Source organism: Acanthopagrus latus, chromosome 22 (assembly GCF_904848185.1).
Source record: "Acanthopagrus latus isolate v.2019 chromosome 22, fAcaLat1.1, whole genome shotgun sequence".
Lineage (NCBI taxonomy): Eukaryota > Metazoa > Chordata > Actinopteri > Spariformes > Sparidae > Acanthopagrus > Acanthopagrus latus.
Genome location: NC_051060.1, coordinates 22,559,843 through 22,847,371, shown reverse-complemented (window position 1 = coordinate 22,847,371; position 287,529 = coordinate 22,559,843). Strand labels below are relative to the sequence as shown.

The 287,529-nt window shown below is 44.1% G+C and overlaps 9 protein-coding genes, 4 long non-coding RNA genes and 1 other non-coding gene across 23 annotated transcripts; 6 read left to right on the top strand and 8 right to left on the bottom strand.

Moving 5' to 3' along the window:
- Positions 1-60,088: 60,088 nt before the first annotated feature.
- On the bottom strand, positions 60,089-88,166 carry LOC119012666. Of its 3 annotated transcripts, none has more exons than XR_005072555.1 (5): positions 88,030-88,166; positions 87,034-87,112; positions 67,816-67,915; positions 67,178-67,287; positions 60,089-61,687 (listed from the first exon to the last, which is right to left on the bottom strand). It is a non-coding gene; the product is annotated as an uncharacterized LOC119012666 (long non-coding RNA). The 3 variants fall into 3 exon arrangements; XR_005072554.1 differs by having other exon boundaries at positions 87,043-87,112; XR_005072556.1 differs by lacking the exons at positions 60,089-61,687; positions 67,178-67,287; positions 67,816-67,915 and adding an exon at positions 81,348-81,975 and having other exon boundaries at positions 87,043-87,112.
- Positions 87,427-95,090, top strand: snw1 (SNW domain containing 1). Its single transcript, XM_037086692.1, has 14 exons — positions 87,427-87,561; positions 88,053-88,206; positions 88,364-88,525; positions 88,708-88,803; positions 89,163-89,269; positions 89,517-89,621; positions 90,290-90,359; positions 90,469-90,534; positions 90,752-90,868; positions 90,955-91,096; positions 91,689-91,791; positions 92,559-92,676; positions 93,196-93,359; positions 94,209-95,090. The coding sequence occupies exons 1-14, from the start codon at positions 87,518-87,520 to the stop codon at positions 94,399-94,401; spliced, it is 1,641 nt and encodes a 546-aa protein (XP_036942587.1). The 5' UTR covers positions 87,427-87,517; the 3' UTR covers positions 94,402-95,090.
- A 9,767-nt stretch (positions 95,091-104,857) lies between these two features.
- On the bottom strand, positions 104,858-115,474 carry LOC119013063. Of its 2 annotated transcripts, none has more exons than XR_005072676.1 (6): positions 115,284-115,474; positions 112,896-114,035; positions 111,341-111,422; positions 106,689-106,797; positions 105,634-105,731; positions 104,858-105,549 (listed from the first exon to the last, which is right to left on the bottom strand). It is a non-coding gene; the product is annotated as an uncharacterized LOC119013063 (long non-coding RNA). The 2 variants fall into 2 exon arrangements; XR_005072677.1 differs by lacking the exon at positions 115,284-115,474 and adding an exon at positions 114,306-114,432.
- LOC119013058 (serine palmitoyltransferase 2-like) lies at positions 114,444-132,710 on the top strand. Its single transcript, XM_037087406.1, has 12 exons — positions 114,444-114,733; positions 117,816-118,010; positions 118,385-118,539; positions 119,367-119,515; positions 120,421-120,545; positions 121,752-121,845; positions 122,076-122,181; positions 123,801-124,020; positions 124,805-124,931; positions 128,277-128,412; positions 128,733-128,862; positions 130,186-132,710. The coding sequence occupies exons 1-12, from the start codon at positions 114,587-114,589 to the stop codon at positions 130,297-130,299; spliced, it is 1,698 nt and encodes a 565-aa protein (XP_036943301.1). The 5' UTR covers positions 114,444-114,586; the 3' UTR covers positions 130,300-132,710.
- On the bottom strand, positions 124,841-153,574 carry LOC119013064. 2 transcript variants are annotated; one of them, XR_005072679.1, is made up of 3 exons: positions 153,459-153,574; positions 133,905-134,055; positions 124,841-124,951 (listed from the first exon to the last, which is right to left on the bottom strand). It is a non-coding gene; the product is annotated as an uncharacterized LOC119013064 (long non-coding RNA). The 2 variants fall into 2 exon arrangements; XR_005072678.1 differs by lacking the exon at positions 124,841-124,951 and adding an exon at positions 128,748-128,881.
- On the top strand, positions 133,889-144,622 carry ism2b (isthmin 2b). Its single transcript, XM_037087408.1, has 6 exons — positions 133,889-134,022; positions 138,052-138,303; positions 139,195-139,528; positions 141,340-141,477; positions 141,555-141,623; positions 141,720-144,622. Exons 1-6 carry the CDS (start codon positions 133,918-133,920, stop codon positions 142,235-142,237), a joined length of 1,416 nt encoding a protein of 471 aa, XP_036943303.1. The 5' UTR covers positions 133,889-133,917; the 3' UTR covers positions 142,238-144,622.
- Positions 152,960-153,032, bottom strand: trnat-ugu. Its single transcript has one exon. It is a non-coding gene; the product is annotated as a tRNA-Thr (tRNA).
- Positions 153,104-158,959, top strand: LOC119013059 (cholesterol 24-hydroxylase-like). Its single transcript, XM_037087407.1, has 15 exons — positions 153,104-153,351; positions 153,514-153,591; positions 153,913-153,994; positions 154,580-154,653; positions 154,809-154,895; positions 155,036-155,174; positions 155,281-155,391; positions 155,484-155,646; positions 156,095-156,160; positions 156,372-156,444; positions 156,528-156,612; positions 157,665-157,775; positions 157,922-158,010; positions 158,091-158,157; positions 158,247-158,959. The coding sequence occupies exons 1-15, from the start codon at positions 153,203-153,205 to the stop codon at positions 158,394-158,396; spliced, it is 1,524 nt and encodes a 507-aa protein (XP_036943302.1). The 5' UTR covers positions 153,104-153,202; the 3' UTR covers positions 158,397-158,959.
- Positions 158,960-159,577: 618 nt separating this feature from the next.
- On the top strand, positions 159,578-207,894 carry ccdc85cb (coiled-coil domain containing 85C, b). Of its 5 annotated transcripts, XM_037087410.1 has the most exons (8): positions 159,580-160,381; positions 160,463-161,393; positions 192,393-192,472; positions 193,652-193,693; positions 198,770-198,874; positions 203,178-203,270; positions 204,123-204,221; positions 205,365-207,894. In XM_037087410.1, exons 2-8 carry the CDS (start codon positions 160,676-160,678, stop codon positions 205,452-205,454), a joined length of 1,227 nt encoding a protein of 408 aa, XP_036943305.1. In that variant the 5' UTR covers positions 159,580-160,381; positions 160,463-160,675; the 3' UTR covers positions 205,455-207,894. The 5 variants fall into 5 exon arrangements, with proteins under 5 accessions (XP_036943306.1, XP_036943308.1, XP_036943305.1 ...); XM_037087411.1 differs by having other exon boundaries at positions 159,578-161,393; positions 198,773-198,874; XM_037087409.1 differs by having other exon boundaries at positions 159,580-161,393.
- Positions 207,895-208,674: 780 nt separating this feature from the next.
- On the bottom strand, positions 208,675-215,050 carry ccnk (cyclin K). The gene is made up of 11 exons (XM_037087113.1): positions 214,899-215,050; positions 213,966-214,201; positions 213,695-213,776; positions 213,469-213,600; positions 212,789-212,894; positions 212,628-212,685; positions 212,097-212,266; positions 211,803-212,011; positions 211,560-211,590; positions 211,195-211,266; positions 208,675-210,046 (listed from the first exon to the last, which is right to left on the bottom strand). The coding sequence occupies exons 1-11, from the start codon at positions 214,905-214,907 to the stop codon at positions 209,502-209,504; spliced, it is 1,650 nt and encodes a 549-aa protein (XP_036943008.1). The 5' UTR covers positions 214,908-215,050; the 3' UTR covers positions 208,675-209,501.
- Positions 215,051-219,416: 4,366 nt separating this feature from the next.
- bcl11bb (BAF chromatin remodeling complex subunit BCL11B b) lies at positions 219,417-252,419 on the top strand. Of its 2 annotated transcripts, none has more exons than XM_037087105.1 (3): positions 219,417-220,246; positions 227,964-228,344; positions 246,768-252,419. In XM_037087105.1, exons 1-3 carry the CDS (start codon positions 220,183-220,185, stop codon positions 248,879-248,881), a joined length of 2,559 nt encoding a protein of 852 aa, XP_036943000.1. In that variant the 5' UTR covers positions 219,417-220,182; the 3' UTR covers positions 248,882-252,419. The 2 variants fall into 2 exon arrangements, with proteins under 2 accessions (XP_036943000.1, XP_036942999.1); XM_037087104.1 differs by having other exon boundaries at positions 227,961-228,344.
- Positions 252,420-259,683: 7,264 nt separating this feature from the next.
- Positions 259,684-261,222, bottom strand: LOC119012465 (atrophin-1-like). The gene is made up of 5 exons (XM_037086324.1): positions 261,119-261,222; positions 260,981-261,036; positions 260,600-260,905; positions 259,823-260,451; positions 259,684-259,743 (listed from the first exon to the last, which is right to left on the bottom strand). The coding sequence occupies exons 1-5, from the start codon at positions 261,142-261,144 to the stop codon at positions 259,732-259,734; spliced, it is 1,029 nt and encodes a 342-aa protein (XP_036942219.1). The 5' UTR covers positions 261,145-261,222; the 3' UTR covers positions 259,684-259,731.
- A 2,437-nt stretch (positions 261,223-263,659) lies between these two features.
- LOC119012464 (DNA-directed RNA polymerase II subunit RPB1-like) lies at positions 263,660-265,249 on the bottom strand. Its single transcript, XM_037086323.1, has 5 exons — positions 265,148-265,249; positions 265,017-265,072; positions 264,525-264,941; positions 263,797-264,395; positions 263,660-263,722 (listed from the first exon to the last, which is right to left on the bottom strand). Exons 1-5 carry the CDS (start codon positions 265,171-265,173, stop codon positions 263,714-263,716), a joined length of 1,107 nt encoding a protein of 368 aa, XP_036942218.1. The 5' UTR covers positions 265,174-265,249; the 3' UTR covers positions 263,660-263,713.
- An 18,797-nt stretch (positions 265,250-284,046) lies between these two features.
- On the bottom strand, positions 284,047-286,295 carry LOC119012032. The gene is made up of 3 exons (XR_005072338.1): positions 285,509-286,295; positions 285,316-285,351; positions 284,047-284,968 (listed from the first exon to the last, which is right to left on the bottom strand). It is a non-coding gene; the product is annotated as an uncharacterized LOC119012032 (long non-coding RNA).
- Positions 286,296-287,529: the final 1,234 nt, after the last annotated feature.

Below are 287,529 nucleotides of genomic sequence, written 5' to 3'. Positions count from 1 at the left end.
TTAACAAGGCCAAAACTAAAATGTGCGAAAAGCAGGTGAGTGGCAAGAAACCTTGTGAGTGTGAGGTGCAAACGAGGCTCAGGGGGGAGAGAGCAGGCCGCGAAATTACACAAACAGCTAAACGTGCAAATTTGCAGTGAAGGTGGGCATGTGTAAATTTCATCGCAAAGAGTCTGATATGAACATACGCAAGAACAAATCTGAACAAGATGTTGGTACCAATTCTCACACGAGGAGCAAAGACAGGAGGCAATTACAGCGGAGGATAAAAGCTGATGGAAACCCCCCGAGGAACACATGTTTCACCATCCGTGTCTGCTGGAGAACCAGTTTGGATGTGTTTGATGGCATTAAGGGAGGCCTGTGTGTGCATTGATTTCTTCATTCAGGGGAAGATTTAAAAAAAAAAAAAAAAAAGAAAACAGTGAGGAAACTCAGACATCAGCACAAAATAAGCAATGGATGAGGAGATACGATTGCTCAGTATTATATCGAACAACAGCCACAGTGTTTGTTTCCAGAGGGTCAAGAGACGACGGCGGCGTGGCGAAGCGAGCGGAGACGAAAGAGGATAACGAGTGAAATAGTTCAGCAGGTGTGAGCGTCTGCAGCGAGTCTGCACCTGTTGCTCTTCGATGTATGGAGCACAAATGTCGAGGATTCATTTCCTCGAGACGCTGAAGTTTATTTTAACTATTATATAAGAATCACAGTTTCCTGCACTCGCTACGTTCGAACTAGCTTAACAGTTGCATTTCCCTCCTTATTTGTTGGTGTTTGCCGGAATAATTAACAGCTGCGTGACTAATTAACACATTTCTCAATGTTTACTGTGCATGTATATGCATGAGTTTTGTCACTGTGACATTTGGCAAAAAAAAACAGCGCCATCACTACGTGCCACGACCCCGGCTGAGAAGTATGGCAAGCTCTAACACTTCCTCCCTTCCCAGTCGGTAGAAAGAGGGTGTGTGTGTGTGTGTTTGTGTGTTCCAAATCTTTGTGCAAAGGGTGACATTTATTTAATTAGACTACCTCCTCCCGACCCCGGGCTGATGGCTGAAATAGTTTAATGTTCTCTAAAATGAAATAAAACAGCATGTTTTCTTTTGCTTTACGTCGTTGTGAACGAGTTGTTTTCTAAAGGATCATTCGCACCTGACACTCATTTATTTGGATCGGGTCGTTCCTGGTGTTAAGTTGTACTTGGCAATAATAAAACCTGTAGCTCGCTGTTCAGGTAAGTGACCATTATCCTCCAAAAAGCTCGTCTGCTGTCTGTGTTTGAATAATCATGATGTTTGGAGTCTCCGTTAGTGGCAGTAATGTACCGTTAAAGGTTCGCCACAAAAGGCCTGATTGGACACAGAGCTTGTTCATATTCCTCTTTACAAACTGAGGTTGTTTTCTGTGAAGCATTGGCAAAAAAAAAACAAAAAAAAACGCTGTGCGATGGTTCAACCAGGCCGTCAACTGAAAGAGCAGAGGGACACAAACACACATCTGAACATCAGTTATATGTGAATAGAAGAAAACACCATGTAGGAGTCGGTCTCTGTGACGAGCTGCCGTGTTTCCTCAGCAAAGCTCAGCTTCTAAGTAGAAACAGAAGGTCGGTCCGCCGTTAGCACTATTGGAATTCAATCTCTGCTAAATTTTCAACAACATTCAAGTGTAAATAATTAATTTGGTGTCAGAGTTATGTATTTTTAATCCAAGTTAAAACAGCCATTATTGAAGGAAAGAAGTAAAACCTAACAGGCTGAATCTTCGGTGCAGCCGAGTCACGGTGTTGTGGAGAAGCACCAGCACCTCGCTGCAGCCGCAGGAAAGAACATGCTGTTGGGCTTACTTCAGATCACCGAACAGTGTGTGGATGAGCTCAGATGTGGCACAATAGTTAGGCTGCAGAATGGCTGTGTATTGAGAGAGGAGGAGAGAATGAAAAGTCTTCGCGCATCATTATTTTGGTGTTGTTGTTTTTTTTTTTTTCCTGCAGTATTCACAGCAGAGTCGGCCCAGACCTTGAACAGTCTAGTTACCGTGTACGAGACGCGCTGAAGTTACAACAGCCTCTAACTAGAGAAAGAAAAAATAAATCAAACTCGGACAAAACAGCGTGGAGCACGGCTATGTGGGCAACCGGCCGATGTCCAGTAATTCATGGAAAAACTGTTGCAACTGCGTAAATTTAAGCGCCATGCAGGAGAACAGTGCACCATATCGGAAAACAGGTGTTGCTGCTGGATGTATTTAAGCAGTGGATGAGATGATTAAGCCCAGAATGCTTTGGTGTCTTACAGGGGGATTTAATTCCGCTCTGTCCCGTCTCTGTGCCTGCATACAATGTGCAAAGCTGCGGCCACACTCGGCTGGAGCGATGGATGTTATTAAAGAAGAACGGTCGAGCATGCAGCGCGTCTCCTCGCGCCGCATGATGTAAATTAATATTACCTACATTTTACTGCAAGACCTCCGTAGGTCGCTCGCATCATGATGTCACATCGAGTCCGTCAGCCAGTGTTCCTCTCTGCTACATATCCAACACTGTTTGTCACATGCTGGTGACTGTTGAGGGCTCTGATAAGAAACATGAGTTTTTTATTTAAACCTTTTACAATGTTTTCTCCCTAAAGTTTTGTCCTGTTGTAAGCATTCGCTTGCTGACTTCACACCACATCGCATCCCCTCGTCGTTTCATCATATCATCCCATGCAGAGTGAAAAGACGTGTCGAGCGAGGTGTGAAAGAGAAGCTGGTGCCTGCGCTATTTAGGACGGTGTAAATGTCACATGAGAGAAGAGTCTCACCTTTGTCACCTCCTCAACAGGTAACTTGACCTTTCAGTCTGCTTCATCTTCCCATGTGACTTCGCGCCATTTCATACTTTGATTCCTCTCGTTCTGATGATTCCCACGTGACATCTGTGGCATCTGACATAAACAACTCCAACCTGAGCGATTCCAAACAGGTTTGAATGTCTTTTAATCAATGAAAGCCCTGAGAGGAACATCTTAAAGTCACTAATTGCTACGTTCTAGCTTCAGATCGACTCCACCTCGCTCCTCTTGTGCAGAGGTTTCCCCGCGTGGCAGCTGGTTCGCAGCACTGAGAAAAAACATTGGTCTTTTTCTTTTCTCGCTTCAGGTGTGAAAGTCGTGTGTCTGTGTGTGTGTGTGTGTGAACTCCTGCTTCTGTATAAAAGCTGTATTTGACATGACATGCACATTTTTGTGTTCCGTGTAAATTATGTATTTGTAAGCGCCGTACATGAAAAGTTGATATGTTTCATGCATGTTCGTATCTGTGTCCATGTTTGGTTTTTTTCGGATGGCTCTCCTCGACTCACCACCTTCATCATTTAGCCCCCATTCCCCCTTCTTTGAAGTTGCAGCCTCAAAGACCGGCTTCAAAGCTTCATCTCTCACACGATAACATGTTGCTCCTTATGTGAGGAAAATATCAATAGGACTCTGCCTCCGCTATTATGATTTAATGGCTATGTTATTGAATGACTGGAGCTGGAGAATTTATAATTAGTTTTGCTGGGGAAAATCATTACCATTTGATTAGCTCAACCCCAGTGTTTCACTGCGGCGCGAACTTTGCATATTAATTAGATGCGTTTGTGTGCTTGAGAAGTGTGTGTGTGTGTGTGTGTGCGCGCGTGTGTGGAGGGGTTTATGTGTAAGGTGAAGTGCAATCTCCTGCAAGTCAGCAAACAGATTATATTTGGAGGTGTGTGTGTGTGTGTGTCTCGTGATGTTTTTCAGGTTTTCTTTTGAGCGAATGTGTGTTCGTGCAGATGCGAAGTGTGTTTCTGTGATATACAAGCACATAAAGCTTAAAGTATGTTTTGCATTGACTGAATTTTTGGAGTGCCGCAAGCTGTTTGCAACAAATTGATGCAGAGTGCACTAGACCACCATTACAACCTGTGAAGTGTATGTAAATGTGGTTTTACAAAATAAAAAAGTGTAGTTAGTAGCTCAAAACACACACACACACACACACACGGTGCACAAAACTGGTGGCCAGTTAAATTTACCTGCAGTCTGAGGTGTCTGAGACTGACATGTGTTGGCAATACATTGAATTTGTTTTGTCAGCATGTGCATAAAGTTGTTTCTTACTAACGTCGGTGAGATATCCTGTGAACAGAGACAGATAAAGTGAAAAGGGAAGAAGTGCACATCAGTCTCACAGTTGTTGACAAGGTATCATCTCTGGGTGTCTCGGAGCCTCGAGAGATGATGAGCGAGTGCAGTTTCTACTTTACTCGCCCTACCTGCCGGGTAGCTAACACCAGCTAGCCCCAGCTGTCTGCAGACATCAGGTCAGTGTCAAGAAACATGCACAGCAGGAGCAGGTAAATTAGTGTCTGGACTTTTCTGCTCCGGCGGTGCTAGAAACTGATCGTTGAGTAGGATGTGTGCTCCCTACTTAGGAGAAAGATCTGGTTCTGTCAGTTGCTGTGCGCTGCGCTTAACAGTGACGGCCTGGCAGGTGGTGCAGGACACTTACTCTTCTGACTCAACTGTCGCGCAAAATATGTCTAGAAATTTTGCAGGAAAAAATAAAACAATTACATTTAATTTGGTAACACTTTGGAAATGTCAAGTTAGTTAGGTATTGTATATAATGCATCCCCTCCCCAATATTATCTAATGATAATACCTTGCTATTTTCAAACAAGCAGTTCACTTTAATTTCCAGTTATTTTTTGTGAAACTCCGGCAGGTCAATAAATTAACACACTCACAAATTAACTTTTATCCTTGTTATAAATGAATGCGCTACTTTTGTCTCAAAATATTTTTAAAAAAGACAATATTTACCTTGAGTGGTGTGAAGACATTATTCAGCTCGAAAAGCAATTAAGGAAATCAAACTTTCAAAATGGGAAATTAGCGACTTGATTCTTTGATTACTAAGTTGTATTTGTTGGTAATTGATGATTCAGGCCAGCAAACTAAAAAGTAATAAAGAAATTTTAGAAAATTGTTGAAGTGATAAAAAATGACCTGCACAAGTCAGACAGAAACTAGTTGGCTGCTACAGCTCACATAAACTTTGTGACCTGCTGAAGGGAAGTGACGTGATCAGCAGATGTTTGTCAGAGACTAGTTGGAAGTTTTCCTTACTGTTTACTTGGTGATTACCGTGCACTTAACATGAAATCTGCAAAGTGTTTGCTTCCATTTTAAGGCTGTATCTTACAGCCTGATGGTACCAGTATAAGATGTAACATCAGAGGACGATGGGTGCTGCTGATTGGCCGGTTAAATGGCGCCAGCGCTCGCAGGAGGTAAGCGGAGGAAAGATGTCAAACAGAATTCTTAATACTGGCTGCTTACCTTGAGGACTACCGCTGATACGACCACATGTAGCGCAAACTGGCTTCAGGTGCACAGAGAATAAAAACGAGGGGAAGATGATCCATCATGTGAATCCACTCTGTTACCATGTAAAGCCGTGTGGCTGCTGGCTGCTGGCTGCTGCGGTGTGGCGCTCCATCATTACTCCCATTCCGTGAGAGAGGCTCACCTGTCAATTTGTCAACGATGTGTAAAGCCTGCTGGATGGTATAGACAGCCTGCAGTACATCCACTCATGCCACTTAGCATCCCCGCTACATTAGAATAAGGGCCATGCTAATTGGTTTACCGCGGCGCCGAGTAGCTCTGAAATGCTGCAGCAGGAGAGCCGCATTTGAGTAACGTGAAGGAAAGTAAGAAAATGTGAATAAAAGACAAGTCATTGTTTAAATTCGCCTCGTTAATGGATGAAACTTTTGCACGCGGGAAGTTTGTGAGTGGCAGCCTGACACTGGATGCACATGTCACGGCGGCGGATTCCTGAGGATTGATAGGTGCTCCTTCCACACTTGTCTCTCCTGCTGTACGCGGCTGAAGCACCACGCTGCGAGAGCTGTCACTTTCCCTGACTGTCTCTCACCAGCCTGCAGAGATTAAAAAAAGAAGCGGACAGGCAGATGGATGCCACTGACAGCGGTCCAGTGAGCGCTCCAATAGACCAGTTGGAGATAACAAATTGCTGTGCGGTGATCATATGTCGTTAGATACTAATTAATCACAGTCGGGCTCAGGATCAGCGTCGTGCCCATTCAGACAACCGACCCTTTAATGTCTGGAACATTCAGCATACAGACAAGGTGGTGGCGTCATATAAATACAGAGTGTTTGCATATGTTAGCTTATGTAGTTTTAGCAAACTCAGAAACGACTGCACGATAACAATACACTGCAGTATACGCCTCCACCCAAGAAACTGCCATCAAAAAGCCACAAATCATGCTAAGACAGCACCAAACTTCAGCAACAGTACAAATAGAGTCCCACCACATAGTTCGAGGCATCAAACATCTGCTAGCTTTGACGGATTTCTACTGAAAAGAACACAGCTCACCACTCTCCTGCAGCAGCATGCTCGTTGTGGGGGAGACCTGACGAGTCGATTACTGAGTGCAGCAAGAAATGCTCAATTTCATTCTCTTCCCTGTCCGCTCTCAATAATAACTGTTATAAACTGGTAGGCAAAACACATATGAACTTTAATTGCATTTCCATGGAGTAATAATCATACATTTTCATCCTTGAGCTGCGGAACTCTACTTCACTCGGTAATCGACTCGTCAGGGCTTCCCCACAACGAGCACGCTGCTGCGGGAGAGTGGTGAGGAAAACTTGATTTCTCGAGGGGATCTTACTCAGTGTCACAGTGTGTTAGACCATGGATTAAATTTACGCTGGAATATCCCTTTAACTACAACACAAAACAAAGGAATAGTCTGCAGACCAGAGCTGCAGATTTCCCACTTGAGACTATAGATTCAAGTTGGATTGAACTCAAACTGCATCTACTTGAGACTTGAAAACCCTCCAGCTCGAGTCGTTGTGAGACTTTGATGCAAAGAGCTCATGAAACTTGACTTGCTGACCTATAAATACTGACAAAAAGCTTCACTATCTGCAATACGCCACCATATCATGAATAATTAAAGACCACAATGCACGCAGCGTCTCCATAACCCAATGCAAACTCTCAGTCGAAAAGCTACTGGCATGAGAATAAAATGGAGAAAGATCTAAATTAAGATTTGAAAAAAAATATGATTTGATGTTAAATTTGTTTTACAGTTCAGCAAAGTGTCAGAGACATTCTCAAACCACAATGGTGCAACTGAGCTCTGCAGTCTGTTCAGTGGTTAGAACTGATTAGATTGGACTGAAATTCCGGTAAAGCAATTTGTCATCCATACATAATGGACCATGTAAACACTCTGCTGTATATCTAAAAGTGAGGTTGACTCGTCTAATAAAACTTCTGGGACGGAGAAGTCGGCGAACTAGACTAAACTTGAGGTGAATAAAACTTTAAACTCTCAGTCAAATCAGTAGTCAACTCACCAGAAACGTTCCTGGTCTCCTTCGTTCATTTCCCCTCAAGCTGCAGTCGGCCACCGACGTTACAGAACATAAACATCAGAAAAACGAAGCGTCAGCTCAGCAGATCGCTGCTGCAGTCAGGTTAGTAAACAGGAGTGAAGATATATCCACCTTCTTTAATCCCAAAAGTTAAAACCGTCAGCAAACGGTTTCCAGATCAGAGCAGCATCTGGAGTGACTCCAGAGAGTCCGGCTCTAATCCAGAAAATCTCTCGCTGGGTCCGAGCAGCTTCACTCCTCACACTTGCTTTGTTTTTGTTTTATCAAGAGCTTCAGGAGTTACATATCGTACGTTGTATAAGAGTCTGTTTTTTTTTCTTAGATTTGGTTCCAGACGATTTAAAAACAGCACGGATGCAGACAGTTATGAGACAGAAATAGATGGTACAAATGTGAACTGTGTGAACTTCTCATTCCGTTCGTGAACAAACAAGACGCTCGCTCATTAGGTATCTTACTAGCTCTGACAGCCCCCCCCCCCCCAACATTAAAAATAACTGACTTTGAGTGACTTTACATGAGAAACAACATGGCTGAGTGAAATCTACCCGATCTTAAATAACTAAATGTGAAATCTTTTTTGAAGTCTTTGTGTATTTTATGTGTAATCCCTGCACATGTTCTCTCGTCTTTGTGCAGGATTCAGATTCGCGCCTAATTAATACACGATCACACCTGCCCAACCTTAGACGATGTCTTCACCTCCTACATCCTTGCGTGCTCGGTTTCCTTTACTCCGGTCTTTTTTACACCGGCCTGTCAGCAGTTCCTTACTGTATGGTAGTGGCGGCTCTAGAGGTGATAAAACACCTCTGTACTTTCAGCTGGTGGGTGGTCTAAATAAGAGATAAGGGAGATCGAAAAAAAAAAAAAGAGAGAGAGACAGAGTGTAGGTGAGGTGCACTCATTTTGTTTGCTCGCAGGCATATTCTCTCTGTTTGCTCAATCACTGCAGGACTCGCTCTTATCTGCCCGGTCAGGGAGGCTTCTCCCTCACCCCTGGGAGTGAGACATTACCAATGAAAAAAACAAAAAGAATAGGGTGAGGCGTGGAGAGGGAAGGGTGAGAGAGGGGGGGTTGAGAGGTCACAGTCATGGTGTTGCTGTGACATTACAGACACTGAAACGTGTATACGACCTCCATAAAGTTGAGCGGTAAGGACACTCCCCGTCTCCCTGTGTGACCATTTGGAAGCAATTCAGACGAACATTATTGCCTTTTTGAAAGAGATATTGGTTGCCGGAGGGGAAAATGCTCAACGTGGATCCCATGGTAATAGACAATCGCTCCACTTCCTTTTTTTTTTTTTTTTTTAAATATTTGCAGTTCAGCTACCTCCAGAGTCCAGACATTAAGAAAAAAAACGCAGTTTGATAATTATTAATACAGCTGAGAGACGTGTTTGGAGAGTGACTTCATTTTTAGCAGTACGTCTGCATGGAAGGTGCGCTGCCTCCAAAGTCAAACACACAGGTGCTGTTACACTCATTTATTGCACCTGCAAAAGAAGAGAAGAAGAGAAGAAGATGTGTTTTGGCTTCCCAACCTTGAGATTTGGCTCCAGCTCATCAAATATGGAAGCTTGGTCAGCTGCCTTGGTCCAACTGGACCTTCAAACAGCTTGCACAGTATGACGGATTATGACTTTTGGAAGGTTATTACTGCTTTCAAACGTTTGCGGTTTGGTCAGAACCGGCCTAATTTATGTGACATCACTCATGCTACATTTGTGATATCAGTTACGTGAATGAAACACACGCCACTCTTGACAACTGGAAACCGCCGTCTCCAGGGGGAAAGGGCCTACGAAAGATGCCCCTGATTCTGACTTTCTTGCTCTTCATGCTACTGCACAAGAGTGACATTCAACAAGTGATGCTGATGAAGCGTGGGGCCTCTGACCAGGCTGCAGTATTTGACACCTGAGTGACACATGCATGGACTATCGGCAGTAGACACGGTATGTAGTTGATGATTTTGTTTCACAGATGATCCTGCAGATAATGTAAAAGCCTGTAACCTGAAAATCACAGCTGTAACAAACAAAAACAGTCCAGGTTGAAAATGTGTTTGGTGGTAACAAAATTGTGCAGTAAAACCAGATTTGGGCTCAAACTAGGGGCTCATAGACGGGACAGGTGATTACTGTAATCACCAAGGTAACGATAAAGAACATCTGTATCATGTTCATTCAGTCATCAAGACAGAGATAAGAGAATAAAATGTGTCTTGGATCAAATCTTGGTCCACGAGGGAAAGTAAGTTGGTTTGCAAATGGAAAGAAAATGATGTAAATAAATAATTAGGCTTAAATTCACACAGTGTATAATGTCTGCTCGGAGTTTGAGTCTACTTCTGGTTCCTTAAAACAATTTACTGCATCTACAGAATGGAAGGGAAGACAGCATGTCTCATTCACCAGCTCAGTTTTCAAGCAGTTTATTCTAACACTGTGCTGTCTACACTGGCGAAGGCTGCAGGGAGGTCTCTGAAAAAAAAAAAAAAAGGGACCTTCTGCTCATGAAAGCTTCTCGGTGAGTCAAAGACGAGTGGTCGTGTGCTGTCAAGTGCTCTCAAAGACTTTGGGATTTCCCAACAATGACTACTTTCACTTGTAAAATCGCGCATTAAATCCTCTCAGAAACATTGAATAAAATAACAGCTGCGAGGCGGGCCTTTATTTTGCAGGAGACGAGCGAGCGAGACGAGCTGGAGTGTTTTCAAGTGGCAGGCGCTTTTTTTTTTTTTTTTTGTTCTTCCAAAGGGAAGAGCGCCATCACAAGCAGTCAAAAGGGCAATTAAAATGATCAAAACTCTCCTCAGTACTGACCAGAGTCGAGAGGGGTAGAGTTGGAAGTGCTTTCAGAAAGGCAGAGGAGACTTTGCAAGGAGAGCGCTGTGAAGTATGTTGGAACAGAGAAGGGCACCGGGGCTGGGAACGAGCGAAACGAGCGAGGTGTTAGTTCACAACGAAGGCTTCAAGACCACTGACGGATACCAACATGTGTGCAAACCCACTTTAACTTGGATGATGAATCAATTCACTGAGTCATGAACTCAGGAACAGAAAGAGATGTCGGCGCTCCTCATCTTTAACCTGAGGCAGGAAGTGTCTGAACACGACGCAAATTAAACTCGAACACTTCTGCTCGTGCCACGTCAGTTAGATTCTCGTCAGCAGCGGTGCTCGTTTTAACAATTAAGAGAACAACTCCCATGATCCCGCACTGCTTAAGTTGTTTGTTTTGATTGAATGACCGCTGGCGGCAGAAATGGCGGACTGTGCATTTAATAAGGACACCCACCACTTCAACTTAGGATCCTGGTTTTAATCATGCTGATTTGAATTAAGATCTGTGCTGGTATTTAGTTTCCATCAGTAGCAGTAGCAAAAAAAAACACTAAAAATACACAGATCCACAGGTAGATTGAATTCTGGATATTCATTCATAAAATCTGCAGGAGTCGGCTGACTTACAGGCCAATACTAACTCAATTTGTCAATTCAGAAATAGGGCTGCCACTGCTTATTCTCTTTATCATATAATGTCACGTTTTCAGTTAATTGTTTAGTCAGTTAAATGTCTGGAAATGGTGAATAAAATCAGTTACAGGTGTCGAGAACCTGAGGTGACATCTTCAGCCAACAGTCCCAAACATGAAGATGTTCAACCTGCAGTCATGAAAGAGGAAAAAGGCAGATTTACCCCCAGTGAGAGAATGTTTAGCATTTTTAGTTCATTAATAGCATCACTAATTTTCTGAGGATCGACTCGTGTTCAGCTTTAATAACATAAATGTGATTATAGGCCGTGTCCTGTTGGATCTGCTCCTTACTATTCCATCCTCTCTCTCTCTCTCTCTCTCTCTCTCTCTCTCTATACATATATATATATATATATATATATATATATATATATATATGTATAAATTCTGTAAATGTGTTTCTGTTTCTTGCTCTGTTACGTTCCATTAAGGGCAATATACTTAAAATCCTTATCAGCGCGGGGAGCTGAAATTAAGGCCTGTCTCATAAACTTCTCCCCCACATGTTTCTTTATCGTTCGGTGCACCGGTGGTGCCATTTACGTCGGTGCAGGAGCAGCTGAATAGCGGCTGTTTACCTCATTGTCATTTGTGTCTATTGTATCTAAAAAGGACCACCTGCTAGCTGGCGTAGCGCTGGAGAGCCTTCCAGGGCGCGCCTCGTAATTGCCACTGGGGGGGCTGGTAAATAACAGCATGCTACTTCACAGCCTCGCAGCCTCCGCCGCCGTAATAAGTCACCGTGTTGTTTCCCCCTTTTCATTAGAGAAGGTCAGAGCTAATTCAGGACGCTTTGGTGGGAGAGCGAGGTGAACGTGTGAGTGGGGGGGCGATAGGAAGGGTGTGTGATGAGGAGATGGCAGGTGGTAAGTGTTTTGGTTGCTATGGGAGGGTTGCACGATGGAGCTCGTGCACACAGGCCCTCCGCTCACACACATACGCACTTTCAGAAAAAAAAAACGCACAAAAAAAAAAAAACGTCTCCGCCTCGGGCGGCTGATGTAAGTAACCTTACGACTGTAATTCATCCTTGATGACGTGACCGCAAAGCCATTTACACTCATCAATGACACGTGTGTAGCAGTATTAATATGATTAAGGGTGCGAGTGTGGGTATATTAGAGCCTTGAGGTAGCAATATAGTAGAAACAAAATGAAACTGCTGTCAAACATGGGCGCTAACAGCAAACGTCTGCACCCGCTGCTACGTGAGGAGTGTTTGGTTAATGAAAGTACGGCAGTCAGGAGAGCTTTAACAGAGCTGGGTGAGGCGTGAGGGAGCGCCTTGAGCTTTACAGACATTAAAGAAGATTTACGTATACTAGTGGAAATATAATGCATGATATTGAATATTTTTGCAGATATCTGATGATGTCAGTGTCTTACGAATCATTTTGGCCGAACTACTTACGCTGGAAGAGATGTATGCTCACGGTTTCTTTCAAGAGCGGGAGGTTTTTCTGATCAACACCTCCATTTCAATGTATTTAGTCCTTCTATTTATGACAAACATAAAAACGGGGAGGACAATCCGGCAATATCAATATCCGCTAATATCAGTGCAGGCTGGCCGGTACGAGCACAGGTTGCTAATGTTGCCGCGGTCATGAAGCAATGTGAGTTTTTTTTTTTTTTATTTGATGACTGAGCAAACTTGCTTTTCTATCTCCATCAGATTAATGGCAAATGGCACAATATGTGATAATGGTAATGTGAGGGAAAACATCACAGCTTCAGACGACATATTGGAAATGTCCGGTCCGACTTCACGCCAGTCGACAACATCTGATCGGGCCATTGGGGAGATTGACTCTGCTGTGAGGGGGCAAGTTGGCCCTCGATAAGGAGAGATGAGGATATTGATTATAAAAGATGTGAGCTAGGTTTCTTTTTGACTGTAATGAACACACGCCCTTATTATCATGGCCAACTGGCAGATGTACAATGCTTTCATTGGGTAAAGTAAGACAGTTACTTAGTCAGCAGTTGCCGTTTTTATACTGGGCAGCAAGCCGCCAATTTGGCCGTTCTTTTTGTGGCTAGGTCCACTAATTTAGACAGATCGCGGTAAATTGGGGGTCTGTTTTGGTCCGATGAGAGATGCTAGCCATCACAGCCGTGAGATTTGTCAATAACCAGATCACAGGGACAGTGAAAGATGGTATTTAGTGTGAAAAGTTCACGGAGGAGCTTAGTCGACATTTTGTTTTGAAACTGACGCTGCTATCATTGGGTGAAATATTCATCCGACACATATGTTGTACGTCACTGTTCACGCCCAACTTCGTGCTTCACGTCATGTCACGTGTTTACGCGTACCCAGTCGTGGCTTTCTTGAAAAGAAGGAATATTACAGTTAGTGTCATCAGCCTGTGTTACTGGAAGAAAAGTTCACTTCATCTTAAAACTTCCGTTTATTGTGCACCAAGGTTATCGTGCATCCACTTGAGAGACCCTGGCTGAGTTTACAATATCAGTCACAGAAGTAGATTTTCCATCTGTAGCTTCTCTCTGTGTACAAGTAAATAATGCAGAAATGTCATCTGTGTTTCATCTGCACACTTGTTACGCTGTGATGTGCAACACGGTCTCAGAATACACCCCCGGAGGAATTGCTTTTCTCTTAAAGCTAAATCACACAGAGCGTGTTTACCTGTGGATTATCACTCGGTGCACAGCGCTGTCATTACCAGACACCGGACACCTCGGCGGCTTCGAGAGGAGGCAATTACCTGTAAATTGTTTCATTATGTGTAAAGAAACAACAGGAGGACTGCGTGAGACGGCATTACATGGTGCTCTCCAAGAGCTCTGATAGGAGGTCATTTAAACGTGAGGTTTAACGTGTACGCTTTAATGTTGTCTGCATGATGGCAAATCTGCTTTTTATTCGTCGTTCGTATTTATCACTTTTTCTTTCCGTTTGCAGTTTCCCCGAGATAAAGTCCCTCCGAGCTCCCCTCAGAACGACAGCTCCTCGTGGAGGGAGATACGCAGACAGACAGACCTCTCCAGCTGAGGTCGCAGATAAACGGGCACACTGAGTGAAATGTGACCTTGTCAGTTCCCAAAGATTCAACCAGGCAGAATAATAGCTGTTGTATACGCGACAGCTGTGGCCCATAAGAGATATCGACAATTACAGAACATTTTGAGATTGAACTTGATAGTTGGTGGTGCGGAGACGTACTGGACGCCGACCGTTTATCGAAAAACTAGCAGCAATTTTGTGCTTTTAGAGAAAGAAAGTAACACATTGGGTAACAGATGAAAATGTGGATTTTAATAGAAAGCTGCAACAGTGTTCATGCAACAGAAGTCGTCCATTAGCATTCGTGACTAACATCAGCGGTCATGTTAGAATTAATGGTCATTTAGAGTCAAAATGGCACTTTTAAACCAAACCCTGCTGTTTGTTCTGTGTTATTTAGCTACTTATTGAGCTAACTGTTTACTGACCTGTAAACAGTTTTAGTCATGTGTAATGTGAAAATTGCTAGAAGACAGTTAGCTGCCTGCTATTTTCTAGAGAATAGGGATGCACAGTTCTTGGAAATATTATCATTTCGTAATAAAAGTGGTAAAATATGTCACAGTGTTCTGGCAGGAGATTGTATTGGTCTCAGGCCTGAATACATCCAGACCCCTCAGGTCACCTGAGGCGGGTTTACTCGGCGCCTCCAGAACACCTGAGGTCCACTTCAACTGTCAGCTCACTTAAATCAGAGCTTAAAACACAAATGTTTACCGCAGCTTTCCTGGTAAACTAGCCTTTTAAAAAAAAGTTATTTTTTATCTGCCAATACAAGTTTTGCTTTTTTTGGTTTTTAAATGCAAGTGTACATCACTAGTACAACAAACTTTTGCCTTGTTTGAGTTTCAGTACCAGAAGTACTGTACCTTAGCGAATTATGCTGCGGCATTCTTCTTCAACTCAGAAGTTTACTCGGAGGAAAAATCAATTTTTTGAGCTCAACACTAAATCCGAGCCATTGAAAGAGACTCCTACATCTTCTCTTCGCCTTGAGAAACCACAATGAACTGTTAAAGGGAACAATAACAAGTTGCTTATCTTACCAGCCTGTGGGAAGAAACTGTAAAGAAAATGAGAGAAAGTGAGAGAATATAATCAAGCGAGAGAAAAGAAAATGAGACACGCAAACACACATAGACGTACTGTATAAGATATCGAGAGGTGGGCACGGCGAGCGGGAGGTATCAGGGAACGTGACTATAAATGGAAACAATACGGATGGAGATGATGACAGAAAGAGATGTAGAAAAGTGAACAAAGTGGGGAATAGGTGTGAGAAACAGAGAGGCAGTGCTGGAAGCTCCCCAGCTAAATACAGTTTGATTTAGTGTTATAGTGTAGTTCAGCCAGCTTGGCAATTTGATCCAACGGGCTTTTGGCAAACAACAGCGTAATACGGAGAAGCTTTTTCTTTTTCCATCTGAGGTTTGGGATAATTACATGTAGATATCCGGCGGCTGACAAAGGGGAGGAGGAGGGTGGTGGTGGTGGGGTGTTCGTTATACAAATGCTGACACATATGGTGAAGTATTCCCGAGCGGAGGGAGAAAAATAAACTCAAAGATTTGTCGCTATTGTGGGCGGACAGTTGTGGGTACACAGGAAAACAGTTTTGGAGCTACTCAAAGTTGGATGTTTTACTTTTCTTTTCTTTTTTTTTTTTTTTTGGGTGACAGGACACAAATTCACCGACACACACACACACACACACACATACACTCCTGAAACACACGCAGAAGTTAAAGACAGAACAATATATTGAGACAAGCACAGAAGTGCACACTTGAACGCACTGCGAAAAGGCAAAAAAGGAAGACTCGCTCTCACACAAGTGTTTAGGTTGTAGTTTGTGCTGTTTGAAGCGCTCCTCAGACTGTGTGTTCCCGAGCAGGAGAGGTGTTGAGCCCCCCTGTTGTTCAGCGCAGTAGTGTAAGAACACACTCCGCAGGACTCTAGGCCTCCTTTCATAACCCACTTCAAAAGCCACAGGGATACACACTTCTATCTATATCCCCTCTCAGAACTCCTTTACTGCCTGCCAGCTTCCTCACCCCTTGCCTCCGTGTCTCACCTTTTTTCGCTTCAGTCGCACAACGTTCCTCAACTCAATCTTCACCTCCCTGCATCCTTTCCCCCTCGCAGTCACCTGCCTCCCCTTCCCCTCCGCTCCTCCCCCTCCTCTTCTTCTGCTTCACCTTTTTGTCGACTTCTTCCTCCCCCTCTCGCAGAGAAAGAGAGGAGGGTTTAGTTTGTTGCTGTCAGGAGGGATGACGTCAGCAAACAAACCAGTGTGGGAGAAAGAGAACGCCGAGAACTGTTCCAGACGGAGAACTACATTTCCCATGACCAGCAGTGGCACACTATGAAATTGATAGAGCCGATACCGCGGAGGCTTTTTGTGTAGTTCTAAATGACAGCAAAAATAAAAATGCTGTGCAAGTATTTTTCCCGCACTGCATTTAGAAAGAGCCCTCGCTCGTGCTCGCACACTCGGCTCTGCAGCTCAGCCAAAATCCATTAAACACTCTGCTTACTTGATTGCTTGAGAGGCAGACCCTGTGCAGTGATATTGCAGTTAATTGGACTCATTTGCATGGTGTTGGGTTGCGGTGACTGTTTGTCCTCAGTCAAGTGGAACATTGAGTTCTCGAACTCTAATTGTGTCCCGGGCCTCGCTGCTGCAGCTTCAGAGTTATCTGCACACAGAGTGCGACCCATTATTCCAAATGTAAACAGGAAATTTAGGGAGCAGTGTATGCCAATGTGTTGGTGGAAGTTTAAGTACATGATTGACTGTCAGCTTGGCTCCGTCCTCCTTAAATATTGTTGCAAAGTCTTTCCATTTTTGCACAGCACACCCGCTGTTCACTGTGTTAGCGGGGGGAAGATTTACCTCTCCAATTTCAAAGTAGTTTTTTCGGGAACAAACGGGAACTTGTTGTGTGCCAAGTATGAAAAAAAACAGGCTTCTCATTTTTAGCCAGCAACCGTCAATTCTGCCACGTGAAAAGACAAATGTTCCTGGCAGATTTTATCAGGCGTAGGAAGCTAGCTAACTCTGCTTAAGTATGGTATCCAGGAATTAGCTGTAATATGTTAAAGACTCTTAACTACAGATCTGTGGAAAGATGATATTGTGTTGAAATACTGAAGCTGAACGCTGCATGTCCCTCATCAGCTGATCAGAGTAGCAGACATGAGAAACATTTGATAATGAAAACTAAGATCAGACTTATTTTGTTCTGCTGTTATTGTCAGGAAACTCAGGAAGTTTCATCACTTGTACTCACATAACAGCTATTTTTGTTCAGTTAGAGTCGAAGCACAATGTTTTCCTGAGCCTTAGTAAGTGCTGCTCTTTCCCAAGGATTGCATCGCCTGTCGCTGCAACCTGCAACGGCCATGTTGTTTTGGGAATAATGGTGATATATCTTGTTTCGTAACTCTCTGGCAGTTGTCCGATGTGGTTGTTTTTTTGAAGATACATCCTCTTTAAATGCTGAGCGTCATTAATCTCTGCAGAGGGCTGTGGCGATCCATACCGCCACAGCCGGCCCACATTCTGTTGCGGTGTTTAGAGGTACAGCGGTTTGATGCTTAGCGGGCCTAAGAATGAAAATATGTTTGTCTGAGTCGATGTGCTTCTGTCCTCGACGTGCTGCAGATTAAATAAAGGTTTTCACAAATCTCCAAATCTCACAGAATTTCAGGGAAAAGCCACAGTGTGCAAATGAAATGTGACAATGTACCCGCCCCCCCCCAACTCTGAAAATAAATCTTTTTAAGGAATGAAGGTTAGAAATGCCTTCACCCAGGGAGCCCGGGCGATCACTAACCTGATCAGAGGCATCAGAGAGCCCGCGGGGACCTGGAGGCAGGGTGTTTTTTAGTGATGGATCACGGTGGAGAAGGCAGAGAGAGACAGCCGAGGGGGGCCAATACCATCAGACCATCCTGATGGTCTGAAACAGCAGATCTGAGGGAGCGATGCTCAGGGAGCAGACTGTGTGTGTCCTAATAGGATCCTAGATCTGGACTATCTCTGAGCCATCATGTCCCTGCAGTGGTCCTGATAGCAAACATCGGCGGATCAATCGATGGCGATGCCTCCTTTTCCTTTTGCTTCCTTCCTCCAGGCTGTCACGAAGTGTTCAAAGACACAGCCCCGGTTTGACGGTAAATGGTTGTAAAGCAGCTGAACCCAGAGGTAATGTCGATGCAATTGTTTGCGTAAGTGTGTTTAATCCCCGGCGATGTGTGGGCTTTACTATGCAAATGGTTCTGAGGATGATTTGAGAGCAGAATTCATCGTGATTAAACAAATTATGATAAAATTTTGAAACACGACTGTATTAACACACGTTCATGCATTAAAGATGTTTACATTTCATATTTAAATGTGCTCTGAGATAATTATTTCTGATAATTATAAGAAATATAATTCAAACGTAATTTATTATTCATGTAATTCTGTTTCTAACAAAGCCGGATTTTTCCACGTTCACATATTTAACGAATGCTAAATATAAAGTGAGCTAATATTGGATGTAATTGCAGTGACACGTGGGAACACTGGAGTAAATATAAAACAGAATTTGCTATAACAACAGTATCCTCGGAATTAGTTTAACGCTGGGGAAACATTGGACTCCAGCTCGTCATCAGAACAAAGCTGATGATGTAATGAAATATTCAGGAAATGTTAAATGAGAACTGATGGGGGGGTTTTTAAATATGCAAAAGTAAAAAATTTAGGCTGCAGGCAATATTATCACAAAGCATAACCAATCAATTTCAGAGCTAATGTGTCCCAGATCGAGGACAACCTGTCAAACGACATCAGGCGAGGAAATCCATCCGCTCGCTGTTTATGTAACAACGGATACGCAAGAAACGGCACCTGATCGAGGACTCACGACTTGTACAATCAGACTGCCAGTTTGTAATTAGAAGGACTGAAAAAACATCTTCATGTGAGGTTTGTTCCAAATAGACCATGAATAAGTTCACAGTCTCTCATCTCATCTGCTCACTGAGTTAAAGCAGCATCACTTTCTGCTGCGTTCTGTTACTGCCGACCCGGATCAGTCGCAGTAACAACACCATCGACCCGGCGTCCGCTCGGGGTTCAAAAGATCCGTTTATGGAAACACTTTTTCTGTGAGGGGGAACACAAAACTGAAGGAACGTTAAAGTACTACGGTAAGAATCATAAGAAGTGGATCTAAATATTCTCACTAACGTCTGAAAACGCTTAAAAAGAAAATACTAAAGTGGAGGTGACACAGCTGCCTCACACTGTACTGGTTACCTGCTGCTGAGCTGACAGACACTTGATCCTGTGTGCACAAAGACAAACGACTGCCTGGTCGGCAGGTAACTCCGACAGCGTCTGAGATGTTTTCAGAGATCCTGTATTGACTTCTCTGAGGCGAGGATTTACCCGCGGGGAATGAGCCGAACCGAAGTGATTACGCTGCCAGAGATGGCAGATGGATGGAAGAGAATTTGAGAAACTTTGTACCAAACCGAATTTATATCTTTTGTTGACACTGAAAGAGGGAATTCTTGGCTCTTGAATCTTTTTATTTTTTTATCTGAACTTTGTCTGCAGAAAGCCACAGATATAATCAAACTGTTTTAAAATACTAAAATACAAATGACATATATTGTATATATTTTCCAGCCCTCATTGCTGATTCAAGTTTCATCTTTAATTTCTTCTCATCCTTACTTTCTCATAGTTGGACAAGTTTGATTTACTAAGTCAGAATGTCGGCTCGCTCCCACTGCATCTCAATTTTGACTCAATTTAGAAAATATTTGACTTGCTGCCTCGTAGGTCTTGACATTAAAAGTGAATATATTTTGATTTTGATCGTGGTTAATTTGCCATGTTTTTGCCACATTTTTCAAAGTTTGTCTTCAGATTGAGTTTAGCAGTATGGAGCTTTGAGATAATCCTCTGATTTTCATCCTGCAGAAAAAAGAAAAACAAACTCTGGACTATTTTACTTGTTCCTTTTTGATCTTTGTGGAGCCTCCAATTATCCTGAGAACCTCTTTCTTTCTTTCTTTCTTTCCTTCTTTCTTTCTGTAAAAAAAGGAGAGAGAGAAAGAACGCTCTCTCCTTTTTTTTTTCTTTTTTTTTTTTTACAAAACATAACATCTAACGAGTAGATTGGATTTGGCAGAATGCATTTCTATCTCCGCCAGTGGGACTATATCTTCCCAGGTCATCCATCCATGCGGTGCTGCTTCAGATGGATTCCACCTCTTCCAGGGCCAATGTCTGTCCCGGCTCCCATTATGTGACCTCCAAGTCCCTCATCAGAATATTGTATTCCTCCAGTCTCAGAATATGTTGCATCCCCAAACTGTAATGCAGGTGCTTCATCATTTTTTTTTCTCTCTCTCTGGCAAAACCTCCCCCAAACATCAGGGGTTAGGAAGAAGCCGGTTGATCTCCCTGCTGATGCATATACATTTGTTTACAATGCATCAAGTTTGCAAGGTCCTGCAGTCATAAAAAAGAAGTCAAAGATATTTTCTGTGTTTTGCAAAATGCAGAAAACACACATGTTTGTATTTAGAGGGTACAAACTGTCTGCAGTGGTGCAGGTGTGTGCTGCTTTCCGGCCACTTCTCGCTTCTGTACTGTCGGTTAAAAACCAGGAAGCGTCAGGCAGAAGAAAGAACACGAGTAAGTGATAAAGTCAACATATTCAGCTCTGCGTTCTGCCCACATGAATCTACTTGTGCTGCTTGTTCAGGTCCTGAATCAGAGGAGCTGCATGTTTTCTGACCCTGCTGTGTTGTGTTTTGTACGCCTGTCTGCCTGCGAGGCCTCGGGCACTGGGGAGGAAAATTTGTGGGAGTCAGACGACGGTCTGTTCTCCACCAGAGGAGCCGATGCCAAAGGGATATGTTAAGACAAAGCCTTGTGATTGTAAAGCATGTTTTGTGAACCTAAGCTGTGAACTGCATGCATTAATCATCAGCCATGTGGGTACAAGCAGAGTAGACATACATATTCACGTGTAAGATCGCAGCGAGACAGTTCAACAGCAACAAACCACCCTCCCGTACACACAGCAGACGGTTCAACCCAGAGTCTAGGACTGCTTGGTAAAGCAGGAAGACATCTGCATGTACAAGATGGGGTGAGACAATATGATCCGCACCGTGGCAAGAGAGGGCAGCTTAAAGCTAATGGCATGTGATGCCCAGCTGCTGGCTCAAATCTGTTGCAGCCATCTGTTTTGCCCCGCTAGTTTAAAGTGTTTTCACTTTGACAGGAACAAACACCTTAAAAGAAGCTGTGCGCGCCACAAATTGCTTACATTAAGGTTTGTGGAGCCTCGAGGTCGATCTCCCAGGATCCTCCAGTTCACTGGGGCACGCAGCCTTCAGAAGCACTCACGGTGACTGAAGAGATTTGCGGAGCTAAGTGCAGTTAAAATGTTGTGACACGCCAGCTGCAGCTGGATCAATGATTCAGTACGGCCTAATCTAGGTTTGATAAATGCTGTTTTGCATTTGGAAAAGGTCATGTGTCAGTACTCTAAAATCAATTGGTTGTTTGCGGAGGGCCGTTTCCTTCGTGGTGACATTAACCTGCTTGGTACAATGTGTGGAGTCTCCTCTTTAAAACATAATAAACCTAAAGAAGGACACATTTGTTTTACTAGATAAGATCTCGAGGGAGAGTTCAGCTTTTATCAGAGTATCAAAGTAAGAACAAATATTGATATTTAATGGGTTCCTTGTTGTTTATTAAAAGGTAAATCAGCCATTTTTACACATTATAAAGTGTTTACAGGTCTTGGGGAGTAGTACTGCATAAGTAAACAAAAAAAAAAGTAGTATAAAGACTTTTGTGGCACCAGAGGAAGCTGTGTGTGATCTGTTGCATTGTGGGTAATGTAGGCACCAAAAGCAGCCCAGCTGGTCTAGCTCAAAATCAATGCAGCCGACCCAGAGATAACATATTTTTTAATACCATGCATTCTCCTTTAAATGTTCAAAACCTGGCGCCTACATTACCCACAATGCAACTAGCCACTGGGTGATACAGGGCGATACAGGGGATCTTTGAATGGAACAGGTATTTAACTCACATTACACCCATTTATATGTGACAGTTCTTATGTTGGGCAGCTTTTTATTGTGTTTGTATACTGCAGGTAAGACTTATTTTGAGATATTTGCGATAATTTGACTAATTTTAAATGTTAGAGCTTCTTTTCATTGGTTAAAATGGTTGAGACTGACAGGGAGGCACGTCTTCTGACTGCTCAGATGGATAAAAAAAAAAAAGAGCAACACATTCCTTATTCTTGCTCTTATTTCAGAAGGCAGCAAAGTTCAATTACTTAAGTATTCGTGAATGAGTCACCGTTCAAATGGCCTCGACGTTCAGCATCGTTTCCTACTGTCTTCAGTCTTCTGCTGGTTTGAGCTGTGTTATATTCACCTCAGTACAGAACTAGTAATACCACACAAGCGCTGCACATCAGGTCAGTAGCTCAGCAGCCTATTATGTGCAACAGAGTTAACACATGATGATATTTTAATATGCTTTTAATGAGAAACTAACCACCGCTGTGTGTTAAGACTGAGCTGACAACTGTGTTCACACACTTAAGCAGCCTGTAGTTCTACTCACTGCATTTCCACAGAGCTACATTACACGATTAGAAAATAAAGTCTCACATCGCTTCTTTCACTCATATATTCCACGTGAGGTGACCTCATACTTTATACAGTACAACAAATCATGTTCTTGGTTGGCATTGACGAACTCATCCATCATCAGTTGACCTGCATCCACTCAATCACCAGAATAAATGTTGGGAATGTACGTTTTCTGCAAACCACAGATATGTGGGAACTTTAAATTCCTGGTTCTGTTGCAATTTTGATTACGTATAGGCACAAAAAACACTTGTTGAAGTATCTTGTTCTGGCTTAAAATGCCTGCTTTGGTGACCACGAACACCACAATTTTCTGTCTAAAATATCTGTTTTTTTCTGTAATTTCACCACAATCACAGCTGTAAATTGTCTCAAGGTCTTCTTGAAAATATCTACCTGGTTTTGGTTACCACAGAAACTCCTGGAGATGGTCGACCGTCCCCGGAAAAATAGATGGTTATGCTCTGCAATTGCACGGATGGAGATGGTCTGCTTTCCTTTTGAAAAACACGCAGGCTTGGACGTTTTGGACTTGGTCTGGTACCAAGTCTGGTACCAGTGTCAACCTCAGATGTATCTGTGGTTTGCAGAAATTGTTAACTGCCAACAATAAATCCCTTGTTGCCCGACTCTAACAGCATCACCTCAACCTCCTGATAAGGAAATCTGGTCATGAACATGAAATATTAACTTGATCCTACGTGTTACAGTAATGTCAATATGGAAGCCTACATGTGACGTGTCTGAATGTGGAGGTAACGTTTTATTCTGCTGACAGGGAAGAGATTGTTGAGCCCATTCAAATACACCTGAAGGTCTCTGCAGGTCACATCTCTGCCCCCGGACAGTCTGGTCAGTCTGAGTGGGATATAACCACCTAAATAAAATATGCCCAACATTTGGCCTCCAGTCCCTCACTTCAGTCCGCCAACCTTTATGGTAATACGTGTTTCTCCTTCAATGTACTGACTTCCCTACTCCTTTAAAGTCCTCAAAGTGCCTCTGAGTCTTTGGTCATATTAGGTCATATTAGGATGAAAGCCCCTCCAGCCCCTGTATGTGGCTAAACAGGGGCTGAGTTGTATGGTATGCATAACAAGCAGATGTATGCCTCTTCCAGTTTGGGCTTCCTGAATTGCCACTTACTGAGGCGTTGGCGCATACATAATTTCCACTAATAACTTCAGAGCTGTTGACATTCACTACTTTCATCCAACTTTTCTTGTAAGTCACTGCGTGGTGTAAGAAATAATTCCCTGAGGCAGGATTTTTTTTTTTTTTTTTTTTTAACAGGGACTCAGTTACAAGGCCCAGGGTTTTTAAAGATGCTTCTTGAACATCTGTGCAAGCGCACAGGCAATTTGAGATAAGACTCGCACAGGGGAAGTTAATTAGCAGTATGGATCAGGCCTAATGAATACATGGAGTGTATCTCGAGATGTAAAAGCACTGGATGCGTCGATTAAATACAACTTTTATTCGAACCCCACGTCTTAAAACTTACACGTATGCAGTTTCACTTTATAATTACACACATTTCCCGGATCTCATTTGTATGGTACAAATCATCCCAGGCTGTGAGCATCCAACGCTGCAGCCTCGCAGACTGCAGCACCATGGTTCGCTGAAAATGCACACTGATTTCTTTTATTTATTATTTCTTCCCCCCACCCCCACATGATGGGAAGTAATTTGCTGTAATGCGTGATCAGGGTGTTTTGAAAAGAGCCATCTCATCTCACTGTGCTGGTCTCGTTCTCTGCAGGGGAGCCCGGCTGTTCCCGTTCCTCTATCAGCACCGACTGATGAAGCTGAAAGATTCTTCTGCCGCCGAAGCTAAATGAGACTTCACACCCCTCTGCTTTCCCCTCCTCCGTCTTTCTGTCTCACACTCACCCCTCACAGTTTTGCTCACCCGGAAATGTGTACAACACCAGGGACGGCAGAGACGAAAATAAATGTGTCACTTAATGAAAGCGGGAAAAAAAACAAATTAAGTAAGTGTGACACTGAACGTGACTCAGTCCAGCAGGTGTTTGCGGCCTCAAAAAGGAGAACAATGGTGCTCGGCTATCGTTATAATTACAGTTTAAGTGGGTGAATAAGGGATCAGTATAACCACCCACTCTCTGCTCGCATTCGTTTTAATAAGAGGTTTGATGCTGCACCATTTTAGGCGTTTAGCTCATTTTGCCCGGAAACAGCTGTGTCCTTATCATGATTCTGGTTCCATTGTCTCACCGAGGGAAGAATAATTAGCATTATCGCTGCCAGATGGACGCATAGTAGGTGTTGGTTTGTTGATAGAAATAAATAAAAAGACCTACAGCAGCATCTTTTGGTTCGGATTGGTGAAAGCTGCGTTCATAAATATTCACTGCGGTGGGCTGTATCTTTTAGCTGTGTGTGAAAACGACTGCAAAGAGCAGATTTCACCAGCTACACAAACAAAACAAACATGTTGAGCAAAATAAGCTCAAGACAAAGTTTTTAGAAAATCTTCAACTTTCTCTGAATAAAAAACAAAACGTATGAGATGTTTGGTGAAGGTCTTTATCAGCTCTTTGTGCCAGTTTTGGGTCTGAAAGCTTGGACCTTAAGATGGGACTGTTCAAGAATGAACTTTCATGGACCGACAAATCGCAGAGAAAAGTCCGACAAAATGCTGCGTGTGAAATCATAACAGCTACCGACCAGAACAGATTAATCTCTGTGACCGCTGAACAAACTTCCTCCTCAGATAATAGACCATGTGGCTGAAAGCTCCAGAATAAGACAGTCAGTGCTCCTCAAGTTGGGATTGTTACAGACCTGGGAATTGTTTTGAAGACATATTGTCATATATCATCACTGAATATTGTTTTTGAGTTGATATGGCTCGTTTGCATACAGACGTCGATGTTGTTTTGTGTGACATCCGGCACGCAGCACAACATAAGCACTCGCGTTGAGTTGTGTTTTTGTAGCTACACGATTATTTGTGCATCATATATCTATTGTTCACTCACCTCTCAGCTCTGTTTTGGTCTCCTCCAGCTCCTGAGAAGATTTATCTGTAGCTGCTCAATGCTCACCAGCTAGCTGCTAACTGTGTCACTTGGTTTTGGGCAAAGAGTTGCATCTTTCACTGAGAATATTCGGTCGATAATCTTAACAAGCTGAAAGACACTTCATAGCTACGTCAGGATAACAGCTTCCCCATTACATATTGAACATTACACATTAAACTTTAAAGTTCTGTTTCCTAGAGTGTACATAACTTCTGCGCCTCTGGGTCCTTTTATTTCCGTCCTGCTCTCCATGTAACTGCACTTGCACGTCTTAAGGTCATATAAGATGCTGCTGTCACAGCTGTGAAAGAAGGTATTTATCCTGTCTGCTCTACACAAGCTCCCAATGAATGCCAAATGTGACTTAAAGGTGCTCCTCTATACATATAAAGTAGTACATCTGTTTGCAGTGTGCTGTGTTTGTTCTGTTCAGGCCCGGGCTGTATCACAATCCTTTGTGTCTCCGGCTTCTCCTCCCGCCTGTAGCCTGTATCGTGGTGACGCGGACGCCTTTTCTCTCTCTGATGACCTTCGTGAACAATGCTCGATGCTTTGATTGTCCTTTTTTAGTTTCCGCTAGACACACCACTTCATTTTAAGGGATTGTTTGGTGTCTGTTTCATTTGTTGTTCAATAATAGGACTAAGAGGGTGACTAGACTTCACTTGATTTGAAGGGCAAAACCTTAAAAAGGACTTAAACGATGTCACCGACACAACATAATAGGTGAAGAAAGCATAATGACCCGGCTGTCAGTGATAACCTTCTTTGCACAAAGACTTTGAATCGGGTTCAGCTCCTCTCATGCCTTATGCAAAGTGTTTTGTCATCTTTATGAAGACATTGGGGTGACGCGCACTCTAATAGCAATGGTTCTGTTCAACAGTAAATCAAAAACGCAGAGCAAAATAGATCCTCTTTTGAAGGATTTCAACCTCTCTCTCTTGTGCCGGGACATTGTTTGGAGCAGATACGTGATTGAGATGTGCCTCGCCTCGCAGCTTTGTTCGCTCGAAGCTGAAGACCTTCCTTTTCAAAGAGATGAGGGAGAGAAAATGACATTCAGAGTAGCTATAAAGTAGACATTTAATGCTCGACTGATTGTACCGATCAAGCCGAGGACATCAAATAATATGATGTGGCACACCGTGGCTGGTTTCAATCATACAAAAGGTCATAGGTTTGCGTGCTGTGACAGGTAGGCTTTACTCCTCAAATAGGGGGGGTTTAACAATCAGGTATCTTTGTACTCGCCCTGGGTTACGTCTCAGAATAAATAATGCATGTGCCTTCTCTTTGAGTGTGACTGTGACAGTATTGTAGCAGAATTGTTTCTATATAAAACAAAATCAGATATTGAGAATTAGAAGATTGATGTCATGCTAATATTTGTCAATTGAATTTAAAGCTACAGCTAGCAGCTTAGCTTAGCATAAAGATTGAAAACAGGGATAAACATTTTGCTTTGCTGGGTCCAAAGACAGCAAACTGCAGATTAAGTATTAACAAGACAATATATCTTTTCTTCTAGGGCATCCAAACAACATTTAGTTTCCAGTTCCTTCATGCTAAGCTAACCAGCTGCTGGTGTTAGCTGCATGTTTGGAGGACACACATTGAATGAAAGTCAAACTCAGATTCCTCTGAGGGGTAATTCCATGAATCATACCACTGCATATGTTGGTAAAAGTAGACTAAAGCCTTTTGTGGCTTCAGAGGAAGCTGCACATAAGATGTCAGGTTGCATTGTGGGTAATGTAGGAGCTAGGTTTTAAAAAAAAAAACAGTCCTTACCTCCTTTCACTCTGTCAGACTCATTATCAATGCAGCAGAACCAGAGATGTTAACTTTTTTTTTACCCAGTGCATTCTGTTTTCTTTTAAAACCTGGCGCCTACATTACCCACAATGCAACTTAGCCACAACACTACATGAATCTTCCTGCAGAGCCACTAAAGGCTTCATACTAAGTTTTACACTATATCCGGTTTATCACTGTTTTATTATGCGTTACCTTTACAATCACTGTTGCTCCTCATACAGAAGAGAAAAATACAAGACATGGCATATCAGCAAAGACAGAACATACTTCAAGTTCTTTAATACAATATTGATCATATGTCAAACTATGGATCAATGATAAACTGTTGTGGTCCAGAATAAAAACAGTAACATAGCACATTAATAACTCCGGCATGTTGTGCAGTTTCTCTGAGCGTGGAGTTATTGGTCCCAAGCACAAACACACAACCACACACTGTTACACACATCCACATCTGGGAGCTGCCCGCCACAATCAACACTCTTCTGCCATTAGCCGCTGAGCGCTTCCACTGGAGCGATTTAGGGTTTTCTTCCCTGCACACGGACGACTCAGCAGCAGTTGCTGTGGGAGCGGTGAGCCCTTTTCATTTATTTTCTCAACCCAAACTGGCAACCTTTCAGTCAACGGCCCCATTCCCCAACCTCGACATGTAGGCTTCCTCGGCCCGACTTAATCTTTTTTTCACCGGCGCTCTTTCGCTGCGCCGTGCAGCCGCAGTGCAGTTTTACAACCCAGTGTGACCGCTGAGCAGCTCCACTGAAGCACTAAGGGGTTAATTGCCATTTTCAAGGGCATTTTGACCAAAGCGGCTCTTTGACGCCGCAGCTGTGTCAGATTGTGCCTTCGACATAATTACTGATAATAACCTTGAAGCAAGAAAGCGGGGCGAAAAAGACAGAAAGATGGAATGTCAGGAAGAAAGAACATATTTGTCTGCAATTTCACCAATCTTCTAATTCTAATTCTAAAATCCATGATGAGGTCTGTCTGCGGTCACCCTCCTCTTCTGCCACTTGTCTTTCTCTACAGATTATAGTGGAAAAGGAATAATAACAGTCTGAGTGACTGTGATGAGTTCATGTGCAGCATGTCCTCACAAAAGCCGCCTACACACAGAAACCTGTATCCTTCTTTTTTATCTCTCCATCTCCGTAGGCACACATATACATTCCATGCATGCATACACACTCACGCACAGATCTCCAATGATGAGTAATGGGCCATTCGGCGCGTTGATACGAAGCCGCAACATGGCCGAAAATGACAAAGACGACCGCCGTAATGCTCCATCACTCACATCCTTGTCTCATTCAGGGCTGCAGAAGCCCCATTATGTCCGGCCGTTTCTTTCATTTACACAGAAAGATCTATGACGGCTTCTGTAGATCATTATGCATGGAGCATGAGCAGGGTACATGTAGAGATACGGCGCCGCTAACCAGACAGTGGCACTACAATGACCTCAGCTAATAAACCGTATGGATGAAATCTTCAGCGGCGGCGGCGGCAGCGTCTTGCTACAGCGGCGACAACACAGAAATCACTCCGTCTTTATAACAATAACATTTTCTGTAATATTTAGAGCTTTTTCTCAATTTAACAAGACATCTTCATGATATGATCAAATAGTTTTTCTCCGTATTATGACTCATCAATTATTTCTTTTTATATACATACATATACAAGAAACCTCGCTCTGTAACTTGCACATGTTATTATCGAACACGGAAGATGGCACCAAAATAATTAGGTACAAATCCTCCGTGTGAGACGCAGACTTGACTCGGCTCAGCTGATTATGAATTTGAAGAAAAAAAATAATTTGCAGCTGTTTATTTTCCAGTAAACGCTAATGAGAAAATGCTGAATGGTCGTCATATGTTACATTCTAATGAGCTCCCCGCAAAGGCCCTATAAAAACCATTCACTGCTCACTGAAACCCATTAACAAATAATAAAGTACAAAAAAAAACGTCAATAGTAACAAATTAGTGAACACCTCCCAACACCACACACACACACACACACACACACACACACTTTGTCTCCGCTGACCGCAGACTTCAAGCTCTTCCCCTCTTTTGTTCTCACATCTATTTTTTTTTTTTTCATTGAAGCAAGTTTCTTGCTATAATGAGATAAGTTAGCATGTAGCTGTAGCGAGGAAAAAGTTTCCCGTTCTCATGTGTCATACTAATGAGACAAATCTTTAATAATATCAACTGAGCTTCTCATTAAAGTGATAAGCTGAACACACTCTGTGTTGTTACGGCAGTCTGCCTCCGTAGTGAAAGCTACGTGGCCGGCAGAACGCGCGAGTCATTAGTCGCAGAGATTGTTACGTAAGTGAATACTACAGGTTCCTTTTGCGTTCACTCTCTCTGGTAACAGCTGCTGCGTACGTGCACTCAAGAAATGTCTGTTGAACATCGTACACTCGTGGACAATATTACAAAACAACTGTCAAGTCTCTGTGTCAGTAAGACTCTAACCAAAACAAACAGCTCGCCTGCCTTTCCTTCAGAGTTAAAAAGGATAAACCAATGAACACCATGTGTTCTATCTTGTATCTTTAATCCGTACTTGATATAAAACAGTTTATAGTTTAGCTACACCAAATAGCCACAACGGGTGAGGACAGAAAGAGAATATCATCTTGATACAATGCAGAGAAACCTCAGGCTGCAGAACAAGTAAACCCCTCTGGACTCTCTAATGGCGCTCCCTGTCACATTGTTAAAAAACTGCTCAGGAAGAGTCCGAGGACCTCCAGGTGTTGCCTCCAGTCCCATCGAGCCACTGTGGGACACGCTGTGGAGGCCCGGACACAGGACCTGTCGGGCTGTCCTCTCGATCTGGCAACAGGTCAAAATAGACTCTCTCTGCCGCTTCCCGTCGATGCTCGATCAGACAGAGATCTACTGAATCCGGAGGTCAGGTCAACATCTTAAGCTCTGTGGTAGCAGCTGCAGGTCAAGTGGAACCACATTAAATGCCAGGACTGAATGTTTCCCAGCAGAGTATTGCATTATAATGAGATGATTAATGCTACTGGCTTTACGTGTCGGTCCTTTAAATGCTGAGGCTGGTCGGTGTGTGTGTTAGAACTATTACCATCGAGCACCTCTGTGCAGCATCTCTGGATATATTACGGGTTGCCAGATATTAACAAGGCAGCAAAATTACCAGAAATGCGTCCGCCCCTCCTTGTTAAGCTGTATTCCCCCTGCACACCCTCTGGGTCATGATTCAGCAGGGTTTTGGGTCGGAACCCCAGCTGCCATCCTATCCAGCCTGTAACTGATAAATCATTGAGTTTATCGTTGAGTCAAGTCTCTGAGCGAGATACAAACTCAGGGGAGAGACGAGATGAGAGACAACAGAGACAAGTGATTCCACATTGCATGCTCGATAAAGCACCAGATGTACCAGACAAATCACAGAGCAAACACACGACTCAGATCAGAACCGAGGGCGCAGAGAGTGAAATATTTTATATGGAACCGAATCATAACACCAGCTCGACATTAAGATGTTCCTGACCTTTACTTGAGGTTTTTTAACTTTGACTGGACCTCTTGTTTTTTTTTTCTTTCTTTCAGAATAACACCTGTCTGTTGCTGAAGGGAAGAGGGTAGAGGTCCGACCCCCTGTTAAAGAAATAATACATGTACGAGGATGACGAGGCTACAAGAAGCTGCACAATATCTGTGCCAGCTGAATTATAGTTACACCCCGTAACTCCCCTGAAATCCACTGGTTTAACTTTTATATCTCTGTTGAGGTACAGATTAAACCAGGGCTGCCAAAAAAGAAAGAAATAAAGAAAAATATCACGATGTGAATCACTTTTTTATGCTGCAGGATGTCATTCAATAGAGGGGAACTTGATCTTTACTACAGAAGCCCTGAAAGGCAACTTTCACCTGTCAAAGTGAAAAAAACAGGTGAGACAACAACTTAGATCAGACTGAAATAAATTAGATTAGATTTTTTTTCCCAACTTTCCTTTCAGGGCTTCTCTATATATTCCTCAAAGTGAAAATGTTTGGGCCCCACCTGGTTAAACAACTGAGATATACATGTTGTTAAGCTTATTTATCATCTGACAGAGCCAGGCTAACTGTTCCACCCGCTTCCAGTCTTTATGCTAAGCTAAGCTAACCGTGTCGCGGCTCCTGTTAACCCACAGACGTGAAATCTTATCAAACTTCACATCGTCCCCTCCAGAGGAAAAAAATGTATGAGTGTAAAAGTCAGTCATTTAAAAGCTTGACAGCAAGAAATTGAGGTGAACGTGTTCAGTTACTCACACCGGCCGCACACACACACACACACACACACACACACACACACACACACACACACAAAGGTTGTGGCTTTGATCCTGAGAATGACAACTTCAGCAAACAGAAAAGCTGACATCTTTGTTTCTCATGAATGACCTCCGGTTCTCGTCGCGGTTTTAAAACTTGCCTCCTTCACATTTTTCTTTGTTTCCCCCTAAAGTTTTTATTCTGCCGGTGGAAAAAAAAAAAATCTCAACTCGGGATGAACGGTGGTCTGGGGAAGGAGGTGGAGGATTTGCTAAAAGATGCTATTGATCTCTTTATTCCTGAAATAATTTGTATGGCTTGGCAACCGCAGCATCATCCCTTATCAACGTCTGCCAAAAGCCAGGCACCGGCCTCCCGGGTGTGAAAGCTCTGAGAAGCAATGCTTCTCATCACCAGCGAGAATGGCAGAGAGGCGATGGGAGGGAGGGGGGGATGAAAAGGAAGACAGCGGAGAGGTGGGGCGGAGGTGAGAGGAGGCAGCGTGAGAGTCGGATGATAGAGGCGAGAGGAGGCGAGGAAAAACAGAAAGACGGAGTCAAACTTCGGCGATCCACAAAGGAGACGGATCATAAGTCAGCAGGCGAGACAAAAGAGGTGAAGCACCAGGCGGAGCGAGGGAGTGAGAGGGCGACGATGTGGTACCTCTGGGGGCCCGGAGCGTCCGGGTCCACAGGAGTAAATATGAAAAGCTGTTTTCAAAGCGCAGAGATTGTTTACATGAACCCGAGGCCGCGGTAATCGACTCTATCCCCGCGAGCGCATTTTCAGAACGCCATCTTTGTTTGCACCTTGAGGGTTTCAGAGATCGATGAATAATTTCGAGTTCTGATATAGTTTGTTCTCCCGTAATGCATTTTTGATGCCCTGATGACGACTGTGGAAATGACGGCACGTTGTTGTATTATCAGTCATCCTGTGTCTGAACATTATGTGAAGATGTGTCATTTTATCGTGATGGAATTATGATTTCATGTAATTATCTAATTAATAACATGCTTTGTGGGTTAATTAAAGGTCACACTGATTGCATTGTTATTCAGACAAGTAGCCTGTAGATGTATTATTAGCACTTTTCCTGAAAAAACATTATTATGATTGTAAATTAATTATTTCCACAATGGTAAAAAAAACAACAAACCGATGACAACTTTTGTGGGGAAGATGATTCAAACAACAACAAGCAGACAGATTTTAAACTTGGGATGTGATAAATTGCATAAAAACGGACTGCAAGGTGCTTTATGATTCTTTCCTGACACCACTGAATAATTTTTAGATAATAACTTAATTCTGACTTTCATGGCCTCCACCATGCTCGGCCTCGGAGCAGACGGAGAGTCCAACAGTGAGGTTGTCACGTGGCGGTAAATGTACAGTGCAGGTTACAGTTTGAATAAACTCTGCAGCTCCTTAATACACATGAGGAACTTCAGTTTGAGTGACAGCTGTTGTTATCCACGCTAATGATGAAGATGATCAAGCTAGTGACGGTATAACATCAACCACACCCCATTTTTTCTTTACTTAATCCATTGAAAATAACTGTAACTGATAGAATTGGTATGTATAAGACATTAATCTTCTATATAATGTTCCCAGATATGCAGATCTTACCAAAACAATTCTAATAAAGGGGCCCTATGTAACATGCTGTCACAATTTGCATGTATATAAAATAAATGTGAGGGGATGATGTGATGTCAGTTGCCTCTACAAGCCTGTGGACGATTTGTTTAAGTTGTTTAAAGCTGCTGGACTGTGGATTTCTCTTTATGAAGGACTCGGGTTGGATTTTCCACGACAGTCGAAAGGATGTGACTTGATGCTCGTTCACTCGTGCCTCTCCCCAGGTGACACTCTCCGCTAACATCAACAGAAACTAACGACTTGCTTCCAGCACAAAACAAGAGTACTGCAGATCCGCTTTAATTCAAACAAAACATACGTTTTCTTCCAGCAGGGACCAGTTAAATGAGCAACGCCTCGGTGTGTTAATTCAAACTGCATTTCCCAGGCTCCGTCGGCTCCCTTTGTTTCTGTCTCGTGTAATGTATGTTAACGAAAGTCACGTTTGTCTGCAAAAACTGAATATAACACAACGTCCGTCCTCTGAAAACAACACGAGCGAGCAGAGAAGACAGAAGCATTCGGAGGCAGATGAAATAACTCTCGGGTCCCTCTGTGCAGTACATCACAGGCAGCCGGGGCCGGCTTCAACATTCCTGTCTCACCAAATGCTAACATCCCCGTATCAGCATTCGTGAGGTGAAAAGTTGTGTATAAATCAGCTTATCTTTGAAGTCGATTCTCTTGATTCTCAGTGGTTTAACTGCCTTCAGTCTGCCTCGTCTCTCCTCAGGTGGAAGCCGGAGGTGAAAGGGAACGGGGGTTTTTTTTCTTTTTCCACTGCAGATGTTGAAAATGCAGCACCGTCCCTGTAATAAGTGAATAATGCGCACCAGCTCAGATCCGCATGTGGAATTCAATACGTACCACCAATCATTGTTGACAATTCATGCAAGATAATATTCTGTGACAGCCAGAAACCCAACAACGGTACGATTGTGATCTGAAATGCAAGAAATTGTGGCACCTCGACTGCACGACAGCAAGTCAGAGCCGCCGTAGTAGCGCGGTGATTGTCCCAAACCACAATGAGACGGGGTCATAATTTGGGCACGCATGCCACAGACAGCGAGAGTGAGATTAAACAAATGTGTGATGACATCTTGCGCCTGCATAATTAATCGGTTTTGTTTTAAAACAGGAAATTTTCCCAGAACATGATGTAGGAAGGGACTGAAAAGAAGCTGTGGAACGAAGGAAAATAAAAGGAAGTGCATATTTGGTGTAGTTATTTTACCCTTTACACTGTTACATGACTAGACGTTTGTGTTATTGTTTGCAGGCGAATGCATCAGACAGGATGGCAACAGAAATACTCCTCCACACCAGACAAAACACCCACCAACATCTTGGCTTTTGTCTTTAATAGGAACGAGTACAGACATCATTAATCCTGCATCAAGTGACTCTGCAGTTTCCACAGTCTGGGTTATTTATCAGCTCCAGCTGTGATGGAATGCAACGTGTACGAATCGGCCACCTGTCAGATTCATACTCAAAAGAATATCACCAGAGTAACCGCTAACTCAGCTAGCTCGGTTAGCCGTGCAGCTAGCGGTTCAGACTGGTGAGTGCCACACCGCAAGCACAGGTTTGGATCAGGATGCTAACTTCAGCAGACACCACAAAGTCAAAACTACTATTTCTTTACATATTAATCTTAACACCAAGTTCTCACCTATACTTTCAAACAGCACTCACACAATGTTCATCCAGTGCTGAGTTCCAAAGAGAGACTGAAGTAAAAGGTATGAAAATAAAACCACTGTCTCATTGTCGCTGGCGTCCATGTCAGCGCCTGATCTGTACAACTGACAAAACAGATGAGAAAGAAGACGTCTGAGTCCCTTAATCTACTTCCATCATCGGCTCCTCCCCACAAAAACAATGTGTCCAGCACTTAAAATAAGTTTATAACATCTTCTGGCTGCACTCTAAAGAGGTACATGATCTGCTGCTTTCTACTGATTTGTGCTTTCCAAAAAAAAAAAATTAAAATAAGTCAGAAAAACTTGCACATAAGCGCTAATTTCAGTGTGAAAATGCACACAATGTACGTCTGGGTGTTGTTGCCGGTGTCAGTGTGTCGCCGACGTGCTGCAGCTGATAGCTCATCACGACGGCCGGTCTAAACACACTGACCTTTGTGTGTTCCTGTTAAATTGACTTTCGTTAAAGGGCAGTGCTCCTCAGCTAAATGTCACTACTGGATTGTGCTTCTTGTCTGTTTCCTTGTTAAGCATGACCGGTCCTCATCTGCTAACTCTTCCATGCCGTTTGACAAACATCCCTCCTGGTGGACGAAGGCACATTTTCCCGGTACAAGTTCCCTGGTATGGAGCATTTTGCACGATATGAAGAAGCTAAAATAAATGTGTCTGCCACACGTAACTCATAATGTCATGAATACAGAGTGAGTGTGTCTGTATATGAATATCAAGCATGTTAACTTTGCTGTGTCTCCGACAAGACAAACCAGGGTCGACATTATTACTGAAACAATTATTTAAATTTTAAGAAAACTGCCATACAGCTGTGTGAGGTTGTGATTTAATCCATAATAAATCTTTAATACCTTTCCCCAGGTGGTGATGTGTGAAAAATACTGATGCAAATAGAGTGGGACATTGATTGAAAAGGAAGGAAGGAGTCAGGAAAGAGAATAAAAAAGAGGAAAGAACTCTAAAATGAGTAATTTGTGAACAGGGAGGTCGCCAAACACAGCAGATTAAAAAAGCACACCTACTGTACCGTCTTAAAAAGGAAGGAGAAGATTTCATTAGCCACACTCACTTTAACCACACGGCTCTGCCGGGGTGACGTTCAACAATATTAAGCCACTAAACCACAATGGACGGCACATTTCTCACCAGGCTGACACACACCGTCCTCATCATCTCCTCGACTTCAAATCAATTCATCAACACTCCTCACAGCAGACACTGGTAGCAGGTGCTACTCAGCTAGCATTGCTGCTAACTGTCTTACCTGCTGAGGGGAACCTTTGTGGAGGACCACCTGAGCCCAGAGTCTTTTTCCAGCGTGGCGATTGGAAAGCATCCGCTGAGATGCATTTGACAAGGTGACCTTGTTTTATACTTCACTGTGTCCGTGTGCAACTGCAGGGCTGAATAAATCAGCAGCCATGCCCGCTGGAAGAAATTTCTTTGAAACGTTGGCCTTATTTTTTGGTCTTTTAACACACCAGGAAGATGAGAACATTATAGTAAATCCCCGAAGCAGAGGTGCAAGTGTGATAGATGGGAGCGTGACCCCCATGAGGGCTGCAAGACAAGTGAAAAACAGGCACCATTTTCAATCCTTTTAAATGAAATGGACTGCCAAATGTCCTTAAAGCAGCAATAGCTGTTTTTCTTTTTTGGCTTGTTGGGTGGCAGCAAAAACAAACTGTAGCACCTTATACAGCGACAGTGGTGAAGACATTAGAAAACAGCAATCTACTGTAGATCAACCAATAGACAACCAGTCTGTCCTCATTAGAAATGATCATATATATCTACTGTTACAAAACAGATTGATGTCTTCTGTCAGATGGCGACCTTTAGTGGTCGTAGCTATTATTACAGCAGTAAAGGAGGAAGTCAGGCAGAGTGTTATAAAGAATAAGAGGGTCGGGACGGGTGCTCAGGTCAAATAAACACATTACTTTTTCCTAGGAGTCTGCAGTTTATGGGCACTATGAAAACAAAAGTCAAACAGTGAGAATAAGCTACAACAAAGGTCCGGTTCACCTGGCAACAGTCTTGGTTTTTTGGCCAAAGTGATATATGTTGTTTTTGGGAGTGACCGGCAATCGACCAATTCAGACATCCAGGTTCGAGGTTGTGTTGCAAATGCTACCAAAGTAGCTCCGTTTCGGTCTCCACCAGCTCCTGAAGGGAAATATTTGGCTTTTTAGTTGCTAAATGCTCGACGGTGTTCGTGAGGTAGATGCTTCCTGCTGCAAGATCACAGTTAATAAGAGGATTGTCAAAACAAAGAGCTGAAAGTCGATAAAACTCCAAACCCCACTTTTAATGGATTAATCAATGTTAATCACACCTTCTACATCACACAAAGTCACTTGACCCATTGATTACATGTAAATATCGATAAGCAGAGGACCGAGACCATGTGAGACCGAGTATTAATAGTTTTGTTGCATAAGTAAACAAGACACAAAGGTTATTTTAAGACGTAGCGGGCACCATTTAACATCACCAATGTCCAAAAATCAGAATGTGTATAATGTTACAACAAGCTTTATTTTGAAGGAGTACGTTGGCATTGCACGTAGTTTCTCCGTGTGACTTGACTGCGTAATGGGGAGTAAGAACACGCTCAGCTCTAAAAATATGTCAGGAAACTCTATCATGTGAAGTTAGAAGCAGCTCATCTTGTGAGAAATCACTTCTGTCTGTTTTGTACCTTTTTTTTTGAGAAACAGTGCTGAAAATGGGCCCAGACACAACACACCGTTTGGCATACAGATAACCCACGTCCAAACTGAGATTCATATTCAATCATACCTCCCCCTAAAACCTCCGGGAATTCATTCAGTAAACCCTCCTGGTGATGCCGCCGCGCGAGGCAGTGAATCTTCTGAAAGAAAAAGACCTGAGCGGAAAGACGGACGGCTGAGGAGCCGAGACAGCCAACACGCAGAGGCGAGACGGAGATAATTCAGGGGGTAAGCCTCCCTCTCTGAAACACTGAGAGCTCTGTGTTGAGAAGCAGCTCCTGCCATAAAGTGCCTCATCTCATGACTCACACACACACACATGCACACTCGCAGAGCGCCATTAGCAGTGGCTGGTCTATCAGACAGAGCAAACACTCCCACTTTTAATATTTCATAATGGCAAACACAGTCTCGCTCGTGAGTGGTGCCTGTAAATACATACACACAAACGGGTGTGCGCCAAGCCGACGACTCCAGGTTATGTGCACAGCAAAGCGTGTGTTTACAAGGTGCAGAAAAATAGTGCACGAGAAGAAACACAACTTCTTTTATTTAAGTCCTTCTCACTTCTCTGCAGCGTGGAGCAAAAATGGCCAAGACAGGCACACAAACACCCGCCCACCGTGCTCCGTTATAAACCTGTTGGCACCATATACGAGAAACATTTATCCTTCTGATGCCGTGTTAATACTCGTGTCACTGCATGTGCATGAGTCCCCCTGTGTGAATGAAGGATGGAGCAGATCGATTAGTATCGCAGTCGGAGGCTGAATTGTTCTGTTGGGCCTCATCCATCTGCACGCTGCATGTATCGGGGGGAGGCTGACCACAAAAAATGCTCACCCATACATATGAGATACACACAAACACACACCGGTGTGTGTGGTCCTGAGCTGTCCGGTGTGACAGTCAAACTCCAGAGGTAACAACTCTATTCCTCTTTCACCTCTACTAGGATGTAGCAGAGCATCAGCTTCCCCCCCGCGTCCGATCGATAATATGACAAATTGACAAAAACGGCTGTGATAAGGATGAACAGCCAGGGATCCTCTTTTTTTACATCCTCCTTACAAGTGCGGTGAGAGGAGATATTAAGGCCATATAGAGTCGGCGCTGTTACAGTCCAACCCTGGCACTGGGCTGGACTGAAATGAAAACACCAGAAAAAGTCATTCAGATAGTAAATCCGCCATAAAACAGTGAAAAGCTGAACTCAAACAGGGATTCTCTCTCTCTCTGTCTCTCTGTCTCTCTTGGTTACTTGGTTTGTCTTCCTAACTTCTGAGTTATGCAACTGCCACTCCTGCAGCAGGCAGCCACAAACGCTCAGGTTCTCACAAACATTTCCAGTAAGGGATCAGAATCCGGTTAGAGTGCTAGCTGTGGTTTTTCCCACACACACACACACACACACACACACATCTATCCGGCTGTCTGTCTTCCCCATTATGACTGCAGGCATCTCCGCTGCAGCAAACCAATTTGTCCCATCCGCCTGTCTTCTCTCCGCTCTTCCTCCATTGTTCTAATTTCTTTATACCTGTCCATCACTTCCGTTTTTTTTTGTTGGGTTTTTTTTTCTTCTTTTATTGCACTATATTTGTCTGTCGCATCTTCTCACACAGAAGCCATCAAAAAGTGATTGTTTCGGGAATGTTTGCGATGCCGCACCGTTAATATTGATTTATACCCGGGGAAAATGTTTGGAGAAGTGGTTACTAGTGTTTGATAGATGGAGGAAGAGGGAGGGTGTGTAAGTGTGTCCACAACATCAACATTTTTGATGCTATTGATAGTTGTAATTTATCCTGGTATAGCCTTTAAAAACACCTGTTAGCTACCTGGTTTAATACTGGTCATCACTGTTAGCGACGGGTGGGCGGAGGTGTCGATGACCTGCACTGTTGTGCGACCCAGGAAACAGCTGATCACAGCCGTCAGTCCATCACTTCATCTGCGGACATCAAGATGAGCAACTGGACATCCGCTGAGATCCAGGAGATGCAGCGTCTCCTCGGTCTCTGTAGATGTCTTCGTTGTCGGCTTGGTGTTGTAGCAGCAAGCTAACGGTCGCTACTTTCAAATTAAAAGCCCCCCGCTAAGAACCCACTTCTAAACTCCGATGTGGTGCAATTTAAAGCTCTTATTTTGAAGACAAATTCACTATTCATGCCAGCATCGTGCTTCACATCACGTCACATGTTCACGTCTACCCCAGTGGCAGCTTTTTGGAAAAGAGGGAATATTGCACCTCCCTTTTAGACAGACAAGGTGGCACATTGCAGCCTTTACTCTGCTGCAAATATGCCGCCTTGTCTTTCTAAAAGGGGCTTTTGTCTGACTCGAATTCTTGAAGCGCCCTCTAGTGTGGTAGCAGAGAGCAGTAAAAGTCCAACTTGATATAGGAGATAGGAGATAACCAAGGTGATTGGGTTGGTCTTTATGTGGACTTTCCCTCCAGAGACCGAAGTTTGCATCCTGTTAAAGTTACGTTACGTAAATAAGTCAAGGTTCATTACGGTACATGACATCAGTTACAAGACTGATTGACATGAACAACAGTCCGGAGTCAAAATATGTCAAGACATGTGAACATTTGTCATCAAGTTTTATTTTGAAAGTCTAAACAGACACTGGTTATGATGCATTATTGCTAAAATGACCTTAGAGACTTAATTCTGACAGTCTGGCTGAATGTTGCAGAATATATTTTGTACTGACAAGCATTTTATGTGCAAAACTGACACTAGAGAGGTAAAAAGAGCTTCATCGTTTCAGGCCTCTGACCAAGCTGCCGTGTTTGATGAGTTGGGAGAGTCAAGGTGTTGAAATATAATATTCATGAGCGCATGCTTAACATTATGACCCACCACCTCTTCACAGAGAACTGACCACTGTGGTGAGAATCAATGAACAGAAAGCACATTACACAAGATGTACACCTTGCAAAAGACTGAACCTTAAAGCCACATTACACTTGTATAATAAACATGCATGTAACGCTGTGATCTGACTCTCTCGCTGGAGCTACATAGTGCAGAAACAAGTGACAGAGACGCTGAACCATAAAAAACATAATGTTGCTTTAATCAAGTATATTTGAGGGACAATAACCTCAGAATTGCTGCTTTATGAGAGGCCAAAATAAAACAGCATTAAAGTGGTTTCTGATATACAAAAATAACATCTCGCACATGTAAGATCGACGCCACACACACTCGGCTGGTTCACGGGCTTCTCAGCTCTGAAAACTACTAGCTGTTAATTCTCCCTGCTTTTCAGAGTGGCTCGAGAAAAAAGACCTTGTTCCAGACTCAGGTATCTGGGAGAAGCAGCGACTATGCTGAATTAATCCGGTGTGTAAAAAGCCTTTTGATGCAGTTCCTCTACCAGCTGCTAGAGCCTGGCTCCAGGAAAAACTAACTATGTTGGAGTCAACTGGGGAAAAAAAAAAAAAAAAGTCACAACTTTAAATCCAAAAAAAGTAGAACAGTAGATTTTTTACTTTTCTGACTCTGTCCTTCAGTCGTGGTATGAGATCGAGACCCTGTGGTAGACGGCGGTGCATAGTCGCTGTCCCCCATCGGACATGGATCCAACCTGAGGACACCGGGTCTCAGAACTTTCTTGGTGTCTTACTCATTAAATGAGAGTTCAGCTGCGTTCGGCTTGTTCATTTTGGCTTGTACGCTTTAAAAAAGACCCCCTTCAAACTTCTTTCAGTGCTTCAGCTTGAGCATGTCAGACACAAACAATTAACATCCTGTCATTTTAACCGGTTTACAGCATTTGCACCTGCAATTTGCAGCATGAGCGAGCCCGTTTAAATTTTCCCAACCGATTGGAAGGATATCACAGGCACTACATCCCTGTTTTTATACGGATCAGCGTTAAGGTTAAATCTATTAAAGGCCGCTGATTGTCAGATGGAGCTCTGCACACCAAAACACTGACCTGAGGCTACTGCTGACTTGGCAAAAAAAAAAAAAAAACAGTGTGTGCACAACAGCTACCCCTGCAGATCATCCATCAGAGCATGAGCTTCCCTGGAAAGCCAATTATTTCACTCCCATCTCCATCTACTCCGCCCACAAGGAGAGGAGGAGGCGGAAAAAGAAAAAGTTGGGGAAGCGTTTTGAGACCAAATGAGTTTGCAGAATGGCCGGATGGAGATGTAAAGAGAAAAGGGAGGAGGAGGAGGAGGAGGAGGAGGAGGAGGAGGAGGAGGAGAAAGTTTTGGGGGGGGGGGCAGCCCGGAGAGGAGGTGAGGGCAGGATCAGACGGTGGGAGTGCTGCAGTGGAGAGAGATGGAGGCTGCGATGGTGTGACAGTGCCCACTTAAGGCAGCCTGACAGGAGGAATCATCCACACTGTCAGTCCGGGGGAGTCAGCTCAGGGTGAGAGGGGGGGAGTGTAGGAAATGAAAAAGGTGTGTGTGTGTGTGTGTGTGTGTGTGTGTGTGTGTGTGTGTGTGTGTGTGGTTAGTGTTGAAGTGTAACGACTGTAGAGGGAGAGTCTGCAGAAGCAAAGAGAGAGAGAGAGAGAAAACAGAGGTCGTCTATGTTTGGATTTAATAAATTTCTTAGTGTTTTTTCTCAAACATCTGTCGGCAGCATCAAACCGCTCCTCATCAGCTGACTTATTTGGGCCACGAAGCAGCTGCTTGAATATTTTGTTCACATCTGACACAGCTCGGTTTTATTGTTTTTTACAATTCGCCATCCACCTGTGTGAGGATGTTTGGAAGTTGACGCGACTTTGCTGCAACCCACAGTCTGAATTGTAATTCGAGAGGCAGTGTTTGTTGCTGAGTGTTGATGCCCAGCAGTACTGCCCTCGCTGAGTCTTTTCAATCCTTGGTTGTATTTTTAAAACGTGCTCTATTTTGGGGCCTTTTAATCATTTTGTTCTTTTGTTCGACGGACGTCTGACAGTCTGTTTGCTTATCGGGAGAGACGAGGCTGATTGAGGAGGCTGGTGGTGCTCTCTCTCTCTCTCTCTCTCTCTCTCTCTCACTCTCTCGCCCTCGGCTCACTTAAATTTATTGGGAGTTTCATCGGTGTGACATTTTGATGAATAAGAGTAAATAAGATAGTCGCCTTTGACGCATGCAAATTAAGTAAGAAATACACAAAAACAGAGAAAGAATGAACACAATGTACGGGAACACAGCGATGCCAATGTTAAAGTTTTCTCATTATTTAAAAAGGAAAAAGTTGTTTCCCTGTTCCACCTTAAGTGTGAAATTTGCAGTCTGCACTTAAAGTGTGTTACGGTCCTGGTGTTGTGGACGTGTTTGTGTTGTGTGTGGAGGTCCACACCTGATCCCACTCGCCACTTTAGCCAGGTGACATAAAGTGCTGCTGGTGGCGGTGGGCGGGGCAGCTGTGGCGTGCAGGAGCCAGACAGACTGAGCTACACACGAATCGTTCTTTGTTGACCGCAGTTTCTTTTTATCTGCTTGAACTACTACCTCCTGTTTTTTGTTTTTTTTCCCTGGTTTATGCTCTGTTTCATTTTACAATGTTGCTCCCCTCGTCCCCTGGCCTTACAAGACAAAATGCAGTCTGTTTCCAGATTTTGTCCAATTTTTTTTTAATCAGATGGCTTTTTTTTATAGCTTTGGCTTGGTATGGTCCAATCCAACTGGTCCAAATTCACCAATTCACCAAACTGCTCTAGTTTCTGGAGCAGCCGCGCTACTCCAGCTTTCATTCAAGGCTGCTACTGGCTGACGTCTGAACGGAAATTTACTCAGTGACATGTAGCCAAGCAACTGGAAACCAGAGCTGGTCGTGCCCCGCATCTTTACAGAGACCCGTCTCCACCACAGCATCACGAATCGAGGTGCCACACGTGACAGGTGGACTCTGTGTTCACGTCACTGATGCTTTGTGCTCGCAGGCAGTCACAGTTGATGGATGATGAGCTTTTATCATGTAGCTGCAGACCATATCATCATCATCATCGTCATCATCGTCATCATGTCCTTGTATTGTTATTGCTTTATTATGCACTGTCTGTTTTTATCTGCGTTGCAAAGCGTCCTTGGGTGACTTTCAAGGTGCTTATAAATCCAAATTACTATTATCATTATCAGAATTATCATGTGTATAAAATAACTGCATACATGTCCTGTGTTTGTGCAGCCTGAAGGATTTAGGAGAAAGTTTCTTTTCATTATGCAACCCTGCGTTGTATAATGATGTATAAATAAATGAACCACCCTGGACCTTGACATATTATTCAATGATTACATTTTAATATTGACAAGAGTGAGACTTCCATAATTCAGCGTCTTACAGTCGACACGGAGCTCAGAACAGAAACCGAATCTCCCCTCTGCTCATCAGCAACTTCTCTTCCTCCGCTCTCCACTTTTCTTCCTGCCGAGGAGAAGCCTGAAGTCGAAGGCCGCTCCGGATGAATGACACGAGACATTACACGAGCTAACTGTGAACACGGGGAGGCATTCTGAAGAGGCGGCTCTAATTCAATATTAAACTAATCCATCTGGGCCACGTCATTGAATGCAGATGGCTATCAGTACCAGCAACAACCTTGAGCCCAAAGACAGACGAACACTGACTCTCATTACTCAGCCTCAGTGTCTCTCTCACTCACTCGCTCACACGCTTGGCGTGTGATTGGCCCAAATGTGTTTCCCCTCTCATTTATTGGCTGATTTTCATTCGCCGATGCTCATTCTTTGGCTTATCAGCGGCTGTAATCATCCATAATGTGAGAAAATAATTAGCATTTTCAATTTTCATAGCTAGGTATCAAGCGACGCTGATTAATGCTTGTAACAGAAAAAGCAGAGGGTAATTTCCTGCCTTTTTTTTTTTTCTTTTTTCCGTCCCGTGTTCCTGCCTGCGCCACATAATTAGGTGTCACCGCTCAAACGAAAATCATATCAAACGTTTCTCCTCCACCATTCAGCGCCGCTCGCGTTGCAAAGGGCTACACAGATCAATAGCACAGAGGGGGAGCGCGCCGGCTGGCGTCGACGCAATGCAAATGGAATCGAGCTCGGCGTGGCAGCGGTATTGACTTTAGGCAAATCCATGTCTTGACTTTCTGATAGAGTTATACACTGCGGGCTTGTTGACTGGATAATTTCCCATAGAGGCCAAAAAAAAAAAAAAAAAATGGGGCTGAGGAAAGAAAGTCTCGATTTTTCGTTCTCTCGCGCTGTTTGTTTTGTGTTTGTGAGTCTATTCCTTCCTCCGTCTCGCGTTCCTTCCCACTTAGCTTCCCCTCCCTCCGCTCTCCTCCTCCTCTCCATGTCCTTTCCTTTCCTTTTGTTTTTCATCCCGCCATCTCCTCCGTTGACACACCCTCCTCCTCCTCCCAATGTTTCCATCCCTCCTCCTTATTCACTCCCTCGCTCTCCCTGTAATCAGAGCTGTGACTGAGCAGTGTTTACAGGGTCCTCCCAGGGGCCTGCCGGTGTGACACATTCGCTTTACAACAACTCACCTCTCTCCTCACCCTCCATTCCCCTCGCCCCTTTGCTTTGGTCAGATTACAGCGGAAGCAATAGAAAAACATTCCTCCCCTCTCTCCCAGCTCTTCTTATCCATCCCCACACCTCCACTCTCAACCTCTCCCACCTCCTGCTGCGCTTCCCCCAGCTACGGCAGACCAGTAGGAGGCCCCGTCTTATCTCTCCGCTCAAATGGAGCCCGCTTCACTCCGGAGGGCGTCTTACTTGCATGGCGGAGAGCGCCTCGGTTTTTCGACCATCAGACTGAAACACGATCGTTTAACACAGACGAGGTGCCGCCTGCCTGCCTGCCTGCCTGCTGCGCCCGGCGAGATAAAACCGCCAAAGATGTGGCGGCGATCGTTTTTGTGTAAAGTCACTCAGCAGATCACACGGAGGAGTTAATGACAATACAGACGAGTGTTACGAGTGTGCACCGTTACTGGGAATCTTAAAAATGTTTTATTTAAATGAGGCACAGATGTTTTGCCGAGGGACTTCAATGTTTGTCCGACAAAAAAAATGCCACGTTACAGCCGAGCACGGTTGTGTGTGTGTTTTTTTCCCGACTTGTCTATTTGTGTGAGCGTCAGATGAGCTGATTGGCGCTGGAGCTGACTGATTGCTCTTGAGGGAAGGTGGTAATTTCTCTGTCATATTGTGACTGATTATAGCTCTGAAATATGTCACTGTTCCAACTCCATCAGAAGTTTTTCTGACAGGAAGCTTTGATGTGTGTTCGCACGAGGCGGGCGGGCAGACAAGACAAGCCATCCTGGCACCCACTCCGCGGGAAGCAACAGCACAAGTGCTCTCGACCAGTTTGTTGCACATGCCTGTATGTTGTACGAATTGTCAAAAAAACAAAAAAACAACAACACTGTGCTGCTGGAGACGAAGAGAGCGGTGAGGAAAATGACAGGACTCGTCTGCCTGAAACTGTCAGGAGCGTTTGAGACGGCGCGTGTTGTGCCGTGGTGATTGAAGCGCGGACGGACTGTTTCTGGAGAACGTCTCGCCGAAGAAACAGAAAGTATAAAATAGGCAAGTATAGAAGAGAAATCAGCAAATCTAGAGACACAAACAACTTGATTTTGTAGACTCATTTTACGAGCGTATTTGCAGGGAAGTTTTCCTGATTTACACGGGAGGGGGGAAAAAAAATTAAAAAGAAATTAAATGTCTTAGGAGATCAAACTACCTCAACAGTTTGTGCCTGGAGGCTGCCAGAACGGCATAACAGCAGACATTTTATGGAGGAGCACTTTATAAGCCAATGTTCCACCGGGGGACGTGTAACATGAAAACCAAGTCACATCCTTTTTTTTTTCGCTTGTGGGCACAATATTTAGCAAGTCATTTTCTTTTTTTTTTTTTTTCTGACGGCGCGCTAATAAATTCGTTTTTTACACAGGAAGAGACGAAGCTCCACGTCGCAGGTGTGTTAAATACAGATACAGATTCAGCAGTTAGGACAAGAGAATGTGTTTTATTTTATAGAGCTCTGCAGCCTGTCAGCGACGGCGTCCCGCCGATAAAATATTTTGATCTTATTGCGTAATAATCCGACACTGCGGTTCATTTGAAGCTATTACTTTTGACTCAAATGGGTCATTTTTCTCGTGGGTCTCCGCCGAAGTTAATGACTCGGTTTTTGTTTTTTTTTTCCCCCCCAAGTACCGGGGCTGGAAAGAAAAAAAGAAAAATTCAATCCCATCATCATGCTGAATTTCGAATGAAGGAGCTGAGGGGTCAGAGTGTAGCACGGCCATTATCATACCGCTCATTATCGCTAACTTGGTTCGACCGACTCAGGTTTCGTGGCCTTGTCCCTCAGCAGAAAGAGAGAGCGGAGCCGGAGTACTAATAAAGCATCATGTCTGAGTGGCTGGAATGATGGGGGAGGTGGTTAAAGTGTCGGGCACGTCAGTAATATACTGGTGTATCGTGCATGGAGGGAGTTTCAAGAGCTGAGTGAAGGCCCTCCATGAAGTAGCATGAAGTTTGAGAGACATCAGCGCTCTGCAGTGGAGGAAAGAAAAGCCTGCTGGGGTCAGATTCCTCAGCGGCGTGCGATTCCTCTCCGTCTGAGCGTCGAACACCAACTCTTGTGGGGTATGGCATCAATACTCTCTTTTATGTCGGGAGACAGCGATCGATGGATCTCCCTTTCCCCGAACGGAAGCACTCCATATTCAGCGGTTGATTTCACAGTTGGATATCCGACACACCACTTAATGGATGTGTGTGTGTGTGTGTGTACATCAGCGTGAGTGTGTGGTTCGGTGTACAGTTGTAGCGTTGTAATTTAAGGTGATTAATCAACATACAGTTGGTTTATTGAACCCGACAAGGGGCAGCCAGGTTTTTTTTTTTCCTTCCTTCCTCAGATTAGAGTTCCAACACGTGCTCAGGTAACGAGAACACCTCGTGATTCAGCACAGACGAGATGCAGCGCATTGTTGCTATTCATGAGGCTGAACACACAGGGAGTGTGTGTGTGTGTGTGTGTGTGTGTGTGTGTGTGTCAGGGCAGCTTGGGTTCATTTACAGGGAGAAAAACATTGTAAAAGGTCATCAGACAAGTCAAGAGTGTCTGTCATTGAATATCATTCTCTTAAATGGATTGTAAAAAGTAATACCAAACTTCTGACCTTCGATTACCTGGTGACAGAAAAGAAAAGGGTAGAAACCTTTTTGTTTGTATTCCTTTTAATACAATTGTTATTAATTTTACTGTTGTGTGTTGCTGTCTCACAAATTTTCCTTGTTACTTTTTCTGCTCACGAAATATTTTTTCCACTCCGGTCCAATACTTTCATGCAAAGGGTTAGAGCAGTCTGTGTGTCTGTGTGATGTATGATCATTAATGCCATGGTATAAGATAATTTGACCACTGTATACTGACCACTGATTAAGTCTCATTCTCTGTGAACTTCCTGACTCGTGTTTGTGTCCTGTGTCTCTCACGTGAGCATCGCTGCTGTCGTCTCTCCCGCCGCTCGACACTCACATGAAGCGACTCAGACGACTTCATCATTTCATTTTTGTACTTGAAGGTTTGTACAGAAATGTGTCAGACTGACGGGCTCATGGACAGAAGGAAAAATTAATCCATTAATCCTCTTCTATGACCGTTTAAGACAACATACTGAACATACTGAACGCCAGCCTTTTCAGCTGGCTGCGTGGCTACAACATGACATGAAATGCTAATCATGCATACATATCGTCTACTGTATTGCATACTGATATAGCAAAACTGTATAAACAGTGGCTAAAGCTTTGTTGCCCACAAGCCAGTCACGCTTACAAACAAGTTATCTATCGTACGCGACTCCTGGGCTCTTCAGTGTAGTGAAAACACTCCATTTGTGAACCCTAATCCAACTGTAACTCTGGTACGTTGCTCCGATCCTGCCTCAAGCACACGTCTCCTGTCTTCATCAGTGACCACGGTGGAAACGTTCCTCTCATTATCAATGATTCAAAAGTGGTTATAAAAATGTATTTAGCTTTTTCTGTTACACTAATGACCAACAGAGAGAACAGAGTTTCTAAAAATGTGACTTTTGAGGCGTAATAAAAGTGGATGCAGGATTTCGTGTGGATTGATTATTGTGTTCTTCTGTTTAGCTGCAGGGGTAAATAATCAGATATTCGGTTTCTCTTGGACACTTTCTGGTCTTCTTGTCATTTTGACAGATTAGCCAGAAGCAGATGGTATCAGTTAGTTAACTCTTTCAGCCGGGATCCTTGAGCTGCTCCCTCCACTGCCTGCAACATGTTCAGGTTAGGTTTTTTTTCCGTTCTTGCTAACTCAGGTCCTGGTGCAATCTCTGGAAATCTTCCATCAGGGCCCAGGAGGAGGGAAGGAAAATTCCCAAGTCAAGCAGGAAAAAAAAATTGCATCAATCTTGTGTATGATAGCCAACCATATATGACCTACACATTACCTTGCCAAGATAATTGAGTCTGGTGATGCTGTACAAAGGGGCTGGACATTAGTTTACTGTGACTTTATTCACAAAATCTCTCAGGACCAAACTAGAAATAAGTATTTCTTGCAGACTCGTGCTGATTTTGTAGTATTGTGCAGGTTAATTTAATAGACCCTCGTTTTAAGACTGTCGTACAGAGAAACCTTTGCCAGACGCGCACTACAGTGCAAGGTCTTGAGCTTTGGCATCCTACCATAAGTCAGGTAGCCATCTCTGATTTTAGATTCTCATGGTGCAGCACATTAACTTTCATCTCTTCACAATAAAAGTGACGGATCGGCGGAGGAGCTGCAGGTAGAGAGGGAAGATGTTGGAGCTTCATGTGGAGAAAACAAACACCTCCACACTCCACACACAAACACAGCTTCTAGGTCATGCACGTAACCTCTCTCTCTCTCTCTCTCTCTCTCTCTGACACATCGACATGCACACACACACACACACACACACACACACACTGTACTGGAGCAGGGCAGTGGCTTGTGCATGTAAATCACGCCCTTAATGGCCTGTGGAACAGGCTGGGGCGAGGAGACTCCGGCTCAACTCCATGAATAGCAAAGCAGATCCAGCTGGGACTGCCAGTCACCAACATAAATAACAGATTAACACTTTTTTCTTTTACAGATTAAACATTATCTTCCCCCGGCATGCTAAATGAATCGCTGCAATTGAGACGGAGCTCATTGAGGATGAGGCCGGGGTTGGCGTGCGGAGGCTGCAGCAGTCGTGTGCGCTGCTGAGAGCTCATAAAGGTGCGATTGCTATGCTAATGAAAACACTGCTGGATTAGCTCTTCTCCACATGCCTTGCAGTTTTGCTTCTGGCCGCCGATGCTTTGTGAAGACATTACGGTTCCTAAAAGTCACTTACCCAAAAGTAATCAGCTAATTGAGTTAAGTCCGTTGAGTCTGCTTGATGTGGCGAGAGATAGCCAAGAGGCTCCGTGAAAGGCAGTCTAAACTACAGCGTTCACCCAGAAGCGGGTTCAATATCTGCTGTGTATTTTTAGATTCAAAGCTAGAGAAACAAATCCAGTGTTGTTACGTGAGAGACACTCACAGATGTGTAGAACTCAGTCAGTCGGCTTAATAACGCGCTACCGCTGGTGCTACAAGTAGAGGAAATAAATTGTTTCTCGACCTTTGAAGTGAAAGTGGTTTCTACCAGGCGGCGTGGAAGGGAAGCCAACGGTGGCTGATGGCACACGGATCAGTATTACTCACTAGAGCAGACCTCCACAGCTGAGGGAGCGTTTCGGCCCCAGCGCTGTCTGTCAGCCCTGTGATATGCGCTCGGAGAGAGGGGGAAGCGGGGGACGGGAGGGGAGGTAAGGATTTGATGGGTACATGCTGCTTAAACAACGAATGGCCGCTGGGCTTCTGTGTGTGTATGTGTGTGTGTGTGTGTGTACGTACGAGAGATTGTTCACAGAGAGCAAGAGCAGAGAAAACAAGCGTGTAGCCTTTGAGGGACTGACTTTTATTTGTGGCACGATGTCACATTTCCAAGCGTCACAACCAGCGGTTCTCTGTGTGCGCCGGGGGTTTTTCCAGCCCACGTTTCTCTAAAATGCAAATGGACCTTTCCTCTTTTTTTCTTTTTTTTTTTCGTCCAATAAAGAGAGGAATCAAGATAAGGTAGAGGCATTGTTTGTTCGTCATCACACAGTGACATTTCTGCTCATCTCTGGGCCCGCAGCGAGGTAGCAATTTAAATGTTAACGGGGAATGGGTAGCACTGGCAGGATACAAAAGTAGACGTTGCATCTCTGAGACAGAAAGACCCATTCCTCCCTGCGGGCTTTATATAGTGCTCCTACTGTCCATCAAAGCAGGAGTACTGCTGCGGTTTCGCTAATAGAGACTTGAAAAGGCTTCTGGGAAAATTGTTTTAGAAATCATAATAAACATCAGAGGATTGTGATAAAAATAAAATAATTCTTTCCGCTCCTGTGTTAGAGCGATGGACTGAACGAGGGGAGAAAAAAAAAAAAAAGCTTGTGCTTCTGACAATGACTCATCTGCTGACGACCGTGCAAGAAGAAGAAAACAAGAAAATCATTTGTGCATCCACAGAAAAAATAAAAGTCATTTCTGATTGTGCTGAAGATTGAACATTTTTAAAAAATATATATAACCTGCATGGAAATGTCTGAAAACTGGACCATTGTTATGAATTTTGTCGAGTTATGTTTCCAACTATAATCAGAGAAATCCACAAGTTTACACACGGAGCAGTGTGTTTTATTTGGTTGTTGCGACCCCCCAAATAGGGATCTTGAAAAAGAAGAAGAAGAAGAAGCTTAACGTGAATAAAAGCTATCGAACAGCAGCTCACGCCAAAGATTTCACGTTTAAATTCAGGTTAACTCTCACTGTTTTCAGCTCCCTCTCCCGCTGTCTCTTCTTTTTACTCCCTCCTGTCTGTAACGTTGCATTCATGAAGTAAAGTACAGCACAGTGACACCTGATAATGACGGTCACCTCCACCTCCATCTGTGAGTTCATCCTGTGTGACTCTTTGTGTGTCTCTGCACCCGACTGTGGTTTGTATGACATACTGTGTGTTTAAACCAGCACTTTTTTTTTACCAACACTTACGTATTTTCATGTAACATGGTTCAAATGTGGCACAACAGTTATCTGTGATGCACATACAACCTAAATTCTTACTTCTCAGCAGTCCTGTGATTGCATATGTGAGTCTGTGACACAGTAAACAAAGTTATCTGGAGGAGTAACGAGTCAGCGCGGCGGCAGATGGTTGGCGTTAGCAGCCGATGCTTCCTCCAAGTCGCCAAGTTACTCGTGTGTTAGCGAGGCTGTTTTAGCAGCAGGGTCATGCACCGGAATGATTGAAAATGCCAAGTTCGGAGGAATGGACTCGAATAAAAGTGAGCAGAATGGAATTTCATTACGCAGCTGTTCCTTGAGATAAAAATGATTTATTCTCAGATGAACTGTGGGAAATCGCTGTATGCCCTTAAACTCAGCGACCTCTGAATTTCATCTTGATTTGGGCCATCAAATCAGAATGGTATTATATTTAATTGAAACAAAAATCTCTCTTTGAAATGTTTTTTTTTTTCCTCAAAAGGGCTTAAACGGCCCGGTCCGGCTGGTTGAACAAGTTGTTTGGATAATAAAAAAAAAAATGCCACGTGAAACATCAACATCACACGAGAAGTTGATTCTTTACCACCCTGTTCATTTCCATTTTTCCATCACTGCATGATAAAACTGGTGTTTTACAGGCACATATTGAACCACATGTCGGGTAACAATCACACGTCTCCGTCTCCGAGTCATAATTCAGCGAGATCCCAAAACACCGATTTGATTTGCATCACTTCAGAGTCAGTGTGGCTGACACTTCACTAAGATTTCGCTGTGATCAGCAGAACTTGAATAAAAAAGTTTTCTGGTGGTAGCTGTCTGTATATCCAGGGTCACATTGTGATGCAGGAACGGCTGATTTCTTTATACTTTCACTGGTGCTAATTTGTCAAAATATAAACTAATCAGGCTGCAGCCGAAACTCACAGACTCATGACGGCTTTTACTTCCTGTTTACATCCCCCCGAAAACAAAACCCTCATTAGACCATTAGCTGCTAGCTTAGCAAACACATTCGCACTCTTAAACGACTGAATAGGCCGATTTTCACCGAACAGATGTTCAACATGCAGTCGCAGTTTTGTTAGCCGAGAGAGGTACATGGTTAGGTCCCCAGGTGATAACTACAAACATACCTACGTCATGTCACGTCACGTCCCTGCACCAAGCTAAAATAGATTGAAATGTAGTTACTTTCAAACTAAAACTGTCATTCTTTACTGCCCATCACTGTTCAATCCTTCTACCTATTGGCACCTGTTAGAGGTGGATTTCTTTCCCAAATAAATCCTCCACTGTGTGACACTGAGGCTCTAGTGACCACGTTTTGACTGTAGTTGACTTGATGGCGTTAACAGCACGAGTAGATACAAAGGAAGAGAAACAAGGTGTTGGCCTTGTGTTGCGAGAGTAGCGAACTGAAATGGAGCAATTAGCGCTCACTGACAAGTCAGACTTGTTGCGTTCGAGCTGGTGCAACAGGCTGCTGAAAGCCAATTAAAAACACCGTATTGGCACAAAGCTACTCGCATCGATTCTCCCAAACATCCGACATCATCGTTAATGAATGGGGACCGCTAATTTCACAACAAATTCAAATCAATCACTGGCATTTCAGACCGTCATTTTACTGAACGTGCACAAACATCTGAAGATTTTTTTTTCTAATTAGCAGAGAAATGTTACAGCCTCTCGATTTAAACTGTCTCACATTTGTACATCTGTATCAAAATACCTTACCCAATTTTTTTCTCATTCTCACCTGGTAAGATGTTAAAAAATAAAAAAAGAAGACTTAAATTAATCTTCTTCACCCGGAGCATTGAAATTGGCACTGCTGGAACTGTACTAATTTCTGCCGTGCAGTCCAGATGGCAAATCAGAGACCGCCATAATAAAACATTAACTTTAACAACGTCACCGCGAGCAGCTAATAGTTACTGCACGACAACAGTTGGTACATTAACGGTCGTGAATCAAGTGAAGCAGCGCCGGTCTCTGAGTGGTCCTCAAGCAGAGCGTCGTTTTAATGGGATCCTAGGGGCCCTACATATCAAGGCTGGGGGTCGTACAGGGAAACGCCTGTTTCTCTAGGAAATAATGAGGTCATTCTGTGTATAATGAGGCAACTGATGTGGGGAAGAAGAGGGAGGAGGAGGAGGAGGAGGGGGGCACCAAGACACGAGGGATTTCAGGCTCTACTCAACATCAATTTGTCGAAACAGGTTTAGGATTGCAATTTCTTTCCTTGTGTTTTCCTCTCCCTCCTGCTCCCTCCCTGTCTCCTCCTCCTACTGTCTTTAACGCGCTGTAATTTTGTCGTGTCATCAGTAACGGCAGGGCGTGACAACCCGCTGCTTTTAATCATTCTCAATCAGGAGGGACTATCTCTCTCTCCCTCTCTCTCTCTCTGCGGGAGAGACAGACAAAATGGAGAAGAATGAAACATGTGCGTAACCTTTTCAAGGACAGCAGTGAGGATGGGCTGTCCGGCTAGAAAAGCACTTTAGGAAAAGAAAACCACTGGTGCGGTTAATACAGAAAAGAAGAAGAGAGGGAAAATAGATGAGGGGGCCTGAAAGCCGACTATGATGACTTCTATATATAGCCGCTGCAGCGCGTTGGTGAAGGCCTGCACCGCTAAGACGGCATGCTCTTCCAGCTAAAGGGATTTCACACAGAATATGAGTGTGTGTGCACGCATGTATCTGCATGTGTGCATGTGTTTAATAGGACCAGAGATTACACTGAGCACTGCTGCCGACAAGGGGGGAGGAAAGAAGAAGAGGAGGAGGAGGAGGAGGAGGAGAGCCGAGTAGCTGCAGGATCTGTGGCGTCCTTAATTACAAAGCAAACAACCACAGGCTCTCTCCCTTACAGGATAAATGCTTATGTATTCCTCTGAAGGGCTATTATTACAAAACTTTTGTGCTCAGCAATTTCTAATAATTAAACGTTACAAGGATCCATTTTTCTTGCCAGGATCGTATGGATTTTTTTTTTTCCCTCTGGCGGGTTCAGTGTATTTAGACGACAGCTTTTGTACATCCAGGACCGGTTTGTTCGAGGAAACCAAGGCTGCGAATTATCCCCCCGTTATGAATGTGAAGTCTAACGAACTCTGGCTGTAACCGAATGAGCAACGGGAGGGAGAGAGATGTTGCTGTTATTATGAAACTGCATGAATGAGGATATGAAATAAACACTTTAAATATTAAGGAACATGCGAGGAGGTTGGTACCCAGTCAGCACGCAACATGTTGATTTCTTTCATGTTTGTTTTTCAAGTGATGATGCAATTATCCGTCTTCAGCCAGAGAGGAGAGATAAAAAATAAAAAATAAAAAAAGATCGATCAATTCGAAAGAAGCTAATCCGAATTCAGGTCCACATGTGATTGTTTTTTTTCCTCAGATGTTTTTGTTTGCTATATTTCAGGACGCCCACTAATATTAGATATTTTTCCGTTAAGTTCTGCCAAATCTCTCTGCCGCGTTCACCTTTGAAACAGTGTACAAATCATTTTCCAAAGATGTCAGCAAAGGGATTATATTGCATGAGATGAATATTTGTTTCCACACGAGCGGGATATAGACGTACGTTATATTTTTTTTGTATTAGGAAATAAGTTCCTGTCACTGTGTTTTGTTTTTTTACGTGATACAGTCTGAGCACATGATGAGCCTTGAGGGGCATCTTATTTCCGCTTCACTGATTTTCTGCTTTTCCTTCCTAAAATAAAAATTTCAACCAAGCAGACTCTCTCTCTGCAAACGTCAGAGCTGTCAATCACCTCTGCGGTGAAAAGTCACTGAGATTGGAAGCAACACATCGAGTCGGCACCAGTTTGTCTTATTTCATTTCTATAAATAAAAATGTATGTCACCAGAATAATTATATATATTCACATAACAATTCTACATTTGGTAACTTTAAGGAAGACGATGATCTCAGTGAAGCCAACAGATAAAACCAGGCGTAATGCTTCTGCGTGTTACAGCTGCTACACTGAGAAATTAATTAAGTACGGCTTAAAACTGACAGTTTTTCCAGCGCTGTGAAAAGGCTTAATTGATATTTATGTCACATTTTTTGAAGGAAAGGTTAGGACCCAAAACACGAGGGAGGCGGGCGGGTTTGAGGAACAAAAGCGAGCTTTGAATGAAAAAGCTGAATAAACCCAAAAAAAAACAAAAAAAAACAAAGAAACCAAAACCCCAAGAAGTGTCAGTGCAAAATTACAACACAAAAGCTCAAACAAAAGCAAAGAATAACACAAGGAAACACAGGAGAACGCTGGAGGATGCCGGGGTGAAACACGGGGGAGCATATGAGGAAACGGAACAATGTGATGAAGACAAGAGGGAGCACAGAGACTATAGTCACACAATAACAAGGGGATGATGTTCAGGTGGAGTGAGGCGGGGACAGGAACAGGTGAGGGACAGGAACAGGTGAGGGACAGGAACAGGTGAGGGACAGGAACAGGTGAGGGACAGGAAGTAAAAAACACTGGAAGGAGGGAAACCACACAGAGGGCGGGACTGCAAACCAACACGAGGGCTCCACTTCAAAATAAGAGAATTTAGATATTACTGAATGGAAAAGATTGACTTTAGAGCTCCCATACAGGAAAAAAAAAACATGTTTAAGTGTTATTTATCACACATGTCTGGCTCTATATCTCACCTATACACCAGTATCAGGCCCAACAATGTGCAAAATAAGTTGTTCCTGACAGAAAACTTTCCTTCTGCTACAACTCAATGAACACCTGCGAGAACGATGGAGGCGATTTACAGTATCGTCTTCTCAGAGGCTTTGGTTTTGCCCGTGTTCGCTGGAAGCTGCCAGTCTGGGCAGAGTTGGTGCCATGACAGCTAGCATCCCGATCTTTGGCTACTGTGAACACCGATCAATATTTGTGACGGTATCCGACACAAGTAACTATGCCAAAGCAATAAGCACATTAGTAACCGTTTCACGTGAACTTAAAAAAGATAGTTGAGACAAAAATAGCAAATATCAAAGCAAAAAACAACAAAAAGCACTCCGTAAACGATGTCATCAACAATTGTCAAAAGCTCTCGCACAGCACATAAAACAAACAGCCCGTAACCTTCGGTGGACACTTCCTGCGCCACACACACACACACACACATCTGTGAGTTTGTGCATGTGTGTGTGTCTGTTTGTATGAAAGTTATTCTTCTGTCGAGGGTCAGGCAATGAAAACACAGTTATCATGAGGCGGTAATTGACAGCAGGGACCTGAACTTCCTCTGAAACCACTGATGCGGCTCAGAAATGCCAAACACGTCGCAGAGCTTTCAACTTTTTCGGGAAATAAAGGACGTCGGTTTAAGCACAAATCTCAGCGCTCGAATGATAAGGCTGAATAGAGCTGCTGTTATTTACAACGCATGCATATGCAAAGCTAATGGGCACGAAATTTGGGGACAGCTCATACTCCCCTCGTCTCATTTTAATAAGAATAACGTCTCCATTAGTTCCCATGGAGATTGTGAGTGGCGATGGAGGTAAATAAAAGACTCCTGATTGTGAAATAATGAGTCCGCCAGTTGCTGCTTTGGCAGCCGGCTGCTGCTGTCAGCAGGTTTTGAATCACTGTGAAAAGCAGTGGAACGGGGGGAATAATGGGCGCTATTAAAACTGCTATAAAGATTACCAACATGCCCACCTACCAAACACTTCACTTGATGAAAGGAGATTGGCAGATAGGAGAGACATCGACTTGACACATTAGTTCATTACGCTCAGAGATGATATCATTAGAGCATTAACAAGGTTAGATTCTCCGGGCTCAGACACACGGAGGGGAACGACGACACATTTGCCACAGTCCGAAAGTGAATTATGGCGCCCGGCCGTTAGATTAATACAAAATGATTTGTGTGAACTCGGTTTGATTGGGCGACGTGAGAAAACATCACGGACACAAGATGAGCGCGCACAAAAGCAATAACATACACAGGCTGCCCTCAGGAACTCACTTGATTGGCATCGATGCTCATCATTTACATTCTAACAGCTGAGGCGGCTTCCTCACCGCAACACGGTGCATAATTCATGAACAGTCACAGGACACATGCTACCATCACCAGAACCACCAGAAATCCTTGACCTCCAGCATTTCTTCTTCTTCAGTCGCTCATCTGCTAAACAAGACGAGTTTTTAAACCCAGATTCTGCAGGTAAAGTTGAGTCTTCTGGCTCAGTGCTCCAACTTAGAGACCCACAGAGCAAATAATGCATTTGTTTGTGTCTGTTTGTTTATTTATATCTTACGTACGTGTGAATAAAATTTGGACTAGAATTTTTCTCACTAAAGTTGCAAAGTACCAGCCTTTAGTTTGTGCCGCCTCACAGCTTCGATACAGATGCCAACGACTTGTGTTTATACTTTTTGCAGACTTGCTAATGTCCACACTGTAGCGATGAGGGAGAAGGAGAAGGTTAACTGAGCCAACAAGCTAACAGTAGTGTCGTGGCTATCGTTAGTCTTTGTTTCTTTTAATAATATGGACGGCATGAGAGTGTTTTAACACGTCGAGTCGGTTTGGCATCGCCGGTGAAACAACCGGGTTGCAGACTGTCTGTTTGTTTATTCCCACGGCAGCACACGGCACAATAAAATTACACTTCCTGTTAATTATGACAAGGCAGGTTGCAGAATCCACACAGGATCACCACAAACATCCATATGAGTCAATTTATGCAGGAATTTAAAGCAATTGTTCAACCGTATTTCTAACAATTGCAACGAAAAAGAACTTTAAAGAATCCACCTGCCGTTGTAAATGGCTTGTAAGTACCTGATATGGATAAACATTAAAGTTTGCAGCAGTTAGCAGGTGACTCGCTGCTCCTAATTCTTGGGAGTGTGAATTCAACAGGTAGCCAAGGTAGCGTTAAGCGATGACGGGAAATGGGTTGAAAGAGACGAGACGACATTCAGCCGAGCGCCACCGGCTGAACCCGAACCCCTCGGCTGTTGCAGCGAGGACAGCAGCGCCCCAACAAACTGAGCTACCGGGGCGCCAGTTCTTACATATTGCACCTTTAAGTTTGACACCCAGTGAGAAAAGCAACAATGGCGGCTTCCTAAGTGGTTAGCATAGCTGCTGCCGTAGCATCGATTAAAAAGGTACTTTCACTTTTCTGTCGACTGGCTTCAGCGACTGCTTTACCGACTATTCGATATTTTCCTGTATGTATGTTTTATTTGTTACTGAAGAAATGACAATATTTGTTTGACTATTAAAAATGTTGCTGTTCATGTTTAATATAAGAATTTTCAGCTAGATATTTGAGGTGATCAGAGTCAAAATACGAGGTTTGGGAAATGACGCAGGGTTTTGTGAGATCATGTGCGCTTATGTTTGCATGTGGAGGCACAACTCACTGCTTTAATCTGCTGCAAGCAGTCGTGTGTGTGTGTTTAGTGTGTGTGTGTGTGTGTGTGTTGAGTGTGTGTGTGTGTGTGTGTGTTGAGCGTGGGGTTCACAGGCGCCAGACCAGAGTTACTGAGAGCGGTTAATGAGAGAGTTGGCAGAGTTATTAGCTGATCGCTGTAAGTCAGTGATCTGTGCGAGAGAGGATTAGGTTCCACACGCCTCGCACAACCTCACTGGAGCCAGGAGCTCAGTCTCAGTGAGGCTCATTAGATTTAAACGCAGCCGTCTCGAGCAAACACTAGACAAGACAGATGCAAACCGCTCGCGTGATGATGGTGCAATTCAGACGGTCAAGCGTGAGAGTGTTCGGGCGTCTTTGTGCGCGCCGACGTGCATTTAAAATGAAAGATTGTCGATGTGCTTTGCCTAATCACCGCTTTAAATTCAAATTTGATTATCTACTGTAACAAGATGTTATTCACTGAAAGAGATAAACAGAAGGTGTCTGGAGAGTCATTTTGGCAAAGCTCACTGACAGTTTATTCTCATTCAGTTTACTTTGGGGGTTGGGAGGGAGAAAAATAAAAGTTCACTCATCATTAGACCCTCGTTGAAACCAAACAACACATGTGTAAACAGGATGCCACCAGACGCCCTCTGTGGCGCCGCGCTGGCTGTGAAATACGGAGTCAGATCTAATGAGCACTGTGGTTACAATGACAAGGTGACAGAAAAAAAATCATGTTTCAACAGCAGATTGTTTGCATGAGCGACATCTTTGCACGTGGATGATATCACAGATTGAAGGATTTAAAAAAGCTCCGCAAGAACAAACTGAAAGCGTCACCGCAGGACCGAAGGAGCTCCGACACACAGCGACTCTTCAGACTTGATTTATAGCTGCTGGTTACGGAGGTTAGAGCGTCACTACATACTCTACACACATAACCGTTAGCAGGCTGACATTAGTATTTAGCTCAAAGCTCCGCTGTGCGTAAGCACATTACGTAGTCACAGCGCCCCTAATCTCTCTGAACAGATATCTGCTTATGGATGCAGAATCTTTGTATAACTGTCCTGGTTTCCATTTGTAGTGTGTTTGCGGTCTGAGTAGTAACGGCCAGTTATGTTACCGGTGGGTTTGAGCTGGGTCGCAGTCTCAGGTTTCAGTTTCATTTTGTCAGAGTCATCCTCACGTCACTCCGTCTTGATTTCCCTGTTAGTTCCAGCTGTCCCTTCTTAGTCTTCTGTCTCCGTTGTGTATTTAACTTTGTGTCTTTGCGTCTCTCTTTGTCAGTGTGTCTGTTTTTCTCACGTCAGTCCTGTTCCGACTTCAGTTTCCCACTCCTGCATTTTGCTCGCTGTGTTTTAGTTCTGTAGCTGCCTTTTGTTCCTCGTCTCTCCGCGCTTTGTACTGGTTTATTTAGTTTTGCTCTGCTTTTTGATGTCTGCTGTAATATGACATCAGGTTCAGATCATTACAGCTTGCTTTTTTGTTCTCCTGCCTGCCTGCCTGCCTGCCTGCCTTGGTACCTCGTGTATGGGACGCTTTTTTCGCAAAAACCAAAACAGGCTGCATGCAGAAGAGTCCGTGTGGGAAGCAAAACGAGCTAAATGAAATGATTTATCTGCATTGATAAGCAGACAAATTAACTCCAACTCAGTTCTAATGCCACAAACTGCTAATAAGACTGAACATAATGACAAGTGCGGGGAAGAGAAAGTCCTGATATCCATTTTTTGGTGCTTTAAGTGCTAGCATTAGCAGCCAGTGGCCCTAACCTGAGTGCAGCAGCTGGACAAAATGCAGGACAGGAAAAATCAGCCAACTAGCAGCCATCGCTTTGTGTTTGTTACAAAGAAGGGCACCAAATACAGTGAAACGACAAAGATTCCTCCTGAAATGCCATGTAGCGCTAACACTTCACCTTAACTTTTCTTTGCCCAACAAGAATCAGGCTAAGTGGTCCGGGGCAGGGGGTGCGTTGGGATTTGACCCACGTCTCGCTATTTCACCGACGTCTTTGGAGCTTGACGGTGCAGCAGGAAGTCCTGAGGAAGCTTCACCTTGACGACTACAGCCGTTTGGTTCCTGTGTTCCCATTCTTTCATTCCCTGTGGCAGAGAGAGATGAACTCAGGGTTCGCCGTGGAGATAAGTTTTGCTAAATGTGTGTCCTGAAAAGAAAAGGAGCAGATAACTTCTACCGCTCGCTTAATGTCGTCTGGCACTATCAACCGTCTGCAGCGCTACCGGCAGAAACTCGCTGTTTGGAGGAGATCTGCATGTCGTATCTTGGCAGCGGTGATGGACCGGTGTGTGTGTAGGTGTTTCTGACACTGCGGATGGAATCTATAGGACAGTTACAACCGCCTAATACACAAGCTATAACTCCACCATCACCTCTCTCACACTATACATTAAATAAAGCTCCCGACAGAAACATGCTTACACTTGTAGTTTCTTTGCTCCTACATAAATAATGGGAAATACTCCAGGTTGATTTTTCATTCATTCAGTTACTAACAGACCGAGCAGATCCCACAGTCGGCCAGGGAATTCAGTCTGGTGATGAAAAATGGATCCTGGAACAGAAGATACGTGAGCGCCGTGTCTTTTCCCCGGAGGTCAGAAGTCAGCAGAGGCTGTTTTGCTGTCCAGGTTTGCTGAGAAGGTTTTTTTTACGAGTTCATGTTCTTGGCTTGCTCCTACAAAAGTCTGAATACAAAACTAAATGGCACACTGAGACAGACGCGTCCTGCAGTGAGCACTTATTATATAAAAAAAAAAAAAAAATCGTGGCCTTCTGCTCAGTGTTATGTAACACGGCGGTGAATCAGGGGGATGATGACAAATACACAATGCCGGGGACGGCGGTCCTGCTATAAGCCGCCTCTGTCCGCCCGCTTCTTTGTGACTGTTTCTCACTCGCTCCGTCTCGTTCCTCCACACAATGTCTCCTCCGTCTGATCCTTTTCTTTCTCTGTCCGCTGCGACTCGTCTCCTCCGTCTCCTCCGTCTCCCTCTTCCTTTCCAGATAGCATCTATTGAGCCTACAGTGAATTAGTGTGACCTTGCAAAATTTTGGTTCATTTGAACCGGCGCCCTTTTCATTATTGCGCTCTGACTCGTTTAATACAAGAAAAAAAAAATCCAGAAGACAATTATTCTTCTATCTCCAACCTCTGAATCAGATTATTCTTTTTGTGTCGGTCTTTTCTCCTGCTGCGTGGTCAAAGCAGTGCCAAGGGGTTTTTACTAGTGTCTTAGAATTAATGGAGAACACCCGTCATTTGATTTAATTTGGGTTGCGGTCTGTCCTCTGACGTCACGCTCAGGATGGGAAGCTAAAACGTCCAGTGAGCAAATTCCAAGTTGCGAGTCTGATAAAAACAGTGACTCCGATAAATCGTTATTATTTCACCACCTCCTGATTAATAAGCAGCTGAAAAGATGAAAATGTGGGGAGATATCAAGCTAAAACAATGTATCTGATAGCTCCATTAGCTCGTGTTAGCATTCAGCCGCTTCCTAGCGAACATTATTGTTGAATTACATCTACTGAGTTTCACTTTTAGGCTTAAACAAGTGTATCTTTGAATAAATGTACGTCTCTCCTATCAAATGGTCATTTTAGCTATTGAATGCTAACGTCAGCTGCCGTCTAACAGTAGCTAATCGGTTTCCAAATATGTTGTTGTCTCTAAAAATACGGTCTGAAGTCCCTCAGCATTTTCACTGACAATCGTCTTTTCAGTTGATGATCAATCAGTAAGCAGCGACGAGTACAATTTGTCAGGTTCCCCACATTCATACAACCTGCGACCTGGAACAAAGAGCGCAGATTTTTTTATTTATTTACGTCGTCGCCTGCTGTCTTCTGGCACGACTCGTTCCAGACACATGGATAATGAATGAAACACGGGAGGAACTAGACGTGCATGTTGTGATTTATAATAACGAAGTGCTCTGATTTGGGTTTGTTTCCCTGCATGCAGTTCAACTTGAGAAACAATTGCTGCATCAAGGGGGACGGAAGAAGTAGAAGAAAAAGAAGTAGAAGAAGAAGAAGAAGCAGCGTGTTATTGTTAAAGATGAAGGACAGAGGAGGAGGGGCAGCAGCTGGTCTCAGTGATGTCGCCTCCTCCCATCTTTCTTTCTTTTCAGATATATATTGGAACCAATGACCCATGTATGAACACTGGGCCAGCCACCACACTCCTTGGCCGTCCTTTTACTCTGTGCACCGTGTGGAAAGTGTCTTTTATTCCTCTCCCTCCACGCTGCCAAGGCTCTCTTCACCCCACCCCCCATCACCCACCGCGTCCAAGTTAGCCAATCAAGACGGAGCGGAGAGATAATGAATTACATAACGGCAAATTCTGTGTAATCGTCTCCCCGTCTGCTTTCGTGCCCGCGGCTACAGGGACAATTAGTAAAGAAGAGAGGAGATGGGACGAGATGGGAGAGAAAATGAGCGAAGGGTGGAGTGTGGAGTAGGAAAAACAAAAAATAAAATAAAATGCAAAAGGGACAAACAGCAAAAGTGAGAGGAAATAAGAAAACGAGACATCTGACATTTAGAACGTCTTCATTGAGTCATTTAAAGTTCAGAGCATCTCCAGCAGAGACACGGTCCACAGAGCGCAGTGCGCAGTGTGTTTGTGTGTCTGTGACTCGAGCGTGGCATCACAAAGTTTGTATCTTTGAGCGGTTGGTAAGACGCGAAAAGCAGTTTCATTTAACCCTTTTTGTTGGTATAGCAGACTTCACATTATACACTTCATACAGAGGGTCAGTCCTTCACTGGAGACTTCATCTCACACTATTTTCCGGCTGTGTTAACATTGACTGACTTGACCCCCAGACGTCATTCGGGTGCTTCCTCCTCACAATTTCGTATCAACTGCTTGGCTCAAGTTGTTGGTGGGGGAGAAACGCTGTCTCCTGCTTTCAAAACTTCAATAGTCTTTGGAGTTGTTGGGGTTATTTAATGTCACCTCCAATATCCTTTCAGCGTTAGAAAGCAATGCCGGGAGGTCTCACGCTGAAGAGACGCCGCCAGCCTGACAAAATGACCTCCACCAATTCTCATCGGCTGCATCAACACTCACAAACGGGTTGATTGTTAGCGAAACGCTGCGGAAATAAGCAACATATGGCGTTATGTGATTGCCAAGCGGTAGTTTTTGTCTGACTGAACTCCAACTGCTGCTTTTTATTTGTCATATTTACAGTAAATGCTCCCGGCGTTTCTGTCAGAAAAGCCCTGAAGGCAAAGTCCTGGGTGACAATCCTGTGTTTTGACCCACTCATCCACCGTGACCTCTTCCAGATAGGTAACTTGTTGCTCGTTAAATTATGTCGCCTGACTTCTTAAAGCCTAAAAACTCCCACAATCCTTTGAATAACGATCAAAACGTTCCATAAACGGGGGATAACCTGGTGTTGCCTCATGCCGCTTCGTCACCATCGGGGTCCTCAGGTGGAAACTGTCAGACATTTTCCAGCAATCCAGCAACAAATCAGTGTCACCTGTTTTTCTCACAAACTCAAGACGGTGATGTAAGTCAGAGCAAGTCCTTCTTCACATAAACCAAACCCAGAGTTCATGATTATCCTCTGGAAATAAAAAGACCAGGAGGATTGGACCGCCAGGACTTCTAAAACCATCCCGGTGTCCATTCAGGTGTAAATGTTTCAACAAAGGCCCGTGTGACGATACTTAAGAGTTACTGGCAGAGTAAAGCTTTGGGTTTCTGGATTACTCCCTGTTGTGAGCACTGCAACAGTGATTAGAAAGCAAAGTTTAGAGCGACACTACGTCACAGCAGAAGTTCAACACCGAGCTCAGAACAAGAGGCATCATTTCCAACGTAGAGAGAGCAGCTGCAGGAGCTTTGGCGGCACACACAAGTGAATTTCTGCAACAAGAGTTCAGTTCATTTGGACTTTGACCCGAATGAGCTCCACAACAAACACTGGATGGGAGGTGGAAGTTGTGACGGTGACAGTTTTACGGCAGAGACTCACATCAGAGAAGTCCATTTTTTATGCAACTCTGACTACACGGATATGAAACTCTCCTCGGCGGTGCTACCTGGACTCGGGGTTAAACAATCTCAAGCACTGCAGAAAATGTCGTGCTGTGATATCTCCGCATTACAATGTAGCCCGTAGCATCGCAGGCTGCTCCTTGTGTTGCGTGCTGCCTCGCTCAAACAGGAATAAGAAGAAGAAGGAGAAAAACAACTTTACTTTGGGGATGTTTTGAGTTTACCTCGCGAGGCGGCTGAATTCCTGATGATGTCAGGTTTGGTTTCCAGCACCGGCGAGACGATAAAATATGATCCGGTGAGGCCAGTTTGAGTAACGCGGTCAGGAGGTTTGACTCTGAAATCAGCGGGGGTGTCTCGGTCTGTTTCATCCTGGTCCACATCAGCAGCTGGTAACATCTAACATACAGCTCATATAGCAACTTGCATCATCAATCTCCATGTTTTTGGTAATCGGGTGACGTCTGGATGGGGAGAGGCTGAGGAGGTGGAGGGAGGGAGCTGCAGGACGTGGACGTTTTGCTAAACCCCATCCAGCACTCTCAGGCGAAAATACTGAACCTCTCCTCGGGGAAAAGAGCGCAAGAAGGAGGAGGAGGACTGAATAATGGTTGGAAGTGCATTAGTGGATACACACTACAAACAAGCAGTGTGGGGCAAAGAGCAGATAAACACAATATAAGTTATCTAGTTGACTGCAAAAGGCTGATTAAAGACGAGCTGAGCAGGGAGGTTTTGTTGCACCTGTTCTGCAGAGCGATCCGGCGTGTCCTGTGTTTTCTGCGATTGATTCGGAGGGAGGCACTCGTCACTCGTCTGTAAGGTCACGTCCTCCGATTTTCACATCACGTTACAATCCGCTCACCAATAAAAAAGTGATTAACGCATGAAAACTGCTGCAGATTGTTACATAGAGCCCCATGAAATGACTCTCTTTTTTTATCTATAGTGTAAACAAGACCCTAAATTACATAACTGGAAGGCTGCAGTGGATGTGGGTCTCCAGTGGCTTTAGCTTTCCTCATGACAGTTTCCAGATAATCAGCATTTGCAGCAAACAAGTCTTTAGTATGTGAGCTTGCAGGTATGTGATTGGCCACTGTGTTGGACTTTTTCAACAGAGAAATGAAACTGCCAAGTGGCCTGTCTGTCTGAAAAAATGATATTTAAAGTAAACAGAGGCGATATTTGATATATGTGCCTTTGTAGTCTATGCTTTTGTATAACTCCCCTGCGTATTCACATTCTTTATTTTCGAGACTTCATTTCTGTATTTCCATTTGCAAATACAAGTGATGTTGGCAGGTTCAGTCCTCCGTGTTTTCCACGTGCTGTTGCAGAAAAAATCAGGGAGACAAAGACGTGCTCAGCTCTCTATTCAAGACGACCCTGCTTGTTCCTTTTTCTGTCTTTCTTTCTTTTTACCAGCCCTCAGTCTGATAAACCATCAGTCCCATTAAAGCGAATGTGGAGGCTGCATTTCGCTCACACAGCGGTGTTGTATTAGTCTGTCGCCTCTCAACTTCAACTCCGACTGCTCTCTGCTTACCTGCATGGTTGGCCAGGCTGCTCTTTAATCATAGAAGACAAATTAACGGCACTCCAGCACTCAGCAGCGCGATCATCGCCTAAAGCGACTCTTAGACGGAGCGTGTTGCTCTATATGTGGGATAAAAAAAATAAAAAAAACAGTCAAGCTCAGCCTTTAATATCGTTTCATGAATAATTGTTTGATATCCTGCGCTTTGTCGGAGTGGACTGTATTAATGATATGATTAAAAGAAATGTGCGCATCTGTCTGTACTGTCTGACTGGAGCCGCGGCCCGTGATGTGATCTGGAGTGGAATTAAAAAAAAAAGAGAGAAAAGACACGCGAGATGACGGGAAAGAGAAGGAAATGAAAGCAGAAGGGAGTGAAACAAAGAGGGAGATGGCGTACGAAACCTGAGGAATGAAAAGCATCGTCTGGTGGGAAAAAAAAGGGACGAGCGAGATAAAGGAGGTGGACGGAAATGAAAAACAAAAAAAAGGGGGGTGAGGAAGAGGGAGATGTGAGTGTGAATGAGAAAAGGCAGGAGAGTTGAGTAAAAGGCAGAGACTGAAAGGGGGGGGGGGGTGCATTAGCAGCTCCAGGACACATTCAGTCAGTCAAGTGTGGACGGATTCAATAAGAAAAAGCTGCGTACTGTAGATACCAGCAGAGGAGACTCGGGGGCTCGGCATTGACCGGTGTGACATCAGACTTTTAAGCTCGGTGTCTGCGATACTGCTTCGGCTTGACTGCCTCTGACGGCGAACAAAAACACAAGAGAGTACATTCAGAATAGCAATTAGCTGCTTGATGTACAGTTTTATGTGGTGTGAAATTGGGTTTTTCAGGTGTTATTTCTTCCCGTATTCACCATAATTTACTCAAGGCCTGTTACACAGCGCAAAACCACCTGCCACTCTCATAATTGGGAAAAATTCTGCAGGGGATGGCATAATATACTTGAGTTTGTGTGTGTCTATATATATATATATATATATATATATATATATATATATATATATATATATATATATATATATATATATATCTCCTGCTTACAGTGACTCTACTGGTTAGTCAGGCATGTATGACAGAAACCAAAAATGCCATCCAATTTCCTTCTCCGGACGGGAAAAAGGCACCTCGCTATCAAACATCTCTCTGAGCCTGTCAAAACAGATTGCTCTGACACACTGGTCTGACACAAGCAAGGGCATCCTCCACTCCTCTGAGAGGTTTCTGTAGAAGATACAGAGACGCACAGACAGACAGCTCTCATAAAACCTCCATTCACTGACAAACCCGATACCCCCAGAGGAGGAGCTGCTGACAAATTGACATATAACTGTACTATATCTGTTGGCATTTCTCATTTTCTGATGCAATAACGCTCATACGCTACACGCAGCCAGACAGCAGGAGATAACGCTCCGGTTCCTGACACCCGTTGCCTTTTTTTTTTTCCTGATGGGTAAAAGTCAGTTAGATAAATTAGGCGCACTCTACACATGCACACAATACACACCGCTACACACACACACCTCATTCTGCTTATGTCATCGAATGTGCTGTTAAATTTGCGCTCGGAGCAAGAATACACTCTTACTTGTCACCATGGCAGCTGCGTAGGGGTGATTGCAATCGCACAATCAGCGGAGGCTCATGGGAAATAAGCTTGAAAGAATGAGCTCTCCTGAGAAACGGAGGGGAAAAGACAGAGAGGAGAGGGGGAAGAGACGGGAGGACGGCGGAGTGAGAGAGAGAGAAGAGCCGAGCAGAGACAATGAATCAGAGTAACCTTTTGTCTGCAGCGACGTGAATAAAATATTTGACTTTGTCTGTTTGCCGCACGTCAGGATTTGAATGCCACCCTGTGGCACGGAGACAATACACGTATGAGTGGCATGAATTATCCAACGACAATCAGGCTAAATTAATAATGATGCAGTCCATGATGTAGTTACATAACCCAAACCCCAGTGGGCAAACTGTGCCGGACTGAAACTAAGTACATTAACTTAAGTTGGTTCATGTATTCGTGCCCGAAACCTCCGCGGCCGACATAACCAAAACCAAAACAAGCACGAGCTCCACGCGGGAAGCTTTTATCCCTCCGCTATTAGCAACACGTGCTGAAGTTAGCACAAAATAAGAGGGGCTGATTGGCTGGTAAATGAGAATGCAAATGAAATGCCGGCGCTGGAGGACCCACCTGCACCGACAGCAACAGAGAGAGGAAGTTCTGTGTCAGCACCGCGCCGTCATTGTAACGCTCATGAACGGAAACGTGCATTCAACATTCAACGCCACGACCCAGATGATAATCATCAGCACATCCTCATGCATTCGTTTGTTATTTCAGGCTATTGCAAAGTCACAAACTGTGAGTCACAGACTCCTGAACCAGGATATGAACCCGACCGTGACTTCTATGTGCAGTTAATACACCCCTTATATTCACAGAAGTACAGTATGTTTAGGTTTTTCTACCTTTAATTCCATTTTTCCATTTCACGTCGTACTTCCACTCGACCACATTTCTTTATTTTTTACACCTTCACATTTTTTGGACACATAAATAGAGCTGAATTTAAATCACAGCTAACCATGTAACAGGTGTTCATGCACTGTGGGAGCTGTGATATTTTGCATTCTCACAAAGTAATCATTGTTTATCTATGTTCAAATATCAAAAGTTTCAGTTTACAATACAAAGTGCTGTTGGAAATGCTTAATTTTTCTTAGAATATGGAAAATAAATGTAAGGAACAGGCTTTGTTTTAGTTACAGAAGCGTGTGGAGCAGAAAGTTTGTCCAGACGTAACGTAAAGATGTCAGCTTTCTAAGATTGCAGCAGCGTTTTGACTTGTGACTCTTCACAAAAACATCAGCGTCTGGTTTCAGGGCTCCTCGTCACATTGTTCAGTAGTTACGAGGTCTGTCAAAGTGAGATTTCTCCCTATAAACTTCTCAAACTCGACACAACTGTCTCGTGACCCTTTCAGCTGGGAAAAAAAAAAAAGCAAAAACAAAGAAGCAGGTCAGAGGAGGATGCCCGACTTCGCCAGGTGGACGCAGCTCCATCGCTGACAACAACTACAACTTGAGCTGAGAGGTGATGCCAGCGCCGCGTTTCTGCATCGTCTGATGACACTGTTCGCTTTAGCAGAGGCTCTCTGAAGCAGGAGTAGAGGAATAGAGGGGAAACCACACCAGGAATGCAAATTTAAAAAAAACAACAAGCGGCAGGCTACTTGCTAATGAACATGAAAATGCCCTGCTAAAAATAAAGAAAAGCTCTGGAGGCCTGTTCTTTAAAAGCACCCATAGCGCGCCGTGCCCCTGGGTGTCTGGGTAGTTTGTTCTGCCAGCGGGTGGTTGTGGGGGGGGGGGAGAACAGCGGCAGAGTTCCCCCCGCGGTGCAGCGCTCTGTCCTGGGGGCTTCGCTGGTGCAGGCTGCTGCTTGACCTGCCAGTGGAGGATTGTGGAATAATAGGCTCTGTGAGTTATCAGGCAGGGATGTTTTTCGGGGTTTTTTTTGTAGAGAGAGAGGTTTTAAATTCAGTCCTGGAGGAGACAAACTCCCACCTGACCGAATCTTTTACAATTCCATGATGTAACACTCCTACTTATGCCCTGAGCTCGCATTTCTCTTCTTTCCCCTGCTCCCGCTTTCATATCTCGCTCTCCGTCCCACCCACTCCGTCTGCCTGGCTCGTACATCAGCCCTCCGTGGGAATAAACTGAATGAGCGAACCTGACTGTTAGAGTGAGTTGAGTGTTCAGCTCATTCCCCCTCTGCATCGCTCCACATTAGCCTCACCGCGTCTCCTCTCTCGTCCCTCCCCTCCAGACGTCAAATTAGCCTTTACCCCCCCCGAGCTGCCGCCAAACATGACAACACGATTCACCCCTTCACCCCGCCCGAGCCCATCTCCCTGTCATACTCCTCGTTCTCCCATGAGCCCAGCATGTCCCCGCCTAGCCTCCGCCACAACCCTGCCCTCCAACCCTCCGCCTCTCCCCCGTCTCTCCCCCTCTCTCGGTCTCCAGCAGCTACCTCCAGCTGCATCAGAGAGCCGTATTTAGCATAAGCTGTGGAAAATGAAAATGCTCTGCTTGAAGATGCCGTCGCTGTGTTAGTGGGTGAAGCTTCACACTGAGGGGCCCGGGGTGAGCGTTCTCGCAAAACTGCACAGCTCAAAACCGACCAGATGCTCCACTGGGCGGGGGGGGGTTGAATGAAACAGCAAGCGTAGCAGTTTCACAGCCACCGCTATTACTTCATGCTTCACGAGAGGAGGATGAAGAGGGAGGAGGAAGGAGGCCTGGTAGCACACAGTGCCACAGAGGAATAGAAGCCACAACAATGCCGTAGATCTCCTGTGCCAAGCGAGGAGACGGCCAGGACGCCTCCGTGTGGCCATACGTCTTTCCTTGTTAGCCACTCTGAGGAGTCCTGGACACTTCTCTGTAATTTTATCCCATAAAATTAAAGAAGGGGCTCCGCGTTGTCAGAAGTTGATCCTCCCTCTCACCCGAGGCAGTCTGGGATCGTGGCTCTCGGTGGCCGGCCGTCAGACCAGGTAGAAGTCGATAGAAGTGCGAGCAGAGTGGAGATATTATTGCCCCCGGCATGCTTTTCCTCGCCCTGCAGCACGCCCAGGTTATCATTATATTCCCACCCAAAAAAAATAAAGCGATAGAGACAGTCTCCGGCAGCGAATACTGGGGAGGAATATCGAGGCCAAAAAAACAGCCAATTCCAAAGAGTTAATTAGGGTTCGGATGACTGGCTGCTGAGGGTGTGGATGAGCAATGTGCTGCTCACCGATAAAGACGATTGGCTCTATTTATTGTTGTTTCCTCAGCCCTTTCTCCTCCCACCACCCCCCAAAAAAAAGCTCGCTCTCAGGCTCGGCCGGCTAATGATTGCTGATTGCCCGATTGTTTCATTAATCCGATTAAACTAGCCAAACTGTCTGTTATCTCAGATTGGAAACAGGACATTACAGGGACGAGATGCACGTTATCTCGCAGAGGCGCTGGTAATTTTCACACGCATGCGTTTCACATTTGCATGCAGAATAGACCCGTGTCGGAAAAATAAAGCTCAAAATAGTTGATGGGTTTTATAAGAGGACAGCTTTCATGCGGAGAGCTTCGCAGGTTGTTGGGCTCGGCGGCACCTGCAGCGATCCCGTCAAAGGTCACGCTGCGGCATCTCAGCACCGCTACTAACAACACATTGTGATCACAGCACGGAGTCGAGTACAACAAGAGACTTTATTGACCGCGAAAATGTTATATTTTTTTAATTCAGACAGAAAGAAAGTCTTTGATTATATTTGTGCTCTTGTTTTTTTGGATGAATAGAACACGTAGACACTGCAATACTTACCAGTATTGATACTTATACATCTGTACAGGATGAGTAATATTTGGTTGTCGTGACAGCTCACACTGAGTTATCCTATAATTTGCTAAACCAACTGGACGTCACTGTAGTGAAGAGCAGAATGAAATGTAAATCTGTTCTCTGTGACATTCAGCCATTTCGATCTGGGTCATTTCACCTTGTAAAGTTTGGTTTGTCATTAAAGGACTGATTCTAAGTTTTAACCACCGTGTCCGGCTCTACGTTTTGGTCCGAATCTGTGGCTCAGTCACCTGAATTCCTCCTTTGCTGCTGTTACAATCCTCAAAGCTTCATTTTTCAGATTTTTCCACCCGAGTCTTTGGTTTTTTTTTTTCTGTTTCTAAGTAAGAAAGTTGAATTGAGGTGTCGCTGCCTTGTGGTGCTTTGGCCCTAATTGGTATAATCAATACCAATAACAACCTACTCAAAGTCTTCATCACCGCTCCTCTCATTTGTCACGAGAGCTTGCCTGAAACATAAAAATGCCACTTGGACGTTACGGATTTTAAAAGAAAGGTTGGAAATACAAGACAGTGAGACGGAGAACAAACTAAACGTGAAGCCCGGTCGACTCCCGCTCACATCAAGCTTGTTCTTGACATTTAAATCCCCCTGTGGCTTTGAGGGGGTCTGCGGGCCTTTGTCATTGCAAGTGACGTTTATATCGACTGTCCATTCATACTGCATCCAGCCCCCCCTCACCGGAGCTCCTAATCAATGGACGCTAATGCCTCTATTATAATCCATGCTCTCAAATTAAGGTTGCATTGATCAGCGGGCCTTGGGTTGCTACAGTGCGGGGACCGTGCGAGGGACTGGACTGTTTTACTCGGGGAAAAGCAGCGAGACGGGGTGGGGGGGAGACGTGACGGCAATACAAGAAGCTAAAGTTGTTTTTACAAACTCAACCTTTAATTTGTAGCCTTTCCCCGAGGTTTTTAAGTATGCATTGTTGCTATCGGTTCCGAGCGGGTGAGAAAAAAAAAAAAAAAAAAAGCATCATGCGTGTCGATCAAAGGTGTGCTGGGTTTTAAATACCGCTGAGCTTCGGGGGCGCTCGGTAAAGAAATTGCTGCAGGTGTTTTTCGAACAGAACAGAATTGCATCAGTAAGCCCCGTTTGAGCATCGACATGCATCTGGGTTGTTTTTTTTTTGTTTTTTTTTTCCACGTTGAGGCGGGGAGGGGAAACACGAAAAGTGGATTGGATATATAGCTGCTGCAGATTAACACTGTGGGCTGAGACAGGTGGAGGTTTAACTCTGCCCCGGAGCAAAAGAAAATCACATGTGATCGCTTCGGGGGACAAATTACTCTTAGCAGATTTGCGCGACGGTTCATCAACATACTTTTTGGACTTTTAATTAGCTCTGTGCACCTTTTTTTGTTGTTGTTGTTCATATGCAGACGTCCATTAGTCGTACTGTATCACAAATCAATCAACTCGTCATTGGTGTCGTGAGAAAAAGAGCGCGAGATAGCTGTTAACACTAAACTAATATCGTTTTCAGAAACCAAACTAGAGTCTCATTTGTTTGACAGAGCGACAACTCCCATGTGTTGGTGTTCATCATTAGAACTCCAGGTCTGATTAGATAAACACACAATGCTGTTTATTGTGTCTCACCACGCTCTGTCAGACAGCCACCGTCTCGCCCCGCATCTGCTTCCTGTCTCTTCTCCTGCTCTCTCATCTTGTCTTCTCTTTTCACCCGGAGGCCTGTAATTTATACAGCCACTTCTGCTTCATCTTCCATTTTCCAAGGCTGACCGGGGCAAAGCACGCCGAGAAAATGAGAGCAAAACATGATGGAGTATTCAGAAACCCACAGTGTCAGGGACGGATGTCAGGAATGCATGTAAACATTTCACTTGCGGAATAGACTTGCAATACGCAGAAGTCACTTTTATTTGATCACAATGAAAAACCTTCTCCCTGTTTGATACTGTGCAATTCAATGGTACATCTGACAATACAACATATCTGATGCGATGTCTGAGACTTTACACACAGATACATGTAGATTCCCAGGGCACGTAGAGGACCGAGGTGTCTGCCAGGAGCAGATTTATAACTATTATTTCAATTATTATTATTGATTCATTTCTTGCCCTTCATGAGTCACCCCTGTACTTTTGTTGCTGTTCAGCCGATGATTCTTTAAATAATCTGGATACTCAATAAAAGAAAAGTTCCAGTTTCCACGGAGCCGCTGTGAAGCTGAAGGTGGGCGGTACAGGACCTGGCTGGATTTCTGCAGCTCTGAACTCAGCTGAGGTTGAGAAAGTGAGACTGGAGATAAAGTTACTTTTAAATCCAAAAAAGTTTCTAAACTAAACTCTGGGTTCTCCTGAACTCCGGGTGTTTATTCCTCCTGAAGCTCCAGGCTCCGCCCACAGCTGTCTGCCAATTATCAGGGTTTCTCGTTAGTCCGAAAGACCATAATCTGTTCCTCCGCTCCGGTCTGTTCCTACAATTAACTGCACAGTAAACTATTTGTCAGATATTTTCATTAAACATTATCTAAAAGGCACCAAACACAGCGGAGAGATCGAGTTCTGGTACACAAATTAGCTGAGATAAGGCCGTTAATTTAAGCCTTAATATGATTTAAAAGAGCAATTCATGTAAAAATGTCCCCCTGTCAAGTCGTCATGAACGGGGAAGTTAGCGACAGAGACCAAAACCTGCTGCACACATGTAAAGTTTGGTCTGCATATTAACAGTTGACAGAGGTTGTGTGACAAACTGACAGACAGATGTTCTCTTAAAAAAGCTTAAAAAGAAGCTCCATCAATCCACAATAACACCACCTTTTCCTAACCACCACACAGCAGACACTCACATCAGCACCCAGCCAGTGAACATATTGGAGCATTTAGCAGCTAATGAGAAGAAAGTTTTCAGGAGCCTGTTGGGACCGAAAACAGCTGAGAGGAGAATGAATATTGAGCTCGAATGCGTCACATGACTCTGAAGGAATACTAATGTCGCTCTCCTCGTCTGACGGATGCACAGGTAACACATAAACTCCAACAGCTTCGTGAAATAATACATCAGTGTCGACTGTGCAGCCTGCTCCGCTGAGCCCTCAGGTCTGAAACACGTTAATGAGTAACTAGTTGGGTTTGGATGACATGTAGCCACACAGTCCGAAAAGCACACCAAATTATAGGATTCCTCTTAAGACAGCCCTCCTTACTTGTATTACCACCATTATCTCATAGTCAAGTCCAACCGTGAATTATGTCGTCCTGCGAGGTTTTGCTAGCTGCTTATTTCCGCCTCTATCTTCCTCTCACACCCTCACGCCTTTTCTTTTTCCTGTGGTGACATTAATTACGACGAGGAGCCGGCGATGGCACTCGTTGCTTCGGCAGTACGGCGGGGTGTAGTCGGCGAGCGCGCGGCCCCAATGAAGTGTCCACATCGCACCGCGCCGTGATTTATCAATTACTTCTGCCACGACGCTTTAAAAACCAGTGACTCTTATTCTGTTCCATTTACTGGCACAACACGCCTCGCACACACACACGGAGGGGCGACCGTGTCATTTCTGTCAATGCAGGCGGACAATGTGAGGATCCGAGCTCAAAGAAAAGCTCGTATACCGTTTCAGTGGCATGTTGCGCAACAATGTTATATATATATGGCCATATGAGAAGATATTCTGCACATGAGCGGGCTTTTATTAAATCTAAAGACACGTATCTATCATGTGCCTGGATGCAGTAAGCATGTGTACACAGTCCAGTTGAGTCGTCTTTACTTCTTCACGCATTTCTCCGGCTTTCTATCTAGTATTGTAAAGCCATCTTACACCATCTCAGGGTTTAATGCCAGAGCTGATGACAAGGTCTTCATCTGCACATGACACGTCACACGGATCACAGAAGGAGCAGAAAACTGAATGTAATAAAGGAAAATAGTATGCACGAGGATATAACAGATATCTCAGTTGTTGTTTTTTTTTTCCAGAGGCGTTAAAAGAAAGAATGAAAACAACAAAGACAGGTGCGATCACACGGGAGACGTGATGGAAACGGGAGAGACAAAAGCAGAACAAATGCGACGGAGGTGTAAGTGACACCGAGCGTGCACTTTTTATCACTTTAAATTAGCCTGAACTCGAAAGATGGCAGGACGGTCTCTAATCCTTTTCTCCCTCAGGCCTCGAATCACCTGCCATCCACAAAGTCACCGTCCATCCCACAGGAAAACACTCATTACAGGCTGCCATTACGTTTGACTGCATCTCTCTCTCTCTCTCTCTCCGTAACCTTGAAACACTGTTCACTCAGGCAAAAAACACTTCAATCCGGCGGGAGAGCAGGGTCAATCGAGTCAATGTCGAGTGACTCCTTCCTCCCAACGGCACTCGCAATTGACATGTTTTGTTTTTTTTTGTGGTTTCGAGATTGTTACAAGGACGAGTGTAGGTCCATCACATGAGAACATGAAGTGGTGGGTGTAATGATGTACGCTGATCTCGGGGAAAAAAAAAAAAAAACCCAGCAGAAGCTCCAACAGAGGCGACGTCCTTGAACGCTTTCATAAAGACGCCATCATGATTACTACACATGCTGTGCTTCATTTCTATCATCGACTAGCCAAAGGATGTGAAAATCTGGTGTATTTCTCATTTTATACTTGTGTACACCCTTCAGTTTTCCAAGTCCACAGTTTGTGTGATTTTGATGCAGTTATTTGTGAGGGCTGTAGATCAGCCGGGACATAAAACGCAGACATTTTTAAGGCGTCGTTGCTGCAGCATTTTTTTTTATTTTATTTTATTTTTTTCACACCCCTTCCCATAAACAATTTTAAAACTTAAAACAGCCTCGTCTTTAAATAATTGAAAGGAACACCTCTCGGCTACTGCCAGCTTTAAAAATATGTGTACTCATTTGAAATGCATCACACGCGACTCTATTACTTACATTTTTTTTTTTTCGATCTGATGTGGCGGCAAATTATGTCAGAGAATTGCGCTGGACGTGACTCTCCACACCACTCTGCTGCGCTGACCCCCTCTAATAATAAATCTAATCTGCATTTTTCTGCCAGTTTATCTGTAATGGAATGAAAGTATAGCAAAAAAAAAAAAAATACAGCAGGGGAGCAACTGATGTCTTGGGAGACAGATCACAGAGGAGGGGAGCTGTAGCTAATTTCATGCCTTGTATTTTTCTGTCATGCATGGCTGATTCACGGTTCGGGCCGGCACGATGAAATGCTCGCCCTGTGATCTTCCACAGTATCCCCCCACCCTCCTCCTCCTCCTCCTCGTGCCTTGGCCTCCAGTGGTGGAGCTCGAGCTCTATCTTTATGTGGGAAGGCCTTGCAAAATCCATATTACGGTTTGCTTTTATACAGCGCTAATTCAGAGAGAGCCCGATAAAACCAAGGGGGAGACAGTGGTGGCAGTTCCATTTGGGTTCGCTACCCTTCACTGCCTCCGAGATGTAAATGACTATCCACCCCCACCGCCCGATGTGCCTGGTCCTGCTCCATTTGTAATTTAATACCTTTGACAGAATGCACAAAATATAGAGGGAAAAAACATCATCTTCATCATGCTATAAGATTAAGACTATTTTAAACAGTTTGATATTTTTGGTAAAATACACACATGCACGCTTTCTTGGCAAAGTATTAGATGAGACGATCGATGCCACGCTCGTGTTTGTAAGATAAATATGTGTCTGGAGCCGTTAGCTTGGAATAAACACTGGAATCAGTGGGGAAAAAGCTAGCCTGGTTCTGTCCAAAGATTAAAAAAAAAAAAAAAAAAAAAAAGATGGAAGAAAGCTCAGCAGGAGCCACAGAGGACGGATCGCTCTCCCAGGATGGACAGAATATCTGATCCAAATTAAATAAAATATATGAAGTGTGTGGATCCAGGAGGACTGAGCAAGTTGAAGCTGCCAGTCCGGATCACTAGCTAACTGAGCTAACAAGCTGGAGCGAAGTTAGCAGCATCATACTCTGGTGATACGCTGACACCTATTTGTTCTGAGTATCAGTGGCTGGACAGTTCATACCTATTGCACCTTTAAGCTAAAACTCAAAACATATATTACATATATGTACATATTCTGTACATAAACTAAAACAAACACAAGTTTTATCGTCTTCCACATTATTTCATGGCTAGCATAAAACGGCTGATGTCATATTTACATTTTAAAGTTTGTACGTATGATAAACAAATGAGATGTGACACGTTAATTAGCAAACAGCAAGTTCCTTTAATCATTAAAAAAAAGCAATTACATCCCTAATTACACAGCAGAGGTAATGAGTTGCATTGATCTTACTTTTGTCAAAGGTTACATTTAACATTTAAACGTCACATCTTCTGTATTTAACACCTGAAGAAAAATAAAGTCGATGCATTTTTTTTTTGGTTTAAGGAGATGTACAGGGATTTACTGACCACCCACAGCTAGCTTAACGTTAGCCCCGGATTACACACATCCGCCAACTAACGTGTGAAACGTTAGTAAACCAGGCAAATTCTCATTTTTATGTTGCAGCTAATTACCGGGAGTAACATTGTCCAGTGGCTGTGGAGGCTAAGCACCACATCACCCGCCTGCACGCCAAGCTAACATGTGACGGACACAGAACAAACCGATCCTGCAGTGTCAAAGTGACGATGCGATCACTGTGTTTCTTGCTTTTCAAACAAGTTGGAATACATTCTTAAAAGGAGTCAACATTTTTTTTGACATATGCAGCTTCCTAAATGATCAGTTGCCGTACAGGTTGTCGACTAACGATAACACAAAAGCCTTGAGTTGCCCGTGCCAACATTATATCATTAAACACCAGCTCTACGCCGTGGAACAAACCCTGAACATCCCAGCTGTGTCCCCTTCTTCCTCAGGAGACGACGGCAGCTGAACTGCTACCAGGTACGTGTGGGCACAGCTGCGCGTCCTACCTCCCGTCTCCTTTACCTGTCGAAAGCAGTTAAGGCGGAGTGGCCCCATCGCACCACCCGCCACCAAAACATGTCATCCGGTCGCTGTGGAGGACGCCGCCGTCCCTCGGTGAACCTCGCCTGCACATATTCTGATAATGAGGGTCCATTGCAGAACAGTGGCTGCCTGTGGAGGGGTAGTTAAGGGTAGGGTTGAGGGAGCATCTGTGGGGAGGGGGGGTAAACGGAAGGAATGAAGATGGAGAGGAAGTGTGGAAAATTGGGGGGGTGGACCGCCTCGGGGAACCTCCATGCATAAAGATGAAAGCACCGGGGCCAACGTTGCTCCAACAAATCAATCAGACAGTGGTTGGAGGGCGCAGCTGTCCTGGCATCTCCCCAACTGTGACAGGAATATGTCCCACATACAGCCATGTGTGTGTGTGTGTGTGTGTGTGTGTGTGTGCAACCATGTCCACTGACACACACAGTGGTAACCTGCAGGAAACCACCACTACAAGTTCATAAACTCACATCCCTCATTCGGCTTATTGTCACCCAACCAACACCAGACAGGCTTTAACGCACTGAGTGATGCGTTAGCTATCTACCAGTTCTGTTCCTGCCCTGGGAGCCCGCGGGGGGGGAAGGATCATCTGATTGTCAGCCCCAAACTGAATTGCGTTACCTCTGCCGAACAGAAAATGGAGCAGAAAATGAGGCTGAACAGCAGACGCTTAAACTTGCCTCTCAAATCCGTAGCTTCACTTCGAAAAGGCTCTGTCTCAAATCTAGAGAGATGGGTATCTCCACTGCTGGAGACGCCGCCGCCGCCGCCGCTGCTGCTCACTATCAGCCCTCCTCATCGAGCGACATGCTCTGGAGATTAGCCCTGCACGCTGCTGCTGCTGCTGCTAGCGCCGCCTGTATCTCCTCTTCCCCTTCTCAAGGTCACAACGGCAGCAAGGCGCCGAGCCCCGGCGCCATGTGTGCGAAAAGACATGAACGCGGCATGTAATGGGGTTTATCAGAGAGCAACGCCGCTCAACTTGTTTATTTGAACACACGCAGCATGTTGAGTAATTGCGTGAAAAGGCTGCTGATGCATGCCGAGGGCATTTTAATTAGCTCTCATTTGCCCCCTCGACAACACGCTCTCTCCGAGTGACAAAGCAATTCTGCGTTGATTAGGAAATGAATGACTTCCACTCCAAATTGGGAGGTCGAGGATGGGACTGCTGATGGGAGTCCGCCTTCCTCCCAGCGAACTGAATGGGATGAGCACTGCACAAGTTGGAGAAAGTCCAAACACAGAAGGAGTAGTATCTCAGACAGCCCTCCTGCTGATGTAAAGAGGCCCTGACTGGCCGCCTCTGGCTCTCTCTCTCCCTCTCTCACCCTCTGCCAGTGCTTTCTCTGACATTCACACAGAACTGTGCACAAGCACACTCAGATTGAAAAACCATACAGTCGGCTACAAAGCTCGAGCATCATCCCACCATTTCAATGTCTGCCTCTTTCTCATGCAAAACAGATGCAGTGAAGTCGAGCTCAGAGTCGTGGAAACACCTGCGGGCCCCTTTGTTGTCACTTGGAAAGTGTGTGTGCTTGTTTGCGTGTGTGTGAATGTATGTGCGTGCAAAAGCCTGACAACCCAGCTTTGAGTGGTGCTGCCATCTGGTGGCGAAGGCGCGAACCGGCGAGCACGCCGCATCTGATGTACATGACATGGTTCATTCATCATATAATAAGCCGATGGGTGAATAAACACGCCGCTGTGTTACGTACTCACTCTTTAATTTATGAAAGAGGGGAAACATGCAATTAAATAGCCATGCAATTAAGACAGCATTTCAGTGGAATACATTTACACTGCATCCAATTCTGCTGATAGATCACGTTGCGTCCAGCCATTACGTGAGAGATGAAACGGAGTGTTTCGACACATGATTCACAACCTCGAGCAGGCAGCAGAGAGCATGTGATGTGTAAATGCGTTTGTGCTGTTTGCATCACTGCGTAAACTACGTGGTCATAAACACTGAATCATCCGTTCTGCTGCAGACCTAATCATCCATTCCGATGACCTAATTATGTCCATAAGACAAATGTGGGCATGTTCCTCACAAAATAGCTTAGTGATCCAAATCAGAATGACAAAATGCTGGTGCACAAAGATGAAGTGTGACGGGGATTTGTTTTTGTTTTTTTACCTAAGAGTGTGTCATGCAACATCACCAACCCCCACCCTCCTCCTCCTCCTCCTCCTCCTCCACCTCAGGCTTGCTCCTCTCCAGATTTAAGGCTCCCCTGGCGGCACCATGCAGTTTGTTTAGCTCCTCCTAAGCTGCTGCTTGTTTGGTCGGGCCTTTCTCCGAACTTCATCCTGGCGCTAGCAAACAGGAGCACTGAGCCGGAGTGACTCCCGCTCAGGGAGGGATGGCCTGACAGCACGGCCTCTGGCTGGGCTGAGGTCAGCGGTAAAGGTAAAGGAGAAATTAGAAACCATTGAAAAAAAAAAAAAACTTAAACTTGCAGTGTGACCAAGAAGTGCATAGATAGTTGAGAACATTACACACTAATCAGTCAGGGATCACCAGCCAGCAATCACAGCTCTCTCTCCACACCTGTCTCCTGGATTCACACATGATGTTCTGCCTGACGTACAAGAATGCACATCCATGTAATTCAAACCGATTCCCCCCTCATCAACACCGCTGCAGGGAGGGGGAACAGCTACGACACAGACTGTGTAACCACATGTGACAGGTAAAGGAGTGAGCAGGACTCAAACTAATCTCAGAACCATCTTCCTGGCCGTGTTTAATCGCGGCCAGCTCGCAGTAAAAAAAAAGGAAAGCTGTGTGAGATATCAGGCGGAGGGCTACAGAGCAACACCGAATAAGCAAAGTGCCACTACAGCATCGCCTCACTTTGTCAAACGCGCCGTGCCTCATGCAGTAAAAGTCCTCTCGAGTATCTCAATTTGCGTATCCGCTTTGGTATTATGCATGCAGCTGTGAGTGTGCGTATATATGTGTGTGTGCATGTGCTCATGCATTCACCAGACTGGGAACTGGCAGGCTGCTGACCCACTTTGAGTTGTTTTCATTTTTCATTCACTCCCCACGAGCAGCCACGAGGCTCCTGCTCTCCCTCTCCTTTTTTTATTTCCCTCCTCTTCCCGTTCTCCTCCCAGTATTTACCTGGTAATAATTGTGACATGAATCACTTCCGACAGGGAGGAGCTCGGCTTTGAGAACAAAAGTCCCGCTTACAAGAGGCAGTGGAAGGGAAACTTTATTTGGATTCCCACAGCTCGAGCAGCTGATGAATTCGTAGCAGCCTTCTGCGCCGCAGTGTTTACCTTTTGAGTGATTTTTTTTGTTGTTGTTGTGGAAAACAGCAGAGTCTGAGGTGGGCAGGGAACATGAGATGATGTATGCGGGGAAAAAATAGAGGAACATTTCCATTTGTTTCTTCTTCGAATGAAGATTTGTGACACAATGGTAGAGCTAACAAAAGAGCGCTGTGATCGTTCATGAGAGCACTGCATGAGCTGTGGAGGCTTGATAAATGCCCAGAAGATGTGGGTGTACTAGTGTCTGAACCAACCCAGTCTAAGAGTAGTAACCAAGCCAGACCCTTTTTATTTTGGGTCTGGCTCTGTGAAGCAATGAGTTTGTCGGTAATCACACAATATCACTTATTTTTACACTATATTTTCACATTAAAAGGTGCAATATGTAAGAACTGGCCACCTTACACCATCACAAATGAGGGGCAGCATTTCACCAGAGTAACCACCAGCTGCTGCTAAGTTAGCTCAGTTAGCCATGCAGCTAGTGGTCCAAACAGGGAGCTCAGAGCAGTGCTGTGAGACAGGGACGGGCCGATGCTAGCTGGTTAGCATGCTTCAGCAGACATCTTAGCCAGCAAAACATTTCTGATTACAGGACTGTGTGTCCTCTGATAAACTACTTCAAATACATGTACATTAAATTTAGAATTGTAGGCAAAAAAAGTAAATATTAATACATAACCTGGCCTTACAATCCAGCTGAACTAACTGCATGTCATATCAGTTATCAGCACCATACTTGAACATGTCATTTGGATGTAACAACATGTATTGTCTGTGCAGTGGTGAATGCCCACTGGCTCTGTACGCCGGCCCTGCACTGATGTTTTATGGCGATCCACTCGGATCCGCTCTCTCTGGACATGTTTTTATGTTTCTATCTCTGATGCCACGCGGCCATTTCATTGGCTGAAAGAGGCGCGAGTCGCTCGATGCTATCATCCTTTCTCCAGTGGGAACGAATACCCATCATGTTCCACCGGCTACAGAGAAGGCCCGGTGTTCAGTTTTATCAACTCAGACGGAACACGTCAAGCCCCAATCTTCAGCTCACAAGTCAAGATAGATTTCATTTTAGCTATCAGAGGTCCGAAGGGGATCTTCGGGGCGAGAGGAGGCTGGGAGCGCTTGTCTTGATACCTGACAGGGCCAACATCGGAAATTTGAGCAGATTTAACCACGGCATCCTCTGAATGATTCAACCAGGTGTTCAGATTTGTGTTTTTGCTCAATTCATTACGTACGGTTTAAATTTGTAAGACTAATCACAAGAGTAAAATGTAATCCCTGGTTATTTTCAGGAGTGAACGCTGGAGACATTCAGGTGTGATGTGGTTCACTAACACAGTGCTTATTTTTAGATCTCAGTTGTGCTGGAGCCCAAGAGGTTCCGTCATTTTGCATTACGGAAAATATCCTACAACAGTAACCTGATGTTATTCATTCAGCTTCTCCTCTATTCCCAGTTGCTCTTAAAAAAAAAGTGTGAACACAGCAGTTGCTTTTACCCGGAGAGGCTCAGGAAAGTTCTCCTATATTTAAAAAGGTAACACGACAGGATTTGCAATACATCAGAAAAAAGCAAACAAGTGTTTGGGGATCAGGACCGCGGGGCTGCATATGACAAATTTTGCTATAGGCTGAGTGGGAGAATATGGGACAGACTAACAAGCTTTCTCTGGTACATGCAGAAGACACTTTTAGTAGGACAGGCCTCTTGTGTCTGTGCATGTAGCAGCCCAGTCAACAAAAATAACATATAGTAGGAAACGTTTCTGCAAACCTCTGATATGTAGACATCTGTACATTGCATTTTGACATTTCTACTTATGTGTCGTATCACATTCGCAGATATTTCTAACAGAAAGTTGGGACATCTCCTGCTTACTTGTGGCAACCTAAACAATTCCTAACCCTGGAGCCAGGAGTTCTCATTAAATGTCCCGGCCATTGTTTACAATCTGATTAGACCGCAGAACGTTTTGATGAATAAATATCTAATAAAAAGCTCAATGCCTGATGATGAATGAAGGCTACTTATGTGTCTGTCGATCAGACAGTCAAACCCGTTCTCCTCTTTGCCTCGGGTCCCTCTGTGCTCTATAGTGACACTGAAGTCGTGCCATGTGATGACACTGACGTACCGACAGCGCATGTGTTGCCTCCCTCGGCCCCCCACACACACACTTCTGTTGCTGGAAGCATTAACATAGCCGTTGGCGCTGCCACCTCCGTGTCGGCTCTCATCACAGCACGTGGATGCCCCCGCCCATTGTCGGTGTGGCCTCATGATGAGAAAACGTTTCCCCCTGATGCCACGGTCTGACCTTAAGATGTTGGGTATCATCTATTAAACGCTGAGGATTAGCTCTCATCTTTGATTTGTAGACTTTTTGTTATATACATCAATCAGAGAATCCCATCAGGGAATCCAGTGAGTTATTGATTGAGGCTGACGTTGAGGAATAACACGCCCGGCGTTTCAAATGTTTCAATCCCCCACATTTCCTAAGAAGACACTCAAAACCCTAACGCATTGCTTACAAACTCCCAGAAGGGTGATTTCGTTTGAGTAAAACGATGCCCACTCCATCTGTCACCCTGCAGCGAGCCCAGGGAGCGCCAGGCAGAACGGTATAGATCTCCTCAATGCCAAATGCCGGGCACGGACGAAAAAAAGAGGAGCACCCAGATGATTGGGTATATTAAAAGCTTTCTTGTCCCGTGCCACAGCCTGGTGATTGATCTCCTTTGACGTGTCCTTTTACCCTGTGTCACATTAATAAAGTACGTCTCTGCTGAGGGACTGACAGACTGCCTCCTCCTCCTCCTCCACCTCCTCCTCCGAGAAACAGAAAGCAAGAGGAAGGAAGAAAGATGGGAAGAGAACAGAGACACAGGAGATACGATGACGGCAAGATAAAAACATTAGCATTGAAAGAAAGAAAGAAAAAAGAAAGAAAGAAAGAGGAGGAAAACCAACAAGTACCAGTCATTCACCGCAGGGATGTCACTTTTACTGCCGATCATTATGGCAGGAGAACCTAAGTCAAGATATTCATCACATTCATCATAACAGCAGGGTCTGTCATGGCGACGTTACATAATTCTCCTATTGCACGGCAGAGCTCATCTTGCCAGCCTTTATGCTCTCCCTCTGTTTAGTAGTCTCGAGTGAATCGTTTATATGCCTTACTGGCAACTGAGACTGGAGCAGCTTGAGGATTTCCCTCTGGCCATTTTACACAGGATAATGTTGACTGTCCTTCCTGCTTTTGCTGCCTCATTACTCAGAGATGCCGGCAGAATCGGTTCATGGTACCAAAACAAAACAGCAATGTTTAAACGATAGCAGTAACGCTGGTGTGGAAGAGTGTAATCCACCGAGTGCTGATCAGTCACGCTGAGAGTCAAGGTTGGCTACTTTTAACTGTACCAGTCGGATTACATTGGTGCTACCTGGTACCAATTCACACTAAATCAATCATTGCCAAGTTTTGGTGCCTGAGAGTGCATACATACAGACAGACAGTGAGACGTCATCCCTGCAGCAAGTTACAGTGAGTCAGGTAAACACTCAATGCAACATTTGCAATGCAAAATTCAAAGTTGACCAAGGCAGCATGTATGATCTGAGGAAACACCTTAAATCTAAAAGCTGAAAAGTGTTTGATATATTGGTAGACAGATCCCCTGCAGCCAGCGCTGCACACAACATTACTTCTCCCCTCCTACATGCTGTTTAGTTCAGTAAAACAGCATTTAAAATGTTTCAGTGTGTCCGAAATATAAGTAAGAACCTGAATTGCAAACACTGTGTTTTTTTAACCCACAAGTTGTTGTCCTTAGCCTGTTAGTTTGATGCTAACAGATAATGTGACTTCCCATTGACATAAAATGATGGGTGCATACATTTACAGGCATGTACGGTATTTAATATGCTCTGTAATCAAACTTTCAACTGCTGACTTTACACGTTGACTTACTCTCATTATAAACTGAGTCACTGCAGCAAGCTTGAAGGGTCAAAACTCAAAATTCCTGTGAAAGAGTTTTGCTTGCAACTCACGATGAAAAAACACTTGAAATGGCTTATGAATAAATTATGAGTGGATTATGATACAATATTTACTGAGAGTGTGTGTGTGAGCAAAGATTGGCATACGTTTCTTACTTGCACTCCTGTCGCTCTGTTTGCCATCACCAGACTCCTCGGCTGTTCCTCCTCAATGAGATCCATCACTCTGGAGAGACAAACGACATGCAGAGGAATTCAAACTACGTGTAAACTTGTCAGGAGTGGCTGAAACTTTCTCTGTATAAAACAGCTGCATTTTCCTGTTTTTTTAAGTGATTCAAGTACATTACGAGAAACACTTTACACATTAGTGCACATTACAATATTTTCCCAGATGGTGTTCCTGACATCACACCCCTAATTTATGGTTTAATTTATTGAATTATTTTCTCTGTAATTGAACTAATCAGTATTAAATATGTTGCACTACCAAATCATAATTTCAAATCCCAACACATATGAATCTTAAACAGTTAAAATCGTGCAGCACTTTGGATCTTTCAAGTGTTAAACAAACAGGAAACGCAGAACAACGTCTGTCCTCTGCTCTCCAGCAACGCGCAGTCTGCGCATGCTCAGTTCACTGCTAAGGAAGGGGAAAATGTCTTTGACGAGGTGAGTATCGCCACCAGGCCTTTCTGTGCTTTAAACCCACGTAACTGTGTCATATGTCGTTTCCGTGTCATTTTCTAGAATATATAGACCGCCATTAATTTTCCACATCGGTGCTTTTGGTCTGTCTGCTATCGTTTTCATACGTTTTATAAAAGCTAACGGCACCAGCTAATGCTAGCTAGCTGAAAACACGAAACGCCTGCCGTTAGCTTGATTAGCAGCACGCAGCCACGACCACAACACATGTTCGACAGTTGTTTTTTAGTGGTATGTCGGCTAGAAGCTTGAATATGGTGGTTGTAAATGTTAACAACGAGACGGCTGACTGCTAGCTAGCTGACTAGCAGCTTTTAGGACTTACAAACAACGCGGTTGCGTAAAGATAACGTCACTCGGACTGGTTAGCGTTAGGCTAATGCTAACTGGGGCTTAGAGCAACTGAGTTGTACACAACAATGAGGCTCAAACCTGTGCTTTGTGTGTTTGTCCAGCTTTTTACCGGCGCCGACCCAGCTGTCTCAGGACCAGCTGGAGGCAGAGGAGAGGCTCCGGGCCCAGAAGTCCTACTCGACCGCCTTGGTGTCGTCCCGCAGAGAGCCCCCTCCTTATGGACACAGGAAAGGCTGGGTGCCTCGCTCACTGGAGGTAAATCACTTTATATACTTTAGAAATAATTTTAAAAAGCTTGGTTGTTTTATATTGTCTCACACTTTATAGTATAGCTAACTGCCACAGAGCTATGGAGACCAGTGAACATTAAGTTGATGTTCACATGTTTGCTGTGAAATCTGTGTCTCTGTAGGATTTTGGAGATGGAGGCGCTTTCCCAGAGATCCATGTTGCCCAGTTTCCTCTGGAGATGGGTCGGAAGAGAAGGACAAACAATGCCCTGGCGGTGCAGGTGGACGCAGAAGGAAAGATCAAATATGACGCCATCGCCAGACAAGGACAGGGCAAGGATAAGGTTTGTGAGAAAATGACTTTCATCACAGTTAAATTAAATTAAAAAACTGATCTACTTATGTCTAAAGATTCAAGTCAAAAAGGACTGACATGTCTTAAGATGATACATATAAACACGACTTTTAATTATAGTCTGTTTCATTAGGTCCTTATTTCCAACCATTTCTTCTTGCCTTGTTGCAGGTGGTCTTCAGCAAGTACACAGACCTTCTTCCAAAGGAAGTTCTGAATGAAGATGCTCCAGAACTGCAGAGGCCTGATGAGGAGTCGGTACAAGAGGTAAGCCATGCAGCAGTGTGTATGTTTGGGGGAAGTGACACTATATACACCATGTACCCAAGATGAACAGTTACTGTTTTACAACTTGTCAACTTGTCAACTCACTGTGAAAATGTTATTATGTAATCAAAAATATTTTGTGTCACATGTAAACTGTAGAAAGTAATAGAACTTCCAGTTTTTAAGAATACCTACATGCGTTTGGACTCGGCCATACTGTAGAGTGAAAGTGTTAAATCATTTAGTCTCTCTAATAACTATAAAACATACGATTTTATGATATTTTGCCTTAATGTAAACAGAGTTAAAAGAAGGAGAAGTTGCTAATCGGTCTGCATTTAAACATATGTCCTCTGTAGCTGACGGAGAAGACCCGAGCTGCCCTGGATAAACAGGTGTCTCAAAAGATCGCTGCTGCCATGCCTGTGAGAGCTGCAGACAAACAAGCTCCTGCACAGTACATCAGGTATGTATTAAGTTTTTAAACCACTGAAGTACACAGAAGGTCTGCAGGGAGAGGAGGATTGTTTTTAAGACTGTGAGCTCATATGATGCTACATTGACATCATGCGGGGTTTAAGGGAGTGATGAGAGGGATCCCATGTTCTGACACACTTAAGTACACAGTGATTATCAATCTCAAGGCTCATATTTATGTACGCATGTAAAGGAAAATGTTTTATTCATGGTGACACTCTTTGTCTCTCCTCAAGATACACCCCGTCCCAGCAGGGAGTGGCTTTTAACTCAGGGGCCAAACAGAGGGTGATCCGCATGGTGGAAATGCAGAAAGATCCGATGGAACCTCCACGATTCAAGTAAGTAAAGATGTCCAACACTGTCACTTTAAGCCGTCTGTTAAAGCTGGGCTGATTTAGTTTAAACAGGGCAGCATGTGATCTGCAAAATTACGCAAGTTATCAAATCAATATAGTCCATAAAAAGTACAATAATTGCCTCCAAAATGTAGGAGTACAGGTACCTCAACCAGAAGTGAAAGGCTAAAAGCCCCAAATTAAAATAATAATAAAACCAGCATTATATTATTCACATGTTGTCTTGATGCATTTCATTTGTGTTTGTCTGTGATGATGACTGCTGTAGTTCGCTAATCGACATTGAGTATCAAGTTAATATCCAAAGGAAATGAAGGACTATGAAGCAGAAGGATTTAAAAGAAGCATAAAAAATTTAAAATCATTTGGAAGTTTTTGATAGAAAGTGGATCATTACTTGTTAATTTAAAGTTCTCTCTCATGTAAAGTTTCCTTGCAAATCTTAATCAATAACTCTCGTCTTAATCGCCCATTTTCCACTGATATATTAAGAAATCTCAAGTTGGCTCCTCCATTATTAAAGAACTTTGCTTTTAAAGACGTCATTTTGACCAAAATGTCAAATGAGACTTGACAGTTTCCTTTCATTACTGCCTTACTCTGCCCCCTCAGTCTGTAATGACTCAACATCTTTTGATCGTATGTTTCAGGATCAACAAGAAGATTCCTCGAGGACCTCCATCTCCCCCCGCTCCTGTCATGCATTCCCCAAGCAGAAAGGTACACAGGGTTTTCAGTGCTTTCACGCTACGCTGAAAAAATCAAGGTGACGGTACTTGCATTGTCCAAAAAATATTATGTGTGACAGAGTTTCTCCCTTTTGTCGTAGATGACAGTGAAGGAACAGCAGGAGTGGAAGATTCCTCCGTGCATCTCCAACTGGAAAAACGCTAAGGTAATGTGACACCAGAAGCAACTGGAGCACTTGGCTTTTATGTGTCCAAATTTCACACATATTGTGAGTAAGTCATGCCGGCTTATGTGTTTTTTTGAAAACGTTGTCTAAATATTTGAATTTAAGGACACCGGTTGTCATGGTAATTCTGCTAATTTCATTGCCTTTATCGCTACTCTGCTCATTTCTCTCTCTCGATGCGCTTCATATCTTTCAGGGTTACACCATTCCTCTTGATAAACGATTGGCCGCTGATGGAAGGGGCCTGCAAACAGTTCACATCAACGAAAACTTTGCCAAGCTGGCTGAGGCGCTCTACATTGCCGATAGAAAGGTACGCAACCATTGTTCATTGGCTAAAATATGAACCTTTTTTTTTTTAATTTAAATTCCATACTGAAATGCTGATTGTTTCCATAGGCCAGAGAGGCGGTGGAGATGAGAGCACAGGTAGAGAAGAAGATGGCCCAGAAGGAGAAGGAAAAAAAGGAGGAGAAGCTGAGGGAGCTGGCCCAAATGGCTCGAGACCGCAGGGCAGGGATCAAGAGTCACGGGGATAAAGGTGAGGCCTGAAGATAAGGATTATTTTATCGGTTTCTGTGTGTTGCTGTTCGTGTGTGCAGCAGAGTCTGTCGTCAGTTCTTTGCCAGTTCCTAATCTGGAGCGTGAGTGGCATAAGTGATGACAACATTTTTCACCCTGCCAGCGTTGACAGGACCAGTAAGCTGTGAAATGATGTGTCTGCTTCCCGACTGATAATTTACATATATTTCGAGTAGAAAAATCAATGTTGCATGTCTTGTTGTTGTACATAGGTTCTGAATGACCGTTTAGATACATCACATCGAATCAGCATGAAAAAACTGATCCAAAAATCTGTCGGATGTGTTTCTGTTGTGCAGTTTTACTGACCGTCAGTCTCCTGCTCCACATTTCTCCCCTTCCAACACCATATATTTTGTTTCTTTTATCTCTAACATCACCTACAACCCACCTCTTTCCCTCTCCATCCCCATGTTTCTTTTCACCTTTGCACCATTTCACATCATCTGTCTTCCATTCCTCTTCTCGTGTTGGTTTTATTTCTTCTAATAAATGTCCCTTTTTGTTTCTTCCCTTCTCTTCCATTCATCTCCTCTCGTCTCATGCGGCAGGTGGCGAGGACGGCGAGGCCAGGGAGCGTGACGAAATCCGCCATGACAGAAGGAAAGAGAGACAGCACGACAGGAACATTTCCAGGGCGGCTCCTGATAAGAGGTGCTGCACACGCACTTTAAACACACTGCATGTGAACTCATCCACCTCTCAGTATACACACACACACACACACACACACACACACGCACTGCTCACTGCTGAATCATTCATGTGGCCAGCAGTAATACTGAACAAACGCAGCAGGATCCAGCACACTACTCAGGCAGTAGTCCTTGTCTGCAGTGATCCACAGACTGTTTGTGCATGTGTGATGCAAGATCAGTTTGTGTGTTGTGTGTATGTGTGTGTTTTCACTGTCAGGTTGGCACTTGATGGAATTGTGGGTCTCTGGAGGAGAGAATGAATTTAAATTCAGAGGAGAGCTCATTACAATCACAAATCCAGCTGTCAGAAAGCAGAAACCTTGTTATCTTAAAATTACCTTTCACTTAACTTTGAGTTGGCTGTTTTTTATTTGAAGGACAGTCAAGATGTCAAAGTCACCAAGAACTTCATTAAGAAAAAAACTTTTTTTTTTTTTTTTATTACACACACACATTTCATCCTGTGTGAAGCATTAATGGCAAAATCCGTGTAGGTTTTGGAAATATGATTTAAGTTGTTCCATTATGTTATACCCACAGGGTTACATAAAAAGTTCAGCCAACATCTTATTTCACTGTCTGACTCGGTGAGACTTTCCCTTAAGACTTGATTTTATTGCTACAGCACTAAATTCTTCTCTTTTCTTGTCATTGCTGCGTGTGCTTCATTATGTTTTTCTCGTGAATCCTCACTAAATATCCTGCATTGTTTTTCTGCCCCAGGTCGAAGCTGCAGAGGGACCAGGACAGAGACATCAGTGAGCTCATCGCTCTCGGCGTCCCCAACCCACGTTCAGCCAGCGAGGCCCAGTACGACCAGAGACTCTTCAACCAGAGCAAGGTTTGAATATATCCTATCTACAGATGTATCAGCTGAATACTGGGCTTTCTAAATTAAGACTTGCAGTATATTTACCATTTATTAGATACAATTTTGATTCCGCACCGTAGAAGTCCACTTGTTACAGCAGCGCAAGAGCCTGAAACAGAAGGAAAAGGGAGGAAAATGAAAACAAGAACAAAAAAGAAAAATACAAGAAAATGAACTAAAGCTTACCTACACAAAAACAGTTTTGTGGCACACAGTCATACACATGATACACCTGACTGTGGCAAGAGCATATGTCAGTGGGCGGAAGTATAACTCTTCTGATCCACACTCCAGTCCAGTAAGTTGTGAAAAGTGGAACAGCCTCTACTGGTTTGCTATTGAAATCCACGTGTCTCATAATCCACACGATTAATTAGTTTGTCTTGAGTACAAAAGGAAAGCAAAGTAAGAGTTTTATAAACTGGTACCTTATTGTAATGTATACATTTTTCTAAAAGGCACTGTTCCTTTCACACGCTCTCTTTCCAGGGTATGGATAGCGGTTTCGCGGGTGGTGAGGACGACACATACAACGTGTACGACCAGCCGTTCCGCGGCGGCAGAGACATGGCGTCAAACATCTACAGGCCCAGCAAGAATATCGAGAAGGACGCCTACGCAGATGACTTCGACTCACTCATGCAAAACAACAGGTACTGTGGATCACATTGTTTCTCCTAATCTTCAGTAACTTTATACATATATTGTACTAGATTGACAGTTGAAATATGTACAAGTTGACATCCCCATTCAGATATTTCACAGAATAAACAATGAGGTCAAACACTGAACTATTCCCTAACTCATTTTGAGTTGTGTAATTGCATCAGTCAAATTGTTATCCAACTGTGTTTGAGCGGCAATCATCACAAGACATCAGCCAGATTAAGCAGCTTATTTTTCTCAGAGAAATGGGACTTTCTGTTGTATCAAGCTACTAAAGGCACTGCAAAAGTTTTAACCTTCCCAGTTATAATTAGAGAAAATACCAATAAAAGCCGCCTGAATCATTTCGAGGTCATTCTGGATTTATTTTGAGGCAAGCGTGCGCATGATGTCCCAGCAGGAGCTCGTGTCCTTGGGGCAGCAGTGCCACAGTCTACTAGTCGAGCATAGCCTGTCCCATATGTTTAGTCACCAGCTTGTCATTGTCCTCTAGGAATGTCTGGCTGGCTGCAGGGTGTTAGAAAACTGTGCAAAACATGGAAAAGAAAATCTTTGACTTCAGTAAAGAGACATAAAGAATACATAGACTCCATGCAGTGTCCTGATGCTCTGGATATTTCTTCTCTGAGAATGTGTTGAACAAGAACGGACCTTCCAGCTGTTAGCTTATAGTTTTAATAGTAATGATCCTGCAAGGACAAAAAAACAAGCACAACATAACAAATAAACAGATTGTCAGTGAACACAATTTAAAGACCTTCAGACCAGTGGGAGAAACTAGGAATGCTCACTGTAATCATCCTTCCTTCTCTTTTTTTTTTTTCCTTCACCTTCAGGTTTGTTCCGGACAAAGAGTTTTCAGGTGCCGACCACGGGCAGAGACGGGAAGGGCCGGTCCAGTTTGAGGAGGATCCTTTTGGTCTGGACAAGTTCTTGGAGGAGGCCAAGCAGCACGGCGGCTCCAAGAGGCCCTCCACCAGCGGCCGCTCAAAGGACGACTACCACGACAAGAAGCGCAGGAAGGAGTGAGTCCGGCCGTGCACAGAGTCCACGTAGGGCAGCTGCGAGCGTGTGAGAGGACGGGGAGAAAGTCGGCACCCTGTCGGCGGTCAACAGGTGTTTTAATATACTCAAGTCTCTATCAGGAAAGATCTGTCAGAATGCTTGTTTTCTGTGAGTGTGAGAGAGGGTGAATGATGTCTAATATGCTCTTTTTTTTTCCCCTCGTTTTTTCACATTTTTGTTTACTCTGCTCTATTCCGAAGATTAAGCATTTTTGTTGTCGTGTTAAATATGACACGTTACATCTCACACAAGTGGAGCTGAACTGAAAGCTGTCGCACGTGTGTGATCATCTGAAAACATCTTTCTGTACATGTCAATCAGATGTTGGAGGTGATATCTGATGATATTCAGGCCCTTTGAAATGTGTAGATCTTAGTTATTGTATCTTTTTTTAGTCTCTTTTTTTATTTTACATGTATACAGAGTGCAGCCAGCGAGGATTTGTCCATTTACATTGTCATTTCCCCCCATTTGAGTTTTTGTTCACTGTGTTGTATTTAAGCCTCTGGTGTATTTGTGAACACGGTCAAAGCCTGTATTTGATGGCAGATATGTACAGCAGTATAAATCAGTAAGATGTAAAGCAAAACTAGCTTTATAATTCTTGTACATTACTACCAATGGAATAAATTTCATAAAGTGTGTAATTGGTAGCTCACTGTGTATGTTATTGACTGAGCAATTTCTAAATGTGTTTACAAATGTAGAAACGACACGATATTTTCTCCCCGTCAGACTTTTTTTTTTAATTCCAGCTCAGAGCTGCTTAATCTAAACTTTTACAACATAGCAGGAAGTCCATTAGTTGTGTAATTGTTATAGTTGCTCGTAGAAGATTTCCCTCATTTTAATCACTTCCGAGTAACGCTTCCCATTTACATAGATGATTAAATGCCTGAACTGTTAATTCAGAGGAGCCATCTATTACAAAATGTCAACAGTGACATTTTTTTTACCAGAAATGGGCTCTGCGATTTACGCCATGATTAGAACAAAACTGGTCCCATTAATTACGATTAATTATGACTCATGCAGTCTGACAGTTTTATTTCCCTGGCTTCGGAAAATAATCAGCGTGGCATTGCACGGCCCAGCAGCCTCTGCACGGTGCCATCCTTCACTCATGCCTGAATAGGGCTCAGACAGTTGTTATACACGCATGATTTATGTTTTCTTCAGTCCGCGGTGTTTGTGGTTATGGCTTCCTGGTGTTAGTGCAGCGCTCTGGAGTTACATGCTATGTTTTACTGCTGGCCTTTTTTTCTTTTTTCTTTTTATTTTTTTACAATGTCAGGAAAAATTATAGCTGTAGAACTGTGCAATAACACGTTGAGGATCTTAAATTAAGAAAGAATCCAGCCCAGATGAAATTGTATTAAGTTGTTCTATCCAAAAGGGGAAACGGTACTTGGCAGTTTGCACAAGCTAAAGTTTCTCATGTTCAGTCATGTTTCATAACTTAAAGCCAGAATCTCAATGGGATTTTAATGGACAGTCAGAAAGTTTAAAGGTTCAATTCGAACTATTACTTATCACCAGGACAAATAACTACTGCGAGCTGTAGCTGTCGTTAGCTAGTTGGCTCAGTTAGCCGTGCACTCAGCTGTCCAGCCCGGGGGCTTGGGAGTACCGGATGTGTTGATGTCTACCTCTCTAGTCCAGGAGGTTTGGACCAGGATGGGCCAGGGCTAGCTGGTTAGCATGCTAACTTCAGTACATAGATGTGATCATGTGGAAACTGTCATTTTCTTCACATACTATCAAACTTTGACATGTTCTATCAAATGTTTCCTCTTGGATGCCATTAGCGTCCCATTCCAATCCAGTGCGAGAGTGGTGGACTCCGCCACTGACAGAAGAGAAATGAAGCCTAATAAAAAAAAATCCCTGAGTTTTTCAAGTTGTGACTTTTCTGACTGAGATCACCACCGACGGCTGTCAGCGCTCATCGGGTCATCGGAAGGCTGCTGTGAAGTAGCTGAAACACACTAAACCCTCCCTCAATTACAGCAAAGTGGCCCTGATGTGATTTCACACTGACCTGTACTCGTGTGGAGAGGAGCTGACGCGCTCGAAAGTCATCCGATTCTTGACAAGAGGCTGTCCCCGTCTCATCCCTCAGCACCTGAGCAAGCAGGACGAACAGCACGAAACCATGACTCCATGGAAGCACAGGGCCTCTGATGTCATTCATCATGTCAAGAGGCGCAGATATATCCCGCCTCATTTTTTAGCCTCAAAACACTCACGTGAACGAGGAGCGTGATCAGCCGTGTGTCCCCCACCCCCTGCGTATGAATAAATGCTGAATAAATGGTTGGATGGAAGCGTCCGTCTGCCACCAGTGTGAGGTGATTTAAGGCCAGCAGGGGTTTATTGTGAGTGTCAGTGTGAAGAAATCAATCTGACGTCTCCCATCTTAACTGTGACTGATTCATGAGGCGAATAACGGCTTTTATATGTGATTTTTGGAGGCACATTTATGAACACTGCAGCTGGTAAAATAAAAAATAAATAAATACATTTTTTCAAAAAAATAGAACGTTAATATTAAAGAAATACATTTTAAGCCAACACGATCAATGAGAGCTTTTCAATCCGGCCGGGCTCCGTCTCAAAACAAACAGAAAAGGGGCGCTCTCCCCTTCAGCCGGCATTTGGGGCTCGGACCATTGTTGAGGCGGTAAGTGGACAGCTTGATAATAGGCCCCTTGTCTGCCTTTATGAATGTGTGCAGAGGAAGATGAATGAGATTCTTATTCATGAAGGTAACAGGAAATTGGTTCCTTGGCATCGCCTTTGTGCGCCGCTCGATGTAAACGCTGAGCATATTGTGCCGGGCCATAATGGAATCCTCAGGTTGCAGACAGAGACCATGATGGATAGCCTCTTATCTTGCGGCTCCACAAGCAAACAAACCCAGAAATAATAAACCATATTGAGTTGTTGCGGCGCATCTTTTCACTCTTTGGACTCGACTGTGGATAGCTTAGCTTGTGTTTGTGATGCCTTTTGTGATATTTCTCCCCAGTTCCTCCCCTCAGTGGTAGCAAAAGCAATAAGTTTGGTGATAAATGCCCCCGCTGCTCCTGTTGACCTGGCCAGAGAGAGAGATCTTATCTCCCTCTGTGAGATTTCCTCTTGTCTTTCCAGCACTGAATGCCGCTGCTTCTGCTGTAACAGAGGCGGCCTTTTTTTGTTTTGTTTTTCGAGGAAACTACACCCACATCCATCGGAAACAAAAGGTTCTGTTTCCTCTGTGCCAGCGGCGCCGTTTGTGCTTCATTCATATGGAGAGATGAGGCAGTTTTTAGGAGGAACGACACCAAAGGCTGAAACTTTCAAGGCATGTTGCACAGCTCAACACACTGCGAATAGGAATGTGTTTTCCATAAGCTGCCGCTCAGTGTTCAGTAATTTACATAGTACACAATGAACATGAGTCACTGGGTCCTTTCAGCCTTCATCGCTCTTCTGTTAAAGAAACAATATGTAATGGGTGCCGTTTAGCTCAGCTGATAGAGCGAGCGTCCCATGTACGGAGGCTTTGTCCTCGCTGCAGCAGCCCCTGGGTTCGAATCCCGGCCAGGGGCCCTTTGCTGCATGTCACTCCCCCTTTCTCTCATCCTGGTTCCTGTCCAGTCTTCAGCTGTACTCTCAATAAAGCCTAACAAATGCCCAAAAAAAATACTGAGAAAAAGAGAAACAATATGTAAGACACAAGCAGAAATTTAGTCTAAACCAGGGACGTCACAGTTGGCTCGCCAGATGTTTCTGAGTGAATCGCTGGTTTAATTTTGTGAGATAAAAGATTAAGATTCAGTTTTGGCCCTCCAAGGGGGGAAAAAATGTGTTTTTGGTTTAACAAAAACAGGAAGTGAGACAAGCTGAACTGCCTCGTTAACTCACAGTGAAACACGCTTCATGTCAAATTCGACAATGAACAAAATGAAGCTCACCAAAACACGCTTCTTTAATCTTTCCACAACCGGCTCCGGTTTGGATTAAATAAATCCTCAGATCACAGAGTAACACGTGAAAACATTCTGGCTCTACATGCCGTTTTAATTGACTCTCCTGGTTGCATGTGGGTATATATGTTCTTATTTTTGGAATGCACTGATCCGAGTGAACTGCTGTGCCTAACACCAACATCCAGCCAGTAAACACAGAGCCGCATTTGGCAGCGGAACAGTCAGATATTTATATTTTTCTGAGCAGCTCGTGGAGATCAAAACAGAGAGACATTAATATTGTGCTCAGATAAAAGAACATGACTCCACATAAATGCTAATGTTGTTATCCTGACTTCTAACTGCTGGAAAACTATGATTTGTTAACGAACATTAGGCTCCAGCTGTGGAGGGCTCGTAATGTTTAACATTTATTTCACATTACACTGTGCAGACTACTTCAGTGTGACCAAACACTGTCAGTCTGATTCAAACTGTGCATTCAGAGTAAGAATACAGTGTGCAGAGCCGGAGAGTCTGTAAATTGAATCTGTCAAACTCACACTCACCACCGGCAGCAGACACCTGAGCAGCCTGTCTCCCCCCCCCAGTCCTGTCACCCGCTCACTTTCTTATCATTAGTTCCTCATCTGTGCATATTCAGGCCGGAACTCGCTCATCATTACAGCCGCGGCGGTGTGGAAGTCGGACAGAGTCTGCTGCTCGCCGGGAAAATTGTGGGCCTGACAATCTGTCTGTCCTCGTCTGCCTGCCTGCCTCACCTGCATCCTGGAGAGCGGGATCCATCCTCCCCCCTCGGTGGCTCCCCTCCCATCATCTATTATGTGGAGGGGAGGGCTTAGACAGGCGTAACAATCTCTAATGGTCGTGTCAGTCAGAAAGCAGCCCACCACACACACACACACACACACACACACACACACATACACACACCAGCAGTAGCAGGACCCGCCCAACCGTGGTGGGAGTGCACATGGGCTGCTCTGGGATCTTCTGTGACAGGAAGTGATTGACGCCTCAGCCAATGTCTTTATCTGAGGAAAGTACCTGAGGGTGGGAACAGGTGGTGGTGGTGGAGCTGCTCAAATGTTTGGGCGACGCAAGGAAGTATCATCAAGAAAGTATCAGCACCATTTGCATCTCCAAAAGCAGCTGATCATTAGAAACTAGTTGCTGTGTCTCAATTCAGGGCCTGCGTCCTACGGAGGATGCATTTGAAGGCCAATTACGTCACAACGCCGAGTGATGACTGTCCCAATTTAAAGTCTCCTCCAAACGCAGCCTCCTTTCCCCTGTTTTTGGAGGATACACCACTACTATCCTTCATGGCCTCCCATATCCCAAGATTCTTTGCATGCCCGAAAAAGAAGAAAGAAAAAATGGCAACATTGCGTGGCGTAGATCGTCACTTTCACGGGACTATGGAGCAGAAATCATGATGTAAGGGTAAAACATCTGGTGACGTAACCAGGAAATGCTCCAAAGGCTCGACCGTCACATTTAACAACAGCTGACGTGGTTAACAAGGTCTCTCTGAAGGACTCGTCTTCAAAGACCACAAAGGCCGGGTCCTTCGAAGGACGCAGACCCTGAATTGAGACGCAGCACATGATTGCAGGGATCGTCAGCCAGCACTAGATCAGGATCACTGATGGGCTTGTGACTCGGCTCTGTTTACGCTCGTTCACACTCATTTACATGGTTACTTGTGTACTATTGTGATTTCATCATTTGTTATCTACCACACTGAGGCGCCGCTGAAGTATGAAAAATGGCTGCCTGCCTAGACTTCCTCTCTGGCAGCGTCGGGTCTTAATAGGCTGTCGGGGGACTGGGAGGAGAGATTGATCCTCCCGATGATTTCATTAGATGACATCAAAGAAGGGAAAATTGCAACAGAGAGCGGGAATACGTCTTCGGTGAATAGGAAATCGTGCGTCGTCAGAGTGATGCTGCGAGAACATCAGCGGTGACATGTAACCTCGTCAGCGGAGACAGTAATTAGGATGTGTTTTTCCCTCAGTGGTGGATCGCCACATTCATTCACACTAGTTAGCATATGATGTAACAGGAAGGAACACAGATAATTACAGATCTTGGGTGCAGTTGAGGAATCGATATATGTAAATGTTCTCTGCAGTCACAGCGTGTCTGTGGACATGTGAGTGTTGAGTCACGACTGAGGGCTCTTTTTGAAAACACTGCACAAAAAAAAAACTTTAAAGTGGAGCTGACGTTTTGAGTTCTTTGTGTACAGAGAAATATAAATCATAACGACACTGGAGCTATTGTGCGTATTCACAAGGTCTAAGATTACAGCCTGAGCTGTGAGGGTTGTCAGTCGAGGAAAACAGACGGCACAAAAAATTCAGGACTTTCACCCCGAATCTTAAATTCCTGTCATCTTTAGGCTAAAACATTCTCACACAGACAGGTACTGTTCTAGGTCCATATTTAAAGTTTGATGAAAGTTTGGAGTCTGCGTGGACAGGCTCAAACACAGCACATCTGTCCTGAACTGGCAACGTCTATTTCCACCAGAGGGAGCCTGACAAACCTATAAGGATGTCTGAATTCATGGAGCAATATTCCTACTTTAATACAGTTAAGGCAAATTAATGCAAGTTGTGGCAAGTGGAACCAGAGAGGATACAAACTATACGATACGATAACTGCACTGTGAGAAAACTGTGACGTGAGGTCAAAAGTCAGGATGCTGTAAATAGAGTTAATTCATTTTGCAGGTGATTTTGAGGTGAGATTTCTCAACACAGATGTTGGATATAATGATGTCTTAGTAAGAATTACTACTGATTACATTTTTCCTTCAGTCAAATCACCTGGTGCCCCTGGCTGCCCGGGACAGTTGTTAACCTGGTCTGGGTCGTTTGTTATGTTGGAGGGATTGTCTGAGAGATTACATCAAATCCTTGTCACTTCTTCTGAATCCGCAAAGCCGTTGTGATAATGGACCATACGTCTTCGGGCTCTACCTGTTGAGTCCAGCTGTGTTTGACACGGATCGTTAATTCTGTGTTGCTCTGATGAGAACTAAAGCCCAACAACTGCCGGCATGTTTTAAAGATCACTTTTTAAGACCACAGAAATTGCTTATAAGTCTTAAGGCTGTCTGGTGTTCACAGTCTCATCAGGATGAATTCCAATCACCGTTAAGGCTCCTTGCAGCGTCTGTATCAATGAGAGCAGATCCTCCTTCCTTTTAACCCTGCCTCTGATCCTATTAAAGCCGGATCCTTATCACCTTTATCAGGTTTGGAATGGATGGGAGCTTAACTGCCTTTGTGTGCGCTGGCAAGAGCTGACTGGACTAATGTTTCATCAGTCCTCGCTCAAGGTTACAACCTTGAGGAGAAACAAGAGGGAGAGGCTGGGAAATTGATTAGAGAATCAAATGATCAGATGTTATCATCAATGTCTTAATCATGGATGTCACGGCGAGGGAGTACCGAGCTGCACAGCAGTACCACCGAACCCTGAACCACAAACCCACAGCACCAGTATAACCTCTGGCTGTCTGCTCACCAGCAGGCCTCCACCTCTGAGTGGCCCCACAGTGCCATCTAGGAGGCTGGAAGCAGGAGTAGGTTTCCTGGGCGGCTGCATCTCACTCAAATAAACACATTCTAACAATACTACCTCATCTGAAACACACTCTGAGCACAGTAGGGACCGTGCTGACCGGCACGTTTCACAACCGAACAGGAAAGGAACAGGAAGAACGACGTGCAGGTCCAGGAAACTCTCCTATTGTTGTTGTGTTCTCTCACACCAGAGGTCTGTAGCTGCTCTGCATCTACCTGAAATATCTTCACTGGCAGTCTCCTGCCTTCTTGAGCTCCAGCAAGTAAAAGGCAATGCAGAATATAATGCAAGACATTCATTTTATATGTGTAATGAATTAATTCATTTTTCCGATGCTGTGACATGGAAGTTTTCAAAGCCTGATGGGGGCTCAGATAAAATGTCTGAACGCAGGAAAACAGCGTTGCAGCGTTCTCCTAAATGACTGAAGTAGCTGAGGGGAAAAAAACAGAGTGGTATCAATCTTCTCATCTAACTCTCTGAAGGAAAGCTTAGTGTATTTCCTCGTTCTTTAATAACGTGCCCAGTTGGGAGATGCAAATCTATTTCATCGACCAGCTTTCGCCCAAATTGTTTTTATGAAATAAATGTTCTCTGGAGGAATCAGTGTCCACAATTCCACATGACCTCTTTCACTTCATTCAGAAACTTCACCAAACAAGTTCAAAGAACCGGCTCAGCTGAGTTGTGGACGAAGAAGGTCAAACTTGACCCGGTCTGAAGAAGTTCTGTTTTCTCTCCAGCTGCACACACTCCTCTTTTCCTACCTCGTCATGACAGACATCCTCACGCACAGTATTCATGTGGAGGTGCATGGGAGGCCTGTTGAAAGGCAGACTGATGTCATATCTTTTCACCACAAGAGGGCAATAAAGTCTTTCTGCTGGCCTCTCCCTCGACCGTCATCGAGGAAACAGACACTCAGACACACTGTTCAGAGTCTTGTCACTCACCATCTTCTATCTTCTCATCACTAAAAGCAGGCGTCACCTCTTCTCTACATACCAAGTGGAGAAACTTTTGCCAGTCATTGTTTTAATTCCTCACTATTTATTTTTTGCTTTACTTGCGCAGTGATTTTATCTATCCTGCAAAGTATTCAGGAAGTTGTAAGAAAAAAACCTGTTCTGGATGTCAATCTATGAGTGAAGCCTCGAGGAAGATTGAAGAAGGAAGAACAGAAATATAAACGTCTGTTTGAGAGTAACTGAACAGAAGCTAGTGAATAGAAATGTAAATATTATCTCGGTGACTCCAACGGTTCAAATGGATTTTCAAAACGCAGCGACACACCCACTACGCCCCTGTTTAGAGGCCTGGACACGTGAGACCACAGAACATGCCACACCTTCCTGCAGGCTGGGTGGAGCTCATTCCTCTTCCTGTTCCTCCACCTGTGGTGCTGTCACCTCTAAAACAACAGGAGCTAGTGGACCTGAAGAGTTCGATAAGCAGCCAGACATTTCCTGCACTGTAACAGGGCTGGGAAATCACCATGCTGCAGTTATTGTGACACTGTTTTTTAGATAAAGAGGAAAAAGGACAGGAGTTACACCCAGAGTCAACAAATAAACGCCAAAAGAAAGCTCTTGATTAAAGGTCGAAGGTATCGTTTTGTGTGGACATTGCCTGTTGCCAGGCTGCCATTGTGAATGAGAATTTTGTTCTTCATGACTTGCCCAGTTAAATAAACATCAAATAAATAAAATGTTAGTTGACATTTCAAGGATTAAGATACATTTAGGCACATTTCAACTCCTCGTGCTTTTAAAAAGAGATGGCCACAAAATTGGTGATTTCAACAAATGGTGGGGACGAACACCCAGTGTAAACTGGCCTTATTCAACTGAAAATTGCAATAAACAATAACAATAATAAAACAGCTGAGATAAAATATCCACTCAGAAAATTGTGATTAAGGGTCAGGTTTACCTCAGAGTAGCACAAGGTGAAATCTTAAATCTGACTGTGAAATGTCTGTGAAAAAGTCATTTATAGTGGATTTAGACTGTTTTAATACATGAGCCTCAATCAGTTATATTTAATATCATGTTTGATGTTAAAAGGAAACCACCGATTCCAACTCATTAATTAATTATGATTATTTGAGAGAGTTTCTGGAAACTCAACAGCCCCGCCTTAGTTAGTGGCACCATGGAAGTTTCAGTTGAAGCTTCATGTAAAGGTGAGAAAACATTTGTTTTTAGTCATGTTGCTCAAAAAGAAAGCATGTCCAGATTATATTGAAAAATCAGTTAATCCCAGTTTCCAAAAGTACATCATTACCAAGTATAAAAGCTTAAAGAGGTGACAGACTTTCAACCATTTAAAATACAGCCTACACAACTTAAGTGTAGTTTCCTCATTCATTCATAAATTCTCTCCTGTGGGAATATACTTGGACACGGCCTTGACCTTTGTTTTGAAACTGCCAAGTCCAGGTGAGTCACTGGAAAAGGTATTAAACTGATGCAGGCAGAGGTTATTACAGGTTATTGCTGTGGGCTGGGCTTTATGACGTCCCACGCTGGAGAGAGAGTGACGCCTGAGCAAAGAGGGGGTAGAGGGACAGGAGCGCTCACACTGCTGGACATTAACACGGCCCACACACACTGTCAAGTACAGCTGGTGTGAGGATAAAGCATTTAACTAGTTGTACAATAAATATTAGCATTAATAAATTAGTTTACAAATTTCTTTATTAACTGCACAATAGAAATAGGCATTACAAAAATGTGGTTCACAAATGAATCTAATTAATCGATAACCCTAATAAAAAGACTCAAATACAAAGTTATTCACAATCTGATATTTAAATGGGCGATAAAAAGAAGAATCATAAATAGAATTTACAAATGAAATTTTAATCCATCAATAAATAGTGCGTACTAATTTACAAAACCATCATTTAACATCTTTCAAAGAAACATGACATGAAACGTGTTATAAATAATAATGGAATTTAAAAAATCTATTTGAAAATATGGTTTAAAAAGACAAGTAGCTGGATTAAAAAATGTAAGTAAGAATAGAGATTTTTAAAAGGGAAATTTCCTTTTCTGTCTGCTTTGCAATTTAGCCTTTCCATGGCACTTTGGTCCTCGAGCCAGTAAAATGAGGTAAAACACAAATTAGTCGATGTAACAAGCTCTCTGATTGGTTATTGTCATCTGCAAACGTATGACACGCCTGGATGTGCATTTGAAGACAGGAGCTGTCTGTTTGTCTGTAGTCTGATGGTGTGGTGGCAGTTACCTCTTTTCAGTCATGTTTCCAGTCAGGGCGCTTTCTGTTGTTCCTCTTTAAAAGCTGATGAGAAGTTGGCTTGAATAAAAGTACAGAGTCCATGTCTGTGAGCAGGTGAAGTCGCAGTCCACAACGACCTGAAGGAGTTTTCATCAAGAAATGTCTGTCCAATGTCCTGCAGTTCAGGAAACCGTCGCCCAACAAGAGGGTCAGCAGCTGCGACGTCCTCAGCAGCCTACTGCTCTTTGTGTTTTCTTGCAGAGCCCAGCTCACTGCTCATCTGGTCATTCTGGAGAAACCAACAGTGACCATCAGTACACTGCAGATGTATCATCCAGATTTGATACACCTTGTACAGTTGACAGATACTCACACTTTTCCTGCCACTTCAGGCTCCTGTGGTGGCTCGTATCTGTCGCTTGGCTCGTCTTGATCGTCCCGGTGATTCATCCTTTTCAACTCGTCCATCACCTGCAGGATGAGAAAGAACAGCAGTGGTGAGTTTTTGTCTTTGTGGTGATCTTGTTTGTCGTTGTGGAGTTCTTAAGTGTATTTGTGAAGGTTTTGTGTGTATCTGGAGGTTTCGTAGGTTCAAACTCATGAGCTCTTTAGAGATCTAAAAGGTTGAAATCTAGAAATCTTCAGTCAAATAAAACCTCACTTAGGCAAGTTTATTCATATATAAGCATTCATTAAAACATTAAGACATTAAAACAGCATCTGAAAGACAGGAGGGGAAAAAAGCTACTATAATAATCTACAGATAAAAAATATGCATTAAATGCATCTAATTATTTGAAAGCCACAGACAACAGACTACTTTTTTTTTAGTAAGTAACTGTATCAGAACAAACATTTTAAATATCCCTCCCAATCCCCTCGTATAAGTAAACCCAATGTGTTCACTACTGAAAACATTTAGTTCTTTATAGACCAGTAAAAGGATTTTAGGATTTTAAAGTCTTTCTTTTGATACACAGGGAGTCAGTGCAGGGACTTAAGAAACACATTAAACCAGAACTGAGACAAACACACAGAAACCATTCTGTGCAGACTACAATGAGGCTGCATAATGAGCATATAAACTACTTTAGCTGCTCAAAATGACCTTTTATCTGTCTGCTTCGTGATGAAACCCTCTCACTGAGCTGCTGTTAGCTTCATTAATGTGATGAGAGATGGAGAGACGCTAACCTGCTCACACATTATTAAACAACACATGGGCCCTGTTTCCAAATCAGTCATTCCCCAAATAGGAATAGATAATGAAGGTAATGGAAGCCCTGGACTCCACTGCAGAAAGAAATGTATATATTAAATATAGTTAAAGCTGTAACAATGCAGCTGAGAGCAGACACTGGACTCCATGGAAAGACTCAACACGTTCTTTAAAAATCAGGGGTGAGCAGGATTAAAACCACAACATACAACCACTGCTGCTTCAGGTTCCTGTTGTGGCTTGTCTTCATCCTGAATGCTTGTCTTGTTCGTCTCGACTGCTCGTGTTGTTCATCCTTCCTTTCGATTCGCCCATCACCTGCAGGAAGAAAAAAAGGAGCAGTGGTAGTTTGATGTCTCTTTGTGGGTATTTTTGGGGGGGGGGGGGTTTGTGTTTAATTTTTGGAGGTTTTGTGTGTTTGCAGAGGTTTTGTGTATTTGTGGAGGTTTTAGTGTTTGTGGGGTTTTTTGTGTGTTTGTGGAGGTTTTGTGTGTTTGTGGAAGTTTTATGTTTGTGGAGGTTTTTGTGTTTGTTTGTGGGGGTTTTGTGCTTGTGAGGGTTTTGTGTTTTATTTGTGGAGGTTTTGTGTGTTTGTGGAAGTTTTTTGTTTGTGGAGGTTTTGTGTTTTATTTGAGGAGGTTGTGCGTTTGTGAAAGTTTCTGTTTTATTTGTTGAGTTTTGGGTCTTTGTGGAGATTTTGTGTGTATATGGGGAGATTTTGTGTATATTTGTGGTTATTTTTTGTGTCACTGTGAAAATGTATTGTTTTTTGTGGAGGTTTTGTGTATTTGTGGAGGTTTTTGTGTTTGTTTGCGGAGGTTTTTGTGTGTTTGTGGAGGTTTTTTGTGTGTTTGTGGAGGTTTTGTGTTTGTGGAGGTTTTTGTGTTTGTTTGTGGAGGTTTTGTGCTTGTGAAGGTTTTGTGTTTGTGAAGGTTTTTTGTTTGTGGAGGTTTTGTGTTTTATTTGTGGAGGTTGTGTGTTTGTGAATGTTTTGTGTTTGTGAAGGTTTTTTGTTTGTGGAGGTTTTGTGTTTTATTTGTGGAGGTTGTGTGTTTGTGGAGGTTTTGTGTTTTATTTGTGGAGGTTGTGTGTTTGTGAAAGTTTCTGTTTTGTTTGTTGAGGTTTTGTGTCTTTGTGGAGATTTTGTGTGTATATGGGGAGATTTTGTGTGTATATGGGGAGATTTTGTGTATATTTGTGGTTATTTTGTGTGTCACTGTGAAAATGTCTAGTCTTTTTTGGGAGGTTTTGAGTCTCTCTGTATAAAGCATATAACATGTGTATAAACTGAGAGCCACAAAATTAGAACCAATGACAGGTGAAATAAATAACATGGATCATTGTGTTCCAATGTCATGTTCGGCTGTGAAGCCATGAGTCCCAGCATTCATGTGGATGTCTCTTTGACAAACAACATTCACACAAACACAGCTGCAGAACAAGTACACCCCCTCATGGCAGCAGCACTCCTTGGTGGCAGTGCCCCCCCAGCAGGACAACGCGCATGCATTGCTGCAAAAACTGCTCAGGAACGACCCGAGAAACTTGGGAAAGAGCTCAAGGTGTCAACCTGGCCGCCAGACTCCCCAGATCTCAATCCAATTGAGCTTCCATGGGATGCAGTCTGAGCCAAGAACGATCCATGGGGGCCCCAACATGAATGGTAGTTGGTTCTGGCGCATCCCATAGATGCTCAACTGGATTGGGATCTGGAGAATGAGGAGGCCAGTTTGACACCTTGGGTTCTTTGCCATGAGAGGGTGTACTTGGTCTGAACGGTGTTTGGGTGGGTGGTGTTTGTCAAAGAGAATACACATAAATGACAGAACTCAAAGTTTCCCAGCAGAACATTTGATTGTAACAAGATGATCAATGCTCACTTCACTTGTCAGTTGTTTTAATATTGTGACTGAACAGTGTAGATATACATGTTAAATACTTTTCATATTTTGCATAAATTTAGTTTTGTTTTTTTATTTATTTTATATGAAGTCTCTAAAACAAGTCATCCACATAAACAAATGTTTGAACATTTACATTGATGTAAAATTATTCTGAATGCTCATTAAGGTAGTTTACTTAAGTTCAGTTTTGAGCTACTTACTGTCCCTGAGTATTTACATTTTCTGCAACTTCAAACTGATTAAACTATAATAAACTATATTATTCATACTTTCATGGCACTTTGTCCAACAGCTTTAGTTACTAGTTACTTTGTACATTCATATAATCAATATCAAATATTCACTGATCAAACATGATGTATTATTATAGATTAAGCTACCCAGCATTAAAAGCAGAAAGTTGAGACATTAGAGAAGAAATATGAAAAAAACCCAGTGTCCTGCATTATGGGGGACAATTATTAATCAATTGATTAATTGCGTGATGTCGCCATAATCACGAAGCATACTCAAACCGCTGATTTTTGAGTCTCATTCTCAGGTCGTCTATGCACATCACGGGCTATTAACAGGACTCATAGAGAGCCAAGTTGTTAACAGTGAGAGGGCTTTTTTTCATATACATTTCATTTCAAAATATATTTTTTGTGTTTATCCACTAGCTGTAAAAACACTCCTTGAATCCTGTGAGTTTTGTGGTGGGCCCTATGTCTGCCATGGCTGGTCAGTTCACACAAGCCTGATAACCAGGTTTGCCAGGCAAACCTCTACGGCGGTGAACTGTTAGTCGTGACTTACTGCGCTCAACATTCTTAAGCTAACACTGTTAGCCTGAAAAGCTTTATACAACAATGTTTCTCAAGCAAAACAACAACTTCCAAGGCTTCATGAAGCTTATCAATCACCCTCTGAATGCATAGTTGCGCGCTTGAGTGGAGATGTACCTGAACTGACAACAAACCTTCAATACACTCAGAAGGACGCAGACAAACTAACAACCGCTCGAACTGTTTTTAGCTATCAGTTCGCTGCACTTCTACCATGAACAAGACCACAACAACTGCTTCCAAACAAAAAACCTTACCACAGCACAATCGGATCATTATTAGTGGTCTGCTGGACAGTGAGGCCGAGGGCCCTGTAACAGCTTTATAATGATCTCTGCTTGGTGTTATCAAGCAGGATGCTGTTTCACACAGTTGCAAAGAAAATGAATTCCTGCAATTGTTTTGATTATGTTTTATCACAGAGGTTCAACATTATCTTCAAGCAAAGGCATCGCGCCCATACACACTGAACTCGCGAGGGGAATCGTCATGGACAGATGAGGGCAGAGATCCAAGCTGCTTTAGTGGCGTCAGGCTAGCTTCTACCGTGGCCCTGAGCATGTCCCTAGCCAGGCCGAGGCCCAAACTAAACACGCACACTTTGTGCACGCTTCTACCAACCATAGGTGTCTGAACATGAGGGACCTGTAAGTTGGCGGGATCGCACAAGGGCTCGTAAGATACGCTATTACCAATACCAGCAACTGATCAAAGGCCTGACTACTGCCATTCATGGAAACCACTGCTTACAGCTCCGATGGACAGCACTCGGGCATTTGCCATTGAAGATAGCTGAAGTCCGGTCAGGTTAACCTATAACTTACAATAATAATATAATAATAACACCAGAATTGCCTGGCAGACCACTAACAACTGGAAAGCTCTACACAACAAGGCCTCCAAAACAACACGTCTCCACTCAGTTCTGTTGGTGTTGTAGCTGTCAATTCGCTGCACTTACCATGAATAAGAACACCAATGTTAACCCCAGGCTCTGCTCAACTTAGATAGGACATAGACAAACTAACAAACGCTCATGTCTCTGGTCATTCTGCTGGTGTTTGTAGCTCAGCTTGCTGCACCTCTACCATGAATGAGACGACAAGAACCAAATCTGAACCAAAAACTTCACCACCACACAGTTGCACATCATGAACTGAATACGATCCTTATTAGTGGCCTGCTGGTCGAATAGGCCGAGGCTCATGCTAATGCTGAATCTACATATATGAAGCTGTCCATTTAAAATGTAAAAGCCCCAGCTCAAAACCCACAGGGTTCAAAGGAAGTAGAAGTATTTTAAACCAGTTTTGTTTTACTGAGAGGAAATATAAACAAGTCTTGTTATAGTGCCTAAATGCATTTATCTGATATAATTCATAAAGTATTTAACATGTGTACACACTGAGAGACACAACATTAGAATCAATGACAGGTGAAATAAATAACATGGATCATTGTGTTCCAATGTCATGTTCGGCTGTGAAACCAGGAGTCCTAGCATTCATGTGGATGTCTCTTTGACGAACATCAGTCACCCAAACACAGCTGCAGAACAAGTACACCCTCTCATGGCAGCAGCACTCCTTGGTGGCAGTGCCCCCCCAGCAGGACAACGCGCATGCATTGCTGCAAAAACTGCTCAGGAACGACCCGAGAAACTTGGGAAAGAGCTCAAGGTGTCAACCTGGCCGCCAGACTCCCCAGATCTCAATACAATTGAGCATCCACAGGATGCAGTCTGAGCCAAGAACAATCCATGGGGGCCCCAACATGGATGGTAGTTGGTTCTGGCGCATCCCACAGATGCTCAACTGGATTGGGATCTGGAGAATGAGGAGGCCAGTTTGACACCTTGGGTTCTTTGCCATGAGGGGGTGTACTTGGTCTGAACGGTGTTTGGGTGGGCTGTGTTTGTCAAAGAGAATCCACAGAAATGACAGAACTCAAAGTTTCCCAGCAGAACATTTGATTGTAACAAGATGATCAATGCTCACTTCACTTGTCAGTTGTTTTAATATTGTGGCTGAACAGAGTAGATATACATGTTAAATAATATAGTATTAATGAACAGCAACTGACCAGTCTCACACTTTCTGCCTTTAATTTTTGTCCCTCCACTGCACTGACCTTGTTAGACCAGGTGACTCGCCTCTCCAGGTCTGATCACCAGCTGTTCCACTTGAAGATGAAGACAAGTCCCACTTTTCACCTGGAGAGAGGAGTAAGAACTTGAGTATAACATGATGACTACATGCAAAGGTGTGTGTGTGTGTGTGTGTGTGTGTATATATATATATATATATATACACACACACACATATATATACATATATATACATTCTGATCTTAACAGAAAAAAAGATGATTATAATTTTAAAATAAAGGATGATATAGCAGTCTGTAACCATGTGCATGACATCACTTCAGGAGTCTCACATCACTCTGCACTGTAAAATCTACTATAATCTGATTTAATAAATGTGTTTTTAAAGGTAAACCAAATGTATTAAGTCCTGAGAACATTTAGTGCTTTATATACGAGTAAAATAATTTCAAAGTCTATCCTTTGAAACACAGGGAGTCAGTGCAGTGATTTAACAAACACATTAAACCAAAACTGAGACAAACACACTGAATACATTCTGTGCAGGCTACAATGGCTGCATATTGTGTGTATAAACTACTTTAGCGGCTAAAAATTACCTTCTAGATGCTGATATACTAACATACTGAGACATTATTAAAGTCAACACATGAAGCCTGTTAGCTAACTGTGCTGTACTCAGATATTAGGCTGTAATGATGCTAGTATTAACAAGCTAACATTACACAGCACGATAATGGCGTCATGCTAACACTCTCCAACAGACACACACCTTAGCTAACATGCAAACACGTCTGTAAAAAACACGACGATTAAATGACTCAGACGTCTTTATAAGCTCGTTTTAGTCTCAGTACCCGCTTCATGTGCCCTTACCCGTTAATAAAGGCAGCTGAGCCGCTGCTAACAAACCCGGCAGTGCATCTCCAACAACTCTAAAGTCAGCTAGCTAGCATACCATAACATAACCACTCACTTCAACTGACTAGCAAACGGTAGCTAACCAGATTTCATGGCGTTCTAATGAATACATTTTAAAAAGCTTCATGCCGATTTTACCAAATCTACCGACTTGTTTTGAGAAAGTGACCAACGTTTGATTAACCGTGAGTTATCCATGTAATAAACACGGCAGAGAAAAAAAACGACCAAAATCACAATGGAGTTTGGTGCAAGAGCAAAACACAATGTCCCAAACGGATTTAATTGGATGTAATTACAGGTTTATGTTCGAGCCGAATTTACCGCTACACTTAACAGTTAAAAGGGACGTGTTCAGCTTCTTGTTAGAGTTATTTCAGAAACATTTGAGGCAAAAACAAACCTCACCAACATGAGAAGGGAGGCTGGCTCCATTTTAACTGGCACATATGTAAAACTTGCAGGGCTTGGACAAAGCATGAAGGTAGTTACTATGTACAGCTCACTGATATATGAAAGAATATCACCTGGACTTATTACCTGAGACTGGTAGATAATAACTGATCTGTACACCTCCCAAACAGACATGAATACACCTGTGCTGCACAGGGAGCTGTACGAGTAAAGCAGAATACACACACAGAATAGTTTACTGACCTTGTTCGTGTCCTCAGAGAAGAGCTGCTCCGACCAAAGTGAAGATCCACCTGTGGTTTATGAAGCTTCTAAATGTTTTAGCACGAAATACACTCAACGAGTCGTGGGCGGGTCTCAATTTAGGCGCGAAGCAGCTAATTTTGGCGGGCGCCAATCCCCGTCCTCAAGGAGGGTGGGACTTATTTTGCTGGGGGTTCACCTGGACTGAACCAGGAAGTAACAGAACTGAGGCAGGACACAGAGCACACTGTTCTTAATAAGATTAAATATGTTTCATTTTTATTGGTTTTTAATTTTCCATGATATTGAAGTAATAAAAACTAATCAGAAAGGAATCAAGTTACATTACTCTCATATTATAATAAGGAGGATTTGGGTCATCTGGGACACCACAGCTCAAGTGTTATTGTTTTCTGTTCTGTACTTTGACCATAAATTCATGTTGGATGTCATGTGAATGAATTGATGGGGGTGATGTCACGGAAAGGGGCCAGACACTTGTCAATCATGATCCCTTGGAATCACATGATTTAAGATTCTGATCAGTCATAAATACGAAAATGTCTCTGATTTTTATCACATTATTTGATCTTTTTAGGCTACAACATACTAACAAGGACTACCTGGGGCATAAATAATGAACATCTGTGAGGCTTGCAGTTGCAGCTGATTTGCTTACTGTGTGAAAGAAAATGTACATTGATTGAATTTAAAAGAAAAATCTTATTGATGATATTGTTTTCAAAAGGTTATACACTTCTAATAGAGCGGAGAATTAAATGAATAATCAAAGTAATAACCAGTTCATGTAATCTAAATTAATTGACTTGATATGTCCACTTTAGAAATACTGAGAACAAACAAGACTCAGTCACCATGAAAAAAGCTTTTATACATAAAACATGAAGTTACGGGTTTACAGTTCTGTTGACAGGAGGAAAAAAAATAGATGTAAGAAACCTCAGGAGGAGCCACAGAGGAGGGGTCCCTCTCCCAGCACAGACAGACATGTCTTAATTACAGAACAAAACAACAACACCTCAATTTGCAGATTGCATTGACAGAATATCTGATACAAAGTATAACAATTGTGAAGCGTGTGGATCCGGGAGGAGGACTGAGCAGGCAGAGGCCACAGACCTGGAAGAGGGCAGGCCACACAGTATAATTAGCAGCCAATAAGGAAAACATCAGAATGGAGAGGCATCAAAGTTTACAGAAATTCAGATTATTATTTTTTTTTACATTAATTATAATATAATTAATTTTCATACATTTGTTTTTGTTTGATTGATTTGTTTTACTAAAGCTAGAATGCATCAAGTTAATTAATTACTAAATTATACTAAACTGAATCTCTTCTTGGAGATGTCAACTAATCACAGCTGTTAATAAAAACCCCTTATTTACTCATGAGAGGCCTCATACTGAAGAAATGATCCTCACTGATACCGACAATCCTGGCCAGAGTTATGAGTCACTCTTTTTATAGACGATCTTTGTACCGAAGAAACGTCACTGGCCAATGAGATTCCTCCTGGGCGTGGATTTCCGGCAGGCTCGTGCGGCCACAGAGTAGAGTGGGCGTTGAACCCGTCTTCCTCCCTGCTCATACATGACTTCACGACCAACGTTACACAAGTTGGCCAACTTGAAATCGTGAAATTACCAGTCGCAGCCGGCCGACCAAGATGACGGAAAGCTCCGCTAACAAGCTGCTAAACGGAGACGCCTGTCACCGGACCTCAAACGGGCGGAAATCGAGTAAAAATGGCTTCGTGAAGAACCACTGCTTGTTTCAACAGCCACAGAAGTACCGTCGCCCCAGGGAGAGGAAGGTAAGGCCCAACCGTCAACTGCTCGACATGGGAGGACCGTAAACAAGCCCTGCTGTGTTTGCTGCTGTGTGTAGGCGAACAGTTTCGTAAAAAATAACGTTCGCTAGCTTTTTTATTTCTTGCTTCCGTTTTAGGTATTGCGACTGTACGTTTTTTTTTTTTGTTGTTGTGGTGTATTTGGAGGCACCACGGAAAGTGTGAGCACCGGCTGTGTGACAACAGCCTCACCGTTGCATCACTTCACTAGTCGACAGTGTTATATCAACACCAACGGTAATTAGATTAACGCTAAGTTGATTTAAACTTACTACACTCGGGCCTCTAAGCGTTACATCTAAGCTAGTCGAGCGGGATTTGTCCCAATGCGACATATTTCAAGCTAGCTGTTGACATTTGCTACACGGAATTTCATCTACAACTCCTAATCACCCGTCTCCAGCAGTACGTCGTATTTTAAACAATATTGTTCCTAAAACACACACTTTAGCCTGTAACCTGTGTTGATATGGAAACCTCTTGTTTTTTGCGTGGTAAACTTCCTCAAGCTTACCTGCTACCTGATCAGGGTGGATTGTAGTGGTGACTTCTGCTGTAACCTTACACCCTGTTGTTTCTGTGAATGTGTGGTGAAGATAGACCGGTCTCTGTTTACACAGACCACGGCCATGTTGTGTTGTTAGCAGAAAAGCTGTGTGTGTGTGTGTCTGTGTGTGTGTGTGTGTGTGTGTGTGTGTGTGTGTGTGTGTGTGTGTGTGTGAGAGAGAGAGAGAGAGAGAGAGAGAGAGAGAGAGAGAGAGAGAGAGAGTCTCCTGGGAGAGGAGGGCAGGCCTGCTTCTACATGACACTTCAGCGGGAGAGGAATGTCTCCAGGCTGGGGTAGGGTGTGGTCCTTCCCAGGGTGGAGGGAATAGTACAGAAACTCTGGAGTTTCTGTGTGTTTTTGTGTGTAGTGGTGGAGGTGGAGCACACACACTCACCCCCTTGTGTTTTTGTTTTAGATGTTTGGGTCGGACACAGAGGAGAGATCTGTAGTGAAAGAAAAGCATCACATCTCTTACATTCGGCAAGATCAGACCTCCAGACTTAAACAGCTTAAAGCTGCTGATTTCAACATAACTGTGGATTTACACAATTCAATCCAGATGCTATGGCTGTCATACCCGTAACATCCACCATATGCATATAATGTCTTCATCCTGCCTGATTAAGGCAGGATGAAGACATTATCCTGAAGGTTATTCCCAGTAGAAATTCAGAAGAGGCGTCAGTAAACTTCATTGAGCAAAGTATTTGGAGTCACAAGACTAATTAAAGGAAGTCACTTTTTCACCATGGAGGACTTTCCTATCTCTTAGATGAACCAGACCAGTGTGTTTATGATTTGTTTCCAATGATGTGAAACAGTGTGATTGTGAATGATGGTGTAAACAACGCTTCAAGGTTAGTGCTAATCAGGATTGCTATCGTTATTGTAAATATGGGGTCACCTCATGCTGTTGTGATAGGAGCTCTGCTGGTTCATGATAAGGCGACTAATCCCAGACTTGCGTCTCTAAGAGAAACCAGGGTGCGTAAGAACTCGATGCCTCTTGTGACTGTGACCTTCAGTGTCTCTTAAATCTGCTGGTCAACATGTTAACTGGTCTATTAACTTCTCACAGGACAAGTAACAGTATTTTGACGATTTTACAGTAACAGAGCAGTGACATAGAGTATGTCTTCCTGGGTCGAGGTCACCAGCTGGAAAAGGGATTTTTCCATATCAAGCTAGCTGTAATCCCAACTATATGGAGAATGTATGAATAAATGATTTTACAGGAAGCTTTCTGTTCGGATGGTAGCGTCAATAAGTAAATAAGCAGAGAGAGGACTCACTTATTTTCTCTGTTTCAGGCCTAATGTGAGACTAATCCCATGCGCAAGCTTTTCTGATTGTGTTCACAATGTAATGCGATCATTATCGGTTGAGCTGCAGGGCAGGCATGATGTGAAAGAGCAAATTTCCAGTTTGTTGAAAGGATGGTCTTGGAACATTGGCTCTGCTGTCCAGCTATAAACGAATGAAACGGGTCCGCCTCTTCCCAGTCCCAGTCTGTCCACAGGTATAAAAGATTAATCAGGTGTGACGTCAGTTGGTCAAACTGTATTTAGCAGCCGTGGTTGGAGTCTCTTTGAGTGGATGTGAATGTGAATGTGTTTTTGTGCATGCTGCTTGAGACAGTTGACAAACCATGGTTTTTATGGTTACCTGGTCTCTTTTTGGAGCTTAAAAAAAGAGACCTATTTGACTGGCTTTGACACACACACACACACACACACATACACAAACACTCAAACACACACACAGTGCAGTGCTCTCCTGTTCCCTGCCCCAGAGGTATTTCTTGGAGAAGCATGACTGGTCACATGAGGCATGGTTGCTAAGCTGCGGGCCTGAGCCTGTAATGAGTGACCACCTTCATTTGTTTAATGTTGTTTCGTAGACAGCCAGTCCACAGTCTGAAATGCAGTGATGCTAGTTTGTTTTTTTGTGGGATTCCTCCAAAGTGTGACCACATTTATATAGTCCCATAACCCAAGATCAATATTGCTATTCATAAAACTTAATGAATTAGAACCCTGGATTGATGGCCATATTACCGTTCACTGGTCCATGAGGGCCCGGGAGTGGTTAGGTTTCCATGAATTGACTTGCTTATTACAGCCTTCACTAGGGTTCGAACTCTCTTTCCAAGAAAAACACAATTTGATCAAATGAGCCCTGCTGTCGTCTAGTCTGAGCCCAGTTTATACTGGCTTGGTCTGGTCTGCTTTATATCACAGTTTATTGAGCTGCCTATTGTGGCAGATTAATGAGTAAACAGACTTTAAGCAGAGATAAACCATGACATTTTAAAGGAAAACCACCCACTTAAACTTCTTTCAACATGACATAACGTGATGTGAGTTAGTCAAGATTATTACCATAAATCTGTGTTTTGGGAGTTCGATTTGTTTACTTTAAAAAAGGGAGAAAAAAAAAAGGTGTTTGCTTTTACTATGTCAGTTGTAACTGACACTTATTTATGTTATTGTCCCCCAGAACCAAAATGTTACACACAACCCCAGCCTGTACAAGAAGCCCTTTGCAGAATCATTTGAGGAGACTCCTCTCCTGGTGGCCGTGCTCACCTACATGGGCTATGGCATCCTCACCATCTTTGGCTACCTGAGAGACTTCCTTCGCCACTGGAACATCGAGAAGTGCCATGTGGCTCGGGAGAGAGAGGAACAGAAGGTAAAGTATTATGAACACACAGACTCTTTTCAGTGTGGTTTGTAATGTGTAATTCAGAGGAGTTCATGTCAGTTCAATCTGACCAAATGCTCTAAGACTTTCTTTGAAAAGCTACTTATGATAAAACTAAGGTGTTCATTAAAACAGTTTTATTTTAAATCCTAGAAAATAATTATGGCCCCTCCTGCTATGACAGCTATCGCAGTGTTTCACGCACATGTCACACTCTCTGTCACACCCATGATTTGTGGTTTCGCAGTCATCATTCACTGTTTCCCCTGGCTGCCACAGAACAAAGATGGCTCCTTTAGAATGTAATGATTTGCTTAGACATGATATAAAGAAATCATCAATATTTTTTCTTTCCCCTGCAGGATTTTGTCCCACTCTATCAGGACTTTGAGAACTTCTACACCAGGAACTTGTACATGAGGATTCGAGACAACTGGAACCGACCTATCTGTAGCGTTCCTGGTGCTAAGATGGACCTGGTGGAGAGAGTTTCCCATGACTACAATTGGACCTTCGAGTAAGTTGCGGTATTGTGGCAAAGGATGTGAGTGCTTGTTGTCCCTTGTACTTAAGGTTGATTTCTTCTGTGCCTCTGCTCCACACCTCATCGGGAAGTTTATCAATTTACACTTTCAGTCATTGACCCTAAGTTTCCGATAATATAAAGTGTGATAATAATAAGTGTGATGTCATCCATGAGTCAGATGGTTATGTTGAAATCGCTAGTATCTGTCATGTGGCACTGAACAGAAACACAAACACAGAGCAGCCATAAAGTTCTCCTCAGATGACAGATACAATTGAGATAGGACAACATTTATATGAATGGCATTATGGCGATTTTATTTTTTGTCCCATTTTTAATTTAATTTGCACTTCTCACCTTAAGGAAATTGAAAATATCACTGTACTGCTGTACATCACTGATCCCCTAATTGCTTGATTTCTGTGATATTTTAAGACAGGTATAAAATCACTTCTGTTGGTGTTAGCTGGGGCTAATGTATTCAGGCTTTTTTAGAACAGTTCAAACAACTGGGGACAGTGCTCATATATCTCTGTAGGCAAACTACTCTGATAACAGTGAAGGTTGTGTTATATTTTCCTACTTATCTCATTGGAATGTAGAGTATAATATGCTCCGTTCCAGCTGAATTCCCATGGGACAATAAACTATTGTATATTAGCACGGCACATGATAACTGGGCCAGTTAATGGATAACATTGAGCATGAAATGGTTGTTGGGCAACCAGGGTAGACAGGCGCACATGTTGAAGATAATTACTGCTATCAACACAAATTCAAGGTAGTAATGTTAACTGTGACTCTGACGTCCCTCTCAGGCACACAGGCAAGGTGGTGAAGGACGTCATCAATATGGGCTCGTACAACTACCTCGGCTTTGCTGAGAACGTCGGGGCTTGTGCTGACGCCGCTATTGAATCCACGAAGAAGTATGGAGTGGGAGTGGGCAGCACTCGCTGTGAGCTGGGTGAGGATCAATCACGTTATTCTGAACATGAGGAATGGTTTCAAAAAGCTGTCATGAGTTTTCATTTTGTCAGAGTGTTTTTATTATAAAAAGGGAGTTCATGATGAAATGGATGTTATTTCACACTATCTCAGAAAAAATCACAGTTTCATGGTTATTGGTAGTACACATGTATTATGATTATTAGTGTCAGTTACAATTACCCTTAATGGAATAAAGAATTAAGTTCATTTTGGTTGAAAAAAAAATCTTGTTAAATCAAAATATTATATCCTAACAGACATGAAACTTGATTTAAAAACTAAAAAAAAGAATACAATACCTCAGATAACTAAATGTCAGCGGAATAATACACTGCTGGTACTTCAACGACTGCTCCCTCCATTGTTGATCACTTTTTCAGCAAACAACAAGTGGTGTTAGTGGGTCTGAAGAACTGAAAGTCTGAGTGTGAACTATGGTGATGCATTCTGAAAGCTTTGAAGTTCTTAGCACCTTGCATCCTGCAGCCCCCTTTTGAGTTTGGCAGCGAGAGTGCATTTCATTCTCGATCAAATATTTGTACTCTGAGTCAAGCCTGCCTTTGCAGAGGCATTGCAGCACATGGTGTGTTACTGCCACCTGTTGATTAGCAGAACAGTGTGACTCCATTGTTAGTGCTGTGTATCACATCACCTGCATGCATGTGTACGTGATTGTGCGTCCCCTTGCGGAAAAAGGGACCTGCTCAAACAAAAATAGCTCCATAGCACCACTGCAAGAAGTTAAAAAAATAAAACATGACTGTACTGGCCTCACTATTCGTTGAACCGTAGAAGAAAACAATTATGACTTTTCTCCCATGAGACAGTTTTCATTGCACTGGTGGGAAAATTGTGGTTAAACTGAGGTGATGCAATTTCCAGGGAACCTGGACATCCACGAGGAGATGGAGCAGTTGGTTGCCAGGTTCCTGGGTGTTGAGTCATCAATGGCTTTTGGCATGGGCTTCGCAACCAACTCCATGAACATTCCTGCTCTCACTGGGAAGGTATGGAATTTCATTTACTTCCTTTGTTTGTTTAGATCATTGTACTCCTCTTGATTTGATTACTTAATCTTTTCCACCTGTGTTTTTACAGTCACATAACTCTCTGTATCCACACTACGTGAGTGTATTATAATAGTTTTATTGTTTAAGGAAATACTGTTTCCTGTGCCAAGTGAAAACAGGCAACCTTTTTTCAGATATATAGCCAAGCCTGAAGAGTTCAGACTGTTCCAGAACACACTAGTTTCCGGCCAAAGCATTGAAAACATTTTGACAAGTACGACTTACTGTTGTTCTAACCTCAGCTTATCACATGAACCAGCCCGTACCCGCATCCCCACTTTTCTTTCCTTACCCATGTCGCTTTAACAGGAAGTAGAAATCTGAGCTGACAGGAGTGTGCACCTTGTGTCAAGTGAAACGTTTCCTCACAACCACGAGTAAAAAACAGACAGGCAGAAGGTCAGGAGGGACGGAAACTTAGAGCGGAACAGTAAAGATCTGAGTCACTGTCCATGTCTCAAGTGTACATACAGTAAATTCTTAACCGTCACAGCTCACATGGTATAATTGTGTGTTGTCTAACAAGGACATTCATTCACTGATGAGAGAAAGTGGTGTGACCAGTCTGACTGTTTGGGTGTGTTGACTTTAACAGGATATGGTGTCTGCAATACTTTGAATAATGAGTAAAACTTTCCAATGGAGATATATGGATATATATATTTTTCTAAAAGAAGCTCACACTTTGATTATTTAAAAAAAATCACACTTTTTTGTTGGGATTATTATTTCCCAATTTATTAAAAGTAATAAGTGAGCATGATGATGAGATTTTCTTACTTTTCTAAGGGCAGAAATGATATAAGTTCATAACTGTGTTAGTAAATGTATTCATGGCAACAGACATACCGAACAGCTTAAACCCCTAAGCCTGGATCATGGGTTATACAGCAGGAGACTTTGGGTCAGTCGTCATCAAAGAGCAAAGTCGTTGCTCAACACTATAAAACTCCAGCATGTGATTTTCTGGAGTATGACAATTACGCAATCAGAGCTTTAAAGAGGATTGAATAGTTTTTGATTTTTCTGGCTAATTGGAGATTGCTGCTGTCCTGATGTTGAAGCTGAAATCAACAGTTTATAGAATAAAAACTGCAACATGAATAATTTCTCCTTTTCTTCTTCTTCTTCTTCTTCTTTTAGGGTTGTCTTATTTTGAGTGATGAGCTGAATCACGCGTCACTGGTGCTGGGTGCCCGCCTGTCTGCATCCACAATCCGGGTCTTCAAACACAACAGTGGGTGACCTCCAATAATGAGCAACCATACCAAACAGTTACACAGTAACACAGAGCAAATGGGATAAAAGAAGCTTAAATGCATCTTTCAACACGATGAAACAGGAATTAGTTTTAATCTGCTTCATCTGACAGGGTAGAAAATACATTTAACATGGGTGTGTTACAGCAGGTTGCTTCACTCAGTTCAAGATTGTCTTCATGAGATGTGTTCATTCTCTGTATCCTAGACATGCAAAGCCTGGAGAAGCTGCTGAGAGATGCCATTGTACACGGGCAGCCAAGAACCCACCGTCCCTGGAAGAAAATACTCATCGTGGTGGAGGGAATATACAGGTAAACACAATAATCTGTCATTCCATCCCACACTCACAAACATTTACTGCGCTACATTACTGAGCTTTTCCACTTCTTCTGTTTCTATTATTATTTCACTGGAATTACTTCTATGCTGTGTATCCCATAAAACACACATTGTTTGCTACCAATTACTTGACGCCCACAGTTTTCTGAGTGAGTGACTCATTAATCTTGATCAAGCTAGACTGGGAGCGTATTTGTCCCTTTATGTGAACATTTACGAAAAACCATGAAACCACTTTGAAACAGATGTTAATGTATAACCTACTCTTTAACAGTATGTTACTTATGTAAATTGTTGAGTTAAGTGGGAAGCATGTTGGAGGGTGACAGAGATCAATCTGCAAGTTTAAGAACAGAAATCTTGGGGCATTTTATGAACTTTGGCTGAGCGTGACTTCTGCCTCACAACATTTACTAATCGCATTAGCCACTTAGACCTGAAGCCAACGGCTGCAGCAGTAAATAATAACTTGCAGCAAACCAAGCCAATCGGCCCAGATCTGAGGAGGCGCTGTCAACTTTGCATCCAACTCTGAGAGAGGTGTGTGCAGTAAATACCTTAACTTAACGCTGCTATGTGAAAACAATGTTATTGTAGATTACAAAATGTGTAAGACGCTGCAGATGGATGAATGTTTTGTTTTGTTAATGTTTATGTATTGAAAAGATGCAGATTTTATTTTGTAGACTTCTGTAGTCTTATTATTGGAAGGAATTTCTGGATGAAAGGAGAATCAGTGTCAAACACTGAGGTGGATTGAGAATCGTTTTGCATTTGAGTCGTTGTCATTTGAGTCATTTGAGGCCAGTAAAGATTCACACCTCTCGTCACAATGCAAAGTGACTGATTTACAAATCTTGCCACGGGTCCCAAAGACTGTTTTTATGACATGACCCTGTCCCCATCTTCACTGTAGCAGCAAACCAATTTGCAGTAAAACGATGAAGCTCTTTTACAAGACAAGTTAAGCAACATCTCAGCAGATTAGAGTGCAACGTAGGAACATTTTCTGCTGAATAATTTACTCAACACACTGTACATAGACTGTTTGATGGGACCAATTGTGAATACCGATGTCACTGTTTCTCATTCAAACAGTTTCTTAGCCATGATGGCAACACTCCCTTACACTTTGTTTAAATATAAAAATAATGTTCCCTCTTTCCTTTAAGCATAATGTGCTTTGAAGTGTACTTTGTCTAAAGGTAATCAATCCTGTTGATCAATATATTTCTTAGAGAAACTGCCCACACAGTCCCGTGCTGATGCCATGTTAATGGAGTCTCATTTCCACTGGGACTGCTAGAGTAGTTTGTGCGTACATAGGTGTAACCGCCTCCACATACACAACTAATCAAAGGTTGTCTATACGGTCAATTGCTCACTCCTTCAGTCAATTACACCACAGCTAGCTGAAGTTGCTGTATTCTCCATTACAGAACCTCTGCTAGAATATTGATCAGGGAGCAAGAAAGCTCATTACATTCAAATAAACTGTTTATTTATTAGGTCTTTGCATGTCTTTTACTATAAATGAGTCGTTGGGCGACTCTGAACTTATTGATTTTAACATCATGTTCTTCTCCTGTAGTATGGAGGGGTCCATCGTGCGTCTGCCGGAGGTCATTGCTCTGAAGAAGCGCTACAAGGCGTATCTGTACCTGGATGAGGCCCACAGTATCGGGGCCTTGGGGCCTAACGGCAGAGGAGTGGTGGACTACTTTGGCCTGGATCCCAAAGATGTCGACATCATGATGGGAACATTCACCAAGAGCTTCGGTGCTGCTGGAGGATATATTGGAGGCAAAAAGGTGGGTGAAGGCTTGGAACCCTTCTTCAATGTAAGGGAAATAATGAAGCATGCTGGTTACAGAAGCTGGAGTTCTTAGACATCCTCTACAGGGACCTGAGCAATTTCCTGACTGCTGAGACCCAAGACGTTGTGCGTCATTCCATTTTTGTGTTGGTCAACACTGTTTACCAGAAATGGGAAATTTTGCTTCCTGTTTTTCTGGAAAGGCTGGATTCTGTGTGAGCATTCACTTTAAGTCAGTGCAGAGGTGCAGATAAATACAGAGGAAGTGCAGTCATACATAAACAAGATGGAACTACAGCTTTAGCAACACTTGAAAACAGGAATAACTGGCTGAAACCCCAGAACACACATTTCTCACCATGTGAAATATTCGACAGTTTTCATACCCACAGTGACCAGACGGGGGCGCATTTGCTGAAATAAAGTTTCCCTTGAAATTAGGAAACCTTTTATCCAAACGTTCAAATTGAAGGTTAGATAAAATGGCAAATAATATCATTATTATTTTTGTCTATCATAAAGACCTAATACTGCTTGAATTGGGACTGAAACAGCTTGAGTTACATGTCTGAGACATAATGTGATAATTCATATTATTCAAATTATTAAATCTATCATATAATAACAAAGAGCTGCGTAAAATATGTAGTTTTACTCATCATCACCATTCAGAGTCTTCATTAACAGACTAACTTACTTGTCTGATGTTTATGATTGGCTGCCTCAGTCTGAATCTTAATAACAAGTGTTACAACATTATTTTAAATTGTCTCTTTCAGGAGCTGATCGACTACCTGCGCAACCACTCTCACAGTGCCCTGTATGCCACCTCCATGTCTCCTCCTGTGGCCCAGCAGATCATCACCTCGATGAAGATCATCATGGGAGAGGATGGGACCACACTGGGTAGGTGTCAGAACATGAAACTGTGTGCAAAGAGAAGAGAGAGCACCTGTTAAACTTCTATAGTTGTTGCCATTCCAGAGGGTATTTAGGGTGTTTTATGTGGAGAAGATACAACCAGCAAGTATAAATGTAAATTCAACATTTGGTTTAGCACCAGCCACAAAGAAGCCAATGAAGCATGTTTAGAGTTTGGTGCACTGACGCTCTCTTCTTGGAAATGTTTTTCCTTGCGTTTGCTGCTATTCTGAAATTCCCGACCTTCCATCAGTAGCCACAAGATGGCAGTAAAAGCCTGTAGCTCAGATCGAATTCTGCTCTGCACGCCTGAGGTCTGACTGGTTTACAGAAATTTGCTCTCTTTCAGTTCACATGCACTTTCCCAACTTTTGTACTTTGGCTTATCCGACTGATTGCGCTTGTTTACAGTGGGAATGTTTAAATCCCAGCCAAGTGAAAAAGCTGATTATCTATGACAAACTGGCAATTATTTACCAGCAAACAGAGGTGTGTTCGACAGCCTTATCAAACTGTACGGCATGTGTAAACCCATTGGAGATGTACTGTAAATGCTACACAGGTCCATGCCCTTCATATGATTTACATTCACAAATTTACAAGTCTCATGTAATCACAAACTTTGATGCAAATGCCAGAAACTGTAATTTCCTGTTCTCCAATGTCTCCAATTTCAAGATGAATGTAGGGGGTGTCGCGATAAACTGTTACTGATGATTAACAATAACACGTATGATAATATCGTGTGAATAATCCAGCGCAGATGTTGGGCCTTGTTAATCTTTTGTGTAGCACTTCATCTGGTTGCCTTGTCACTATTTATTAGGTGTGCGGTATGTTTTTTTTTTGTACACTTTGAGTGTTAAGATAAATCCTGCAGTTTGATTGTGTCTCCTCAGCATTCTTTTTGCACTTCTGAGAATCTCTCTGTAGTCTCGTGTGTGCGTTTTTATAAAAAACGATGGGTGGACAGTCGCAGTCCTCTGTCCGACTGAGCCCTGGCTGATGGAAGGTCTTGAAGTGGTGGTATGCTGACACTTCTACCCTCTACGCTTTATGGCTTTCAGATGTGTGTTTCTTTGTGGATGTGTGCTTCTTTGCCTTCATGCTGGGTACAAAGCAGCATGGTGCTCAGGGCCAGAGATCTTAGCAGATCAAACTCTGCTGGACTCATCTCCTACACACACAAACAGATCACTAAGTCTTGTTTTTCTTGCAGGGCGGAACCCCCTTTAGTCTTTACAGGGCCTGATTGATGCTGCCTCCCCTTAAAATGCTGATATAAGATCAGGTTACTTAGCTCCCCAGTCGTTCAGTCATTAGGTATGGGAGTAAACACCTGGAGCAACCTTTTTATAGTGTGACTGTTGCACATCAGTACTTCTCCAAACCATTCCCGGTATAGAGGACCAGGCTGGCTGACCTTCCAACATAACCCAGTTTTGCTCAAAGACTAACAATGGCATTGTGATTGGTTGCAGCCCTGTCACTGTTTGAAATTCAGGCCTTTGAACACTCAGACATTGACACAAAGTCGAAGTGACAGTTGAGCTGCCTGCTAACAGTTTGTTGCAGCGCTCAAGTCGCTCAGGACGGCTGCTCATGGTTCCCGGCATAGGCCCGCATCAACATGGACATTTGTTGTTTGAAGCTCACATCAATCAAATATGTGGATGGGAAATAACGGCTCTAGACGAGCAAAGCTTTCTTCAATATGCAAAGAATGCTAAAGCGAAATGTCTGAATATAATATGCTACTGGTTTTTTTTTTCTGTTTTATCACTCAGCACTGAGAATAGATTTGGATTCCTTGACTGTGGAAAAAAACAAAAAAAGCGTCTGGATAAATATAATGTCAGACTTTGTTGTGTCTCGAGGAGCTTTGAAGCTCGGGTGTTTCTGCTCTGTTTTTCAGCACAGTCAGGCAGATGTGAGTGTTGCTGTCGGCGCTTTGTGCCATATGGTTATTTGTTTGGTTAGATGCTATCTCTGGAGGCCCGGCTCGAGGACTCAGCGAGTGAATGCATAGTGTGCATCAGACTGACACGAGAGGATTGATGCTTGTTTAGTATCTTTGACCTTGACTTTAAAGACTCCTGGTTGTCTTCAAAGGAAAGTGATGTAGTGCTTCAGGACATGATAAGAAAAAAATGGCGTTTATTGATGGCTTTTACACTCTTATGGATTTTTGTTGTTGTTCTGGTCGACATTGTGGTTTGTCTGTTAAATTATTGCCCGTCTTCATGTCATTCATAGGACGGTCAAGAGACTGTATTCACACAGCGGCCATTTTTCTCTGATGTCATGCTCAGGGTGGGAAGCTGGTATCATTAGCTAACTTTAGATAACTTGGTTAAAGATGGGTGTCAATAAGTGAGAATCATTTATTCATTCCTAACTCTAACATGCTAATGGCTTGAAAATATGGCCGATATCCCTCTGAAGAGTTTTGGGGGTGAGCAACTTCTCAGTTGCTGATCAATCTAGAAGCTGTGAATTGATAATGGTTTTTCAGTCTTCCTACATTCACACGACCCGCAACTTGGAACACAGCAGCAAGACGTCTGAGCGTCTCATTCTGTGTGTGACGTGTAAAGAAAATGGCCACTGTGTCAACATGTTCCATTATCAAGCGATATAATCGTCTGTTTTTGAGCCAGACTGCATTTGTTTTACACTATCGTTGCATGCATCTACAGTTTTCTGTTTCCTTAACTTGGACTCTGAACAGAAGCTGATAAAATGGTTTCACAGGGCTTACAAGCATAAATAATAAATAGAGAATAGTGTTGTCGGACCTTCCAGCCCCCACATGTGTTTTCACTTATTGTGGCTGATTAGATCTCTGCACAGGTTGCCTGGTGCTGTGGGTGGTCACCAGACTTCACGGACTAATTACAGGAATGATAAAGGTGTAAGTTGTGTGCCAGGATGCAGCAGAAGAGGGAGGAAATTGCTGATCAATACCAGTCTGTGCAGCGGCTCACAGAGCTGATGAAAGGAGGGCTAATTAGGCATATTAAGTGAAAACACCTGTGTGGGCGCACCATGGGTGAGAGGGGACTTTCATCATTGAAGCTAAGAGATGCAAACTTGCTGATACTCGTTATCGAGGTTTTCTAATCGCAGCAGAGCATTGGTTGGCAGCAGTACAGAGTTATTAATGGTTTTGAGCTGCTATTACACTGAAGAAAGGTGGCGATACTACCGAATACATGTCCGTCATGGATAACTGATTTAACTGTTGTCCGTCCAAGTCTGCTCTGTGTAACAGCAATAAGCTTAATGCCCACATGTTGAACTATCCCTCTGTTTATCTGCCCTCTCCAGGTGCTGATCGCCTCAGACAGCTGTCAGAGAACACCACCTACTTCCGCAGAAAACTCCGTGAAATGGGCTTCATCATCTACGGCAACGATGACTCACCCGTCGTACCCATGATGCTCTACATGCCTGCCAAAATTGGGTGTGTTCTTCCCCTCCGTTTCGTTTTTTTTTTTTTTTTTGATATTTTAGTGCTTTAAACATCAAGGTTATTTAGGATGACTAATCAGAAGAGCCTCCCAAATGATTTGACATTTTAAAAATACACAAAGGCTCTAATTTAAATAACTTCACTTACGGTTGTCCCCGCTCCAAATAGAATGTGTGGAGAGCTGTTTATGATTTAAGTTTCACACATTAAAGAGAGCGCCATGTAAGATGTGGTGCCGGCAGTGGAGACGTCAGATCATCAGTTAGATGTAGATTTGCCCCGTGTCTAAATGTCGCCGTTGCTTTTTTCAGGGCATTCGGTCGGGAGATGTTAAAGAGAAACATCGGCACAGTGGTCGTCGGCTTCCCAGCAACACCCATCATCGAGTCCAGGGCGCGTTTCTGCGTTTCGGCCGCCCATACCAGAGAGATGCTGAACACAGTAAGTTGTCGTCCAGTAACTGATGACACAAGACACAAGAATGATGTACGATTAATCATATATCAGACAATATATATCGTCTTCTATCGATTTTTGGATGGTGTTACATCGTGATAGAGGGTAGGAGTTGTCTTTTCATGGTTTTGAAAGCGACAGTGGTGTCGCAATTTTTCTATTTTGTCACACAGTCCAATGTCCTATGAAGTGCAGATATATATCACAAACTCCAATATAGTCTAATAATATTGCATTATGTATCCTGGCCCTACATAAAACTGCCCTCTTCACTCTTCCTCTTGACGTGGGAACAACCCGACATTTGATTAAGCATGAAATGTCACACACAGTTTGGTTCTTTTTGTCAGAACATCAGCACAAACGGTCATCTCTTAAAGGCAGCAGTGTTCCCGGGAGATTAGTAAAATAGTTTTAAGGATAATCTGGACTGTTTTCGATGAAAGCAACCACTTCACTACAGATATGCCATTTTATCATCCAAGATGTAAGGAGAAAGTCTTCTGCACTACTGGACCAACATCAAGGGATGTTGTTACAGGACAGACGTATATTTCTGAAGACTTCATTTTATCCCCAACATGATATAAAGAGTTACCTAGCACTCCATCAGCTTTCTTCAGCTGTGTGTGTGTGTGAGTGAGCCTGTTGAATAATAAAGGCACCCAATATGTCCTTGTATTTATTATGAAGAAACTTGGAAGGCCAAAGCTGTCTCCAAGTATTACAGCGCGGCTCAGACGGAGACTTTTATTTGAGCTGCTCTGTCTCTCCAAAGACACTTCATTCATCTTACTGAGGAGCATGTCAACACCATTCGTAATAGTCCATTTAAAGGGCATCAGCCAGCCTTTGTAGAGCGCTCCGAGGAGCCGCTTTTTCCGTCTTTGGAAAAGCCAGCCCCTCGCTATTTCTCAAACCATGGAATCAGAAAAAAGAAAAAAAAAAAAAAGGTCAGGAGGAAGGTAAATTGTTTCCAGGTGCCCGGCAGTGTTGCAATGCTGATACAGTCTCTCGTGGAAAGAAGTGGAGGAGTTTGTGTTCAGTTGTGGTTTACGCAGGGAGCCCTCTGTCATGTTTAGTGCTTGAAAATCCACCAGTGATTAAGTCTTATCACTTCATCTATCTCCTGCAGAAGCAGCAGCCCTCTTCTAAGTTGCGATGTGTGTGTGTAATCCTGAGTTGTTGTGTTTTGTTTTTTTTTATTGTGTGGCTTGTCTGTCGGGGTATCTTCACTTTATTATGATCGACATAAGTAATATCTGTGTGGATTCACACTGATGGCGTTCCTGCTGTTCTTTTTGCCAGGCGTTGGAGGCCATCAGTGAAGTGGGCGACCTGCTGCAGCTGAAGTACTCCAGACGTGAACAGCCTCTCCCCTCGCTCGGGTGGATGGCCGAGGAGAGCCTTCTTCAGGACTGAGCCACATCATCCAGTCCCCCCTCACCCCACCCCGACCCCCGGCTACTTACTTTACCTTTTCTTTTTCTTTGTCCCTCATTTTCCTCTGAGCCAGTCTCTTCACCCCACCATGGACTCACCACAACCAGAGTCCTTCACCTGTTTAGGAGAACCTGCACACCAGCGTCACTCATCAGCGGTGTGCAGTCCGTGACGAGTACATTTCACGCCTATAGCAGTGGAAGAACCAAAATCACCCCCTCAACTTTTCTGTCTGTTGTTACAAAGCAGTTCAGAGCCTTTCAGTTTGTCTTAACTTATTGTGACTGCATCGGTCTAACGTTGAGTCTTACCCCTGTGTGCACATCGAATGTGTGTCTTATTTGTGCAATAATAATAACAAGAACAACGTGGAGTTCCTTCGTCGTACAAACAACCGTGAAGCAAAGTCGACCAATTTTTTTTTTTTTTTTCACCTCGAGTTCCTACTCGTGCGCTCGGAGAAAAAAGAAATCTGATAGCAGCCGTTGCTATGACGTACAGAAGAGTAAAAAATTGTAAAATGTAAATATTATTTATCCCGAAGTTGGACAGCATCCCAGCTCTCAAAGAGAGATACATTATTTCACAGGAGTAACATTAGCATGTTCACTCCATTTGTATTTATCTGATGGCTTTTTTTTCTAATCACTTCTACTTGAAAAGAGAGTATAGAATATTGGGTTCTTTCCCTAACCAAAGGATATATATAAATATATATATATGTATAGATATGTTTTCTACATGTTCTCTTAAAATGCAAAGCAGATGTTCCAAAAGAAAACATTTAACAGGGAAAGAATCCCAGGGAGCAAGACTACGGAATATTTTTTACTGCTTATTTTCTAGAAATATTTTTCAGCCTTATTTACTGTTTACACCTGCACTCAAAAACTTGAGCCCAGTGTCTTTAACATTTCTGTAAACTAATGAGCTACACGTGTGATTTTTTTCTTCTCCTTTTTTTTTTTTTTTTTTAAATTTTATTGTTTTTTTCCGTTCTCACTCAAGTGCTTTCATGTGAATCAGCGTCGACACCGATCTCTGAGCACCGTGACACGCTGCAGCTACGATCTGTATGTATGACGATGCCCGCTTCCCACGCTCATCCGATATACAGACAGCGTTATTTATTGTTAAAAAAAAAAAAAATGTCTGTCATCTTTCAGCTATGTTCCTGTTTCTGTGAAAAAAAAATAGAAAAAAATGTAAACTGTTATCTGAAAGGCAGCTTCAAATGTGTCCCCCGGGCAGAAGGTGTGCGTTTTTTAACTGACTACTTACACGTCTTAACTTCAGTGCGAGCACTACTGACAGGCATGGTGAAAATGCACAGATGACGTAGTCACTGAAATGTGCAGGATTTTTGTGGATATGCTTCAAATGTCGTCTATGTTTTTTTTTGTTTGTTTGTTCTTCATCATTTATCATCCGTGGTCATCTTCTTGAATGACATTCCATATCAAGCTGCTTTCAGTGTCAAGAGTTTGTTTTGTTGTAACTGTTTGTGTCTGTATGAGCTCAAACAGGACAAAACATGCCACTGTTGGATATCCTGTTCGTGTGTGTGTGTGTGTTTGTGTCCTATCACTTAATTGATGTGAATCTGGAGGCCCCGTCAGAGAATGTGACCATTCCTATAAATGTTCATCAAAGTGATTAAACTCAAACTTCATGCACATTTTCCTCTGTGTGTTTGGCATTTTCAGCACGGCGCAACAAACTTTCGGCCTCTCGATTTTTTTTTTTTTTTAACTGTACATCCTTTTTAGGCATTAACCGCATTGTGTCGTCTCTGAGTGAGTCATTCCAAATAGTGTTTTCTGTCTTGCACACACACACACACTCAAAAAGTATGGCTTGATTAACAACTCCGTGATGCATTTGCTTTCAATAAACATGATCTAAAAGGTGGAACGCATGACTATGATCTGGAATTGCACTCTTCAGAAAATGTGCCCCGACATAAAACATTTTTCTTCTTGTCAAAGTTTCCTCTCAAGCTGTCTGCACCGTGCAGTACGCTCCCGCTCTGCATTTTCTGTCTATGGAGGCAAAAAAAATGTAATTGCAAACAGCAACATGTCTGTTTCTCTCAGCCAGGTTTCCCTCTCTGAAACTGAGGAGAGATTTTTAAAAAAAAAATGTGTTTGAGTTGCTCTGAGCTCTTTGATGTAACGTGAGATGATTTTTTTTCCAGCCTACCTACTGCAAATACCTTGCGGACTGACCTGCCGTGACCGGTTTGGGGAAACTTGCTTATCAGTTTGCTTTTGCCCTTGGAATTGTATTTGGGTTGAAGATAAACCACTTGGAGGAGTTTGTAAAGCCATGATGTTTGTTGACCATGCTGCTGGAAACAGTGCTGATTAAATCACTTTATTTGTATCAAGCTCTGGAACGGCTTTGTGTTTATTTACGGCAGACAGACACACAGACACACACTGCAAGTTACAACTTAAAAAGCTTGTGACGAACATGTTTGTAAGCCTTTCTGACTGATAAGTCACTGACATCCTGCCATTACACTGCATTCCACGCCGGCCTGTCATTCACTCCGGCCTGAAAATGGTATTTCTCCGTGCAGCAGTGTGCCAGCAGGGTGAGATAATGACTTGTTTTCCAGAGTTCAGCAAAACAAACCTAAAAGAAAAGTATGTGTGATTTTAAAAAAAAAGATTGTAGGAACGAGGGGCATCTGTGGAATATTTCCCCCTTTTTTAAAAAAAATAAATAAATAAAAGAGATCTTGCTTTTCCTCAGTGGGTCCACTTCAGGTCCTGCAGAACTGCACACAGCCTGTTGCAGGTTCCATGTAAACTAAACCTTGTACCTTATCAGGAACCTCAGTGGCCCACTGCACCTCCCTCCCTCCCTCCCTCCCTCCCTCCTCACAGCTGTGAGCAATAAGCTTCCCACCCCCAACTCCTACAGCATCAGCCCTCTGAATGCGTGCGTAAAAAGGCAAGTTTACCGAAACCGGTTGGCTGGGCTGTGTGCGCACACAAACACACATCCACTCCTCGAACCGGCGGGATGAACTTCAGCTGGATAATGGATTAACGCATCAGACAGATAGCAACAAGAACAGAAGAAGAAGAAGAAGAAGAAAAAAGAGAGAGACGAGCATCGTGCTATGAACTCCAGATGTCAATGTATTGGAAGAAAACACCCACCCACCCACGACGGAGTGACTCACAGTTTTAAAGTAGTCGAATAAGCGAGCGCCGGTGCGGACGGGTGAGATTTCTGCGCGTGGGGGTTTATTATTGGACTCGGGATTCTGGTACTTAAAGCTCGTCCGACTTGTGGGTTTTTTTATGGGGAGGAGAAGCGCTGAGCTCGAGCCGCCACACGGACTGACAGCTGCCGCACGAGGCGCCGGTGCCACATATGGATAGCGCGCGGGACACCTCCGGACGCTGGTGCGCATCTTCATAAAGTGCGACGGTTCCGAGACCGACGAGAAAACTGCTGTCAGAAGCCTCTGCTTCCAGAGAATAAACAGGCTCGTTTGGAGGAGAAGAGTCTGAGAAAAGTCTCCACAGTAACTTTTTTGGTGTTTTGTTTTGTTTTGTTTAACGAACCTCAAGCGAGAAGATGCGTCAGGAGGCGGCGTGGAGGGTTCAGATGCTGCTCGTCATTTGGTCCTTGCTCAGTTTGGGGACAGGCTTCCCGACCAGGCACAAGACTGTGGGCCACAAGGTAAGCTGGCTCCCTCACATGGCTGATGCGTCTCTGAAGCAACAGGTTCGGAGAAAAAAAAAAAAAAAAATCACACATGCAGCTGATAAAACTGACTTTCCCAGACAGTGTCGCGGTGCCAAGTGTCCGTTCGCTTCGTGGTTCTGTTGGATTTATCGCTGAATGCCGTTTTGGTGTTATGATCCTGTTATTATAACGTTTAAAATGTCACATGCAACTTCAAACTTTTTTGTTGCAGGAAAAAAAAAAAAAAAGCAAAGTGAATGAAACTAAACTAAATCCAGAGCTCACTGGTGGAGCATGCAGACACCAAACATCAGGGGCATTATTGTGTGATTATTGTAAAAAAAAAAAAAAAAAAAAGAAAAAAGAAAAAAAAACACATATTCAGAGACATTTTTGATATTTTTTTTCAGGTTTTATCAATAGAAGTTGTGTTGAACAAGATGAAATACTTGGAATCTGTGGAATTTATCAGACAAGGTGGGGGAGACTGGCTCTCTGCTGACACAAAACTGACACGAGATCTGTTGGAAGTGTGTGTGTGTGTGTGTGTGTGTGTGTGTGTGTGTGTGTGTGTGTGTGTGTGGAGCTGACATGACAGCGTTTCCCCTTGTCGACACACACCTCGCTCTTCTTCTTCTTCTTCTTCTTGCACTCCCCCTCTCCATGTATAGTAAGGTTTGCCATCGCCGGGCATTCACCCTGCTATCATAAATCCAAACCCAAACACACACACACACTGCACACTGCAGTGTGTGTGTGTGTGCGTGTGTGTGTTTGTGTTACACGCGGACATATTTGGATACACACAGTGTGTTTGTGTGTGTTTGTGTCAGGGGTTCAGTTTTTGAACTCTCCTTCATGTGTGGCCTCCCGTGGATGCCCTGTTGGGTCTCTCTCTCTCTCAGAAGGAGAGAAGAAGAAGAAGAAGAAGAAGAAGAAGAAGAAGAAGAAGAAGAAGAAGAAGATCTCACTGTGGTGTGACTGGTGTGATCTTACATCCACCAAAAGTTGAAGCCCACTGTGTTTCTTCTGTGACCAGCTGGAGTGTGTGTGATGGATGGATGGATGGAGAGGAGAGATTAGTGGAGGAAGGGAGAAAAAGGAGGAGGAGGAGGCTCAGTTAAAAGCGGGTGCCCGGTAACGAGATGCTTATGTAACCAGAATAAGGCGAGCCCCCTTCGGCATCTCTCACACTGGAGCCGAGCGAGGGTCAAGTGTCACTCGTCTGATTGTTTACGTTGGCTCGTTTTTGTGTTAATGTGGAATTTCCTGTTTTTGGTTTTTTGTTGGTTTTTTTTTCCTTTTTTACCCCCATCTCTCAGCGACAGAGCAGAAAGTGGAGGAGGAGGGTAGTTTGTGTTCAAGTGGCCTCTTTTTTTTTTTTTTCCAAATATCGGGACCTGTTCTGTACACCCCCCATCCCATCCACACACACACACACACACACACACACACACACACACACACACACACACACACACCCCCAACCTCGGCGACCTCACCCCGATTCTGCCAGGCATGCATTTGTTGTCCCGTTTTCCATTTTGCAAAAAAAAGAGATGGCGATCAAAGAGCGTCCATAGTTTATTGTTCTTCTGTAATGGTTTGGAAACAGCCAAGTGCAGAGGGCCTTTGATATCTGCGGGCCGCATAAATCAGGGCTGCCACACCGCCTGCCTTCCCAGCCTGCCCCCCTCTCATCCCCTGCCTCCCCCATCCTGTCTCCCGTCCCCCCTCCCTCCCCCCTCTCCCTCTAACCTGAATGTGTGTCACCACCAGCAGTAGCAGTGACAGCACGCCCAAACGCATCCGGTTCTTTTTTTCCTTTTTTCCAGTCGAGTGAAAGCAGGACATAATGTTGGATCTGAGGAGGAGAGAGGAGCGCACACACTGCATCCAGATAGTCTCCCTTTTCAAAAACACCGCATGCCATCAGCCATCGGGGGGGGGGGGGGGGGGGGGGTGCCTTTGATCGGAAGAGCCCTGCTGCAGAGAGGAGGAGAGCAGGATCAGAGAGAATGAGGGGGAGGAAGAGAGGAGGAGGAGGAGGAGGAGGAGGAGAGTGATATACAGGGTGAAAGAATACAGGATCCAGATGTGTAACAAGACGAGGATGAGGAGGGTGTGAAAGTATGTGGCCTCTCTCTCGTGACTCCGGACCTGTGTGTGTGTGTGTGTGTGTGTGTGTGTGTGTGTGTGTGTGTGTGTGTGTGTGTGTGTGTGTGTGTGTGTGTGAGTGTGTGTGTGTGTGTGTGGACGTATGAGTGAACGTTGTCAGATCTGACAGTCGGACACTCGAGCTGAGAAGGATGACGATGAGGTTTCGTCTGAAGTGTCTGACCAACTGTCCAAAAATCCCCAAATTCAAGGCTTTATCTTGTATTTTGTATCTATTTTTTACCATCAAATGACTTAAATGATTATCAATATAGTTGCCAATCACTTCTCTGACGATCAATTAAACCGGCTCTGCTTATATTTTACGTAGCGGCGAAAATGGAATCGAAAACGATAGCTCATAAAACTCTTTAAAAGTCTTTATAAAACTCCATAAAATGCACCCAAAAACACGCTCGAATTGACGTCGACCGTTAAATCGTAGCACTGTTTTATGTGTCGACACGTATTTAAAAGCTCCGCGGAGAGATTTTCCTCCTGATTTGTTTTTTCGGTAGCGTGGTTTTAATCGGTCTGTTTTTTATCAAGATGTGGTTTTCTTGGCAAAAACAAAAAGTTATAATTGTGAGAAACAGCGAGGGAGGCTAAACAACACATATCTACTTGTCACCACCAGTTTGCAGATATCTGAGGAGGGAAGGAGGGAGGAGGGAGGGAGGAGGGAGGGAGGGTAACTTCTCTTCCATCCATCATCCAATCGTGCACGACGGGCTTCTCCTCCAAAACAGACTAAATGTGTTCACATGCTCGAATCTGACCGACCGCATAGCTTCTTTATGGGACAATCACAAGGCGGTCAGTGAAAAGTACGCCCCGTTCTGGAGGCCATAACTGTAAATCATCAACCGTTGGGTCATTAATTCAGGCATTTCTTCTCCTCTTTAGCCCCTCGAACTGCAACCGGATTTGCTCCGAGCGGACCGCAAACCGGCTCGAGGGTCAAAATCTCGAGGTCCCGTCCAATCGTACGTTCGGGATGATATAGACGCGACTGAATTGCAGACGAGGGTTCATTAGATGTGGATTCTGGTTTTCTGACCAGTGCCTGACATGAAATAGATACGTGTCCTATTAGACATGAAACAGACGCAACACACTGGAGGGTCAGACCGACCAGAAGAATCCATTTACAGTGACCATATTCCAGATACGGAACATATATCTCCAGTCCCCCCCGGCCAGTACAGTGTCTCCGTTAATCACCATTAATCTGAGGGATCAACATTTCCTCCTGTTCCCTCCCCGCTAACTGTAAAGGTCAAATGAAGTGGTGGCCATGGCGGCGGCAGCGGCGGCGGCGGCGGCAGCGCAGCAGGTTCAGACACGCTCGCAACCAGCCCAGGGGTCCCACGCCTCCCAGGCCCTCTCATTAAAGCTAAAAGAGGATCTCTCTGGCACAGGCCCCTCTTTGTCCACGGCCTGGATGCCACGACTGTTGTGGGAAAAAAAAAGAAAGAATGAAATGAACGAAGGCTGGTTGGTCACTTGGCTGCTTGGTTGGATGCCTCAGGGTTTTTTTTTTTTTCTGTTTTGTTGTAATTGCTAACCAAGCTACGAAGTGGCTTCAAGGTTTCTTCCTGGAAACAGAGAACTAATTGTTTTTATCCTCGACGATGAGCCATTAGAAATGATAGGCCCTAAAGTGGCCACTGGCTTTTTTTTTTTTTTTTCAAACGTCCACTTGTCTCGGCTGCCTTTGTTCTTCACGTTATTAAAAGCGATGTCTGCCCGCAGTCAGCGCTGATGCAAGCTGCAAGGCATTTCCTTCCTTTTAGTCATTTAATCTTTTGAACCGTTTCGCTGGATCGCTGTTCCTTCATCCCGCGTCTGAACTTGTGCTCACAGGCTCACGGCCACCCGAGTCACAGCGGCGGGGTCCAGTACGTCCCCGAGGCTTTGGAGCAGCAGAACCAGGTCCAGAGTCTCCTGCCCGAGCCGCACAGCCACCAGAGGAGATGGTCGCACCCTCAGCACCGCTCGGTTGGTGTTCTTCCGCAGCCGGAGCCCGAGGAGGAGACGAAACCCTTCATCCTGGATCTCAAGAACTTTCCAGACCTGGCCAACGCTGACATCAACTCACAGAACCCAAACATACAGGTGAGTCTGAGGAAGGGAGACGCTTTTACTTCTTAAACCATGAGAGGAATATGGGCTAATCTGAGAGACCGGCCTGCGTCTTTCTCGGCTGTAGAGTAATAAACTAAAATTATGGGCTCTGTCATCGTAAATTTGGGCCATTAAGTCCTCATCATCTCCCTCTAAACTGACCCAAAACATTTGTTCTGTTTGACTTTATCTCTTGGCAGTCGTCCTCTCCAACTCCGGTTAGTTTAATCAGGATGTGGTCAGACTGGTCTGCATCAAGCACCGAGACTGATACAGTTTCTGATGGGTTTTCATGTAGCATACCGACCAGAACAACCTTTACACCGAGGATATATTCAGCTAAGACAAAAGAACGTATTTCCAATCATCATAAGTCTTTCCTGACTGTGAAATTAATCTCACATCAGTTAAAAGTTAAGAAAGACGTTTTTTGCCTCCCCCTCCCGGTAGTCTCCCCGTCGCCTGGTGTTCACATCAGCTGAAGTGGGAGCTTGGAAGTACTGTAGCATCTAGGATGAGTCATATTGAGGTAATGAGAAGTAGTTACCCATGATAAATGCTCACATTCTCCCCCTGAGAGGATCATTTGATTGGCTGACTGATCGCGCTCACGTCTGGCTGGCTGATTTATATCCGGGGAGCGGGTTCGTTAGCTGGGAAGCTTCTCTCCGCATTTGAGATAGTCGATTTCCCGAGGAGAGCGTGAAACTCGATCGCTAAAGCTGCAGAAAACTATTGGAGGACGCTCCAGAACAAACAGAGTTAACGCAGCAACATCGGACACTTCAGACTTGTTGCTGTCCAAGATCATATCAGTGACGTGGACGAATGCGTTCGTAGGTCACTTGATGTTGACAGACTCTCTCTTTTTTTTCGACGCAGGTAACCATCGAGGTGGTGGACGACCCCCAGATGGAGGTAGAGATGGACCTTGCCAAGGAAAAAGACTGGCTACCGTCCTCGTCCTCGTCCCCCTCCTCCACGGTTGATTGGCTCGGAGGGAAGAAGCTTTTCTGGCCCCTTTTCTGGAGTTACACCGACGCCGATTCCAGCGAGGACAGCAACAGTCGCTCGGGCGCGGAGGAAACTGGCGAGGAAGAGGAGGAGGAAGATTACTCCCTGGATTACGGCAGCGAGGAGCCCTTACCCAGCGGAGTGGGCGGAGACTGGGACACGCATTGGAACGAAGGCTGGGATCCGATGCAGAGCTACTATGGTAAGGTTTGCCAAGTGGTGCGCTCGCTTGTCCGCTATCACAGCCAGACAACATGTATCCTGGGGGGGGTCAAAAATGGACAATATCGTAACCAACCACTGAATTTATCTTATCTGAACGTATCAAAAAGAGATCGAGATGATGGGACTATCTGTCCGAGAGGGACGGAGACAGAGAGTGAGGGAAGACAATGGAGGGAGAACAACAGCGTGGCTTAAAAAGGCTGCACGATAACTGTCTTCACAGTCAGGGAGACCCGAGCGATGCCAGCATGCGAGGCAGCATGAGCACTCGACCATCAGAACATTGTGGGTTACAAGCACTTTGAAGTCGACACTGGTCGTGCTGGTCGCAGAGGACGGCCTTTTGAAGATGGGTCCGATGCGCTCGCTAATGGCAGCGTGAGGCCGGCACTGTTCCCTGGGACAAAACAGCCCTCTGCTTGTGGACAATTAGAGGGCAGATTGGGAACACAGAATGACAGGGGCCATTCGGCCCGCCCTTTCATCTTTCCCCGGGACCCCATGGGCCCCCCCCCCACCCAGACCCTGGCGGCCCTCGCTGCCCTCTGCGGCTCGGCCTTTTGAGCCAGTTCAAGAATTTCGGGGGGCTTTCGGGGCGCTGCATAACTTTTACAGCTCTTGTCTCCCTTTCTAATTCTGCCTTCCTCTGGTGGGAAAAAAACTGTTGTGTCTCAGCTCGCACAGACCACTTATTCAGTGGTAAAAATAGTAAATGAGAGAGGAAGAGAGAAAGGTGTATACGGAGAATGAAGGGAGAGAAAATTGCAAACAGAGAGAGAGAAAGAAATCAAAGAAAGAAAGACAGAAAGATAAAAGTCTGCTGGGCTGGGCAGTGGGTAGGCCACTGTGTGTGGGTCCTACTGTAGATCACAGTGCAGTTATGGTCTTACCACAGCCTCAGCCTAAAGCTCTCTGTCTTCAGAGACATTTCCCACAGATACAAACCAGTCCACGACTGATCTGGAGCACTTGAAACCTCTGTTGTTGTAGCCCAATCTCCAAAATGTAGCAACAGGTGTCTGAGAACCTTTTTTACCCTCGTCTGTCGTGTCAATATATAGACTTTATCTGTTTAACCGTTGTGCATGTAGACAAGCCGGCAAAGGGCAACAATGCCTATTAAGTGGTCACATCTAAAGACTCGGTGAACATAAATCAAGGATGTCTGCCTTCAGCTTCTTCTGTAATTAAGACTCTCCTGAGACCTCATTCCCGTATGGCCACATGGCGAGTTGGCAGCGCCCACAAAGTAAAATTGGGTGCTCGCTACACCCAAGCTGGTATTTCTGCACCCACCTCGCCTTTAATCAGGAATGACTTGTTTTCAGTGTTATTAACACCACAAGGAAACATGGTGCGGAGGCGGACAGCCACAGCACAGCCTCTCTCTCTCTAATTTTACCGAAGCCTTCTTAAAAAGAATATGGGTTTTGCTTTGGGAAAGGTTTGTTTAAATTTACACAGACTGACATAGTCCAGAAACTCTGAAAACCTATTCTGGATTGGACTCTTAAAGTACACACCGAGTTCCCTGCAGCACTAAACTGTAGAGTGCCATGTTGAGTTTGCAGGTTTTTTTTCTTTTTCTTTTTTCCCCATCGAGCCTTTGAAGCTGCTTCCAATTTAGCTTGTTAAATACGCTGCGTTTACTGATTGTAACGTGTTCCTGAAAGCCTGACGTGGAGCTCCTGCGACCGCTTTCTGCTCAAATCTGTATAGACGCTGAAGAGTTTCCAACACTCTGGCTGAGTTTGCGTCACTCATTGTGTTTGATTTTCCTCTCCACAGAGAAGGACACAGACGAGTGGACACCCTGGTCTCCGTGTTCGGTGACATGTGGACACGGCGAGAGGAAGAGGACCAAGTCCTGTGGCTACTCGTGCACTCTGACGGAAGCCTCCAAGTGCGACTTGGAGCCCTGTCCTGGTGAGATTTAATCTCCATTTTGAGAGATTAAAAAAGAAGTGTGTTCATCAGCTCATGTACCACTCTTATCTTTGCAGGTGACGTCAACACAGTCGTAGAGCCTTTCCCCTTCGAGATGGAGAACGGCACAGAGCCATTTGGGACAGGTGAGTTCCTCTGATGTGTAGTTTTGACTGCAGCATACGTTCTTCTGTAAAACACAATTTCATGTGTTTTTTTTTTTCCCGTCCTCCTCCCGACAGATGTGGACAGCTGTGAGAAGTGGCTCAACTGTAAGAGTGAGTTCCTCCAGAGGTACCTCCATCAGGTGCTATCGGAGCTGCCCAGCTGCCCCTGCTCCTACCCCTCTGAGGTGGCGTACACCGTGGTCAGCGTCTACGACGAGTCTCACGGCCGGGAGTTCCGTTGGCGTGATGCCAGCGGCCCGAAGGAGCGCCTGGACATCTACAAGCCGTCGGCGCGTAGCTGCATCCGCTCGGCGCTCTCCGGCGACTCGTCGACTCTCGCGGCGCAGCACTGTTGTTACGGCGAACGTGGGCGGCTGATCACACGCGGGAAAGGCGCGGGAACGCCGAACCTGATCAGCACCGAGTTCTCGCCCGAGCTGCACTTCAAAGTGGATGTGCTCCCTTGGATCCTGTGCAAGGGAGACTGGAGTCGCTTCCACGCGGTGCGGCCACCCAATAATGGACTGAGCTGCCCGGAAAACCCCCACGAAGACGTGTTCATGAACGAACTGGAAGAGGCCAGGGAGTACTGACAGCCAAAACTACCACTTCACTCAGAGAGTCAGAGGGCCCAATCCTAATCTGAAGAGACTGCCTACCTTAAAAGTCACGACCATACTACGCCTGAACCATGCATCAAGCATTAACATGCATTGACTGAGAGGAAATGCTCATTTGTGATTGGGAGATTTGTGTTTTTGTTTTGTTTTTTTTAGATATGATGCTGAAGCGTGGCTGTCTCAGAGTTAGGATTCGGGTACAGCGTCCTGATATCAGGCTCAGCTGAACTGAACTGAATTGCAAGAATGGAAAAAAAAAAAAAAAAAAAAAAATTGCAGTGTTCTCCCATCGCTTGCCAATCTGTTCCACATCTGGCATGACATCAAGCTCTCTCTCCCTCTCTCTTCATATTCAGTTCGCTCTCCTGGGTGCGTGTAAGCATGATGTCTACCTACTGGGTTTTTTTTTTTTTTTTTTTTTTTTTGGTGGTGTCCTGGAGCGCTCGTGATTGACAACAGCAACATATGGTAAACATCGTGATCACGCTTCTCGTAGGTTTTTTTTTTTTTTTTTTACTTTTAGGAAACGTATGAATGTGGGCTGGTCACACTGATTTAAACAGACAAACACATGCATGGGAAGAGTCCAACAGATGAATATCCCAACTATGCTGCTACAATATATAAAATCCTTCAGGTTTTTTTTTTTTTTCTTTCTTTTTTACAAAGGTATTAAGGTGAACAAGACGACAGGACATCTGTAGACCCAGAAGATGCCACGGGGCGTTCACAGTAATGCACTTTTCAGCCAGTCTTTTGCAACACTAAAACGATTAATGCTAGAAGAAAGTTTTTTTTTTTTTTTTTAAACCAGAGAAGTAAGCTAAAAGGATCCAAAACATCCTGCTGTCATTATCTAGCTTGCTAGTGTAAGAATTATGAGACTAGCCCTTCAGCGGTAAATGGTCACACACATTTGATTTCATGTGTTTCCTCACGTGTTCACAGCCAAGGAAGACATATGATCTGGGTGCCAAAGAGTTAAATATCAGACTGGTGCCTGTGTAAATCCAGCCTCCGAAGTCTCTACGGTGCAAATGTAGGATAAAATTAAGCTCTACAGTGAGCAGATTGTGCTCATAGATGTTCTCAGGGGGACTAACCGACCAGGATAAACATAATTTGTTCATTTACCTCGACAGTGGAGCTCTATTGGAACGTGTACAAAGTGTATTGGGGTACAGATTAAGCAGGAGGGTATCGGATGTGTAATCCAGATTGGAAAAAAAAAAATCGATTAACGTAAGAAGGAAAAAGATAAAATAAATAAAGCTTTCAGAAAAGCAATCGGAGCCCTTACAACTGAGTAGTTGTTGACGCATTGTGTGTGGTAGAAAAGATGTCATTGCTGTTTAAGCTGTTGGCTTAGGGGTCTTTGGGTTTATGTACAGAACTTGATTGGATAGAAAGGACATTCCTCCTCAAGTAAACATTCCCGAGAAGGTCCTGTGGTTGGATTCCTTAACCTGGTGAGCGTATCAGTGTAATATACAGACAGTAGTCTAGTCGTAGCGGACGGTGGTCTTCCACAGAGGAATGAAAAGGCGGACGCGTCTCACTCTAAAGACAGTGGCATTAATTCTGTGTTATTTACTCATAAATACCTTTTAATAGAACGCCAGGAACTGTCCCTTCTATCCAGTCTAATTCTGCGGACGTTCGCTCCAAACCTTTTTTTTTTTTTTTTTTTTTTTTTTTTTCAGGAATTCTGCTTCCAGATGTGCTCATGCAAACACGCATTCACATGTTGGAACCACCGATTTTTAAAGGAAGGCACTTTATTTAAGGTATATATATGTATAGATATATAGATAATGCATATCTATATCTATATATATATATACACACACAAAAGATATATCAAAATGTACTCATGTTTGCCATTTGTTGATGATAGTGTTTATTGTGGAGGGAAAACTCGCCGGAAATGCTGCATTGTTCTATGAAAGTGCGTATATATCAAGTGTCCTGTTGAGGAAGGCATGATGATGATGATGTTGTGATTTTTTTTCTGAATCTAGTATTACATATATATGGTGTTGTACAGTATTTATTTGTCTGTTCTCTCTCTCTCTTTTTTTTTAAAGTTTGCTGAAGCTTTGAAAATGTCTATACTCAACAACGGTGCACTAATCGGACTGAGAGAAAAAAAAAATAAAAAATGAAGGCACCCGTTATCGATTTAAGAAAAAAAAAAGAAAAAAAGGGAAACCACTCGCCCTCATAACCTCATATCACTTCATACAGCAACATCAAGTGTCTGTGTTTCATTCTGCTTTGTACTGCAGTGCTCTATGAATATGTTGTTGCGAATTATGCTGAAGAAATATATATAAAGACCTTGCATTCATCATCTGATTTCTTTTTTTTTTTTTTCTTCTTCTCCACACTCGACATACACTGTGTAGTGGAGCCAAGCATAACAGAGAGCCAGAGAGAGAGAGAGAAAAAAAAAATTCCTGTAACACAACTGGCTAGTTATGCTCTCTATTGACCCACATACCAAACTTTTCCCTTACCTTTCTCCAACAAGACAGGTACAGTGCGGCAGGCGTTCATTTAAAGTGCAAACATGTCACTTCATTGGTTTGCAGCGGCGGGGTAAATCTAAAGACGACCAATCAGAGGGGCTGTAACAGGACCAGCCAGAGATGAAAAGTGAGACAGTCCACTCAGGTCCTGTCCTCCAAATACCTCGAATGTCTGACAGTTACTTTAAATCATGGCTTTAACAGCACTGCAAGGAGTTTTCAACTGGTTATGACGCAGTCTGTTAGATACTGGTGACCTCTGCACTTAAACAAGACCATCAGTGAGGATGACTGCTTCTATAATATGTCATGAAATTAAAACTTGAGTGATGAAGATGAACTGAGGAGTCAGAGCGTGAGGACAGAAGCTGCTCTGTAGAGTTATAGTGCCAGACGGCAGCAGAACAACTGGATTATAATGACATTCTATTTTTCTTTCTGTCATTATTACGAAGACGAAGTGTTGAACGAGGTTTACTTTGTTTCACCGTTGTCACATGACAGTTATTAATCTTACAGAGCCACAAACAGAGGCGTTACAGACACGTTATGCATCCTGCAGACAGCTTGTGTTAAAAAATTAATACCGTCTTTCTTTCACTCACTTCCAAAACAAATGAAAACCAGATCAGGATCTTTTACGACAGTATTGTCCACAGGCGCAGCCAGATTCAACAGAAAATTTCTACTTTTATGTTAAGGGAATAGTTAAACTTTTTTGGGAAACACACTTATTTGCTTTCTCACCAAGACTCAGACGTTAGGATTGATGCCGCCCTCGTGGCTGCTCAGTGAAGATTTAGCTTCAGGTAGCGGCCAGTTAGCTTAGCTTAGCACAGAAACTGGAAACATAACATCTGTCTACAGGCATCTCAATTGCTCACTATCTTACATGTTTTATTGGGTTTGTTTTTAGAAATCTTAGTGTAAAAACTATGGATTGCAGTTTTATGAGAGGCAATCACTTGGCCAGGAGTTGTAAGTATTGTTACCGTTGGATGGAGTCGAGCTGTTTCTTCGTTTCCACCATTTACAGTCAGCTAAGCTAAAGCTAAGCTACGATAAACTGGCTGCTTGTTATAGCTTCAAATGTACCGTACAGACACCAGAGTGGTATCCACCTTCAAACATGAGCTGATCGCCAAAACTGCTGAATTCTTCTAACTTTATTCCCATGTAGGTGATTTAACTTTCACACACAAAGTTACTGAGGTGCCGTCTATACTCACTGAGAGTCGCCTCCACACGGCTGAGTTAGTGAAAGCTGTGCTGCTAAATTGTTTAATAATCCATGAATACCATTTGTGGTTTGGCGTGTGTGTGTGTGTGTGTGTGTGTGTGTGTGTGTCGTCCTTGATGAGAAGTAATGTGCAACATGTGACCCTCATCACTCATCTGGACTTCACCTTTTTTAAACATCCAACAGATCCTGAACGCAGCGTGTGAGCAGCGTGTGTGCAGCCGCCGACCGAACCGACGGCATCATCAAACATCTTCCTCCTCGGTTTAACTCTGTTTTATCGTCCGTGTGTTCCTAATCTAGCTCTGGTTTTTCTTTTAAAGTAGACTTCACAACTAGAAGTCAAGAGTCATGCAAACATTTTCTGTCAGACTTATAAACAAACAACCGCGGCCCCATTTTTTTTTTTTTTAAACCCGTGCATGCTTCAGGATACACAAATGTGTTGTGGCCGCTCTGCTGGTGATTCAGAAGAAGACCGACACATTGTTCATGAAGATGATTTTTCAGTTGTGGTCGAGGACGAAAGCCACAAATCCAAACACGAAGGGTGGCGGCGCTGGGGTGAAATTCCTTTAGAGGTCCTTTATTATGCCCATTTTCAGGTTCATGGTTTTATATTGGAGACCAACCAGAGAATGTTTACACACTGTCCACTCCTGCAGCGCCGACATTCATCCTCTGTCTGAACACCTGTTTGTTTTTTTAAGGCCCACCCACTAAAAAGCCCACTCCGCTCTGATTGGCCAGCTCTCACAGACCTGAGCAGGAATCGCAGCTCTGCCAGTGTTTTTTATTCTGTCCTACGCAAGCGTCCTCCACAACCTCTGTAGTCGCATTTGGCCACTCGTTGGCAACGTCAGAGGTTTATAATTCACAAGTGGGGTATTAACTGATGTATTTCACGTCAGAGCAAAACATGAAAATCTCTTAAGCTTGTGTTAACAACAGACTGAAAAAAAAACCCCAAAACAGATTAAAATAACCCGCTGACTTTTGTTTTTGGACTCATTCCTTTGGCCAGTCAGCTTACTCAACTCATCTTTCTCCAGAAAGGCCATCTGCACCTTTTGGATTCAGGTTCCAGAGAAGACAAAGCTGGACATCAAAAAAAAAAAAAAAACATACAGAAGGTTCCACTCAACCACTCAGACACAATCGCCCGTCGCTCATACACACATTTTAATAACCTCTTAAGCCTCAGCCTGCCTTAACGAACGGCCGCCATCGCCGTCGTCCATCTCCGCCGCGGTATGTAGGTTGATCTATTCCCTCCCATCATGTTGTCTGTAGCTATACTCTTTCCAGAGGATTAAATAACATTGAGATTAAAAGTTCAAAGGTCGGGGTAATGCAAATCCATAGGCTTAGGCAATCCGAATACTCCTCTTACATACACTAAATCCTGCGGGTCACGATGTCTATCCCCCGCTTGCTGCTCTCGTTGACCCACGAGGAAAAAAAACAAAAAGCGAGGGTCATAAAGCCCGGTGATGTGTTTACAATAGAACGTTGGGTCAGAAACGGGACACAATTAGCGGAGGATGTGCTCTGTTAGTGTACATAACCGAGGAGGTGCTTAGAAATCCATCTATCCGTCCATGTGGCGAGTGTCCGCCGCGGAGCGAACAATAAGGAGCTTGGTAGGTCTACTATGGTTCCTTCAGCGGTTCCTAACTTGACTACAGATGAGTGGTGCGTGGAGGGGAGCCAGACACATGTTGACCACATTGCTGCCACAGAATAACAGATAAATAACCGCAGATGTGTAGACGGAGGAGAAAGCGGCGAGAGGGAAAACAGAGGAGAGGGGAGAGAAAGGGAACATAAAAGAGAAGGGGAGGTTTCAAAACTCTGCGGCTAAAAGATCTTATCTAAAATATTGAATGGAGCGAGAGTTCCAGGGGCGGATGCGTTTAAAAAAAAAAAAAAACCTGGGTGAATACGCTTCACAGCTTATGGAGGACATGTGTGTCATGTCACTGTGCGAGAGCGCTGCTGTGGTTACACAGAAGTTCAAGCTGACCGAAATCGCTGTCTAGCAATTAAGCGTGAATTATTTCACACACACGCACAAAATGTGTGAAAAAAGACGGCGTCGCCATGCAAACTTCTGAGTGCACGCTTCACCGTGCACCTACCTACTTTAGCCGGTGAATGCGTGTGTGTGTGAGATGTGATTCATTCCTTTAGTTATAGCGCTGGTGGCCCAGGCCCGGTGCCAGCGCTTGGTGGTTGCAGATCTGTTTACTTTTGTAGGCTGGCAGGAACATGAGATTTCCTCTGGGTGTACTGCGGCTGGTCGACCTGCAAACAGCATGGCCCTTCAAGTCTTTTGCTGCTCCCGTTACAGGCTGCCTCACCCCCGCCCCCCTCTCCTGCAGATCACTTGTGCTGAGGGTAACCCCACGTAAACATAAACTCATACGGATAGTAACAAGGGCTCATTGAAGTCATGAAAACCAACCGACGTGCCGCGTTAATGCTGGCAAACATGAGCCTGCCCAGACACACTTAGACATTACTTGAGCCGCTCTACCAACGAGACTAATAAGAATACCAGTGGAGTTTAGGATCTTATGGATTATCTGGAGTTCGACTGATCCCATTCCTTGGCTTGCTTGACACACACAGGAGAGCCTTGTTCTGAGACAATCAACAGGACTAATCTCAGGATGGAGCCTCCACTCATGAGCAGCAGCAATGCAAGAGTTATGGACAACGATTAACACTTTACAACAAATAAATTCAGCTGTAGGGGAGGCAGGTTGGACGTTTGTGAGGACGTCTGGGCACAGACACGCCGAACGAACTCTCCGAATGGTGATGAAGGCCGACTGTTGCATCGCCTCAAGGCGCATGTGTATCGGCCAAAAAGCTGCACGAGCTGAACACACCGCAAAGTCCGACTGCATGAGAGTAATCACCACTCAATACCACCAGGTAGCGATAGTGTGTATTCATCGTCCAAAAGAGGAACCGCTGTACCAATGAGACAGCTGGTTTAGCAACTTCTGATAGAAAATAATAAACAATTCAGAACCACTCGTGCATCCAGCAACTCTGTCCATCTGTTGAATGGCCGACTGAGGTCGCCTCGTGTTTTATTGATTCCTGATCAGTATTAGTCATGCTGCCTGTAGCTTGAGAGCTAGCTGTGGCAACACTCAGGATACCATCATATAAAACTGATGCAATAAGCATTTCTAAAGCATTTGTTTTCATTGGGTTTAGTCAAAGAAAACAATCTGTTCAGCTATCGCGCTTGGCTCTAACATTATTATAACAACGATGTTATTATAACAAGATATTTATAGGCACAGCTCAGCTGGGAGGCAGTGGCACTTGTGCAACGAGTGTCAAATACTCCTGGAATGCAAGTTGTATTTCATACGAAGATGTTTCCACCCTTTCTCGAAATGTTAATTTTACAACTGGTACTGCTGCCAGATCTCTTGTGTGAAATCAAGCCACGCTTTGGACCGAGTCCTCCCCTCCACCGTGACTCCTTCTTGCTGCTAGTATCAGGTTGACGTCATTGTTTTACAACATGTGAAAATGTAAGATAAAAAAAAAAGACTCTGATCCTCGATTCCCATCCCTCAGACCTGACGGCAGGCATTAGACATTGTTTTGTATATATGATCAACCAGTTTAGAACTCCTTGCAGCTGCTTTTAGATATTTTACAAAAAGAACGAAAACATCAAACTTGAAGTGGTGATGAAAAGCCACATGATCACAGAAGTCAGTCTTTATCCTCTGGGGGCCATGAATGTCTGAGGATAGATAGATATAGATGTATCTATAACATCTATATAGATTTTAGTTTTTTTTATGATGTCTAGGGTCAAAATGTTCTCTCCTCTTTTACATTTCTCCTACTCCTCAATGTCGCAGACAGAGTGCAGGCAAATTGTTTATCAAGCAAGACCAATATTCAGCTCAATAATCCCAACACTGGACATCAATATCCTCAGAGAAGTCTGAATAACTGACATTCTTTGGATGAACCAGACTCTACAAACTTTTGTTTGTTTACTCATGTCCAGTGGGAGTCTTAATTTTCTCCCTCTCTCTTTCTCTGTTGATAATATAATCAAAAGAGCAGCCAACACAATACCTTTGGACATGAGAGCGGCCTGCAGATCCAGTAGTACTGAGGCGGCAGCCTGCCAGCCATAACAACATCAAACAGCTCCTCGCCTCCAGCGTTTACACAGAGCCAAGACCCCGGACCAAAAATATGATTGCTCGTTCTTTTTAAGATAAGAATGCAGACAAGCTTGAAGGTTATTGCGAACAATATGTACAGGTATGAAGTGGCCATAGTGGTAGAAGTGGATGGATCATAGCAAACAAGCACTCAGAAAGTGATACTTCAGGTCAGACGAGGTTTCTTGGATGGACCAGAACGTTCCGAGATCAGAGATAAGGCCTCTCGGGAATGATGGGGACCAAAATGAACGACATTCTTCGTTAAACGTGCAAAACGCAGGCATGTGTTGACACAAGAAAACATCATTCTCGGTGTTACCAGAGTGCTCCCGCAGTTCATGTTCTCACAGACAGAACAGAGGTGGGAGTGTACCGGAATGATGTGGAAACTGATAAAGAGCGTCCCCTGCAGGACGTCATCCCGAAGTGCAATAATCTGCCTGAAAATGGGAAGTTTTATTTGTAATCTTATTCAGAACAACATTAATTCATAGTAGACTATTTTTCCAGAATTATTTCCACAATCATTTTCAAAAAATCCTGCCAAATACATAAAGTTTTTTCTTACGAGGGCCGAAACTGAAGACACAAAATGAGACCATCCGACCATCCTTAGATTAAAAAAATCTAATAAATAATAAAAGATCCTGCATTTTAATTCATATTATAGTTTTTAGATTTACTGTTTTTTACCATATGGCAGGCCGACAATTTGGGCAGCTCTGTCACATGTATTTAAAATTAAGCACAAAACTAGACACACTTTATTATATGGCTGCAACTAACTATTTCCATTATGGATTGATCTGATGATGTAACTGATTAATCAATGAATCTTTAAAAATCTCTGTAAAATATTAAGAATACTAGGGTATCATTGAAATGTCGTTAAATAGTAGATTTTCAACTTTGGGGATTTTTGCTAAATAAAAAAAAATTCTCAAAATAAAACAATGCAGAAAATGGTTGCAGATGAATGTTTTGGACATTATCTGATTGATTATTCAACTAATCTTTAATTTCCCTGTTCCATTGTCGGGTTAAGTGGTCTGAAAAACGCCTTTGCCGTACTTTACGCACTTTAACATGGAAGCGGTGGAGTGCAGATGTACACTGCCTCTCGTTTTCATGTTGGTAATTCCGCCCCACGCTCACTTTGACTCTGAAAAAGCTATTAGCAGCTCAGTTTACCATGAAAAAATAATCCTATAGCGAGCGTATATCACCGCCCACGGGTTGAGATGGGGCTCAGATCAGCGTGCTGTTCATTGCTCCCAGCTTCCTGTCAGCCTAAATCATGTTAAGTAGGTGAGCGTATGACGTGGAGAGGAGGATGTGTTGAGCTTTTTTGGGGGGTTTTATTGGTTGAAGTGATAGCATTGTTATTATCACATTTCATAGCTATTATCATTTTTTTTCTCTTCTTACAATATTTCTTTGTACACACTGGATGCTGTGTAATGTCATACAAGAGACATACTATCAATTTATAGCAGTTCTTGAAGAACGGTACGTATAAACGACAGCAGAACTGCTTCCAAATCAGATTTTTTTTTTTTTTTTTGCCTTACTTACTTTGTCACATCCTCGCAGCAGCTCCTTCTACCACCGCCGAATGTGCCAATATATTTACACGAGCAAACATAAGCGCACATTTGTTTCACAATGTCCATCTGCGTCACTTAGCCTATCACTTCTGTACGCGTCTCTTTAATAAACCTTTGTGAGAATCTGTGTTGACTCAGATAATCGCCCTGCTCCTCCAGCGCTCCGGGAGACGAGTGTAATTGTATAAACCGAGGGAAAGTTTTCCCGCTTCACCGGCTGAGGTGAAAGCAGGCGGGATCTGATGTGCGAAGTGCGTCTACTTACGTAGCTGTGCGCTCCGGTTGGCAATTCTGGGTCCTGTTTTCAGTCATGGAGGAATTCCCACATCATCTGATTCGTGTGGAATTAACTGTTTTTTTTTGTTTGTTTTTTTATCTTTCAAATTTGAAAAGTTGTAAAAACTTTTTAATGCACCTCTGCGTCATGTTCATCACGAACTGAAGCTTACAAAGTGCAGTGTGTGCACGTCACACAGGCCTACTTCTGCTTCATTAAAGAAGAGATAACTGCTCAGTTAACAGGGGCCTAGAATGCAGATTAGAAATATGATAAAGATCCTACAAGACCGCGACTTCAAGGTTAGTTATTAAAAAATAAAGAATGAAAAGTGAGCATTTCCCTCACACAGAATCTAATCTCATCTGTCCAAAACTGTGTTTCTGATGAACAGATGAGCCACATATCTACAAGACTATGGATCAAAGTGTGGTTAGATTGGTATACAAATAAATTCATATTTTATGACTTTGCTGTAGCATATGTAATGTAATTTTGAAAAAAAGTGTCCTGGCAGAAATGAAATGTCTCCAACTGATTAATCCCACATTTCCCTCATACAAACATGTTTTTCTGGTGATAATGGTTAGTTTTATAACCTCTGATCATGATTTTTCTATGGTCATGATACTAAAGCACTATACTTTATTTTTCAATCAAACAGAAGTCAATATGAATTCTTCATACGTGTTGTTGTACCTTCCGTTGCTGCTAGCAGGCTGTAGTTATATCCCGTGATGAATCCACATAAAGTTGGTCTTACACTTCTGTGCCTTACAGGACTTCCACTCACATCTAAAAGTGAAAAATGTTGTAACCCGACAGGCCCCAGCGAGGATCGAACTCGCGACCCCTGGTTTACAAGACCAGTGCTCTAACCACTGAGCTATGGAGCCTGTTATACCGCCCCGTGTGGTAGATCATATTTTTGAAGGCACTATACTCCTTTTTCTTTTCCTTTTTTTCCCCCCCATCGAGTAGAGCAAAAGTTATCTGACTGACCTGATCCTTAACACTGGACCCACTACACAACGACAGCACAGCAGCTGGGATTTCACCTGCCGACATGGCCGTTTTCCACATGATTTTGGGCTGGACAGCTCAAGCGCTCATGTTTGTGTTATTTCTCCTTTTCCTGGCGTTTCTCGGCTACTGCCTGTACCTCAAACACCTCCATATGAAGTACGACCACATTCCCGGGCCGCCGAGAGACAGGTACAGTCGAGCAGAAAGCTAGCTTGTTTACTCGATGCTAACGTTATTATGTTAGCTGTAGCACTCGTTAGCTTAACGCCGACGTTACCCTCATTAGTTAGCTTTACCTGTTTTCGTTTTGTTGTTGTTCTTTTTCACACTTTTGTTTTTTTCCGTCCACAGCTTCCTGCTCGGACATTCACCGACGATGTTGAAAATCATGAACAGTGGCGGGATTGTGCACGACAAATTCCTGGAATGGTGAGCGCGCGACGCGACGGTTTAAGTGTTAACGGACAATTAACGGAAAACAAGGTCAAATCAGAACAAACGGCCATCAGCAGGAAGAGTCCAGCCTGTGTTTACCATAAAGCCCCCTATAGGCTGCTATAAGCTACAACTAGCTAAATGTGTGACTGTATGTGTGTTTATTAACTGGGTATATGTGTTTAGAGATCAGATATCCATTACTTACAGTGGTTACTGTCACCAGTGCACTTTCACCTCCCTCTGCTACTGGTTTTGCATGTGTCACTATGCATATTTGCAATTCAGTCATATGATGAAGATGTCTTTCTGCAGGACGGAGACTTACGGGCCTGTGTGCAGGATCAATTTTCTGCATTATATTATGATCTTTGTGAGCTGTCCAGAAGCAACGAAGGTAACGCCACACCCAGCAACACTATTTACTTAACCAGTTGCACAAGTAATGTCGCAATAAATAGTGTAAAAGGGCACAGATAGGCAGGCTGAGCCGCCTTTATCTAGAGAATCCTTCCAGGAAAACAATAAATGTACAGTGACAATTTATGAGCTTATATCTTTACAATATTTGCTTTTACGCGATAACACCATCAAATTTACAAGGGGAAAAAGAGCATGTAAATCTGATCAATTGTCTCTGGTGAGTGGTTAAGTTGCATTGTGGGTAATGTAGGCGCTGTTTTTGAAAAAGGGAGATAAATGGGTGGAATGAAACCGGTGATATAGCTCTGCTCCAGCTGGAGTCCAAGTGAAATGCTGGACCAGTGGACTGCTTTGCTTTTCAAAAGCTGGTGCCTACATTACCCACAATGCAACCCACTCACTGAGTGACACCACAAAACTCTTTATATGACTTTTTCCATGGATGCAGTAGTTCATTCCCATAACCTGTAAATACACTTTTCATGTGTAAAATTGTCAGAGCTTCCCTTTAAAAACACCTTGTTATTCACAGTTCCTTCTTTTGATGGCTGTGTTTCAGGAAATCCTGATGTCCTCAAAGTACCCCAAAGACTCTTTCCTCCACCAGAGACTCTTCAACCTGTTTGGTCAAAGGTGGTTTATCGCTCTCACGGTCAGATTAGCTACAGAGAACAATCTGATTTATAAACCGTCACGTCAACTCAAGTAATCTTGGGATGTTTTAGCACACTTGTCGGTATTTTCATGTCGATATTTTTAAATTATTGTGCTTCACGTCTCTCTTCAAGGTTCCTCGGTAATGGCCTGGTGACAGCAAGGGACCATGAACTGTGGTATAAACAGCGCAGAATAATGGACCCAGCGTTCAGCAGCTTGTGAGTTATTTTTCTCATCACAAAGAGAGAAATACGACCATCTGCTCAAACCTTTGCTTTGTTTCCTTTGGACAACATCAGCTTGGCTGTTACGTCCCGGCCGAGCGAGTCCACTGTCTAAAACAACCCCTTATTTTCAGGTATTTGAGAGGACTCATGGGCACCTTCAATGAGAGGGCAGAGAAACTGATGACGACCCTCTCCGATCTGGCTGAACAGAAAAAAGAGGCCAACATGCTCCAGCTGGTCAACTGTGTCACCCTGGATGTGATCGCTAAGGTATTGTGCCATAGTTTGTGCAACAGCAGCAGCCTTGATCAAATAAGCATTTCTGTAATGTTGTAACTGTCTTAGTACGTGTGTTTGTTTTCTGGATGGCTGTCAGGTTGCGTTCGGTGTGGATTTAGACCTGCTGAACAACAGTTCAACTTTCCCCAAAGCCATTGAGACGTGTTTGAAAGGGATGGTGTACAACGTCAGAGACATCTTCTTTGGGGTGAGACTTCACAGAGTTTGAACAGTGGACATTATTGTCAACTTTGTGAGATCATTAAAATCTAAAAAGCCCAAATCTTTGCATTTTTCCAGTTGAATCCAAAGAACCGACCGTTCATTAATGAAGTGAGGGAGTCTTGCCGCCTGCTGCGCACAACTGGAGCAAAGTGGATTCAGGACAGGAAGACCGCCATGCAGAACGGGGATGAAGTCCCCAAGGACATCCTCACACAGATCATCAAAAGTGCTGGCAAAGGTCTCGATCTTTATCAGATTATCGATTTTGATTAGATAAGAAGAACCTTTTAACGTCCCTGTGTCGAAATAGGGATCACAGCAGTTGTAAACGATAGTTTTTAGTGTCTAGATAAGATCCAAATATTTCAAAATAAAATACAAGCATTATTGTATTTACATGTGTCATTAACACGTCCATATTAATAGATTTGCAAGGTTCACAATCAGATACTGTAGATTCATAATGTAATTAGGTCAGATCAGTGGATTAGTATTTAGATAGGATAGATAGATAGATACTTTATTGATCCCGGAGGAAATTCAAGTTCCGGAGGAAATTCAATTTATTTGTCTATAAATGAGTTCAACTTTCAGTCCAACATAGATTTTTTTTAAGATTAAGTTTATGAAAAGATAACTAGAATATCGGTTAACTTGTTCAATTGCATGTTTTGTTATTATTCCAGAGGAAAGCATGACTCAGGAGGATGAAGATCTCATGTTGGACAATTTTGTAACATTTTTCATTGCCGGTGAGTTTGAGTTGTTTCAGTTACGATGTATCAAAATGCTCCAAAATAAACAAAAAGTCCTGAATTTGATTTTGATTGATTTTTCATGGTCTACCTATTTGTTTACAGTAGAGATAAAGAACACTATGACTTGAATTTGTGTTGTTGGTCTGTGTTTGCACCACTTGAAGGTATTGTTTTCTTCTTTATTTTGCTGTCTGTCACATTTTAGGTCAGGAGACGACAGCCAATCAACTGGCTTTTTGCATCATGGAACTTGCGAGGCACCCTGACATACTGGAGAAGTGAGAATTGAGTGCAGCTCAAAGCAGTTTCACAGTGTAGCGTGTGAGCGATGGTTTCATCAGTTTGCTTTTCTGTTTCTCAGAGTGACGAAGGAGGTGGATGATGTCATCGGGATGAAGCAGGAGATCAGTTATGACGATCTGGGTCAGCTGGTCTACCTCTCACAGGTACATGTCATGAAGCATGTTGTGAATATACTCACATTTATTTATTCATTGTTCCAGTGACTGTCGACATAGCGTTTACAATATGATTCTTGTGGGGTGCCACAGGGGTCGAATCATGGTCCCACTTTATTTTCATTATATCTGATCCCTTTCGTCACTTGATTAGTCAGTTTATCGTTACACAGCTGATGGTACTCAACTCTACTTCTCTGTTAGGGCCAGTGGCGTCTAATATAACCGCTATGTGCGTCCAATACCTCAGGTCATTTGCCACTAATAGAAAATCATTAACTTAAAAGGTGCAATTGTTGACGCCCAGCGACTAAATTAGGCGTTCTCTCTCCCTCTGACATCACTGCTGCTCATCTTTACCCCCCTAAAGTGACCATTGTAGCTGATGTTGCTCATGCTAACTAGCTAGCGGTCAAGACTCTTGTTGCTGACAAAACAGACACAATGCAAAAACATTAAAGAATTATTAATTCACAATCATAATAATGTTTTAAAGGAAAAGAGATGCTGTAATTCTGCACAACTTATTTTCAAAAAGAAAGATTTGTCTACATAAAAATGTTATTTGTGTCCTCCTGTTAAGACCTCATATTGCTCTCGTATCACCTCAGTCTTGATGTCACTTAACTGGCTCAAGATTCTCCTCCTTATCTAGAAGGTTTTTAATAATCTTACCTCTGGAAACGGTGTATTAGAAATGTGAAACACAAGGGAATGATGCGTTCGCTGACCTTGCAGTGGAAATGTCTCCCCCTGGGAAGAATAGGTCACCAAACTCTCTTGGTTCTTATCTTTTCTATCTTCTTCTTATCCTTTTTCTTATCACAGTTGAGGACCTATAACCTTTAACTAAATTTTACTTTTTTCTATATTATTCTCTGTTTTCTCTCCTTACAGTTTCTCTGCGCTACTCTTCTCTTACCCTTCACCCTCTTATAAAGCACTTTTCTAACCTAGGTTTTGAAAGGTAATACTAAATTAAAATCTTAATTAATTAATTAATTAAGTCCCTATTTTTTTCCACTGTCACCTTCCCACAGGTGCTCAAAGAGACTCTGAGGATTTACCCCACAGCTCCGGGCACATCTCGTGAGCTCCGGCAAGACTTCGTCATTGACAGCATCCACGTTCCCGCAGGAGTCATAGGCGTAGTGAGTCTTTTTACTTCTGAGCCTGTTTGCTCCTGTAAAGGAGGAATTGTGTGTGTTAGTACTATGTACACAAAAAGGACAATACTGAGAATACTGATACAATAAACCTGCTATCAAAGTGTTCATCAGTTCATTCTGAAATGCAGTTTAGCAGCTACACGTGTGGACGAATGGAGAAATTCTTCAAGGACCCGCTGAAATTTGATCCGGACAGATTTCACCCGGATGCTCCAAAGTAAGTAACGCACACTGTATACACAACCAAGAAACCATTTGAAGTGCTGTGTAATAACTCTCCTGTCCCTTTTTTACAAGGCCTTATTACTGCTACTACCCCTTTGCCCTTGGTCCACGCTCATGCTTGGGACAGAACTTTGCTCAGGTGGGAGGAGACTGTCGTAAAAAAAAAAAAAGCATCACACAGATACGTGTGAAGGTAACACATGAAATTAACACAATGGGTGGTTGCAGATGGAGGCTAAAGTGGTGATGGCCAAGCTGCTCCAGAGGTTTGACCTTACCCTCGTGCCGGGACAGAGCTACGACCTCCTGGACACCGGCACGCTCCGGCCGAAGAGCGGAGTGGTGTGTTCCGTCAGATACAGGAACCACAAGAAGTGAGAGGTTACCGCTAAATGAATTAATATAAGAATCGCAACACAGCAAAGTGTTTGATCCATCCTGTCGAAAAATAGCATCATAATGAACACATAGTGCTGCAAATCTAGATTATCAGATGTAGGAAAACATGTTTGTTTGGCACAGACGCCAGCAAATGTTTGTTATCATTCCTTCTAATCATAGAGGAAATCACAATGCATCTCTGTGCTCCTTCTCCAGCAAAAAGTTCTTATATTACATTATTTTAGTGTTCATCAGTAATATCAGCATTGTTTTAGTGATGATGCAGAATATATATGAATGAATTTATGATGTCAGTTTGAGGATGTGGGAAACAAAATCTTCAGCACTTTAATCTTGTTGGGACAAACTCTTCAATAACCACTGAGCTTTGAAACCTTCTTCATGCCTTAAACACTCTGAATGTAACATTTTTTATATATAAATTAAAAGAAATCACGAAAAGAAATGTATCAGCTCTTTTAACACATTATTGCACTAATGACTGAGCAATTAATTGTTCGTTTTGCACTTAAATAAACTGATTATGAATGACAATCTGATATTATTACATTTCATTATTTCATTACCGCCACCCTGCCACAGGGGGGCGCTGTGATATTGCAAAAGAAATCTCAAAAGCACCTGTTAAACTACAGTCATGAAGGAATTAAGACTTTCAAAAGATGTCACTCAACTACACTTCATTTTTGTTGTCATGTTTTCTTTTTTTAAAACTATTTAATATGTTTGTTAAGTGGTGAATCACATGGATGTCAGTAGGGTTTAACAACAAACAATGATTGAATTAAGCTAATTATTTAGATGGACACAGCATTTTTGCTGAAAAATAAGTACAGCTATCATAATTGTAGACATTTATAGGCACATTTTGTAGTTTTTGACAGAGAATTTCAAACTAAGAATTGAAATATTTACAATATTAATGAGTATTGTGAGTATTAACAATGTTGATGTATAAATAAATACAAATATCAGGTAGTTTCTATGAAGAAGCTGTTCCAGAAGAGGGAAAAATAAGGTCTCCAGAACACTGTTTGAAGCTAGGAAAGTGGCAGGGTCCGCCACATGTAAACAAAGTACAACAGTATGAACATGTGTTGTCCTTTAAGGTCAGTTTGTTATTTATTTAGTGTGTTTAGGCATTAAAAAAAACACATATACACATTCTGCTCCTTTAAGAACATAAAAATCAAAACACATTACTCATAAACGCTTCAGTATATGTTTGTGTCGTAATGTAATACAATATATGCCATAGAAAATGCATTTAAAGCCAGAATTCAGCGCTCTGTTGTTGTTATAAAGGCGTCTCTGCGGCCCCTGAACGCGTCTCTGCGGCCCCTGAACGCGTCGCACTGTTCCTTTAAGGGGGCCGAGCCTGCGCCCGTGCGAGGCTCCGGCGCGCTGCTCAGCTACCTGCTGCCCACTCCGCGCTCCCACGTCTTGATTGGCCGTCTTGGCCGAAATCCTCTTGAATGATTTCAAACCCTAGTGTTTGGACAAGAAGGAGGAGGAGGAGGAGGAGGAGGGGAGGCCGCTGCTGCTGCTGCTGCTGCTGCTAATTCCGACCGAGCCGAGCCGAGCTGAGCTGAGCTGGGAGAAGGTTTGAATCCCTCCGTCCTCCGACGCAGCGCCTCGGTGAAAAGAGGCTTAAATCCGAGCAGGGTGTTGTTGACGGTGGGACGCGTTCAGGAGCAGGAGCCGCTGGATACACCAGAAACAAACAAAGCTCTTTGCTTTTATTTATTTATCTATCCATCAGAAGTCTGGTTTAGATTTTCTTTTTAGATTTTTTTTTCTGTGCGTGTTGTTTTTGTTTCCCATCGTTTTTTGTTTTTTTTTGTTTTGAATGGAGCGATGTCCAGCGGACACGGGACGCGCTGCGCTGTGCTGACGGGACCAGAACCGGATCGAACAAAATCACCGCGGATCGATTTAAAAGCCATGTGTTGTTATTTAGAGTGAGTAGTGTGCGATTTTTTTTTATTATTATAAACCAGATTAAAAGAAAACAGGATTATTATTGTTATATTTTTTTTTAGACCAGTGAAGGAATTCGGTCAGCATCATTTTCATATTTTCATTTCCACCATCGGCCTGTTGAAGCGGACCACACAGCGACACTCGCACCTCTCTGGAAGATGTATTTTAACACGATTCCGCAGCTCAGGCTCGGTTAGAGGAGTTTTTGAGAGTTTAATTGTTCGAGCCCGGCCGATTCACAGACCTCACAGAGACTCGCAGAACAGACCGTCATGGCTAAAAACCCGTCCGAGGGGCCGAAGGAGGATCTGAGCCAGCTGACGGACGAGGAGCTGCTGCGGTGCAGCAAGGACGAGCTGCTCCGGAGACTGCGGAGGGTCGACGGCGAGAAAATGAACTTGATGATCGAGCACAGCAACATGATGAAAGACATCAACCGGCGGCTGCAGGTGCACCTGCACGAGATCCGGAGCCTGAAGGAGATCAACCAGAAGCTGCAGGACGACAACCACGAGCTGCGGGAGCTCTGCTGCTTCCTGGACGACGACCGGCAGAAGGGCAAGAAGCTGTCCCGGGAGTGGCAGCGCTTCGGCCGCTACACCGCCACCGCCATGTGGAAGGAGGTGGGCACCTACATGATGAAGCTGAAGGAGCTGGAGGCCAACCAGGACACCGTGCTGCGGGAGAACTCCGAGCTGAAGGAGATCATCCTCATGCTGGACGAGGAGAGGAACGGAGCCGGGTCCAGGAGCTCCATAGACAGCCAGTCCAGTTTGACCAACCTGAACGGGGGCACCGGTACCGTCAGGGACGTGGGGGACGGGAGCAGCACGTCCAGCACGGGGAGCGCCGGGAGCCCAGACCACCACAATCACAACCACATACACAAGCCCAGCACGGAGAACAGTAAGTTGGGCCCCACCATGAGGAGGTCCATGGATGACCTGTCGGCACCGCACCACCACAGGAGCATCCCCAATGGACTCAATGGTGAGTGCACACACCTGGGGGGGGGGGGGGGGGAGACACAGGTGGCCCCCAACCAGTCAGGACAGGGATACATTTCAAAATAAAAGCTTTTGATTGTAGTTATATACCCAGAAGTTACTTTTATAGTCTGGGAAGGAACAGCAAAAGTTATAAGAGAACTTTTTTAAAGGGCCCCTTGAAAGTATACTTGTTTTTTTATATAATTCAATATGGCTGTCACTTTAAAAGACATGGCTGGCCTGTTAAATCTCTTTTATTCTGGGTTTCATTGCTTGTTAAACTCAGATACTGTGTGAGTGCGCTGACAACATATGCTGATGATCAAATTTGCAGTGAAGGATTATCATGGAGGGGAGGAGGGGGGTCAGGGGGGTCCAGGCTTAACCTCACTGTAAGTCTTGATTGGGGTGATTATAGCACACACACATATCCACACACAGCATCCTTAAGTGGCCTTTTCAGTCCCTCGCTTACCCCATCATGTTGAATCTGCACTGATTAAGGTCAGTGGTCCTCAAGGAAGAGGACTTATCTAAATGGCTTTTCGAGGGTGATGGTGGTGGTGGGACTCAAGCGAATTGATTTTTTTTTTTTTGTTGCTGATTATCATTTTCGTCTTTTTTTTCGGGTTGTGAACGAGCACTCATATCTGCTTTGGAGGAGGAGGAGGAGGAGGAGGGTTGGGGGGGGCGGTTCTGGAAATGCGTGGCATGTTACCAGAAAATCAATGTCCCTGGTTTTTTTTTTTTTTTTTTTTTTTTTAAGACCTAAATACACGGCTGAAAGCTCCGAGCTGGGATGAAAAAAAAAAAAAAAGCCCTCTGATGGAACAGGAGGACACTAAGCTCTCGTTTTAGCCAGCACATGGTAGCTGATAACTTGCCATGATCTGTTTGGCACATGGAGAGGGGGGGGGGGGATAAATTCTGTTTCATGGCTTGGCGGAAAAAAAAATCCCCCCTATCCTAGTTGAAACCTTTTTCATATATATTTATTTTATATCTCACCCTGATTCACAAGGACGAGGCCGGAGCAGAAACAGGAGCTCAGAGCAGGCGGGCCCTTCAAAATCAGATCATGTGTTATCCAATCGCACATTGCTGGAATTGTGAAAAACCGTGAAGGTAACAAATGATTAAAAAAAGAAAAAAAAAAGGGGGATGGAGACATGCATGAGGGAGCCCTTAATCCAGAAACACACACACACACACACACAGATTTTGGGGTGGTGTGTTTTGGTCTGTCGTTACGTAACATCGATATTGTCTCTGCAGCGTCCTGGCAATCTCTGTAAGCCGCTGTTTTTCAATAGATGTGTGTGACATTGTTTGCCCCTGAGGGCCCCGGCTCGGTGTGTTCATCATTGTCATGATTTACAGCCACACACACACACACACACACACACACACCTAGCATGGGAGAAGGTTTATTATTCCATTGTGAACAAAAAAAAAAAAACAGTGATGAGACTGATGCTGTCTAGTTCCTGAACAAAGATGAGCATCACAAATCTTTTTTTTTTTTTTTTTTTCTGGCTTTGCTTCTTCGTTTTCTGTTTTAACATGGTAGCCAAACAAACTCCACGCGGAAAAGAAAAAAACAACTGTTATTTGCACGGCGTTTGTGAAATAAACCGAGATAGAAAAAAACAAACAAACCACAAAGCGACGCTGCACAGATCCTAATCTGCTGCAGCACGTGTTGCGGATGAAACAAGTGTTTTTCTTGATGTCCGGGTTAGCAGACGTGATTTGCTTACAGTAAGGAGAAAAAAAAGAAAGAAAAAAAAAGTCTCTCCACCAGCACGGATTTACTCAGATTGGCTGCTTTTGAAACCCGAGCGGAGTGACCATGTTGTGAGGTCAGCTCTGGTCCGCGGTGTGAGGTCTGCCGAGTGACTTTATTTAATGCTGTCCAAATGCCAGCGGCTCCCCTGGGCATTTAGGAGACAAGCTCGAGGATCGCCGCTCAAGTGCTAAATGAACAGCATCTGTCCGGTTGCCAGACACACACACAGACATAGGCGAGAAGAGGAGGAGGAGGAGGAGGAGGAGGAGGAGGATGAATGTACTTCCTAAGAATAAAACTGACCATTTGTTCGAGTCAGAGCTCCATGTTTCATATCTTTTTTTTTTTTTTTTTATTTCCACCAGAAATAGTTTAATTTTTCACTTTTTGGCAAATGTAAATCTGGACCTTCTCTGAGGCAAACGAGGCGCTGGGAGAGGAGTGTATGAAAGGGGGGCCCAGCAAAAGGAGCCCACAATGGGCCTCGGTGGTGTTGTTGGAGGGGGGGAGTGGCTGAACGGCGGTAAGGGGTTGGCTGGGAAGCCTTTGGGGGTGGGGTGGGTGGAGGTGGGGGGGTGCATGTTGAGCTCAAAGGAGGCTGGGTTTTCGGAGACATCCTGCTGTCTGCTTAATTGAATTTCTTGTGCGTTGACACGGCTGAAGAACCCCCCTCCTCTTCCTCCACCACCACCACCACCAGTCCTCTTCCTTTGGGGGATGCAGGCTGTGTGTGTGTGTGTGTGTGTGTGTGTGTGTGTGTGTGTGTGTGTGTGTGTGTTTACTCGGACCAGGATGTGTGAGTAATGTTATTGGAGAGCGAAGGCTTCAGTTCTGAGGAAATAAAGAGGAAAAGAAAAGGGCTGCATTGAATACCTCCGTGTTTCGTAACCTCCTAACGGCGACTTCTATTTCCAGACTTTCTCGATGTCTGATGCGTTCGCTTCTGGTGGTCTGGAACCCAATTCCCTGTCAAAAGACCTGCCTTGAAATACGATGCAGCGACAGAGAGCTCGCCTTAGTGCCACCCAGACACTCAGCGAGACGGCAAAGTGCTGCGTTGAGGTTCTCCAGATGAACTGATAAAGATCCTCTCTGCGGTTGACCCCCGACACATACTCCTGTCCCATCAGCTGCTAAATGACTTCACAGGAACGATGTTTCTAACCCAGGCAGATACAGTGACGTGTAACAGAGAGCAGGGATATTATCCAACCCCCTCCACAGGCTGGTGTCAACATATTTCCCCACTTATTCCACAGTTTTGTCTGGAAAGCGAAGCCGCTGACGTCGTGCAGGAGGACTGCATTTCACATTGAAAGCATCAGAAAGTATATATTCTTTTAGTTTGAAACCCATGTGGTTAAGTTGGCGTTCCCTCGGTGATGTGAGTGAGTGAGCTGACACATGCACACTAATGAAACTTGCAGTAAATAAAACAGTCATTCACTCAATGGGCTTCAGTCCCAACTCGGGCTCGTTCTCATCCACGGAGGCCACGTTGGCTTTACATCCATCGGCCTTTGCACACAATCCGTGCGTATTTGTTTTTCCACGTGTGTGCCGGAGGCCAGACTGCAGCAGCCGTGGACCTCCATTACTGAGAGGTTTACAGTGGCCTCCCCCCTCCCCGCCTCGCCTCCCTCCTCTCATACCTAAAGGCTTGGTCACTGGTAAAAAAAAAAAAACCCATTTTGTGCTGAAATGATTAAATTCCAGTGGATTTGCTCGCAGTAGTGAAGTAAATCAGTGTGGCTTTGAGCTCAGCTTTGGTGAACTTGGACCCACAAGCTGTTTGGGGTTGGGGGGTCGGGGGGGGATCTCCAGGCTGAACAGAAACTCAGGACGTAAACACACCACACATGTTTTGGGTCGTTATGTTTCATCATCATCCACTTTGATTTGCTGGAATGAACTTTATGCTCAGAGTTGAGGGGTTTAAATTTCCTGTTTTTGATCATGTGACGTATATCTGCTTTACGATATGCACGTCCTTTAGCTTGATGAGCTAACTCGTCTGTAGTTATCCCCGTGCTTTAATCATCACGTAGGTGTTTTTTAACTGGTGATGTTAGCTTGTTAGGTAGCCTAGCCGGCTGCTAAAAAGTCACTGAAGATACACCTGGACACATGAACATTAAATCCCTTATCCTGTAGTGAGGTCGGAGCTTTACTGATGACTTTCCCAAGACCATGTACCTCAGTCACTTTCATTTTTGGCAGGTCTTCCAGTCACCAAGTGTAGAAAAGCTTTAGCGACCTAACATAGGTTTGTGGCGAGCTAATGTTGCTAATGGTTATCTGTCAATCTGGCGTAAAGCTAAAAAATGAACAAAATTGTTTCAGAACATTATCTGTTTTGCATCATTCCCTTTTATTTAATTCTCCTGTAAGCTGCCACACAAAGTCGGCCATTGCTGCAGACTGTTAGCTGGCAGTAAGCAAGCCATTAGCCTGGATAAATGTGTTTTCCTCCTCAGTAAAAGGCTTTATTGAATGAAATGGTGCACAAGCCTGAGACAAAACACCAACAGGTAAATGAACAACACAGTACCTAGAAAACAGAGATTGTGTTATTAGCTGTTAGCTTCCCAGAAACAGTAGTACAAACAGCGAGCCCTGCACCATATTTTATTTTTTATATATTGAATTTTGTTGTGCCACCTCCCGGTGTGATCTGGCCTGGATGCATTTCAGGCCTCGTTCCGGCGAGGCTGTCGGTCCTATCAGCAGCGCGTGGCACTCAGAAACCAGTCCGATGGGTTAATGATTCACTGGAGATTAAGGCTCATAAGGGCTCCCGGCACGATGCTTTCATTTGAATTTCGAATTTGTACGTTCCTTCCTGTCAGAGGAGGCGTCGCTCTCTGGAGTCAGACGTGTACTCTCTTGAGCGACGGTGTGCTAGTCCCGAGACGCCACGGCTTGCCGAGTTTAGTCACCCTGTAAACCTGCCCAATTAGGTTCAGATTAGTCCTAATTAACTCACTGAGAAGTCATGAAATTGCATGTTTAAACTGGGGTCTTTAGCACCTGGCCTTTCTGTGTGTGTGTGTGTGTGTGTGTGTGTGTGTGTTAATATATGAGGTGCCACAGTGATTGTGAACTCTTTCCCTCCAGAGGCTTTTCTCTCTCAGTCTCGTTCTCTCTTTTCAGTTTCCTTTTTACCCTCTGGGAGTGACGTGACCTAAAAGCTCACAATGAAACTGTAGAACCAGCCCTCCCAGTTGGCCACCAGTGTGTGTGTGTGTGTGTGTGTGTGTGTGTGTGTGTCTGTGTGTTTCATCACGCTAACACAAATTAAGCAGCGCCCTTGATATTCACAGTCGCGTGTGACTGAAGCTTTTGCTAATTTTCCCTCCTCTGATTTACAAAATCAATCATCTTGGTCCCTTTCTTGTGTGAACAGTCTGAGATTACAGGAGCTATCAGGGTCACAGTTAATGTGTCTGAATCAAAGTCCGTGTTCACTTGGTACTTAAATCACTGCGAAGATCTCAAAAGGAATCTGTCGGGGGTTTTTAACGGATCTTGTTTCTCTTGAACATCAATCAATCACAAAGTGCGGCCGGTCGGAGAGAGCCGAGGTGTTTCTCTTGTGTGAGCTCCTTCTCTCGCCTCAGAGGAAACCAGACGATCAACAACACAATGGTGTGTTTCCTTGCGGCTGCGGTTTCAAGTCATTGTGTGTGGCGTGTTTTCGTGGGGCCGAACAACAAAAAAAAAGTCAGTCTAAGCAGGAATGGGATGTTTTCCGTCGCCGATATCCTGTTTGTCCACACTCAGAGGAGCTGACTCGGTTTTTCTTCTGGCCTCAGTTTAAGTTTACACACCTTTTTTCCTAAGAAGGCCAACAGCTCTGATGTGCATCACACATTGGAGGATTTGGCGACTAAACTGATACAACGGCTTTTTAGGCTTATCATAATTGCGAAAATGAACGGGATCGTATCGGATCTTGTTGGAACACGCAGAAGAAATTCTATCTTTTTTTTTTTTTTTTGTAAAACCTACTGACATTTTATTAACCTCAGCGTTTCCTTTAGTAGTTTTACAAATGACTCCCAAAGACATTTACAATCATGAAATTCAAATTCTCTCAGGTTTTGTTTGAGAAATGACAAGTATGTTGGTTGTTTCCCCCCCGGAGCACAACACGGGCTCTCCTCATGCTCTCTGGCTTGCGTTTCCCAGCACCCTGTCTGCTCGGGGTGAGGCCGGCCGGCTGATAACACAGATAATGGAGTCTAAACACACACACACACACACAGACACACACACATAGCTACACACAGGAGTGGCCGGGAGAAAGAGCCACGGGGGAAACTCTCAGCTGTACACTGTCAATGAAAAGCCAGCCTGTCAGGACGTCCCACATTCCTGGATAAACAAAAGCGGAAGTGGGTCTCTCTCCCCGCCGTGACACGGCAGGAATGAGGCCGCGTGGAAATCGGAAACACAGGAAGATGGAGAACCAAAAGAATTTATGTGTCTCTAGGTCACATTTTTTGAACTTTTGCCTCCCTCACCTGACAGACTTCACTTCTCCAGTCCCTCCATCTGCATCCATCCCTCCCTCCCTCCCTCCCTCGGTTCCTGTGAGCCCACTGTCTGATCCGCTGTCCGTTATCTCCCGTCAACACAGCGCTCAGCCGACAGAATGAGGTTATAGAGCCAGCGTGAGCCTCGCGCGCACAGACGCCGACTCACTGCAAGATCTAATGCCAGCGTCCAAAAGAGGGATTTCAACAAGTTCTGCATGCTTCGTTCTGTTTGTGTGGTCGTCACTGACGTCGTGCAGGGACGCGAATGTGGCGTCGAACCAAGCAAACGCACATTCAGGGCAGTTTCAGCCACTTATCTCAGCCTTCCCTCCTTCCTTCCTTCCTTCCTTCCTTCCTTCCTTCCTCTGTGCTGATCCAAATTTATGTCCCTTCTTTTTCTGATCGCTGGGCAGGGGGGCTGCTGGAGGGGCTGGGCTGCTCGGTCGCCTAGGCAACAGCAATGATCAGTGGGGCGAGTGGACGGCACCCACGCCTGAACTCAGAGTCGCTGAAGCGGAGGGGAGTGAGGGATGGAGGACGAGGGGGGGATGGGAAAAAAGGTTTGGGGAATGGTCGGCCTGCGTGCTGCCTGACCCCTGCAGGATGATGTGTGTGTGTGTGTGTGTGTGTGTGTGTGTGTGTGTGTGTGTGTGTGTGTGTGTGTGTGTGTGTGTGTGTGTGTGTGTGTGTGTGTGTGTGTGTGTGTGAAGTAACTCACTCATAAGAGGCGAACAGGGTGTGGTGTCCAATTATAATACCGATGATGCCACTGACGATTTCCTGAAACAGAAAGTGATAGTTTGCCCACAAAACAGCACAAGGCCCGCGTATTTAACATCACACCTCATATGCTTTATTCAGTTTATGTTAATGTGTTCTCAACCTCAAACACCTGTTGGTGGAGCATTCCACAGGTGAACAGGTTTGTTTGGTAACAGGTGATAGTATCGTGATAACGAATGATGAATAGCTCGGTCGTTCACGAGCGAGGGTGGGGCGCATAAATGACGTGATTGTTAAAAGAAAAAGAGGATATTACCATGTGGACTCTGGAACATGTTGTTAATCTGGAGTCGGTAAACAGAGCAAGACAGGGGTTGTAATATAATTACATAATGCAGAATAATAACCTCACTTTAGTTATTAAGGGAAGCAGATAATTTTCCCGCTAGTTTTGTACCAACTCTCAAATTCAGTCTCAGTCTAAAACGCATTTTCTTTCTTTGTTGTGGTAAACAATGTCTGAGTCCCATTTTATATGATTTTCTTGATGACTTCAGTCACAAATGGCACTTGAATGTTGAGTTGTAGCTGTCTGAAGCTAACGGAGAGTCAATCCAAGCTACTGTTAGCAGCAGTTAGCAGTTACTCTGGTGATATATGAATTTGTTAAATGTACAACTCTTACATATTGCACCTTTTTTAAAGAAGATATCCAGCTCTTTAGCAGCTAAGTGCTCCTTTTAATTTCACCAGCACGTTGCTAACTTTGTAAGATAGTTGGTTTCTGGGCAGGTAGCGTACAGTGGGTTTATTAGAGCTGAAAACAGTCCTGCTGTTAGTAAAGAGAGTAAATCTTCAGGCCGTAAAATACAAAACAATTAGCTGAAATTTGCTAAAACATTTGTAGAGCCTGCAGCTTTAAAAATACCTTGATACTGTGTCTTCTGTCTCTACGTTATCAAACCTAGACTGGTGTAAAATAATCGACCCCCTCCAGTTTCCATCTAACTGAATGCTTTCTTTACGTTTGTGCAGCACACATTTCCTGACAATATATTGGGTTACTTGGAATAAACTCTAAAATATTGCTCTGCTTATGGAGGAGTGGAAGGTTTTACAGTCCTCCGCTTGTCCTCCGTCCCGTTGTCACCTTGTCCTTGACCGACTAAAAGTTGACTTTTAATGAGCGGTGCTGCACACCTGGCAGGACCCGTATTGACACAGATCTAAACAACTGATTAAAATTCAAACAGAGGGTCACAGGAGGGGAGTTTTTGAAAAGAGTAATTGGGTTTCGGGTGTCACAATGACAACGACACAAAACCCCATCTGGGGCTGCAGCACAAACTTGCCATCAGCAATTCGATTCTGTCTGCGCTAATCGCAGCCGGTGACCTTCGACGAGCCGAAACAGTCCCAGGTTGCCAAAAGTCAGCAACTCCCAGACAGCACACCTCTTCATCAGCTCCTTTTTCGAAATGCCTGGGAGAAACAAGGCGTTCATCTGGATTTTCTGCCTGTCAGCTCTTTGCTTCAGGTTGCTGTGACACTGGAGACTCGAGTCAGCAGATGTCTTCACCTTGCATGCGTTTAGATAGTGCTGTCGCCTCACTTTCGACATCTAGTGTAACAGTTACGGCTTGTTTTTCCTGCGCTGCTTAAAAATACGAGCGCGGTGGGAGGTAGGGTGGGACGGGAGCTACTTGAGGTTTCAAGTGGAGGGACATAATTCCTCGATTTGGAATTCGTAGCAAATGTTTTAGCTGACAGGGAAAACAAACTCTGTTGCAATAATGAAATACCGAAGCGCTTGATTGGTTGGCGTAGATGATGATATTAGCTCCAGAGTCAAAAGTTGGGACATAACTGGAGCGCCTGAGAAAAATGTGAAACTGGCGGCGTGAGCTCGAGATGGATGAGATAATGTGGAGATTTTTGGAGCATCTGGAATGAATCGTGCTCTCTCTCTCTCGCTCTCGGTGCCGTTGCTCTGTCCTCAGGATGTTTTCTGGGATGGTTTCAGGTAACGTTCCTGTGCTGTTCTGCGGGGATAATTTCCTCTCGCAGAGGGCCGGGTTGTGAGTGCCAAGGCTTGGACTGTGTAACTTGGGGAAACATGTATCTGTTTTGGTTTGGGATGGGCCCCTCCAGACAGACTCGTCTCCTCAACTGGTTTCTGTTACGTATAGAGCGACCCGGAGAGCAGCAGAGGGCGAAAACATTGGGAATAAAAGGGATTATGTGTCACGATGAATGCAGGAAACAACATGGAAAGAGTTACCTGATTTTGTGAGTCTTGTGTGAAGAAGAGGAGGGTTAGTGTAGCCACCCTCCTCCTCCTCCTCCTCCTCCTCCTCCTCCTCCTGCTTTCAAATAATGCCCCACTTTAAGGCCATTGTGACCATCTGTCAGTGTAGCCCCATTGTTATCCACATAATGCTACAAAGGTGGCGGAAAAAGGAGTTTAGTGTCTGTCTCACGGAATTTTTTTTTTTTAGATGGGGCTTACACGGAAAATATCCCTTCACATGCTGAAAAAAATCAGAAGGCAGCTCCTCAGTTCGCGAAGGGAAAGGGTGAAGCCGGGATAATGTTTTGCTTTTATCAGATAATCTTTGCTTGCGTTCCTCGTGGTTTCGCTCTCTCTGAAGCCCTTTTCAATTAAGTCTGAAACATTTACATTTTTAATGCTCAGTGACATGTCTTGTTAAGTGCTGGATGGATCGGCGTGACGTTTTCTATAGGCATTAAATCGTCCCCCAGGGGATGGCCTCTAATGACTTTCGGTGATCTCTCCGGACTACCAGCGGGTCCCGTTCTCCCGTTCATCCTGTAAAATATCTCGACATCCACCGGTTGGATCGGCATCGGAGCTACACGATCAATCAGAATATCATCGAAACTGCAATATCCGTGTTGCAGAAGCAGCAGTTTATCTATAAAAAGTCAAATATAAGCACAATCGTTTCACTGTTGTTCTCAAAATGTTCGAAATCTTTTCACATCATCATGATTTTAATGTTTTTCCAGTTGATATGAAACTAGTAATGCAAAAATGATCACTCCTGCAAATGTGGATTATATCACAGTTGTATTATCTGTCAAAATTATTCCAATATGATTTGTTTTTTTTCAACATCTCGCAGCCTCTAGACATTCATGGTTCCCAGACGATGAATCCTGACGACCTCGGTGATCCCTTTTGGATGGATTTAGCAGATTTGTCAGAGTTGCAATAATAATCGCAATAAAGCGAGAATGCCAGAGCAGCAACACCAATCTCATAGATAATCTTAAATGTATTCCCAAGTGTCGCACCCAGGTGTTTCCTATTAAGCCTCAAACTTTTCACCTCGTGCTTTATTAGGTAAAATATATAAAAGAGGAAGTCTGACAGATGAAAAGTGGATCTCGGGGTGGTGGGGGGTTAGAGGCCAGCTCTGAAAAATCATCTACTCCCTCAACACATTAAATATTTATTCAGCAAAGGATTCATCTGTTTTTTTTTTTCATGCTTGCTCATGACAAATACTCGGCGACAATCTGATTTGCCCTTGAAAAAAAATTCCATCAGAGACGTATTAAGACCAGCCCACTTAGCTGCGCTTGGCCTCGGATTATAAGCGCCGATCAGAGTCATTATTTATTTGAAGTCGGCCAAGTGTGGAGCGTCCTGCCGATGCGACTGTCACGATCATAAAGCGCTTAGGTGAAAAGCTGATAATCATCGAGGCAGTTTGTCTGAGCAAATCAATGACTGGCAGCCGTGATGGATGAGCAGGGCGGAGAGGAACAAGGACAAATGCGTTTTGTTTTTTTTATCCCTTCATCTATTTGCATTTATTTGACGTTCACGGTATTGGAGGATATTTTACGCTGGTATTAATGTTTTTTTTCTTTTTTTTTCTTTTTTTGGTGGAACATCCATCAGGGATGTCTGCAATAAAAAAAACACTGGAGATGTTTCCAGGTCTTCCTCCGATCCTCTTTAACTCCTTCAGAGTGAGCTCCGGGTCCAGCAGACGTATAGATGATGTCCGGTTGGCCACGGTGACTTATCTTGGAAAAAAATGGGAGATGTGCTGGAGGTTGATAGATGGAGAATGAAATGAAAATGCGGCAGGGAGACTTTAGTTTAAGAGTGTTTTTGATGGAGGGGAGAGACGCGACCCCGTCCTGGTTCTGCTCTGCAGTCAGTTTCGGTCAGGACGGGCCATAATGGCTTCTGATAGAGTCGAGGGCCTGTTGTTCGTCTTCGGAGGGGCATCACGCAGCATATTTCATCCCCTCCTCACTCACATGCTGAGAGGAAATGACACATCTGACAGCCAATTATAGCCGTCCTGCTTCTCCCTCTCCAGCTCCGTGGCCTCTTTAGTTCAGATCTCACGCTGCCTCCCTGCTCCTCCTCCTCCTCTGCTGCTGCTGTTTTTGGGAGAGTTCGGCGTCAGCACATTCTGAATCATTCGTTATAGCTCGCGAGGCAACAAGGGTTGGCAAACACTTCAAGTGTAAAGGCACAGTAAACACATCGCAGCGAGAGTACGGCTGCTTTTATAACACGGCTTGAATTAAACGCTGGAAAAAGAAACGGATCGTATTATATAACTAACATTATGGATCTCTCACTGACCTACATGCACACATCGCAGAAGTCGAACCAAATGGCTAAATGTCCAAAGTCTGTATGCAGTTGCAAGATGAAAAACAGGAGGCATACAGAAGATAAGGATGTTTAATTCAGATGTATCTGACAAAGAAGCTGCACTGCTGAATTTCTGACCCTGTCAGGACACTGTGAGGGAATCAGCCTGTATGCAGGCGGGTTCACAGGATACTTGCCTCAAATATCGACAGCTGTCAGGGTTTAATAAAAAATCTTCTTTACTGTGATGCCTGTGGAGCTTCCCCCCGTACCCTGGAAAGTCAATCAGTCGAATTATGTAACGCCAAGCGTGTTTGCTAGTATCGAATGAGCTGCGTAACACCGTGCTTCCTTCAGCATGACATCAAATTAGAAGGTCGTCCGATATTGAATTTTTAAGGGCTGGTAGAATATTGATAGTTTGGAGATGAATAAATTCAGTTTCGCTGCACTCTTAAGAGTCGCACCTCTGCATGTTTTTTTTAAAGGCGTTCACTGAAAAAAAATGGCGTTCAAAGTCCTCAAGTGACTCGTGGAGTCTTTGCAGCCATCGTTTAATATTCTCTGACGCCAGTTATTAGTGCTGATTAACCAGGCAAACCGATTGATCGGTCGACCTCTGCATGAAATTCAAATGTGCACCAACTTTTGTTTTTCATGCATCGTCATCTTTAAATCCCCCCGTGTGGGTCTGCAGTTTCATTCTTGTCCCGCAAAGTCAGACCCGCCAGAGATGACGCAAACTATGGTTGTGGTTTTGACTACATCGTATTGGCGTCCATCTAAACGGTTGGGTAACCTATGGATTTCATGTTCACACCGCACGTCAGCCCGGGCTGTGCTGTGGAGGCCTATAATATCCCCTCTGATACATTCGAGTGATGGAAACGCCGCTGCAGCTGTGACATTCTCAGTGAAGTCCGGGCGAGGTCGGTCTTGATGAGCGAACTCGGTGAACCCGCCCACGCGTTGTCGCCTCACGTACACCCTGCACAGAAAAAAGAAGATGTTCCTCTCAAACCTCACCCAGTTCTTTGATGACTCCGCTTTGACCCTCGCAGCCGCCGCTCCTCTCCACGCTTTTATGGAACGTATACTGATTGAGCAACAAAGCCAGCCGAGAGGGTTTTCAGGCGACGTTGCACAGTGCCTTATCGGCTATGTACCCTCTCTGCCTCGCTCGCTCTCCTCACAGTCAACAAAAGATGTAAAGGGATTAAACCATTGATGCTGCAGCTCCGCCGCGGCTCTCTGAAACATGGCAGAGGGTTTTGAGGGGAGGGCTTCTCCGTTTAAAAGGATTTTGAAGAGCGAGATCCAGCGCTGTATCTCTGCCCACCGCTCTTTTAAATACATGGCACGTAGCCCTGCGCACGATATGCACTGTACGAGCCGAGGCGCTCTCTTAAACCCTCATTTTTTTTAGGAGTCATAACTGTGTTAAACGGCGTGCACGCTCGATGACAGTGCCCTTGTTAGGGTGTCCTAACAGGAAGTTGAAGGGTAAAGGATGGCGGCGGGGATGAAAGTGTCTCCTCGCGGTGCCGTTGAGGAGAACCCTGTGAAAGAAAGATGCAAGGTTGAAGATCCAGGAGCAACAGAGGACACTGCAGACAGCGCTTGTTGCTAGGATACTATGCCCGTTAATTCAGTATTATGGGGTGTTCTTCTTACTGAGCTTTGCTCTGCACAGTGGCACCTCCTTGTTTTTTTTTAGCTCTGTGGCTTTTCTACTGTACATGTCTCTCCCTGCTTTTTTGACAAATTCCCTTTGTCGAGCTGTATTCTCTCCAAACATGTTGATTCTTGTCGCGGAGGAATGCGACGAGATGCAGCCGGGATATTCTTGCCGCTGGGGATTTAAAATCGGTGCACATTCAAGAAAAAAATGTGAGCTGCATACCTGTAGGGCCTCCTCGTAGTCGGCACATGTACAGATAAACAAAAACAGCAGGCGTTAAATGGAAAAGGATGAAGAAGACAGCCTGTCGCCACGTGCTACCGACTAGTTAATCTCCAGACCTGTGCTACATACGCTGCAGCGTTTATATGACGTGGAAGAGGATGAAAGCTACAGTGTGAGCGGTTTCCATGCAAAAGTTAATAATTGACCGTCGGATGAGGGAATGGTATTATAAACAGCCCGCCAAAGTATGATGAAAGCAGAAGCTTGGAACAGATTCCTGTTGTGTTGGTGTCGTATTAACCGCAGTCATGGCGGCGCGGTTCACCAGAGGGTGGAAAGGCTGACGGAGGTGGTTTTCGGAAGGAGCCCACATCACTGGTCACCCGTCAGCTGATGAGGGCCAGAAAAATGTGAGAAATGAGGAGAGGTCAGAGAAATGTGGAAAAAATGGTAGAAGTGGGTTAGGAAAAATAGATGATGGTCTGGGTTTGCGGAGGTTTTATAAGGGGAGGAGGGAGGAAAAACACGAAAGAGGAAACTGAGAGGTGAAAAAGGCAGAGATGGAGCACGAAGAGGAGGAGGAGGAGGTGAGGGGGAAGAAGGAAAAGGATGAGAGTCAAAGCGAGGGCAGAAGAGGAAGAAGATGTCACTCAAAGGAAGCACAGCTGGAAACTGGCCATCCCAGAAACCTCAGCTGCCGCCGCTGAGAGGTGAAAGTAAACACTCAAGCCAGAAATATCACCACACCTGCAGACGTGAGCGCTGAATGCAGAGATTTCTCACTTTTATTCCCAGAGAGGTAAATATTTCAACAGAGGAGCTTGTTTCATCTCTGCTCACACGGCGCCGATCGCTGGTCCTTTTCTTTTTCTTTTTTTTTTACATTTTGACTTCTTTCTTTCTTTCTCACAAGGAAAAAAGATTTTTTTCAAGCTCTTTCACAACGCAAATAACTTACTGAAGAATTTATGAGGAGTTTCTTTACTTGGATTCACGAGACTCGTTAGTTTTTTTGTTTTTTTTTTGTTTTTTTTTCAAAAGAATTCGAGGAATTATACTCTTTCCAGTGCTGACAAGCTGGGTGTGCTTTTACCCTCTCCTGCATTGAAACTGCACACTCGGGCAAACATACTGTACGCTCCCTCATTCCAGTCGGCACCTTAATCCAACAAACACTGTTATAGACGCAGCGCTTTTTATAGACGGGCATGTTTACCTGCAGTACGTCGAAGTACCGGTCCAACTCGGTGTGCTATCGTCTAATCTCCCAGATGTGTTCTTAATTTGACTTATTTACAGGTTTGCGATGAGTTACGATCGTCGGTTTGAGATATTGAATCAGGTTGTGATTATCTGCGAGGCTGCTGATGTTAACGGCTCGTGGGTGGGAACCGAGGGAATGTCGATAAGAGCGGCGCGCTGACAGGAACTTGGAAGAAAGGTTAAAAGTGAAACGCCGCGTATCGTCATTATGTTGTAATAAAAACAGGTGGTTATGTAAGTCGCGCCCTTTTGGTGAACGGCCTCATGGGAAGGTCTGCATGTGGAGAGAAAAGTGTGAGAGAGGAGCTGAAGAACGAAGAGAAGTGGGACGTTATTGTCACATTTCAGTGCCGTGTTGCAGTATTGTAAAAAAAAAAAAAAGTACAATTTATGCTTTACATAAATGTAAAGGAAGCCTGTAATTAAGCAGGAGAAGCAGATAAATATGCTGACATCAGTCTTCAGCCTGCAGCGATTTTTAAAATGTTAATAAGCTGCTATTGTGTAATTTAAAAAAAAAAAAAAAGAAAAAGCCGAGGCTGGCATCGCTGCTGCTGACACCACACACATGCAATAAAATCAATAATCTATCTATTCTTCTCCACACGCACTTTTTTAAAATCCTGCACAGAGGAGCTGGAACTTTTCCCAGCAGGCGTCGGGCGAAAAAACCTGGACGGGTTTGTCGCTCGTCTCAGCGGCGACAGACTGACACATTCACACCTTTTGGGCGCCGCGTGGCTCGGCCTCCGCGGGTGGAAAAAAACGGAGCACATGGAGGAAATCCACACGTGCAGGAAGGACAGGAAACTCTAAATGGAAAGAGCTGAAGCATGATGAATTAAGCTGTTTTTGTTTTTTTTTAACAACAAGAGATTGATCTTTAAAAAGTAAACAGCATATGTTCCTGTTTGCTAATCTGGAGCTTTTACGCTAAGATGATTAAAAGGTTTGATAAACTTGAATTTACAGGAAGGTCATAAAAAGGCTAAAGGCTCGTTGGGAGCACAACAAATTCAGCATCACTTATATTAAACCATATAAATCTATTAGGATTCATCTTGATCTCCAGAGACAGCTTATGAATAGCTTCTTCTTCCCTGCTGTTTCCCACCCCTCCATCCCACCACGGGTCCGTTAGTAAGATCCACAGAATCGGAGGGACCACCTGGTCACCACCGGCCCGCTCTGATCTGCGTCACTCACGGCTAACGTGAGCTGACGCAGCGGCTCCCAAAGGACAGCTGGTTCAGAGGCAGACAACGGAGGCCAGGCGGTGTCAGACCAGCGTAGAGTTGTTGGCTTGTTGCTGTTGACTCATCCACGGTGCCTTTTGACTGTAGCTGCAAAGGTCTCTGGGATAATGGAGGTGTGCCGGCTGACTCTGGGTAGATAAACAGCCTCACAGCAGAGAGGGGAACCGGGTGTTTGCTGGGCAAAAAGGAAAAGCCAGAAATGGTTCAATTTGGAGGATTGTTGTAGTCATCCAGGCTGTTGACGCACTGAGTTTGTAATATCACACAGTATTACCGGACATGTTGACACCTGGTACCTTACATAATCTGTACAGCTGGGACACGCTGCAGTTCATATCTGACAAAAGAAAATGTGTTTTGCTGCTGAACGTTGGTTAATATTCATTATATTTGGTAAGCAGCCTGTTTCTTAGATGGAGTGAAACAAGACTGAATCCACTCTTATGTGTGGATGTGAGCACCTGGTTAGCTTAGCTTAGCTTAGCTTAGCTTGAGTTTGTTTAGCTTTGTGAAAAGGCTGAAACTGCAGGAAGCTTCTAGCCTCATGTTCTTGCAGGGTGTCAGCATTTCTAAAGCTCATTAATTAACACATTGTGTCTTTTCTTTTTTCAAACTACACAAAGACTGAAGGGATAAAGCGATGATCTGCAGGTTTACCAGGGTTAATGTAGGATTCTGGACTAGTTCTAGATAGCTGTTTCCCCATTTAACTGTCTTTTTGGGAAGCTAAGCTAACAAGCAAACAATCTAATAACCAAGGAAAATTGCATAAAATGTCAAACTAGAGCTTTAAGATTTATAACCAGTGAATTAGTTAACGTATTCGCTAGCTAGATTTAGTCCCACTGAGCGGGCTGCATGTCATCTTACATTTAGTCCGAAGGAAAGTCATCGATTTTGGACTTATTGTTGAGGTTCGCTTCAGATCCAGTTTTTTTTGAGGGATTCATCACATCAAATGTTCCCGGACTCTTCGCCCAGTAGCCTGACTAATTTCTTGAACCATCTCCCACAAATTTTAAATGGCTTTTGAAATCCAGTGGCAGCACATCGGCTCCAGCCGCAGCTGCAATTTTCCAGTCGCAAACAATTTTATTTTATAGTTTGGGAACACACTTTTGCTGTTTTGCATTTGGTTTATGGGACCCAGCCTCTCGAAAAAACAAAAACGGTCTTCAAAGTCTGCGGGCTGTTAGATTGATGGGGCGGGCTTAAGGATTCTTGCCCCGTCAGAAGATGCATCAAACCCAACTCACGCTGTAACCACCGCGCTGTATAAATGATAGCCATGCATCATAAAGTACGACAGCGTGACTTGACGACCTGACGACGGGGTGTCAGGGGGGAGGGAGGTCCTGGATAATAAAATTACAAGTTGATGAGTTTCTATTAGGTTTTACGAGGTATTTATGTGTGTGTGTGTGTGTGTGTGTGTGTGTGTGTGTGTGTGTGTGTGTGTGTGTGTGTATGTGTGTGTGTGATGGAGTCCTGCTGCACTGTAGTCTTCATCACTTTGATTCAGGGCAGGTTAACCATCTGGCTATAAACCAATAGTCTCCTAATGGAATTTGTTGCTGTGATTCTCCACCGTGTGTGTGTGTGTGTGTGTGTGTGTGTGTGTCATGCTTACATACAAGCTACACTAATAAACCTAATGGCCATGAAGTCAGAGGTGGGCTGTAGGCCTATTAAAAAAAAAAGGACGGAGCGCTTCAGGGCTGCCGTGGCAGTTTTAGAATCAGAGCCCTCATGATATACCGCAGCACGGACGAGCTTGACATTTAAAGCCCTTCCCTATACGCGCAGAGATACAGGATATAATGTAATACCATAATCCACTCCCATCATCCGATCACATGTAATGCCCTCAGTTTTAAACTTGTTTTACAGCGGCAGCAGCAGCAGGAGTCGTTGCTGCCTCCAGGCTGGTTGAAGGCTTGATGTTTGTAACGACGGCGCCTGATGAAGCCGCTCGTTAGCATCAATTAAATGTTTATTGGTGTGATTAATCCCCATCGCACGACGTTGAGTTGCTGCTTGTTTTTATCGATTGTATACTTTGCAGAGCGCTCACGCACACATGCTGCCAAGTACACACTCAGTGTGTGTTATAGTTAAACTGTGACTTTTAAGATCTTTCTGGAGCTTTTATTAACACTGTCTGCAAACTATTTTAACTTCTGCAGGCTTCAGCTTTGCATCATGGGAAATATACTAACCTAACATGAAAACTGTCTTTAATATGTGAACTTAACCTTTCTTATACCTAATTTGTCTCCACACCACATACTTAAAACCCTCTTAAACTATAGAATGAAAGTCTTGAATTAATGCTCATCGTGTCTTTTCGTGTGACCTAGATTCTGAAAGTGTGGCACTGAGCTGTTTGAGCACGTTTTTTTTTTTTACATTATTTCCAAGACATTTGCACAAGAATGAACCTCAGATGATGTAAACATGATGGAAATATCCACTTTATTCACAACCTCCGTGATTCCTTGTGGGAACTTTGGGTGCAAGTTGTGGAGACGTGACTGCACTTTGTCACGTTTAGTTTTAATCGATACACCAGTTGAATTTGTTGTTGACTGGATAAAGTTATCCTGTCGCCACACGGCTAAGGTATGAAAACACAGGTTGCATGGTTAAACTGGAAACAATTAGACAAGATCAGACACCTTGTGAATGCCTGGCAGCTCCGATCAGACGCGAGATGATGTCAGGAAAAACATGTTGTCGGTGCAGCCCGTCTCACGGCGCGCGCCCCGACCCAACGGTGGCTTGTCAGGGCTCGTAAAAGTTTACCTCTGAGAGAAAAGGTCGCTGGCATTTACGCCCACTTGACTCTTCCTGTCTGTGATGTTTCACACCTTCGACTGCATCTTTCACACTCGCAGACGTACGTAGACGCACATGTGCTTTCTCTCTCTTCCTCTGTCTGAAGCTGTTTGCCGTCGGCAGGAGAAAGGTACAATGTGTGCGTGTGTGTGTGTGCAGACACTAAGAAGATTAAAATGCTGTTTTACTGTCGCGTTTCAGACCCATCTGTCCTGCAGAACTAGAACGAGGATGTCTGCAACTCAAACCCAGATACATTTGCCACTTTTTTTCTAGTAGGTGGAAGTGAAACAACAGTCAAGGGATAAATAAATTCAGTGACATGGATAACGAGTCCTGGTGAGCTTTTGTTTTTTTGTAGAGCAGTCCTGGACGAAGCTGCGCAGTGGAGCTCCGAGCCAGCGCTAACCATTCATAATGGGATGTAACAGAATTCCCTTGGTTATTATGGCTGTTCCTGTCCTGTCTGCGCAGTATCTCTTGTCTGCCTACTCCAACTGTATGTACGTCTCGCTCTCATTCTCCTGTTTCCTTTCTAATGGCCTCTATATAGACGGCCGCGGAGCACAAGCGCTGTCGCCTCCGCTTAGTTTCGCCACATCTCAAAACGCCGACGTCGGGGCGAGTCAAAGGCTACAATCCAATTTCAGACTTGGTTGGGATGAGATAACTGTCGATCTGGACAGCGCTTATGTAAGATCTCTTTCTCTTTTGTGGCAATTAATGTGCCATTAGCCCTTTGTGGATCCCTTTTATCCATCAGTGCTGGGTAAATAGTCGGTGAAGCTCCGGATGACACCAGTGAATAGACGGGATTTTGTTTCTCTGAGTTGTTTTCTTGAGTTCGAGAGCTTCGCCTCCTCTCCGGTAAATAACACATTTTGATTTAAATTAAAAGGATTATACATCCTCGTGTTCTTTTTAAACTCATTTTTTAAAGTCATTTTTGGTGATTTCACATACACACACACACACACACACACACACACACACACACACACGTTGTCACCGGTGACGCTTTGTTCAGACACACAGTCAACCAAGAAGTCAAAGTCAACCAGATCTTAAAGATTTCGTCAGCACTTGTAATTAAAAAAAAAAAGCGGAGCCACAAGTTGAATCTTGCCCGCCTCCTTTACTTTCCTCTCTGATTTGCATCAGAATGAAATCAGATGTGGTTATTATTCATGTAAACAGTAATAAATAAAAAAAACAAACCAAGAGATGATGTCACTGGAAAGAAAAATATTTGCGCCGGATTGGAAGAAGCGTTGGGTTTTTTTTGGTTTTTTTTTTTGCAGACTGCATCAGAACCCACATGGCAGATGGGATTTTCAGAGGGGCCGATAATAAAGGGGTTCCAGGGTTGTACTTATTGAAGGAACATTCTCTGTATTTACCATTTAACTGCTAGCTGTTAGACTCTGCTTACATAAGCACAACCTTTGCCAGCTCAGCAGTCAGTCAGACGGGCTTTTAACGGAGCGGGGAAGGCATGCAGATTTATGCAAATGGAGGTTGCCATGGGGTTTTGCGGTGGTGAAACCGTGGTAACGGGGAGAGGAATGAGGTTAAAGAGGGCCATGGGCTCGGGGAGGACGTGCTCTACCCACAATGCCCCTCTGGTGTTTGTTTACACACTGCGGTGGGCTGTGGGTTGTGCGAGGTAAAAAAAAAACAAAACAAAAAAAACAGCCGTTTCCTTAAGCATCTGCTGCGAAGAGCCTTTCAATTGGGCGTCGCTGTTGATGACGTCCAGACGTTTACAGGCAACACGTCTGTTTATCTGCTGCTAAATTGCTGTTTTTTAAGTTGGCTTTTTCCAAATGTTTAGGATTCAAAGAGCGTCATTTAACTCGTAACACGTAAATACTCAATCATGCAGCAGCTCATCCCATCTGAATGTTCGTCTGATGCTGAAATGTATTCAAACAAAAAGGGATTGTGCAGTTGTTTGCCGCGACATTTGAACAAAATCAAAGAAAAGCACTGTAGCATAACTCTACAATGAATCTATGGCGTTAAACTGGATGTTCTCGAGTTTCTTGAAACTTGTTGCACCTCTTGAAACCGAAGAAGAAACCTCGTTGAAACTCAAGCAACTCTGTGCAGCAGTCGGATAGATCGCGACCTGGATGACCGAGAGTTGCCACCATGTTTCTCGAGCTGCTTGACTAATCCAGAGGAATGTAGTGTCCCATCCTTGAGTCAGTCAGGAGGTATGACCCTTGACTTTCAGTGTCAGGGGTCCTTGAGGGGTGACTGAGTGTGACGTAGCGTCAAGCTTTTTATACATCTGCTTGGAATAAGAAAATATTGATGGTTCGGTCGTGGCGCAGATGGCTTTCATGGAGTCCAATGTGCTACATGTTTTACCCAGAGTGCACTAGTCGAAGTCTGACTTACTGCAAACATCCTGTAAACATATTTAGAGTCCTGACTTTGTTCTCAACACAGAGTTTAACGGTCACATGCTACAAAACGTAACTGGTTTCCTGCAGTACAAACAATAGCTCGTAGCAAATCCATCTCCAAATGTCACTAATCTCTGTTTTGTTTCAGAGTGAACAGCCAACGCACACACACACACATTGGCAGTAATTAAGGGTGTGGACCAAATATAAGCCTGCAGCTTTGATTTTGTGGGATTAAACCCAACTGGCTGCCAGATTGCCATTCTTCTAGCCTAATCAAAAGATTAAGGGCAGAGGGCACCAGCGTTACAAGTAGCCCGATCATCTGCGGAATATAAGAGCCGGAGCGCTGCCGTTGTGTTTCTTATAATCAAGCCATGCATTTATTTTTAACTCAAGTTGTTTTGGTTTTTTTTTCCCCTTGTCAGCCTCAAAGTGTTCGACAACCTCTACACGTCGTCTTCGAGCTGTAACGACGAACATAATCACAGACGCAACACTAACTTCACACGTTCATCGTCACATTTTCGGCGCTGCGGGCGCGCGAAGGCGTCCGCTGACCCTTGCAAGGGTGCTGACGACGAGCCGAGGAGACAAGGGGGCGGGACGCATCGCTTCGCCGAGCAGGATGTGCGACAGCAAATGAGACGCGCGTCTGCTACTGTCTGCTGGAACACCTATAAATAAACCAGTTCTCTGTCTGTCTCTCCACTCGCGCTAAACATGTTGACACAGCGATCAATAGCAAAGACGTGGCCGATTTATACCGGTCTTCAATTTCCACTCGATAGACATTAACAACCTTTGATACATTAAAGAGCCCCGGCTGACCTCTGCACAGATGACTGAAGTGGGTGTAATTACGTGCGTATCATGCTGTGGTTAGTGTGCGTAATTGGATTAAGTCAATACTGATTATTCATCAGCTTCCCTTCTGTTTCATCCAGACAGTCCGATTGATTTATGTCGGGAAATATGGGAGGAAATGAGGTTCTGCGAGCTTCATGCGTGTCAGGTTGCTTGTTTTGACAAAGTGTGTGACAACCATCTTGGTAATCTCGCTGTCATGGACCATAATTTGTTGGGTTTTTACACTGCAGGAACTTTCTCAGGGGACCAAAGTCCGTCTGGGAGACTGGGAGTCTCTCTGTGACTTCTTTCATTTTGAATATTATTGATAAACTTGTTTCTTGAACTGCAAATCTGAGCTGAAGTTCTGACCACAACCCTCCTCTACCTGATCTGAAGTTAGGAAATCCCCTCTTCTGGTTCACATTTCTTTTTTTTTTCCACAGTGCTGTTTTTGTTCAGCTTACAAACCAAAGATAATCAATCTTGGTTGCACTCTTACACAAAACACACACATACAAAAAAAAGACAGAACTGCTACATTTTTGCCATTTTTGCTTGAAAAATGACTCCCAAGATATAGTGTGCGAGGTTCTTTATGAGAACAAGTCGACCATGGTCATATATTTTGTTGTAGTTGTGCACTTGCTTCATTCCAGATGTCTGCAACACTGTTCGCGCCCAGAGAAAAACAGTGAGACCTCAGAAAACAGAAGTTCATCAGCAGCGGTGGTTGTTTAATAATGAAGACTACGACTCCCACAATCCCACGCTGCACTTTTGTTTTCTTTCGTCTTCTGCTGTAACACACCTGTGCATCTGATTGATAAAACTGATTTTCTGTTAAGGAGCTGATTCCAAAGTTGTTTTCGAGGTTGACAGAAAAGCATTTTCTCAGCCAGAGGCAAATGTGAAGATACCCGGCAGAAAACACTGGTCACGACTCAAGTGTTACTCTTTAACAAAGAACACCAAGGTTGTGTATTCAGTGTTTGTGTGTGTGTGTGTGTTCAAGAGTCCAAGGTCCCCCCTCACAGCCAATCAGCAGTCTTGTTTCTAAAAAAAAAAAAAACTACTACCAGACTGGCTCAATGCACATAAGTGTACAAAAATATTCAAGAGCAGAAGCGGAAAAATCTCTTCTGGCAGTTTAGTATTTGGCGCAGATGATTCCTCATGCGGTCTGTTACCTCACATCAGTGGGGAAAAAAAACACATTCAGCGCTGATTTAAAGCCCGACTGAGCCGTCCCCGGTCGGGCCTTTCCTGTTGACGAGCGGCAAATGATTAAAAAGCCGATTTTCACCTGGTCAACGTTGGGAGAGTTGTTGATTCTCACGGGCGGCTCGTTTTTAAGTGTAATCCATTTGGCGCTTTGACTGTCACACTAGTCACTCAGCGCGGCTCTGCCTCTCCTCAAGCATAAAGTAGTACTGTGCTGTTATCACACGCAGGGACACACACTTACTAACATTCACATGCACATGAAGAAACATGTCTTGCTGCACACACACACACACACACACACCAGAGAGTGCGTGGGGAGGTGAGGCGCTCTCTCTTCCTTAGAGCGGGTGCCATGTCTTGTCAGATGGGGTTAGCTCCCCGCCAGCTGATGAGCCAGCCGAGCCTTTGAAGCCCTTCCAGGGGCCCGTGGTTTTTTACGTGCTTGGGTTGCCAGGTTCTGCCATCCGCCTCATTAATGCAGCATGGGTGCCCACTTAACTTGTTCAGTCTCTGTTCCTCTGGTCAGCTTGCCCTGGCCATGACCGAGCGCCGGGCAGTCGAGCAGAGGAGGCGCACGCACACACACAGGACGGCGTGCTCGCCAAGCACATGCGTATGTTAAGTGCATTTACAAACGTAAGAAGAGTTGCCGGTACGGACGCAGGTGTGTCGGACCCGTGCAGAGACGCCAATCTACCTGCGCTCGCTTAAATGTGCACGTCATTCCGCAGCTTTCCTGTGGAGTGTGTTGGAATGTGGCGACGGCTTCGAGCGGAGAAAATACATGCACACTGGTGGACTCAGGTGGGGGTGCAAGGGGTGGAGAGAAACCGGTAATCATGAGAGGCCGGCCTTTTAGTTGACTTTCTGTGTGAACTCAAAGACCAAATGTTTCATAAGTTACTATGAACTTCTTGTTGTTAAATCTGCCAGCGTTAGCATCGTTAGCTGCACAAGGTCTTTAGTCACTTTTCTCTGTGAATTTAATGTCTTCAGGTTTTGGATCGTTGTTCAACAGTAACTTTTAGCCTCGTGTACTTTCTTTCCCCCCAAAGCCGGCTCGTCTTTCTCTCTCTTTCTCCTTTGTTTCGTTTCCTCTTTCTTTTTCCACTCGCTGTTTTCATCGTTCCCTCCCTTTTTTTTTCCAGTTGTTAAGGTGGGCCTCAGCCACATTCTCAGTTTTTTCTTCTTCTTTTTTTTTTTTTTTTTAGCTGCTTAATGCAGATGTTTTTGGATTATAAATCAGACGTTTCTGTAGCCCGCCGAGCTCAGATTTCACAGAATTCACCGTACTTTGACTTGGGTGTTGGTGCAGAGAGAAAGGAAAGAGGGGGGAGAGTCTGTTTGGACTGTTTCTGCCCTTTTCTTCAACATCTTGAGGTAATTGACCCAACCTCCTGCCTTGAACACACACACGAACACACACACACACACACATATATACAGTATAATCACAGATGGGTTTTAAAAAATCCCCTCTCCTGCACAAACCCTCTCGTTTTTTTACATTTTTTTTTTACTCTCCCTCCCACACACGCGCACAGACGCACATACCCGTGCAGCCTACATGCATTCCCAATCTTAACGAATGCTCCACATAAGCGCTCATTCACACTCCCCACACATGCACACACGTCGCTGAGAGAATATCCGTGTCTCCGCGCTAAAAAACACTGCGATACAGCTGCGGAGGGGAGATGAAAGCCGGAGCCGAGCCAGGAATAATAAAAGCAGAGCGATATCAATTCACTGCAGGCTTTTTCTATGGGCCATGGGATCTGACTTGAAAACATAAAGGCAGAAAACCTGGTCTTCTTTAACCATACACTTCTATCAAAGCTACTTTGATGTAGCGCAGACCTCAGAGTCAACAGCGGCAGAGGCTGGTTTTGCTCCAGTCGTAACATTTCCGCCAGTATCGGCTCAGCCCGGTGTAAATGTGTACACGTGCGGTCTAATTTTAGACATCCTGATTTGTGCAGCATCCCTTTTCGCCAGCATGCCTGGCTCCACGCTTTTCTGCCCTTTTTTTTTTCCCCCAATTTGCTCATAAAAACGGCGGCCTGCCTTGACCCTCTGAATCAGCTCGGTCCCACCCACTGCTCCCATACTGGGGTTTGACACATATAGAGAGGGCGTGACGAAGGAAGAACAAATGTGGAGGTGGGAAGACAAATCAGAGAAACTGCAGGGCTTCAGACTGCGACCAGTTTTGGGGGCTAGATTTTATAACCAGGAGCTTCAGTGTGACCTGAACATGTGACTTTGTTTCTTAAAATCATCGTCGTCGCCGAGCGTCGGATGATGGGGGAAGTCCAAATGAAACCGATGGCTGTCTGGCTCTGTCGTAATAAATACACCCAGAAACAAATCCGGGGCCTGGAGGGCACTCATTTGAAAGTTGTCAGTGAAGTGTACATATGATTTGTAGCTAAGAAGCTTACAGCTGAGAACACATTGGTCCTTTTCTGAAGCCTGTGATGGATTTGACTCAGCTGAACCAACTCAAGGACCTCATACAAGCTTTTCCGCCCTTTTGAAGCGCATCGCGGTCGTCTCCCCTCCCGACAGATGGATTTCCTATCAGTGAAACTGTAGTGGATGGCGAGTTTAGATCCGTCAGTCGACTGTCGGCAAGGTCAAGAATTAACCATTTAACTCCCATCCTGTGGTTGTTCCCTGCAACAAAACCTTCTAATGTAGTCTTTTAGATTTGCATTTTCAGGGCTCCAGATGTATTTTTCACACTGGTTGCACTGTTGCGGCTTTTTTATTCAGGAGTAGGAGCTTATAATTTAGACACACATCCAACTTTAATTGAAATTCTTCACGTATCATGTGAAAGACACACGCAACAAGAAATTGTGACATTCTCAATCACACGATGAAAATGTGAAGTCGCACTTGACAGATTTCTGGGCGCACTTGTGACCAAAATAGTTTCGCCCTGGAGCTCGTCGTGCTTCTTTTCTGAGGAGACGCAAGAACCGTGTGGGGAAAGAAACCTGCATCTCGATGATGATGATGATGATGATGACTAACTGTGGCGTGAAGCGAACAGATGGGGGGGAGGAAGGATGTTTGTAGCACAGTAGGACACAAAGAAGAACTGGTTGATGTCGTGACCCTTAAAGGATTGCACCAAGATCTGGGCAGCTTAGCCTCCATTCTGCAAAAGTAATGACACAAATAAGTTAAGTTGCACTACTGCTCTCTCCAAAAACAAAAACAAAAAACAGTTGCACACCTTTTTTTTTTTTTTTTAAGAGCTGAAGAAACAAAGACAGTGGGACAATGAGAGGTTGAAGCAGAGGGATCTAATAAAAACAGGAAAGAGGGAAACTGGGGAGTGGAGCTCTGCGAGGAGGGAGTGGCCGCTGGAAGTGGGTCACAGCGGCATTGACGTGATGCGAAGTGACGCGCCGAGAGAAAGAGGGGGGGGGGGGGGAAACGGACTCGCGCCACTGTCTGCGTCACCTTCTCGTCCATCGTGCACACACACACACACACACACACACACACACACACACACACACTCACATTAGGAGCTCTCACGTGCTCGCAGTTCATTGGGTAAACAACACTTGTGCAGGGGTAAAAATAGCCCTACTTGTGCACCGTGAGGACAAGGTTCCCCCCCTCTCTCTTTATCTCTCTGTCTGCCTCTCCCTCTCTGTATTGTTTACCGCTTAGTTGGCCACTTTTACTTTCCTCACTCGATCAGCTCTTAAGATCACACTCGGGGTCGTGCATGAGTAATAACGGCCTCTCCCCGGACGCTTGTTGCGTTCGAACGAGTGGCTGCGGAGCGAGAGTTTTGCAGGGTAATTATTTTAGCCTCGGCTACAGCGAGGCTTTTCCCTCCAGCTTCCCGGAGCGGTGAAGGAGAGTTTGTGAAGCTGGAGGCGTGGAGGGGGGATAAAAGAGGATGGAGGAGTGGCGAGGGGGGGATCCAGGGAGCCACTTTAATTGCCTGACCCCCGTCTCCCACCAGGATGACTCTCGGAGCCGGGTGTTAAAGAGAGGGTGACGGCTGGATTCTCCCTGCAGATCCCTGCGGCTCTGTGCATGTGTGTACAGTGTGTGTGTGTGTGTGTGTGTGTGTGTGTGTGTGTGTGTGTGTGTGTGTGTGTGTGTGTGCGTATGAGAGGTGTCGGGGTGTTTTTCGTGCGTGTTTTTTTTTGTGTTCCTGTGAATGTTCCCACGGCGGATCCGCACATATTTAAGCAGGACCACTTAATCATGTCATGTGTGATGTTGAAGTGATGCGCTCTGGGTTTTAACACACACACACACACACACACACACACACACCCCTTGATAACACTTCAAAGGCTGAGAGACGGGGAGAGGAAGGGGGGGAGCTCTGGTATGTGACAGTGGGATTCCTCACTGTGGGTCAACTCTGGGTTTTTCCAGTCAAACAGAGCCGATATCGAGATTTATCTTTGATTACTTGTCTTGAGTTTTTGTTTAATTAGTTCTTAGGAGGAAAAAAACTAAGCCTGACACACACACAGATGACTTTTGAGTTTATTGGATTACTGATGGAGAGAGATCTCAATCTCTGTAAGTAATCTAAACATACACACCACTCCGGGGGAGGGAGGGAAGCGTCCGACATTTATATTGCGTCCTCCCCCCCTCTTTTTTTTTTTTTTTTTTCGAGGCTCCTCTCTTTGTTGTTTGAGCGCGCCGGTGATGACTGAAGGCCGAGGAACCTTCGTCCTAATCGGCTTGAGATCTGGCCGCAGGTCAGGCCAGCAGATGAATCCAGATTAGAGGGTCACAAGGCAGGAAGAGAGGATTAGCAGCAGCTCTGGCCACTGCGGCCTCCTCCTCTCGCAGCCCGAGCATCGAGCTAACCGGCCGACTGACGGCACTGTCTGCGCCGGGCCTCGGAAGAAGTCAAGTGGATGGACACGGAGAGGTCCGCGGGCCCAGCTGGGGCTACTGTCTCTTAGCCCTGTTTACACTGGAGGCCCGGGAGAGGATTCTTTTAATCCCAGACTTTATGGTATCATAGACTGGTGAACTGAATCCTTTTGACTCTGGCTTTATGTTACTAGATGCCGTGATCTTTAACATGGAGCATAGAGAAGGTTTTTTTTATTGTTTTCCTACTGATAAGTCGACACACTTTCATTATAGGCAGCCGGTCCAGTGTATATTAATGATAATGTAACGTTGGGAGTTGGTACAGACCGATTATCAGGGCTGATTTTTGCAGATTATTGTGTTTATTGTGGCGTCACTTTGCGTCATCATCGCAGCAACATCTTCTGTGTCTGTAGTCCGACTCGATGTTGAGCCAACGACGCTATCTGACTATCAACACTGAATCATCTGAAGCTGCGGAGTAACTAATAATTAACATTAGCAAGAAAATGAATGTAGTGGAGTGGAAGGATCATCAGTCTCCTCGATTACTTGCAATCGGTATCGATATTCGTCCTGGAAAAAACAATATCGGTCTGCTGAAGTGAGAGGACTTGTCTTTATATCCAGCTGTTTGAACACAAGACCTGCTGTATCTCAGGTAAAAAAAAATCCAGCTGGTTTGTTTAATATTTCATCCCGATCGTGGAAGCTTCTTGTTTTGAGTCGGGGCTCTGCGGAGAGTTGACCTCAACCCCTCTGTGTGAAGTGTAACATACTACATGTTAACATACGAGTGACACCAGGATCCTCCACAGGATGCAGGCTGCCGCTGAGTGCCTGCTGCTGATGCTGTGTTTCTGCAGAACAGCACCCCCTGGTCGCAAAGTGCTGATCTAACAAGGTGACGGTAATGACACAGGCTGGTTGGACTTAGTTGAGGTCATTTCAACAATCTGAGGTCATAGTTAGCATCTGTTTGTGTGTCTGTTATCCTTCGTAAGTGACTTCTCATCAGCTCAGCGTTTTCACCAGCAGCCTCCCCGTCAGCCGCTCCACTCTCTGCCTCCACTTAGAAAACAAAACAAAATGAGGCTGTGTGTGCAGCGCTGCGCTCCCCGACGAGCTGCCGCAGCGCTCTTCCTATGAGCGCGTCGGCTTTGATCCCACTGTAAATTAAACATGCCTTTTTAGATAACAGGCTCGGTGCCACCTACTGAGTCAAACCGCACCTCCGACTCCTCGCACGGCGTCTTCTCATCCCCCGGTTTGAACTTGATTCACGCAGACGCAGATTTGCTGCTTTTTATCCGGATTGTCAACAGTTGAGGGAATCTCCGCGGAGCAATTAGGGCCACAGTTACCTTGTTAGTCGAGCGTATACAGTATTGAGGCGCTTTCGCCGCAAATATCATTGATGTCTGTCTCACTGTGAGTGATTGACACAGGAGAATGTGTGCGCCAAACTGGGAAGTGGCCCCCGTAAAGTACGAGGTCAAAAGTTGGGTCAAGCGGCACTAATCTGGGTGGGAACGCTCGGTGCTTGACCCCTGACATCAGGCCGCGGCTAGTTATTTTAGCACATGAGGGCTTTGTACGAGGCACTTTACGTGGCAGATGGATTTGAAGAGTGACAATTGTGGCAGTTAACAGTTCTTAAAAGCCAACAGGCGCCAATTTACAGCTTTTGGACACTAGACAGGAAAAAAACTGAAAACCAGGAGGGGATCGTAAAGATGGCGTAAAGTTTTCAGTTCCTCAGAATCTGAGGACGTGAAGCTTTTCTCTGATGAACTACTGATTCTGGGAAATATCGTCCAAAAGTGGCCTTTCACAGATATCATATCGGGGTATATGTTGCCCGACATGCACAGATATGAAACCTTTTGTTTATAGCGCTAATAATAATACTGAAAACAATGTCTGGGGTAATTTATAACTGTTAAATTCCCAGTAAACTGTTGCACTTATGTTAATCAGCACAATAAAGGTGATTACTTTAAAATATCTCCATGATGTATCTTGTTTACCTGACATGTTTTATGGCCAAAATCATTAGGTAGAGTATTACTGGACTTATTACTAATACCTGTTATAACTTATTTGTCATTTTTAGTCTAATAAGTCAGGTAATTACTTAATATTTGCAAGCGAAACATCAGAATATTTGCATCGTCACTGTGCACATGTTGTGTGCTAATGTTAGCATTTAGCTAAAAGCGAGGCAGTGCCTAAGTACAGACTCACATTTAGCTGTTAGCATTTAGCTGTTAGCATGGCTGTAGACTCTTAGTCTAGACTACAAAAGTTACTGACTAGTTGTAAAGGGACATACAAATGATAATACAATTAATATTTCCCACTTTAATCACTTCTCGGCCTCTCATTTATCTACTAGAAATGTGAACATGTGGTCCAGTTTGCTAATCCAAATACCAGAATCAAACCTCTGCAGATTGTTTTTATGTTGTAGAAGAGTTATTTTGAAGTCTATGACGTAGACTTGTGAAAACTCTTCTTGCTCAGAGAGTTTTGGGGTCTCTAAAAGTGCGCAGCAACCTTCCGGGCTCCATGTTGGTCCTTCTGCTCCGGCGGCCGCGGCTACCTGTGTTTCTTTTTTTTTTTCTGTTTGAGCTCTTTGAAATGCTAATCTCTTCTCCTTCTCCTCCAGATCCCTCCTCCAACTATATCAGGCAGCTGGAGACGAAAGTGCGGATCCTGGAGGACGACAACAATAAGCTCCTCTCGCAGGTAAGCCCCGCACACGAGTAAACACGGCCCGGTCCAACCCGCTACTTGAACTAATACCCTAATGAAACGCCTCTTGTGCAACTTTCCGACTCGCCCGGAATCATGTGATGGGGCGGCCGTGATGCGATAAAGTAGTTTCCCTCCATGCCTGTGTGAAGCCGCCCCCCCACAACAAGCCTGCCTGTTAGTCGGAGAATATGTTTATCCATGTTTAATTCATGGGGAGTCGGTAAAGCTTCAGTAGCGAGCGGCGATGTTAGCCCCCGAGGCGAGCTGTGGGAGCGGGAGCAGAGATGAGAGGAGCAGGGAGGAGGTGGAGGAGGAGGAGGAGGAGGAGGAGGGGGAGCCAGGCATTAAGTGACGGTGACAGAATAAAACATTTGACCTTGCTCTGACTTCTCCCAAATTTGTGAGGATTGGAGGGGGAGCTGGGAGGGCGAGAGAGAGAGAGAGAGAGGAGGGGAGGTTGGATTTCTGGTCTGGTTCACTAGGAGTTCACATGTCAGCCTGTAGAGGTGTGCATTACGTACGTATGACAACAGACGGCTCGTTGTGAAATCTCTTACATATTAATTGTTCATGTTAGCAGCAGGTGGGGGGGGGGGTTAAATTGTGGTACGCTTCGAGGTTATGGCTCATTAATTATTAGTAAATACTCACACACACCGTTTCCCCCTCGTGTGTTCAGTTTCACGATGCGATTCGGTTGATTTGAATGCGTGTCAGGCCGCAGACGGAGCTGGTTTTAACGGTTTTAAAGATCCGGCACCTTTTAGTCTTTTTCAGAGTGAAGAAAGTTTTAGTTCTCTTCTCTTTTCTCTTTCTCCAATCATCTCCCTGCAGAGTCATATGTGAGGCAGAGAGCGTAGGCTGGAATCACTGATGCGCACAACCTGAATCTGAGCCTAATAATTAGCAGCTAACCGCTACAATTAGCTGCTTTGCGCTGTCTCGCGGCGGTTAAAGACGTTATAATACGACCCCCGGTCCATTAATAGTCCTTGTTCACATTTCAAGTGATGATGTGTTTCTCTTCTTCTCCTCGTCAGATGTGAGATTCTGGGAGGAGGAAGTTTAACTGCTCTACAAAGATTAGCTCAGCATGAATGCATTTCCTACCGTTGCTGTTGATAACGGCGCCAATTAATGAACCAACGCACTATGTTTTTCTCTCCCTAGGCTTATAGCCGGTATAGTTTATCACAGATACAGACCAAACAGGTAACTGTCCCTGAATGTCACTATCTATCGGCGCCTCTGCCGGTCGCTCGGTCGAGCCTCTTTTTGCCCTTTTCACTCTTTTATCTGTTCGGTGGTGGGACTTTTTTCTCAGCTTTGAGCTTGTTTGCTTTCTCCCACGCAGAGGGTGGACACAATAAAAGCAACACCTGTACAACGAAGTCCAATCACTTTTTAGTGACGTCAAAAGGTTAAATGTGTGTCGACACTCACAGGTGATGAATCTACTCTGTGGTGACGTTTAAAGGAAAACTTTGGTATTTTGACTTTTATGTCTTTACGCTGAATATGTAGCTAAAGCCAGCAGCTGGCTAGCTTAGCTTAGCTTAGCATGAAGTCTAGAAGTGGTGGAAAAGCTAGCCTGTCTCGATCATTATCTACTTTTTTAGTACTCTCAAACAAGGAGATCTCATGCATTTTCATTTGTAATCATATTAAACTGAATATCTGTATTTTTTGTAATGACAAAACATTTAAAGACATCTGTCAATGTTTTTTTGTACATCTTATAGATAAAACCTTGATTTATCTTGATAAAAATAATGGGCAGATTTAATGTTAGTTGCAGCCCAAAAATTAAACGTATATGTTGTTTTTAAATGTGTACAAAAACTAAAGTATACACTGAGTCCAGGAAGTCAAAGTACCTGGACTTACCCCTCAAAAAACATTCTGAATCAGACCCTCATCATAACTTTGTTTAGTGAATAAGCACCTTTAACAGAATGTCCAAATACGTCTTCACGGCCAGGCTCAGCTGCCTGGTGTTCCTGATATTTTGTCCTATAAATCAAAGTTGTGGCCTCAAACGTCACCACAGAGCTGAATCACCCGTGTGACGCAGTGTCGCCCTGCAGGAGTTGGACTGCATTACCTTGAAGGGGCGTTTGCTTCTGTGTCCGGATCCCTGTTTATGCACCGCTAGCATGCTATGCTAACGAACGAGCACAGGTGGCCCTGCTTGTATGTGGCCCCTTACCTTGGCAAGAAATCCTTCCTCTGTCCTTGGAGCTGTTTTTTTTTGCACAGCGCAGTGAGTGTTTGGTTCGGAGGTACCTCAGGTGAATGACTGCTACATTGTGCTTTGGTGCATAAATGACACACGCTTGTCCCGGCTTGTCGGGACGTCTGGTGGGCTGAATAATTAAAGACGAGGGGTGGTGGGGGGGGACACAGGTAGATCCAGGTATCTATAATGCATGGCTGACAACTGGTGTGTGAGAGAGTGACTGAGGAATGAAGGAGTGTCTGTCTGGAGTTAAAATAAAAATACTTTCTTGATGTTTTTGTCATGAACATACTTTGCTTTCTATCAGACTGTAAGCTGGGTAATGAAAACACAAATGTACTCCAGCAAATGTAAAAAAAACTAGAGCTATTTATCTGAACTCTTATACAAGAAGCCACTTACTGCTGTGCTTGAATACTAGCAGGTGGAATTGTTACAATGGATTAGTTGCCTCAATGGACATATTGCCTAACTTCCTGTGTTATGAAACCGGCCCAGTGGAAGTTGTATCGAGCCCGACGGAAACAATGGCCTCTTATCGCTGGAATGTTGACCCTCGAAACCGGCTCAGCCAAAAGGATTTCACTGTACTGAAGGGAGAAGTGAGCGAGTTAACAACGCGGTCCCACGGTAAACATTAGAAAAGGGCCCGCGCAGCACAGGTGTGGACACAATGAGAGGAACAGGTGTGCACGCCCAGGCTCAGACTGGAACGAGCCCGGGCCACATGCACGTACACGGCTCGGCGTCTCTCAACCGTTACTTATCTCTGTTAACTGGAGTGAAGTGTGAGTCGTTCCCCCTACATGCTCACTTCCACTTCATCATGAACGTGTGAGTGCTCGGTGTCACTCTGCGAGATTAATGATTTATGCGACAGATTCGGATGACGCTCCACCCGTTAGCTGCAGGCTAATTGAACTTGTCTTGTGAGAGTCCGGTGGATCTGAGTGATGAAGGAGGTTAATGAAGTCGCAACGCAGCTGATTTATTGACTGATAAATCAGATCGGATGTAAGAAGATAGATTGGAGCTTTCACCAAGTCGTTAATGCTAACTAGCTTGAAGACAAGAACCCTTTAAAAGTGGCCTCAGGTACGGTGCTGGTGGCCACGTTTGACATATTGTCCTTAAATACTGATGCTAAAGAACTAGCATCCTTACTTCACCAGTTTATGATCCATATTTAATCTAGTTAGCTGTAGCATTTAAGCAGAGTGCTGCAGGGATGCAGTATTTTTGTAGGCTAACTTGGAAGTTAGCATCGCCCTGGTTCCATCGACATGAAGCCTATGGGATTTTTCAGTTTTGGATTATTACAGAAAAATAAACTCTCTGTTTTGTTTTTAACCTTTGTTTTACAAATTATCTTTACTTTTATGATTTTTAAAGTGTAAATGAAATTAAAAAAGAATAATAAACAAAAAATAAAAAACATGAAAAATAGAATATAGAATTTCAAAAAATAATGATAATAATAATGATGATAATAATAATAACAATGAAGCTAAAATTGAATAAATAATTAACAAAAAATAAAAGTAAAGAATAGAAAAAAAAATTAAAAAGAAATTAAAATAAAAAATACAAATAAAAAGACAGACAGAAATAAGAATAAAAATACAAATAAAATAGTAAACAATAAACAAAATTATAAAAATCTAAAAATAAACAAATAAAGAAAAAGAAAAAGTTTATGATAATTAAAACATTTGTTCAGCAAGCTAATCTCCACTAAGCTAACTTTATTTTGTTTTTAAAGTGCAACGTTTAATGTCCCCAAAACCTCTGAAGTCATAGAACAAAATATGAAACTATCTTAAGTTTGTGTTAATGTCAGGCCTTATTTAAGGCATTCAACTGAAAACCCACTGACTTTGAGACAAGAGCACCAGAAGTGAAATAATGCTGACTTATAATGTTTTTTTTAGGGCTTACTACCTCGCCCACCATTCCACTAAATCACAGCACTGCTCAAGGAGCACGCTGCTGTCCTCTGCAACCTTTTGTCAAGGTGCCATCACCCCTGCTCCTCTTAACTCAGGCAGGAAATGATGCGTGACGTACACAGCTTCTCCCTGTCAGCTCCAAGAACGCTGTGATGAATGGATCGACGGAGGGACTCGAGTTTTAGCCAAGAAGACAGCGGAGGGTCAACTGTCCCCAGCTGTCTGGCAAACAAATAGCTTTGTTGGTCTCTGTGGTCGAGGTCAACCCAGGAAGGGGAATTAAAAAAAAAAAAAAAAAAGATGGAGGCGTGTGTGATGTGTTGGATTGTAAAGACGGACTTAGCGTAAGAGGAATATTCATTCGATGGTGTGTTTCGTTTTGTGGATATGACATTTAGGGCGTAGCTCGCTGACAGAAGCGAAGCCTGGAGAAATGGCACAGAGACGTTCGCAAAGGTACAGAATGGAGGGGCACGAATATGGAAACCCAAAGGATAGAAAGCGCCACGGGAAGGATTGTTAAAGGTTAGAGGAACACCAGCGGGATGCTAAGCTGCAGGAGAGGAGACGCGGGAATATCAAAGGACGGAGGAGACGAGGGGAATGTTGATCGTCGCTCTGTCTGTGTGTGACTGTGCACCTGTGTGACACACACAGAGGTAACACAAGGCAGACAACACAGCACACTGTCCACGCGGAAACAGACGCACACCCTCAGCTCATTGGGCTATTTATTGCCCGATTGCTCGCAGGCGTCACGTGCGTTCACACGCCGCGCCTCGCGCCGAGGGAACGCTAGTGCGTGACATGAGAAATGTCATAAGGAAGTGGTGGCGTCGGCCGCGTTCCTGCCCACGGAGAGCAGGCGAGGCTGGTTTACCGCCCCCAGGAACCCGTGGTCTTTGGCTGCTAATGAGGACAAATCTTAGGAGCTCTGTCCCCGGCGTTAATGGCCCTCGATGATGACACAACGTGATACAGCCCGCCGCGCTGAAGTGCCATTTACATAGCGAGCCCGAGCAAAATGAAAAATCAGCTTTGCAAATGAGGTGCTTGAAGCGATTGGCGTCAGAGAGAGACGATGAGAGTGCAGGTGCGAGTGCAGGCCGGGGACAAAGCCTCCGATAATGATCCTTCACCGAGGATCTAACTGCACACAGAAGAGCCGGACTGACGTATTAACTCGTATATTATCTGACAGCAGCAGCTCATCAAAGATTTGTTGTGCAGTGTTGGAGCATATCAGCGCCGATCTCCTGATTAGACTCGACTTGATTACATTTTTGATGATTCAGTTACATCAGACTATCAAAGCGTTCATAAAAAAAACATAATAAACATGTTTGTTGTTGGATTATGAGACGTTTCTAAGCAACTTTAAACTTTATAGAGTGTATTATTTTTGTAGCTACAGGATCGTAAGTGAGAGCAAGGCCGTGTAAAGACATTCAGCCGAGGCTCCGGGCTGGAACTGAACCTGGACCGCTGTGGATTTAAGCTTCAGCATCACTTTTAGTCTTCCTAAATATTTAAAAAGTATCTTAAAAGGTTTTCAAGGCCCTTTTTACCTGCTAACTCAGGGTGAATATAAGGACGTTAATATAAAGTTTAAACATGTCACATCTGTATGTTTCATGTCCACGTCATGGTGTGAATATTATGCACATTTAAAAAACAATAAATGCAGATTACTTGGAAGAAGTGAACATGCAGAGATCGATTTTAGGATTCTTAGTACAAATATCTGACCATTCATAAAGACAAAAGAAAGACAGAAAATGTCATATATTTTAAAATCTAATCATGCACATCTTCTAATCTAAAAGAAGAGCTGTAAATATTTAAATCTGTGTCGGATGTATTAACACTGAAAGATGCAAAACCACTGAGTCACAGAAATGATGGAAGAATGTCAACATGAAGCAGAAAATCATGTGAGGAGTTATTTAATTTTAGATAATCGATTTGATAAATTGGATCCAGTGTCATGCTGTAAAGAAACACCCAATGTATTTACATTTGACATCTGACATTGAAGCCTCGTGTCTCCTGTGTGTGTGTGTGTTTGTGTGTTTGTTTGTGTGTTTGTTGTGTGCACAGCAGTGTAACCCAGGTGACCTCCGAGCCCTGAGGAAGGGGATGACCCTGTACCACTCAGAGTCCCAGCTGTCCTCGCTGCCCCAGCGCCAGGACGCCATGCACATGGTCAGTACCCGGGAGGCTGCACACACACACACACACACACACACACACACACACACACACACACACACACACACACACACACTCGCATTGCACAGGACCGAACAAGAACACACACACAGAGCAGATACACACTCATACCTCTCCAATTAAACAATCATAGTCAAACATCAGCACGACGACACTCTGTACACAACTGCGGTTTGGCGTAGAGATGAGAGTTAATCTGCACACACACACACACACACACACATGCACACGCCCGCACACACACACACGTTTAATTGTAGGGAAGAGTGTGTCAGTGCCTCCACCGTCAAGTCAGCTCTAATTCACTTTACTTCTAACTCTCCAATTATACCTCCACAGGCAACCTCAGTGTCTCTTACACATGACAGGAAGTGAAACACACACACACACACACACACACACACACAGGAGGGAAGAGAGGAATAAAAAGAGAGAGTGAGAGGAGAAAGTCTGGGCGTGAGGGGGATGAGACAGACTGGATAAAGAAAAAGGAGGTAGAAGAAGAAACTAAGACAGCGAGACACGGATTGAAAATTAAGAGGAGTCAGCCTTCCCTTCTCTTCCTCCCACATCCTCTCTCTTCTGCTTCCTCCTCCTCCTCCTCGTCCTCCTCCTCCACCTCCTCCCTGGAGCCGGTTTGAACTGAATCCCACTATGAAAGTAATAATCCTCTCCAATCCACCGCCGCCCCCCCTGACCCTGCCAGTGTCTGGGGAGGAGAGCCCGGGTAATTGTTTTCTGACTGCTTAATGAAGGTCAGATCGGGGCTGTGCCACTAACCAGAGGACTGAACCTCAAAAATCAATATTGTGTTTTAATCACAGGCTCAGCGTGAGGCGCGGGCCGAGTACGTCCTCCGCCGCCACTTTGCCCCTGTAGGTCAAACCGTCCTCGTCGATAACGTCCATGAACCTTGACCCCCCTGCGAGAGGTCTCTCTCCCAGGCAGGAGGAAGGATAAACTGCAAATTATCTTGATAGCTGTTCCCGCATTTCATTTCACAGCGCACGTGAAACAAGGTCATGATATTGACATTACCTCGGCAGCGTGACATCTGATGGGCGACTGGAAGGTGGCAGTGGATTTGTGCGACTGCGTTTAGTTACATTCAGCCAGCAGCCGGTTGCATCAGCGGCTCAGACGAAACCTCGTAAACACACAAATGTTGTCTAAGTTGAGTTTATTCAGCGCCTACTGTAGCAGTCCTTGCGTAGACATTACTTGTAGGACACTCACGCACCAATGTTTTTAGTGGAATATGATCAATATATCTGACGGGACACTCGATTTGAATATTTACACCCATTAACTATCAAGTGAGAGCTCGGCTAATGGACAGCGCTAACATTAGCTTGCTGGAAATGTTCCGTTCTGCTTGAGTGAGAAGTTCTTTGGAGTATGATCAATATATCTGACTGGAAAAATGTGAAATGACGTTTCGTGAAAATAACCTACAGTACAAAGGAAAGTGCTGACCGATAAACAATTTACTTGGGTACAATTTTGAGGTACTTTAGTATTAGTTTAGTATTTCTTTATTTTCTTTAACTTCATGCTTCCACTCCACTGCATTTTGCACAATATACTTACTTTGCAGATTCACATTTTTAATACTTTACCCTTTTTTGGCATCAGACCCAAAATACTGGATTTTTTAATACATTTTTTTTTATTGACAGTCAAACCACTAATCAGGAAATCGCTGAATATCTGATCAGATAATGAGGCCGGGCTGATAATTTGTCCATCTCTGGTCCAAAGGTAACAAAATAAATCTACCAACATTCTTTGAAGCTTTAAGTGTGAAGTAAAAATACACAATGAATATTTTTTTTTAGTTTCACGAGGTTGAGAGGGAACGACCATCTAACGATATGCTTAAAGAAAATAGAATATCAGTTTCATGCAGCCCACAATAACTTCTGATTCGTGTCGTGTTCTTGTGATGGTGTTGTTGTCGTGCTAACTCCTGGATAACGTGTTGAGCCGCGTGCTGATCGATCGCTGCTCTCTGAAGCGCTCTGAGTTCATCCACGCGCGAGAGAAAAGGCCTCGTTGGAAGGAAAGAGAGACATGAGAGAGATGTTGGGCTGAAGACTTTTTTAAGAGCAGAACCTGAGTGAACTGGACTCTCAGTGGTGTGTGATCTTATTTTTAGTCCTTTGTCTTGTTCCGGTCGAAGTTTCAGGTCAGTGAGTGTGCGTGAGGTTCTCGGATAGAAATCGGAAGAAGAAAGAAGGGAAAAAAAGCAAAGATGGATGGAGAGATCAGGCACGATCCTCACAAACACTCGACGGTCGGCTCTGATTCTCGACGCTCCGACTGCAGGCCATCGATTCCGACGGCGTTTGCTTCTCCTCCTTCATCTCGCGAGGGCCTAAAAATCCGGCCTGTTTATGCCGGCGAGTCATCTCCAGACGAACGTCCACACGAAGAGTAAACATCGCCCGGAGCCGGCTGCGTGTCGGCGCTGTCCAAATCCGTTTCTGCGCTGCGCGGCTCAAGATCAAAATAAATTAAAGAAACCTGGGCCCCTCGATGCTCGCGGGGAGTGTTTGTACATTTCAAACAATAGATTTAACCCACATAAGAGAGCTTCAAACGCAGGCGACGGTGATTTACATGTTGTTTTTTTTGCTTGTAGTTGACTTCAAAGTCCACTGCAGAGGAGCTTTGATGGAAGATGAAGCTGTTCCGATTGTTGCTGTGACCTTAAACAGTAGAAACACACTTAAATCAGGAGGGTTGTTGTGTATCATAATTCTCGTCTTGCAGTAAATGACAGACTATACATCACCGCTACATGCTTCTGAAGGAGCCGCCTCGTGTTTTATCCCACAAATATAAGTCCTTAGTTTTTCAGATCATCGTCCGACACGTTTGATTTATTAAAGCCTCGTCTGATCGTCAGCTTGCAGACTTGAAATTTGACAGCAAGTGATTCAACAAGTTGTTCAAAGTTGTGATATTGCTGCATAATAATGCTAAAGTTTAACAAAATAATAAACATAAAAGACCAGAGAGGAGTTTAGTTCCCAATTAAATTACATTTTTGTCCCAAATATAGTCACTAATTCTGAATAAACCTTACAAAGTAGCGTAACACTGAAATACTCAAGGAAACTTTGGTGCATTCAGAGGACGCTCGTCGAGGAGCAGCGTCCTTTTTATACAACGATGAAATTCACTTTAACCTTTTCACTTCTGTCCGTAATATTCTCGTAGCAAAGCTCATGAATTAAACGTCTGTTGGCAGGAGAAACCTCATTTCCATGCTATCAGGGCATGTTTGAATATTTAAAAAACCCTAACTGTGAGTGGATAACATCAACTTCTACAAGAAAAAGTTTGCAAGTTGATGCATATTGATGAACTTCCATCGTCTGAGGAAATGAAATCATCGCAGTGCAAGCAGCTGTGTAACAGTCCGTCTTGTGGTTTTGTTTTTAGCGTATGTCAGGTGAGCGGTCAGGCCCCGACACCTGCAGCACCGTCGGAGAAAATCTATTTTTCATGCGGCTGAATTGACATGAATAGACATGTTGGGCAGTCTCCACCACACGTCCCTCTGGGCTGCGGCGGGATTATTATTTTATCTCCGTGCTATTAGGTTGTGTCGGCTCGCTCTGGCACCTAAACGGGGCCAGCGGGAGCGGAGGGAGCTGACAAACCCCGTCGCTAGCGAGAGGAGAATTGAACTCGGGCTAACAAAGCCACGGAGCTGTGTCTAATTCAGGGCCCTGATGCCAGGTTTACAGTGAATGGTGCCATTGTGAGTCCCAGAGATCTCTGTGTCCCCTCTAACAGAGAGCCACTGTCTGGAACTAACCAGGGGGTGGGGGAGAGATTGGGATGAGTCAGGCAAGCCCCAGGTCCTCTTCCTGGCTGGCTGCTCCCATCACAGCAGGTTAAATCAACAGTGTGCAGGTAGCGGACCTGGCTGGGAGACGGAGGGACGGGGGGGGGAGAGAAAGGAAAAACACAACGGGAGGGGAGGTGATTTGAGTCGGGATGAAAGGGATGGCATTTTCAGCAGCTACGGCACAAGAAATGCCTCCCGTTGAATCAGAACCAAACACCCTCTGAATAAAAGGCGAGTGAGGGATCTTGGACGGAGCTGCGAGAGGCGGTGCTGGTTTGACTCCCGGGTTAAACACAAACATCTGTGAGCCTGACGCATTTCCTTTGTCGCAGGTCTCACCCTTCTCTCACGTCTTTTGCTTTTCTTTCCATGGGCAGATTAAGACACGATATTATTTCTCTTTCTCCACCGCAGGGTACCGGCCGCCTCCCGACCAGCGAGTCCTCTCCGGCCACAGGCTACCTGTCCTGCGTCCAGAAGCCTGAGGCGGTGGTGCACGCCATGAAGGTACTGTTCAGTATTCACTTAGTTAAATGGATCTCAGGGTAATTGTGTGCTGGCTGCTATGATCACTGTCACACAAGCTGGAAGTTTGTTTTTCCACCAAACTGGATTTTGAACTGCGCCACGTCGACCTCAGGCCCACTTTCTCCGCCGCGTACTCAACACGACTACGCTGCTGTTCTGCCTTCAGACACTCCAAAGTGTAAAAGAGAAATGTTTAACCGGAGCGATCAGCCATCAACCGGGCCCGACGCCAGACCGAGATGAATCGCTGAGATTCCAGGTCCAGACCTCTGAAACTGGACCCAGACTCGGAGGTCGGGAACCCAGCTTTAAAAAACACGCTGGAGCAAAAAGATTTATCTGTAATGGAAAAGCAATAAAAAGAGCTCCAAAGAAATCCATTTGTGATGATAACAACCATTTAAAGGGACACAGAAATATTTATTCTTTCCACAAGTTAATAAACAAGCTGTTATCAGAGGAATATAAGGTCCCCAGAACACTGTTTGAAGCTGGAAAGGTGGCAGGGTCCGCCACATATAAACAAAATAAGACGGTATTTAATTGTGCCATCATTTGAGGTCCGTTATTATGTCATGAAAGTCATTAAAAAGGAAGATTTGGGGGGATTAATGAAGATCTTCTGATTAAAAATGTCTTCCCCCAAAACTACAAAATGCTCCTTTAAACACCAAAATGCAGACACTGAAGTATAAAAGTGTTTGGAGAATATAAAAACTGCAAAAATAAAATGTCAGCTGTCAAAGAGAACAAGTTTGGAACACACTCTCGTCTGAGGTTTTGATTTTGGTCGCACACATTTGTACTAACTCCTCGCTGTCGGGCCGTCAGGTGCTGGAGGTCCACGAGAACCTGGACAAGCAGGCTCCTGAGGACTACGAGGACGACCTCAGCGAGAAGGAGAAGGCCATCGTGCGAGAGATGTGCAACGTAAGTGCAAAACGCCGACTCCTCTCTGTCAGCACGTTCCCTCCTGCTCTAGCAAAAATAATAATCACGGGAAAACTGTGCAGAGGAAGTGAAGAGAGGTGAGAGTGGGATCAGTGTAACATGTGACGCTGCGCTGAACTCTACATGCCTCCCGTCGCTGTAAACAAGGGGAACCTCATTCCCATAATGCTCCTGTTTGTTCTGTCTTGGTCTATCCGCCCCCCCTCCACCCGTCCTCCTCCTCTGAGTGCAAATCAGGTCACTTTTTGAGCTGCTTCCACTAATGAGGAAGCCTCGTTTAGACTCATTTGGTTTTGGAATGACACTTGCAGCAGTGTCCCGGCCACAGCGCTCCCTCTTTCTCCCCCCTCTCTCCCTCTTTCTCCCCCCTCTCTCCCTCTTTCTCCCCCCTCTCTCCCTCTTTCTCCCCCCTCTGCTCCAGAGCCAACTCTAAACTGGAGGCCCTGAGTAGAGGCTCGTAGTTGAGCTGTCAGAGCAATTAAACAAGAGCGGCAGGGAAAAGAGCACTCCCTCCCTCCTCCCTCCCTCCTCCACACACCCCACTCTCCATTCTTTCTCTCCTCCATCCTCCCCCCCACCCACCCAAACTCCATCTCCCCTCCAATCTTTCTCTGTTGGTGCTGAAAGGCTTCGGTCCGGGGATAAAAAGCCCCGCTGATTAGAGAGAGAGAGAGAGAGAGAAAGCGAGAGCCGGGGCTATCTGGGCTCGGCGGAGGTATGTGGCGGGGCCAGGAATCCGGGGCACACTACAATAGTACCTCTGTAATATCACTGGGGTCCCCCGGGGGCCCCCCTCTCCTGCTCTCCATCACTCTCAGAGGGATCTCAACACCAGAGCAGCGACAGAGGACAGGGATTCAGAGAGAGTGTGTGTGTGTGTGTGTGTGTGTGTGTGTGTGTGTGCAGTCTTGGCAGCTCAAAGTCAAACTGAGAGCATTTGAAGTTTTCACTCTTGAAGAAGAAAGTCTTTTTTTTTTTTTATTCAGCCGAGCTTCACTCTTTCAGTCTCTGCCTGTCTGTCTCTTTCTCTCTGTGTGTCTCGCTCTTCGTCTTCCCTTCTCAACCTGTCTCTCTCTCTCTCTCTCTCTCTCTCCCTCTCCCTCCCTCTGCTCGTGTTTGCAGGTGGTGTGGAGAAAGCTGGGTGATGCAGCCGGATCAAAGCTGTCCATCAGACAGCACCTCTCTGGGAACCAGTTCAAAGGGCCGCTGTAGTGTGGCAACCCGCGAGCCAGCGAGCGAGCGCGCGAGAGAGATCAGGATTTACAGTACCTACGCTCACCTGAAGACACCTCGTACTACACAACCCATCATGCCGTGCTCCCCACTGCCTACAGCACCCAGCATTCCTTCAACGAACTCTTTAAGACTGGCTAAGATGGCAACTAAATGGACCCGTTAGTCTGTCATTCACATGTACAAACATGTTTTTTTGGGTTTTTTTTGTTTTGTTTTCTCTCTCAGAGCTTACGGAGCAACTGGCAGCTAGTTTCACTGATTCGCCGCCTTTCCCCTTCGATGGCCGCACAGCAATCTCTCTTCTGTCAAAACCTACAAAACACACACACACAATCACACACACTGCTTTCAGTCCTCCACAGCGTAGCCGAGCTACACCGAGCTAGCGATACGACATGGTTTCAAGCACAGCAACCCGGGACGTGGCCGGCAAAAGGGGGGCAGAAAAATCTCCTCCCGCGGCGCCGGGATCGTGGCGGTATCTTCAGATTTAAAAGTTTTGATAGTACCTCCCATAGAAACCCCTCAGCTCCTGTCACACGTATCGCCCCGCCCCCTCCACCCTAGTTGTCGACGAGTATAACTAGCATTAGCATTCTCAAGTGTTAACTGATGTGAAAACCCCCACTGTGACCTAGCGCCTTTTTCGCTCATACGACGAGTCTATGGATAATAAAAAATAACAAGTCTAGAGATCACTGTTAACTTTGTTGTATATTATGTATAAAACCATAGCACTACTTCTTTCATTGTTATCGTTGATTTTACTTTTATCTATTTTGTATTCTAGCGTGGCCATGTGATCAATTATTTTTAGTTTGGAGAAGGAAAAAAAAAAAGCACACAAACACACACATACACACACGTACACACACAGTCGGACCTTAAACAGGGTTTGCTTTTTTTTTTTTTTTTGGTAAAAAACAAAACAGCAACAAAAAAATGTAAATGTAATCTTTCTTTTTCCTGTTTCTTTTTTTTTTTTTTTTTTTTTAATTCTTTTCCAGATTAATTCTTATTATTCCTTTTTTTCCTCTGTAACCTTCTGAAGATGTATCAAGGCCACTCTGATCTCCACGGGCTGATGGATAAGATCATTTTTCTTACTTGGTGAAATTAACTAAAAAAACAAAAACAAAACAAAAAACAAATGAACTGTATGCTGTGTGCATGCTTGACAATCATGTTCTCAGGTCGGGAGGGCTACAGCTTTACCTTCGCCCCACGTTGTGACTGCGTGTGTGTGTGTGCGTGATGGCGTGCATGTGTTGGCGTGGACGGCGGCGTGAATGGCTCTCTTGCAGCTGTAGCATCTGCCTGTGAATCCTCTCTTTTTTTGTTTTCTTCTCTCTCTCTCTCTCTCTCTCTCTTTATTGAACCCTGGTTACAACTCGGTTGAAGACTGCTGAAGGCATTTGCTGGATCCATGCAACAACAAAACAAACAAACAAACAAATGTGGTTCTGTTAATCGTTTCGAGGCCAAAACGCTTAAAAACCCCTCAGATCTTGGATCGCTCCTAATTCCTTGTCGTCGTGGATTCAGCAGGTGTGTTTACGCGGCGCATGTTTCTTAAATCTTTTTTTTTTTTTTTAATTTCTTTCTTAGAATACGAGAGATAAAAGTCTTCCCTTTAGATGTCTCCTGAAAAACACTAACATTTAAAAGAAAAAAAAAAAAAGTATTTCTTGATGTCAGAGTGAACAAACGCTTTGTTTGTCAGAGTATTTATTGCCAGGTGTCAGATATAGAGACGTGGGAGCTATCTGGAACAGTCGCACGTTGAATCGATCAGATTCGCTCTCTGACTGTATCGATCGGTTTAGCGGCGGACAGCTCGGACTCTCCCGTCTCTAGTGTTGTTTGTTCCAAATTAGAACATTTCCGAGGCCGCCCGCCATGCGCCTCCGCTCTCTCTCCATTAATGGGTCAAAAAATAAAATCAAAGTATGGTTTTTTTTTAAAGTGTCCTTTTTTCTAGGAACTGATTTGAAGCCATGATACAATTTTGAATACTATATAAATATATATATATATATATACACAAGGCATTTGATTTGAGATGTGCCACATTTTTTTTCTGCATGGTGTTTTGATTTGGAACCCAACTGTCTTTTCTTTTTCTTTCTTTCTTTTCTTTTTTTAAACATCTATGGTGTTTCTCTTTTTCTGCCTATATGCTAAATAAAAATTAAAAAAAAACAAGAAAAAAAAAAAAAACCACCACCACAGTACAGAGTCGTAGAAATCTACAGCGTTTCGTGTCAGCAGCTCCTGTAGTGACTATCATGGCTGTAGCTTCTGTTCATGAGTTTCACCGATGAGATGGAATGTTTGGCAGGTGAAAAGGAAACATGACATAGGCCACTTTTAGGAGAAATATTTGGGAGACAATAAACAAAGTTGCTTAATGATACTGTGGAGTGCTGTCGTTATTTGATGATGAGTGTTTGCAGGCTGTGGTTCTGCTCAGCCGACGAGCTGGACCGCCCTCTGTTGGTGCACGACTGGAAGTGAAACCACTGATGATGTTTTGGTTTTTTTTTTCTGTGAAGCTCTGTAACTCAGTGATTTCCAACTAAACTTTGTGAGGAATGCCAAAATAATTAACTAAACAAATCGTATTAAATGTAATTTGATAAAAAAAAAATACCTGACCTAAAAATCATGAAAAATAGTTACAGATGTGTAAATTATTATTTTTTTTAAATAAAGAAAAATGCTAAAAAATTGACACATTTGCAGGTAAAAGTTGAGTTCAGTCAGTTCTTTGAAAGGATGAAACAGTTTGCCAAAGGTAATAAACACTTGGAAAATCTTTTAAGTTTGGATAAACAATTAAGATAGTAGAAGCTGAGGGGGGGGGGGGGGATTTGAACTGATGACCTTCTGATTACTGGACAACCTGCTCTACTTCCTAGTCTAGTTGATTTGCTAAATATTAAGGATAAACAGTTGGAAACAGGCTAATAAGCTAAAAGTGATCTGTGAAATTGTATGTTTATGCCCTGAAATGTAAACATGAAAGTCAAGTTTTGTATGATTAAGCTTGTAAGACAACATTGATTCGTAGCTACATGTGATGAAGGGGCACTTTGATCTCTTGCGACGGTGCTGCACAAAATGAATCCAATTACAGCTTAACGATAATACCTTTTTCACACTATAGAGATTAAAAACAAAACACACGACTCAGTTCAAAGTAAGAAAAGCAGGTGTTTATTGTCCTACGTGCCACTCAGACACAAAAACCAAAGCTTGCGAGCAGGATACAGGAAAGAGAAGCCTGACTAAGGCACGTATGGAAAGAGACTGAAAAATAAAAATAAGCTAAATGAAAAGATCAGATGAGAACAAACACAACCTCTGACTGTCAGCTGTTACATGTTGGTGTGATAACTGTAAAACATCTAGTAACATGACCTCTGTGTGTAAGGTCAGAATGTTTATTCACACGTGCGATGGTTCCTCTTACATTTCACTACTGCGTGTTCGACCATCTCAGGCTTTTATTATTATTCTGCTCTGTCTTCAGCAAAAACAGCAGGAATGTGGAGAACAGAACGCCAGATTGCAGGAAACAGGATACTGGATTCAATGGAAATTCAGGCCAAAAATCAAAACACACAGTGAGACAACACAGGAAAGAAAAATAAGACTCAACTTTTTATCTACTTGTACATTTCATCTGCCCACGATCAGACACTGAGCATGTGTGAGAAACCTAGAAAAAAAAAACAAAAAAAACTCAGGGTGATAATATCTCCTGGTTCGTCTCCAGAACAATGAGGATGAGTGGACAGCGTTTGTTACAAGATTAGTTCAGGTTCCCATAGCAACGCTGTCCACACCTCACTTTACCTTTCAAGTCTATTTGTTGCTCATTAACCTCATCGACAAAAAGCTGCACTTGAGGTGAACAAGCTCTCCCTCGGTTCTCAGTTTGCACCACAATCCCAGCTTCCTGGTTTCCCCAGATGTGGCTCTCTGCACTAACTCAGTTTATAGACCGCCGTCACGCCTTCATCTCATCCACCCGCCACGGTTCATGGGCATGCCAGGCGGAGGGGGCAGGGGCACCTGTGACTGTCCTGGGGGCACAGGGGGTGGAGGAGGGTACCCAGCAGGTGGGAGGCCTAAACCTGGAGGGGGCACGTGGCCCGGCGGCATGCGTGGCGGCGGCGGAGGGTAGCTGTTGTAGCCTGGTGGTGGATATGTTGGCGGCAAGTTGGGTGGCGGATAGTTGGAGGGAGGAGGTGGAGGGCCTGGAGGCGGTGCTGCAGGCGGAGGATACACGTGATACGGCGGTATCGGGGGTGCGTAGCTGGGCGGCATGGGGGCGTAGGAGGGACCTTCTGTCTTCATCATTGACTGCAGGCTCTGGAAGCCTTCACCGGACATGTAAGAGCTGGTGGTGGACATGATGTAGTTGGAGGGCGGAGGCGGAGGAGGCCGATGGGGTAGCGGAGGGGGCTGCTGATGTGGAGGTGGGGCGTGCGGGGGAGGAGGGGCCGCTTCACTTCCTGGTTCTGCTTCCGTGGGAGGAGCTGGAAGCGGGGCTTTGCGGTCTAGTGAGTGATGGGAAACGACAGAGAGAGCGAGGAAAGGGGAAAAAAAAAACAGCTTGTTAAAAATTTCATCTTTTCCCTGCGAATAAAACCACGAGGCTGCTCATCCACCCATGATCTCAAGTAACCTCTCCATTCCCAGACAGTGAGCACACAGGCTAGACCACGTCTGCCAGGCTTCAGCCACATAGGAGGTCTCATTATCAGGCTCAAGCACTAATCAGATTGGTCTGGAAGAGGTTAGGAGTGTGTGTGTGTTGGGAAACATCATGTCCAGACGAGCTGCTGGTTATGTAAGCAGACTGAGAGGACTAAAGACTTTGGGGTTGCTTTCTAAGCTCGCGTCCCAGGCGGGGGGTCCCGGCTGCTCATTATGGGCCTATTTGGTGGCACATGCAAACAGACAGCGGGGGTGTTGAGTGGACGCCAGCACGTACCTTTACTCTGATCCAACTCTAAATGATCAATTTCCTTGCAAATTAGACCGGAGGACAGAACTGGAGACTACCGGCGTCACAGTGACCAAAGGAAAATGTGTTTCTGACTGTATAATGTATGAGTACGAATAACTGTTGCTAAGCTAACGGCAAATATAAACTACACAAGAGAATCTTATCTCATGCAGCTTCAGTCACAGTCTCACATAGCCAGACGTCCACAGTGCTCCGTCTGCATTTGAGAACGGTCTAGCTGCACCAGTTATCAGAAAAATATAAAGTGTTCTGGTCTGTCTGCAATTTATTTAAACCGCTCGCAAACATCTTGGGCGGCACTAAACCCAGGATGCAGCAGCGATGCCCCTATGAAGTATTATGTTTCATACCATTTGCGACCTGGTTAGGTTGATACCTCCGACGTTGTTTTTGGAAACAAACACGCAAATAGCGGAAGGAAAGAGAATGTGGACAGAAATAGGCGCTCACTGGCAGACTTCCACCAGCAGCCACTGTTGACTATGTATAGTCTGACTTATCTCCACAGCCCGGTGTCACAGCTAGTTACCATCACTGGCACCAAACTCTATCAACAGAGGAAGCATCCTATTTAGAGACTACAATGTGAACAACAAATCCATGTTGATGTTGGCATGACGATAGCAAACAAGCAAACAATGGGCAGCAAGTGTGTTTCTGCGTGGCCACTCTTACCTGGGGGAGGCTGCGATGTTGGCAGAGGGGGCATGGGGCTCTCCAGTCGAGGAATCTTTGATCCAACTTGTTCTGCAAATTAATCACATCAGCCAATAAGACAGCAATTTCAAACCTGTGAACACACTGAGGGAACTTTGCTGTAGGCTCAGATATTCACAAAATCCTGCTTCCTGGCAGGGTTAATACTAATCCCAGCCACTTTGAATCTGCCGTATGTATCTGTAATCTTGCCCAGAGTTCATATAAACTGATCACGTTAATTAGCAAACGTCTCTTGGAGGCGTTTTAGGAGATGAACCGACAACTGCTTTAAATCCCAAATGAGCAGAATTATGCCTGCATGAGGTTTAACAGAGTCTTACCTGGAGCCTTTGGTTCATCTTTTGGGGATGTCTGGAAGAAAAAAAAAACAAGAGAGAAAGTAAGCAGTTGCAGTTACTCTTTACTTTGAGACAACTTATTCCAAGTGTTGATGTATGCTAGGTGATACAACAAGCTATCATATACGGAGGACCAACCACATGCCACTCCCCCTCCCATCATCTCTATAACCTGTCCCATCAATGACGCCATAATAAAGGCCAAAAACACAAGCAGATACTCACATGTGAGCGTTTGAGCTGCCGTGCAGGGCTGCCACCCTGAGGAGAAGTCTTCTTCGGTGGTGGGGGAGGAGGGTTAGAGGCTGGTGGTTGTCCCAGTGGGACTGGAGGAGCTGGGAGTGGAGGATTGGATGACCGCTCCTTCTCCTGGATCTGCTGAGGGATGGGCTTGTTTCCTTGAGAGTACAGGTCCAGAATCTGGTGGCAAATGTCTATAAAACAGAGACACAGTTTTTGTTGAAAGGAGATGAAATACTGGTGGAAAAGCAGGAAGAGTTCTGGCTTCATCAGAAGTACCTTCGAGCAGCTCAACTGGAACGTCCTGGACAAACTGCTCCCACCAGCGGCGTGACGACTGCTTGGCGGTCCACTCCTGGATGTCAAACTTACAGAGGCGGCCGGCCAGGTACATGACGGCCACCGCGATAATCTCTGGTTCCCACTGCAGGGACAGCATGGTGCACAGGCTGCCAGGGACACAGTAGTTACAATCGTCATTCAGTTTGGGCAGCTCAGGGGAAGATACTGTCACATATTTGTTTCTGATTCTGTCCAATTATTGTTATCATTTGTGTGTGGCGCTAGAACAGTGACTCCTAGAGTCAAACCAGCAAACTTGGCTCTGACTGTATTTGATTCGAGGATGTAGTAGTTATGTAGAACACGTCTTAAAACCATAAGGCTGTTTTAGAAGAACTGACATCCATCTGTGCACGTTTACCAGCCAGCTGGTTGGATGATACAGTCTTATATACAAAGAGCATCCTCCCACATGATGCAGGGCACCACAGAAGAAGTCATCGGTAACACGACAAGTTTACTGCTCACCTGTCGTTGACAAAGGTCCACGCCATCTGTAGCACCTTGCACACTTTATTCTTCTCACCTTTAACAAGAACAAAGACATGCATAAGATTTTTTATAGATTCCCCAAACCAAAATGTATCTCCACTCTGTGTGGATACAGAGCCGTTCTTATCACAACTCACCTTTGAGCTGCTTGACGTAGCGCAGCAGGAACATGTAAGGGTGCTCCACCTGCAGGTCGAATTTGATAGTCTGGAGCAAAATTCTCTCCAACACCATCACCTCTTCCTGTTGGAAGAAATACAGAAACCTAAATTATTTAATGTTTCAGCCTCATACAGTGACATACTGGGAACATTAACACAGATCCTTCACATCTTCAGTGCATGCTGGTAATGTTAAAAGTACATTTCTTTATATTAAAGGAATCATGATCTTATTTTTCTGAAGAACAGAATCGCTGCCTATTTCTGAGCAAATTAAACTAATGTGAAAAATCCGATTTTGTTAGTCTTGGGTTACATTTATCAAAAGCTTGCCAAAATGGAGTCCGGCCTTAATCACCACTGCACTATTACATGTAAGCAGTCAGTCAAGAGGCAGAAATCCTTCTACTGTTCATAGCATGCCTGTTGTGTCATGTATAACCGATTAACAGGCTGCAGCAAGATTTCCTTTATCTTTTGTTTTTTCTTTCCAGAGCTACATGATATAATGTCAGAGCTCTGTAAAGCGGTTTAAAAAGGATTACAAGCTATGACTATTAACTTCTCTGCACTCAATGACTCTTTAAACGTACAGTGCCCAGTGTAAACAGTGAAAATGTCTCTAGACGTCAGGGGGAGATTAAAATTAACGGCACCTTCGGATCATCTCCAAACTGAGCAAACTGCACGTCGTTCAGTAAGCTGCGGGCAGTCTTGATGATGTCTTTACACTTCTTTGGAGTTTCCTCCACTTTCCCGGCCAAGAAAAGACAGCAAGCACCCGTCACCTGTTGAAAAACACAAATCACACCCGTAAACCTTTAATCCTGTGCATTGTATGTTGGAATAATTAAAAACTGAAGGGTAAACAAGTGAACTTACATATCTGGGAAACTGCTTGAAGGAGTGAAACATGTAGAAGCGGTGGAAATATATGATGCCAGTTGCTAGAGTGTCATAGTGTCTGATGACAGTTAAGGAGGCCACGGGAAGCTTTTACAGGTATTTACAGGTAAAGTACATCAGTTATGTGAGAGAAGATGTTTCACTGTGACTGTGCTGCTATGATCGCTACACAAGACAGGGGAAATTAAAGAGCTACTGATGTAAACTTTAATGCAAACGACAGGAGTAAAAAGTGAATCAAGGATACAGGCCAAGTCTGGTCCCAACGTCGAATATGAAGCGGGCTCCTTCCCTCCGGTACCGGGCCTCTGTGCCAGGGTCCAGGCCTTCAGACTGGGAGGGGGTGTGGGCTAAATCCTTCTTGTCCCAGTACCAGCATGGTTTGATGTGGTCCAGAATTCCTTGGCCAGACATTGAGAAGTTCTCCTTGGATTCCTTCATCGGCTGGGGAGAGGCAACGGAGGATGGACCCGCTGCACTGGACTGAAGAGTCACCAAGCATAAACAAAAACTATGGTTATAGCCATTATTGTTTCGTTACAATTATGGTGAGAAAGCCGAGAAAAGCAGCTTCCCTTCATGCTAGCAGCACTGGTGTATATTGCTAACTGTCAGATAGCTAATCTCACTCCCATGTTTCATATTCTGAATATCAAAAACAACGTGATCATCTCGTCATGGCAGCTCCCATCCCATTCATTCACAAATCTCGGCTCGCTAAACACACTTAAGCTAAGAATATAGCATAATTAATGCACTGATACGGCTGTCATAAACAACAAACACGAATTAGCATCACGAATTAGCATAACGCAACTGTTTACTGCTTGCTAGCTTCGGTTATGTTAGCTTAGCTGACGGTTATGACAACTTAAAGTTGGCTAGCGTTGGCTATAGCTAACGTTACCAAATAACCACCAAAGCATGGGTGTTAGTCGATCATATATAGGCTAAGGTGTACGAGGATAAGGTAATCTGAAAACAGGGAGAGGCTAACATAAATGAAAATATGATAAAGGTGGTCAAAGTTGACGTGCCGCTAGCGCTAAGCCAGCCAGGTGATGCACCTCGCTAGCATCCCCGGCTAGCAAACTTCCTCCACTCGCGGTTCTCGAGTCCAAACTACTTATAATCACCTCGATGCTCGTCGGTCTGTTTGCAGAGAAACGCCTCTGTTTACCTTTAACATGTAGCCGTCACAGTCGATCACCCAAAACAGTCCGCTGTGTTAATATTCCGCAGTTGTTCACGATAAGTTGGCTAACAAGTGCTCATTCGCGGCCCCCATTGTAACAAGGGCACCGCCATTAGGGAATACGTCACGCCAACGTCATGACGCAGGACGTTTGAGACACGTGTGGTTTGGAAATCAAGTTTTTAACTTTCCTCTGTTGAAAAAGTTTGTTCGTTTGTTTTAACTCGTACAATTGGAAAAAGTTTATTTTTTTCATATGTGTTGATAATTAATATTTCCATTTTTAAGTGTGATTTAAATTGTGCTGTTCTCATTAACAGCCACTAGAGGGAGACAAAGAATAACAAGTGGACTTTGGCAGACAGGAGTGGATTTTTTTTTTTTTTTTTTTTTTTGACACATGCAATTACAGATTGGACCAGATAATGTGTGATCTGTGCTCAGGCAGCAGGGCTGGACACACATGGCTTGAGTCCAAATCCATAAGAGCATCTCCCGACATATATAGAAATATATAATTATCACTACAGCCGGAAAAGTTATTTGTGCAAGTGTCTAAAAGTGTGAGTGGGTGAGTGGGCGTGGGATTCCAGAGTGATATATCACATGAGCACCAGCTCTCAGCAGAAAAATGTTCATCTGTTTTATATTAGAGAGGTTTATTTCTTTAATCCAGCGAGATATAAATTGAGAAACTGTGTCATGTGATGCGTTTATTAAAAGGGAAATCAACAAGAGGCAGCAGATTCCCACTGACTCTTTTCATACTCACGAACATATAAATGGAGGCAATTCCATTTGTCTTTTGAGGGGTATGGACCCATCATAAAAAACAACTTTACAAAAAAATCTTAATAATTAAAGAAATCAGCGTATCTAGTGCACACTGCAAAAAGTAAACTCTTAAAAATGAGAAAAAAGCAACAGAATGAGGAAATAATCCATGAATTCTATTTGCAGAGACTTTTTTTTGCAGGTTTGTGACTATTACCTGAGACAAGACTTGATCCAGCACAGTAACAAGTGAAATATGTTAAGTACAAGCAAATAATTCTCATTTTTAGTAGTTTTGCATTAATTTCAGCATAATCTCAGATAAAAACATCTTAACATGTGACAAGCACATGTTCACAACATGGACTTTAACCCACAACCTTTGGGATGGAAGTGTAAGGTGTTGGACAACAATATATCTCCCATATCTGAGTTTGAAAATCAGAGTCATTTAAAAATGTAACATAAAGGAATGTCATGTTTTAACTTTGACGACCATGAATTTAATTTTAATCTGACTAAAACAGGAACAATTTGATGCTTTTATCCACGACCCCTGACCCTTAATCCTTCTGATGCAGCAAGAAAGTGCAATAATCATACAGAAGTGTTGATTTAATGACTGGAAATGATGGTAAAATAAGAAAAATACTCTTGTTCCTTCTCTCTGTACTCTCACGGGCTGAGAACAGACTGAAAAGTAACATCTCGTGGTCGATCCGTCTCCTCCCAACCGCCCTCACATCAGAGGGGAAAAGAGAAAGAGCCGGCATTGAATCATTTACTCCATCCAAATTAAAATTGGGGGGTGGTGGGGGGGATCTGCATGCATTATATATTCACCCGTGCTCGGACAAATCCTCTTAACTGTGGGAGAAATTGTCAGGATGTGTCCTGTAGAAAAAAAAAGAAAAAAAAAAAGGAAAAAGAAGTAAAGAGCCTTGTCTGGTTGTATTGCCCGTAGCAAGGGAGCATCTCAATCTGTCACTCAAGTCCAAACACACACACACACACACACACACACACACACACACACACACACACACACACTCAACCACAGTAAATCAGCTTATGAATAATATATACTTGTACTTTCTTTATTAATATTAAACATTGCATAATGAAGCGCCGACTATAAGCAAATCCCAGAGCAATATTCATATTACCGTGAGCTGTCCTGGAGTGGACCTCTCATTGTTTATGTCGGCCCTGTTGGTGCTCGAACACATCAAAATATCTGCTCAGAACAGCTTCCTCACACTTAACCTGCACTTAACCCGGCTTCTTTTTCTGTTCTGATATGTTGAGCGCAGTTTGTTTTCTCCCTCATACATCCGTCTGTTCTAACATATTAATGCAAGTTTGGGGGGGTTATTCTTCAGAGAGCTAAGAGAGAGAGAGAGGGAGGGAGGGAGAGATGGGAAGGGACATGAAAAATGGAAGGTAAAAGGCTGCGACGAAGGTTGCGACCCAGAGTCGACGCCAGTTTTGGTTGCATGTTGTGTTGTCCACTGATGTGCGAGAGCCTCCCTGCTTAGGAAGTCGTCCTCAGGCTCATTTTTGAAGAGTTTAACATAAATTATAAGTGCTGGGAATCTGCTTAAATCATCCTGGGTCAGTTTTTTTTATTGTTTTTTTTGAGAAAACTCCCTTGTTACTTGGACAAAACTCTCCTCTCTCCTGGTGAGTATTTGCCCTACGGTGTGTTTTGGTGTCTCCCACCCCGGCGATGGCACTTGCATGTCTTCCTCAGAGGCAACACTCTGGACTTAAAACCTTTCCTGTGTCCACGAGCAGGGCATCTGTGGCGTATTGGCCCCCACGTGCAACCCAGTTTAAACTGCCTTTGCCCGCAAGCCCGGCAGATACAAGCTATAATGGAGACATTGATGTATTATTGAGAAACCCATGGGTGAGGATCAAGGAGATGCTCGCAGCACAAGAAGGGGGGGTGGATAGCAAGCAAGCAAGCGTGTGTGTGTGTGTGTGTGTGTGTGTGAACTCAGGATAATGTTTTCCTTCTGCAAATCCAAGTGTGTGTGTGTGTGTGTGTGTGTGTGTGTCCACGGCTGCTGTTTCTGTTCTTTTTTTTTTTTTGGCCCTGATGTGTAAAAAAAAAAAAAAAAAATAGAGACATTTCCTGCAACATCACATATTGAATTTATGCGGCCCCCACAAGTCAGAGCAATATGCTCGACAACATGCTCGGGCCCTGTCTAAGCGAACGATCGCTGTTGTGCTGTAGTGTTTCCACGCGGAGTCTGCTGAGGTTATGTCTACTTGAGCCAGAGCTGAGATGACATTTCATTTATATAAATAATTACTGTCCTGAAAGTCCCCCAGGCCTGCCCCCGAGCAATCAAACTTCTAATGCTCTTAAAATTGCCCACCATGTTTTATTAATGGCCGACTATAAAATGCATTGCTATATAGCCGCACACTCCTCCACTCCCCGCTGCCTGATCCGGCCAGGAAACAGTGTCAACTTTTAAGCGGTCCGTATTAGACTTATTATACTTTTTTTTTTTTTTGTCGCTGTGAACAATGTGTTTCAACTTTTGAGGGCGAGAAAGAGAGAGGGAAAGAAACTTGAGCGAGCTGTGTAGCAGAGCACTTACACTTGATCTAAATGAACACGGTGAATTATGTGCAGAGCAGATCGCCCATTAGTGCCATTAATTGCCTCTGAGTGAACCTGATCGGCTCTTCAAGGACTCTCTTACGCTGTGGATTGCATAAATGGCAAATTAAGGGAGGCTCCGGTCTAAAAATAAGAAGGAGAAGTATGGAAAGAAGGGCTGTGTTAAAGGTGTCAGCCTCCCAAACAGGAGTAATGCCTCCTGACTGTGCCAACAGAGGGTACTGTTGCCTCACAACATGTTTAAATCATCCCAACAACAAAGATGCAGCCCCTCTCTCTCTCTCTCTGTCTCTCTCTCTCTTGATTCATGTAGGTGCTTTACGTTTTTACGCCGAGCAGAGAGCAGCGGTGGTGTTTTTGGTCATTTATCGTCTGTGGATCATCTGGGGGTACAGGTGACCTTTGAACCCGGATCTGACAGATATGGGTTACTGGATCTGATCCAGGTGTGGGAGGTCCTGATACTCCTGCCATTTCTTATAAAACAGCTTCCTTCTGGTTTCACCCTGAAAAGGAAAAAAATATCAGGAAAGGGGGGGAAAAAAAAGAGATGTGAGACGCCACAATCAGACTTATTTGTTTGGATGTGATGATTATTAAACCATTAAGTGTGACGGTAGGAACAGGAAGCGTTGTGTTTGCAGCCTCTGACAGCGGTGATTACTTTTTGTTTTTTTTTCTCTCTCTCTCCTCTCGGAGCAGAGACCCTCTTCCACCGCTGCTCGCCTCTAGTGTCCAGCGGTGCGGACGTCACGGACGCGCACTTGAACTTGAATCCCCATCCCACTCCACGGAGGGCAGACCCCGACCACACATACACACACGCGCGCGCACACACACACGCGAACACACAAAGAAAAAGGCACAGGCTGCACACACACACACACACACACACCCAAAACAGAGCCTCTTTCATCGTGTGAGTCAACAAGAAGTAGCCTCGATACTGTAGGAAACTGGGAAACATTGGACCTCTTGCTTGTTGGACGAGGAGGAGGAGGAGGTGTCTTGTCTGCCCGCCTGCCTGCCTGCTCTCTCTCTCTCTCTCTCTCTCTCTCTCTCTCTCTCTCTCTCTCTCTCTCTCTCTCTCTCTCAATCAGCGAGGCTACTGCCACCAGAGCCAAGAGTTGCCGTTCCGCGCGCCGATGCCAAAACGCGCAGGAGGAGTCAGTGCCAAAGGGTCATTTTAGCGCACCACTGCTGAAATGGAAGGACTGTAGGGAATCCTAGAATAAAACCAGCAGCCGTTTGACCCCAGATGATATAATCAGAGCATTAAAATTAAGAGAGAGGGGGGAAAGAAAAGAGAGGGAGAGGAGCCAAATAAGAAGCCAGTAGCCATCCCCGGTGGAGTGTCTCTCTCTCTCTCTCTCTCGCTCACCGTACTTCAGCTGTCGCCTCAGAAGGTGGGCAGTCCGGGATCCTGTTTTTTCTTTTTCTTTATCTTGCAAAAAAAAGAAGGTCATTTGCAAATCATAACCAACCAAATCAGCTCATCGGCTCATCCAGTAGCGAACTGCTTCCTTTAAAAAACCACCACAACAACAACAACAACAACGACAACAACTCCACTTTGGCTTCTTCAGTCCAGGTGTTGCTTCCTCCGAAGACGCCGCAGGTCGGGACACTGTGGACACGCTGCTCTTCCATCCTCGCTGCGCTCCGACTCGTCCGAGCTCCTCCGTCCGAGAGCGCGTCAAAAGTTGCGGGCTGAAGACTGTCACCGGCAGAAAGGGATTAGGAGAGACGGGAGGGGGAAGTTTGCTCACCTGCGATCCAGAGAGGACCGACAAGACGGTCCAAGCCGACTCCAAGTGCCGTTCACCGGGCGATGCCAGAGTAAATGCCGGGGCAATGTCCCGCCGCAAGCAGGTGAACCCGCAGCACTTATCGTTGACGCACAGGGAGACAATACAAGGTGAGCTCAACTTCACGTGTCACTGCTTTTAATCATTTACACCCCGTCGCTGTCACCACTAATTCTGACATTCAGGCGGGGAAATAAAAGTCATTTTTTATGGGATTAGATTCAAATCGTGGGCACGAATTGTTGCTTTTTTTTTTCTTTTTTTTTTTTTGTAAAAGAAAAGTATTTTAAAATGCGCCGACAGCTGAATAAATTCACCATGTGCCAACAGTGGAGCCCACAGCAGCACAGCTCTTCACATTATTATCAGTATTATTATTAAATTCATATTTATTTATTTAAAGACACTAATTAGACTGAATTAAAGCACGTGGGGCGGATCCAGAAAACATCTGTGAAATTAATGGATACACTTCTGAAATATTTGCGCTTCATGCAGCTTCATGTGAGTTTTACTACGACAGAGATCAACTCACGACAACTACATCTGGACTGTGTGTGTGTGAGTGTGTGTGTCTGCGTGTGCACGCACGTGTGCGGCGCATGTACGAGCGTGCAATCCAACATTTCATCACAACACACACATTTTTCTTTTTGCATTTTATTCCACGCGTGTTGCAACAACGTGTGTGTGTGTGTGTGTTGGAGTGTGTGTGTGTGTGTGTGTGTGTGTGTGACACTGTTTCATAAATGATTTAAGTTGTTTTTATTTAAAATATGTATTTTTTTTGGTTTGTTGTGACTTTGTGCACATGAGAATTTAGGTCTGAATTTAAAAGTATTATACTGTTAATTTTGAATGCTCTTGTTTTCTTTCTCTTTCGCTCTGCCACACACACACACACACACACACACACACACACACGCACGCACGCACGCACACACAGACACACACAGACACACGCATATTGGAAATTATTTTATCTGGACACACTGGGGCCTGTGTGCACGTGAAGGCAACATTTGAAGAACTTTAAATTGTGCACAAAAATTAGTTTGCAGTCACACACACACACACACACACACACACACACGGCGACAACATGTGAACTTTTATTAATATTTTTCAAACGAAGGGTCAAAACTCGACTTTGCAGGTTTTTTTGCACACAAAAAATGAACGCAGATTAAATCAGAAGGACATTTTCTGTGTTGTTGTTGTTTTGTTTTAAATTGTTTTATTTTCCTTTTCTCTTGCCGTTGTTGTGTCGGTGCATGTGATGATTAAAAAGTCGCCTAATCCAATTTCAAATCAATTAGATCAATCTAACCTTCATCTCCCAGCGCTCTGCTTTGCCTAAATCCAATTTCATACAGGCCTTAATCTGGCTAATTCATTGCAGAAGTTCGTGATGTAATCTTTGGCCAATCTGTTTTGTGTTGAATAAAAAAAAAAAAAAAAAAAAAAGGGTTCGGCGCATTCCGTCCCACCCGACACATCCAGCATTTAGACTAATCATTTATCCCATTGACTCCCCCCTCTCTCCCTCTCTCCCCCCTCTCTCTCCCTCCTGTCACTGACTTTTGAGTCCTCAGTTGAAATAATTACGGTAATTCCAGACGAGAAGAGCAATCTGAAATCCAAATGTTTGTGTTTTTCTTTATTTTGTTGTTGTCTAATTTGAGAAAAGTGTGGCTCCTCCTCAGCACATTTACTTATTTATTTTGTTATATATATATATATATATATATGTGTGTATATATATATATATATATATATATATATGTGTGTATATATATATATATATATATATATATATATATATATATATATTTAGGCAAATATTGATCCAGGCTGAGTATTGATCCCCACAGTTTATTCTCTCTCTGTTGTCGATTCCTGCCAGTTAATTAAACTGTGGAGACCGACTTGATCGCCCCACATCACCGGAGCTACAGTTTCACCTCAGGCGTGTGTGTGTGTGTGTGTGTGTGTGTGTGTGTGTTTAACACTCACCTGCAGGACTGAACAACCAATAATTGTAACGTTTTGCAAATTTGTGGAACTGGAACAAATATGGACTTAGGTGTAGAATATTTGCCTCCCCTCCTTCCAGCCATGGGTCACCTTTTCTTTTCTTTCCTTTTTTTTATTTCTTGACATCTTTTAGTTACACAGAACCTCCCAGCACCTGCTGTTCACTCAGCACATCCTCCAGAACTGAACCAGAACTGAACCTGTGCTGCAAGACTGTAGATTCTTGCATGATTGAAACTCATAATTAGTCGTCACAGATTCGCTTTTAAAAATCTCTTTAACTTCCTCGTCTCGGGGTCGGAGCTGCGTTCAGACGTCCTCCAGAGTGAAACGTGCTCACCTGAAGGGTTTTTTTTGTCTTTTTTCAACGCGCTGCCTTTAGAGATTGTTTTAATCACCGCTCACCTGCCTTCAGTGTCAAACAGCGGCTTAAGTTTGGGATCCTGACGCGTGTTTGATGTTCAGCTCGACCGTGCAGAGGTCAGAGCGTGTGCAGAAGGGATGATCCACCTGGGCCTGAATCTGGTCTTACCTGTTCTCTCGCACGACACACACACACCGTCTCCTGAGCCGCGGCCTCAAGCGGTGGCAGTGACCTGAGAGGGTGCAAGTACAGACTCAAGGAAGAACTGGACCTGCAGGTATTTTGTTTTGCTCGCCCTCTTTGTGAAGTCATCAAGGAGGTCAGACGGCGTAAGAAACAGAAATTAATACCTGTGTCTGATCACTCTGTCCCCCCCTGCGAGAACATTGTGTGTCTGTGTTTGCACGAAGCGCCTGAGCTGTGTTTGCCATACGCACAGGACATCTTCATAAGGACGGCACATCTGCAGCAGCCCTGATGGATGGGAGGCTCTTTAATGTACCTGTCAGTCAGTGTCTGGAGGCTGCGCGTCGCTGTGGGCTGTTTCCTCACGCTGGGTGTGGGTCTGGAGAGGACCAGGATCACTCCTCGGGGCTGGAGGATCTGCTGGGAAACCAAACTGAAAATTTGATTGAGTCAACATACGATGGGAGATGTGCGCTCGGTCGTTTATTCACGCGACCCGGCCGATAAGTCACACACACTTCGTGTGTCAGCTGTCAGGGCCGGTCGGGAGGTGACGCCTTGCACAAGTAAGAATATGAAGTTTGTCCACATCCACATGTCAGATCATCGGAGGGGGGTGTTAGTCGGTGTAACTCAAGTCAGCCTGTAGTGCCCTGCAGTCATGGGCTCACAGGTCATACTGTACCTGGAAGTGCAGAGAACCTGAATATCAGCATACTTCTGGACAGGCTGATTTGCGGAAGACTGCGTACTGGAAATGTAGTCGCGAGGCCAGACGTCAGGAGGGACGCACAGGCGACTGCGATGAATGTGTACAATGCACAAGTCAAAGTCAGCATGCATGTGCTGTACAGCAGCACACAGAGCATGTTCACACAGCATCACACGCAGCAGGCGACTCTAAGTTTAAGTTGACCTTCAGTTCACAGTTCCTCCTTTGTTTTATTAAGACAAACATCCCCCGCCAGGCTTTTTTTGGGCTCTGTCATCAGCTCAGAGTCACATCCACCCAACAAAGAAACCCATCACAGGAATATCTTTATCAATTACTCACACGTTAACGCGGAACCACCGGTGTGTCAGAGGCCTCTCTTGTTTCACAGGCTGGTATTTTTGTGCAATCTTCCATCAGGATTAGCACAGAGAATCGCTTTTCTCGATCCAGCCGTGGAAACGCCTCATGAAAACTGTTTACTCTCAGAATTGGCATGCTACTTGTGAAACAGTTAATGTTTTCGTCTTCATTTGCACCATATGGCTGTCAAACGCTGGGGGAGAAACCCACAGTACGCACTGCAACGCCACAGTAAATATTCACACACATTGTGGTAACCGGATGATAATCTCACAGGAGATGATTGGTGAGCGATTTATGATTTACTGCAAGGCGTCGGAGTTTGTTCTCGGATTTTTTGTTCTATATTTCAATACTATCGAACACATTTAATCAATTTTGCAACGCTATAAAGCTCCTTTATTATTATTATTATTATTATATCCCTTAAAAGTGTTTGGCAAATTTTGATTTATATCTCCAAATGTCATGCATCATGGCTCGCAAGTCATTTATAGCAATTTGGTGACAAGTCACAGTCAGCTGCAGAGCCGTATTTTGCTCACTCTCAGCCTGATAATCCAAGATTTATGATAAGAAATGCGACTGCTACAGATTAAATGGTGATAAGATAATGAAACACACAGGCCTGGCCTTACACAACACACACTGTTGCAGCTCTCCTTGGCAATCGGAGCCGAGAAAAGCGGGATGGGCTAAGCGAGGCCGCTTGTTGTTTGAATTTTTGATTGCAACCATCTGCAACGTTGCTGGTGTCATTTATTTTCAATGACAGCGTGAATCTTACCCGACTTTCCCTGTGGGGTTTACTCGTATGTGTGTGTGTGTGTGTGTGTGTGCTCTTAGCACAGCAAACGGAGGGGGAAAACAAAGAAAGGGAGACAGGTCTGAACCCATACAGTATGGTCGGCTGTCATACGAGTGCCCCTGGCCTTACTCTGCCTTTACCAGTGGAACAGAGTGTGCAGCTGGTATTAAAAAGTCGTTGTGTAAGGTCAGAACTCCGGCGTCAACGGAAAAAAAAAAAAAAAAATAGTTTAACGCTTTCTGTTTAACCCGACAGTGGCATTCCGATCAGTTTGTCGTCGACCTCCCGGGGCTGAGCAGAACTTGTCGAACCGTGCTGTAAATTCCCTTCTTCACGCGCTCACCTTCACCTCAGGCAGCAGTGAAGACAACAGGAGGGAGTCATCAGATTTATAAGAGCAAATAAGGACGCAGACAATAATTACAGCTTGGGGTGATTTACGGTGGCGGTTAATGTCAAAGGACAAGAGAGGGAACCTCTCGTAAGCACCTCGCTTGTTTTACCTGAAACACGAACCACGTCCCAAATCTGACGGTAGAAAAATAACTTCATTTAGCACTTTTTCGTCCCGACATTTGATTTATTTTTCCCCTTTTTTTTTGACACAAATGGAAATATTGGTGAAAGAGGTCCATTGTCTTCAGCTGTGTCTCCCATCTGGTACACATTGTGCAGTGGCAGCAGCAGCAGCAGCAGCAGCAGCAGAGTGACTGACTGACTCTCTCCTCGTCAAGCTGATAGGGGGTGCTCTAAGGCTGCCTGACTTAACTCACACTTGATAAGACAGAGTAGCAGGACTGTCATTGGACGAATGTAACTCTGTGTGTGTGTGTGTGTCAGGGAGAAAGACAGAGAGAGAGAGAGAGAGAGACCAAGAGTACAGAATAAAAATATGTGTGGTATCGTGTTAGACAGCCGGGTTTCATTGCTATCATCGCGCCTTCTCAACGATGGCATGTTTGACAGTGCGTCTGCTGTGCTCCCTCACCTATCGAGCATGTTCCTCTCACATTCAGAGGAATTAGACACTGTCTGTCACCGCGAGAGGCTACATTAGAGTGTTATTCTTTCGTGTGTGTGTTTTCATTTGAAGTGTGTTTGTGTGTCCACCCTCTTCTTTCTTTCCTTCTTTCTTTCTTTTTTTTTTTTTTTTTTGTAACCGGTGAGCATTCCATGTTCAGTTGCTTCTTGCACCTGCGTTTTTTTTTTCTCACACAGGTGAGCCTCGGGATAGACGAGCGAGAGGGGTGCGGTTTAAAAAAAAAAAGAAAAAAAAAAAGATGTCCGACTGATATTTGAGCGGTGCGGTGTCAGTGCCAACGCCTCCTTAATTTACAGCCTTCTGACCCCGGGGCCTTGTTACTCAACCATAGGTTAACAAACAGGCCCAACTCTACTCGTCTTGCAGGGAGAAAGTCAAATCAAAATGGCCAGGTGTGTGTCATCTATTTGCACACACGAAAACACAGGATCTGCGTCTCATGCCACCTGTCTCGTATTTTTCGACGTCAGACACGAGAGCGGCGTATTGTTTGCAGCAGATCCGCTGCACGGTGCTGCTTATATGCGTTGCACATATGCACGCACGCACACACGCATGCATGCACGCGGTTTATACGTGGCTCGTGTGAACGCTCCGGAACGCCGCTTCATGTGAATTATGGTCACAAGCTGTGAACTGTAGGTAAATATGTGTTTGTGTTCCTTCTTTGCCGCCAAAGATTATGAGATGGAAATTATTTGGCAGGCATCCAGGAACCCATCTCCATTTAGAGAAAAGATATTTGGCATCGGATCATCACTCCAGGGCGAAGTGAGTGGACTGGAACGCGCGTGTGTGTGTGTGTGTGTGTGTGCGTGGGTGGAGGATGGGGTGGTTGGTGAGGAAGGGTGGTGGGTTGTTGGGGAGGGTGTGTGTGATTCGTAAGTTGCAAAGAAATGTTTGAAATAATAAAAAAAAAAAAAATTGGGTGGAAATGTGTGCAGCAGTCAGATCGGAACTCTGAGCCGACTTTAACGGTTATGACTGGGAATTTAGAGGAGCGCTGCCGCCGCCCTGACAGTTTGAGATGGGCGATAAGAGAGTTTAGGATCTCTGCTCTGATAACTACACACCGAGACACAGGCGCACACAAACCCGGCACACACCCTCTTTGTCTAATCTTCGCAATTATTAGGGTGTCATGTTTGGAGAAAGAGAGAGAAGAGAGGCAAAAAAAAAAAAGAAAAGAAAGAAAGAGGGAGGGAGGGGTGGGAGGGCAGGCGGGTGGGTGTTAGAGCAGCAGCAGCAGAGACGGGCAGGCGCTGCTACGCTCCTCTCCCAGGCATCAACACCTCTCCCTGGGTACCCGCTCACTCAGACGCCCCTAGAGTCTCTGGAGCTTCAGGTTTCCTCTGGGCTTTTTCTTCTTTTTTTTTTTTTTTTTTCCAGAAGAGGACACGTCTTCATACTGGTACATCAGGGTAGTGTTAAAATAAAATGGAGGTTGTCCATGAGGGATTTACGCTAAGCTGAGGGAGTCAGTCTAACGCCATGGGGGACGAGGAGGTGGGGGGGGGGGAGAAGAATGTGTAATGGTTATTAATGACCGTGTCAGATCTGTGAAGAATGAGATTTACTCTCTTAACAGGACCCCGGGTTTGGCTTTATAGATTTTCTGTCTGTGGAGAATACAGTGCTCGAACTCACCTGTGTGCTGCTCCATTCAGGCACACACACACACACACACACACACGCTTACACATCTTTTTTTTTTCTGTTTCTCTTTTCCATGTCTTCTTCTCTGATACAAACAAACACGAACACACACACACACACACACACACACGCGCGCATGCTGCTGGATGTGGCCTCCGCTACGCTACACTTTGTTCTGCACAAGCTGGGGCTCCCATGTGGTGAAGGCAGCCGTCTAGCTATGACAGCTCAGTGCAGCGAAAGGCCCTCCACCGGAAACCCAGCCTGCACTGTGAGATGAATAGCTTCCTGGCCACACACACACACACACACACACACACACACACACACACACACACACACACACAAATAGAAGCACAAGCACATATATATGTGCCGGGTCCCACCCACGCAGATCTCTCACGGATAAGCTGTGCAGGTGTTTGTCTAGGCGAAGGAGCATCATAGGTTGTTTTATGCCATAAAAGTGAAACAAGTGTGAATGTAATGATCATCTCATGTGGGAGGGAGAGCTGGCTTTCATCAGGTAATGTGATCAGGAATAACTAAACCTCGCTGTGTGTGTGTGTGGTTTTTTTTTTTGTTTTGCTCGTCCTTAACAGAAACACAACTAATTTACATTCCTCATCCTCATATTCTCCCTCTTTTTCCCACAGCAGAGTCCAATCATGATTCGAGGGCGGGATCTCCGTCCCCGGAGCCATCCACACCCAGCCCTCGGAGGGTGGGACCCGGGGAGCATGACCTGCTGACCTGTGGCCAGTGCCAGACCAACTTCCCGCTGGGCGATATCCTGGTTTTCATTGAGCACAAGCGACGCCTGTGCCGGGGCCCCGGGAGCAGACCGGGGTCCTTCTCCAAACCCGGGGAGGCTGGCGGGATCACGGGCATCACTATCTCTCCCAGGGCCAGGTCGCTGGAGCTGGGTAGAGGGTCCATTCCGGTGGAGGTGGGCATCCAGGTGACCCCCGGCGGGGAGGACGATGCTCTGATGAGGCTGACGCCGGCCAAGGGGATCTGCCCGAAACAGGAGAGAGGAGGTACGGAGAACATTTAGATTAGGATGCAAGAAGAACCAAAAAGCAGGGAACTCTCTTGTCAGTGTAGTCACACACACTTAGGTGCAAAAAAATAAAAAAAATAGAGGATGCACACACACGAAACACACTCGCACACATCCCTCACCTGTCCAAGACAGATAGCTCTCTTTAAAGAATCCCAGCTGCTTGTTATTTTGACAGTGGCCTTCAGGAGGGATTAATGTAGTCTGGGATGATTTCATTAGAGCGAGTGAGAGCTGCACTGTACGTCTATTCTGCTCCGTAAAAGTAAAACATCACACACGCACGCCTGCACACACACACACACACACACACACACACACACACACACACACACACACACACACAACCAAACAAACACAGACACTGTGCAGGCCTGAAGGACTTCTTCAGCTGAAACCAATTGTGAGAGGCGAAGAAGAAGAAGGTGATAGAGGAGCCGCCCCTAGTGTGTGTGTGTGTGTGTGTGTGTGTGTGTGTGTGTGTGTGTGTGTGTGTGTGCGCGCGCACGCACATCACGTTTGTGAAGAAATCCTGCAGCATACGAAAAAAAGAGGTTAAGAAAGCTGATTAAAATTCATCTGTGTGCGTGGTGAGGAGAAGGGGATTAATAAAGAGGCAAGGCCGTTCATCTGGCTATGGGTGGTGGTGGTGGTGGTGGTGGTGGGGTGCATATGGTGGTGGGTGGGGGTGTGGGTGGGGGCGGACGAGGCCTGTAGACTGCCAGCGCTGCAGGGAAACCAGTTCAAAGTTATCAGAGGAGACAGTCACCATCACACCCGAGAGCTGGGAAGGCTATCCAGGATTACACAGACACCAGTAGACTTAGAGGAGGGAGACGGCTTTATTGTGGAAGTTACCATTCAGAAGTACATTTAAAAGATTACACGTTTAACACAGAAACTGGTCACCGCAGTGTCTTAAACTGGAACATTATGGAGAGACTTAAACTTTTACAATCCCTGCCTGTACATGAAGTCTTAGCAAAATATCAAGAGTCTTAAAGAAAAGTCTTTAAAAAGGAGCAGTCCTCAGAAAATAAACCCCCACAAGACAGCAAACATGACCGACTGTAAGATTCACACACTGTAAGGGAAGTAACAGAGTTGTAATTATATTCTCATGATTGAAAAAAAAAAAAAAAGTTGTGACATAACTGCCACCACACATCCATAAATGGGTCGGGGTTATCATGGTTCATAAAATATTTAAACACGAGTGAGAACTGGTGTGAAACGAGTGAGTGCAGATTTTGTGTGGACGTCGTGGCAGCAGGTTGTGGTTCTGACAGCAGGTGCACGATTCTGAAATCCAGACTGTAGATACCGAACTAGTGCGTCACTTAAGACTTTAACACTCAATTTTAAATCCAGTTCTTCTTTTCTTCTTTTACGGTGGGGTTCTTTAAGATCAGGCCGGTCTGTCGACTGTTCCACAGCGTTTTTATGACAAGTCCTTTATCTGGTTTATAGATTTTGTACGTTTTATTTATTTCGGAACCAAAATCTGGCGGTGACATCTTTTGTCGTCGCCACAGAGTTCAGTGTTTTCTGTGTGTATGTGTGTGTGTGTGGCCAGCAGCTGTGTGTGGTCGCCATCTTTTTTTTTTTTTCGCAGACAGTGAGGGGAAAACTTTTTATTGAATCACAAACAAAACGTGTGACAGCACCGTTTTTCTTTTCTTTTTTAGATGTCACAGCTCATAAAAAATGTAATAATAATAAAAAAAAAGGGCAGAAATGATTTTTTCTTTAAATTAAAAAAAAAAAACAAAAACCCAGAATGAAGGTGGTAATTTATCCCCTCGTTTAATTAAAAGGAGTTGTGACAGCCCGTCAGTGTTGTTACATTTCATTCAGATAATGTGACTTTTCTGCTAATTGTCTTTTTTTTAATTTCGCTTGTACGCTGGAAATTTTAACGAGCATTAAAGCCACCTAGAAGCCGCTGTAAAAAACGACAAAAAAAGGACTAATTTTGAAGCTGCTTTAGAAAAAACAAAAAAAACAAAAAAACCCAGCCTGGATTTTTATACATGGCAGTTTGTCTGTTAGGTGGTCAGAGGGAAAACATTTATGCAGCGAGTGAGTGAGTCAGCCTGTTAGAGCGAGCGGCAGTCGGTTAGTCGCTCCGCAGACAGACAGGCGGTCTTATCACTAAGAGAACAGGACATGAAAGCACTCGAAGCTCCCAAATGAAAGAGAGGAGGAGAGCTTTGTTCAACACATTAGATTGCCACTCAAGGCAGTCTCAAGTTTCAACCAAATTAGATTACATTATTAGGTCTAATTAAGTCCAATGTGTTAGCAGCACACACATACTCACACACACACACACACACACAGGAGGAAGTATCATCACATTTTTTCGCTCGCGCCGAGAACTTTGCAGTTCAAATATTTGCAGCACAGGTGACGGAAAAAAAAAAAAAAAAGAAAGAAAACGAGGAAAGCGTAGCGCGGCTGCACACACGTATAGCGCAGATATGTACATGTGCCTCGTGCATGACATACCTGTGCTGCATGCATAACTCTTAACCCTCTCCTCCCCTGGATTGTGTGTGTGTGTGTGTGTGTGTGTGTGTGTGTGTGTGTGTTTTTTTCTCACCCGGTTGTGTTTTATAACATCCTGTCTGGCCTCTTTGTCAGCCTGCTTGCTTAACCTGCAAACATGCTGCAAGGCTAGCAGATTCAACCCCAAAAGGTGCAATCACACACACACACACACACACACACACACACACACACACACACACACACACACACACACACACACACACACGCACGCACACACACACACACACACGTGTGGTGTAGATGAAAAATGGCCCTTCCTGTGCCCTATTTTATTTTTCCTTGAGTTTCTCTTGCTGATGCATGCACTCTGCGTGTGTGCGTGTGGGCTCTGTCAGGCTATGTTAATACGCGTGTGTGAATTTGTGCATGTGTACATGTGCGTGCAGCGTCGGTGAGGAATGATGCGTGTCACCAGGCAAAGCGAGAGGTTGTCGCTAGGGGAGCGTTACCATGCTAAGACGGCCCTGGCCCTGCTTTGAACCCCTCCCAGGACGGCTGCCGGGCCCCCTCGGAGCACTTAAAGACATCTAGTACATAAGGGCAGAGTCACATCATGACAAGCTCTCTCTCTCTCCGTCCGTCTGTCTGTTTCTTCCTCGCTCGCTCACAAACACTGTGTGTGTCGAGATCACACGGTAAATATTTCATGAGACTGTGTGAGCGACGTCCTCAAACATCTCTCTCTCTTTCTCTTTTTCTCTGCGTCCAGCTCTGATCTCCCTGCTGTCACTTTTCTTTTTCTTTTTTTTTTTTTGGTGCGGCCACATCGCTATATTAGGAGAAGATTTTTTTTTTTTTGTAAGAGAACTGGTTTTTCTTTCATTTTCACTGGAGCTCGATGCGATACCGATACCTGCCGCCTCAACTGAACCCAAAGTGGCACTGGATTCATGATCAAAGAACCTAAATGAGCCACTCGCCTATTTAGAACAGTCACACCTACACCTTCAACATTTTTCTGCGGGTGTGAAAGTGTGTTAAAGTGCACAGTTTTTTTAACGTGATAAAATCCGTTTTTTGGGGGGGGTTCTCGAGCCAATCTGCGACAAGGGCCCAAAATGACTCATGGTGGTTTCAGGATGAAAACCTGCGGCGTAAACTACAAAACGTCTCTAAAGTGAAACTGACCTTTGCACCCGACAAGGTCCAATCAGCACCGTTCAGCGCTGTTACTGAACAACTGTGACATTCCAGCCTCCACACCTCACCAGCGGTGTGGATTTGAAGGTGTCTCTCCTCTCTCCATCTCTCTGTTTCTCCCCCCCAATCTCTCTCTCTCTCTCTCGCTCTCTCTTTTTTTTTTTCTTTTTGCCCCACCACCCAATGCTCCTTTAATCACCTGGCTTGCTCTCATTTCCATATTAAATAGGCTTTAATCATGAAAAGCAATCAGCCTTTTGCATATTCATACCTTCCCCTGTACGCCGGCTTCCCTGTCTCGCTCCAGTGCCAAGCAGCCAGTAATCAGTAGGCAGGCGGCGTAATGCCATAGCCCCGGCCCATCGCATGAAAACACACACACTGTGTGAGTTAGAAATAACTTCACATGCTACTTACGCATTATCTCGACTCGGGGAAGAGAGGCAGAGGGAGAGATAGAGGGAGAGGGAGAAGGGTAAGAGATAAAAAAAGAAAGATGGCGAGACTGATCCCTGATTTGAGCTGCGAATATTTGTACAGAGGCTCAAGGAAAAGTCGATTTGCATAATGACTTTGTAGTTTTGCATTAATCACATTTGCATATGAAAATGCGTTAATTACTCCTGATGATTTTTTTTTTTTTTTTTTTTTAAACTTGCTTCATTTGATGTCCAAGCTCTGGGGTTGTGATTAGGGGTTACATGGTGGCAGTTGTGTAGGTGGGTGTGTGTGCACTTGTGTGTGTGTGTGTATTTGTGTTTTTGTTTTTTTGTTTTTTTTGCATTTCTGGTGCAGTCTGTGTGTGTGTGTGTATGTGTGTGTTTATGTGCTCTTACATGAGTGTTTTGAACGCTTGCCAGGGAATTTATCTTGTTTCTGCTGTGAGGCGTGTGTGTGTCTCTTTTCATTTTCTCGTTCCTGTGTGTGTGTGTGTGTGTGTGTGTGTGTGTTTCCTTGTTTGTCTGAGTGGCAAATATTTCCTTATTCCACTGTCTGTGGGGAAAAAAGAGGAGTACACTCCATCCTTCATTCAAATACACAACATTTTCTTTTTCTTCTCTCTTTTTTTTTGAGTAGCGTGCACACCGGCTCTTTCATGATACAGTATCTACCTCTCATGCGTTTTTAAAATTTTTTCAGCACTTTTCCACTTCGGGCTGGGCACGATATCGAAATTATATCGTCACGGGGACATGAGTCCAGATATCATCTTAGATTTTTTTTAGATATCATGATGAGACACAGGTGTTGTCTTTCCTGGTTTTAAAGGCTGCATTAGAGTAAAGTGATGTCTGTTGGACTCACCTCTGCACACCTTGTCACTAAGCCCACATTACTGATGATCAGTTATCAAAAAATCTCATCGTGTTTATATTTTGGTTGTAACAGCCGTCAACCGTGCACTGTAACTGCAGCATCTATTTTGAGGTGTTTGGTCAAAACATTTAAAATCTTAAAGTGTATCAGATTTTTGGCGTTTATGAAGCTTTTGAGGATAATTTAAAATTCTGAGATCTAGATTGTGTTTCATGATATAGCATAAAAATATTACAGCGTTCATTTTAAGGCCATATGGCTCCAGACCTACTTTCACACTGCAGTGACGGAACAGAAAAAAGAGAAAGCGAGAGATAAGATAAAGTGATTTTGGAGATGTGTAAAAGAAGAATATGTTTTGTAAGCAGACAGATTATTTGACTTTACAGACAGCAGTGTTGTTTAGAGATATGAGAGAGGATTTCCCTTTTCGTAAGCTGAAACATTTTTTATGCAGTTTTAGAGGAAGATAAATTAAATGCAATCTCCAACATTCATCTTATAATCCATAAATGATAATTCACATTTAGTGCATTTTGTTTTTTTGTGTATTTGTTTCACACATACTTGCATGTGCTTTTTGCAGAATGCTGCATGATACAGTCGTCCCTGCACAGTCGCTTTTCAGGTAGTAGTGAGTTCCTGCATTAGAAAATAACTTTATCTACGTTGCATTTCGTGCTCCTAAACTTAAAAGCTCACACGAATGAAAGAAAGAACGAGCTGCATGTTGTGCTCAGATTTCAGCAGTGATCTCGCAGAAATGCACCGCAAAAGAAAAGCCTTCGCCCTCAGCTTAAGAATTATGGTAAATTAATGAAATAATTTTCTGTTTGCTGTCATTAATTCTCCACTCAGATGTCTTGGGTTTGCATTACACATCTGTGCTTGTGTGTACAATTACAGTATACGTGCTCGTACCTGCGTATGGGCCCCTAGAGTTGTTGGCTCATAACACCGCGCCTCAGACAGGACCACCCCAGGGGCCGTCTGACTCTGCTTGTGTGTGTCTGTCTGCTATATCCAGCAGGGTCAACTAGGTCTGTAAGAAAGCTGCTAAAATGGCACAGCTGCACATGCACGCCGCCACCGCCGCCACCTGACACACACCGGTCGCTCGCACCCAGACGGAAAACGTACGTTGACCTATGCAGAAAAGAAAAAAAGAAGAAAAAAAAACCCCACGAAAACATGCATGCAGGAGTTCGCGAGCAGATAAGAGCCGCACACACACCAAAACATGTGTGCATGCAGGAATGCATACAATGACTCCCATCTCACATTAAGGCCTGCATCTCCCACCAAATGCACACACAGACACATGCACACACACACACGCGCAGCTTAAAGGCTCCCACATGAAGGCATCAAACGCTCCACAGCCAGCTTTATGGCACTCATATGGCAGCAGATTTGATATTTTCCTACCACAGCGGGGGAATAAAACTCGCCACTAATTTGGACTGCGAGCGCCACCGCTAACTTTCAGCATGTGCCGGCTGACTGTGTCTTCCAGATGTGCGGACTCTTTGCTCCTTAACAGCCTTACTTAAGAGGCATTAGAAACCTCACACCCCGTCCCTGCTACGCATGGAGAGTGATGATGGCGCTCTGGTATTCAACACAAACACGCTTGCTTTTGTGTGCAGCTTCGAGCGAAGTGCTGATGTGAACTTCATGGTCTCGCTGCTATGGACCATAAGTCGCCTTGTGTCAGTGGGAATCTGCGAATGTGTTTATGTTCTTTGCATAAATAGCTATAATCAAGGTAATTTGACAGCCGCATTGTAGTTATTCAAGCCGACTTTTGATGACAGGTGTGCTTCCGTGGGGGGGCTGAGTAACGTTGCAAATTTTTTATAAAGAACTTACCGTAATTACAGTATAAGTGTGCATGTGTCAGACATGCACACATGCAGGAATCCTCGGTGAGAAACCTGCTCAGGAACGTGAACGTGTGTGCACGCTATCTCTGCAGAGACTTTCCTCCCGAGTCTTTTTTTTTTCTCGAGGGACATGCAGATGAAATGTGTCGCTGTGTGTTTGGCTATTGTGCAGTCTTAGTGCATAACATAATACGCAGCCTTTCAGGGGTAAATGGTGAGATTTTCTGGCCGGGACGTTCTTCTATTGCAAATGTAGCGTAGTTTCTGCCTTTGGAAAGGTAAAAAGGGCTACCATTAGCATTTGTGAAAAGGAAAAGAGATGGCGCTTGTTAGCCAGTCAGACAGGGGTAATCCTACTTGCTACACTGTTGTTGTTCCTTTCCCTCTTATCTTATTAGCGCGGCGCTCTGATTGGGCGGGACGGTGGGAGAGGAAAATGAGGAGACAGCGTTTATGGCCGTATTTTCCTTTTTACAGGCTACTTCACCGCAAGAGATATTGAAAGCCTTTCATGCCACACTTATGATTCCCCTTATTTCACCCACTTACTTGGTTCGGGCAATTACTCGGAGAGGGAGCACTGGACACAGGCAAACACATGATGAGCGTAAGCTGCCTTTATGTCGGTTTGTCACTTAAATATAAATCAGTTGTGTGCCAAGGCCAATATCTAGTGCAAACATTAATACACAACGTGGTATTCTTTTCATACGGCTATTTCCTGCGAGCAGCATGAAAGGGACTGAAAAAAACCCCACAAAAATCACACACACACAAAAAAAAAAACTTTAACGATAAAGGGGCAGTGTGTAGTTTTAGAGAAGGGATTCAAACCCAGGGTGTTACGATTTTCATTATTAATGAGGTGACAATACAAACACAAGAATATGATTGTTTTCTATGACGGAATAACCAAGCTGCTCTCGGTGGGAAATACGGTCCCCCAACGCTGTTTGAAGCTAGAGAGGTGGCAGGGTCCGCCACGTGTAATCAAAGTAAAACAGTATGAGTCACTCAGGTTGTTTACTCAGTCATGTAAACAAAGAGTTTCAAAATCAGTCAGTGAAGATCTTTTCTCTTCTCCCCCAAAAAAGACATATCGCTTCTTTAAACTAGTAAAAAAAAATGACATCCTTTGTTTTCTTATTAAACTAGTTTTACATGACCGACAGTTTTGATTTTATCTGCCAAAGTTATGAGGTTTTTAAACACATTTCTGAGATTTATACCGCCGCCCCAAAACAAAGGGAGGTCAATGATACTTAATTAATTGTGTTAAAACCTGGAAAAAAAGGACATTTAAACATTTTAACAGCGATATTTTGATGGAGACAGAGCTTCTCTCTCACTCTCTGCAGGACAATCTGTCAACTCTTTTCACAGAGACTATTCTTTCCATTTTCATTGAGAACTGCGAACGGTGAAATCGTTTTTTATTTGGAAATACACGTCGATGTTAAATATCTCAAACATATTTTTCCATTAATGTGCGAACCACAGCGACGTATTGATGAGTGGAGGCAGGAATAACCGACCAGTATCTCCAAACCTGGGACTATTTCTGTCTTAGACTTCAGCTGAACAGAGACTTCATTCACTATACATTTAAATATGTTTTTTTTTTAATTATTAGCTTGTATTGTTTTTTGTTTTCTGCTTCTACTTAAACTCATAAAAACCTGCGCTGCCATCTTACGAGAGCGGAAAAGAAACATCTGCTCCGGTCCTGCTTCTTGGATGAAAGAGGGCTTGCACTGTCATGTCCATAGATGGCATTGCAGACAGGAGGAGTTAACTGCTCAAGGTTAAGGGGCTACACTCTCCCTGTATACTGGCGCAATTCATACTTTTCCAGAAAGCCCTCTTCTCTGTGTCTGTCTTCCCCAGAGCAGAACAGAGCAAGCCAAAATGAAATAAAGCCTAAGATGTTATCAGGCTGATTGGTGCCAGCGGAGCTTGTCTGGGCCTGTGGTCTGGCGGGGCAGCGCTGGCCCGTACCAGCGTTTTTTGGATGCGTGTGTGTGTCTGTGTGAGTAAGTGTGTGTGTGTTTGTGTGTGTGTGTGTGTGTGTGTGTGTCCTAAAGGCAGTGGATAGATGAAAGCTTTCTTTAACCATAAGCTATGCAGGAGCCGTGCCAGGAGCAGGAAATGTATCAGCGTGATAACAGCCAGAAAAGACAGACAGAGAGCGAGAAAGAGAAAGAAAGAAAGAAAGAAATGACAGGGAGAGAGAGAGACAGAGAGAAGGAGGGAGAGACAGAGGGAGAGGCCACACAGAACCCACAGGGGGAGGCCTGAGGCCAGAGTCAGCCCCATCACACACACAAATGTCACCTCATAAATATGTGTTGGGTGTGTACGTGAAAGAGATGAATCTGTGCTCATATCTGCATTCATGTGTGTGTGAGTGAGAGTGAGAGAGTTTCCAAGGTGAGGTGTTACTGACGGTTTGACACACCTGAGTACGTATAGTTCACACATATATATATAGAGAGAGAGGGAGAAAGAGAGTGAGAACAGAATTCACCTGGAGACATGACTGTTGCGTAATGTTGTGCCGCCGGCCTTCGTTGGATAATCACAGGACAGAACAGATAACAATAAACAGCCTTATTAAAGCTACACCGATCTGATCGTCTTGAGATCACAGTTAATCTGATGGTGGGATTTAATTAATATTCATCTGCGTCTTTTTCTTTGTAATCGTCTGAAGGAGTTAGAAGGTCTCTGATTGTGCGCTGCTATACATTCCATTAAAGGAGACGTATTACACTCAAAATATTTTCAGCCACTGCAAGAACAGGTTTATATTCTCTAAAAAAAAACCAAAAAACCCCCAAAACACATCAGTTCTCTCTGTCTGTGTTTGAGCGCCTGTCTCTTTAAGGCAGAGCAGCAAGTCTTCTCTGATTGGTCAGCTCGCACAAGCCCAAGTCAGGGCCGCGTACAACAACAGAGCAGCTTCACGAAACTAATTCTTACGTGCAAAATTAGCTGCGACGTGGTGACGTAGTGTGATGTCACAAAGTCATGGAATTAAAGGCGGGACTACGGATGAGGCATTCAGGGGCAGTTTCTTGAGGGGGAAAGAGGAGCTTCTATTCTGACTTTGACCTTTTTTAACTTTTAAGACCTTTACCAGACACAGGAGCCTTTACAACACACAAAAACAAAGGGGAAAAAAATCATAGTGGTGAGCTTAGCTTCTTCAAGGTGAAACCGGAGCATACAACGTCTGTGAAGATTACTGTTCTCTACAGACGATGTTTCACTTTCTTGCCGAGAGTAAGATGAAAAGATTAATACCACTGTCTTGTTTGCGGTGTATATATGTAGCTACAGCCAATGAGCTGGCTAGCTTAGCTTAACACAGAGCCCGGAAGCTAGTGTGGCTCTGTCGAAGGTAACCGCACCTCTAAAGGCTCACTAATCAACACGTTATATCTTGTTTGTTAAATCCAACGACTGATTTATATATAAAAAAAAAAACACTTGCACAAAACTGCAGGAAGTCGCTGTTCTGCGGCAGGAAGTAGGAAAACAAGCCGCTTGTAAAACCACAATGTGTCATTTTTTACAGTTTGTGTGCAGATGAAGGAGATATAGAGGTGTTAATTAGTGAGCTGCAGAGGTGCTGCCAGGCAGATTTTTGTCTGTATTTTGTCTAAGCTAATGTAACAGGCCGCCGGATGTACATGACATCTGTATCGATCTTCTCATTAGATTTACTCACAACAGAGCTCATATTTTTTCCCCCCCAAAATGTCAAACCAAAAGCTGAAAGCGTTCCAGGCCGTTCACATGCCCACATCCTGCTGCTCAAAATGGGCTCCAAAACCTCTTTTCCACGATCGGGCCAAGCAGTTAAATAAAGAGAGCTTAATATCTATGGTCCATTCTCATTTTTCAACACACGCTTCCCCTTTTTGTTACTTCCTTTTAGTGAGCTAACACTAATTAGATAGCTTGCAAATTGGCGTCAAATGATGCAACACTTCTGTGCTCTCTCCTGTGACGCTGGCAGCCTCTGCTTTGTGTTCGAGCACGAGGAGAGAGAGGAAAGGGGAAAAAAAAAAGCAAAAAAAAAAAAGCACTGTATCCTCTCACAGCCTGGGATTAAACATTATACTTAATAGTGAATTAGATCATGAATGTTCAGGCTCTGTTTCCCAATCACTGGAATGGACTACTACGCCATGTCTGAAGCATGTGAGGGGGGCAAGTTTTATAGCGGGCTGATTGGGTTGGAAAGGCCTGTGTGCTTCATTCAGGGCCGCGGTGGTATTTTCCTGTGGGCTGCTAGTTAAGTGGGACTGGCTGCTTGGCTCCAGTGGGCAAAAGCCAGCTGGGGACCATTACTACTGCTGAAAGAATATAGCACCCTGTCACAGGATGGTAGCCCGACATGCACACACTGAGCATGCATGCAAACACATACATACGGTGCATCATATAGAGCTCCGTTTTCCTGTTTTCCCTCTTGCTTCTTTTTCATATTCTCTTGCCTCGTAACGTGCGACATGCCACCGCAGGAGGACGAATTTGCACCTGCTTATCACCGGTTGAGACGAGCGCTGCGTGCCCCCTCCCCCACGTCTAACGCCGCGCTTCTCGTTTAATTTGAACTTTGTTTTGTTTAGATGACCATTCCAGAAGAAAAAAAAGGCATCAAAAGAGCAACACAATACCTTTTTTTTTTCTTCTTCTCTATGCACTGTTTGTATAAAATGATTGATCCGATGAAAAATTTAATAAACCCACAAAACAGAATTCGCGTGTCACTCACATGTCAAAGTCAATTTCCTATTCGCTGCCAGTGAATAGGAAATTAACTTTCTGGACAAAGTGAGAGTCCCCGAGGGGGCTGTGACTGGAGCTCATTTGGATGTAAAACCTCGAACAAACATTGTGCGAGTCCACAAAGTCAGCCTGCATTTCATTGTCGGAGCAGCTTGAGTTTTTCCCCTTTTGATGCCATCACCTATCCAAACATTTTGATGCTTTTCTTTCTCATCTGTCGCATCACACGGACGTTTTCTCGCTAGAATGCCTGACTTTGTTTTCATCCTATTAATTAATGGTGGATTTATCCTTTAATTCATCACGCTTTGCACCCACTGCATTTCTGCCTAACGTGGTACCTTGATTGTATGGCGTCGTCTGTTTGCCCCGCTGCTCTGTGGCGGTAAAATGAGTGGGTGATGGAAATGTTCTAAATGGAAATGCAGGTGATAAAGCAAAACAAAATGCAATTCTTCTTCTCTTTTCCCCATTCCGCCTGCAATTCCCCTTCATTTTTCTTTTCCACTTTTAGTGTCTTTTCCTTCTCCCACCGCCCTCCTCCCTCCTTCAGACCTCTCCTCCATCTTGCTCCTCTCTCTCACATCTCTCTCGCGACCGCAAGCACGATCGAGTGTCATCCATTTGTCAGCGTCACATGATAGACAGCAGACCCCACAAGTGTGTGTGCGTATACCTCCAAAAAAGCGCACACAAAACACAGGCGCTGGGACCAGTTAGAGAGCTGGTGGCGATGAGTCAGGCTCAGAGAAATGCCACAGAGAGCTTAGCTAATGCACTTTATGGAGCTCCCTTTTTCTTTTCATTCTCTCTCTTCCCCCCCTCTTTTTTTTTCTGGGTCTATATCGCTCCCCCTCCCTCCCTCTCTCTCTCTTTTGTCCTAGAAGCCGAGCCAAAAGTCATAGCTCTTCACTGACAGAGAGGTCTTTCCAGTTATTTTTCACAGCGCGTCCCCTGTGCCCTCGCCGGGATAGCTCGCCTCACGGCGGTAAGCGTGCTCCCTCGGTCGCGCTACACGAGGGCCTCCTCCGCTCCTGCATTGTCGTACAGCTGGACGCGCTTCGCTGTGTGTGCGTGCCTTGTGATAGAGTTGTTGGAGATACCTGATCCCTTTTATTGTTCATTTGACCCGCATCCCAGGAGGCATGAGGGTCAGGGTGGAGTACCCAGATATCTTGTACAGGTGCTTAGTGTGTTTGTGAATGAGGAGGGAGGGACGAGCTGAAGACACAGACAGAGGAGCAAAACTGTGTCTCTCTGCTCTTTTACAGCAACACATTAAGGGAGCACTGTTTCTTTAAATCCTCTTTTGGGCTGTCAGGCATTTCAGCTGGTCATATTGGCTGCAGACACACACACACACACACACACACAGATGTGTATGGTTAGCAGGCCGAGGCTGGTTTGAGTTAGCATGGAGCCAGTCACACTGTGTGAGAGCCTTACCCCCTGCCTGCTACTGCCACCCTCCACAGTCTCGTTCCTCCGCTCCATCTCTCCATCTCTTTCTTTCACTAAACATGTGTGACAGTCAGCCACTGCTCGCCAGGGCCGTGGTTCGCCGTCCCATCTCCCAGCGCCGCCGCCACACACACACACACACACACACAGACGCAGCAACACAAGCTTGATCTGCGTGGCCTCCTGATTAGCCCCCCTGCATGACAAACAAGCCATCAGAGCAGAGGAGGAGGAGGAGGAGGAGGAGGAAGAGGAGGAGGAGCAGGAGGGACGGATGGGAGATGTGAGGAGGAGGAGAGGAGCAGAGGTGTAAGGGGAGGGGAGGGGGGGGCAAGCGGGAGAGGTGAGGAGGCTGGGACCCCTGGGGACCCCTAGATCACAGCCATGCTAATGAGGAGCTGCTTTGCCAGCAGCAGAGGTGTCAGCTAACCCCTGACAGGTGCACACCCGCGTACTCCCAGGGTTTGTGCCTCGCGCGTGCACGTACGTGTGTTTGTGTGTGTGTGTGTGTGTGTGTTTGTGTGTGTGTGTGTTTGTGTGTGTGTGTGTGTGTGTGTGTGTGTGTGTGTGTGAGGGAGGGAGGGGCTGCAGGGGCAGGTTTGTGTCCCAGTGGCCTAGCCTGCGGGCGGCTTTGTTCAGTATATGCAAATGTGTCGCCGTGGCGTTCTGTCGCCCTTGATGGAATGCGTGAACAGTACAGTGAACCTGAACCCCAGGAATGCTGCAATGCACACACACACACACACACACACACACACACACACACACACACACACACACACACACACACACACACACACAAACACACACACACAGGTACACATCCTTACACATCCTCTGTTTCCCCACTCACCTCCTTGTTAACAACCTGCACTGTCTTGTGTTCCTGCAGTAAGGCAACATTATTCCAAACGCTCCAAACTTTCTTTTTTTTTTTTCTTTCGCTGCCTGGATGTGTGTTTTTTTTATTTCTTTTTTCACCCCGTAGGACCGTCCATGCCAAGTGAACGCAGCACAGCGGAGAAGTTGGCGGGCTGGCGTTCAAATGCTACTTATATTCAATTATGATTTTTTTTCCCTGAGCTTTGTGAGAGTTAATTTGGCATCAGTGAGCATTCATTACCATCCACTCACTGCTCACTGTCAGCTGAGAAGCTCCAGTTTGCCCATCTTGTCGAAGGCTGAGCCTGTGGATTTTTGTTATTCTTCTGTGGTCTTATTATAAGTCCCTCTGGATTAGAGCATCTGATAAAAGCCCCAAAATATAAGTGTAATGTAAATGGAGGAGGGGAGGGGGCTTGTGCCTTGAAAATATAAATCAAACTCAGGCTGGAGAGATGGCGTATGCGAATTCCTAAATTAAACACAAGTCCACATGTCTGCACCATACGCCTGGTGTCTACTGCAGCCCCGCCAAGCTCACACCAACTTTCCTTCACCGGCCATATGCAAACAGTCAATACCGTGGCTCCCCTTCATTCACTGGCATTTTGTTTGTACTTTTTAAGGCAAAATAATGGCTATAAAAGGCAATCTGGAAAGAATAAAATCTGATGTAAAGCTCAGATCTTGGTCCCTGAAGACTGGCTTAATTGGCCCGGTGGTTTAGTAAAAAAAAAAACACCAAAAAAAAAAACAACCCAGGAGAGAAGGAGAGCATTATTACTGGCCCACCTCAGCTCCACGCATGTGCCAGTGTTTTAATAACTTCCTCCAGGCCTCCTGGCCCTTAGCCCTTGTTTTCTTGCACACAGGACGGAGAGCTGCCCTCCTAAGCTGGTCTCAGATCTGCATTGTGTTCGCCTTGTGTTTCATGAGAAAAGTCTGCCTGAGTGGACACCTGGGCAGAAATATAACAGAGGGATTAAAAGATCCACACTATTACAGAGGAATGCCAGCACACTGTAGCATTTACAAGTATTTCCACTGCTAACAAAATGACAAAAAACAAAAAACAAAACACAGATTCTGTTCATAAGGCAACAGATTCCTGCTGCGACTCCATTTTCATTTAACCTTTCATCTCAGTCACATTCACTGAACAATGAGTGTGTGTCTGTGTGTGTGTGTGTCAGAACGCGTGTGTCTCTGTGTGCATATGGTGTGCCGGAGTAAATTGGGCGATTAGGTCCAGCATCAGTGACTGCGTGGAGAGGAGAATGTAACTATTCTAACTGGTAGTTGACCTTGGCGGTCAGCGGTGGAAGGGTCCCCGCTTGCGTGTCAGGCAGACGACTGTAATTACTACAAACTGAAGCATGACACGGCCCACCGTGATTCTCTAATGAAGGCTTTTATTGGCTGGAGCACTAAGCGGCGACAACATTCACACTCTCCCAGCATGTGTGCAAGTGTGTGTGTGAGAGAGAGAGAGAGTGGAGTGAGGATGTCTGTGTGTATATATCGAGATACAGACATCGGAACGTCTGTGATGTTACACGCAGGCTTCTAAGGAGGAGGTTTTACATCCTGTATGTTCGGGTTTGCCGCTTACCTTTCTCTGTCGGTTACAGCCAGGGAAATCCAAATTTGGGCAGCCGGAGGAGTTCTGGGCGGGGGTGAGGTGGCGTGATCAAACCGCAGCTATAGCGTGATAGCCCGAGAGAACTGTCAATCAAGCAGACAGGTTCTGAGAGGAAGGCTTTAAAGGTGCACTGTGTTGTTTTTTGTGGAAGACATTTTTAATCAGAAGACAAAGATCTTCATCTTCACTAAATGATCAAACTCTGAAAGATTAAGAAACAAACTGACCTTAAAGGACAACACAGTCATACCATATGTGGTGGAAACAGTGTTCTTTGGTCTGTATCCGCCTCTGAGAACAGCTTGTTTATTCGCTTATGGAACGTATTATTACATCATTAATATTGTAAATATTCATGTTCTGAGTGTGACTACCTTGTCTAAAACTACACAGCGCGCCTTTAATATTTCAGTGCCGCTAAATTGCACTTGAACCCTAATTAAAACAGAAAAAGGGGCCAAATCTATCAACCTATCCATCTTTCTATGTGTGAATCTATCTTTGATTCTCCTGTCTTTACCTCTCTCTGTTTGCCTCCCCTCTCCTCCCCTCCCCTCCCCCCCGCTCGCTTTGCTTGTTTGGGAAGCTGATGAAATTTGTCTTTGGCCGTCATTAGGCAGCAGCCATCAGCTGCCACTCTATTAGCCGCCACGCTTCCTTTAACAGCATATGGCACAGCTGTGTAAGATATGACAAGATGCAAATGCGTTGCCGTAGCGGTGGTGGCGGTGGCGGTGGCGGTGGTGGAGGTGGGAAGGTTGTGGGGGTTGGTGGTGTATGATTGGGTAGCTCGCGTCGGAGCCAACCAAAATACGGATAAAAGGGAGGAAAAAAAAAATCTGATTAATCGAGAGGGATCATCAATCTCTCTCCCAATCTCACATCTTCATTTCGTATTGATCCTCATGTGTTGATGAGATTATACAGCGACCGAGTCCATAGAACCCTCTCGGTCCCTCGGGGCATGTAAATACCCTCTATGCGTGTGTCATGTGTATGTGCCCGAGCACGTCTGGCCCTTAAAGTCCCTCCACCTCTCTTCTTACCCCCTCTTCTCCTCCTCCTCTTCCCCTTCCCTCTCCCGCTCTCTTCTCCCCGTCCAAGCTGTTAAGCTGTCCAGCTCTCTGCTGCCAAGCGGCCGTGTGAAGCCTCGCCAAACTAAACACGGGCAGGCAGCCCGCCACTCGCCCCACACACATTCACACATCCACACATGCACAGACGTACGAGCCCAAAAATACATCCACATAGATGTCCACATGCATGCACGTACACACACACGCACACACACATATGCACACGCTTTAGTAGCAGGAGTCAGGTCATGTCCCACCCCACACAAACAGTGCGAGTGACGGCTACACCAGAGCCCCGCTAATAGCACAGAAAAACAGACAGAATCAGTAAATGAGCCCCTCATTAACTTTTTCTGACCCCGTCTCCCCTGGGGAAAGCCAAACCAATCACACCGCCAAATCAGCTTCCTGTACTAGACACTGATCCAACATCAGCTTTCGCTCATCTGTTCTGCACGGTACAAGTGTGTGTGTGTGTGTGTGTGTGTGAATGTGCGAGTGTGCTGAGGTGTGCTGCGAGAGAGGCAGAGAAGGAGAGTGGGAAAGAAAAAGGCTGCTACGCTTGTTTCTGCGTCTGCATGTGTGTTTTACATTCCATGACAACGGGTGGCTTTGAGGCAGTCAGCCATCTTAAGGGCTCCCGTCTTGATCACATAAGACTTTGGGCAAAAGAAGTAACTTCTCCGTCTTTGTTTTTCCCCCTCCGGGCTCCAAGCTATGGGACCACCGTACCAACTTGACTCGGCTTGCGGTAGCCGCTGGTGATAAAGTAGATGCAGATGCTTTTGCAAACACAAGACTGTAGCGGTGCCTCTTCAATGCTAGCCTGTGTTGAATTAGATGAATCCTAACCGAGGCTCTTTTTATGACTCACAAGCTGGCTGACAGGACCGTGCTGCAGTGACTGATAGATTCATTTGGCATTATTAAGTCATGCCATTTAAAGGGGCAATTTGTCAATGAGTGACGTACGTTTTTTTTTGTGTGTGTGTGTGTGCATGTGTGTGCGCAGCCACAACAAATCGCTTTACTGTACTTGTTATTACACCAGTGACGTAGAGCTTTATTTAATGTGGATGCTGCGTTAAGACCGCAGGGGTCTTTACTGTTTACACATCGCCTCCATCACCTCTCCTGTCTCTCCTTTTGTGTGTCGCTCTTACTCTCTAATGCCACATCTCGTCTCCCCCCCGCAATATTTCCTTTTTTCCCCCATTGGTGCATTTTTTTTTCCTTCCATCGCTGCCTCCCCTGTCTCCATATGGAAATGACAGAGTAGACGAGATGGATCTGTATATTAAAGCCTAGCTGACATTAGAATTAGCATAATGTGTCGTGGCCTTAGGGCAGTACCTGCCATCTGCATTAGCCCGTAGACGCGAACGCACTCAAATATTCATACACACACACAGACAAAGCCCACCGACGACCCTCAGACGTCGGCACAAACAGAAAGTTGTTGTAACTCTACGTCGTACAGTTAATTCTTCTTTAGTCCACACATGTTCACATGATTTTAATTAACACGCTGGCTCGGTGAAGGCATATGTTGGTTTACAAGTTGTTTTTGTTTTTTGCAACACTAATGGTGATTTTTTTTTCCTCTCTTTTCTTTGCCACAGATAAAGATGAGCCATCCAGCTACATCTGCACTACCTGTAAGCAGACCTTCAACAGCGCCTGGTTCCTGCTTCAGCATGCCCAGAACACTCATGGCATCCGCATCTACCTGGACAACCACCTCGCCAACTGCTCCCTCACTCCCCGCATGGCTCTGCCTCCGCCCCCGTGCACTGAAGCCCTGCCCCGGTCCCCTCTCCCCACTTTCCTCGGCGACACCAACAACCCATTCCACCTCCTCCGCATGGCTGCGCCCCTGCTCAGGGAACACCCCCCTCCCCCGGGGTATTTGGAGACCCGGCTGCCTGCAACGCCACCCTTTGTCAGCCCTCCACCGCCCCCTAGACCCCCTCTAGAGAGGCTGGGCCCCGAGGAGATGGGGCTGCTGTCCCAGCACCCCAGTGCCTTCGAGAGGGTGATGCGGATGACCCCCATGGAGCCAGCTTCCATGGACTTCTCCAGACGTCTGAGGGAACTGGCAGGCAACACAACCAATAACGGGGGACCCACACCTCCTCTCTCACCCAACCGTGTGCCACCCATGCACCGCCTGCTGAGTCCCACGCTTTTCCAGCCCGGTGCCAAGCCTCCACCATTTCTCACCTATGCCCCACAGCCACCCAGCTCTCAAGGGGGACATGGTTCTTCCAGCCCTCCTGACTCCCAGGGACAGAGCCAGACCCCAGGGAAATCCAAATCCTGTGAGTTCTGTGGCAAGATCTTCAAGTTCCAGAGCAACCTGATCGTCCACAGACGCAGTCACACAGGAGAGAGGCCGTACAAGTGTCATCTATGTGATCACGCCTGTTCTCAGGCCAGCAAGCTTAAGAGGCACATGAAGACACATATGCACAACAAGTCTGGGTCCATGAGTGGCTCCCCAGAGCAGGGAAATAGAGCGGAGGGAGGAGAGGGTGAGGACAAGAGTAGAGAGGGCAACTCAAGAGGCATTGGGATGGACAATGAGGAGGAGGAGGAGGAAGAGGAGGAAGAAGAGGAGGAGGAGGAAGAAGAGGAGGAAGAAATGAGGAATGGAAGTCGGCCAGATTCCAACTTAAGCGAAGACTCGCAGGAGTTCGGCCAGAACAGGGACAATGGTCCTCGACAGTCCTCTGAGGAGAAACCCCTGGGTGGGGATAGAGTCAGTGACAGCGGCGGGGTGGGCATCATGCACCCGTTTAACCATCTGGACAATCACCTTAAAATGAACCCTAACAAGAGAGGCATGGAGAGGCAACCTAATGGAGATGGTGGAGAGAGGGGTGAGGCAGAAAGAGAAAGAGAAAGAGAAAGAGAAAGGGAAAGGGAAAGGGAAAGAGAAAGAGAAAGAGAGAATGAGAGGGAGCAGGAAAGAGAGCGAGACGAGCAGGACGAACACAGGCCCATCATGAACGGCAGGATCAGTGTATCTGAAGCCATGTCCTTCCCGGGGCTGTTCCAGCGCCGGCCCACACCTATCACCAGCCCAAACCCTTCCAACAACAAGAGGATCAAGATAGAGAAGGAACAGCTGGAGCTTCCCCCAGCCATACCCCTCATCTCCCCGGAGAATGTCTATTCTCAACTCCTGGCTGGCTACGCTGCTTCACGCCACTTCATAAGAGAACCCTTCCTGGGATTCACGGATTCCCGTCAGTCGCCGTTCGCCACATCCTCTGAGCACTCCTCCTCAGAAACAGGAAGTCTTCGTTTTTCCACCCCGCCCGGGGAGCTGATGGAAGGAGGTAGCGCCTCGGGCAGAAGCGGAAGCAGCACTCCTCACCTCCTGCGGGGACCGGGCCCCGGCAGACCTCCGAGCTCTAAGGAGAGGAGGAACGACACCTGCGAGTATTGCGGCAAGGTGTTCAAGAACTGCAGCAACCTGACGGTGCACCGACGCAGCCACACGGGGGAACGGCCCTACAAGTGCGACCTGTGCAGCTACGCCTGCGCTCAGAGCTCCAAGCTGACGCGCCACATGAAGACCCACGGGCAATTCGGTAAGGAGGTGTACCGCTGCGACATCTGCCACATGCCCTTCAGCGTCTACAGCACGCTGGAGAAACACATGAAGAAGTGGCACGGCGAACATTTGATGGCCAGTGAGGTCAAACTGGAGCAGGCGGACAGAGGTTAATGCCAGCAGCCTACACAGTGTACACAAGCAAACACACACATATATAAACACACACACACACACACACACACACACACACACACACACACACACACACACATATGCGCACACAAAATCCCTATAACCACTTCTTCAGCTATGGGGGCTTGGCTGGATAATCTCTCTCTTTAAAAAAAAACAAAAAAAAAAACAAAAAAAAAACCTAAAAAAAATTGAGACTGATTGATGTTCATCTTTTTTTCTTGTCACAGAAACTGCCACCTGAGAATATAAACAAAGGGAAACTTTAATGAGAACTTGTCTGGAATGCCCAACTTGGGTTTTTTTTTCTTGGCAAACTTGTCTGAGGATTTTATCAGTTAGGAATCCATGGAGCCTTTCTACTGTGCAATAATTTCTGTATTTATTGGATTTTTGTAATGATATTTGGCATGTGCAGGTACATCTTTGTGGGATTTCATATGGAGTTAGTTTTGAAATGTGCTAAAAACATTTTTTTTTTCTAAAAATGCGATTAACTGGAAAGAAGTCACCCTTAATACAAATTTTCTTCTTCTTTTTTGATTTTTTTTTTTTCCTTTAGGGAAGCTTATTATCATGTGAGAGAAAAAAATTTAAAAAATGTGTGAAGCAGCTAGCTTTTAAAAGTAAAAAAAATAATATTTGTTTTCTATATGAACTGCAGCAGCGGACTACAATCCATTCCCTCACACAGGCCTAAAGCACTGAATGTCAGCCTGACAAAAAACAAAAAAAAACAAAACATCATGCTGGATTTTAAAAAATCTGACATCATCTTAGAGACCTGATCAGTTGCTTTTTAATTTATTCAGGGAATTTGTCCTTTAAAAAAAGAAAAAAAATATTGGCATGTGAATTATTTCCAAATGCAGTTACTGTATTGCTGTCCTCACTTCAGTCAGGACATAAATAAAGGTTGCACTTAAAATGGAGATACCCTTAACTGATGCTCAGTACATTCCCAATGTAGGATTATACCACCATATTTAATATGTTGAATAAGTTAAGACTACTTGTGATTAATGTGAGAAGGAGAACAGTCCTGTTTATCGTTTGTAAATATATTCCTTTTTTTTTTATATATATATATGTTAAAGTAGCCCCGACTGTACGTGAACGATGGCCTAAAAACTAAACAATCAGAAGACCAGCTGCTTGCATCTTCCACAGTATATGCTAAGTGTCACAACCATCCATTGTTGTTTTATCAGACCCCCCCAACCAATCGATTATCTCGCCCCTCCCCTTACATCATGTCTGCTATTTGTTTCACTGAAGCTACTTCAACACTTATTCTCAATCGTTCCACCGTCTCCTCTCCGGTGTCTGGCGTGGCATCTCTCTCTCTCTCTCTCGCTGTCTCTCTGACCCCGGTTGACTCCTCCTGTCCCCCCTTAGTATCCACAAAACGGTTTCAAATGAAATCCATATCAATGTGTGTGTTAGTGTGTGTGTTCTCTCTCTCTCACACACAGTGTGCTCTAAGCCTCTCTCTCTCTCTCTCCGACGGGCGTCTTTTCACAGTTCACTAGCTCAGATTCATGCATTAGGAGCGGCTTTTAAAAGGAAGCCTGTTCATTCGCCTTCACAAAGTGATATGGGTTTAACTCGCACTAACAGATTTTTAGACAGTGTGCGTGTTCGTGACTTTTGGGGATTACGTTTTTTTTTTATATATATACATATATATTTTCTGCATCGTTCATCCTGAAATGAATCTGGTAGAAAAAAAAGAAAAGAAAATGGTTATATGAGTTATGATAATTTTGAGCACAGCTGCGAAGGGCGACCTTGAGTAGAGGCTATTCTTATTGTATAAAAAAAAAAAAGAAAAAAGAAAGATGGGAGCGGAGAAATGAAGAAATGTGAGAAAAGAAATGGAGGGAGAGAGAGAGCAAGACCTTGACCAGGGAGAGGAGTCATTCAAATGAAATTGGAAGCATATGAAAAGTGTGTTTTTCTGGCACCCAAATGCACATCGACTGGCCACATCTTATGACGGACCATCAGAGTGAGACAGAGCGAGCGTGAGAGGGGAGGGAGACGGCAGAAAACCACATGAAAGTCGCCTGAGACTACATCTTTCATTTTAGTACTGCAATTCTCAATCATCAAAATCATCTTCGCACAAAAAGTTCAACCTGCTTTTTCTGTTGGTTTTTTTTTTTTGTTTTGTTTTGTTTTTTTCTTTCGGGCCCTATTGTCAGGTTTTTATCTGCGCCATTTTGTTTTGATAGAAAAAGGGATTACACTGTATCTCAAATGCAATTTTATAGTTTTTTGTTTGTTGTTTAGAAAGGAAATGATGTCGAGGTCACAGCAGCTCTCCATAAGCCGCGTATTTCGATATATTTGGACACGATAAAAGGGAGATGATGATGATGATGATGGAGGGAGGGGGGGGAGGTTAAAGGAAGGCTGGAAGAGCTGCTGTCAGCTTGCTTACACATGTTGATGCATGAGTGCAAAAAGGAAAAAAAAAAAAAAAGATAAAAAATCCAGATTCCCTGTTGTAAAAAAAAAAAAGAAATTGCACAGTGTGTTTCATTCCAGGAAAACTCAGAGTTAGGCCGAGAAAATATAGAAAAAGAAACCCCCGAGCCATATACAGCTACGAAATCTATCACATTCAAACGATGAAACGGTGGGAAAACCCTGACAGAGATCTTAAAAATCACACATGGACATTCAGTCTTACAATATGTTTACAGTGTTGAAGTATGCCATTAATGAAATACTCTGTGTAAGTGTTTAAAAATGATAATAAAGTATTGTTTTTTCTCCAATGTTCTTTCAAATGTTTTTATGAATGCCATAGCAGTTTTTTGTTTGTTTTGTTTTTGTTTGTTTTTTTTTTTTTTTGTATGATTATCCTGGTGGAGGGATTTTATCTTCATGAATAATGTTTCTGTATGATTACTTGTTCACTGTATGGGAAGACAACTTTCTTTTTTGTTTGTTTTTGTTTGTTTTTTTGTTTGTTTTTGGAATTGTAATATTGCAGAATCATGCCAGATTATTATTTTTTTCTAACAAGAGTGGTGCCATTATCGACTTCTGGTCTCTTCAATCTTTTTTATTTTTCAGTTTTATTTAATGTGTTGTTTTTTGTTTTTTGTTGAATGAGTTTCCTGTTGTTGGTTTGGTGAAGCTAATCCTACGTGGATGTAAAACAAAAGGATGAGAAAATAAATAAATGGAGAATAAGGAGATGATCCTAAAGGAAGAGCCGTCGAACGCGATGCTTTTGAAAATGCTTTTCCAAATCAACTTTATGAGACTTTCACGAACATCATGTTTTTTGTTTTGTTTTTGTTTTTTTTTTCCTCATGGTTGGTTGAAGGTCTTGTGATGGCACTTACAGCTGTAGTTTAAAAGAAAAAAAAAACATTTTCATATTTCACTTTTCACAACTTTCACTTACACTCTTTGTACAAAATAGTTTCCTTGGTCTTTTGTTTTTTTGTTTGTTTGTTTTTTTTTTTCTGTTCGGGAGGGGAGGGGAGTGCATCATTGTGAAAAAAGTGATTTCAGAACAGTACACATCTGCTGTTTTGAACATATATGTATTTTTGTAATGTGTTGAAAAATCAATACAAGAAAGCCAACACTTCAATAAATGTTGCAATTGCTCTATGATTGAAGCAACTTTTCATTCTGATTATTTCATCCGCCTCTTTCTTCTTCGTGACGCACCTCAGGACAGATATACGTACGTAAAAGCTGACTCCACTGATGCTAAACCATCTGTTAACTACAATTAAATGTTTTATCTGTTCGCAGTTGAACAAAAACTAGCGTAACTTTTGCCGGCTAGCATTGAAAACTGAGAGGAAAAATCTGTATCTTTACTTCCCGGACAAAGCAGCTCATGCAATTACACGCTATCAGTGATGGAATATAAATATAAAGTACATTTACTTGAGTGCTTGTACTTATATTGCGCATTTCACACCACTTGATTAGTTACTAGTTACTTTGAGGATTACTTGCTGCATCAGAGCCAAAGGTAGAACATTTTTAAATCAATGTTTTCCATTAGTAAGTAGAGAAAATACACTTTTAAATCTCTATTTGTAAAGGTGATTTTCTCTTTTGCCTACATAATGTTTCACTACGACATCTTTAAAGCAACATTATGTGGAAATATCACTGAAGTTAGGTAAATGCTTACAGTGTTACAGTGACAGAGGCACCTTTCATGCTGTTACATGAGTTATTTGAAGGTAATATAAGTTACATAATGTTGATTTAAGTACATTTTTCAGAGACTTTTACTCAAGTACTGTACAGTAACTTAACCTTTACACGTGGGTACTTCTTACCACGCTGCAGGCTATCGACAATGCTACGTACACACCATCAGACATGGCTGCTGATAATGACATTTGACTCCTAATCTCTCTTATCTCACGTTGGAACTTGGGCGTGGGACCTTGTTCACCGCCGGCCGCCTGCCAACAGCGGCTGACCGGCGAAGGGTGTGAACCTGACAAGATATGCCAAGTATACAAAGTATTTACAAACTAAACAAAAGCTAACATAGTCATCAAGTTTTACTCAGTTTCTTCTATATGAGCAGCAAAGATAATGAAGAAGACTAAAACAACAAAGCGTCTAAATACATATCTGTATCTGTACATTGACTTTCAAAGCACTGTGTTCACTCGGACGCTGTCTTGAGTGGCGGTTTTCTGAGGTACAGTAGTCTTTAAGGCTCAACCAAATTAAAAATTCATGTTTTATTTAATCGTTACTAAACGATGTTGGAGATAAATTCCTCTGTAAATTACGATCACACCTTAATGATGTTTTTAATCAGCACCACAAAGTCACACTTTCCAACACTCGGTTGCTCTGCAGTGGTTAGAAGGAATGCAAAACCGCAGTGGATGTGTGACGGCTCCGGTGCGATGTCTAAAGGTGTCTGAGTTGTTTTCTCAGGGTATGAAATACCCATCATGATGTCAGTGAGGAATCTCGCTCGCTCGCAGCTATTTGGCCAAACGTTCTCAGGGCAAGACAAGACGGATAAAGATGGAAGGAACTGAATGTGAATCTGATAAATAATATTTCACTGCTCGCTTTTTTTTGTTGTTGTTGTTGTTGTTGTTTGTTTTCTTTTGCGCCAACATACTAGCACACGGAACGTCAGAGAGAGAGAGAGACTGCCGGCGCAACTCCCTTGTTCTCAGAAAACAATACAAACGAGAATGTGACTCACAGGTTTTTCTATCTGAAGGTGGCTGTTGACAGTCTCATGCTTGATAAATGAGTCCTGGCATGAGTGTGGGGACTCATCAGGTATTTCTTGATATCAGGCCAACAGCAGTCAAGCCTGTCCTCGCTTGAGCCTGCAGGCCATTGGATGCTGCAACAGAAATAATGCATGTACAGTGTGTGTGCGCGTGTGTGTGTGTGTGATCGCTCGGAGAGAAAGAGTGCGAGGACAGAGGAGAGACACAACAATAGAGAGGAGAAGATAGAGGAGAAGAAATGAAAAGAAAGGCTCGGTTTGTGAGAGAAAATGTGAAATCGGGAAGAAAAAAAAATTCTCGCTCTCTTGCCAGCTCTCGTCACACACACGGCGACCCGCGAAGCATCTCGCTGTTTTTAACATTATACAAGATTCAGTGTAAAAATAAAACCATTGTGTCAAAGTCTAACTGAGCGTAATCAAACACGCAGCTACAAATTGCTTCGCACAGAAGACGTTCGGAGGCCTTTGGAGTCTGCAGGAGGGATCTTATTGTGACTTTTCCCAACTCTGTGTGTTTGCGCCTGGAGGCTGACATCTGGGTGCCATGTTGATGATTTTGGTCTTCTGGTCAGCAGAAATGTGCATGTCGAGAAGATGTCACATTTCCCACAGCTCTTATCCTAGCAATGGCAGCGCTATTGACATAACAATTGGAATGGCACGACTTTCTGCAGATGGTTAGTGGCCGCACGTGTTTTTTAACGATTCACGGAAAGGTAAAAAAACTGATTAAAAGCTCTGATCTTCAGTTCAGTTTATCTCCCACTTCTCATGTGTCTATTTAAAGCACTTAAAGGATGTAATTTTCATGACATTACACATATTTTACTTATCAAACTGTCATGCCAGAGAACAAAGTTGTTTATTTGTCCTGCACAATTGCAAATCACATTACAACCTCAAGCATCTTATTATACAACCTATTTTGGCAGAAACCTTACGGCCATACTGAAGTGTCTATTTTCTTAAAGGGCTACTCTGTATAATCAGCAGCCACACAAATGTGTGCTCGGGGACCCATTCTGGCCACTTCTCTGCCACCAGCACATCGTGTGCAGTTCACATGTGACATGAGGTTACAGAGCTCCCTTTTAAGCCCGTCGAGGAGAAGGCGCCCTCCCGTGTGCCCGGCTCTGTGGGAGAAAAGTGGCCTCAAGCGCCAGCGGTGAGGAGGTGCTGTATCCTCTTCACCAGAAAGCGCTGGGCAGAGGCCCTACAGTCACAGACAGCGAGTCGCAAAGCGGGAGATGGGAAATCATGGTTTGGAGTAAAACCACGTCCTCGGGGAACAGGGTGTCAGCAGGGATTGCGGTTCACGTCCTGGGCCACACAGAGCCACAAGGCCACCGCAGAGACCCTGCTTTCCACTGGATCACAGGGCTCAGGCCCCACTGGCCTCTCTGTAGATATCCAGTTACTAATCTACCGGTCCTGACCAGTACCCAGTCAAATGACGCTGCCCGCCCAGCGAGCAGACCGGGCTTCGCCCTGCGACACAGAGACCAGAGTAAATCCGGCCCAGCTGGCTGCTCTTGGGAAAAAAAAAATGGGGGGAAAAAGGGGAGGGAGGGAGGACTAGATGGAGGGAGAGCAGGGAGAGCAATTTAGAAGGGTGGTCAGGAGACATAGAGCAGTGTGGTCGAGCGTGGTCACTCAACAGCTGTGGCTGGGGAAAACTGTCTCTTCTGGGAGAATCTGACCCGCAGGAACAAAGGCTTCGTGGTCATGTTGAGCGTGTAACTAAAGGACAGGAAATGCAGACTTTTTCAGAGGGAGGAAAAACACTGAAGCCACTCAGTGGGAGGTTTTGGTCGATTACGGCACAACCGTGTCGTCAAGCATCAAAACGGCACTCATCTCAAAACAGAGATGACAACTTATGGTCGCTATAATTTCCTCCCTCTTATATTCAGACAATTCCTTCACTATAGGACAACTGGAATCCTTTGTTTGATAATTAGACATGAGAATTTCCTGCATTCTTTGAGACCCTCTCTGCACAGCTGGGAGGAGTCAGTGGACTCGACACCTGATGTGATCCACGTTAACACCGATTTGGCTTCAGCTGGTCCTGTTTTTATCACCACAACAACTCAGCGGGTCGTGACTGCACAAGCCTTCCTGAACGCGGGCCGTCACCTCGCCACGCAGAAGCAGTCAAGGAAAACATTTATTTATCACTGCGCTCCAGCCACACCCTCCACCCTGTCTGCATATTTAAGTCTGCTGCCTCCTTCTCTCTTTTCTCTCACTCTCTTCATCACTCGCTTACGACTGTCACAACCTCTTCGCTTGTATCTATTTTCATTTCTCAGCTCCTTTGTTCTCCGTTTTTGCTCCCTTCGGCTGGATTGATTCCTTCCAGATAAACTTTCTCTCCTCATAGATCCTTCGCCCTCCCTCCCCTCCCCCTTTTCTTTTTTCCACAAACTCCTCTTCTTACCCTCCGTCCCACTGTCAGTGTAATTCCATTGGTGTCAGACCTCCCAAGTGGACCCAGACGCAGGTAGATAGCTACCGCGGTGGGGAAGATTCTCTCCTGTCGGCTTCCTGACGCCCAACCTGCAAGCCCCCACACACACATGCACACCTTGCCTCAGGGGGGTCAGTGTCATTGTTGGCAGTGGGCACATGCTTGTCGTGGTGCAATATTAAATCTTCTCATTTGATTTGGACTGTAATTATGTCGTAAAAACAAACTGGCTGTGAAGCCGTGGCCCGCCAGTGTGATCTACTTTCATCAAGTGCAGACTGGCTTAATTATAGAGTGCGCCATACACCCATCTTTCACTGGGCAGCTTTTCCTGCTGCTTCTTTAAGCCATCACATTCTTTTATTGTGCGTTAATCACAAGGCAATTGGGCCGTTTGCAACGGCTGGGGGTAGATTTTAACACTGGTCTGTACACATCCTGGGTATTCTGGGGGAAAAGAGAGAGTCAGAGTTAAGCAGTTGTACACGGTAATGGAATCTGATGCCTCCTCTATCTCCGCGGTGCACTTAATGATATGGTTTTCATACCACAAAGGTATTCAAATGGGAGGATTCTTTGCAGAGAATAAAGGATTCGCTGTTCTTTGTGCACTTCAATTTGAGTGTGTGAGGGTTAGACAGATAAATAAGTAAATTTGACAATAAATGACCAAATCTCATGGAAGGAAATCACACTGATGTGAGCGACTGTAAATAAAACTCAGATCTTTGCCCCGAGGGATTTGATTTCTGTTTCATTATCTTAAGAAAGGAGCCGTAAAACACTTGAAGGAATAACACTCGAGTGTGAAGATCTATGAATTTTACCAGCAAATTATTTTCTCATATAGTCACAGCATTTTTTTTTTTTTACAGCCAGACGTCTGAAATACATGTTTGTTTAGGTCTATATTTGCCACATGGCTAAGTCAAACCAGATCCCACCTTCACATCAACTCGCACAGGAGGACGCCAGATGCCAAAATCGCAACATATGGCAAAATGTATATTAATTTTCTTTTTGCTGTGCCTCGTGCAATATGTTTCAGAGCTCTGCTTCAGATCACTCAAACGATTACATGATTTGTATTTGTCAAACCGAAGTTCAGTCTTTTTTCTTTTTTGTTTTATGATTTGAGCAAAAACGGCATGTGTTCATCCTGAGAGACAGTCGCAGGAAAACTCACAAAACAAACAGCTGAGAAAAGAAACAAGAAAAACACAAAATCTGGAAGCAGCCAGTTCATCTGAATAAAAACCTTGATGCTCAGTTGCAACCAATGAGAGAACAAGGCAAGGGTTAATGTCAGAGATGAGTGTGTGAGCGAGGGATAAAGGATGGAGCTGTCTGGGGACTGACCCCTTTATGTCTTAATAGTTGAGCTGAAAAAGTGGGGAGACTATGAAAACTGAAGGGTCACCGAGGGAGAACTCCCTCGTTTTTGTCCCCTCTCCACCGGCCTTTTATGATGGGTTCATCTGTGTTGTGACAGGTGTGTGAAGTGGGCACCTTACTGGAGGTAATTGCCATTTCTCTCCTGTGGGTCATTGTTTGTCCCTACGCCTGAAAAGACCATTAGAAAAAAAAAAAAAAAGAGGATTTTTAGGTCGTTTCAGTGGTGAGGTTAGAGACGAGGACTCTGTAATTCTCTTGTTCATTCACACATAAATTGAATAAAAAAAATCATCAAATTATGGAATATTCAAAATATTCTTAAAAAACCTGAGTGGATCCATTAACAGTGTGTGGTGCGCGGTGCATAAACACCGACAGTAAACACACCCTGCTGATGCTGCTGTTCTTTAGCTGGAACAGACTTGCTGTGGCTTCGCTGCAGAAACCATTACGGTGCCGCTGAGGAGAGTCATAAAGGTGATTAACAGCTGCTTCTAATTAAAGATCAATGGAGAGTCTTTCTGAGGTGATTTGTTATGTGAATTAGGATGCCCACTGTCCATTAATGACATCAGGCGGTGTCACTGTAACAGATTGGCTATTGATTCACTCTTGTTTGAGACACGGCTCAAACCAAACTATAGATCACAGCGTCGGGATTTGTTTATGAAGGCGCCTTAGCTCACCGTGTCGAGAGAGAGAGAAAAAAAAAACAGCACACACCCTTCTGCAACCCCCCCAGATGTGTTTGAAAATGTATGGCTTTTATTTAAAGTGTAAATTGCATCAGAAGATGGATAAGTGGCATACGTGTGATGCTGGAGTGAAAACCTGAAGTGCAACGCTCCAACATCGTGATTCAGTAATCAGACATCACGGGGGGGAGGCTAAGAGCTATGAAAGCAAAAGCTGTGGATGTCATAAGACTATTATTCCAAAAGACCCACTGCAAGTTGTAACTTTAGTTTTCTGTAAGCAGCTTCTGATTTGTCTTGACAGGAAAAGCACAGTTGTGAAAGCCATGCAAACTAGCGCAACTAATGGAGTGCAGCCATTATTAGAATAGATGTGTTTGACAAGTCAGCATATCCACTACTTTGAGATGTATATTAGGCAAACATTGAAATTGCAAGAACCATTTACATGTGGCATGATCTTTGTGAACCCAAGGTCAGCCCTTGAAGCAGGCATTTATGATCTTGTATGCACCATGAAGTAGAAATAAACTGCATATGTCAAGTGCTTGTGTTGCTGTAGTCACATTTTTTGTAGGCCAACAAGTTGCATCACGTGAAGCATATGGGATTTTGGATTGCCAAGGAATTTAAACTGACATGTTTTGTTCAGCAAGATATGAGATGACCACTTGTCTGCTACAAAAGTGGTCACTGATATTTTCTAAACATTGTCATGTTTAAATACTTTGCAACTGAAGTCTGCCTGTAAAAAGTTGACTGCCAAGTGCTGTTTCCCCCCCCCAGATGAGCACATGTTGTCTCAGCCTGTGGTAAAGACAAAGCATTTAACCAAAACTCCAGTCTTTCAGACAAGGAAACTGAGTGTAAATGTTTAACAGTTCAGGTTTTAGGACTAGTTACTAAAGCAAATCTTTGCACAAAACACAAAGCCAAGGCAAACATGAGCTTAAGATTTTTTTTTTTAATTGGTTTTTAAATGGAGATCAAGTCTGCATGGCTTCAATTACTGGTTACCCTGAAAGACAGGAAAGAGTCAAGTTAAAAACAAATCACATCAGTCTCAAGCCTCAACATTGTGATTCCAAGAGACATACCTTACGAGCACCGTAGCCGCCTGCTGCTCCATAGCGCCGGCTGTATCCAGTTGCTGCACCACTCGGATTGTAGCTAGTGTGTCCAACGCTTTTCTTCACAGGTTGGCTGGGCTGCTGGACGCTCTGAGGGACCTCAAAAGCAGGTGGAGACATCTTGACCTGCTCAATACCAGTGCTGGCAGGATAGTAGTACCTTATGTAGTGAGTGTCTTGATAGCCGTCTGCCCCCTGTTCAAAACTGCTGCTGGAGTGAGTGATCGTGCCTGGAGGATACTGGCCAGTCAGGAACAGGTAGTCATAAGGATAGGGATGAGGATAAAAAGACTGAGCCAAGCGGGTATCCGGGCCTGATGGCTGGACGTCGCCGGATGAGTCTTCTCCGCTCAAAGCTGGGGCACCATGAGGCAGTGGTGGTGCTGGTAGGAAGCCTTGTTCTTCCGTCTCAGATTCTGAGTCACCATACTCAGAGATCTGTGAATATTTGTTCAACTCACCTCCCTGGAACTGTGGAGGGCTTGGAGGGCGAGGTGGACTCACGTTGCTAGGGCCAGAAAACCCACTAGCACTAGGTCTTGAGGAAGCACCGTCGCCAGATAGAGGACTGGGTGGAGCCATGGCCCAGTTGACATCTTGAAATCAGGCAGAAGTTGGAGATTAGATCACAATAGCAAGGTTCTCACACCAGAAGTCAGCCATAGCAGTTGCCATAAAAATTGCAGACATTGAGATGCCAAATAGCTCAAGCAAGTTTTAGTAAGTCACATTAGCACTAGTTACCTTGGGAAAAGGTGGGTTGAGCATAGCTTGGGCCTGTTGAGCCTACAAACGAGGGGCCAGCATATCCTGAAGCTACAGGTGCAGCAGCGTAAGAATTAGAGCTGTAGGAAGATGCACTTGGTTGTCTCTCGACACTGGGCTGAGGGTAACTAGGTCCTCCAGATGGATAGCTAGCTGGATATGTGGCACCTTTAGATGCAGCCCCAGAGCCAGAAGCTGCAGGAGCGTACAGCACACCTGAGGTAGAACCGGCAGAAGCAGGGTACGCCCCATAACCACCGCTGGAGGAGGAGCTGGGATCAAAACCTTCAAAGACAGACATTAAGATTAAGTTAATGAACATGTCTTAAACTTTAAATGTATACAGCAGTGATAGTTCACCTTGCTTTGCAGGGTAGCCGTAAGTCACACCAGTCAGCATAACAAGGAGCAAAGCCCTGTTAAAAGACAAAACAAAAATAAGTGTTTAACTACTTGGTAGAAAGCAGTCAAAACTATCACAGACAAACTGTGTCTTACCCTGAGTTCACCCAAACAGCCATCATGTTGAAAAGAGCAGCTCTAGTACCTCTACAACTGTGTGAGAGGATTATATATGATGCAGGTGACCCGCCCTGACCAATCAGAAGCTAACGAGCTAACGATGCACAGGTGCTGGCAAATTAAACCTGATGCAGGTGGATCCCCCTCTCTGAAACCTGAGTCTGAGTCTGTCTCTGTTACTGCAGTTGTTTCATTGTTTGCAAATATTGATCATGCACATCACAACAGTAGGTCCATTACATCACAGGTCTGTATCTATAGCACAGAACTTTATTTTCAGCAGAATAATGATATTTTATTTGTCAGTATATCCTGTTATTCTGGCGATTTGTTTCTTTTTTCCATGAAGGAGGATCCAAACACAGAGTTATTTGTCTTTCTGAACAATTAGGAACTGACTGAATTAGGAATTGACCTTTTGTCAAGTAGTGTGCCTTGCCCATACTGTAATGCAGATATTGGGACAGCTTTTAGTGCATTTTTTTCAAGTAACTCTTTATAGGGCGTCAACTGTGAAGTTGAGGATGCTAAAATAAAACAACAACTTTTTGCCACATTTATCACCAAACCCCATTAAAAAACTTTTGACCAGATTTACAGCAATATTTGTGAACTTTGTGGTATTTACTTCTCTTGTATATAATGTCATTGTTAAATCTAAATGTTAAATCTAAATCTAAATATTAAATCTAAATCTAAATCTAAATGTTAAATATAAATACAAATGTTAAATTCAAATATAAATGCTAAAAGTTCAATCTAAATGTTCAATCTAAATGTCAGGGGTGAAGTTAAGTATTTAACTAATATGCAAATATACACTGCCTGTCACAGGAAGCACCAAAATAAAAGCTCATGGAAGCAAACAAGTGCTATCCATGGTCTTCCTCAGGCTAATCAGACGGAGTGATTTAACTGCACTGTACAAAACAACAAAGCATTGCATAAATCAAAGATGGTTGTATTTTTGATACACTGTTTGCTTCACAATAAAAATATCTGAACGAAGATTTAACTGCACTGTCTCCTCCCAGTGCTCTCATGTTGCCTGCCACCATGTCCAGCAACTTAGCTGGAAACATTAGTTGGGCCGTTTTTGCAGCAGTACAGAAGTTCAGCAGTGTGTCTGCAATGACAGCGACAGCAGATCTTTTGACCGAGGCCGAATTATCACCGCAGCAGCGGTTCGACAATTCTCCGCTGTTGTTTCTTCACACAGAGACGAGCAGCTTGATGTTTGATGGGTCAGGATCTCAATCCCAACACATTATAACAGCATCCAGAAAATTATCAACTGTCAGCAGGTTCATGTTTCGATTAACAGGACAACACCTGGGGAAACACACAGACGTCATGACGTGTACCGTCACAACTCTTTAGAGACCGCAGCACCGGCTTTCTGTGTGAAACACAGTGGTTCGTCTTTACGCCGGCACTGCTTGGCTGTGTTAACAAACAGCGGTGGAGAATTGGTGAACCACCGCTGCTGCGTTGATAATGTGGCAACTCTGTGAAAAGGACTAGCGACAGCTACTGCAGCCACCACAGCACTCAGTAGCTTTTATTTTGGCACTTCCAGTGACAGGAAGTGTGAATTTGCATATTAGCTAAATGTGTAGTTTCACCTGTGACATTTATATTGAAATTCAAAATGTATATTTAACATTTAGATCATTTTGATTTAGATAACATTTAAAAATTTAGACTTTAGACTTAACTGACATTTGAGAAGTGACTGTCAAAGTTCAAATTGATATCTGGTCATAGGTTAAAAAAAAAAAAAAACCCACATTTTTCCAAATGGGGTTTGTTGCTAGATGTGAAGTTTTTTTTAGCATGCTCAACTTTACAATCATGTCCCATAACTATTTACTGGTTCTACATGCACATGGGAAGTTTTGGAAACAGCATTTTAAAAATCTCCAGATGAGCATTTTGGCATCTTTTCAAAATAATCTGTCCATGTCAAAACCTAAACACATTTTCCAGGATCTTTCACACACACACTTGTCAGTGTAAACAGGTTTTATACTGTGGTTGGTGTCATTCTCAATGTTGGGAAGTTGTTCCGAGTTAATGTCAAGAAACATGGAGGCTGAAAAGGTGTTTAAGTGTGAGCTGTTTCTGGTGAAAACATTGATAAGACTTCAACCCAGTGTTTGTCTGCCATGTTTCAGGAGCCGATGGCAACACACATTTTAGGGGCAGCTGTGGCTCAAGGGTAGAGCCAGCATCTTGTGTCACTGGTTTGACATGGTCTGAATGTCGAAGTGCCCACAGGCAAGATATTGAACCCAAAACTGCTAATCAGCACCTTGCATGGCAGCCATTAATTATTGCAAGTAACTTTGGACCAAAGTGCTGCTAGACACCCCAAAATGTACCAAAAGTCTGAAACCATGTTATTGTCCCAACTTGCAGTCACATGGGGGGGGAAAAAAAAAAACAAAAAAAAAAAACAGGAATACCATATACACTGATCTCTTCCTTGTACAAACACAATGCAAAGTCAGGGCACACATGTGGTTAAGATTTTATTGTTTTTCTAGAGATCAAGTCTGCATGGCTTCCCTAGTTACCCTGAAAAAGACAAGAATAAAGTTAAAAATCACATCAGTCTCAAGCCTCAACATTGTGATTGCCAAGAGACGTACCTTAGAAGTGCCATAGCGCCGGTTGTATCCAGTCGCTGCACCACTCGGATTGTAGCTAGTGCGTCCAACACTTTTCTTCACAGGTTGGCTGGGCTGCTGGACCTCAAAAGCAGGTGGAGACATCTTGACCTGCTCAATACCAGTGCTGGCAGGATAGTAGTACCTTATGTAGTGAGTGTCTTGATAGCCGTCTGCCCCCTGTTCAAAGCTGCTGCTGGAGTGAGTGATCGTGCCTGGAGGATACTGGCCAGTCAGGAACAGGTAGTCATAAGGATAGGGATGAGGATAAAAAGACTGAGCCAAGCGGGTGTCTGGGCCTGATGGCTGGACGTCGCCGGATGAGTCTTCTCCGCTCAAAGCTGGGGCACCATGAGGCAGTGGTGGTGCTGGTAGGAAGCCTTGTTCTTCCGTCTCAGATTCTGAGTCGCCATACTCGGAGATCTGTGAATATTTGTTCAACTCACCTCCCTGGAACTGTGGAGGGCTTGGAGGGCGAGGTGGACTCACGTTGCTAGGGCCAGAAAACCCGCTAGCACTAGGTCTTGAGGAAGCGCCGTCGCCAGATAGAGGACTGGGTGGAGCCATGGCCCAGTTGACATCTTGAATCAGAAGTCAGAGATTAGAGCACAATAGCAAGGTTCTTGCACCAAAAGTTACAGAGTAGCCATTGCACCACCCATAAATTTGGGAAGTGCAGGGTTTTAGCAAGTCATATTAGCGCTTGTTACCTTGGGAAAAGGTGGGTTGAGCGTAGCTTGGGCCTGTTGAGCCTACAAATGAGGGGCCAGCATATCCTGAAGCTACAGGCACAGCAGCATAAGCGTTGGAGCTGTAGGAGGATGAAGCTGGTTGTCTCCGGACACTTGGCTGAGGGTAACTAGCTGCAGATGAGCCGCTAGCATATTCTGAAGCTACAGGTGCAGCAGCGTAAGAGTTAGAGCTGTAGGAAGATGCACTTGGTTGTCTCTCGACACTGGGCTGAGGGTAACTAGGTCCTCCAGATGGATAGCTAGCTGGATATGTGGCACCTTTAGATGCAGCCCCAGAGCCAGAAGCTGCAGGAGCGTACAGCACACCTGAGGTAGAACCGGCAGAAGCAGGGTATGCCCCATAACCACCGCTGGAGGAGGAGCTGGGATCAAAACCTTTCGAGACAGACATCAAGGTAAGTTGAACATATTTTAAACAACTTTTAAATGTTCACAGCAGTGATACTTCACCTCGCTTTGCAGGGTAGCCGTAAGTCACTCCAGTCAGCATAACAAGGAGCAAAGCCCTGTTAAAGAAAAACAAAAAAGTTTAACTACTTAACAGAAATCAGTCAAACTATCACAGAAAAGCTTTTGCTTACCCAGCATTCACCCAAACAGCCATCATGTTGAAAAGCGCAGCTCTAGTACCTCTATAACTGTGTGAGAGGATTATATATGTTGCCGGTGACCCGCCCTGACCAATCAGAAGCTAACGAGCTAACGATGCACAGGTGCTAGCAAATTAAACCTGATGCAGGTGGATCCCCCTCTCTGAAAACTCAACAGTGAGTCTGTCACTGCTGCAATTGTCCCATTGTTTGCAAATATTGATCATGCACATCACAACAGTAGGTCCATTACATCACAGGTCTGTATCTATAGCACAGAACTTTATTTTCAGCAGATGTTTATTCATCTGTACATCCTGTTACTCTGGTGATTTTTGTTTCTCTTTTCCGTGAAGAAGGATCCAAACTAAAAGTTTTCTGTCCATCTGAACAATCAGGAACAACGTTCCCTTTGTTAAGTAGTGTACCCTGCCCAAACTGTAATGCAGATATTAGGCCAGATTGTTTTGGGACAGCTTTTAGTGCATATTTTCCTTTTCTTCTTTTTTTTTTTTTTTCTTTGTCAGGCCAATTCTACATGTACATGGGTAGTTTTCGATTTGAAAACAACAATAATGTCCGATATGCTTGTTGGTGTAAACGGGAAGCAGATTATGTACAATGGTTAGTCCAGAGTCTGGATGTTGATATTTGGACTTCAGTGTGTTGAAGTTGTTTTACATCTCATGTTTCCGGTATTTGGTGACAAGTAAGCAGAAAGGAAACAATACGATGACTATACAATACAACAATACTTTGACTAAAACCTTCTTACCATCAGCCCAGAGTTTACTTGTCTACAATGAAGGCAAGTCACAGAAAATACTATAAACTATATTTGTTTTCAGTAAGGTTCCAGGTAAGATGACTCAATGAATCCTACTGAAAAATGCAACACTGTCAACAGCTATTTCTGTCTTTCGTTGCCATCGTTGTATGTAAATGTCTGCTTGTGTCTCTCTAATATAAACAATATAATTTATTCTGTCAATGTACAAACTCAAACACTCACAAATAATCATAACACAGACTTCAAGCTCAGATTTGCAAAAAATGCTACATTCACTGTTAAGTCATTAGGAAGAAAAAACGTGTGTGTGTGCATCATAATCTTCCTAAAAGGTCCATAGAACCATTCTTTTGTCACTTCTTCATATTAAGAACATTTTGACCCAACCCATGACCTGAAGCAACTGATAAACTGCACGACTATACGAGAAATCTAAATGCGTTTGATAGTGGCACATCCCTTCATTAAGATCTTACGCCTCTATACTCAGCTTGAGACTGTGCCAAATGTGCCGTGGCTCTGCATTGTGACAATTTCCGGCACTTCAGATGTGTATTTCCTGGCTTTCTAATCAGAATGCTATTTTGTATCTCAAAAGGGGCTCCATTCAGCCCAACATTAACAGCCCTCGTCTGTGATAATGTGGATGCTTCGGGCCATAGGCCACCAGCTGCATCCACTTGTCAGTCTTTGGTACAGATGCCCTGTCTGTCTGCTGTGGCGAATGAAACTCGCGGACTAAATTGGCACTTATTGTGCAGGATGATTCTATGTACGCATTTTAATGTGCCTCATCCAATTCCTTAACATGCTTTAATTATATCTGCTGACAGCTATCTCAAATTTTAAAATGATTTAAATGGAAAAACTCCTGTCCCTCTTGTCGTTTATGTCTTTGAGTGGCCAGTGGAGACCGAATGGAACGGCTATAGATCTTTGTATCAAACCCCAAAATACTCGCAAGGCAAATACTCGTCCAAATCTGCTGGATTTTCTGTGCATCATATTAGTTTCTCATACAAATCAAATGAAGAGAACTCAATTATGATGGATCAATAATTCAGCATTCTCAATTATGCTTTAATTGTAAGAAGCAATATCATCCAATCTTATTGTGTTGGATAGGTGTTGTTGCTCTGCAGAGCTTTAGCTGATTGTTTATATGAGATTAGAGCCGTGTATCAAGGAAAAGGGGAGAAAAAAAAAAAATCAGGCAATGTCACAGAGCCTTGGATAGCCAGCAAGTGACACGTGCACAGACACACTCAAATACACTCCCGAGTACACACACACACACACACACACACACACACTCTTAATGACACAAACACATAACATAAAGCCAAATGCTGCCACTAAAATTTGCATGGTGCTCAGTAATGCATTAGTGAACATCACTTGGCAATCTGTTCATACGGGCTTAATTGGATTTTAATACCGCCTCTGATCTTGTTTTCTAATTAACGGCGGTGGCTGGCAACCAAGCAGAACCATGCACCCAGCAACACCTTTGATCCCGGCCATATGGAGTTCCTCCAAGCACGCTGGGGATGTAAAAATCCCTCACCTAGACGTGGGCGAACAACAGGCCCCCCAATCAAAATGGATGGGGTGAGGAGAATGGAGGAGGGTGGAGAATGGAGGAGTGTGGCAAGGGGTGTCGAAGGAGGAGGGCGGGCAGGCAATGGGGGGGTGGCACAAGGTGGTGGGGGTGGGGTGGGCAGTGGCATGTGTCATCCACACATCCTGGCGGCATCGTTATTGATTAATTTCTCTCACGATCAGTTGTGATCACAGATACATAAAACATGAGGGGGGGGGGGCCGCAGCATGCCTGTACACCTTATCATCCTCGCTGCCATTTGACACCCCTTCCTTGCTATGAGGAAATGTCAATAGCTTTTCTAATCTGTTTACTTCTCCCCTTGTGGCCACTGCTTTATGCTTTTGATGAAGGGCTGCCAAAATCGTGTCCTTTTTCTACCCTTGCTTTTCCCCGTTTTGGCAGACGCAGCGTGGGCATGAAACTTTACATCTGCAGAGTCACCCCGGCTCTCTCGCTGTTATTTAGTTATTTATAAGGGTATCAATTTAACACCCAGCATCCAAAAAATTCTGATTGTTCAGTATAAATTAAGACAGCTCTGGGACTCGTTTCCTTAAGACTCTTATGGGCTTAGTGGACACAATCAATCAATTAAACTTTACTGTGCAATCGATGCTAAAGTAATTCTACGTTGACAAAAGAAATCATAAAATGTGATATTTCAAAATGGCAGCTCCAAATAAAAATATTTTTAGCTTTAATCATCCTCCTCTTGAAGTCACACTCATGAATCAGTCAGACAGGGTTGTCTAAAAAAAGGAAAGTATAGTTTTTATCAACACAAGGTGTCCAATGACAGGAATAGATAGAGGCTTTTGGAAATTTCTTGCCAATTTTTTAGATAATGAGTTAGCTTAGCACAAAGACTGTAAACAGGGAGAAAGTACTAGCCAGGCTCTGTTATCTGCTGAACAGTACCCAGGTGTAAAACCCACCAAGATGCCACCCTTTGGTTTGTGGAGTGCCATTTTGTTTTGTATTTTGGAGCCGGGAATGACCATATTTGGATGTGAGGGTTGGGCAGAATATTCTGCTTTATCACCTATTTTACTTCAAATCGGACCATAATTTACAAAATGAACATGATGCTGTATTGGAGAACACTTGAAATTCAGGATTGAGAAAATAAAATCATTAGCAGCCTGTTGTAAATCAAGTGAGATTTAGGGTCTTTTCCTCATAAGCTTGAATACAATCTGACTTATTTTTGCAACCAGTGGTGTCGCCCCCTGCTGGCCATTAGAAAGAATGTAGGTTTGAGGACATGTTGGCTTCACTTTGCAGACCCGGATGGCTGCCCACTATCTCTATTTGGTCTTTGTCAACAATGCCGGCACCGAGAAACCACAATATTAAAACACTTTCCTTGTTTTTTCCTCAGTACAAAAATGGAGGCGTGACAAAAAAACCAACAGGTTGTTGTTGAAGTGGGGGTTATGTGAACGGCTGTTTCACGTCCAGGAGCAGTGACTTCCTGGAGACGACAAGAAAAGACCTGTGTGTGAACAAATCAAATATGGAGTGTTAATTATTGAGCTTCTGAAATGCTGGTATGTAGATTTTGTTACCTCTACACAGAACCAGGCTAACTCTTTCCCCCTCTTTCCAGTCCTCATGCTAAGCTAAGCTAACCAGCTGCTTGTTGTCGCACCATATTCATCATAAAGACATCAAACTGGTATCAGTCTTCTTATGTAACTCTTGAGTGAGAAAGCCAGGAAGTGCATTTTTCCACAAAATGTTGAACTGCTTTGTTCAGACCCAGTGTGTGTTTGTTTCCGTGCATTGCCTTTCGCTCGATGCTCGAGGGAATAACAGTTTGCCCATATGGCCGCGGAAATTCCCGAGCATCCTACATGAAGAGAAAACAGAGAGCAGTATATCTGTGAGGGTAATTGGTCATGTCACGTCAAGGCAGCCGGACTTGCTGTGTAGTCCTGAAGACATTTCACCAGCCGGTCCTACGGGCTGGATCTGTTCTCCTGACTGGTTGGGGGTGGGGGTCACCAGTATTTAACCTCGACGGGTGGTTCTAACCTTGACTTCAAGTCAGAGTAATGATGACACACAAGGCAATATGGCAGTCATCCATGCATGATTTTTTTTTTCTTTTTTTCTTTTGTTGAGCAAGCTGCCATTTTGCTGCTGTCTGACAGAAAGCAGCTCATTAACTATGCATATCAATTAAAAAAACCTGAGCAAACGTGACAAATTTCATATCTACAACAGTTTGACTGACAACCAGAAGGCTGCTGCTATTAAAGGGTGTCAGATTGTCCCAATACTGACGGATACAGTGTTTTGGGTAAGTTTACATTAACACTCCAGAGATGAAACAATATCATTAGATCAGGGAATGTGATGCTTATAGTGATGTATCCTCAAGTGTTGATCCTGGCAGCAGCAGCAGCAGCAGCTCTGATTAAAGAGTGTTTAAGTCCACACAAACGCTCTCATGCTGCGGTTTGGCAAATCACTCCGTCTTTAATTCTCACTTTTTTTTTTTTCATTGAGGCACTCTGACATCAGATGGCCTTCTACAACAATGGCAAAGAAGACGGAAAAGGCCTGAAAGTCCCTGTCAGTGATTGCACCTGAATAATGATGCCTTTTTCCATGCTGGTTGTTTGTCCTTCACAGGGCAATTATTTGAACAATGTGTACATATGCTTTTCAAGAGGTTTGTGACATATTGTGCCCTGGCTAATGACTAGAAATGCATTAAGACTAAAGTGGGGCTTCTAATGAAGATGGTTGACAAGGCCTGAAGGCCTCCGCTTTCTTTTATATGGAACGCTTTCTTATTATGAAAAGAGAAATCCTTGCCCTCCCTGAATTATCAAATTGTCCTTCGACCTTAGCGTGCCACATAGTTTCTCAGCTTTCTATAAAAGACACTTGCAAGCACTCTGAACGCCGTGTTTACTTAAGTGGCATATTTGATTTTTGAGTCCTTTCTTTTAAACCTTAATGGATGACTTGTGTTGGGAAGTGGCCACAGCGGTAACATGTTAATGACTGACTCAGTTCCTGTGGCGCTAACGCTGTTGTGTGCTCGTGTGTCTCGTCAGTGGAGAAATTAAATCGAAGAATCGCACAAGACGCCCTCCGAAAAGACGGACTGAGAGCCCTTAGATAATCTTATTTTGAAATATTAACACAGTTTTAACGTTTCAACAACAGCTTTTGTAGTATTAAAGGTGCAGTATGTAAGAACTTTACTTCAAAACATTAAAAATAATAATAAAGATTATCAACAGAATGTGAAGAAGAGGAAGAAATGTTGATGTTATGTCAAAAATGTGCTAACTGATGTTAGCATGTTAAGCGGCTAGCTCTGGCAGTCTGAAGCTCTCTGCCAGCGGTGTTAACGCCAACAATCTGGTCTGGAGTCACCTAATAGGACCACTAACTACATAGCTAACTGCGCTAACTAGCTAACGGAAGCTGTAGTTAGCGGGTACTCTGACGATATTCCGGCTCTTATTTGTGTGCTGATATCCAAAGATCTTCCTCACAGCTGTCACAATATTGACTGTAATTAATATTTTCACGTTTTGTTAAGGTACAGAGACACTTAAAGATTTATTAAATCATTCTTCCGGTACAGTAACATTTATTATCAATTACAGATTTAAAACATCTTCCTCTGGTATGAAGGAAGTCTTTCGTACGGATCATTACATGATCGTAAGACAAAGTCTATCTGGCTCACGCTGTCATACAAATTGTTTCACCTGTTCACACGTCAGCTCGGCCTGTGGTACAAAAATCTGCTCCACCAGTTTGTCTGACAGTGTCACTCAGGCCTGTTTTTCAAACTGTCAGCACAGACAAAAGGTTTCTCTCTCGCCGTGACGTTACTTCAACACCTGCTAACGAAGTTAATCTTTGAATGCAAAAAACAGGAGTGGAAGTGTAACGGCTTAACCACTTGACCGAAAGAAACGCGCCGAAAAAAAAACCCCATACATAACTAAATTATTTCTAAAGCCATATTTTCACATGGAAATTATGTTATCACTTACTTTGCATGAGCTTTATGAACAACGTGCAGCTGCGACTCGGTGTGTCCGGTGTTTGGCTTTGTTCATCACCCCACTGTTGAATCTTCCAGGCTGCTTCAGTAAGGTTTTTTTTTTTTTAATTGACTGAGCTTAAGCACACCGTCAGAAAAGATCTCAAGTTCAAGTATACAGTTCAAAGAATATTTGTGTAAATTGTGGACTTGATGAGCTTATCTGTAATGAAAAACAGCGTAACCCTGAAGAGTTCTCTTAATTACGGGATGACTGAGAATTATTTTTCCTTGAGATTCCAGTCCCACAATACCGAATTCATGCTACGAAAAAAAAAAATAAAAAATATGGGGGTGGGGCTGGATGTTGAGATTTGGATACAACATCTTAAGTTTTTCATCTCGAGGAGATTCTTTACAATAAATAGAACAAAAAGTTGAAACCTTCAGCCGCAAAGCTCAAGTCTGACGATGACTTGACCACAGCGCGATAATCGAGGGATAGCGAAATGAAAGAAGAGGAGATTTAAGTTGATCCTGCGCTTAATCACAAAGACAAGACACAGTACCAGATAGATGAAAACACCCAAATGGGATCTTTTCTGTACAACTGGCAGTTTACAGTATGTGTGTGTACAGTATGTACACATACAGCAAATATGCGTTTGGCCGGGAGTCTAGGCCTAATTATGGGCTCCGCGGAACAGACAATAAAATGAATCCTCTCTTGTTCTCAGACACACACACACACACACACACACACACACACACATATGCTTCATACACATTGCTACGTCCACAGCGGTGTACACGCCCAGTGTACTTAGCCCAGGGTGATTCTGGCACAGACACAGAAACCAAAAGACAAGTCATATCAGCAACGCAAACTGTCCCTCGGGTCAAAAGTGATCAACATCAGTGGAATACCACAGCGAGTTTCAGACTAAGGAGCAGTTAGGTGAGGAGCAGTTACGAAACGCAGGGCATAAACACGTATTTGAATATAAGTTTGATTGATGGCGGCGCTTTTTATTTGAGTGAGTCAGACCAGGAGATTTATGTTTTGTCCCTATCTGTCCTCCTGTAAAGAGACTCGCACAGTCGAAGGGAAAGATTGTGTTTTTGAAAAGACAGGTTTCAGTCGCTAATTGCGTAAAAAAAAAAAAAAAAAAAAAAGACAATTGTAAACAACAAGAGCAGCGGTCCTGTAGGAGGACGAGGAGTCTCCCACACCAGAGGAAGGAATTTCAAAAGAACATGGTCAAGTCAGAAGCCTTTTGTCACATGGCAATTCACTCCTTTTCTGTCTGCCGTCAAAGAGGAGATTAAGTTGTCAAAATGTGGGTCTTGGTCCAGACTGGTCTTTTGAGTGGATATTCACGAGTCTGATCTCCGCCACTGCTAATAGACAGAGCTCAAAGGGGAGCAGGGAGAACAGAGGAGGGAGAGGGGTAAGACGGCTTTAGGATCACTTTACCTGGATTCGGCAGTGTGGCGCTGGTGGATTAGTGCCCCGGGCCTCATGGCACGCTAGACTGCAAACACCCCCATAACACTGTTCCACAGGTACAGACACACATGCACGCACACGCTCGTGTACAGCACAGTGGCCAGTAAACACACAAACACATTAATTCAAGGCATTAGCACATGTGGTTTGGCCTTAATGCAATCTGATGCCATGGCGCAGCTATATGTTACACACAAAACAAATGCCCGGCGATCTCTGCAGTTTCGCAACATCTCAGGTCTCGGCAGCCGCAGCACCAGATAAAACAAGTACTCTTAATTCCTGTGGCTTATAAAAAAAAAAAAAAGAAAGAAAGAAAGAAACTTCTGCACTGATTTCTGGCTTCAGCACAGTCGGGATGCCTCGCACAAACTTTCTTCGACATCCTCGAAGCTTTCAGAAGTCTGTTCCCGGTCTGATACCACTCTGTAAGGTCACTCAGTCATCCAGAACTGCAAAACCATAACCCATAAAGGAGAAAATACAGGTTGTTCTTGGCAGGGAGGAGAGAAACCCACCGAAGCTTCATCCCTCTCTGCCGCCTCTGCCTGCTCTCCCCCCAGTCACTACCTGATGACTTCTCCATCCGTTTTAATTGGTAATTATTTTGCGGGGTTTAATGCCTTTATTCAGACTGTCAGTGTGGAGTCAGGAGAGGAGGATTAGGTGCCCCAGGGGGACGAGACACTGGCACGGCCAGGACAGCTCATTTTTACACGGGCAGGGGAGGAGGACAGCTCATCTTTGATCCGGTTGGGGCTTCGCAGGCCAGAGGGGTGACAGCTGCACTTTCTTTAGCCCACATTTGAATTTGAATTCTATCTTAGGATGCAGCGCGCCGCGGACTTGGCAGGGCAGTGGGGTAATCTGCTCGGCACAAACGCCCGGGCCTTTTCTTCCTGTGTGCCCTCGCAGAGATTGGAGTAATTAAAGTTAAATGGAATGCATTAAAAACTCACTTGTGCCGAGGCTGTGGCGGCCGTGCCAACAGTGAATGGGCTGGGGCTGTCCTTTTACGCTACTCTAATCCTGCGGAATATATGTGTGCCCCGTGACTTTGATGCTACGCTACCAAAGCAGCGGAAACGGCTACCAGTGGAGCTACAACTGACTGCTGGCTTTCACCTCAGAAGAACATCTTGGAGAGCAAATTCAGCTGGATTCTGACATTGGCAGGGGGGGTGGCGGGTTGGATGGAATCAGCTCTGGAAGGCTATTAGCACTTTCCAGACTCACATGTCACTCTCAGATTGCCACGCTTTGATGTACGGTTTATTTAAATACCGCACACTGCCTTTCCCCTGACCTGTGGTAATATTCAGACTGAATCCCGACTAGCTGTCCGTGACATACGGAACTGTCGATTGTTCTGCGGGGGAAAAAAAAGCTTGGCCTATACATGAAGAGCAGCTTTTCCATGCCAACAAACGCTGGCGCTCGACCAGTGCAACTTTTGCAGACGAGATGGGCGCTCCAAGTTCGTCAGCCATCTTGACGTGGACAGTAATTGCAGCAGAAGACAAACCTGCATCTATAGCCATAGGCTGGGAACCAGACCTGTTCTTCAAAGTGGATGTCAACAGACTTGAGGCATCAGACACTAAGGTAATTGTTGCCGTCTTTCATTTTAGAGGAATGTGGACGGAGACAAAGGGGGGCAGGCTACAAAACTATCATCATAATCTCTCCTCGGCTTTGTGTGTGATCCTCAAGTCCTTCTAATGAGAGGAGATAGGACAGGGAGGAACATGGGGGTGTGGGAGGAGTGAGAGAAGGGGAGTTTTTACAAAAGTGTTTTAAAAAAAAAAAAGGGAGGACAGAGGAGGAGCTGAAGGGAAAAAGGACTAACATGTAAATCAAGACGGGGGCAAAAATCTATCACACTAACCGATGTCACCTTTGTGGTTTACCATCAATAATCAAATCAGGTAATCAGTCAGTAAGTCAGTGTCTCTCTGCTCAGCTCACAAACAAATCCTTATTCGATGAGTGTGAAAAAAGCCAGGAAACAGTCGCTTACACGTGCTCTGCAGGCCTCACAGTTAAAGCCTGCAGCCAAAAGCATGCACACATTTGTCTCATAGAACTACATGTAACACCAAATATTTCCCTTTAGGCCAATTACAGTCCGCGGGCCAGATGTACAAAATGATGTGTACGCACAAAAAAAAACCCCAAAAAAAACATTGCGTACGCCTTTGCCCGCCACAGAAACTGGTATTAATAAGGAATGGCATTCAGGAAGAATGTGCGGTGAGATTGTGCGTACCTCACGCATACTTCAGACCGCCGCACACTCACTTTTCTAGAGACAGATGCCGGTGAAACGATGAGGTGGACGTAAAACTCAAGTGGGGGGGGACAGTTCCACTGACTGTATCTTCATCTTTCTTGCTGCACAGCATTCAGAGGAGCATTTATAAAATCTAGTTACGAGTGATGAATTTTATGATTCTCTTCATTTCCATGAGAAATTTCTTCCCTGTAAACGATCTTTTCATTCGATCCCGCACTGCAAAGCTGTTAAAAGTTAAGTTTGTTTCGGTACGAGCGCCATAGAATAACAATCGATCATCTTTCTGACGAGATATTTGTGCAGTTATGTCTACAAGGTAGATGTACAGGCACTTTGAGACAGAGTTTTGAATATATATCAAAGATGGACGACAGTGTACGTCCTGCGTTGTGTTGTAGAGGCATCTACTGAAGTTAGCATGCTAACCAGCTAGCCCCAACAGTCCAAAGCTCAACTAATAAGACCGCTAGCTGCACAGCTAACTGGGTGGCAGGCTGCCCACTATTTGTTTGGAGATGTTTGGCTGCTAATTCTTACATATTGCACCTTTAAGGTTGCATTTATGGACATTTGCAGGAGCAGAAATGACTGAAATCTGTTCTACAGAAGAAAAAAATAACCTGTCTTTGAGCTTAGAAATAGTTTCAGTTAATGAATCTGCGCAGGCAGATGTATAAACACGGCAGCATGACACAACTGTCTCATATTTTACATATCGCACGATTACTTTTTCTTACCAAAAAATATTTTGCCCAAGACACACACCTGAACCTGAAGACATGCCAGATGTTTCAGTGAGTCATGTTTGATCTGTGCTGCGTGTTTGGATGAGCAAAAAAAACCCCAAAAGGTCTAAATGACACGAACGGACCTACACAGCTGACACGATTTCTTGTGTTTGAACGCCCTTTTTCACCTTTTGCCCTCCTGCAAAATACAAATTCACATCCTGGATACATTTCCTGCTCCCTCACTGCTGTTCTTCTTCTGTGTTTCCTGTGGCAAAATCAGAAACGATAATACATGTGAATATACAGTCAGCAGCTTGAAAAGAACATAAAAACAAACAAATGTTTAAAAGCAGTTTTACTGGGGGTTACTGTATGTGCTGGACACATAATATGGTGGTGTGGATTGATTGATTGATTAATTAATAGACTGATTGATTAATTGATTACATAACCTTATCCATACTGTGTTTTCAAAAACTGGGACATTGAACATCATGAAGGGTTTTGCAGAATTGTTTAATTTCAAGATTGTTTAATTAGGTTTGCCTCTAGTTGTGTTTTCCATTAGAGCAAGACCTCTAAGATTTTTTTAAAACATTGTGTTTTACTGCACGTACTCGCGTTTGTTCAAATATTTTCAAAGGCGACGGAGAAAGAAATCCTGCAATACACATATTTTACGCGATGAGTCTGTCTCCTCCTTTGCTGCCTGGAATATTTTGCATCAAGCGCCTAAATTGGATTTTGAAGACAGCTGATCTGACAGAGTCTTCAGGCAGATTAGATGAAAGACCGGTAAAGAATGGGGAGACAGACGGGATGAACCCACAAACCAGACAGAGAGGTAGACCGGCAGACGGATCAGCAGAGAATGACGGCGAGAATGACAAATTCACAGCCCGACCACGCGGGCCACTGTCGATGTCAAGCACTGTTTTACATGGCTCGGTCGCATCTGGACGTTTCCGCCCCCCGGCAGGTCGCAATTCAGGCATATCTTCGATGCATACATCCTCCCCATAACTGCAAAATCAGAAAGGAGAGTGCTGTGATTACAATCATACAACTATTGTCTGTAATAAACAGGCAAGCTGGTGCTTCTGTGGAGGAGGGATTCAAGTGCTTGTTCACTTAAAAGTGAAAAGAATCCCTGAATAACTAATTAAAAAGCATCTGAATACCAGTGTAAGACCTTGGTTTATACTTTTGCGGATTTGATTAGTGGTGATTTGTCTATTCGCTGACAGACGCTTGATGTTTGGCGAGATAAGGGGGAAAAAAAAAAAGCCAAAGCTTTTGGCTGGGAAGCCCTATTATTCATGGGCAGCAGCAGAGTGTGTATTTCCATTAGATGTGTGAAGGCCTCTAAGGTCTAAGAATGCACTTTAATAGATACCTGTCAAATGTAATTAACTATGTTTTTCCTATATCATACGCTTTCCCATCGCCTCCAGCCAGAGGCTCCACAGTGTGTTTGTGTGTGTGTGTGTGTGTATACAAGTACACATGCTTATGTGTGTCTGTGTGTGAGAGAGACAAGAGTCTGTCTCAGCGCCTTTTGCCACCCAGCGATTGGAGACAGTTTTAATTGCAGCATGACAACCACAAGAAAGGACCAGAAGCCCCATAAAAGCCAAAGCAAGCTGGCAGCCGTCCCACAGTGGAAAGCTAGCCATGCCATAATTACAGGTAAAAAGACCTCTAGCACTGCAGCTCAGCACCGTGTTTATTTGACACCAATCACGCAACTATGCAGGTATCCCAACAATAACGCGCTCTGTCCCGACAGGACCCGCGGGTGTCTCCCAGAAAAACACTTGGACATCGCCGGTAATCAAGGAATGTCTCGCGGCTTCGGAGGAGACTGAACCCTTGTCAGAGCATGAAAGCGGAGCGCGGAGACCTTGATTTTAAAGAGCTTGGATGAATTCACCAGTGCAAGTTACATTGTTCGGAGTCGGAGAAGAGGAGCCTCGCGTGGCATTAATAATTCATTTTACAAGACTCACTTCTGCCTCCAGTGAGCAGGTCGATTTAAACGTTTTGATATCCACATCCGAGGGTGTAACGGAGGGGGGGGGCCGCTACATTAAAGACACATTAGCGAAGTTAGTGACACCTCCCGCTCAAGAAGGAATACATTCTCCTCTCAGCTGCAGCACAGAAGAGCACCTGTGCTCACTCGGAGATGCACCGACTTCCTCGTCTTTGTCGCTGTGGAGGATTTGGTTTTGCGTGAGCAAAGGAGTGTTTAATGACTATATGCATGATAGCACACACATTTAGCCTGGCCTATGGGAGGAGCAGGGTTGTCTCTCAAAATGACAATGGGGGCTAAAAAAAAAAAAAAAAAAAGAAAAAGAAAAAGGGCTCCTGGGTGATGAACACCGCCTGTGTTTAAAGAAACTGCTCCCTAAGCGCAGACTGAAGACGATCGCATTGGTGACCGCCGCTGCTGGAATGTAACGAGTACTGAAGGATATATGATGTAACGTTTTTTTTGCACTAAGATGTCTAGACACTTGTTGTGTACTTACATTACCTCAAACCAACTTGTTAATGTAACGGTGCGTTTCATTTGGTCGCCCATCACTATAATTACCAGGAGCGAGATGAAGGAGGTGAGTGAAAGTGGCTAAACGTCACCTGAGTAAAGCTTTCAGGGATGAGAAATGTGTATTAATGTTGATATTATATATTACATTTATTGGATATTGGCCTATAAACACATTATTTCTGCTTGTATGAGGTCAAAAACAACTGCAGCATTTACGCACTCGAGTACAGAAGGTGGCAGTGTCCAAAGTTGGTTTAAGAAGAAACATAGAAGAAGAAGAAGAAGAAGAAGAAGAAGAAGAAGGAAGCGCACCTTGTTTTAGACTTTTTCCAAGCTTACATATTAAAAAGAAGTGGCAGTAAAATGGAGGACAATTTCTATCACAATTTGAGCCATTCTGTCTGAACATTTTCGAAAAGTCCAGAAGAGCCACTTGATTAAATTGTTTTATTCCCCCTGTTCATGTTTTCCAGCTCGGCTGGCAGATTCTCAAGTGGACATTGGTTGTTTTTAAACCGACGGCACCGAGACGAACCACTCAAGAACGTGCGTGAAAGTTAAATCCTTTGTTTTTTTGTTTTTTTTTGACGTGGAAAAAAAATCCAACCTGAGTCCTTTCGCAAAGAAATCCAGAGTCCAGCTGCTTTAAAACAACACAAACGTCAACAGGGTGAACATATGGACAATACAGAAGTGATGAATACATTTAAATTGCCCCTTTGATATGAAAAATGTTAAATTAGGTAACAGGTAGCAAAGCAGGTTAAGTGGTATCAGCTGCAATGAATTCATTTTGTGCTTTAATTCACAACCTCGTCCGTGAACGTTTCACGTAGCTGGTCGTTACTCAACAATTGTGGTTCTTTTCATAACAAAGACAAGAACTCCCATAATCCCTCACTACATGTGGGAGGCAGAAAGGACGACACAATACAAATTTGAGACAAAATGAGGTACGTGTCCTCTACTTTAGCATTTCCAAATTCAATATTTCCAACTATTGCACTTCTTACTGTCCGATTAAAACCAGGATTCTGAAGTTTGACAGTTTCTGACCAACTGATGGAATAATTGTTTGTCTGCATCAATAAAATGCAACATACACATTAATGCTGCAGTCGTCAGGCACTATTTTTTCTGCGAAATGAGGACTTCTCCTTTTATCCGTTATGTATATTTGTGGGTTTGAATGCAACATTTACTGTACATGTAGTGGAGAAGCCTGTTTTCACAATGTGGGATTAGTAGTTTTTTTTTTTTTTATTGAAGTAAAGAATCTAAATACTTCCACAGCCTCTCAGTAATCACGCCAATACATTTGCAGTGTAAATCACAAACATTTTAGTGACAGCATCGGTCTCTATTTGAGAATCCAGACCCCTCGCACATAAATCTCACCTCTGTAAGTACTTTACGAGAGCACAATGTGTGTTTTATGTGTTCTTTATGAGTGTGGAAAGGCCACATCTTGAATGACACTCGCTGCCAGAGCCATAGGGGGAAGAAAAGAAAAAATACAGAAACGTTTTACAGGCTCATTTTCTATAACATATGCTCACTAAAAAGGAGTATGCATAAAAAAAAAATAAAAAAATAAATGCAGGGAAGCGTGTTTCCTCTCGCCTTCCGCTCGGCCTCTTTCTCTTTCAATCATTCGCTCACTGACTTGTGTTATTTACTTGTATCTGTGTCGTGGTGATTTACTAGTTAGGTAATGACTGTCAGAGCAATTGGCTGCTAAAGTGGCGAACCGGGGCTCAAGTGAAGGGCGGCGTTTATCACAGTATTGACTTTCTGACGGAGGTGCCACAGACTCTTTTGTCACTGAGAGGGCCACTCCGAGAGCTGGCGGAGGGGGGAGGTCATGTGACCCGCGGGCTCATTCGCTCTCTCCGCTGTTTTGTTCTTTAATCAGGTTCTTTGTTTTCTGTCCAGTTTTTAATGTTGTGTCACTGTTGAGGTGAGAGCCAGCAGGAGACCTCTGCCACGATGAGTCTGGATATTTGGTGGACGAAGTTGAGCCATCTTGAGCCAAAAAGGAAAGCTTGAAGGATTTTGAGTGAATAGACTGATAACTCTCATGTGCAAATGTGGAGCTAGAGCCAGTGGTCAATCCGATTAGCGGAGCTGACCGTGGTGGAAACGGCTAGCCTCGCTCCCATCAAGTCTCCAAAATGGCAACCGGAAACTAGAGTCGACGCCGCTTGCCTGAAAACTCGATATCGACTCAGGAAGTCACTTTTTGTCCGTGTAGCCGACGCACTAAACAATCTCGACAGTGCCGCTGTCTTCATTGTTAAACAGGCACCATTGTTTTGTGAAAATCTATATTCTTTACTCAGAAAAAGTTCAAGGATGAGGCGTCGTACTCGAGTTTTATTGACGCTACGTAAAGTCACGTAGGCCGTCTTTGTTCCGTCACTATCACACGCTCCCTCCAAGAAGTCATGAAACACAATGTTGCCCCGAAGATCATCACTGAAGTCAAGGTGTTTAGTTGTTTCTAGACTTTAAATTGCTGAATATTACATATTATATCTTCAACTCTTCAAACGTATCTCCCAAACGGGCCAAATATCACAGTGAGTGACTCACCAACAACAGCAAATGTGGGTCCATCAATCAGGGAACGACGTCGATGCTGCTTTACAGAACATTTTCACTGCCGCTGCTGCAGATTGTGGTTCATATTTTCTTGCATGTGCTGAGATCAGTTTGTTGAACTTGACCTTTAGGCGCTTGGAGAAAGAATCACTCAAAATGCCAAATCCTTAATTGATTCATTTCAGAATCCACCGTGAGATTTACTGGATGCCATCTTTGACAATGTGAAGTCAATCTCGAGTAAAAAGTCTTGATCTGTGTTCTCGGGGGACTTTGCACTTCTCGAAACATGTGGTGTCCATCTGCCTGCCATTCTTTTTTCTGACGATGTAAGCTGTCAGATTTTATTCTTTCGCAAGCGGCCTCGCTTGTTGCTTCACGACGACGATTCTCTGTGCATTTAAACAGAAAAATTGTGGGTTAGCTTGACAGCGGTGAAGATATGAGTTGTTCAGCAATTGGATATCGGCGCTAAGCCTCATGGTGGAGGAGTGGAGGGGAGGGGGGAGGGTTTACAGTTGCTTGCAGGATGTTGTGGTTACGAAACTTTTTACTGCCAGAATTCACAAAGTAAAGGCTCATAGGAGACAATCAGGGGAGGAAGACCTGCACCAGTGGCCACGAGGCTGCTCACCAGATGGACTTCACTGGTCGTGTCTAAAAACTGGAGACAGAATAACCTTTACTAGTTCTTTTTCTGTCCCATTATATGTCATTTAAATGTTACGTTTCACCCCCCGTTACCACTGACGGCAGCCGCAGCGGGTGGGTGTATTGCACCCATCGGGGATTACATGCTCCGTCGGTATATCACAGGAGAGAAACTGTATGTCAAAGATAAAAAAAAAAGAGTGGGCTGAGTTTGATCTATAGGGAGAAGGACTGACTGACTGACTGGCCAGCAGCACTTTTGTCTGTGTCACTTATCGCTGATGAACTCTCCCCTGAGCTTCAAAAGAGAGGCGGAGGGAGGAAATCTGGAGGAGACCACACACAACCACGAGAGGGGAGGAGGGGAGGGGAGGTGGTCTGTGATCTGTCGACAGGGAAGATGAACTAGGGGGATTTCATACCTGGAGCCATGTCAAGTCACCCGGGTCAAGGCATCATGAAGGGAGACACGACTGCCGGAGTTAAATTAGTCGTTATGAATTTTGATGATCGTTTCTAACCTCAGTAACACTGAACTGAACTGATTATTCTCTGTTTCCAAGACACAATGTGTGACGATATCTTAAAGAGGCTTCTGTCAGTAGTCGTGTTTCCATTAGCGCAGTTCTACATATCTACTGTAACTGTTTAACACCTACAACAAGTGAAGGGTAAAAAAAAACACAATTTCTTAGCAGTCTTTCTTAAGAATTCAGCAGATGCTCAAGGAAACAGCTGCATTTAAAGTTTGGTTTTATGGGATTCACACAAACATTTGTTTGGTAGTCCATAAGACATTTCTGGAGCTTCACGGCAGAAAAGCATCGCAGCTTCTTCTACAGCAACTGAAGTAGATGAGGACGTAAACCTAAAAGAAACTAAACCAATCCAAGTCTCCTGACAGCCGAGAAGACGACTTTATTTACGCCCTTGATGTCGTCAGGCTCTTTTCAAAACATTTTCAAATCTTTTATATAATGGATTTGGGATTGTCTTTCGTGGTCTTCTTATGCTGCGACAATATTTTGCTGCGAGGCTCCAGAAACATTTTGCGGACTACAAAACGTAACGTTTCCGTCGTGTCGAGGGCGAGTAGACGACAACTGAATTTTCATTTTTCGGTGGACTTAACCTCTCATGCTGATTTTGTTACTTTTGGACAGTTTTTTATGCTGATCTGTCTCCTGGCTGCAGCTTAATATTGAACAGACGGACGTGAGAGTGATATTGATCTGTTCGTCTAATCCCCCTCCCCCCCAAAAAAAATGGAATAAGCATATTTTCTTTCCAACTCATGGAACTGTCTTCCTTCGAGTTAAAAGAGCAGCAGTACAAAGAGCACCAAACACACAATGACACATTGTCTCGATGAGCCTCATAGGTACAGTATGTGAGTGTGTACATACGCAGACACACACACACACACACACACACACACTTGTACAGTACATGCACAAGAAGTCAGTGACACACGACTTGTGCTGCTCTGAGTTACTTAAATGCTCCTACTTTACAAGATATCCAACCATGCACGTCTCCCTTCCCCACTCTTTTACCACACACACACACACACACACACACGCACACACACACTTGTGCTCTCTCTCATGACTATACATTTGCATATCTAGAAAGTATTTCCTGGTAAGTAGAGCAATGGCAGTCCTCAGGAGAGGCACAGACACAGATAGAAATTTGTATTAAAAAGAAGAAACATCTAAGCAAAAAAAGAACAAAACCACGGTACACCATTACTTTAATGATCCATCATGTTCAAAGGAAACGTATTCACAATGCTGCTGCAATAAACAAGGGAATGAAACACTGGAGTAAAGTGCTTTTCATTTGGCGCTTGCATGCAGCAGATGTTTGCTCTTCGCTCCCCCCCCTCCACTTTTCCTGTCGTTGCTCACCACATTTTCTCAAACAGGTCATATAGCTACTGCACATTACTCTGTTAAAAGATGTGTTTATGTCACGACGTTATGGATTCACGGTGCACAGCGTTGGTTTAAAGGCCAGATTCACCCTGTATGTCCTCTCCAGCAGAGGAATGTGGGTGTGCCTCTGCTACTGAACTTGGCCGAGACGTTGCGGGTTCAGAGTTCAGAGGTGTTTTTTTTTTTTTCTTCGAGTCCCAGGAGGTGTCAACCGCGTTACCCGAGAGAGCATCGACCCCAAACCCAGAGGGGCTTTTTTCCTCAGTATTTACGTAACCCCTGACCTCTCGCTAACGGGGAGGCTCCCTCTTTCTGTCGCTCAAACCGTCCCTCAGTCTCCAGTTTACTCCCTTCGTTCGGGGGGGTTTTCAGGGTTCAAGTTCACTGTCAAGCCAGACATGTTGAGGCCGTCCCGCAGTCGGTCTGAAGCAAAAACACTGAGTGGATCTGCTGTTTTTTTTATCTGTGTGTGTTATGCAATCATGTGTGACCTGGTTGAAAGTAGTTTAGAACTCTGTTTATTTTGCTAAACATGTTTTTCCTGATATGGTATCTTATCATATCTGATCACGAGGGAGCGGTCAGGTACATCATTTATTTTTTTTTATTCTTGAGTTTTGTACATGCAACCAATCTGGTCTCTATAGAAATAAAACTTTACTACAGAAGATAAAACAGGGTAATAAATACAAATGTACGATGTGAAGATTTTAAAGTGAATTCTCGTCATCGCGAGGTCCATTTAACAGCTGTTCCTGGAGCTTTTCAGTGATTATGTGATCCTCAGTTGTCGTTCAAATATAGATTTTCAAGCATTTTAAGGATGAAACCTTCAACACACCTGGATGAAAACTCAAATACTGCCAAAGGGAGAAACAACAACAGAGACAACTCTCTGGTGTCAGCCGTTTAAAGGAACTTCTCGTGCCGGCAGCCAGTCGTGACGCCATTTCTAAACTAACGTTAGATACTATTGCCAACTGGAAGTCACAGAGAAAATCCAAACCTGTGTCCGTCACAAAGAAATCCACAGTCCTACTTTCATCACAGGCTTGTGAAGGCAACATAGAGCGATAGGGGAGGTCTTATGCTTCACGTCACGTTACGATCTGCCCACATATGGCCAAAAAACAAAGATGAGTACATGTATATTGTTACATAGAGCATCTTTAACCTCTTTAAAACCCTCATCATTGGCATACACAAATAAAAACAGGGCAAAAATGCATATATGAAGAGTTACAAAAGCCATCATGCTCTAGTTTGTGAAAATGTGCCTCTGAATTTTTTGTTTCTGTCATCCTCAAACCTTAAACCTGATCCGGTGCACCGCCTATCCACTGGATTGTATCAGGTTTAAGAAATTCAGAACCACGTTAGGAACTTTTTGTACATGTTTAAGTCTTTTAATTATTTTTCATGATCTCTAAGGTCAAGGCTGAACTTTGAAACTTACCTTCTAAGCCAACATGTATGAGGAGTCCTCAAAGTCCTGAGAAATATTACAAAAATGTAACATCAGCAGTTCCACCACTTGGCAAACTAACTCTTCTCAACAGCAAATCAACAAAATATCATATATATTTTTACGGCATGGTCACTTTCAAACCTTTTGTTGACTCCACAACGGCGGCTACATGTTTCCCTACCTGCAGAGCACCTCTACCAAACTCACTTTCAATCCAGGAGGACACGATATGAACGGTGGAGGCCGTGGTGTTATTAAGCCTCATGTGACCACACGTATGATACCATGTTCACGCCGAACTGGATCGTCTCTTGACTGACACGCGGAGCGGAGACTCCCAGTCCAGGATCCTTCCTTTTTTCTCCCTCTCCGCCCCTCTTTTCTCTTTAACGCCTGATTGTTCGAGTGATAAGTGACGGTGATGGATGAGCCGGGCTTTGTGTAATTATTGTCCTGGTTATCATTGTCACCGCTGATAGCGTACATCACCGTGTCCCACAGCCGTTTTGCATGTGATAAATAACAGCGGCTGCAATAATAAAAAAAAAGAAAAAAAAAAAAAAGAAAATACATTCAAATCATTTGAGGACAGACCTCTGGAATGTAAACACATGTGCGGGCTAATGGAGGGTCCCGGTCGGCGCGAGCGCTGATGGTGTGAAATCGGGACTGTCGTGCGACGGCGTGATTGTGATGTTTTTACTGTGTATCTGCTGGAACTAATGCCAAATGAGCGGCGCGCTGGACTACACACCAAAAAATACACACTCACACTCCACCGACGCCGAGGCCTCCAACATAATTGGCCTTTTTTTTTTTTTTTTTTCTGCTGCGTGTCCAAGCTTATCCAAACAAAGCTGCTTTTAAAGAGGAGTCATTCAATCTATGTATACTTTGTCAGAGGTGATTAACTGATTCTAATGTTTTATCATGCATCTATGATACTTGACAGCCCTTAGGTGATGTAATCTTTGAGGATGATTTATGGATTATGGCAATTAGCGCTCAGATAAAGGCTGTTATTAGAGTTCATTTGCCTTTTGGAGATGACTGTGTGCATTGTAATTTTTCTTTCTTTTTTTTTTCTTCGAGGAACATTTACACAGCACCTGTGTTGAAGATAGAATCTGATTCGAGATAAAGAACGGCTCGCGGAAGTCAGAGTCTAATCTGCGGGCTATCTAGGCGCTGTGATGTTTCTCACACATCGACGCTGCGAGATTTCATCTGCCATTTGCTACGTTCGCCTGCACTGAGTGCTATTTATAATAATAATAACAGCAGAAGTTCCCGTTATCTTTGATCCAGCGCAGTAAAAGAAAACGAGTCTTGAAATAGTCCATTTCACATTCCCTCGTTTTTGATGCGCTGCCTCCACCTCTGTCTCCTTCGCTCTCTCTCGGACTGAGAGCGAGCGTGACCTCTGACCTCGGGCTCTGTGGCTGACTGAGCATTATGAGATGCTAATTGGCCATGTAACAATATATCAAACTGTGATATACTGCCATGTAAAATGGGGGGAAAAACACATTCTCGACTAATTAGCGTGAACAATTCTTACTCTGGTTGATTGCAGCTAAGATTTTGGCAGGTCATTCTTTACGCCTGGACGCAAAACCAAATCGCATTCGTGTCCTTTGTTAGTGTTTTCTGTGTCACGTTTGTGTTGCGAAGTGACGCTTCGCCTGTTTTTACAGAGCATAATCATTAGAGTTTTTTCTTTGTTTTAAAGAAGTTGTTTAAAGGTATATTTTAATGCGCTGTATGTAATTTCTGCAACGCTCTCAATCGAAACAAATGATACAAGTAGTGCGGGATCATAGGAGTTGTTGTCGTCCTTGTTACGTGTCCACAATAAACACTAGCCCCTTTTAGATAAAGTAAAAGTAAGTAAGGAAAATTTATTTATAAAAGCACATTTATGACAGTTCACACTGACCAAAGTGCTGTACGTAGTACATTCAATAGGTAAGAAATAAGCGCGGGGCAGCTACTGCAAAGGCCCGATCACCTTTTTGCTTGAGTCTGGAGCGGGGTATATGGAGAAGACCCATATCAGAGGTCTTGAAATGGATCCTTTGTTGTACTGGGAGCCAGTGAAGGGATGCAAGAACAGATGTGATGTGCTCCCACTTTCTTGCCCCAGTCAACAGTCTTGCTGCGTGCTATGAGGGACTGGGGGAGACCAAGGTAGAGGGAGTT

What these genes read in the sequence shown, in the direction of transcription:
- snw1 (XM_037086692.1), top strand. Translation starts at nt 87,518, where the DNA reads ATGCTCAGTTCACTGCTAAGGAAGGGGAAAATGTCTTTGACGAG. An exon ending in TGCATTCCCCAAGCAGAAAG is followed by an intron (nt 90,360 to 90,468) that starts GTACACAGGGTT and finishes CTTTTGTCGTAG; the next exon opens with ATGACAGTGAAGGAACAGCA. An exon ending in TCTACATTGCCGATAGAAAG is followed by an intron (nt 90,869 to 90,954) that starts GTACGCAACCAT and finishes TTGTTTCCATAG; the next exon opens with GCCAGAGAGGCGGTGGAGAT.
- LOC119013058 (XM_037087406.1), top strand. Translation starts at nt 114,587, where the DNA reads ATGACGGAAAGCTCCGCTAACAAGCTGCTAAACGGAGACGCCTGTCAC. An exon ending in CCGGGTCTTCAAACACAACA is followed by an intron (nt 121,846 to 122,075) that starts GTGGGTGACCTC and finishes TCTGTATCCTAG; the next exon opens with ACATGCAAAGCCTGGAGAAG. An exon ending in GTGGTGGAGGGAATATACAG is followed by an intron (nt 122,182 to 123,800) that starts GTAAACACAATA and finishes CTTCTCCTGTAG; the next exon opens with TATGGAGGGGTCCATCGTGC.
- ism2b (XM_037087408.1), top strand. Translation starts at nt 133,918, where the DNA reads ATGCGTCAGGAGGCGGCGTGGAGGGTTCAGATGCTGCTCGTCATTTGG. An exon ending in CACAGAACCCAAACATACAG is followed by an intron (nt 138,304 to 139,194) that starts GTGAGTCTGAGG and finishes TTTTCGACGCAG; the next exon opens with GTAACCATCGAGGTGGTGGA. An exon ending in TCCGATGCAGAGCTACTATG is followed by an intron (nt 139,529 to 141,339) that starts GTAAGGTTTGCC and finishes TCCTCTCCACAG; the next exon opens with AGAAGGACACAGACGAGTGG.
- LOC119013059 (XM_037087407.1), top strand. Translation starts at nt 153,203, where the DNA reads ATGGCCGTTTTCCACATGATTTTGGGCTGGACAGCTCAAGCGCTCATG. An exon ending in CCCTGGATGTGATCGCTAAG is followed by an intron (nt 155,175 to 155,280) that starts GTATTGTGCCAT and finishes GATGGCTGTCAG; the next exon opens with GTTGCGTTCGGTGTGGATTT. An exon ending in CATCAAAAGTGCTGGCAAAG is followed by an intron (nt 155,647 to 156,094) that starts GTCTCGATCTTT and finishes TTATTATTCCAG; the next exon opens with AGGAAAGCATGACTCAGGAG.
- ccdc85cb (XM_037087410.1), top strand. Translation starts at nt 160,676, where the DNA reads ATGGCTAAAAACCCGTCCGAGGGGCCGAAGGAGGATCTGAGCCAGCTG. An exon ending in GCCAGGACGCCATGCACATG is followed by an intron (nt 198,875 to 203,177) that starts GTCAGTACCCGG and finishes TCTCCACCGCAG; the next exon opens with GGTACCGGCCGCCTCCCGAC. An exon ending in TCGTGCGAGAGATGTGCAAC is followed by an intron (nt 204,222 to 205,364) that starts GTAAGTGCAAAA and finishes TCGTGTTTGCAG; the next exon opens with GTGGTGTGGAGAAAGCTGGG.
- ccnk (XM_037087113.1), bottom strand. An exon ending in GTTGGGACCAGACTTGGCCT is followed by an intron (nt 213,777 to 213,965) that starts GTATCCTTGATT and finishes AACTGTCATCAG; the next exon opens with ACACTATGACACTCTAGCAA. An exon ending in TCCAGTTGAGCTGCTCGAAG is followed by an intron (nt 212,012 to 212,096) that starts GTACTTCTGATG and finishes TCTGTTTTATAG; the next exon opens with ACATTTGCCACCAGATTCTG.
- bcl11bb (XM_037087104.1), top strand. Translation starts at nt 220,183, where the DNA reads ATGTCCCGCCGCAAGCAGGTGAACCCGCAGCACTTATCGTTGACGCAC. An exon ending in GCACAGGGAGACAATACAAG is followed by an intron (nt 220,247 to 227,960) that starts GTGAGCTCAACT and finishes TTTTTCCCACAG; the next exon opens with CAGAGTCCAATCATGATTCG. An exon ending in CCCGAAACAGGAGAGAGGAG is followed by an intron (nt 228,345 to 246,767) that starts GTACGGAGAACA and finishes TCTTTGCCACAG; the next exon opens with ATAAAGATGAGCCATCCAGC.
- LOC119012465 (XM_037086324.1), bottom strand. Translation starts at nt 261,144, where the DNA reads ATGATGGCTGTTTGGGTGAACTCAGG. An exon ending in CGGCTACCCTGCAAAGCAAG is followed by an intron (nt 260,906 to 260,980) that starts GTGAACTATCAC and finishes CTGTCTTTGAAG; the next exon opens with GTTTTGATCCCAGCTCCTCC. An exon ending in TCAACCCACCTTTTCCCAAG is followed by an intron (nt 260,452 to 260,599) that starts GTAACTAGTGCT and finishes CCTGATTTCAAG; the next exon opens with ATGTCAACTGGGCCATGGCT.
- LOC119012464 (XM_037086323.1), bottom strand. Translation starts at nt 265,173, where the DNA reads ATGATGGCTGTTTGGGTGAATGCTGG. An exon ending in GCTGTTTGGGTGAATGCTGG is followed by an intron (nt 265,073 to 265,147) that starts GTAAGCAAAAGC and finishes TTTCTTTAACAG; the next exon opens with GGCTTTGCTCCTTGTTATGC. An exon ending in CGGCTACCCTGCAAAGCGAG is followed by an intron (nt 264,942 to 265,016) that starts GTGAAGTATCAC and finishes CTGTCTCGAAAG; the next exon opens with GTTTTGATCCCAGCTCCTCC.